Raw genomic sequence first — 288,358 nt, forward strand, 5'->3', positions numbered from 1 at the left:
GGAACCCCCCGAACACAGAAAGACCGTCACCCTCTGAGAGATATCAATAAAAATGTTTTCTCTCAGCGGTCAATTTTAAGCCGCACTGCACCTAACATTCCCACACAAATCGATCATTTACTTCTGTAGGTCTAAATATAGCGTTTTTTTATCGTTATAATTTATATATCCCCCAAAAAACATCTGTGAGCTCCCCTTTCTTTTTGAAAGGGTTGCAGCCCTTAGTGCCACTAGAGTGACACTACGAGGACACCCAGATGATGAAGCATGTCACCATTGGTGAGTGATGGGAGTCTGTCCTTTTATAGGATTTTTCCTTCTGTAGCCTGCTAGAGGTATATAGGTCTATGGTCATTGTCTTTAGGTCTTTTGTGGTTCTAACTGTCTGTCTAGACCCGTGGATACTGTTGTGTGTATAAGCCAATGCTACCATGTTTAAAGGAGAGAGAACAAGCACAGGTTAGCAGCGTTAAAGTGTGCAAAGTCCAAAAGGCAAAAAAAACGTGTTCAGAAAAAAACAGGTGGGTGAAGGCACACAGTTTGGTGTGACCCTGCAAAGTGGACCAAGCCTAGCAGTCCCCCTTTCAAAAGCAGCACATTTACCCACAATGTAGTCCCATTCAGTGCCACAGAGTTCTATACCAATTTGTGTTTTTTTGAGACCAAAACAACATTGTTGCCTTTAGCCAATGCCAAATAAGAGTTGCTAAACGTTTGCCGGCAAATGCTCGACCTAACGTATTTTCTAATGCTTGTCTTTGTTTTGTTGCTTTCACTTTAGAACTTTTCAAATGTTTTAGCCAGGACTCAAATGCACGGCAGACGTATTGGCTTTGCCAATGCTTGTCTAAAAAGCTGACGTACAATCTATTAAAATAAAATGCATTAATTAGGAAAATAACTCGAAGTCGTTTAAAACCGATGCAGAAGAAGGACGTATTCAAATCAAATGAATGTATCATAGCAGAGAAGCAATCTGATTGCGTTGAAGTTGCTCTTGGCAGATTTACTCTGCAGTATATTTTAATGCTTTTTTCAGATGCATCCGCATTGATCAGAAGCTAAATCAGCCCACCAAAGTCATGAGCCAGAAAATTATGAATATATCTTTTAGTTCAGTGGCAGTAATGCATGCAGAATTTGTTGATTTATGCCACAATTCATGGTGCATAATTTCCTTTCGGAATTAACTAATTTGTAATCAATGTACTGTGAGTGGTGTGCTCCTGATGCGGAGATATGTAGCCTGTCTTCTGTTTCAATGATGCACTAGATTTGAAGTAATGGTGCGCAACAGTCATTTGTGGGCATCAGCAGGTTGGGACAAGTCTGTGTTTTACTGTGCAGCCCAAACTAACTTCTGATGCCAAGAACAAGGCGTGTTACAGTTGACAGTTGCGGCCCGCAAGGCTCGCATGTGAGGGGGCAGTCGTGGGGGAGTCGCATGGGAGGGAGCATAATAAAAAATTAAAAAATAACTTACCTTGAGGCCGGGTCCCATGTCTTCTCTGTTCCTGCTCACCTGCCTCCGACAGGACGCAGGCAGCCAGGCTTCCTCCCCAAGGCCAATCACAACGCTGCATTGTGATAGGTCTGAACGCCGTGACACGGTGGTCAGCCAGGGGCTGGAGTTGTGGGCATGTTCCACATGGAGAACACTGAAAGTGCACGACTGGTTTGGGCAGCCTGAAAGGGCCGACCAATCAGTCTTTGCGCATGTTAGGACACAGAACGGGGAAAATGGACAGACAGCGCTGCCTTTTCGATAACCGAACTACAACCCCCATACTAACCCCGGCGGGAACTACTCTACCCAGCATGCTGAGCGCGGCGCATGCACGAGGCATACATGCGGAAGTGCCGGCATAAAACGGACCGGGAAGCCGAGACAGCCGTCGGATATTTCGGGTCCACAGTAGGAATCTGTGCAACGACAGAGGTGAGCCTAAATCAGGGGAAGCTGCTTTTTGCAGAGACTGTCGGACTTTCGACCATTGTCCCTCGCGCATTTGAAGCGCCCCTGCACCCAGTCCCCGCTTGAGGGTTTCGAGCATTGGTATTCGCGCATTTGAAGCGCCCCTGCACCCAGTACCCGCTCGAGGGTTTCGAGCATTGGTATTCGCGCATTTGAAGCGCCCCTGCACCCAGTCCCCGCTCGAGGGTTTCGAGCATTGGTATTCGCGCATTTGAAGCGCCACTGCACCCTGTCCCCGCTCGAGGGTTCGAGCTGGTAGAACAGCGTGAAACCGCGCCCCAGACAACAGTCCCCGCTCGAGGGTATTCGAGTGGTTTTGAACTCGTGCCCCCAAGAGCACGCAGAGCAACAATCCCCGCTCGAGGGTTATCGAGCGCACTGTTCCTGCGCCTAGACACCTAAGTGCCATTGTCCCCGTTCGAGGGTTATCAAACGAGCGGGATACAACCTTCTATTTTCCCTTATGCTTTCATTGTTGCCCTCTGTTGGATGATGTCGGGACCGACATCAATGCAGAGGACGAACTAGGAAGGAACCTGTACTCTCCCCCCTCTAACCAAGTTCGAGTGGCATTGCCGGCCACTTCTTAGCACGGTGTCCTCTGTTGGGTGACTGCCGGGACCGGCAGTCGTGCAGAGGACGGTTGGACGCCACTACCATCGGCTTCACCCCACCGCTCAGAACAAATGGCTTTGCAGTATTTTTTGTGATCAACTTGTATGATTAAAACTTGTTTTATCCTAGAACAACCTGCCTTTATCCGTTTGTACTGATTTTGAAGGCCAGAGGGCTGTACCTCACTCAACCCCGGGGTAACCAGGGGGTTACAGCGCACTTAGGAATGGGCAAACACTTCGCCCCTGCCCTGCTCCATTGGCACCAAGTGCACCAGTGCTAGGACAGGACAGGAATGTACTGTATAATGTTAAATTCAGCATATTGCTGCCCTTTCATGCAGCGCGGCACAGCACAGCAAGGTGGCTTGCTGAGTTGCACTGCATGAAAGTTTGATAAACCTGCCCCAGTGTTTGTAATTCACCCTCCGTCATGCACTTTACAGAATGTTTAAGCCCGCTCTCCTCGCCTTTGTCTCTTGTGAGTAGCAAACATGACAGATACACCTTTAAAATGAGGTTTCTTTTTCTCCGACATTAGCTGACAAGAACCTTTAACTTTTTGTATCAGGACGACTCAAGCTATACCACCATCGACAAAACTCTCAAACGCTTTGTTAAAAAGAAGAAACTCCAAACAACTGAGGGGGTCATTAACAGACAAAGTCCGCCCGCCATACCCCCAGGAAATGGGACCGCCTGCAATGCTTGTGGCGGTTCTGCACCTACAATTAAGATGCGCCTGCCACACTGGCTGGCGCATCCCGCATTTGTAACTTTGCGGAGGGCTGAAAGCTCCGCCCGCCGCAATGCCACAAAAGCAAAATGTGCCTTTCAATGCACAACATGACAGGCACCGCGCGGTGCCTGCCACTTGTACATTGAAATGGTACCCCCCATGTGCACCCCCCAGAATCCCTGGGGGCCCGCTATGGACCCACAATGTCGAAGACCGCATGCCTATCCTTGGAAAGGCATGTCCCCGCTTGCATACTAATATGGATGGCGGTGTCTACCAGACACCACCACCATATTAACAGCTTTTCCGCCCAGTAGGCAATCGGGCAGATTGCCTACCGGCGGAAAACCGGCAGACGGTCTTTCCGTCCGCCGGGGTCCTCCCCGCCATAGTAATTTGGCAGGGGGAATTGGCATGCGGGCGGGCACAAATGTTGGGCAGATCACCACCGCCATGCGGGCGGTGGCGATCTGCTCGACATGCTAATGGGCCCCTAAGTTCTAGCATTTATTAGTCTCCTCTGTCCACTCTACAATCTCTGTTCCTGCCCTCTCACCGCCTGTGCTCCCAACGTTCTACTGCAGGCTGCTTTTCACATAACAAGGTTCCAACATCCTATGGTACACTCTGGCCTAACTGCGGGGAAGTACCAACCATGGTAGGGGGAGCGCAAGTCAGCGAAAGCTGCTGCCATGCATTACTCTTCCCTGAGAAGGTGTTCCATGGGTGGAGCGAGGGTGTTGGGAAGTGACACCTTCCTTCACAAAAACAATCCTGTCTGTATCTCAAGGTGCAAGGGTCCTGCGTTGGTGCTTGCCACCACAAGTACACCAGAGCAGAGGGATGTCAGAAATGCCAATATCAGTAGCTGTGTAGCATTCTTCCACTCTCCAGTTGACTTGCTGTGTTGCGCCAAATAAGTCAATCTGCCTCCTAGAATCTTCCTTGACGCCCACCACTAGCAGTGGTTCCCACAGGGTGTCTATGCATCTCCCCATGTCTCAAGGTGTACCATAACATTTGCATCATTGCAGCAAGATCATTGTCAGTGACTTCACATCTAGTTTGACCAGATACACAGTGTGCCTTATATACACCACAGTAAATAGTTTATACTTCTTCGGTGCCGCTAGACGATTTGATAGTACTGTGTGTGCAACACTGAAAGAAGTAATAAGAACCCTGAAAAAAGGGACCCCGATTTTTTTTTTAGTAGGTGTATGGTTGCGTGCCTCAGTCTTGCAGAAATGTGCATTTGCATTAGCCATGTAACTTTTTGTGCACAGGAAAATAGTATGCTCTCCAGAGAATTCCTTTCCACTTTGAAAAGCCAGTCACTCCAGCCTTCTCTCTTTATCAGATTTAGTTTAATCGCATTTACAAACTGGAAAACGAGCTTTTTACAGATTTGTGAAAAACTATGCTATATTATTGTATTATTTCCTATTCCAAGATGCGGAAACTGGAATGGGGAGGCAATGCCGCCCCCACTAAGTACCACACCTAGTAATATTGGCTTTTGTCAACACAGTATTAAGGCAGTTACTAATGGAGCGCTTATAATGAGGCTCTAAGAGGGAATAATCCAGTTCTCTATGTGTTGCTTGATTTGCCCCAGCAGTACCCAATTGGAGTGTCATTAAAACCACCCTGTTATTGTCAGTAAGACATCTGAGGTCAGATGAACACTATTCTCCACTCTGAAATGAAGTCTCATATCCTACTTTATTGATAGGAGAACATGGATTATCAAGCATCTCAGAAGCACACAGTTTTTAGGTCTAGCTTGAGACTGCATCCGCTGTCTGCAGAGCTCCTCCCATCAGCATCAAAAACATTCAGAGTGAACGGGTTTAGATCAGACCCTTTCAGGCTTTGATTGTTTGGGTCAGCTCCCATCAGGTACTGGTTGATTTGTGTCAACCCCTTGAGGCATCGCTTGAAGAAAGTGTTATTCACGTTTTCGGATCAGGTCAGAGGAGTATTTCAATTTCACCATTAGGTATTGGCAATTAGTTCGTCAGTCGACCTACCTAACCAGTGCTTCCCATTGCAGTGCATGGGCAGTGAAATGAAACATACATTCACTGAAATGGAGCAGGTTTAAATCTTTTAAAAGTGTTTCCGCGCTTCTGTTGATGCTGCACCAATGCTGATGGCTTACCAAAACGTGATTTTACACCTAGATGTGTTTTCCTTCTCAATGTGATTTGTGCTCTTAGAAGTGTTTCCACACTCATGCTGATGTCGTGCGAAAGGTACTAAATGTGATTCTAGACATAGCAAGGGTTTGTTCGGAAATGTGATTGTTGCTCTTAAAAGTGTTTCCCATTTCCAAAGTATATTTTAAATGCCCTTCGTATCTTTCTTTCATTTCTTGCTTAGCCTCCACCAGTGTCCGTATAGACTCTTTCTCTGGTTTCTATCTCTATCAAAGCATCACAGCAGTCATAGTTTCACTATTTGTACGTCTCACTCTCCCACCCTTATATCTGGCTTAAAGATACTGCTAAATACTTGCCCTCTCCTCTCTTTTGAGCAGCTCAGTTAAATACGCCTCTTCCAGTTTCCACTTCACATTCAAATTTGCTCTCTCATTTTTACACCTCAACCCCATTTTGCCCCACATCTCATTCTCTTACACCCCATCTCAAATTCTCTTGCCTTGTTCCTGTCAGTTTTACTCTCTCCTCTATTTGCTTTTGCTTCATTTGCACCTACACAGCTCTCATTTATTAACTGTATTTCTCTCCATTCGCCTTTTGCCATTAACTCTACCTCTTTGAATCTACCACATCCACTTGGCCTTCACTCAATGTCACTCTAACCTCCATCTCAAAAATCCTAGCATCACACCTCCACGCCTTTCTCAGTTTCCCACCAAACACTAACTCAATCACTCTTATTCTCTCACCCATATCTCTTGTGGATTTCCTCACCTCTACCTCACTGCATCTTTCTCTGTCAGGCACAGCTCATTTCTCCCCATTTGACTCTCACCTCCATCTTTCCAAGTTTCCGGCCTAAGCTAAATCACGTTCTTGATTCTGCCTTTATTCCTCTACCTTTTCCTCTTCCTTCAGCAGACTTAACTGAGACTTGCTTTTACTTAAAGAGTACTTTTCCTGTTCTATGACTGAGGGTCATGGTACCCAGCATCCGTGCACCAGGACGAGAGGCGGGCGACTGTGGGGTGCATGTTACACCCTATCTTTGTTCACCGCTGCTTCATTTGATATTTACTTCCACCTCATGTGTTCCCTACCTAGTATCTTCCTATGCATCTTACCTATGATATGTGGGAGTTTTTTTTCTATCTAAATTTCTTTTATGCTACTTTTTTAGCTTCTGCAGTGGACCAAGAGCTTTACCCTGTTCACAGTCCTTTCCCCCCAGTTTCTTAAGCCGACTTCCAGGCACTTATGCGGGAGGATCTTGCATTGGTCTTTAGGAGAAGGGCTTCTTCCATTGTGAGATTAATAGCAGCCTCCAGCCAGTTTGACCCAGGCAGGGGATGCAGGTGTAGATTCAGCCAACATTTCCATCTATTTCTAATATTCCCTTCTCTAAGCAGTTATTGCAATTCTCCCAGTCCTTGGATCTTAGGTGGTAATCGGAGACGCGCACTTGCAAGCCCTGCCTTTACTCAAGGGATGCCAGGGATGAGAAAAAGGCAAGAGGAGTGAGGGAAACCCTATTTATGCTTCTCACATATGTTCCTGTCGGACGTTTGGTAATTACGTTGGATGTGTCCACCTTTCTGCGTGCAGAGTTTCCTTCCTATGGTGCTCTCCAATCATATCCAGAGCGTACCATTAGGCTGTCACAGGGGTGGATGGGGAGGCTCATATACAGACCTATGGATAAGTCCATTGAACCACCAAATATCATTTGATGATGCCCAACCCCTTTCAGCAACTGTTTATTTATTTATTTAAAGTTTTCATATTGCTCGCACAAGGTCGTTTGAGTGCTTTACATACAATATACATTAGACTTCAACAGAAGCAAAGTTAGTAAACGAATTATCCAAGGCCCTCCAGAGCTATAGCGCTTCACTGGAACAGAGACGCAAAACAAGTAGGGAAGGTGAGCTGGGTCTAGAACATCAGTGCTCTTCATATAGAACATGAAGTAGGAACTAAACAGAGTAATGCCCACATGCAATACTTCAATGCTTACCAAATCTGTTTCAACCACCCAGACCCATAGTTACACCCTGATGCACGCACCAAGCTTGATGGCACAAAGCTCACACCTCCATCTACTTCTTTATTTTGGTTTTAAATATATCTACCACCTTCACCCTCCCTGACCCACTCAGTGCACATCATAGATAGTAAGTTCAAGCCCAAGGAAAATACAAACTAAAGAATGGCAAAGCTAAAAGGTGCAGAGTAGGGAGGTGGTAGTGAGCAGAGGGCAGAGCGGGAGGAAAGAGTGCTGAGACAGAAAGAGAGTAGTTTACTCAAATCAGTAGATATGAGCTAAATGCTTAGACTGAGGAGGGTAAAAGGAAAAGGTTAAAGAGGAGCTGTTTAGACTGTTTTGGAAATACTGCACAAGGTGTGTTCCTCTCCACCTACTCAAACTTCAGAGGCGCTGGTGACTGCGTTTCCCTTCCGCAGCTTCCGTCCACATAAGGCTTTCTACTTGGCCAAGAAACGTATCCAGAGCAATGTACACAGCTGGCTTGAGTATGGCAATACTCTCCTTCCAACCCTGCCATAGTACTACCAGACTTACAAACTATTCAGAGTGCCCAGGCCCGTGGCTGCATCCTGGTGCATACTCCAAGACTGGAGGCACACAATGAAAACTACACACTTCCATCAACATCTTACTCGTCTAAGTCTTGTATAAAAATATATCCACGACATTGACCATCCCGGCCTCACTCAGAGCACTACAAGGAATGTAAGTACAAGCGCAACAGCCATCGGTGGAAAAAAGGAAAACTAAAACAATAGCAAAGCCAAAAGGTTGAGACAAAGTGGGGTAGCAGGTAGGGACTGAAGGCAGGGTGTGAGGGGGGGGGGGGGGCGGGGGGGAATGTGTTGAAAAAAAATAATAAATAAGTTTCCTCAGATCATCAGTGAAAGGTTTAAATTAGCCAATCAAGCTGATGGTAAAGAAGCTGTGCTAGAAGAATGGGGCTAACACAAGTTTATGGGTTAAAGCCATCAAACATGGAGCGGGGAACTAAGATAGACTCTAAAGTCATCCAATCATGGGAAACGGACTGTCCCAAAACCAACTCTGCTCACTTTATTGTCAACAACAGGTCTACCACAACAACGATGATAACTTGAAACCGCACCACTGACAACATGGGAGAAGCCCGAATGACTGTGCCATCCTCAGTGCCTTCTGCTGGAACTGTAAGTGCATTAGGTCCTAGCACTGTACTGGTGTCTGTCGTATATGAAAATGATGGATAGTCAGGTGGTTTCTTGATGTTCCTTTATTCATGTAATATAGTAATAAGATATAATGAAGATAACCCCACCAGGAACAGGATGGTCACTGCTCAGCCCACTCTCTTCAACTGTCATTCCACATACACACCAGGCACACTAACATTCTATTCACTCTGTCATCCAACATTCAACATTCTACACTGACATCACATTCATACAGGCTGAGCAGCTACAAGGAGATAATCCAATGTACAACATATCCCCTTTTCTTCAATAACAATAAGCACAATATTATGTTACATAGCTATTTAAATTGAAAAGAGAAAACTTGTAATATATCATATGGTTCGTAATAACAGAAAAGAATGAATGGTAGCTGAAAGTGACAAGAATGAGGAAAAGATAAAACAGTCCAAACAATAACACACATCTCCTTCCTCTGGAACAAAATTTTTTTTTTAAATATTGAGAAAGAAATGTTGTTTAGTGAAGGTGAATTAATACAGGACTGAGAGAGAAGGAAAACTTGAATAGGGTACCTAAAACTATGTGTATGTATATAACGTACTGTCTACGGCAAGAATGCTCAAAGACATAATAATGCATAAAGGCACAATGTTTGGGTCAGATAAATATAAGTACATAGCCTATTGTATACTGGCATAAATGTATATGTATATGACCCATGTATTTTATAAACTGAAGTGTGAACTTAACATTGCAATATGTAGTGTAGGACCAATGAAAAAGGTGTGCGCACCACCCTCATTGAAGTATGGAATAAATGTAAAGAGGCCTGCTCCTATACATAACTACACTACTCACCATCAATACTAGAGTTCTACAACAGTTAATATCATTCAGATAAACACATGTTACTCCTTTAAATTCTAATTATAGAATCATGTAAAATACTGTGAATATAGTATATAATCATTAATAATAAAATACAGGAAACTTCAACTACGTCTTAACATCAGTGCGCAGGAATCGTTTCGTGACTTATAATATGTGTGATCAAAATTTGGGCTGTACATATATCAAGATCAGCCAAATTTAACATATAATAAGGAAAATTCTGAAAATGACAATATGTGTCTTGATACCTGTGCGCATGAAGCATCTTGCGACTTATAATATGTGTGACTAAATCTTGAGTTTTGCTAACTTCAAGATTCATATTATGTATATGAGTCACGTAATATGTATTAATATTAGTGCATTCAGTAAGCATATCGCGACTTATAATGTGCGCGTTTTAATTAAATTCCCATATAAGGCGTCTTAATTAAGTGCTTTTAAGATCCCACATAGTACACATTAAATAAGCAAAGAATAGTGCAAACATAGTCCAACATGCCAATCATTACAACACAATAAACTAAAACAAATAAAGTTGTCACCGTAGATCCATCTTCTTCGATACTTCTTTGCAATTCTAGTAAAGTCCCCCAAAAAAAACTTCCCTTTTTCTTCAGTGCGAAATGAATGTTAATCACAATAAGCACTGTACTGCTTCCAACACGAAGAAATTGTTTTTTTTTACAGAACCTGAAGTTCCATGCTCTGATCTGATGCAAGTACTTTTAAATTGGTGAACCTCGCGTCACAGCAAAGAAGATTGTAAATATTGCCACAAAACTTGCACTCCAACGTAATGTAAAATATCACGAAAATGACACCGAAATCTTCATTCGGCAGCTTTACCTCACTTCACGCATTACCGCATTTCCAACTGCTCCCATAAACCTCGGAAACATCAGAGAGGAAAGTTCAGAAGGCCAAGATGGAGGCACGTATTTTACGTCACACAGGATGGCTTCCAGCACACATGTGCATCGAAACGTCTATCAGCAGCGCCAGAGAACAGAACGACAATGGAACGTCATGAAGAGCTGGGCAGCATCACAAGGTGAGCGCGAGCAAAGTCTTTTGAATTTTTAAATAAACAGTTGAATAGGACGGCAATCTCTAACACCCAACAGGTATTAAAAAAAACAAAGTCAAAATATGCTCTTCGGGACTTGTGACTGTTCTTGAAGTAAAAACAAAATCATGTCCACCACGCATGTAAATTTCTTTTCCACTCGGCTCATCACTTTCACGCTGCTCGAGTACTATTTATACTGCCAAAGACAGTTTATCTTTAAAACTCTTGAGAGATGTCAACTTTATTTACAGATAATGTCTTTCAGCATACCCTCACGGTGCCTTGTTCTTGCGATTACAGCCTTGAACAGCAGTGACACGAGTAAAATATGCAAACTTGTGGGGAAGGCCAGAAATTATCCAGACATTGACCCTTCAACCTTAAGAGCCATAAATAACACGAAAGTTGTCTCTGATGTTCCAAGCCAGTAAGCCATTTCCTCAACAGTCTTTAGTTCGTCATTAAATGTGATTTATTCATACATTTTCAATAGCTGTATTTTCACAATCTTTAAAACGCTCTTGCAGTTCCTTGTCAATCTGAGATCGGCAGATTATATTTCATTTGTAAAATCAGTGGGTTGCTCTCAGTATCATAACGGTACCAGTTCAAATACGAGCAGCAACAAAACATGGCACACTCCACAGCTCATAACACCATTTAAAGATGACTTCACCATGGACAAGTAAACTTAATCTGGCACTTATTTTAGAGTTTAGGGCGACCGATTTCGGGGTCACTGGTGGGGTTTTGTAGTGCCAGGTTGCTTAAACAAAGTTTAACATTTAGAAATCGTTTACCTTAATTCATTTCATTTCCTTCTATTTTCATTGCTTGTAGGTACCTTAGTTCGCTTGAAAGTAGTATCTTGCACGCTTTAAGTTCTCCAAACGTCGCCAAAATGTCGTATATGAAAATGATGGATAGTCAGGTGGTTTCTTGATGTTCCTTTATTCATGTAATATAGTAATAAGATATAATGAAGATAACCCCACCAGGAACAGGATGGTCACTGCTCAGCCCACTCTCTTCAACTGTCATTCCACATACACACCAGGCACACTAACATTCTATTCACTCTGTCATCCAACATTCAACATTCTACACTGACATCACATTCATACAGGCTGAGCAGCTACAAGGAGATAATCCAATGTACAACAGTGTCCTGTATCCCTACAGTAGAATGTCCATTGTGCTTTTCCTCCAGTGGGACACACCGACGAGGATAGGTGCAGTTTCTGGTAGGCAGAAATATTTGTACCTGCTGTCCATCCAAAGCTTTATTTCAGGCACAAAATTCATATAAGGACATACATGATTTCCTGCTAAGGAAATTCACGATTTTCTGCTAAGAGAAATATTACTTTCTGGTGACTTTGTAGAACTTTGAACCATTTTATTTCATTACTTCTCTCTCAAAAATTCCCATGACCCTGTGACTTTTCTCCCAAAAGATTTAGACAATGGTGTTGTAAAATGTGTTGGGTGGCACAATGTTTTCCAAAATGTTCTTGGGTGGGAAGAAGCTAATTTATCAGTTGTGTTTTGGGCAGTATGAAGAGTGCTCATTGGCTGTTTTTCTTTACCTGTTCTTTGATACTTCTTCAGGTAGACTGGCGAATGAAGCAGCTTCGTGGTTGCAAGCGGTAGAGAGTATGTGACGTGTGGGTGTCTGAGACATGATATCAATACCGAGCAACCCATCAGCAATGTTGTGAGCAGCACTAAATGCTAAAGGGAGCGAGGTATTGGCTAAATGACACATTAGATCAAAAATAAATAGCATTTTCAAAATCATGGTGCTCTTCAAATACCAATCATGACAGCAGCAGTAGGGAGTTGATTAAAATTAATGGACTGTATTAAATCGAAAATGCTGAAACTGAAGACTTGTCCTTTGATGGGAGCTGAATAAGGTCAATTACTGAAAAGGCCTCAATCTGTGTTAATGACAATTCAAACAAGTGCTGTTAATTTTCCTCAACAGTGTGCTCAATGTACTTCCGAGGTCAGTGCAGATCTGCCCCTGCTAATTGTGCACACATTATGTTTGATGACAGAACACTGCAGTTTAGGAGAGATGTTTTGCATGCTACTGATTAACTATTCATTGTTTTTGTTTAGGTGCAATGTATACTCGATAGATAAGCAGATTCCCTTTTATAACATAGCCCAGATAGAATGATTTGCCACACTTCAATAATCTTATTTACATGACACAGCCTTGTCAAAAGAAAGATACAGGAAGCTCTGGATAAAATAAATCTAGAAGAAGCACAGATGTGTCTGTCCATGGTTTTGGAATGAAGGTTTGGTAATCATTGACAATATACACATGTTTACTTACTTGGCTCCAAAGAAATGAAGCAGGGAATTGGACCCTCATACCATGTCTTCCCACAGTGCTTCACCACCATTACATGCATATTGACAATAGATCAAGAATTACAACCATTGTGAAATGAATGCCCACAATAATCACCACCATACTGTCACAAACTATTATTGTTCCATAAATGCCCACAATCTACAAGAAATTACTGCTATTAGTTAATGGTGGACATTATGCCAAGGTAGTACACCAATGTGCAATGAATGACAACTTTCTTACACCGTGGCCATCTTGGAATGCCTAAACCATTCTCCGATGGCCACTCTGCAACTGTCTGAGTGCGCATGCATCATTACTCATGTGCACTCATGCATAGTGAATCACCGGTGGCAATTTTGGCTTTATTACTTTTCAGTTCCAACATGGCTCACAATCATTTAAGAACAGTAAAGTGAAAATAAAAAATAAAATGCACAGGAGTAGCAATGCAAACAAGCATTGGGAAAGCCAACAAACTGGCAATCACATATTAGTCCACTGCAATTGGGGGTAAGGGCAATGGTTAGCCACGCATGAAACACCAACAGATCTCATATCATACACACAAATACAAGCACCACAATATAATGGCATAGATTTAGACTTGGGGGGGCAGTTGTCAAATCGGGCAAAGCCAATAGGCAATACCAATTGGCTTAACCAATACTACTTTTCCTTGTAATCCGAAGTCACTACAAAGTAATCCTTCCCTATTAGGATGATCCCCACCCGTACCTGTCTAGCTACATGTTATACTATGGCAATCACACATTAGTCCACTGCAATTGTGGGAAAGGGCAATGCTTAGCCATGCATGACATGCCAACAGATCTAATATTATAACCACAGATGCAAGCACCACCAATATAATGGGATAGATTTAGATTTGGGGGGTTGGCACATTGGATGAATTGTAGCACCAATGTGCTTCTACAAGAAGGGGGGCCCTGTTGTATTAAGAGTGTCATTGAAACAGATAGGCCAACTTATAAGTAGCTAAAATCTGTGGAAACTCTGTGTCCATCCCTCTTATTTTTATTATTAGATGGCGTCAAAGGTTTATTGACACTTTGTCACAAAATTATCTAATCATGGTCCCACCACCCTGACACCAAATGTGGATCTATGTTGCTGAAAGACTGCAATTTCAACAGAAGTAAGGTTGTGCCACAAAAAGGAAATGATTTATTTTATAAATTCCAACGGCTATGGACTCTTAGAGAGACAATAAGGACGGTGGCTGCACCTGTACATTATTTATGTGAAGCAGGAATTAAGCCGCTCATTGCCAGGATTACAGGTTGTGACCCATGGTTTTATCTTAGTATCAACTAGATGATGTTGAGGTGACTATTAACAGTATTGGCATTAAGAAAGTGATATCACATTATTTGTATAGTGTATCGATGATATGAAGGCCCAGGCGGAGGATCTCCCAAGGACTGAAACATATACAGAATGTATGTAGGAGACAAATTGGGTGACACCAACAACCAAAATGTTGTCCCCGTTGTTGTCACCATCACTTCATGTGTGATGTTGCTTTCTTTTTTTGCTTGTTTTTGCCACTTTTATGTTCTACGTTGTTATTGTAGCCTGTTGCCTAGCCTTATTTTTTATTGAGTAGTTCTCTGCTTCATCCATATTATTGATTACATAACCTAATTCAGACAAGTGAATACCCATATTATAATGAATTTGTCTGAATTTTGTATCGCCTTTTAATAAGTAAATTGTTACTTTTTCTCAGTTTTCTATCCTCCCCCCTTATTGGTAAACTTTTTGACAAAATAATTAGTTTGGAGTGGGGAAAATAATTATATTCTTTGGTATTTTTACTAAGTAATTATAATAATTAATATGAGGCGCTTAAACATTGTGGGCAGCAATAGTGATAATAAAAACAATAAAGCGCAGGCAACATTTTTGAAATGTGACAAACTCTTTTTCAGATGCAATGTATTGAAATATCACAGACTTTCGTCCTCCCAGAACTTTGAAATATTATCCACTTGGAAGAACAGGTATGATGAATTGTGGGAAATGTAGGACCATGATGGTTACGTATAATGCAAGAGACTGTTCCTTCTTAAAATATATGAGGTCATGTTAAGTGCTAATGTTTGCTCACCTGTGATCAAGGCTGATATTAAGCCAAGCCAAAATATCTCAGATGTACTGTGAGCACTTTTTGCTGCCGGTGGAACATCAAAGTACTGTGCTCATCTGACATATATATATGGTATTTCTCTACTGCGAACCTAGCCTAAAGGCAGCGGATGGCTATACATGGGAAAAGACAAGCGTAAAGCCCACGAGACATAGGGGAGAAAGCTGGGTGGTCACCAGTGAATGCATTGTGATGTATTGTTCTTTATAGAGGTGAATCTTCAATTCTTTCCTAATTGGAGAAGTATTGAGGTAGTTCTGATGGATACAGGGATGTGTTCCAGATCCTGGGTGCATAGATATAAAAGGTCTGCTGTCTTTTCGTTCTCTATATTTCACTTATTAGTCTGCAGTATGATGGTATCCTGGCTGCAGGCTGGCTGAGCACCACCAGAAATGGTGAGATTATCTGCAAGATAAGTAAGGGTGCTGGTCGTGAGGATTTGTAAATGAAGTATCTGTTTTTGAAGCGGGTGTGGACCTGCAAGGAAAGCCAATGGAGTTCCATCAGGATGGGGGTGGTCTTGTCATATTTTCTCAGGCCCTGGATGAGACATGCTTCTGATTGTAAGTTACCCCTGAGGTGTGCTACTGGGGCAGCTGGAAGGTGCTGAAGTAGGGCATTACCACCATCCACATGCAAGAGTAAGAGGGTTTGAACAGCAGTTCTGGAGTCGCTTTCTGGAAGAAATGGTTTCAGTTTCTTTAGAAGAGAGAACTGGTTCCAGGACATCTTTGTGTTTTTTTGTTGTGTTTCTTGAGGGTAAGGTTGGTGTCCAGGGTGAATCCAAGTGACTTGGCATTTAACTCTTTATGGTAGCAATGAAGAGCCACTAGCTTCTCATGGATGGTAGTGTGGAGGAGCGCAAGCTCAGAACTTAACAATCACTCAGCAGAGCAATAGATTATTGCCCAGCCCAGTGCTTTACTTCTGAACAGAAACGTACTTTAATCTACACACATAAAACACAATACTTCACAGGAACTGACAGCAGCTACAATAAAGAAATCCTACTACTTTCTTTATGCACCTTGGATTCTGCCTACCTCCTCCCCTTTCCTGGGTATTCATTTGTAAGATTTTAGACAGGTCCCTCTGTGGTTTAAAATCTTTATAAGGCATGTGTTAATGCTCAGGTGCAGACTATCTCTCTTCAGTTCATTATCACTTGTTTTAATAGAGTCCCCTTTAGTTCAGTCTCCCCACCGTGGAGTTCTTAGTGCAACACACTTCTGTCTTCTCTCCCGCTTCTGGGTAGAGACACACCAGCTGTATTCTCGGCCCGTGATCTGGGTGGACTGTAGTAGAATAGAGTTGTAGGGCCACAGCCCGATTTCATAGTAGATGGATGTAGGCACTGGACTTTAGCTGAAGCTCACTGCAGGAATCAGACCCACTTCTGGGTCCTGCAGTGATATGAAGCAGATGTCCTGCCATGGGTTCAGGGATCATCTAAGCATAAGGGCAGACATGGGTGCACTCTTACTTCCATGGCAGCATCCACGTCTGGCGCCAGGTTTTGCTCATGGTAGGACAATCTGCTTTGGACGCTGTTCTTGGTTGCGTTTGTCTCAGCAAAACTCACAGTGAAGACATCCGCTTTAGCACAACTTAGGTCACAGCAGAGACCTCTGTCTCAGATGCATTTCTTGGTCACAGCAGCAATGGCCGCCTTTCCTGATTCCCACTTGGAACTTCAATCTCTGAGAAAATGCATCACACTCTTCTAGCGGTTGCAGATCTCTCTTCACAGTATCCTTCTACTGGCAAACCCTCACACCACTAGAACTCCTTGGATAATTACCTACTGCAGGTTTGGCAGGCTCCTTGCGTTGCTCTGCGTGCATGCTGGCCTCAATGGTTTCTGGTCAAATGAAATGTTCTTCCAGGAAGGCAACACTTCAGGTGATGTCCCCCCACCACTGGTATGCTGGCTGTCAGTCAGACACCAGCTCTGGTTGCACAGCAGTATTCTAATTACTCTGTAGAGAACTCCATTTCGGGATTAAAGAGAACTTGAGACTGGAACAGTAAGTCATTCAGTGACTCCCACGTTTATATGGCCAAAGCAGACAGGAGATATGGATTCCCTATCTACACTTTCAGAACCAATTTGGGGTGGTTCAATTTTTACATGTCCTTTCCAGGCCACTTTCTAGACACGGCCTTTGGGTAGAGTGGTGCTCATTACAGCAGAGTAGTTAAAGCCTGGAGTACCCACACCAGAAACTCAAAGAGGTAAGAGCTTTTTGCACTTGGCTCTCAACAGCTACAGTGATGCAGGAATAGATAAAAAGCTGGCCTCCCCTAAAGGGATCCCTTTCATCTAGACTAAAAGACCCATCTTTCACCTAAAGCATATACTAAATGGCATTTCTAAAGGATCCTTTTCTACTCTGTCCCCACTTCAGTGTCCTCCCTCCAGATTCAGGAATGTCAGCAATACTCTTTCACTGTCTGGGAAAACAACCTCACCTCCATCTTGTGCACAAAAACAGGTCAGGGGGTTCCAAAATAGAAACCACAGGCCTCCATTATCCTGGCACCACACAGGCCGTATAGATAAGCATGCACAACTCTTGGAATGTTTGCACTTGGATCTGAGTTAGTGAATAGAAACATAATTTTAAACAAGTGGGCTAGTGGATCACCACACAGATGGAAAGGTCTGGTCTCAACCACGGATTCACAAAACATGGTATGCTGACTCCACTGCCCCACATGCCAAACCCATGACATTAGTCCACTGTCAGTAAAACAAAAGCATGCGTGTTGCCCCCCTTCTGGTCAGAGAATGTGGGCAGAACCTCACTCATGTTAATGGACAGGCGTAGGCCTCTGTCCATACACTAGATTAGTGTGAGGCTAGCGCCAAAATCAGAAACATGAACACCAGTTACTCACAGTCAGGCACTCTGGAGAGGAAAATATTACTGAACGCCAAACTGGGGAAATGACCATAGCAACACATCCTTATGATGGAGGAAATTATCTAGAGAGGCGAATTTTTGCCCATTGTACTTTTAGTGTTAAAGGCATGAAAGAGCATGTTATGGGGTTGGGAGGGTTACACAGCAAATAGGAAGAACATCCTTGAACCCAGGAGTTTGCGGGTATTCACAAACATGTGTCCTTAGTTTCCCACCTTTGAAACTTCCATAATTAACTCATTAGAATTACAGGATTAGTGTGCAGGTGTATAAAGATCTTTTGCAGTCACAAACCCATCAATTCACAAAATCACAAGGTTTAGCAATGCAAAATGATTTTTTACAAGGTACAAAAAGACTTTTACGACTCTCTCAGGATTGTAACTAGGGTTTGAAAATTGTGTCCCCCTCTTTTTTGTGATAGTGAAAGGAAAGTATGAATGCATTGTGGCATCAGTTGCAATTGCAAACATTTGATCATTTTTCAACCCCCTGGAATGTGGGTGGTAAAGGATTTGCAAAGGGTAAGCTCTTCCCCTAAGACATTTAACCCTTTGCGAATCATGTTGGTGGACTTGAGGAGATCAGGCTTTGGTTAGGTCCCAAGGTGCTGCTTGTTTCCATGATGTGTTACCAAACTGGAAGTATTTTTAAAAGCAACATCTTTTCCTTTATTGGACACGTGGCACATATTTTTTTTCCATTTGCAAAATCAAATGTGAGGACAGGGGTCTGGTGTCCCTTGCAGTACTATTCCTGCATTCACGGTCATTAGCTGGGGTCTCCATTGTGACCTGCCTAATTAATATTCATTAGATAGGTTATTTAGCTACTCTCTGGAAATATACAAGTTGTATTCCTATTCACATATCAAACAGTGTGCACATTGTATGTCTGGTTTGACAATGGGGGTAGGGTATCTGGTGACTGTTTCCAGGATTGGAAAATGAAGAGAACATGGGAGTGCGTGGGAAGTGGTTACTTCAAATTGAACAATATTTTCCTGTTAAACAAATGGTTACTTGTACATATTTACAACTGAACTACACATTGAGATTGACTACCTTGTGGATATTCTGAGAAGCTGAAATACTGTGGTAGATTCCCAGCAGAATTCCTAGGATAATTAATGAATCCCTAAAAAATTCTGAAATCTACTGCAAACCTTAAGTGTAACACCACTGATCGGATTCGTTTCATGTACATATTCATGGCCTATCATGAATGTTTATTGTTTTGGGGATTCACATAGTTTACACCTGGAAACATGCACTTGCACATAGTGCACAATTGCACATGGGGAAATCCCATCAAATTTGTGCAGTGTCATTTTTTTATCCACAGGGAAAACAATCACCAACAATTGTCAGCTTTGTTGGTGTCCCTTTACCTTTCCACATTGAAACAGTTTTACTTCTATCCTTAACTGGTTAAATTTCTAGCTTGGGAAGAGGTCAGAAAAAGTTTAATATTTCCATTTGTATGTGTGTCCCGAACTTTCCAAGAAACCCCACCTTGGCCCCTGCTTGGAATTGACTCATGGGCTAAATCATTCCTACCTGGAGTAATAGTGTGCATGGATAAAACAATTAACGCCTACAAGGTCACTTTTTGTGAACAATCGGCACTCCTAAATAGAGTCATTTGGGCGCAAAGTCAAATTTACAGGTGCAAATGGATTTCTGAATTGTTTCCTACTTCCGCATATTGCCAACTTAGGTGCAGCAGGACTTGTGCATCGGGTACATAACTTTTTCATTTGGCAATCACAATTTGTATTCATAGTTGAAACAGGTTACTTGACCGCAATTTACATTTTTTCCCGAAACCTGGTAGAGGAAGGAAACAACAGCTTAAGTTAATTCAAGACTTGTAATTAAAAGATACTGTGTGACCGGACTTAATGACTCCATTTTTAAATAGCTCTTCCTGCCAATAAACTGATTCATTTGATTAGATGAATCTAGTTAATTACAAAAATGCACGAAAACAGTCAGATGGATGAACAAACCCATGAAACAATACCTACTGAACTGTAGAATTTTAAATGAAATTCATCAAAATGACTAATGCAGTGGAAATTAATTAAAGGAATTTACATTTGTACTATCAGTTTTTATATGCTGGCAGCTACTTCTGTATTCGAAACCTCGGCTTCAAAGTCTTCTTTTTAACTATGGAGTAGTATGACCCAAAGAAAAGTGTTTTAATTAAGCTCTATGTTGAAATCCTGTGGAGAAGAATATGAAAATACCTGTCAGTATTGCTTAGTTTCTTATTAACGCCAAATTCTGCAGAGTTATTTTTTATTTAGAGCATAACTACCATTACTATTTCTCCCGGCATATTTTGCGCAGTAAATACTTTAAAAGTGAGTAAATTTTAGTTGTGCGCATAGATGAAAGTTTTTTCTCACACAATCTCCATGTAATTATAAAAGTTACTGTAATTACTGCCTGTAGTGCCCCCATATATACAAAGCCTTTTGAGGTCGCAGACCCTGTGACTCGAGATAAAAAAAAAACACAGGATATGCATCTGCAAAAGGGAATTTTATAAGGAGAAAAAGCCCTTTTACAAGTTGGAAAATTCGTTCTAACTCCTCAAAGGACTCTTGGATTCTTTCTGAGTCGCATACAGGAGGAGGGACTGTGAAAGGGATGTCCCGTCCTGTTAGTGATTTAGCAAGAAATGCATTAATGGTTTGTGACTGCATTCGGAAAACCATTTATGAATTACCGGCCAGCAAGTTCTGACAACTGATTCACAAAGTGAATGTGTCCCCTTGGGGGACCATTCCCTTCGTGAATCATGTCAGTGGCCTTGCAGAGAGCTTACAGTGTTCCAAAGGACCGAGTGTGTGATCCCACTGATGTCTTCTCAAACGGGTAAAAAAAAATCAATGAACACCTTTTCTCAGGAATAATACATAGCACACCTCTTCGGGAAAGAGAATAAAGAGCAGGTGTCTCCCACTTCTCAACCAGAAGGAGTTATGCGGTAATGAGTGTTCGGAGTCAGATAATCCTGTCAGAGTAACTATCATCTCGCAAGGGAAGTATTTTATGAAGGTATGGATCCCAACCCTGGAATCTAGAAAAAGTAGACACAAGTGTTGGTATTTATTCTGCAATGTTTGTGCAGAAATCTTTTCTTTTTTAATTTTATTTGCATGTGTGCTCTATAATACATGACATTCAGGCAGCTAACATATCGGGCTGCGCAGTTTTGTGGATGTTGACCTTCGACTAAAGTCCTTTGCGGGCTTGCTACACAAATCCTTGGAAGATACACCTAAGGAAGTGGAACACCATGTGACAGGTTCTGTGTGTGACCATGAGCATAGAGTAGCAATGGGAAAAGGAGCCTACAAGCAGAGCACATTAGTCTTCAAGCAGCACCATATGCTGAGGCCTGCTGGGACTTCTCCAATGGAGAACGAGGATGATTCAGACCACCCAATCACTAGTGGAGATAAGTACCTGTAACTTCATTTTGGTATGGTTGCCTGTCTTAATATCACTACCACATTAAGCATCAGGGTGTGCATCATTGGAGCATGGGTTTTCTTCCCCATCAATCGCCGTCCAAACAATTACTTTCAATGACTTGTATAACTCGGCCAATGCTAAAATGGCCCCACTGTAATAGAGTTCCACATCCTCACCTGACAAACATTCTGCAATCACGGGCTGGGCAGCCACAGATAATATGGGCGGTATGGTAAATGCCGTAAAAGAGATGCTGGGTCCAGCGGTAGCTGAAATCCGACATTTACAGCCACCATGGACACTGCTGCTGGACCACGGTCCAGACACTCTTGTAGGCCTTGAAGATCCGGCGGAGACAGGCGCAGTCAGTGAGCTTAAGGCCACCATTGCAGCTTGCCCACTGAGTCAGGTGAGCAGGCCCTCCTCACTATCAGCACCTAGAGTCAGAGGACCACTGTCCAGACCTGTATAGTTGGCGGAAGGGGTTTTCAAGCACAAGACTACAGCAAGAGGTGAGAAATTGAGTGCCAATGGCGTAACGAAACTTGAGGGGGCCCCCCTGCAGAGTACATGGAGTGACCCCCCATTCTCCACACCAGTCAAGAGCTCTCAGCCCAGCGACCCACCATACTGCAGGGGCTCACCCCAGTGATTGGTCACATACGCCCTATCATCGGGAGATTTACATACATCAGTAAATACTGCTGCAGCGTGCCCCCAGCAAAGTTACATAACACTGCCTCCAGCCGCCCCTCTAAACACATCCTCCTACTTGATGACCCACCTCCAAGCGAAGCCCGCTCAGTTAACCACCTTCAAACACAGACCACTGCCGTTGTGCCTGCTACTAACGCATCCATTTCACTCTACTCTCACCCCTACGAAACCGCAATTATTCTTTTCCGTCCGCCTTTGAAACCACCCCTCAGATGTCACTGCAAACGTGTAACAGTCACCCAGTGCTCCTCTGTTCACCACCGACAGAAAGACTGATGGCCGGTCCCCATCTAACCTCTGCCTACCAGTAAAGACAGAGCCTTTCAGCTGCTGCCCTCCCCATTGCCACTGTGGTAGTTTAAAACATGTTAAACAATCTTTTCAACTGACCACCCCAAAACGGTTCTTCCTGCTAGCCTCTACAGCATCAAAGCCATTCCTGCTACTTTTCATCCTCTGCCTAATGCACACAAAAATATTAAATGTACAAAGGGGCTGATTTTTGTTTCCTCACGCCAACATTAATTTACACTATATACCCCACTAAACCATACCTCCTGTCAAAGGCAAACCTGATCCCATATGTAGCACTAGTCAGCAAGTACCCCAAGGACAAACACCAGAGAAAATTTGCAATTTATGTAATTAAACCTACAGTGACAAATTAGCATTTCCCCACCCACTGTCATCTCAGCGAAGTCTGCAACTGCACAGTAGCCATCAATTCCGGCAATGTCTAAAGAGCATTTCCACTTCCTTTCATTGGCAACTCCTGATACATATACCTATGCCTTCAGGGTGGCATCTACCACAGACCACAGCATTCTTTGTCTCCTTAAGGCTAACCGAATGCTGTCCGTGATTGCTTCTCTACCCCCTTACTTACTAATAACTAATGGAGGATTACCTAAAAAATAGTAGTATTTTCTTATGCAAATAGCATATCAAGCACTTGCTGTCCACAACATTCCACATCATGCTGCAACATTTAACAGCACACCACATAAGTAAACTGCGCTCATTACCACTCCAGAACACAAAATACCATTCCAGATAATCTCACTCCAAAAGACACAATCCCACTCCATGACACACAATCCCACTCTACATAATTCCAGTACACTCAATACCACATAATTGCTATCCACATAATTACACTGCACACCATGCCACATTATTTCACTACACAGATCTAATCCACCCAACACAATTCCACAACTAACAATTCCAATCTAAAACACATATTTCCACTTGACACCACACACATTCACTTCACTCCACTCCAAACAGAAAACACAAAGGTAAAATGCCATGTCCTTTGCAACGTCAATAGCTCTAACCCTATTTGGTGGCCATTTTTAAAACATCAAAACAGCAACAACTAAAAGAGGACTAATGACTTCATCCTCCCTATTTGGTGGCCATTTTTAAACTACTCTTGCTCTCTTTGGCGGCCATCATGGACTAATCCTCTGACTATTATCTACTATCGGTACCAAAGACTTCGCATAGCTTTGTATTTAATTCTTTGTGTTCTTAAGTGTCTGTCCTTTACTGCGGTATTTTATTACTATTGTATTTTACACTTTATATAACCTGGTGCTCTTGTTGCGCTTAGGTATCTGCCTTTTACTGCAGTATTTTATTACTATTGGTATCCTACATCTTAGGTATTATACACCCATCTTCTCTTTCACCCACCGACAGTGCACTGATTACTACCTCATATTCGAGTGTCATATTTGCTATTGCAGTAATTTGTTTGCACATATACTGGATCCAGTAAATCATTAGTAGTTTAGCCCTATTTTTATATTATAGATGTGGTAAGCTGCTACCTCATTTATTTGTTGGTTCTTCGATGTAAACTACTTCACGATATTACACTGATTATCTCTACCTCATTCACTTCACTTAGTCATGTAAGCTGCACCCAGCCACTTTCTACCTCATTCACTTCACTTAGTCATGTAAGCTGCACCCAGCCACTTTCTACACCTAGACTACACTGCTGTTACCTCGTACATTCTGATGTATAAATTGGTTTCCACCTAACCGGTTCTACCTCTCATATCTTGTACATGGTGTAAACTGACTGCTGCCTCGCATATAGGATGCATTAGGTAAGCTGCACCTCTCTAGAACAGCCTCTCTAAAATGGAGCTCAACGGCAAGCACACTTTTAGAATTAACTACCCTTCCACTCTCACCAAAAAAGCCACTAAACGTTTTAAACATAACTTCTTGAGGTCGCACCCTGAAACACCCTTTACCGACACCTACTTCTCACCGGGCAATGGAGCCCTGAATACTGATATCATCTTCCACACCTCACGCAGAGCCCAATGGAGAAAAGTGTTCCTCTCCCTACTCACCGTCTCCACCACCAGGAAAACAACTCATGGCCTAACTCTCTCTATCACACCTTCCCACCTCTTCCCTGGCAGGACTACCATTACTATCTACAATAACGGGATTGTCCTAATTCAATCCACGGACAAGAACCTGGAACTACTAGACAACCTGTTCCCCAAGTTCAAAGAGCACCTTTCCAAGCTGCGGACCCCCACCCAGAACTCCACCAGCACTATCACCCCTGACTTCGCAGCCCCCACCTACGACACCTCTACCCCCAGCACCCCAGTAAATGGCCCACCTGCTGTTAACACCCCACACTCCCCAAGGACAGTCACAAATCTCTCCACCTCATATACTAGCCATCCCTCTAACATGACCCCTCTTGTCCCTACTCATACCCCCTCCATCCCTCTCCCCCCTGACATAACAACTCCCACCCACAACAAGCCACCATCTGAACACACCACCACCCCCTACCATCCCCCCCACGGCAGACCCCTCTCCCTCCCCACTCCCACCCACGAGTCTCTCACACCTGACACAACAACTCTCACCCACAACACGCCACCATCTGTACACACCACCATTCGGTGTTTATCCACCCCCCTCCCATCCCCCCCACGGCGGACACCTCTCCCTCCCCACTCCCACCCACGACACTCTCACTCTCCCAACAAAAGATACAGAACATACCACCTCCCCTACCTTAGCATCCCCCTCTCTCCCACCTCCTATTCTCAGCCCTCACTACCCTCTTGTCTCCCCCACTATCCTCAGCCTTCACTCGCTCTTCTACTCACCGGCACCGTCCCCCACTAACGTCACTACCTTTGCCTCCCACCCACCGCCTACTTCACCTACTTCACCCACACCCCTCGCCCACAAACACGCCCACACTTTGAATGCCATCCCACTCTTTAGCACAACAGAACCTTCCAACAACGCTAGTATATCCCCCCCCACGATACCCTGCCCGCTCTCCAGCTCACTACTCAACCATTCACCATTGGCTCTCACCACCAACCCCATCCCCAATGCACCTCCTGACCTGACTTTATTCACCCTCCAACAAGTCAAAGAGGATATTCTACAAATCAAAAAAGATGTCCACGCAATCAAAGACCTTCTCTCCTCACAGCCCAGTCTACCTCCCACCACCCCCCTACCTTACAAACGACGCACCCTCCCTACATACCCTCGCCTCCGACGACATCCGCGCTGGCCGACTATCCCCGTTCGCAACAACTCCCACCGCCCCCGCCGTGTCCTCAACTCATTGTCGGACCGCGACCTATGCTCTCTCCTACGCTCTTATGGCCCAGGTCTGGTAAAACACATATCCAGCACGCACATCCTCATACCCACAATTCTTACAAACCCTCTGAGGCTCCCAACACTCAACAACAGAGGTTCCGTCCCTAACAACCTCAGAAAAGTTCCACTCACTCTAGAAAGCTCGACCACCCTTTTCCTCTCCCAAACTCAAATGCATTCTACTCAACTGCAGATCGGCCCAGAGACACTCCTCCGACATCGCTGATCTCGTCTCAGCTAGGGATCTGGACCTGGCCATTCTAACAGAAACTTGGCTCACTGAAGCCTCTACCCCGATTATGGACATACTAGTCCCCCCCAACTATCACATCATTAGGCTAGACAGGTCTTCAGACAAGACGGGCGGGGGAATTGCATGCATTTTTAGAAGCAACCTCTCCGTTACTAAAGTCACCTCCCCCTCCCTCTCCTCCTGTGAACTCCTCTGCCTTGACATCACCAGCGAGGGCAAACAAGTTTGTGCTTTACATCTCATCTATCACCCGCCTGGTGACAATCTCATATTCACCCAACAACTCATGGACATGATCACTTCCAATGCCGGTCGGCAGACCACCCAAGTCTACCTGGGTGACTTCAATCTCCACTGGAACGATCAGAAAGACACAGTGGTGAATAGTCTCAAAACTTTCCTTAATGCGCTTGACCTCACCCAAATTTGCGATAGACCAACACACGACAAAGGCTCGATACTTGATCTCATCATTGCCAAAGAGAATTCTACACAACTGGAGACGATTCTACCCTGCGACTGGTCAGATCACCACATTATCACCTTCTTTATCAATGAAAAAGTTAAACCTAACCCGGCTCAACCAATCAAATCCAAAACATGGAAAAGGGACATGAAGAATCTCAACCACTCTACTCTGCCTCCCCACATCGGCAATCTCCTCCTTCCCCCTTCAGGTGCCTCGGATGTTCAATCACTGACTGACCACTACCTTGAATCTATGAATACATTAGTCAATGAAGTCGCCCCACTGCAACTGAAGAGAGTCTCCACCAAAACTTCTAACCCCTGGTATGACGACCGACTCAATGACGACAGGCGTTCGATGCGAATGGCAGAGCGCACCTGGAGAGCGGACCCTTCAGCACTGCACCTCAAAAGGCTTAAAAACAAGAGAAATGCCTACTTCAGGAAAATAAAGCGCACAAAGTTGGACTTCTTCAGCCGCCAGTTGGACCAAGCAAAAAACAGGCCAAGAAAACTGTTCGAACTAATCAAGACCCAAACAAAGGCACAACCTTTACAATCAAATAGCACAACTAGCGACACCCCACACTGTGAAGACTTCTCTGCTTTCTTTAAGCTCAAGACTGACAACATAAGAAATGACCTCATCATAGATGTAAGCCGATTCCCCAACCACACCAGAATGGTTAACACTCAACCTAAAAACATGGCATCTTGGCTGTACTTCGATACCTACTCGGAAGAAACAATACACAATCTGCTCTGCACCTTGAAGCCCTCTAATCACCTCACAGACCCTCTACCTGCTAATGCTGTAAAAGACTTCATCCCCTTGCTCCTCCCTCTCTGGACCAAAATCATCAACTGCTCCCTCTAACAAGGCCTCATTCCAGACTCCCTCAAGGTGGGGCAAGTCACGCCTATACTCAAGAAACCTACAGCTGATCCGTCTGACCTAAACAATTACCGGCCCATCACCAATATCCCCACCCTGGCCAAACTGCTGGAGAAATGTGTCCAACTCCAACTAACAAGACACATTGACCAATTTGACCTCCTCAACTCTCATCAATCAGGCTTCCGAGCGAAACATAGCACGGAAACAGCTATGACACACATAATTGATGACGCCCTCCAAATTCTTGATCGCAATGAGTCCTGCCTCCTCATCCTTCTTGACCTCTCGTCAGCATTTGACACGGTCAAACATGAGAACTTGCTGGAGCTGCTAAGCACTAGAATGGGTATATCGGGAACGGTTCTCAAATGGTTTTCGTCCTTCCTTCACAACCGGTCTCAGAAGTTCAAGATCGACAATGTGCTATCTTCACCTTTGCATGCAGATCTAGGTGTTCCACAAGGATCCTCCCTCTCCCCCACATTGTTCAACCTCGTCATGGAACCGCTCCCCACCTTGCTCCAAGCTTCTAATGTCCAATTCCATATGTACGCCGACGACACACAACTGTACCTAAAGCTTCAATCCCCGGAAGATATCAAACATCTGAATTCCACGCTTATTAACACTCAATCTTGGCTAGCCGATAATCACCTCAAACTAAATGCTCTGAAAACTGAGTTCCTTCTCATCTCACCCCCGGCGAAAATTTCAACCACCCAAACATGGCTCAACAACCTAACAGCACTCAATGTCCAACCCACCATCATGGACTCAGCGAAATCCCTAGGCATTACACTGGACGCCAAGCTCAACATGCAGCAGCACGTCAGCAAAGCCACAAAAGCAGCTAATTTCCATATCAACACACTGAGGAAAATTAAACCCTTCCTCCCTGCTGAAGACTTCCAAACTGCTGTACAAGCGTTAGTCATCCCTCGAATAGACTACGGAATTGTGGCCCTCAGCGGACTCCCGCTATCCACAACAGCACCCTTAAGAGCCTCCCTGAACGCTGCCGCAAGACTCATTACTGGCTCAAGAAAACATTCACATATTTCCCCAGACTTAAAGTCCCTAAAATGGCTGCCTTTTGAAGCCAGGATACAACTAAAAATTGCAGTTATGACACACGCGGCCGTGCACCACAATGCACCCAACTACCTCGCTCAAAAGTTGTCTATATCAGGAAGTTCGAGATCCAATAGAAGCTCAAAAAATCTACTCCTGAAACCCCGTAGATCCGGAAAGAGAAAACTTACAAGCGCTCCTTCTCAGGTATGGCACCCAGGATCTGGAATGCGCTCCCTCCTGAAACCAGGCGTATCTCCTCCACTGCACTCTTCAAGAAAGAGGTGAAAACCATCCTTCTGGCCAAGATCTCCTGAACGTTATAGGTGTTGGATCAGAGACTCTGCATTGCCTTGTGTCAATGCTCACCTTGTCCTTTGGCACTATACCTCTACTTGAGGGAGACACTACTACGCTACTTTCTTGGTACCTGAACACCTCTGGAGTGGGATCAATGACTTGTGCCGTTTTATATTACTTGTTTACCTGACAGTATATTGATATGTTTTATGTATGTTATTATTATCCATTCATGTTAGTGACTACTACATTGCCCCCATTACCTCTGTTCATTCCTACTGCCTCTACCCTGTCATTGTGAAGCGCTCTGATATCTGTAAGGATCTTGTTTGCGCTATATAAAACTTTGAATAAATAAATAAAATAAATAAATAAATAAACTCTCACAAATGCGAAACCAATTGCATTGCAAATGCTTGTTTACCTTCCAATGCGTCCCAGCAGATCCTGTTTCTGGAGCTGCAAACATTCGCCTGCCCCGGTCAGCACTGCACTGCCTCGTCCCTTCTCAGAGGAGCAGTGCCCTGTGGAGAATGCTCTCTATGCGGGATCCTACCTCCATCCTTTTTTCCGGGCCTGGCTCTGACTGCAGAGAAACAATGTAAGTTGTTACTTTGTTTCTCTTCAGTCCTGGGTCAACCAGAGGAGCTCAGGGCAGGCTGCACACTGCAGCTGCTTTAGAGCAAGACCCACACCGCTCTCCACAGATGAGTTGAGGGGGCCCACTTCACATACTAAAGACTGGGGACCCCCCCGAACCACGGAGGCTGCGGGGTGTTTGTTACACGCCTGCTGAGTGCCTCAAAGCCTGTCAAAAGTACACCAAAGCACCAGCAGTGCTGAAATGCGGGGGCCTCTAAGCAGCCTCAGCCCACTCTAATGGGCTGAGGGGTCATGCCCCCTCCTGTTTTGCCACAATAAAGAGTATCTGTCACAGTGTACAAATACATAGTGGCGTTGGTCTTGTCAGAAGTATACAGTGAAGCCCTGCAGGACAGTGTCCTGCCACCCACATTGTGAGAAGCCGTCATTGTGGTGCTCCTTAAACCAGACAGAGATCTGACCAAATGTACATGATGCCAACAATCGCTGCCCAGTTTATCAATCAATCAATCAAACAAGATTTATAGAGGGCTGCTAATCCCCCGCAAGGGTATCCAGCGCGAAGATCCATCTGCTCGGGTGGAATCAGTAGAACAGCCGGGCCCTGAGTTCCTTTCTGTATTCCTGAAGAGAAGGTGAGGTTCGTAGGTGGAGGGGGAGGCTGTTCCAGGCCTTCGTAGCTAGCTTAGATAATAAAATTCTAGCGAACTTGGTAGTGAACCAGTTGTCCTTACGGATGGATAACCTAGTCTCTCCTCTTCAATCAAGGAGCGTACCGCGTCAGCCTGCTACGATAAATTAGCACATAATATTTGCAGTTCATCACCAATTGAACCTTACGGTTGATGCAGCTGCTGTTTTCTAGACACAGACAATGCCTTGATTCTTAGGAATATCCTTTTGTTATACTTAACAGGTTTAGGACGGGTGGTTAAATACCACAGTTGATGTCGCTGTTATACTCCAACCCAGTTCCCAATATTGAGGTGAATGGCCTGACCACTGATACATTTGTGGTGGCCAGGGGTACTAGATAGGGTCGCCCCCTTTCGCCTCTACTTGCAATGGATCCCTTGTCTCTCTGACTTAGGAACCAACATTCACACAGAGCACTATTTTACTATTTTTCAAATCAGGCCATCTACTTCTTTCTAAGTATGCAGATGATATTCTGCTATTTGTCCAGAAACCATCCAACAACCTCTTCCTCCTTGATAAGGGAGGTCATTAAATTTGGTAGATCTTCTGGTATAACCATTAACTGGTACACGTTGGAATTACTTCCCCGTAACACGATGGGACAGCAACGATTAGCCAGGCTATCCTATTTGCTGAGTAGACAGCTCAGTCACATATTTAGGAGGGGTTCTTGCAAGGACATCAAATTCACTATCCAGGTGAAGCAATTGCTAAACTTACCTGCCAGATTGACACTTGTATTAAATTGTCCCCATCGATCACAGACAGAATGGCGCTTCTAAATATGGTATTCCTCCCTAAGTTCTTGTATCTCTGTACAAATATACCTCCCCCGCTAAACAAGAGCTTTTTTCAGAATATAATACCACTTTTGACCTGATTTTCTTGGGTAGACAAACAGCCCTGTGTCACTAGTAGGTCAAAATGCTTCCAAACAAGAAAGAAAGGAGGATTTGAGGTCCAGGATCTAGAATGTATTATTTAGTGACACAGGCCACCTCTAGAGGTATTGGTACCACCCGGATGGCAGACTACTCTTTTCATGTTAGTGAGATGGAGACCTCACTGGCCTCCCTCCTACCAAGGGGTTTGACCAGTCCAAAAGGGAAACAGTCACAGTGGGCTCTACTAGCCAAGCTTAGAGAGCTGTTTGCTGAAGGGATGGACTCTGCTTTTGATACCCTGCAGAGATGACCCATCTCAAAATCCACTTCTCTCTCACCAATGTACATGGAGTGATGCCAACATTATCTGGTGCTGTACTGGCCACACTAGGACATCTCTACACGGAGGAAGATTCCTTGCTGTTGAGCAATGTAAAAAAATCTATGGAATGCCCAACCCTGAATGTGTTTATTTACATTAGATTGACAGACATTCTCCATCAGGTAGTATCAGGGTTCTCTGCAGAACCACCTTAATGCGTGCCTTTGACTCAGAAAAACAGATCTCTTGACTCTACAAGATGGGTATCCTGACTATACATAGCTATATCCACTTCAAAAGTGCCCAGCTATAATGATAATAGACATACCTGGGAGTTAGACATGGGGTCCAACATCACAGACGATAAATGGGGTAATTGCCTCTTCTCAGTTGAAAATGATCTCTATGAACTGTAAAGGTAACTTTTGTTATTGGTCATTCGCAGAGTTTCCATACATTGAAACAGGCCTACAGCAACCAAAAAGGATGATTGGGTTGAATATTTGTCTCTGTGCAATGATTGATCCGAAGTGTACGCCATGTTACCGCTTCCTCACTCTAGACACAAGGACTTTTGGGTACCACTTAGGACATACTTGGTGTCAATAACTGCGTCTAGCAAATTCAGAATGAAAGACCAACAGATAACATAAAGCTTTTTGGTCAAGTAGAGGTAGACACGTTTGTCTTGCAGGAAATCTCTGTCACTATCTAGCTTATATTTAAATATAAACAATGACTGAATGTTTTTGACTGTAGCAGTCAATATACATCCACATTTTGGTGGGCCATTTGTTCCTTATTAGAGTTAGAAATAGCACTCTCTGCCAGATTGCTATACCTGGGAGGACTGTCCTGCTCCCTGGAGAATGACTTGAACCATCACAGGCTAGCCCTGCTCTTGAGCCCTGCAGCTAAACCTGCACGGAAAACTACCAGAAGGGACTCCAAGGGCTAGTTTACTGGCCACTTGCTCAGAGCCACAGGGACATAACAGGCTCCCACAATCCCAAACGGGCACCTTGACCTAGCCTGAGTGAGACTTGAACCCTCAGGAAGTGTCCCACCATTCCTGGACCCTTGGTTGTGGTGCTAATTCTGCCCAGATGGCAATTCCCCAAACTGAGGACTTTTGCCAAAAAGTGTTCTGGGAACCAAGAGTTGACCAGGACCAACCTATCCACCCGAGGCGCATCACCATTTGGATTTACTTCTCGGCTACTCCTAATACGTTCATCTTCGCAGCAGTAAATCAATTTCAACAGTCCTTCCCCAAAGGGGTATCTGACCTCATGGAATGAGCTTCAGGTACAGCCCTCTGCTTCACCCGATTTGAGTTTTTCAACTTCAATTTTGCAACTAAGTCCGAACGTAGAAATCTTACAAGAAGGCTTTGCCCCAAGGCCATCCGAGAATGGCACTACCTCCTCTGACACCTTCTGCAGCCTTGCCATTCTGAACTTTACCTTCTCAGACATCCTTCTTCAAAAACAAGTCTACGTTCGAAGGTATGCGCTGATTGGGCCCAATCCACTTCTTGTATCTGAACCATGCTACATTGTGGCCGGCCTTAACTTTCAACTTGACCCGGTCTCACATGACTAGCTTTAAGTGGTTGGCTCTTTGATCTTTTGGGTGCTATTTTGAAGATTAAACTGTAGAAAATCATAACTTCAGTTCTACTGATTGGATTTTTGTTGTTGGCTTTGTGTTACTACTGTTTGAGTGCTGCAAAAATACTTTATACATTGCCTCTAAGTTAAGCTTGACTGCTCTTTGTGCCAAGCTGGCACACTGGGTTAATTTAGTGACTTTTCGTGTTTCACCCTGCAAGGTATTGTGGCTGTTTCTTGACACGTCAACTAACAACCCAGTTTCTCACACTTAGTAAATCAGGGCCTAGGTTTATGTTATGTTATGTTATTAAGAAGACTTTATTGCGTGATTTAAAAAAAACCTTTGCAAATTACAAAATATAAAAACTATTTAAAAGTATACATATAAAAGAGAATGTGAGTTCCAGTCCAGTGTATATAAAAATGGCAGATGGACCTTGCCGAGTTATTATGCTAATGGAGGTTCACAGGTTTGGGTCCCATCACAAAAATTTTTTTGCTGCTTGATCCAGAAACCTTACTAGGGCACAGTTTAATTTGGTGTTCCGAGGATCAATGCATACCAGAACTGCTGCTCTGCATGATCTAACCATGTTTATATTCCAGAGTTTCCTTAAGAGAGACCGTCTTTCACGCAGCAGGATGTGTATAATATCTTCTTTATGATTCCTGCAAAGTCGACAGTGTTCGTGGCCGTGATCTCTTTTCCATTTTGGCAAGTGACACGACAAGTTGATGACTCCCATTCTCAATTTTAAGAAGCTTAGTTTTGTTCGTGTAGTGAATGATAAAGTTAGATACTGCTGTGGGATCAGCTGGACATAGGATTGCAAAGTTATCCAACCGTGACTTCTTTTTGCTAGCCGAGCCTTGTCTTCCACTGAAGAAAGTTTTTTTGCACTTATTTTTGCTAGCCGTTTGAATTCGTTTTGGCTTACTTGCAGGTTCCAAAGGTCCTTCAGGCCTAGAGTTCTTAAACCTTTTTCCCAATAATCGTGCCCTGCTCTCCATAGGTTCGTGTTAAGACAGGCCCATAGGTGTTGAGCTAGGCTGCCTTCCTTCGATGACCTCAATTTGTGACAGCACATTAGAAAACTCATGGCTCTGGCCAGTAGTTGGTTGCAGATGCCCAGTTCCAGCCTGATTTGGGCCGGTGATGTTTGAGTTGGTAGCTTAAACACTGTTCTGTAGATTTTTGCGAAGATTTTATCCAATTGGCCGCTGTCTAATCCTTTTAGCACCTCGCTTCCGTAGGTTAATGTTGGAATCATTTTAGCCTGCGCGACCTGCATTGTTGGAGCAAATGTTGGGCCAAGTAGCTTCTTATGTATGGTACTGATTGCAAAAGCAAGTGCTGCACCCTTCTTTTTTTGTTCTTCTAGATGGGATTTGTATCTGCCGTTGTTATTAAAAAGGACGCCAAGGTACTTATGGCAGTTGGATTCAGCAATGCTTTCCCGGTTCAGGACACAAGCCAGCTTCTTTGCCCTTCCTGGACGTACCGCCAACATTTTTGTCTTCTTGTTGTTAATCTGGAGTTCGTTCTTATTTGAGTATTCGGAGGTTGCGTCCATGAGTCTTTGCATGCCAATCTTTGTTTTGCTAAGAAGGACCACATCGTCGGCATATAGAAGGTTTGACATCACGAAACCAGCTACTTTGGGAGCATGGGAATTTATCTTGTTTAAGGCTTCGGGAAAGTCTGATAGAAACAAATTGAAGAGTGTGGGGGCCAGGACATTTCTTGTTTTAGGCCTTTTGTCGTCAGAATTGGGCGTGATAGTCTAGAGCCGTCCCCAATCTTGATCCTGACCTATGTGTCCTGATGCAGAAGCTGTATGCCTCCTAAGAGGTCATTTGGGATGTTTAATCTGGAAAGCTTCTGCCAGAGCTTTCCCCTATTCACATTGTCGAAGGCGGCTTTGTAATCGATGAATCCCATGTAGAGTGGGCAAGAACTGACCTCTGCCTGGTCAATTAAGCAGGAAAGGGTCATAAGATTGACAGAGGTGCCAGTGTTGCTTGTAAAGCCGGTTTGATTCGGAGGAATTACTGAGTGGTGGTCAGCCCATGCCCTGAGTGAGTTAAGCAGCAATCCGGCAAAATACTTTGCTTCATTGTCAATAAGGGCTATGAGGCGGTAATTCTCGGGGGATTTTTTGTCCCCACCTTTGAAAATTGGCGCAAGAATTGACCCCTGCCAAGAGGGCGGAATGATGTTGTTTTGTAGGATAGTGTTGAAGAGAGTGGTTAACTTCGAGGCCCAAAAAGTTGTGTCCTCCTTAAACAAGGTCTGAGGAATTCCTCCTGGGCCTGGAGCCCCGTCCTTACGACCCTTTTTGATCAGTTTTTCAATTTGGACCTTGTGGAACGTTCTTAGTTCTTTGCCACATTGGTTTATGGGACACTCTATTGATTTTTCGATTTTTTGGCCTCGCGGTGGGTGCCATACTTTGGATTTGTGTCTGTCACAACATCGTTATAGTCCCAGGTGGAGCTATTTTGTTTCTATAGTTCTATTTTTGAACAAAAATACATAAAATTGATATCTTGACACATGTATGGTGGATTTTTGTTGTTTTGGTCTTGTTTGATTTAGAAAAATATACTTTTTTTTCTAAACTGGTATGGTGTACATTTGTGGTGTTTTCACTGTGGTACTGTGCTTTTCGGGTAGAATCACTTTACACATTGCCTTTGGGATAAGCCTGTCTGCTCGTGCCAAGCTACCAAGGGGCTGAGCAGTAGTTTTCTAAAGTGTGTAACTGCCTTACCCTGACTAGAAGGAAGGGTCCCTACTTGGACAAAGGTGCATACCTCTGCCAATTAGAGACTCACATTGCTAACACTGGGGTAGTGTCAAATTCCATGGGTGTTGAGTGGGAAAAGCGGCGTAGCGTGTGTTGCCAGCCCCCATCGCAAGGGAAGTCCCTTCCAATTTCCTTTTTACATTTTGCAACCCTTTTGCGCCCTCAAGAATTTTTGTGCCCAGGGCAATCGCCCCTGTCGTCCCGCTCATGCTACTCCACTGAGTGGGAACACCCACAGCAACACCCATGGAACACCTCTTTCATTCAGAGTAAGGAAAGGAAGCGACTTGTGCTGCCTTGCCTTACTCCATACCTACAAGGCAATGAAAAGCCACTCTGAGTGGCTTTACTTGGCCTTGTAGATATGGCTAAGCCCTGTGCTCCACCGGAACGTCACAAAAACTGGCATTCCAGCAGCGCACAATGATTGTAAATATGCCCTATAGTTCTGCAGTAGCAGAAAGCTAATTTACTGGATTTATCGAAACAAGTAAGAATACAAACTTCCAAAACAGGATGCAGACAGTGCAAGGTAGAATCCACTGAGTTCCCCCGCCTCCTCTGAATGATGCATCTTTCTTGTTGTCAGACACGATGAGCATTAATTCAGTAAAACATCTTTTTGTATGCAAGACTCATGCATAGCTCATTTGGCTTCAGAGAGTCAGGATGAATAATTAAGAAGTGAAATGAAGAAAAACAAATGGAATCCACAAACGTGGCTGATCTCTAGGAAGATAACAAGAGTGAATAACATTCGAATGCTGCTCCTGGACATTCTGCTCTCATTAATTCAAAGGCAGGAGACTTATTAATTATGCATTGTAGAAGGACTGACTGCAATTATTGGTCATAAATATGACAAACAACACATAGAAATTATAATACCTGTTGAGTGCTTTCTCTTTATAAAATGTCTGAGAATATGTGCATTCATTACACCAATTAACAGATGCACAATTAACAATTAAAAGAACGGCTGTTTGAGACATTCCATGTTTTAATGTGGGTTAGCTTCGTTTTACCCAAACATCTCTCTTATTGTTGGTGGAACTGGCATTTCCGAAGAAGGCCAACAGGATCTTACTCATTAAAGTGCAAAGCGACATGCAAACTACTTCCTCTCTTGTATTGAAACAAACTTTGAAAGATGCATCGGTCGGGGTGGGGATTGGGGGTTGGCATGGGTGAATGCCAGAAACTGATGGATCATAAAGATAGTGTTAGAATATCAGCAATTAGGTTGTGGGAGTGCCCATTTTTATTCATATTTAGCGGCCTTTAAAAAATACATCAAAGTGCGAAACTCGCATGAGCTCCATGCTCAACGGATGATTTTAGATGTTTTAAACCATGCCTACATATGTAACAAGCACTGGAAAAGCAAACACGTCTGGCATTCCTGAATACAATAAGTACACAGTGCAGTGGTGCAATTACTTCATGCATAATATAATTTGAAGTAGAAAGTAACCCTGGGTGAAGCACTACGCTACGCTCGCGGAGTTTGTGAAGTTTTCGCAATTTCGCACTACGCGAGCTGCACGTACCACAGTGCGAACATGCGTAGTGTAGCGTAGTGCAGCGGTCATTTTTTGCTTGTTCCCGGTCCTGAACATCATGTTCGCGACCGCGAGCAAGCAAAATGACATCCCGGCGAGATTCTCAACGCGAGGAGGACAGGTTTCTCATTGTGAGTGGTTGCGCATGCTCGCGACCGCTCTCAATGAGAAACTACCTGTTCGCGTTGAGAAAGCTGCCGCTCGAGTAATAATCTACTCGAGCAGCAGAAAACTACAGCTCGCACTGTGCACGATGCCGTTTTCAATGCTTGCACAGTGCCGGATGCTTGTCCGCACTGTGCAATCATTGAAAACGCATCTTGCACAGTGCGAACATGCTACTACGCAGCTCGCGTAGTGCTACGTGAAGTTCACGTAGTGCGAAGTGCACTTCGCATAGCTTCGCGTAGCGCTACTTCGCGAACTACGCCCACCCTTAGTAGAAAGCCATATCTGACAAGGCATGATGTTTTCAATAACACAATGTAAATATCTGCAATGTGCCGTAGCTTTGTATCTGTGTTACTGACCTCAGTAGTAGAGCTGCAGGCAGAAAGAGTTGAAGGTAAAGCTGTCTGGAGTCATCCTCATCCTAATACTAGTTCAATTACAAATCCGCCTGCAGTTTTGATGACTGTATCCCAAGAGTGACGACTGAGGGTATCTAGAATGACTGAAATAATAGGTGAGTTTGAGAGCCAGAGAAAGATGGTATCCAAAACAAGAAAACATAAAATATATTAACAGTTAACAAAGTGCAAAAATAAATGAGAACTCCACAATAATCACATATGCTCTAAAATTGAGGCCAGTAATTAAAACGAATAGCTTACCAGTCCGAAGAGCTGACTTCAGCCATTTCTGCAAAACAATAGTTCTTCAAAGACTTCAATTTAAATGATGGTCAAAAGAGGGCATCCTTGAGTAAACACCCAAGGTAGAGGCCCATAAACCACAAGACCCAAATGAATAAAGAAGAAAAAGATCCCCAGAAAGACAGTCAAGAAACAGAAGCTCCAGCAAACATTACTAGGTAATTGGCCATTGATATTTGAATAAAAATCTCCAATCACTCCTTTTGAAAAGCTAGAGCAGAATTGTTAGACTTGGCCCTTTTGGCAGGGTCATCCCTGAACTTTTTGCCTTCCTCTTGGTATTTTTTCTGACCTGGTGTTGGTGGTTTTAGGACCCTGGGAACTTTATCACTGCTGTTCAGTGTTAAAGGGCATGTGCTCTCAATGGTAAACGTGGTAAGCTTGGTCTAAACCTGTTTGGCGTATTTAATTTACCTATCAGTCCCTTGTAAAGTCCCGGGGCGAGTACATTAAATGCTACTGGTGGGCTCGCAGCGCTGCTTGCGCCACCCACCAAAGTAGCCTTTCAAACCTGTCTCAATCCTCTGCCATTGCAGGGCCTGGCGCACAGTTTACTGTTGCTGTGACATGGCACTTAAAGTGGGTGCCACGTCTGTGACTCCCCTTTACTACATATCAGTCACCGTAAAATAGGCCTTAACAAGCCCTATGGGCAGGGCGCAATGTGAGTAAAAGGTAGGACATGTGTCTTAACTGTGTGGCATGTCCTGGTAGTGGCAAATAGCCATTTTGGTTTTTCACTACTGTGAGGCTACCCTCTTATAGGAATGCATTGGGAATTTCCTGATAGGTGTTTCAGTGGTAATTCCTGACATGAGAGGAGTAGCATGGTCAAGTTTTATATGTTTGGACTACTGGAAATAAATGCTGCGTAATGGTGTTCGCAGATTTATTATCAATATTTTAAGAAATGCCACTTTTAGAAGTAGGCATTTCTGTGTGCTATGTGTCTTTGTGCCTGCCTGTTGTCTATTGCATGTCTGGCTCTGGATGGCAGGGGCTGGGGAGGTGCTTTGGTTCCAGAGGGGCTGGTTGAGTCATCACTCGGCTGAATAGGCCAATCTGCATTTGGAGTAGTGGGAGGAGTAGCGTCTGGGCCTGACTAGGACTGTGCCTGCCTTACACAATGTTGGCTCCACCCCCCTGTGGTGAGTCTGGGGCCAGGACCTACACTGACAACGGAGGGTGGTGTGCACATTTAAGGAAATGTGTAAGTGCCACCCAGAACTGGTTTGGGTCGGGCACAGAGCCCTGTGCCAGGGGGAGAACAAAGACAGTATGCAAAATAAATATTGGGACTGTGACCGCATGAAGAGGTGCTTGAGAAACTTTGTGCTTACTTGGTGTGAAGGACGGCTGGGCGCCAGAAGGAACCGCCATGAAAGACTCCCTCTCTGTCAGAGGCCATTGTGAGCTGGCCTGCCTGGGCCCAGCTCTGCCCCTTGTAACTTTGAAATTTATCGCAGGTTGAGTGCGGTGCTCAACACCCATGTTCTATTTCTGACCGCGCGTCGTAAGCACCCTGGAGTGCAGCCGATATCCCTAAACCCATTGGGGATTGTTCCAGGGCGGCTTTGAGAGCCTGAGGCCAAAGCTATTTGCACAAAACTAAGATGGCCGCCCATCAGCTGGACAAACGCAGCAGGAGTCACAAGCGTTGCTGGGCAACTAGCGGGCCGGCTGGAGTTTGCCGTCTTGCCGGGACATGCCCCCAGAAGCCAGTGAGGCTGCCGCGTCCAAAGTTGCCATTAGCACGCCCACAGCAGGGCCGAAGGGCAACTGAGTGAAGGGCAACGCAGAAAGGAAGGCTTGCCCGCACTCCGGCAGGGTCCGAGAGGAACAGGAGAGCCAAGAAAAGGGAGGAAGTCAGGCATGTCTATGCCTGACTGTGGGCGGGTCCTCCCCTGAGAAAGGAGTGCGTGAAGAGACCAGAAGCCAGGCGAAGGACGCCTGGTTGTGGGCAGAGTCCCACAAGAGGGATCACAACAGGAGCCTCAGGAAGGCTCTGTGCTTGGGAAAAAGTAGCGCTCCCCCTCTCCCAACCCTAAACGTATGGAGAAACCTCAGTGCAGTGGTCGCGGCCATTGAAAAGCCACATAACAGCTTCTTGGGACATGACTCGCCGAGTGAGGGTGAGTCCTGGGAGGAATTGCCTACCCGGTGGAGACCAAGGGAGGTCATTGAGGTCATTGTGCACTCTGTTGGTAGCAGTGCCGACCCCCTCCCCTGGGTATTACTGCTGTACTGGCAGCCAGGGGGCCAGTTTTGGAGGTCTTGTGTTAGGAGGGACACGCAGTGGGGAAAGCCCTCATTTTGGGGGGCACAGGCCTTATTGGAGGTCTTGGTAGCTCGGGGTGAGCCTCAACGGAGATCCCCAAGCCTGGGTGGAGGAAGGGCCCTCCATAGAACTACTGCACAGTCCAGGTAGAGAGCGCAGAGGAGCTGGGACTGCTATTTAGGGGCCAGTTTGCTCTCATTTTTGCGAGTCTTTAATAGCGATTCATAAGGAATCGCTATTAAGGACTTGCAAAACGGGATTCATGTAGGAATCGCTAAATAAATTGCGATTCCTACACATTCCTTATTTGCGATTAGCAAATTGCTAATCGCAAATAAGGAATAACTTCCCATTCATTCCTATGGGCCTACAGGCCCTATGGCCCTATTCATAGGAATGAATGGGGAGTTATTCCTTATTTGCGATTAGCAATTTGCTAATCGCAAATAAGGATGCGATTTCAAGGGTGCCAGGGGTGTCCAAAGGACACCCTGTAGCACCCCTGAAATGCAAATTTACACAGGTGTTGCGCACACACATGTCCAAAGGACATGTGTCTGTGTAACATGCAACTGAAAAAAATGCACTAAAGTGCTTTTTTCTATTTTTTTCGCTATTTACCACGAAGTCTGACTTCGTGATAAATAGCGACCAAATATTGCAAATTCGCAATTTAAAATTGGTTAATGAATTGCATTTAAGGAATCTCAAATAGAGATTCCTTAAATGTAATTCCTCGCAAATATGCGATTTCGCTATTACCGATTTTTGCATTTGGGATGATGAATCCCAAATGCAAAAATTGCGCTCGCAAAGGGCCAGATTCTGAGAATCTGGCCCTTTGCGAGCGCAATTTCCTTTCATGAATCTACCTGATGGTGACCTATCATGCAGTTATTGGTATGCCTATAAGGGGCAAGATGTGTTGTAGAAGGTGCACAGCTATTATGGTATGCCCTTCTGTGCAATGCTGATGATTAAGATGTTTGCTTAACATGTTCATGCAACATGCAATATAACCAGTAGTTACCGGTTGCTTCCTCTAACTGTGAGTTAGGATGGTGATGCCCTGTTGCTAAGGTAAATGCCGATCAGAAATCCCATTTCTAACAGAATGAATGCTTTTTAAGGCTCCCAGCCCTGGAAATGACTCCTCCCTCTTCTCTACCTGAATCAAAACAACACAAAAAGTCAGAGAAGACAAAACAAATTTAAACATTCTGCTTAACCTGTAGGCTCAAAATCCCAGAGCTTGCTCATGGATCCCAACTTCTTTGTGGTCCTCCTACAATAGTGCTGCATCCTTCTCACTTGCAATCCTTCGTTGGCATTATGAAACATATTTACAGTAGTAAAAGCACTTTATGCAAACCTATAAACTATGACTACATATAATATTTTCTCTTTTCCCTATTTTTGAAAGCAGACCCCCCCCTAATCAAACGTGTGACAAATTAATGCAATATTTCCATTGCAAACTCAACAAGATCAGACCTCACACTGCAGGACTGGCCCAGCTAACATGTTGAGTCTTTCTGTCCTTGCCTCTCTTACTAACAGACTCAATAACACCTTATTGTGGTGGGGTTAGAGACACAAAAGCATAAGCATACTTCCACTATGCCCATCAACAAGAAACATGATGCATATCAAGGTTGCATTTAAAAGTACATAATAATCTCCGGGCTTCAGTTCGCTGCAGAAACCATCAGGTTCATGGTCACCTCTGATCTCTAATCTCTAATCTCACCTGAAACTAAATATACAAATCAGTGGCTAACAGTTACTTCCATTCTGAAGATTTATGAGTAGATGCTCACAATTAGAAAGCAAACTGCAAGCCTATATACCTATCCCGTTTAACCTCTTTTTGTAGAACTCAACCTGGCATACCACAGAATTCTGCTGGATTGCCTCCTAGATTTTTAGGGCATAGAGTCAATAACACTTTAGCAGGTCATGTCATTCTTCTCCACATAGGCACATCATGTGAAACTTGCCACCAATCTATTATTGTCTGTCATCAATGAATACATGACATCTTGAGGCCCGGACTTATCACCAATGGGAATTATCAATAATGCCTAACGCACGATTCTTCCACTAGTCAATGCGATTGTCTTCTACAGTGTGAATGTAGGGGACTCACCAACTACACTTAGCACAGCAAAGGTTGGTGCTGGTCCTTGAAATGATAATGTCCTGCATCCACTAGTGCAGCAATGCTTTGGCGGGAACCCCACAAATCGTTTCTCAATTCCCCAGAGTTTTCAATATTTGCTGTTTGCCTAAACTTTGAAACAACCAGCTTAAATCGAAAGCCCTGTACCGGATGCCTAGCAAAGGATGGACAGATTTTAAAGACCTATGGCTAACAACAATGGGCTTCATGGACTCGCATCAGGCTTCATTTCCAGAGTGTTCCTTCCTTCCAGCTGGTCAGATACCTAAGGACGTCCTTGAAATAAATGTAGGTAAGTGTTCCATGTCAGCTGCATACTTTTCAGTACCTTTTCATCTTCATTGTAAGGCTGCCAACTTGTCCTAATTTCTTCATTATAAGTAGCCAGGATGATGAGCCTCAGTTTCTTCACTCTCCTCACATGTGCTCCATACTATTCTGTTGCCCCTAGTTGGTTGACCCCCCCACCTTCTATTTTCTATTTACAAACTAGGGAAGCCATGTCCTCCCACCAAGTAAGTGACCTTTTGCCCTACAGTCCAGCACCTAATAAGGACTTTTCCACCATATCAATCTGCGAGTCTCACCTTTGACTGGCTTTTTTCCATTTATTTCTCCTCTTATAGTTCCCATCACGTGCCTTCTGATCTATTGTCCTGATGATGACCCTACCCATTTCTCTAGGTCAAAACATCACTGATGGCACTATATGAACTCTTCCTCTATTAATTCGACCTGCGTTTGTATTGCTTAATTTTTAGCCACACAATTCCAGACATTAGTATTTGGTCATATGGTTTATACATTTTTACACACTTGTTATCGTTGTAGTTTGTTGCGTGAATCACTTGTTCTTAAAAGCTCATTTGCACGTATACTCTTGACCGCCACACATCTTTTGATCTTTCTTCCTCTGTAATTTTATTTCTTACGAATGTATGTATAAATATCATAGTATATGATATTTCATATGCTTTTTTGAACAGTTGTTTGTATGATTGTTCTGAAATATCTTCATTCAGGAGCTACTGTTTTGTCTTATTTGTTTACCCCTGTTGCTTGGGTGTGCATATAGTGTACTACCTTGCAATAACATCCAGATGCCAAAGGTCAGCATCACAAAACTTGCTGCCCCTCTGTACAATGAGGAACAGTTGCTATGGTGGAAGATCCCTGAAGCACTCTGTGGAGTTCTCATCTATCACTTATATGGCCAGAACCAGACCACACAAATTTTAGAAAAGCTTTCAAACCCCAGTTCTTCCACTTAACCATTGACATCAATTTGTATTGACTTAAAAATTACAACCTTTTATTGTTCTCTGTGTCCACTCTCTAAATACTCTGAAATTATTTCACTTTAGCAAGGGTACTATTTAGATACAGTAAATAAATAACGCATTACTAAATAAAACAGCCAGGAAAGTAGTCTCTCAGACCTGTTGAATGAGGAAACTTTGTTAATCTTCAAAAAATCAAACTTTTAGGAAGATCAACAATTTTCCTCCTGCAGTATAAAACTATGGTTTAGATCAATAACTGATGTAGAGCAAGGAGTGCGCCGTAAGGACTTCCGATTTAGAAAATCAGCACGTGTTTAATTTATTCATGGCCGATCTAACATCAAGGCTAGACGGGGTCAACTCACATCCGCCACGTCTGGGCACACTGCCACTAACACATCCGTCCTACGCAGATAAAGTTGTTCTCTTAAGTCAGACGAGAATCGGATTGCAACGATCAATTCACGAGTTAGCTGTCTTCGCTAAAACAAACTCGATGGAAATAAGCACAAAAAACCAAAGGTCATGCTCATAACTCATTGTCTGCCCAAACAGACTAGATTTACAATTGACAACACTAAGTTAGAAGTAGTTAATATCTACAAATACCTGGAGATATACTTGGACCGAAGGATTTAGTTCGCCATGTATTAAGAAACCATACAAAAAAAGGGAACCGCTTTACTGTTTGCATTTTGCAGTATATCAAAATCGTTAGAAGGCCCATTGTTTACTCCACTTCTTGCAGTCATCAAAGCAAAATTACTTCCAACCTTTGCTTACGGAAGCGTGGTCCATCATGGAAACAGCGCACCAATTCTAGACAATATCTAAACGCGAGTGAACAAAAGAGTATTCCGCCTGCCACGTGACGCCTCACCAGATCAGGTACGTCTAGAGTTTGGACTACAGCAACAAACACTGCATAAAAGGTACGAGACAATTACATTTTGGTAAAAAATATGGCTTAATCGCGGCCTTGAAATCAACTCGGCACTCTGGGAAGCCTTGCAAAAACACGCAAAGTACCTAAATGCTTCTTTGAAAATAACCAAGATGGCAGACCTCTGGCATCGGAAACTACCATTGACCTCATTACAGCTGATAATGAAAAAAGTGGCAAAATCGCATTCACTAATGGAAAACAAAGCAATGTTAAGTCAACGTGCGCACGCATGGATGGTATTACAATCCTACACGAAGCTTGAGCCAGCGACATACCTGGGCCTTGCTTTCTCCCCTTACCTAAAAAACAAGTTCTTGGAGCTGCGCATGGGGAAATTGCCTTCCAATGCTGATCAACCTAATTGGAAGTCCCTTGGCCCAAAAGATTGCAACCTATGTGGAACTCTAAAAAAGACTTAGGTGTCCCCTCAAGAAAGAAACCACACAGGTTGAGTATTTTACCCACGAACTAGCATGCCGTTATTTCGGCGGGAAAGGTAAAGTTACAAGGTTCAAGATAATAATCTCTAAAAGCAACATACAACTGGGGAGGCAGAGTCTATGAGTCAACAATATAATATTTCGGCAGTGACCAAGTTTTCAGTGAATAGCGTATATGGGATAGTATTTCTTAAAAACATTTTTAAACATAAATATTTTGAATTCAAACATAAACATTTAATTTTTACGAAAATGAATTACCCAAACAACACAGTTTGTAGTGAATCTAAGAAATATTTAAAAAGATATTTTCCACACCAAGAATTTCGTTGACCTCTGTTATGCATTTATTACATATTCACAATCAATTTTCATACAATATACAAATTTTTTAAAAAAAACACCATTATACATTTCATAAAAAAATTTTTTAAAAACAAGAATCACAAGTCGACGCGGCGTTTCGGTATTCTGTATTTGAACCTTCTTCAGGACTGATTCTAGACAAATTTAAAAAGATTTAAAAAAACAGGGTTACATTTTTTGCATTGGTGTGGGTATCTCCTAAATCAATTACCTATATGGTCACAATTCACAATGGTCACTGTAGTATGCTCTTTTCTCATGAATATTTTTATCTTTTACAACTATTCACGTCGTATTCCCCTTTGGCTATAACTCGAGACCTTAACCTTGAAAAACATTACTCTCTAATGATATACATTCCTACGCTTTAACAAAACTAATGGTGTTTACCTTTCCCTTGGACCCAAAGTTCCAATGCTTACGAGGCCAATTTTAGGACCTTAGTATCACAACATATTATTTTCATAGATTTATTATTTTTACGCATACCTTTAAATTAGATAGGGCAAGGCGCCCACTGGACACAGTTTAATTGAATTCTGCACCATGTAGTCTTCGGATTACTTAATCTCCGGAATGATTCTCAGTTTTTGATATCACTGGTTGAAAATAAAGGATAATAAAGATGCTATTCAATTTAGACACCCCACTTTTGTTATGACCTTGGTTTAACTTCAAGATCAGCCAACAGTGTGTTTGTTCAATACCTGGTATTTCGGATAAAAAGGCTTGGTCTTAGACTGCCAGGGGGAGCCACCGTCTTCCTAATTATGGGTTTCATCAATGACCCTAGGGGATTTTATGAAACACGAATTAGTCTCATTCTTTTTTAATAAAACTGGTTCCTAATGTATCTTAAAGGATTTCCCGGATCACTCACCATTCAACATTGGGTGACTGGCGCAATATTCAGGATAAGTTGCTACCAAGTTCCTTCTTGTTCGATTCCAATTTCTTTCTAATATTCAACAATAAAAGGTATACAGATTGTAGAGTTATGTATGCTCTCTGCTTAGTTTAATTTTATTTTATTAATCTTTTAGTTCTAGTAGCCCATAGGTCATATTCACAAACCCTCTGTTGTTGTTTATTTAACAAGGGAAAGGAGTGCTTCTATAGTCTCTTTATATTATATTTGAATTATAATTGCCTTTTCCAAAAAATAATGGGAAATTAAATGGATGTTTGAAATTAATTTTGTGGAGGGCTGTTTAAATTTCCCCCTGCGCTTCCTAACATCATAATTATCATTTTCCATTACCTTAGTTAACAAATTCGGCCTCCCTGCTCCTGGTCTCTGGCAGTCAGTCCACACGTCCTTTCAGTCTGGTATGAGCCGTCACGAACGCTGAGGGTTTCCTCATTCCTCGGCGTTTTTATGTGAAGGCCTCATCATTGGCTACCATTCTCTGTGTTTTCATTGGTTCACTGTCGGCAAATAGCCGTGCAGTTACCATAGAAACCGAACGCTTTTCTAACTCCCGCTATGTGTGCTGTCTCATTGGTGAATATCTACCGTTTCCTGCTTCTTTGATTTGTTCGCATTAGGATAAACAGCGTGCGGTTGTTATGGCAACCAAACGCGTTTTCGTGCGTCTTTTCCCTAACGTTACTGCCGGCTCGTTTAAGGCCCAATTCTCATAAGAATTAACATCTTTATTTAAGTGCACCTTCCTTGCCGAGCAAATTTGTATTCTATACTGGCTCTAATGTCAGCAACTCGTCTATCTTACTCACACATTCTGTATTCTTTTCTTCCCGGAATGATTGGTCTATATTCAACCAATCACTACGCTGTTTCCATTAGCAACCACTAAACTTCTTGCTCCGCACGTTGCGCCGACTATATTATTGGCGTAATGAAAATCATATTTTCCACAGTTAAGCCCTTCAGCTTAGTGTCATACATGACACTAAGCTGAAGGGCTTAACTGTGGAAAATATGATTTTCATTACGCCAATAATATAGTTGCTGAAAATAGAGCCAGTATAGAATACAAATTTGCTCGGCAAGGAAGGTGCACTTAAATAAAGATGTTAATTCTTATGAGAACAAATCAAAGAAGCAGGAAACGGTAGATATTCACCAATGAGACAGCACACATAGCGGGAGTTAGAAAAGCGTTCGGTTTCTATGGTAACTGCACGGCTATTTGCCGACAGTGAACCAATGAAAACACAGAGAATGGTAGCCAATGATGAGGCCTTCACATAAAAACGCCGAGGAATGAGGAAACCCTCAGCGTTCGTGACGGCTCATACCAGACTGAAAGGACGTGTGGACTGACTGCCAGAGACCAGGAGCAGGGAGGCCGAATTTGTTAACTAAGGTAATGGAAAATGATAATTATGATGTTAGGAAGCGCAGGGGGAAATTTAAACAGCCCTCCACAAAATTAATTTCAAACATCCATTTAATTTCCCATTATTTTTTGGAAAAGGCAATTATAATTCAAATATAATATAAAGAGACTATAGAAGCATTCCTTTCCCTTGTTAAATAAACAACAACAGAGGGTATGTGAATATGACCTATGGGCTACTAGAACTAAAAGATTAATAAAATAAAATTAAACTAAGCAGAGAGCATACATAACTCTACAATCTGTATACCTTTTATTGTTGAATATTAGAAAGAAATTGGAATCGAACAAGAAGGAACTTGGTAGCAACTTATCCTGAATATTGCGCCAGTCACCCAATGTTGAATGGTGAGTGATCCGGGAAATCCTTTAAGATACATTAGGAACCAGTTTTATTAAAAAAGAATGAGACTAATTCGTGTTTCATAAAATCCCCTAGGGTCATTGATGAAACCCATAATTAGGAAGACGGTGGCTCCCCCTGGCAGTCTAAGACCAAGCCTTTTTATCCGAAATACCAGGTATTGAACAAACACACTGTTGGCTGATCTTGAAGTTAAACCAAGGTCATAACAAAAGTGGGGTGTCTAAATTGAATAGCATCTTTATTATCCTTTATTTTCAACCAGTGATATCAAAAACTGAGAATCATTCCGGAGATTAAGTAATCCGAAGACTACATGGTGCAGAATTCAATTAAACTGTGTCCAGTGGGCGCCTTGCCCTATCTAATTTAAAGGTATGCGTAAAAATAATAAATCTATGAAAATAATATGTTGTGATACTAAGGTCCTAAAATTGGCCTCGTAAGCATTGGAACTTTGGGTCCAAGGGAAAGGTAAACACCATTAGTTTTGTCAAAGCGTAGGAATGTATATCATTAGAGAGTAATGTTTTTCAAGGTTAAGGTCTCGAGTTATAGCCAAAGGGGAATACGACGTGAATAGTTGTAAAAGATAAAAATATTCATGAGAAAAGAGCATACTACAGTGACCATTGTGAATTGTGACCATATAGGTAATTGATTTAGGAGATACCCACACCAATGCAAAAAATGTAACCCTGTTTTTTTAAATCTTTTTAAATTTGTCTAGAATCAGTCCTGAAGAAGGTTCAAATACAGAATACCGAAACGCCGCGTCGACTTGTGATTCTTGTTTTTAAAAAAAAAATTTATGAAATGTATAATGGTGTTTTTTTTTTTAAATTTGTATATTGTATGAAAATTGATTGTGAATATGTAATAAATGCATAACAGAGGTCAACGAAATTCTTGGTGTGGAAAATATCTTTTTAAATATTTCTTAGATTCACTACAAACTGTGTTGTTTGGGTAATTCATTTTCGTAAAAATTAAATGTTTATGTTTGAATTCAAAATATTTATGTTTAAAAATGTTTTTAAGAAATACTATCCCATATACGCTATTCACTGAAAACTTGGTCACTGCCGAAATATTATATTGTTGACTCATAGACTCTGCCTCCCCAGTTGTATGTTGCTTTTAGAGATTATTATCTTGAACCTTGTAACTTTACCTTTCCCGCCGAAATAACGGCATGCTAGTTCGTGGGTAAAATACTCAACCTGTGTGGTTTCTTTCTTGAGGGGACACCTAAGTCTTTTTTAGAGTTACTATCCCCCCAGTCCCCAATTAACTTGTGTGGGGTCCTCCTTTTATTTCTCAACCTATGTGGAACACCAGTACAGGACTTCATACATCTAATATGCATCTGCCCCGTGTTAGGGTGCCACCGCCGAGAATTGCCGAGGAGGCAGTTTAATGAAAGTGGTATCCACACCTATAGATCTGCAATACTAAGAAGTCTGAACTCAAAGGACTCACAATTAATTTGTCAATTAATACAGTTTTTAACCTATTTTGAGAATTTAATGAAACAATGATACAGGTTACTAACATTATTCAGCTGCTCCTGCCCGTCCTTTTAAGAGTCACACAGTTTGTAAATTGAAATCAAATTTTAAATGTGGTACTAATTATCTATACTTAATCTTCCTTATTTTATGTTAACACGTGGAGGAAATGGATTTTATGCATTGGAATATTGTAATGGTTTTAACTAACTATACAATAAAGAATTTTACTTACTTAGCTCATGGAGGGCAGCATATAGCAGCAAAGTCCTTCAAAGATAACCAAGAATGGAAAATTGGCCATCTTGCTCTAATTTTGAGTAGTCAATTCAAGAAAGCTGCTAGTTTTCTGCATGACAAAGGGCAGCATAAGTACATCTTTCAGCAAGATTAGATGGGAATCCAAAGTGCAGTAACAGTGGAAATCTGGCGGCTCAAGTTTCTCAGGTTTTAGCATCTTCCTGACACAGAGTGCCATGTTGACTGGTTAAAATCAACCTAATAAGTACAACAGGATAATATTCTATGTCACGGAATCTCCTTCAAAGGTATTCTTAGAGCACAGTATCATCAAGGTATTAGGAATCCAGTGCATCTATAAAAAAAGAATCAGATATCAAAATGTATGACTTTGCTTTTGTCTTCTAGAACTACTTCTATTGAAACCATCCCAGTCCAAGTGTGCATATGTTATTATGTGGTTGTGGCCTTGTATTTTGTTATTGGTATTGTTATTTGTATGGTCCACATATCACCCGGAAGAGTATCCCGGCGTCTGTGAAGGAGAGAGTACTAGCCGGTCTGAGGCCTAGTGGATGTGTAAATGATCAGGTTCTTTCTGAATTCAAGGATGGAGCTGCAGGCTTTGATGTGGTGGGGTCGGTTGTTCCATTATTTGGGGGCCAGGTGGGGAAGGTTCGGCCTCTGGCTTGGTGGATACAGGGGACGTGGAGGATGCTGGCAGAGCGGAGATGTCTGGCCAGGGAGTAGAACGAGATGTGGTTGTTGAGGTAAGCCGGCCTTTGGTTGTGAAGTGCCTTGTAGGTGCTGTGAGGAGTCTGAAAAGGGCACATTTATGGTTTGGGACTTAAAAGAGGTCTTTGAGGTGATTAGACATGTGGGTGTGTGATGTGGGAATTTGAGAGTGAGTCTAGTAGCTGCATTCTACATTACTAGCAGTGTATTCTGACCAATAGGATTTTCAGCAATATTAATTTCCTGATATATTTTTTCCAGGAACTAGGTGATGATCCCACCAGGGAATTCAGAAAACTCAATCAAATCATCAGCATTCACAACAAATCCAGCATCTGATATATCTCATCAAATCAACACCGAGGGCATCTTATGTTCTTCCAAGGCTTAAAAAGCTGTGCCACTGTTTCATTTCTCGAGTGAATAAATATTATCTGTATACATCAAATCCATCTTAAAACCTGAGGTGCCGAGTGCAATCATATCTGTACAGGACCAAACACACTCCTCTGAAAAATTATAATTGGAAAGGCACTGCCTTGCAGTGATCTGACACCTCTGGCTGTCACCTCACTACAATTCAGCATCCAAAATATAATGAGATGGCTGCCTGCTGAATGTTCCCTGAAAAATAACTCACCTGTAGCTATCCCACCTGCCCTGTGCGACCTCCCAATCCTTTTTATGTCTCTGCACATCATTTTTACCACCAGTGAAGGATGAAGATTGCATTATTTCCTGTGGGTCCACAGTGACAACAAAACTTATGATGCGTTTAAAGCACATGTAGAGAACTTGCATTGCTCCTTTCTCTTCATAGCCTGCATTTCATTCTGTGCCCGGCCAGCACATTTAGTATTTGCGCAGACCTTATGTATTACTAACTTCTGGATATACCAATACAACTATTTGTTAAGCTCTCTATGGTGGTCGATAGGCAGAAAATGTTAATGTGGGTGTATATACAATTTGTGATGCAACTTTAGAGCTAGTTGGTTCACATCTTCTTTCTAACATATATTTTGACTAGAAGATTAAAGTAATATTTTATTTCAGCTAATGAAATTAACAAAGCATTTAGCTTTAACTTGAATAGGGGTATCAAAATAGTAATATCACTGCCTGGGATAGACCTAACTCAAATGTCCCATATGGCCAGACTTCGGATTGGCCACTCCTTATTTAAATCGCTATCCTGCGAGCCTCTCAACCTCAACAGAGAGAAGAAGCCTGTTACCCTGGAAACAGGGAGAGGTGTGGTGCAGTGGCCAGAGAGGCTGACTCTGCAGTCCGGGGAATACGGTTTGATCACTGGCGGCAGCTCAGTTCAGCACCATGTAACACTGGGCAATAGCTCACTTAGGGCCATATGTATCAAGATACCCATTTGCGATTCTCAAATACCGAATTTTAAGAAATCGCTATTTGAGAATCGCAAACGGGTATGTATGTACAAAATCGCATTTATTTAGCGATTTCTTCAAATTCCTTAGTTGCGATTAGCAAATTGTGAATCGCAATTAAGGAATACTTTCCCATTAATTTTGAATGGATAATTATTCACAATTTGCGATCGCAAATTGAGAATAATATCAAGGGTGCAGGGGTGTCCAAAGGACACCCTGTTGCACCCCTGAAATATGCATGGGTGCACATGTGGCGCAAAGGGCATGTATGTGCTTCACATGGCACTTTGTAAAATGCAAAAAATTTGCATTTTTCAAGGAATTCACAACTTACCACCAACTAGAAGTCATACATTGCATTTAAGGAACCGCAAAATTTGCGATTCCTTAAATGCAATTGCAAAATAAGGAATCGCAAATTTTGCGATTCCTTATTTTGCACCAGATTTTGCTTAATACATACCATGTAGCAAATTCGCATTCGCAAAGGCCGAAATTCTGTGAATTTCGGCCTTTGCGAATGCGAATTTGCTTGATACATATGGCCCTTAATCTCCCCAACGGCTCCCAGCGCCTTTAAACATTAAGGGGTGATATGTTTGTGCTTTACAAATTTGGATTATTACTATTATAACCTTAAGCACAGCACAGCACATGGGGCCTTGCAACCTTCCTCACTCATCGCCTTCTTCTTCTTTGAAGAGGGAGGAGAGCAGGGAGATCTTATAGATCTGTGGGGCCCGGGGAAAAGATATTAGTTTAGGGGCCCCTACTTGGAGTAACTTCAATTTATCACTGCTTTTCGGATCATTGAAGACTTCATGACGCCATTAATACTGAGTTAATGCTAAACCTTCTGAAAGGGAAAACATAGTGACAGCCTCAACCTCAAGCTGACTGATGCCTGACAGCCCATTACTACCAAAATAAATTGTGAACAAGCATTTTTGAGTTGGGATGTAGATTATTTTTTTTGCCTTGCAAGAACAGCATTTCATGTGGACTTCAGTGACCGACCAGCTTCTTACTTTCATTCGAAGAAAAATATGCTAGGCTGACTTTTTAGACGTTGAGTGGACAAGTGCATAATATTGAAGTAACGCATATACACAAAGCACTTGAAATTGTAGCTTTGGTTGTCTAGTCACAAATATATCCCCTTGACTACTGGCGATCTTGCTGCAACAGTGTAAATCAAAGTGCTGCTTTGAGTCTTTTCATCATTCCAGCTGCAAAAAAATGAATAACTTCATAGTCATTTCTTTTCTTGTCCCTCTTCTACTATTTATATGTGCACACTTCTCTGGCTAGACAATTACGTGTGACTCTGTTGAGCAAAGGGACGCGGCAGGATACAAAACATGGACAGAGATGTAAAAATAACAATAAAGCAAGAGACAGATAGTTTAGGGAGTGAGAGAAGTTAATACAGAAAGACAAGATAGCCACAAGAAGCAGTAGAAAGAGGAAGATTAGGTACAGTAAATAGGTAAGGTTTTAGAGTGTAGTAGAGAGGAAGAAGGAAATGTAGAGAGGCAAAGGAGTAAAGTACTAAAGGGGTGAGGTGGAGAAAAAGTAACAGGTAGCATACAAAAAGAGCTGAATTAGACAAAGGTAAAGACAAATAAAGGCATAAATAGAGAAGACTTGAGAAAAACAAAGAGATGCACGGGCGAGAGAGAGAAAAATTAAAAGAGGTATAGAAATGTTTGCTGGGTAAAATAATAGTAGGGAAGAGACAAAGATAGAGAGAGGGGTGAGGGGTATAAAGAAAAAAGTTCTGTAGAGCAAAAAAGAGAAATTTGCAAGGCATACATGAAATAAAGAAAGACGGGTGAGGTTTACATTGAGGTGGAGTGTTGTGAGATGGAAAAAGAGGAAGAGAAGATGAGGTTGTAAGATCTATAAAGAGAGAGGATAAGAGAAAATGTTGATGTAGAGAGAATGAGTTGACATAGAGAAGGAGGTACAGAGAGAATGTATTTGTGTGTGAGAGAGACATGGGAGAGAGACGCAGAGAGAGAGAGAGGGGGAGAGAGAGCGTGGGAGAGAGGGAAAGCGAGAGAATGGAGTTAATGATAGAGAAAATGGGTAGAAGAAAAGAGAATAGAGGTATAAGCACCACCTCACTGATTGATGCTTCTGTTTCTCCCTGCAGGACTTCCTTGTGAGAATTTGGCCTGGGCAGAATTTCGATTATGCTGCAGTAATCGAAAACATTTCATTAATTACATGGAGTTGAAGCACATTTAGTGAGTGCGAGCAGCTGCTCAAGCACACTATTCGTTTTATGTTGCCTTTAACGCTATTTCTTAATGCTAGATACATCCTCATGTCCATTTTGGATGCAAGGGGGCATTTTTGGGCCAAGAAATACCGCCAAACAGGGAATTACTCTTCTCTCGTAATTCCGTGTGATTCTTCTGCACAGAATTATGCGAGTTACTCCCGTGCCTACTGGCATTTCTAGTTGATTTATATATAACAAGAACAGAAATGGGGCTAAAATGCAGCTGTGACAACCCTTCTTCTAAGTTTAAACAAATCAGAGCAAGAGCCATCAGGGTTGTAACGGAGCACAGCTGACATATTCATGTGCAGGTCACTCAGGAAAAATCCTATGTAGGATCTATGCTCAATGACAGGAGGACTTTCTAAACTTTTGCCCGATTTACCCGATCAAATGACTAAGTGAAGGCCTTAAAGGCCATCTGAATAGAACCATGTGTGGTACCAGTATATTTATTTTTAATACAGTATAAATTCATAATTGACCGATAATACTCAGGTGTGGTCTAAAGCCATATTGTAAATCAGAAATAATCTAATTATCCTCCACCCAAGAAGATTATCTCATAAGAAGCACCCTGCCCTATCTTACTAACTATCTATCTATCTATCTATCTATCTATCTATCTATCTATCTATCTATCTATCTATCTATCTATCTATCTATCTATCTATCTATCTGTCTGTCTGTCTGTCTGTCTGTCTATCTATCTATCTATCTATCTATCTAATGAGCTATCTATCTGTTTATCTTTGCAACCCTAACAAATCATATCTGTCTTTCCAACTCTATCTATCTATCTATAAGAAGATGAATAATAAAGAAGTGACCAATAACCTTACCTGGAACTCCTCTATTTTGTTCCATTGAAACATGGATAATTGATTTACGTGATCTGAATATCTAAATGGAAATTTGACTGATGTGGTGGTGTTTCTTTGGACTGCTGAGTAACAGTTTTGTCACTCGTGGACCTATATTCTTTTATGAGTTTGGTTTATAAATGATTAACTGGTGGGGGCAAGTGCAGTGTCGTTTCCTCCGGCCACTTATTGTAAATCATGTGTTCTATTTATCTATCTATCTACCTATCTATCTATCTACTATCTATCTATCTATCTATCTTTGCAGTCCTGTCTGTTCGTGGTTTGGGGCAAAACATAAGAGTAATCCTGATGGAAGTCTGGGACCTTTGATGGGCCATTCAAAAACATGTGGACAACTAGTTAGTGTGATAGGGTAGTAACCTGACCCCTAAAAACTCCCCTACATTTTACCCATTTTAACCATACCAAAGAAACACAAGAAGAAAGAGAATTTGAGGTGTCATTTAGGTATTTTTAGTCTTTTAGACCCCATTAGGAATAATATTCAAAGAGATCCCATGAAGATGGTTGAGCCCACCCATGTTTAAAGGGACCAGGGTGAGACCCGATGATGAAGCATGAAACCGACAGGGTGTGTGAGGGTCCATAAATAACCCTTCTGGGTTGTTTTTCCTTCAGGAGAAACAAGTTTAAACGAAGTCAAGAAGGTAGTAGGATACTTTTTTTTCTTCAATAAGTCTAAATTCCATATCCTGTTCCCTCGAATCAAGGTGTACAATAAAAAAATTGCCTTTTTCCCTCTCCTAAGCCCCATTTGGGCTTAAGAATTAGAAAACTTAAAAAGCTATTCAACTGATGGGTTACTCTACAAATTAGGCACCTCAATGGTAGCGAAGCATGTGACTAGTGCAACAAATATGACAATTCTATTTTGCACTATTTGTTGATTTTGAGTATGGCATAGACAAAACCTTTTGATTTTATTAAAATGATATACATAAAATGCTTACTTATTGAGTATGCTTACTTTTGAGTATTGGTTGTTGTGTCATTCACATATTTCTTCCACCCACTAAAGCATACAACATATATCAGTGAGTCAGCCCACTTTGCCCATTATTTTACTGTAAGTGACAGCATCCTGCTCTTTCACACACAGCACATTAGTTCAGAAAGTAGTTCCCTTCAGTGCCAACGACTATTATAACCACAAAGGCTTACAGCCAATGCCAGACCTGTTCACTATGCAAATGGCAAAGGCTCCCCCACTTCAGGGGAACTGCATATATAGCAGTTTGGCCAGAGCCACAATTGGGGACTGCGGTGTGCCACTGCCTTCCGGTGAAGGCGGTGATCATTGGGCAATCTGTGGGGCGTGACACTGGAAGCACTTACAGTGCTTCTGGGTCAATCCCGGGCTGACAGCATGAAGCCCCAAACATAAAGGTGCCGTGAATCTGAGAGCCGGACCCTTTTTCCCACTGGCCACTTCAGAAAGGTTGTTGCTTGCTTTAGGCCCCGTCGCACATCCAGGAGTCTCATTCTTTTGTCTTCCTTTTTTACCCTTGTATCTGTAGGCTCCTCTGTGGCATGCTCCCCGCTCGCTGCCCAGATTTCCAGGATAGCACAGATGATCCCTACTGGGAGCCGCCTAGGCTTGAGAGATTCTCTTGCCCAACCCGGGTGTATCTGGCACTTGGTGGCAGCTCTGGTGGGGCGTGTTGTTTGCTGTAATTGAGGGGTGCCCAAAAAATGGAGGAGCAGGTGTTGGGGAGTGAATTTTGTTTTGGGAGCTGCTCACTAGGCAGCATTGGAAGGACACTGTGAACTTTGGCACAAGTGGTTGTACAATTGGCAGATACTGTGTGTGGTGGTCCCCTTAATAGCACAAGTTTGAAGGTTGAGGATATTGTGGTTGCATCTTTCCTAGCTGTGCATGTTTAATGCGGCTTATGCTTTCTCTGTCCTATATAAAATCAGGATAGCATTTTGCTAGCGCCTTCGGGGAGTTAGGTGCATGTTTGTTTGCGAACAAGGCTGCACTTTATGCTGGAGGCTTGAAGGACCCCTGAATTTTGCATTTGGTAGGGCTGTTCAAGGCGCTAGGTTGTTTTTATCTCCCTTCTTTGGGGTCTTTAGGTAATTTGTCTTGCATGTGGCAGTAAGCATTTTTTAGGATGTGTAGTAGTGTGAAGAGAGGATCCAAGTGCTCATGGACTGAGGTGGCGATTGAGGTGTTGATGCGCAGGATGGACGCAATGGCAGAGACCTTGGCCCTGTTGCAGCCACTGGCTAATGTGGGCCCACCTAATGAACCATTGGTTCTAGCGGCGAAGGCTAGTAGGCCAGGGGCTGCACCTAGGGAATCATTTCCCATGGTACAGAAGCAGGTCAGGGTGCAGGGAGCTCGAAAGGGGCTGGCAGTAGTTGCAGTGCGCGGCCCACAGAGCCCCGTCGAAGGTAGCTCTTGTGAGGGAGTACCACTAGGTAGTGTATTTACTGTGGGGTTGCCGGTGGCAAGTGGTAATATTGTGCAAAATGCTAACAGTTGTATGGCAATTGAAGTTACTCCAGTAGGAGACTCCAGATAGCAGGATTTGGCAGTTAATCTGGCCAGGGTGTTGCTCTGGTTGTTCAAGGTGTGGATGTTGTCAACCCCCTCTTGGAGAGAGCGCTTGTCGGCATATCTGGCAGCGATAATGTGGGAAGAGCCAAGACCCTGGTAACCCAATTGGACTCATGTTAATATTTATCATTTGTATTATTGCAATTTTGTCTGAAGCTCACTGTTTGATGGCTACGTTAGACAGTTGTATAACGAAATCTACTATGTGTTTCTGTAACATATACGCCAAAATGTGAATAGTTTTACAGAATATGTTGATTGATTATGTTCTTTCTCTAATAAACCATTCCAGATTTTTGCTGCTGTCCCCCACCCTTCCCTACTGTGCCCTGATGAAGGTGCGGCCCACGTTTAGGCCGGACACCGAAACGCGCGTCGGCGCTTGAAGATAGTCCCAGAGTGTTTTAACTGGTCCCAACGCTGCTTGAGACCCTATGGGACTCTAGTCATCGCATCATCAGCTGGCAACTTGACTGTGATCTGAGAGGGATGAATGAATTGCTTTGATGTATGCGTGTTTTAGTATGATTGTTAGTTTGTATGAAGGGATGTGTGGGACATTGTTTTAGTGTTGTAATTATTTATCATGGTTGTAGAATTATTATTTTTCTTTTAAGATGTCTGAATTGAAAATTTGAAAATAATAAAAATGAGACCTTTTTCTATCATCTTTGTGGCCTTTTGATGTAAATTGTTTGTACCAGTTTGCTTCAGATTAATTTCAAAATTTTGGGACTCAGGTAGAGCCCTAATAATTTATCAGATCTAGGCAGTAGTTTTGTTCTTTGATTCTGTACCCACTTGGACCGTCAGGACAGAATGGGTGGCACAATGGTGGTAGGTAGCAGTGGGGCTACCCCCACTCAATCCAGTAACACAGTGAGCAGCAGCTCCAATGGTGTGTCAGGGAGCTCAGGTGGGTGTCTCTCCAGTATCGGGGTTGGTGGTGCCTCACAACTGACCACAGCAGTGCAGGGAACTTTAGTCCCATTCACTGCACTGACCATCAGCGCTCCTCCAGCGGCCCCAGTGGTGGCGGGCTACTCTGCCTGTTCAGGACTCCGCTTCAAAAGGTATGGCTTCATTGCCAGATATGGGTTTGGGGGATGTGCGGTAGGAGAATGATCAGTTGGGCAGACATATCACAATGGAGGTAAAAGAAAACATTAGGAAGGGAGTTTACGTGAACATGTTTGATTTGATTGTCGATAGGCCTGCACATGATGAGGCCAAGCGTTGCAAAGAATGCTCTAACTCTAGGGACTGCTGCCATTGGCCCTACAAAAAGAGAGCAAGGGAGTTATTGGCAAATTGGGTAAAAGGTTTTTCAGTTTTCTAGGCTATTACTGCAGAACGTTTTTCTAACTTATGTGCCCAACTCGCTTAGTGTGTGCGTTTGATGAGTTTGGCACGGAAGGATTATGAGAAGGAGTTTAGCAGGATTAAGGCCACTAGGCCCAAGTTAGCTTGGGATCAGATTGACTGGCTGCGTCTTATGAAACTGCAACGGGTTGAGGCTATTCCCAATCAGCCCTTTCAGTAGGCCCACGGTCATCGATCAGCCTGGGTCAGGCGGGGGGAGGTTCATGGGATGGATTTTAACAAACAATCGAGGACCCAGCCCCGGGAACATGCAAGTTCAAGCATTGTTCCTCATTATGGGTCTTACCGCTGAACTGAGTTCAAAAGTTTCAGAACATCGGAGTTGTTAGTAAAAGCTCCCACTCCGGAGAAAATGGTTGGCAATGGTCCCATGCCTCAATGTATACAATAATCCCAAAGCAGCTCAAGCATTGTATGGCGGTTTCAAAGAGGGTTTTTGAATCCCAGCAGAAGGGTGTGTTGGTGTATCTTTCTGCAAGAATCAGAAGTCACTCAGGTTCGACCCCGGTGTTGTTAGGGCTAAAATCCTCAAGGAGATGGGTTTGGGGAGGGTGGCAGACCTTTTTAGGGCAGTCCCATTCGACAACTTTGTCTGCTTCCCCCTGGAAGTAGTTCCCAAAAAAAGACCATGGGAAATACAGATTGATGCATAACTCATCAGCACCCAGGGGTAAATCGGTGAATGAAGCCATTGATGTAGCTTTGTGCTCTGTCAAATATACCTCTAAATACGAGTTGATTCCGATCCTGCAGGAATTGGGGACAACAACACTTTTAGTGAAGTCATATATAGAGTCAGTGGTCCGCTTGCTCCCGGTACAGCTTAATGGCTTCCAGTTTGAGGGCTCATTTTATTTTGACAGATGCATACATAAGGGCTGCTTAGTCTCTTGCTCCAATTTTGAGAAATTCAGTACTTTCCTCAAGTGGGCTTTTAGGCAGAGGTCGGGTCATCAGTGGGTGTTGCACTACCTAGACAATTTCCTGTTTCTGGACCCCTGGGACAGAGGAGTGTGATAAAGCTTTGCGGTCTTTCTGTGAATTGACTGTGGGTGTAACCCAATCTCAGGATAAGACCTTTTGGCAGGTTGTCAGAGGAGGCATGTCAGGATATGAGGATATTAGAGGCAATTTTGTGTGATTTTAATGGTACAGTGGTGTGGCCCAGCCCACCCCGGACCAATGATGGCATAGGTTTATTCATTGATGCGGCGGGCAGCAAATGTTTTGGGGCTATTCTAAGTCCAGCATGGTATGCTCAGCAGTGGCCATGGGATAGGGAGCAGTCTGGCTTAGTTGCTATCAATGTCTTTCTTGAGCTGTTGCCTCCTTAATCTGGCCCGAGCAGTTCCACAACCAGTCAGTAGTATTCTGGTCAAACAACATGACAGTGGTAGATTGCATCAATCAGCAGGCAGCAAAGTGTAACATGATCATTAGACTTTTGAAAGGATATTGTTCTGCTATGTCTGTAGCTTAAAGTACTGTATAAAGCCACACATGTCCCTGGGATAATGAACAATGCAGCTGATGCTTTATCTCATTTCAAGTTGCAGGCTTTCAGGTTCCACCACTCAGGAGCAGTGGAGTCCCCTACGCCTTTCCCGGATCGACTGTGGCAGGTTGGTGCCCAAGCTTACCAGACCTCGTGGCAGCCAGTCTTGCACCCAGGATGAAGCATGCCTATGAGGGGGCATTTTGCACATATTTTAAATTGCTTGAGCATGAAGGGGCGGGGAATGGTTAATTCTTGGGGTCTTTGAGGAACGATCAGTGGCATACTCCAGAAGCCATACTGCTGCGATATCTTTCTTTGTAAGGATGCTGGGTTATACAGACCTGACAAAAACCTTCCTGGTGCAGAGGGCATTGCAGGGTTGACGGTGCCTGGTAGGAGCCAAGCCTGATTTCTGGCTTCCCATAGACACGGCGAAGCTGGCTGCAATTATGTCCCCCTTGGGAAACATTTGCATGTCTCCAGATGAGGTCTGCCTCTTTAGGTCAGTGTTTTCCCTCATTTTCTATGGGGCCCTTGGGATAGGCAAATTGGTGGCCAAGAACAGGAGGGACACTTCGGGAGGTTTGCAGTGCACACAAGGATGTACAGTTGTTGAATGGCTCCCTTTCAATTACAGTTCCCCGGTACAAGATGGATCAGGGCGGTAGGGTTGATCACATCCTTTTACATAGGGAGCCATTAAATGTATACTGTCCTCTAGGCATCGTTGACATTTTTCTGGCAAATCGGCATTGGAACATTGGGGGGGCCCCTTCTAGTGCATGCTGATGGGAAACCCTTGACCAAGTTTCAGTTCTGCAGGATCCTGAATGAGGCCATGAGGATGGCAGGTTTTTATCCTTCTAAATATGTGCCGCACTCTTTTAGGATAGGGGCCACCACCACTGCAGCGGCAATGGGCCCGGCAGTCCAAATGATTGGCAGGTGGACCTCAGATTGCTACAATCACTATGTGAGACTTAACATGTGGTAGGGGCCTGGCTGTTAATCCACCTCTTTTTCATTTTGTATTCTCCTGTGGACGAAGGTGGAAGACAAGGGGAGTTGAACAGTCATTGGTTTTATGGATGACCCGTGTTAATGAGGAGGCGATGGAACTTAAAAAAGTGCTGGTGCTGGGCCATTCCTATGTTCGCTACACAAAGGCATTTTATGTCTCAGGTTTCTTTGTGGCCAGACGCACAGGATACCAACTGAATTTTTGTGGTCAAGGAGGGCTGCGTTTAACCCATTTGAGGGATACACTGGACAACTATTGCCTCAGAGGTATACGCCCCTTGGGGTCATTGTGGTTCATCTTTTTTTTTTGTTTGTGGTTCATCCTGACGGCAATGATTTGGTTGAGGTCAGCAGGAGGGACTTGTTTGAACTGGTGAAGTCAGAGTTTGGTTGGCTTGCAAGGAAATTTCCACAGCCCGTGCTCGCATGGTCCAACATCATTCCAATGTTGCAATGAAGAAGTGGTAAGTCAGCCAGATGTCTCAACGATTCAGTGAAGTGAGTGAATAATAAAATCATGTTATCCAGGCTTTGGACCATATCTCACGGCTGCTTAAAGGGTGAGCATTTTTTCTTGCAGGACAGGGTTCATTTGTCCAAGATTGGCATTTAAATCTTTCTTGAGAACTTGTTGGTCTGGTTCATTCATTGTCCACTGTAGGGTTCGGGGGCAGATCGTAGATGAATTATGCTGACCTGTGGTGGGTGAGGTCATTATTGCAGGGACAGATAGGGCCCATACAGGGCATACTTTTTCCCATTTAGACAAAGATAACAGTGGTGTCACAGGACCCTACAAGGGGTGTTGGTAGCAAATTGAATTGAGGTTACATGGGTGCAGGGGGTTGGGAGCAGTTACAGGCAGGCAGTCCTTACCGGCCAACAACCTGTGCAGGCGCAATGGGCACTAAGCTGGCACTGCCCTTTGGAGGTGAAGAAAAAGTGTGTATGGTATGCCCAAGGTAGATATCCAAGTGGACAGGGGGGCCTTGGCATAGGCGTCCCTGGTAGGGGAGGTGATGTAGGCGGCAGGAGTCCTCCCTTAGTCCTAACCAGGTCCTTTTGTTGGCTGGGCAAGGTAGGTTTAGACCACGGGACACCACACTGGGACCAGTCATGATATTACTCGAAGAAAATTTTGCGGATGAACAGGGACACATTTTAGATATGATTAGTAAATAAAGGTATTAGAGTCTCTGTTAAGGTTAGGCATCTAAACCTTGTAAATAGAATTGGAAAAGTCATGGGTTACTGTGCATTGATTTTGAAATATGATTTTTAAATTTGTGTGTGAAATCAATAATGCCGGGGATTTATGATCCCTAAAATAAAAAAGTTAATTTGTGGTGTCCTATTAGTTACTGTGGAGAGAGGTCAGCTGGGAGAACTGTTGGGGGGTTGTGGGGGTCCAAAACTGTCATGGAGGTCTCTGGGGTACCTGGCTGTATGACAAAGGCTCTGGGTAACTGCACATATAGTAGTGCAGCCTGGCTGAAACTGGCGTTTGCAATGCACTATCCCCTAGCCTTCCGGTGAAGGCGGTTATTATTGGGTGAGTTGTTGGGCATGACAACGCAAGAAGTTACAGTGCTTCTCGGTCGATACCTTGCTGATGGCATGAAGTCCCGCTGATAAAAGGGGCAGCGTACAAGTCTCCCTTTCCTGCTCGATGCTTCAGGAAGACGTCACTCTCCCAGGGGCCAGGCCGCAGCACCAGAAGTCTTGTTTCCATTTGGCCATCCCCATAGCCATCAGCCCAGGTCAATGTTGACCTAGTAGGGAGGGCTGGTAGCTCAATGGAGTGTAATGGATTGGGGAATGGCAATGAGGAGTACAGATGATGCAATTGTGCATGTCTTATGTTGATAAGCATATCTGTGTTTAAAGGTCATGCTAACTTTCTCTTTTCTTGCCGGATTGATTTTGTAATGTCGTATTTATGTATCTGGCGGGTGAGGTCATGATCAGTGGCATAGTTTGTGCACATACAGGCATTCTTTTTCCTTATTAACAAAGATAACTGCGGTGTCACGGGACCCTCCAAGGTGTGCAGGCAGAAAATTGAATTGATGTTACACAAGTGAGAGGGTTTTGAGGCTGTCGCTTCTTACTGGACCACCACCTATGCAGGCGCAATGGGTGCTAAGCTGGCAGTGACCCTATGGGGGGGGGCAGAAGAAGTGTGTAGAGGGTGCCCAAGGTAGGTATTCTAGCAACAGGCATACCCCTTGATCAGGAATCCCCGGTAGGGGGGAGATGTAGATGGCTGGGGTCCTCCCTTAACACAACCAGGTCCATTTTCTGGCTGGTCAATGGAGGTTCAGACCAAGGGACACTGCTACAGTGGGGCCAGTCGTGATCTCACTCGAAGCAAATTTTGTAGATGCACAGGAACACATTTTACATATGGTTAGGAAATACATGAATTAGTGTCTCTGTTAAGGTTAAGCATCTAAATCTTAAATAAAATTGTTAATGTCATGGGTTACTATGCATTGGTTTTGTAAAGTGATTTTTACAAATGTTTGTGTGAAATAATTTAGGGGAGAGGGGTTGGCCTAACGGCTAAGGCGCTCGACCTCGGAACTGGGGATCTGGGTTTGAGTCTCGGTAACGACGCCAAAAACCCCCTGTGATTCTGGGCAAATCACTTAATCTCCCCGTGCCTAAAATGAAAGTGTTCCCTCATGTAACGTAACTGGTGCTATGTAAAGCGCTCTGATAACTGATTAGGTTCGGTTCTAGTTCGCGCTATATAAAACTCTGCAAAAAAAAATAAAAAATACGCCCAGGGACTTACAACCCCTAACCAAAAATATTTAGGATCTTATTTATGAGGCCTTGTAACACTTTTGCGCTGCAGTTGCGTCACTTTTCGTGAGGCACCGGCGGCGTAAAAAATGCACCATGTTGCACCCTATTTACCAAGTGACGCATCTAAGTAGATGTGTCACTTTGTAAAAGCCTGCAAAACATTATACCCACTAAAAAGCCTTGTAGAAGTGGCGCAGTGAAATCCATCAGATTTCAAGGCAGCATTTCTAGGACTCCACTGCTCCAAAATCTTATGCCTGCCTCACAGCAGGCATAAGACTGATGCAGGCACATTTAACATGGCACTTGCCCATGTGTAATGATACATTGCTGGATTTGCGTCACATTTGCGACATACTCTAACAATGCGTCATTACTGCGCCTACAGTTACATCAGAAATACTGATGTATCTATAACTACTTCCGACATGGAGCGCCGTACATTAAATACGGCGCATCCATCGTGTCGCAAGGAGGGCGCAGTGAAAACTGTCACATCACTGTTTTCAAGCAGCAATGCAACAGTTTTCATAAATGAGGCCCTCAATTTGTGGTGTCATATAAGTGACTGTAGACAGCGTCAACTAGGAGGATTGTTAAGGGGTTGTGGGAGTCCAAATCTGTCAAGGAGGCCATGGCGGTACCTAGCCATATGTGTTTAGTAATAGAAACAGGGACAAACAAGGTTTTAAGCCAGTCCAAATTACAAGTATGCAATAAAGGGGAATTAGAGGTGGATCCATTGTTAGCCACTTTAGACACGTTTATTAATTTGAAATAATTTTACATGCATAGTAAAATGTTACAACTTAGTTCATAAACAACTGTTAAAAACAGAGTAAACTCAGTAGCGGCCGGCATGGATCGGGGATGGCGAGGCGGAGGGGAGAGAGTGTGAGGGGGTAAAGGGACATTTTAAAAACCAAAAAAAGTCACCTTACTGCCGCGTCTGTCCGTCGTCTCTCCTCGCGAATGAAACAGGAAGCAGGCAGCCAGGCTCACCTGATCAATCACAACGCTGCAATGCAGCGTTGTGATTGGTATGAGCACTGTGGTTCGGCGCTCAGTCAGGGACTGGGGGCGCTCTTTCCCTGTTCTCCATGCAGGCTGCATTACAGCCTGCATGGAGAAACCAGGATAGTGCGCATGACTGTTTGGCCGGCCTGAGAGCTCAATGCGTACTTCGGAGGGTGCTACCACTCGTCCCCTGCTCTGCAGCCCCACCCCTCATGCAAAACTTCTGCAGCAAGAGAACAAAATCAAATGATAATAACATTGCATCATTATCCTTTAACTTTTTTCTTTCTTTTACTGCTTCAAGGCAGGGGGGCCACCACTTAGCAAACAAATTTACACTATTTTATAATAATAACAGAACACACGGATTTTGGCTCACCTTAGTCCAATTATTTAACATTAAGGTTTTCTATAGTGCAAAATGTACACACGCTAAAAATAAGATGAAAACAATTTGCTCCCTGTTCCCACCTGTGCTGATTATAGCGCAAATGCGCAGTTGTTAGTGTAGCAGGTGCAGTCACACCCAGGTCCGATAATGTGAAGCGTTCACTGTGCCCTATTTATGATTGTCTTGTACAACAGGGAAGGTGAGGGGACCGTTCTCCATTACCACATTAGAGTCAATGGCACTCTGTCTGGCAAGGTCACATTACAAAGAAACACAATAGTGTAACCTGCTACCAAGACTACTGGAGGATTCTTCTCCATTTAAATATTGACTTTTTATGAGTGCTTGGAAGAGCAACTTTTGAAACACAATAGTGCTTTAAAATAAAAAATATGTTGACCTAAGATGTTTTGTTGCTACCTTGTATAGCTCTATAAGCCACCACAAGGCCCTCTCAATACACTGTGGGTAGGAGAGGCAGGCGAAATGGAGAAAAAATCAATAGCCCCGGCCCTGTTAAAAAAAAGTGCTGGTGCTTAGCACCTGAAAGCTCCTACACAAATTAAGCACTGCTGTCTGCACTGCTGCGTTAAAATACCGTTTACCCCATTCACTTTAACTAAAAGCAAAATGGTGCTAATGTGTGTGGGTGTGGTCTGTGTTTCACACCAGAGCAAGACTTCTGCACAAGGGCGATTCTGGAGTAAGCTGCTCCAACACAGCCATCACACATTGATGACCTGAAAACAGCCAGCTCGACTGGAACATACTAATGTCTGTGAAATGTGTATCTTTGACTTCTATCAGCTAAATCAAGGGCTTTCGTAAAACTCTGCTACCTTCTCTCATCTGGCATAAATATTTTAAAAATAGCAGGAGGAAAATCTACCTCCTTGGGGGCAAATTCTTCATCAAAAACAGTTTTTGTTGTTAAAAACCTCTACAGAAAGTCTCTTTTGCAAGAAATTTCGCAAGGAGAAATTACAATTTCACGCACATTGTACATATATGTGTGTGTGTGCGTGTGTGCGTGCATGGGTGCGTGCGCGTGTGGAGCGGTGCATCATTTGTTCGTTCAACGTTCGTTTCATACACACATTTCAATATACACACATGCCGTTATCGTTGATGCATTACAAATGAAAATCTGTTCTGAAGTTCATTGTTTGCATAAGCCTTTTTCTGAGCCCGCAGAGCTCCCCTATGGCGTGACCTCTGGCGTTTCACAACCTTCTAGATTTCTCTGATAACGACAATGTTAGTCAAAGACTACATCACATGCGGCTTTCACATCCAATTAAGATGCCCCGGCATTCGCCGCCACAAATGTATATTTAGCGGTCCCACGCATGGCCGAGAGCGAGGACGTAAATGTCACGCAGGAAAGGTCAGCTATCCGCGCAGAGGCGTTCCGCGAGGAGACGCTGATCAATTTTAAGGAATCTCATCTGAGAAAAAAATGACACGTTCTAGTGCGACCTTTTTTTTTTTTTATCTTCCCGCAGAGGGTAATTCTGTGAAACTTCGGCCTTGAGGTGTATTAATGTATTGACATTCGCACATCGACTTTTCTCGCGCTATTCTCGAAACAGCTTGAGGGAGAAAAATGTGACTTTGTGATAAAAAAAACGTTGCTAAAGACAGAACTAGCATAAAATGTGGCTGAAAGGCAGAAAAGGCTGAATTGTTAACGATAGTGCTGTACTATTAACCTGGACACGAGGGGCCTCATTTATGAGGCCGTGTGTCACTTTTACGTCGTCGGTGCATCACTTTTTGTGACGCACCAGCAGCATAAAAAATGTGCCTTGTTGCACCATATTTACAAAGTGACGCATCTAGGTAGATGCGTCTACTTTGTAAACCCCTGCGCTACATTATACCTGCGCCAGGTATAATGTATGCAGGGGGGCGTTCTGACACATTGCTGGAGTTACGTCACTTTTGTGACACACTCCAGCAATGCGTGACTTTTGCGCCATACAGATACGTCAGAAATACTGACGTATCTGTAACTCCTTGCGCAATGATGCATCATACTGTAAATATAACGCATCATTGGTGACGCAAGGAGTGCGCAATGATAAGTGATGCATCGCTGTTTTCTCGCAGCGATGCCTCCCTTTTCATAAATGAGGCCCGAGGTACTGTTCCGGCACGAGGCACAGGGACGTAAAGTACGCCCCTGCGGAGCAAGAGCCCCCCCCCCCCAACCCTTCAGGGGGCCCTCATTCATCCCAATACCAGATATGGAAGACTCAGAGGCCCCTCGTCACGTTCTGCATTACACCATTGACAAGGGACCGAGGGGCTAATTTACAAGCTCAGTGCGTTGCCAGTGCGTCACTTTTATGGGAATAAATGAGGCATCACAGCACCAGGGGCTTGTAAATAAGGACTGAATGTGCTGAAATGAGAGTGAAGGGGCTAGAAACATCACGGCAGCAGCATATTTCAGCTTTTTCCCAGAAGAGCAATTTTATCCCAAAAATCAATGACAGGAATAGCGTTTGTGTGTCTTCAGAGATTAATTGAGGCGCCCCATTTGAAAACATCAATCTTATCTTCAGTGACGTGATAGAGGAATATATCTATCTGCGGATCTTTGAAGGAGGCTTTTGAATAACAGCTTGCAGTAAGTACTGGGACAGAAACGTAGGACCTTATATGACTGATAAGTGAGGTAGGGCTGTTTGATCCTGAACCCCAATAAGTGCTCCAACTTTAAGCCTGTCTCGGTGTCCTGGATTCCCGCATGAGGTAAACCCCTATACAATCTATAAATGCTTATCAGGATGGAGAGGAGCCCAAAACAACAGGATGTAAGCACAAAATGGTATTCCTGCAGCAAACTGGGCCCATTTGGATATTGGGGCACTAATAGACTAGTTCTCCTTCTGCACCAAATGCAATAAGCATGCACAGGGCAAAAGAGCTTGGTGCAAATCGTGCAATGGTGCCCCAGTTTCTACTTATTGATGAGCATGAGACTGAGTCCGGGCCACGAGCAATAATGATCTACCAGCGGAAATTACAAAAATGGTGCACACCATGCACTTTTTGATAGTGCAAACCTGGCCCAAGTACATTAGAGTGCTTTCTAACGTGACTAGACTACACTATATTTTTAGGTCAAAGCCAACCTGTGCTGTCTGGTTTGCTTACGACTTTGTGTGGGCATTCTGAAAGCTTCCATAGGAAGGCATTTCACCCTTTGCTTACTATTGGCTTTGTGGTTTGCAACTCACAGTTGTTTACTTCCTACTTGCTGGATTTATTTGCTTTAGGCTGTCTAGTTTGAGTTCCTCTCTCTCATGTGAGCATTTGTTGTTTACAATATCCTTCCAAGTACTCTCTGACTTCAAATTGAGAGAATTTATGTAACACTCCTGCCGTTTACCCATATGAGAGGGGAGGCTGCAGGATGTTATTTTTTCTAGCACACAACAAAACTAAACTGTGCTGATGTTTCAGAACATATGAGAAAGAAGAAAGTATTTATGACGCACATTCTGTTTGTAATTCTGATATATAGCGGAAACAAAGATTTGAATGCAATCAAATTACTTGAATTCACTAGGTGATGACATTCCTACACATTATCATTTGTGTGCAGTGAAATTGTCTGCCGGTGCAAATGTAATGGTCATTTAAATTGAAAATGTGTTGCCTGTAATGGCCCTGTGCTACCACACCATGCATACTCCACAGTACCCTACTCAATTTTACACCATTCCCCTCTACAACACTCTAGTCCACTCTATGCCCTTCCACTCTACACCACACCACACCACACCACTACATTCTAGGCCACTCCACTCTAAGACATTTTATTCCACTCTATGCCCCTCCACTCTAAGCTACTCTCCGACACGCCATGCCACTTAACTCCACTTAACTCCACACCACTCCACTGTATGCTACTCACTCCACTCCATGACACAACACACCACTCTACTGTACGTCAGTATACACCACACCACTTACCCCACTCCACTTCAGTCTACCCCACTTCATTGCAATCTAACCAATTCTACTCTATGTAACCCAATAAACCCCACTCCACTTCACTGCAATCAATGCCACTCATCTTTACCCCAACCTCCCACACTCCAGTTGAATTTACCCTACTATGCTCCAATCTACCCCACTCCAATCTACCTCACTCAAATCTGCCCCACTCCAATCTGCCCCCACCAATCTGCCCCACTCCAATCTGCCCCACTCCAATCAACTCCACTCCAGTCTTCCCCACTACAGCCCCCCAATTCAACCACTGCACCCCAATATAGCCCACTCCACTCCAATCCACCCACTCCACACCATTCCACTCTATCCCACTCCACTTCAATCTACCCCATTCTACCCCAACTTGACCCCAATCCAATCTACCTCAGTCTACCCCACTCCAGTCTACCACAATCCACCCCATGTTACTCCAATCTACCCCACTACACTCCAATCTCCACTCCAATCTATCCAACTCCACTTCAATCTAACCCACTCGCCTCCAATCTACTCCACTCCACTCTAATACACTCCATTCTATCCCATGCCAATCTACCCCACTCTAATAGACTCCACTCCAATCCAACCCACACTGTCCCAATATAGCCCACTCCACTCCACTCTATCCCACTCCACTCTACTATGCTCCTCGCCAATGTACCCCACTCCAATCTACCACAATCCACCCTATTTCACTCCAATGTACCCCCACTCCACTTTAATCTTCACTCCACTCCAGTCTATCCAACTCCACTCCACTATACTCCAATTTAGCCCACGTCACTGTACCTCAATCTACCCCACTCCAATCTACCACAATCATCTCCATTCCAGTCTATTACAATCTACCCCACTCCAATCTACCACAATCAACTCCATTCCAGTCTACTACAATCTGCCCCACTCCAACATACCACAATCTACCCCACTTCTCTCCAATCTACCTCACTCAAATCTGCTCAATCTATCCCACTCCACTACAATCTACCCCACACTACTCTATCTCAATATACTACAATCTGCTCCACTGTATCCCAATCTACCCAACTTCATTACAGTTAAATCTACCCCACTCCAAACTATGATACCCATCTCAAATCTACCCCACTCCAATCCAAGATATCCAGCTCCAACCCAGAACCCCCACTTTAATCTACCTGACCCCACTCCACCCCAATCCACCCTACTCCAATCCATCCCACTCCAATCTAACCCACTCTACCACAATCGTTCCCAATCAACCGGACTGCAACCCATTCCAATCTACACCTAACAATCACAATCTACCCAACCCCACTGTACCCCACTCTACTTAAATCTACCCCACTCCACTCTACTCCAATATACCCTATCGACCCTGCTCCAACATCCAACCCCACCTCACTCAAATCTACCCAGATCCATTCCAATGTACTCGATACTAATCTACAGAATCTTCACTTCACTCCACTCCATTCCAATCTACCCCACTCCACCTTAATCTACTCCTTTCCACTCCACTCCAATCTATCACACTCTACTCCCATCTACTCTACTCCAATACACCCCAATGCACCCCACTCCACCCTTCCTCAATCTACCCCACTCAATCTAACCCACTCTACCCTAATTTACCCCACTACAATCTACCGAAATCTACCCGCCTCTCTACCACAATCTACCCCATTCTATTCCTCTCTAATACAACCCACTCCACACAAGTCAACCCATTTCACCCCACTGTACTCTAACCCAATCTACCCAACTCCAATCTACCACAATCTACTCTACTCCATTCCAATCTACCCCTCCGCACCACTCTACCCCACTCCACTCCAGTTTACCCCAATTTACCCGACTCCAAACTACTCCATTTCAATCTATCCCACTCTATTCTATTCCAGTCTACCACACTCCTATCAAATCTACCCCACTCCACTCTCCCCCAATTTACCCCACTCCATTCCAATCCACCCTATTCCAACCCACCCAGTCTACCCCACACCACTCTAATCTACCCACTCCACTCAAATCAACCCCAATTTACCCCACTCAACTCTTCACAAATCTACCTCACTCCACTCCAACTACCCCAATACACCCCACTCCACTCTTCTCCAATCTACCTTAATCTACGCTACTCCTATCTACCCCACTCAAATCTATCTACCAAATCCACCCCACTTTACTCTAGTCGACCCCACCCTACTCCACTCCAATCAACCCATTCCACCCCAATCTACCCCAATTAACCCCATTCCACACTTACCAGATCTACCTCACTTCACTCCAACTACCCCAATACACTCCATTCCACTCTTCCACAATCTACCCTGATCTACCCTACTCATATCTACCCTACTCCAAGCTACCACAATTCACCCCACTCCACTCCAGTCTACCCCACTCCACTCCAATATACTCCACTTGAATCTACTCTAATCTGCCCACTCCACTCCCAATCCCCTCAAACACACCCTCGTTTCCCCAATACACCCCTATCTACCCCAATTCAATCTATCCAAATCCAATATACCATCCCAATCTACCACATTCAAATCCACTCCACTCCAATCTATCCCACTCAACACCACTCCAATCTACCCCGCTCTACTGCACTACAATCTTCCCCAATAGACCCCTCTCCAGTCTACCTCACTATACCAAATCCAACCCACAGCAATCTACCCCATTCTACCCCACTCTACCCCAGCCTGCTCCACCCCAATATACCCCACTCTGCTCCAATCTAGCCTATTCCACTCTACCCTAATCTTGACGACTGCAATCTACCCCATCTACCCCCCTTCAATCTACCCCAATTGACCCCACTGCAATCTAGCCCACCCCTCTTCTCTCCACACCACTAACTTTAAGCCATGCTGAACAGCAGCCACACTGGTATACAAAACACATTGCCAATGGCTCTTGCATGGGGGAGACCTATTGATTTTGCCTATGCTGGTTTCTTTTTATGCACAGAGAAATTGCACCTGCGCATACTCCACTGGCTCCCCATCGAGGCTAGAATCACCTTCAAGATTCTCACCCATGCACACAAGGCACTACACAACACAACACCAGCAAACCTGAACAGCTGACTCAAATTCCACGCATCCCATAGGATCCTACGATCAGCCCAGCTCTCCTACGACTGTGGTTCCTGCACCAGAAAGACCAGATCGGGAGGCCACTCCTTCTCATTTGTCGAGGCCAGAGCCTGGAATGCCCTTCCGCTCCACCTCAGATAGACAACATCGCTCCCCAACTTCACGAGAAACCTAAAAACCTCGCTTTTCAACAGACCCCCTCCTTGATTGACTGTAAAAGTCATTTCTTGAAGTCACTGTTTCAGCAAGTGAGGAGGAGTGAGACGGAGACTACAAGAGAGGAAATAAGAGGAAGAAAGAGAGCGAGCGAGAGAGGGAGGGGAAGCTGACAGTGGAAGAGCAGAAGAAGTGGACACCGTCCCTGTCTTCTCTGGGCAAGAAGGGAAAGACAGCATCCTTTTCGTTCTCTGCCCTTGCGTCTCTAAACGGCCTTGAACGTCCGAGCCTTATCTGTAGGTCTTGGCTATTTCTGCCACCTTGGAGCACATTTTTAAAATAAAAAAGTAGGGCAACGTATTCTATTAAATTTAAAAAGTGGCGGGCACGCTGTGCCCTGCCGATCCCCGTACTTCGACCACTGGATTGCACCCTAAAAGTTGACCGCCATATGCAACCACCACTATGTAGATGTGCACCTCCTTCTTTAGTTCTTTGCAGCTACATGATTGGCCATAAAGCACTGATACAGTCCATTGTCAGTAGTAAGGAAATGGAAGCTTGTCCTTCCACTTGCTATTCACAATGATTTTCAACAAGTGCATTGTGATTTGAGTTGTCAAATTGTGACTTACAGTGGACGTATAAGCACTGTGAATTGTATACATAATTAATGAAGGACCTATTCCAATATACTGGTCTGATGTGCCCTAATCTGTTTGATGGTTAGCTTTGATTTTAGCTCTGCCTAGTCAATAGCATGACACCTATAGGTACCACAGTGTGTGTTTGATGAGTACCAAAGGCAAACACTTTAAATATATGCTCACCTTCACATTCAACATTTCAGCCAATACTTTTTCTGGATGTGCAACTCCCTGCTCCACTTCTACCATTGTACTAGTTTGCAACACTGTGAATTTTAGTTTGTATTCACAAAGGCAACCACATTTGAATGGTTGCAAATTTGTCCCAGTTTGGATCAAACTAGAGATTCATGGGTGAGCTTGATGTAACATGCTGCCCCTACCCTACGTCTAGCAGTAGAGAACAATCTTAAACCGCTGGTTTAAGATTGGTTTAAAATTGATTTAAAAATGAACTGTCATTCCGTCTCCTTTGTCTGGTTCAAAGAGAAATAGACAAGGGTATAATAACCACATGAAGAAGAACTTTGTGGCTGATTCTGTACAGCTGACCATCATTGATATCAAGAACGATTCAGAGTAGATCCTCCCACTCTCTTCAAAGTGAAGAGGACAGTGACATCACCAGCATGAGTACCCAGCCGGGAATATTTAAGCATACAGCATCTCCAACTTTATACAAAGCAACGGGTTGCGCGGATGAATTGGAGGCTGTCATCACTCTAGTTGCTAATGTTCAATGCAACGCCATGGTTTACTATGAACCACCACAAAAGTTAACATCAATCGAGATGATGCCTTTTCGAGGAACAACAACCTATGAAAACAAATCAGTGTTCTACAGAGAGGACTTTTCATTATGCTCAATGGTCAATTTTCACCACACCTTTTTTCTTGCTTATCATTGGCTGTGTGACAGGTATTTTATACCAACTATGGGGGTCATTAGGATGGCGGGCGGACTTTGCCCGCCCGCCATCCTCGTGGTAATAGGGACCGCCCGCCATAAGGGCGGGGGTCCCGTGGGGGGTGCCCGCCACAGTGGCGGGCACATCCTGTATTTTTAGCATTGTGGCGGGCGGTGCTCTCTGCACCGCCCGCCACAATGCTAAAAATGCATTGCAGCATTTGCATTTACTAAGCGGCTGGCGCCGTGTGGTGCCTGCCACTTTGTAAATTCAAATGAAAGGGGGTACCACAGGTACCCCCCTGTGTGCACCCCCACCTCTCCTTCACTGTGGGGGCCCGCAGGGGGCCCCCAGAGTGAAGACCGCATGCCTTTAGCTGGCGGAATTGCCGCCACCGAAAGGCATTGTTAAAAGCCCATTGTAATATGGCTGGCGGTGTCTGATAGACACCGCCACCATATTATTCCTTTTCCACCCCGGCCGCAAGGCGACCGGGGCGGAAAAGCGGCGGACGGTCTTTCCGTCCGCCGAGGTCCCCCCGCCATACTAATATGGCGGGGGGGAAACTAGTGTGGATGTCGGGCGGATTTCCGCCCGACATCATAATGGACCCCTTAGTCTGGATCGTTATTGGAGTGTTTCTTTATATTATGTGGCTAGCAAGGATGATTGTCATTTTCCTGCTACTGAATGGGCATTTCGTCCCTCAAAGAACTATTGCCCAACCTGTGGTTCATGAACTTCAACCACATCTTTCATCCCACCGAGCTTGAAGAGATCTCAAAGCTGAAGACGTCATAGCTTACTTTATAATATTAACTTTATAATATTTACTTTATAATATTGTTTGTAAGTGTTAATTTATATGTATTTCATTGTACTGTGCTTGATTGTATGTGTTTTGTAATTTCTTTTATTTGTTTGTTTAGTAAGATAATTTCTTACTTTTCAAATTGTTCACATTTTTGTGTTCAGTTGTACTAACGTGTAAAATATTTGTATATATAAGTTTGTTTATTAGGATCAGGAAGTTGGGTTTTTACTGGATGAGGGTGGGGAGATTTTTTTTAAAAGTAGAAAGGTGAATATTTTAGTTTAAATGTAAAATGTGAATGTTTTAATGATATACAAATTAATATTGTAAAATTAATACATGTCTTTTTGTAAATGATTAATTTCTAATAACATATTTCATAATAATGTTATAATGTATTGATAAGTTACATTCATTTTGAAAATTGTATTTTATATTAAAATAATTGTTTAAATATATAGACATTTTAGAGAAAAAATCAAATGTATTAAATTTAATTTGACAATTGTTAAAATGTTCTAAATTTACTTTTATGACATATATTTTTGATTTAATAAATGTATTGTTAGATTTTTTGGGAAATGTTATCTATATATTTTTGTAACATTTTTAAAGCTATACTGCATTGGTAATACATTGTTTAAAATTTGTCTTGAATTTTAAATGTATTTCTAAATTATGCAATATTAAGAATAATTAAATTATTACAATAGAATAAATATGTATTATTTATGATGTATTATTTAGTAAGTGTTGTACATTTATATGCTATAGGTTTATCAACTTAAATTTCAATAAACAAATGAAATCCTTATTGTTTATATTATTGGAATACATCCTCTTGTTGGGATTACATATTCTAATATTTATTCATTTAAACATGAGTGTAATTTATATTTATTGTACAATTATAACATGTGATTTATTTATATATTCAATGACTTTTGCATTTGGATTATGTATATATTTTGTTTATGCTATGTTCAAAAAGTTAGGAAACGTAATAAATAATAATAAGACTATAATATTTTTAAATACTGATTAACATATTATTTTATATATGAATGTTTATTTAGAATATATATATTTTTGGATTGGGTTATTGTGTCTTCTAAGTGATTTTTATTTTATGTCTACACAAATATGTGTGACTATGGAGTATTGATTGTGTATCTAAAGGTTTTAGTGTTTAACACCTTCCCCAAAATGGTTTCAATTGGAGTGGGAATAGTAAATGTCACCCCTTTAGTGTCCAACACCTTCTCCAAAATGGTACAGACTGGAGTTGAAATAGTATATGTAGCCTCTTTTTTGTCCAACGACTTCCCCAAAATAGTTTAAATTGGAGACAAAATAGTATATGTGACCACTTTAGTGCCAAACACCTTCCTCAGAATGGTTTAGATTGAAATGGGAATAGAAAATGTCACCCCCTTAGTGTCTAACACTTTCCCCAAAATGGTTTAGATTGGAGAGGGAATATTAAATGTCACCCCGTTGGTGTCCAACACCTCCCCCAAAATGGTATAGAGAGGAGTTGGAATAGTAAATGTAGCCACCCTTTTGTCCAACGCCTTCCCCAAAATAATTTAGATTGGAGTTGAAATAGTATATATGACCACTTTAGTATCCAACACATCCCCCAGAATGGTATTGATTGGAGTGGGAATAGTAAATGTTACTGTTTTGGTGTCCAACACCTTCTGAAAATAGTTTAGATTGGAGCTGGAATAGTATGTTGCCCCTTTAAAGTCCAGCACCTTCCCCAAAATGGTTTAGATTGGAGTGGGTATCATAAATATCACCCCTTTAGTATCCCACACCTTTCTCAAAATGGTCCAGATTGGAGTTAGAATAACAAATGTCCCCCCTTTAATGCCCAATACCTTCCCCAAAATTGTTTAAATTGGAGTTGGAATAGTAAATGTTACTTCATTAGTGTCCAACACCTTCCCAAAATGGTTTAGATTGTAGTTGGAATAGTAAATGTCACCTTTTTAGCCCAACACCTTCCCAAACATGGTTTAGATTGAAGTGGGGAAAGTAAATGCTACTCCTTTAGTATCCAACACCTTCCCCAAAAGGTTTAGATTGGTGTTGGATTTGTATATGTCAACCTTTATTGTCCAACACCTTCCACAAAATGGTTTACATTGGAGTTGGAATAGTAAATGTCACCTTTTTAGTGTCCAGCACCCCTCCAAACTTGTTCAGATTGGAGTGGAAATAGTAAATTTTACCCCTGTAGTATCTAACACCTTCACCAAATTGGTTTAGATTGGAGTGGGAATAGTAAATGTCACTCCTTTAGTGTCCAATACCTTCCAAAAATGGTTTGGATCGGAGTTGGGATTCTAAATGTTTCCGCTTTAGTGTCTAACACCTTCCGCAAAATTGTTTAGATTGGAGTTGGAATAATAAATGTAGCCTCTTTTATGTCCAACACCTTCCTATAAATGGGTTAGATTTGATTTAGAATAGTATATGTGACCTCTTCAGTGTCCAACACCTTCCTAGGAATGGTTAACATTGGAGTGGGAATTGTAAATGTTACTTCGTTAGTGTCCATCCTGGTCACAGGAAGGTACTGCTGTTCATCAGGACATGTAAGTCCTTTTAAATTTATATTTTTAGGGCTTTTATGGTAGAGGTATGTAGATGGAAGTTCTAGGGGTTAGGTATAGTGTTGTTTATTGGTTTTTAATACATTTAGTTGCTGTAATTGTAGTGTTTTTCATAAGTGTGTTGATTTAGATTTTCATACTGTGTTTTAGTAATGTATCAACATGTTATGTTACATTTTGTTATAGTACTTTCTATTTGCCGATTGAAAGTAATTTATGTGTCATTTTTTATTGTCCTTTTTTCTTGCTGGTGGGAATTTTGTTTTACTTTGCAGGTTTATCCGTACAAGCATGTCCTATTGACATTTGGATGAAGTGTTTTTTTCTTTTTTTTAAGGAAATGTGCTTTGGTTTCTAATAAACCAATGTTTTTACTTTGCGTTCCTTTTTGGGGGGTTTCCAGGAACGTTTCTTTTTTTAATGCGTTTTTGGGTTCTATCTGGTTACTGGATACTTTGGATTGCTTTAATGGATGTCTATGTGGATACAGGGGATGATCTGCTGCTACATAACAGTAGGTCATATTTAATTTTTGTGTTTTGGATGAGAGATGTAATATTTTATCACTTATTTAAGTGTTATGTGATTGTTATTTTATATTGTATATTTTATGTGTTGTAATTATTTTTCACAATGGATTGAGTTGGCTGTTTGAGGTTTTTGGTTGGTGAGGTTTAGTTTTTTATTGAAATATTATAAATATTGTTTAGTTCATCAGTTTTATTTAAAACTAGCTTACCCGTCGCGCGTTGCTGCAATCTCAGAAGAAAGGAAATTCAAGGAAACTTGTTATGATAACATTCAATTTACATTTTGTCATTTTTATTGAAACATATTCATTTTAATATGGAAGACATTTCAAAGTGTTGTTTTAATTCTATTTATTTATTCTAGTGCTTGTGGATACACAATATTTTTTGGTTTTCCGTCTGGTGCGTAAACGAATAAATCAGAAGGTTTTCTGACGCGTGAGCTGGCCACATACTGTCGTGTATTTCTATAGGTTCTGAATCGATCCCCCTATTCCTGACCCTAATCTGGTTAAACTACCTAGCTAGTTAACTAACAGTCAGCCCATGAGGCAAGAAAACCCCCATGATGCAGATACCGTTATCTGACGCAGTCACACTACGGCACAGGAACGTGTTATCTGATTAGGTCATAACGCTTGAGATCTAATTAGACAAGCGACATTCCTCCAGCCCCTGATAAGGCATACGACGTTCTCATAACAAATCAAACCTATGACAACCTGGAAAATCCGTGCGGCCATTGTTTTGATTTCACAGAGAACTTTTGCAAAAGAATGTGCTAACGAGCAAGTCGTATGACATCTTTATTGACGTACCTATGTCCATCCTTACGTCAATCTCGGCACCTTTAAGGTATAAATATTGCCGACCTTGCCCTATGCAAACACACGCGTGGTGACAAGACGGAGCAGCCATACTTGCCGAAGCCGAGAGCAGAAGCAGACCCCGCTGGCGCAGCCCCGCCTTCCTGACGCGCTGAGAGACGCGCTGCTATCTCAAGCCGAGAGACCCAGCACCGGCGCTTTCGGGCAGCCCTCGCAGGCAGCCTGGAATATCGAGAGCAGAGAAAGAGATACCATTCCTCATTCATCCTAACTTCCAGGTACAGAACTGAATAACCCCTCACAGAGAATTCTTTAGTTATTCACTTGGCAAAAACAAACTTAACTTAAGCTGTAACTTTCTATTCCCGCCCACGCATTAGACTTAGGTCAGGTACACGGGGTAGGCGTATTTAGAAACACCAGTTGAGTACGTTTAGTCAAATGTATATGTGTATGTAAATATATTTTAATCATTTTAAACATCGTATGGCTCAGAAACCATATCAATGTTTTTACAGTATTATTTTATACTATTGCTTCTAATGTATGCACTTTACTTAACTATAAGTATTGCAATAATATCGATCCATTTCTCTTGTACGAGAAAAGAGACTGATCAATAAATAACACCTTTTATTGAACACGCCCGTCTCTTCCTTTTCTCTACATTCTGATGAGACTAAGAATGCACGTACTGACTGAGTAAAATAATTGCCTTGTGCTCACACGACTCTTGAGATTGACTCTTGATTAGGGGAGAGCAAAGTTGTCATGTTCTATGGTTGTCAGAAACTAAATCCCTTCTTGTCTAATCAGGGGAGTTAATCCTTCCTTGAACATTCGAGAAAGTTTCTAGCGAACTCTGAGCTTAGCTGGCAAACCCAAAAATTAAGTCTAGTATCGACAGTAGTAGACCTAGTTAACGTCTGGCCTAGGCCTTTACTGCTGTAGGTACTATTCCAATGCGCAGAGCCTATTGGGAAAATAGGAGCTACACTACATGGCGCCCAACGCGTTTGGAAAGGGCGATAAAACTAACGTAAGACATTTAGAGTAACTCAGTCGTGCTTTCTCACTCAGACCCCTTTTCCCAAATACTCCAAAGACGTCTGGAGTGGGTGAAAGGTTATAATATCCTCCAAAACCTCGCAGGAGGGAACTCCTATGTATGGTTCTTGGTCAAGTCAACGTTGAAGGATAAAACAGTTCCAGAATATTGTGCATCTAATCTCTGTTTCCATAAGAAACCTGATCTGCAAATAAAAAGAATACCATCCTGTCAGTAAAATGGGAGACAGTGATGGAGAAAGAGAGGCAATTAGATTAGCTACTGAAATAGCAGATGCTGATGCTACCATGCAAGCAGCAGACGCGGATATAATACTCATTCCGGTCATTAAAAGGAGATCTATAACCTTAAAACTTATAGAAAATGGACTGACACCTAGAGGTGGCACAGTCATATTCGTAATTGAGGCACACGAATATCGGCAGACAGAGGTATACTATACATGGATACATTTTCCAGCAGCAAATGCTGTAACAAAGTACTTCCACTATTACAAAGTAGAGGAACCTCCTGAAACGTACACTCCTTTCGAGGAAGTGGAAGTACCACTCAAATTCCAAGAGCATTTGCTCTTATTTGATGGCGCCCTAATACATAACAATCACATTACAAGGCTCGGTCCTTTAGGAAGACCAGGAGCAACGTGGCCGGTCTTAGCCGGATACACACCACATCCAGACATCGAAAGAATGCCTGCAGCAGAGCTGTTAATACAGCTAAAACAACTAATACAAATTCACAGACAATTAGTTCAGTATGTAATGCGGACTTCAACAATTCAGCCAGCGATTAAACTTCCACAGCTGACCCCTCACCAGGGGAACACAAATAAAATTACACCACAGAACATCCAATCCTGCCTAGGTAAAGTTCCAGCTAAACGGGAACAGATACCATTCTGGTTGGCACAGAAAATTACCCAAATAGAGGCGGTGTTTCCTGACACCACCCCGCTGGAAAAACACAGGATTCTGACTATATGTCTCCCAATGGGAATCGCACCACACATTGAGGACTGTGACACTTGGGGTACAGTCTTTGCTTCCATCTACACAAAAACGCACGGTGTTCCATCCATTTCGGTAATACCAGATGTGCTAAAACAAATTCAAGATGAATACGGTCCAGAACCTGCTTTAACTCTTGGTATGAAATTACTAAAAGACTTCAAGCAGGTCTCTGCTATATTATTAGCCAACATAAAAGGTGAAGCAGCAAACGTGGCGATCCGCCAGAGGTTAAAAGAGACAGATATAGCAGACCAACCAGCTGAAATTGCCAGAATCATAGAAAAATCCTATGAAGAACTAGGCAGAGATAGTCTAGGTGGAATACCAGTAAAACCGCAACTGACTACAAGTCCAGAAAAAATATTTTTTAATAATAATAATTCACCAAAAAAGAACTGGGATGGAAATAAACAATCCAATCCTAAAGAAAAGAAATTCCAGTCCAGAGGAAGGTCTCCTAGGCGAAGAGAGAAATCTCCAAACCCGAGACAAAGGTCACCCCAGAGTGACCCCTCTGGGAATAGATATAACCTTAGAAATAGGGATAATATTAAAAAACCTGATAGATATCAAGACATTGATACACGTCCCTCTCAATCTTTTCAGAATTCCTCGCAGAAATCGGAAAGAAGAGGACGATCAGAAGAGCACGCCAAGTCCAAAGACAAGGAACCTGCTCAACTGAAAAAGAAATCACAATTTCCAAAAAAGAAGGTAGCCAGTATCAAGGTAGTTAACAATGCCGAGAATACTGAGGACACAACTGAAAAACGGAGAGTGGGCTCAGACAATGCTAGACAGCGCAGCAGAGGTGAGCATAGCTCGCAAAGTCCTTATGAATCATCTGGAGACAGTGGACACGAATGAATACCTTCAAGTGGAAACTGCAGATACCAGAGTTAGCAAGCCCCACAAAATATACGAGATAACATTACGTATAGAGGGAGATAAGACTAGGAAAATAAGGGGACTATTTTGGGATAACCTATCCAAGGGCTATGACATCCTTCTAGCTGAAAAAGACTGGCCACCAGAGTTTGTCAGGGAGTGCCCTCATGGCGAAGAAGTAATTATGCCTGCCTTCTCGAATCAAATACCGATTCATAAAAAATACACACTTGCTAGAAAGTGGGCAGTGGCCTTAGCACCTGCTTTATACAAAAATCATGTAGGATGGGATGAGGACTCTCCTCCTCACAAAATCCAGTTAAAATCACAACCTACTGCACAAAGGCAGTACCCAATTAAGCAAGAAGCTAAAAAACAGGTAAATGAAATACTAGATCAGCTAGAATACCAGGGGGTGATTGAAACTTGCACCTCACAAATGAACAATCCTTTGTTTCCGGTCTCCAAACCAGACAATTCATATCGCCTAGTTTTGGATTACCGACACCTTAACACATGTTGCAAAACTTTTGCAGTGCAAAACTCACACAGTGCTGCACTAATGAATAACATAGTGCGCAAAAAATACAAAACAACCTTGGACATCTCCAATGGATTCTTTTGTCAAAACATAGCACCAGAGAGCAGATATTTAACAGCTTTCTCAGTAAATGGCACTCAAAAACAATTCTGTCAGTTAGCCCAGGGGTACAAGAACAGCCCAGGGGTATTCTCAGCGAGAGTAACAGAATTACTACAACTATATGATGATGAAGCATTATCTTATGTCGATGACATTTACTTAACAGATGATGACTTGGAGACTCACTTGAAAAGAGTGAACACCATAATACTTGGTTTCGCTGCAGAGGGTTACAAATTCAACTTCAAAAAGTCCAGAATTGCTCATCTGACAGTCCTATTCTTAGGATATGAGTTATCAAGTGAAGGCAAAAGCCTGGCAGACAATTTCCTAGAGAAATGTGCCGTAATCCAAGCTCCTAAAACACTAAAAAACCTACAGTCAATTCTAGGCTTCCTAAATTTCGGAAGAACATACATTGCAAATTACGCAGAAAGGGTCAAACCCCTTTACGATCTAATTAAACCAGACTTTAAAAGATCCAGTTGGACTCAAAAACACACAGAAATTTTGAGATCCTTACAAACAGACATGCTAATTAAGACAAAATTAGAAACCCGTGATAATACACGCAACCTTGTGATCCGAGTCATCCCAGGGAGATGCGGATTCACATACCTGACCTCTAATGAGGGAGAAAAGGTACCAATTGCATTCAAATCACATTTGTACACAAAAGCTGAACAGAGATTCAGCAACAAAGGAAAAATTGTTCAAGCAGTTCAAACCGCAATAGCTAGAGAAAAAGACATAGCTGACGGTAGACATATCACAGTCAGAACAGCTGAATCAGCCTTTGAGGCATTAACAACACCGTGTAATTTACCATCAACAACATTAGATCCAGAATGGATACAATGGGTGAATTCAATTACAACGGACAAAGTATACTACTACTTTGATCCAGAACTAGAAGAATTAAAAAATCTAAAATATGAAAAGACGTATCCTCTGCCAATCGACATTCTGCCTCTACGACATTACGCCTGTGTAATCTATACAGACGGACATGCTCAACCCTCCGTTTGGGGAGAACATGCATACAATCCCACATGTGAGATCACAAAAGAAGTGTGGCGCGGAGGTATATTAAAACCTCTATTAACAAAATCACACTCAGTAGAAACTAATTCAGAACTACAAACTGAAATAATAGCTTTGAAAATGGCGCTAGATAATGCGGATCGCGAATTCCCGACGCTTATAGTGTCAGATTCATATTTCTGCGTCAAAGCATATAACAAGGATTTGCAGACATGGATTCAGAACGGTTACAAAGATGACACAGATGCACCAATAAAGCAGAGACTTCTCTGGGAACAAGTAGCTCTTTTAAAAAAAGAACTACCAAAGACTCACGTGACTCACTCACTGAGTCATCAACGTGATGGCGTTCACGTTGTAGGGAATTCATTGGCTGAAACAGCCGCAGCGGCAGCCACTAAATCGGCTCCCGTAGATCGAAAAAAGCGTACATTAAAATACATTGACGGTGAAACAATGCTGGCGGTGAAAACGTCATCAAAAGGCGACTGCTCAGCGTTACCGATCAACTATCCACTCAATTATACATACATAATCGATGCAAACTCCGTCCCTTTTGCTCGAATCCCTGGAGTGGGGGATAGAGTGATTCCAAACATGGACAGGAGACACTTGTTAATCGCAGACGCACACATGGGCGAGGGTCTCAGACACCTTAAATTAAAAGATTCTCTGGAAGAATTACAATCACGGTACTGGTGGCCAGGCATGAGCCTGCACTACACCATGTTTGTAAAAAACTGCCCAAACTGCAACAGAGATCGCAGTGGGGAGAGAAGCAGTTTAATACCTCGTCGTATCAAGGCAGATAATATTACCAACAAAAAGAATGGCTTGCGATTAACATACACAGGCTAGTTCCACTTATAATGTAGATCCACAGCACTCGGCTGACGTCCGGACTGTTATACAAGATTTGCGAGTCTAAATGGCATATACGCTAAGAGCATGCTACGTTCGACCATTTTTTTTTTTTTCTCTCAGGCAATCCAGCCTGGGGGGGGGAAAGAATGGCCAAATGAGCACAGCCCAGCGGGAATCTTCTCACTTCCTTCCTGAGGGCATGGGATGGTGTAAAGAAAAAACCAAGGCAGAAAGCAATCTATAATGGAAAGGACATTAGGTTCGGGAGCTGGGTGGGTCAAACATCTAATAAGTGTCCAACGTAGTCTAAATAACTTGCCAAGAAATTCTCTGAAGGGATTCAGTCCGTACGAATTATTATTCGGAACTAGGATGTTGATCTCTGACCTTGATAGTCAGACTTCAGTGGTAATAGAAAAAACCTTTGATGTCAAAGACCGTTTGGCTATTTTGCAGGACTTAAACAAAACAAGAAAAGACCTGAGCAACATACAGTTGAAACAACAGCCAACAACCACTGAAGAATCACCACCTGTCCCAGCAAGACCTGTCTGGATTCCAAAAGTCGGGGATCTAGTCAGGGAGAAGATCGCGGTAAAGAAGGAATTTGGGCCTTCTTACAGAAAAGCAGTTCCTGTCTTGTCTGTCAACGGGACAAGATCAGTTGTACTACCGCCACTTGCTGGAAAAAGGAGAACCGAGTTGTATCCATCGACCTGGTAAAACCACAACATGTGGCCGATAACAAACAGTAGGCCAAGTGGACTCCCAATAAGTAGCAGAACACCAAGGTTTGCTACCAGTACAGAGGTCCTAACAAAGAGGCTCATCACATTCGAAACGCCTAAAGAAGAACAACAAGGACTATGCAACAATGCAATAGAACTCAGACCTCTGAAAACCCAAATAAAGACATTTAGCAGAGACACACCAATCTACAATGAAGTTCCAAGTGAAATTGCAAGAAACAAAAATCCTGAACCAATTGGAACAATTGACAGAACTGCATCTGGTTACTTCATCAACTTCGATGATTCCTCTGAAGGTTTCAGCGAACAAAAGACACAGCCATCATCAAAATCCTTTAAAGACAAAGCTAAGGAACTTTTGAAACAACTGAAAGAAACATATCTGGTTACTCCATGGATTGAATTTTGGGTGGGTTTTGGTGCATTTATCCTCATACTTTGGCTCATCATGGTATTTACCTTGGGACGCTTCATTGAGGGAAAATATGCTAAAATGGACACAGCAAGTCAGAACATCAACTTGGTCCTCAAACCACACACATCTTCACACGTCGAGAAACGAGAACTTTCTTCAGAACTTTCTTCAGCCAACTTCACAGCAATTCCAATACCTGGTGGGGTAGCCTGGGACAACACTGACTATGAAATTTTTGGTCCGGTCGAGATCCTGAAATATCCACACCAAATCAAGATCTCCTTGAGTGACTTTGCAAAACCAAACTCATTTGCTGATGATTGGGACTTTGAAAGTATTAACAATATGATGTCTGACTTAGTAATGTCTGCTAAATTTACAAAACATGATTATTTGCAAGGTTCTACAAATTATGATAGTATGTATTGCTATAACCATTATGGTAACCATTTCTTGCATAAATCTGCACAACCTAGAAATGTTTTAAATTATAATCAATGGGAACATTGTGCTACACCTCCAAAAGGGAGCTCTAGAACCGTTTATGACAAATATTCATATTTTTCAGGTTTTAACATAACTAATGCAGAAACATTTTATTACAAATTGTCAAACAAGACAGGGATGAAAACCATGATAACCAACACGAAATTGATATATTCAGATTCATTCTTTGAAAAAATGAATACTTTTGGATTTGATTATTGGGACAAAAATGTTGATTTGAAAAGTGTTTGGGGTACAAAAGAATGGCAAGTACAGGGTATAGAAGCTTTGTTTAGAGCCTGCATGATCCCAGAACAAATGATATTTTTAAATGACACTGTTCAACAAACCACCTGTCTTGGCTTAGCCAAAATCAAAGATTTAAATAACCCGTCTATTCCAAAGCCAACAATGTTTAGCAATAGCTCTGAAACAGATGAAGAAATAGACATAAACCATATACTTAACCAAAACAGAACACATCCTGATTGGAAACAATGGTTGATCTGGCCCACAGATACAAATCACTGTCAAGATAGATTCCTGAATAAAACACAGGGTTTCAAAATGACCAGGCCAGACCCTAGATATCCCCAAAGACATCACCCAGGGATAATAACAACCTACAGTGTGGGCAAATTATGCCTTCAATGGCTACAAACTTCCACACTGCCTGAAATTAAGCAACACCTAACTTTACTTACTGATGGTGCTGACTTGCGTGATTTCATACTGGGACCACGCAAACAGCGTCAAAAGCGTTTCATAGCAGCCTCTGTATATGCAGCATACAATGAGGCCTGGAAGGTTACTCAAATTGAAACAGCAGAGAGAATACGTGAAATTGATCGTATTAATTTGGAAAAATCACTTTCTGTAGTGGACAATGGGTTAATGACTCTGTCCTCCAGAATTTTTTCATTGGACAGCATTGTGTCTTCAGCAATCAATATATTATCGCAAGACTTACTGTTATTACAACATGGTCAGTCACAATTGCGCTCTATTGTACAGCTTGGCTGGACGTTACAAAATCTGCGTTCAGGCTATGTGCCTTGGCGTTTAATCAACACAACGTCACTATTCCAAATCTTTAACCTTACTGATAGACAAATCGGTATGGCGCAGAAGGGTGCTGATTATACAATCTTGAGCATTGAAAAACTAGAAAGATTACCGATGACAATGTCAGAACGACCTGTCAGTGAATGGATAATCCACGGAATCATAAATATTCCAATCTCAACCTTCAGGTTTCAATACTGCCAAAAATATATACAGGCTGGCATGTACGAGAAATTGGGAAAGGGGTACCTTAAAACAACTTGGAACCTGCCCTATTCACATGCATGTGTCAGTAATAAAGGACAGAAAGTGTTTCTTAGTGGCAACAATTGTGCTATGTCACTGAGCGGCACGCTTCTGTGTAACGGAATTAGTTTGCACGGAGCCTGTGAAGGGAATTCATACAACCTTTCATGTCACCAGCAAGGCGCACCTGCAACTGAAATAGAACCATTCTTTCAAAGACTCTATAATGGGAGTTACATTCTTATTGTAGACCGCAGATGTTGTAGTCTTATGCCCGGGACTCCTTATCTCGTCACCACGACGGCGAAGGTCAAGTGCTGTGGACGTTCTTTGTTCCCCAGCTCCTTACCAGACAGGGAGGCAAGGGCATGGCCCGGTTTGAAAATTACTTCTATTCGAATAGATACTTTAAGCAGAATGAAAACAGTGCTTCTACAGACGCCTACAAGGCTCACGTCATCAAAAGAAACATATGATCTACAAGTCGCAAGGACGACTGCAGAGATACATACATTATTATCAACTAATTCCCCCGTACATTTCGCGGAAATCCTGAGCGAAATCTTAAATATTTCTGATACCACTGGGGTCTCAAAGGTATCTAAGACAGTATTTTCGATGGCATTAACACCATTCAAAGCCATACTGGGTATTTTTCCAGATTTCGTCCATTCGATTTTTGGCGGACTTCCCCTGATCCTGGGACTAATTGCAGGAATCCTATTCCTAGTCCTTATTTTTCGGTATGGCAACCCATGTCACAGATCAAACTCTCGCGACAATGGAAGATACGATCCTAGCCATTGGATACCGGGACCGGATATCAAAAATCCTGGGACTCTCCCGGCTTAGAGACCTAAACATGACTTGGTTTCTATCATTTCGACCAATGTGGCAAAGGTGTGTTTTACCTGTACTAAGGTGTCTGCTATGCGGAGAAGAATGCGTGTTAGACACCTGTCTGACGCTACAATCGGATGCGCCAGTGGATGCAGATACACTGTTGGTTCCTACCAAGGTTCACGCACTGTGCTGCCCTCAAAGGCTGCCAATTCTGATGACGGCATTCCTGGAATCTTCACCACTACGATTGAAGAGTGGTGAGGTTCAATATGAAAACAGCATCGAACAGGTACGACCTTCTGTCAGCAATGCAAATCAGAATGTCAATGGAGACAATCATGCGCATGAATGCATGGTTACCCCTATTTCCGACTTAGTGGAACTTTCCCATGAAGCTGTTGACAGTTTTTTCGAAAGCCTGAATGATATGATGTTCTCTCCGGAACAGAAATAGAGACTTTTGAGTAAACTCGCACATGGCGTTCCCTGAATTCGGCCTTCAACTTTTAAAAAATAAAGTCACATGAACAATTACAATCCAGTTCACGGACAGCAACTTTTTTCAGCAAGCCCTTAAAATATTTTTCTATATATTTTTTCCCCGGGACACTGATCTTCTGCTTAGAGTAAGAAACTATTCCTAGAGAACTAAGATTTCTATTTTAGATACTTTATATAGACTTTAGCTGCCCGCTGGTATGTTCACAAATATTTTATTATGTGATGAAATGGTCTCGACCTTCCTTTCTGTATAGCTATATTAAGAGCCATTTCATGTGTATTTCTCATATACCAAAAAGCAATAATGCATTACAATGCGTGTTTACTTTTGCATTTAATTCATAGCTTAAGTGCATACAATATATATGACTGCAATTTTTCAGTATATTTGAAAATTTCGAAATGCATTTATGTATTTTGGGGTGGTAAGGTATACACTATACTCTATAGTATGTTGTACTATGTTATACTATGCATAGATTAGTAGATATGACCATAGTTAGCGTGGAGTGGGTGTCGTGTATTTCTATAGGTTCTGAATCGATCCCCCTATTCCTGACCCTAATCTGGTTAAACTACCTAGCTAGTTAACTAACAGTCAGCCCATGAGGCAAGAAAACCCCCATGATGCAGATACCGTTATCTGACGCAGACACACTACGGCACAGGAACGTGTTATCTGATTAGGTCATAACGCTTGAGATCTAATTAGACAAGCGACATTCCTCCAGCCCCTGATAAGGCATACGACGTTCTCATAACAAATCAAACCTATGACAACCTGGAAAATCCGTGCGGCCATTGTTTTGATTTCACAGAGAACTTTTGCAAAAGAATGTGCTAACGAGCAAGTCGTATGACATCTTTATTGACGTACCTATGTCCATCCTTACGTCAATCTCGGCACCTTTAAGGTATAAATATTGCCGACCTTGCCCTATGCAAACACACGCGTGGTGACAAGACGGAGCAGCCATACTTGCCGAAGCCGAGAGCAGAAGCAGACCCCGCTGGCGCAGCCCCGCCTTCCTGACGCGCTGAGAGACGCGCTGCTATCTCAAGCCGAGAGACCCAGCACCGGCGCTTTCGGGCAGCCCTCGCAGGCAGCCTGGAATATCGAGAGCAGAGAAAGAGATACCATTCCTCATTCATCCTAACTTCCAGGTACAGAACTGAATAACCCCTCACAGAGAATTCTTTAGTTATTCACTTGGCAAAAACAAACTTAACTTAAGCTGTAACTTTCTATTCCCGCCCACGCATTAGACTTAGGTCAGGTACACGGGGTAGGCGTATTTAGAAACACCAGTTGAGTACGTTTAGTCAAATGTATATGTGTATGTAAATATATTTTAATCATTTTAAACATCGTATGGCTCAGAAACCATATCAATGTTTTTACAGTATTATTTTATACTATTGCTTCTAATGTATGCACTTTACTTAACTATAAGTATTGCAATAATATCGATCCATTTCTCTTGTACGAGAAAAGAGACTGATCAATAAATAACACCTTTTATTGAACACGCCCGTCTCTTCCTTTTCTCTACATTCTGATGAGACTAAGAATGCACGTACTGACTGAGTAAAATAATTGCCTTGTGCTCACACGACTCTTGAGATTGACTCTTGATTAGGGGAGAGCAAAGTTGTCATGTTCTATGGTTGTCAGAAACTAAATCCCTTCTTGTCTAATCAGGGGAGTTAATCCTTCCTTGAACATTCGAGAAAGTTTCTAGCGAACTCTGAGCTTAGCTGGCAAACCCAAAAATTAAGTCTAGTATCGACAGTAGTAGACCTAGTTAACGTCTGGCCTAGGCCTTTACTGCTGTAGGTACTATTCCAATGCGCAGAGCCTATTGGGAAAATAGGAGCTACACTACAATACAGTTGTCCATGTGAGAAGCACGGATTCTCCAAATGGAGTCCACACACTTGCAGCGATTGTCCTTTTGCTTTGTTGATGGTCATTGCAAAAGCGAGTCGCACCGGAAACTGTAAACGTTTGAATTCATATCTGTTGGGATCATTGGAATACGTGGCAACAGTACATCTTCCACCATGAATTTCCCATTCAAAATTGTAGCTTTGATGACATTGTCAATCATCTTTTTCACCGAAAGTCTTGTACCGTTGCAAAGTCGTGGTGGATTGATGTTTCGGAGAAGAATGATAGGCACGCCAATTTTCAATGTCAAAATGTGCGGTGGCATACAGGGAAAATACAGTGACTTCAAGAATTCTGTTAGGTAATTGACAACTTCGTCTTGATTCATCACAGTATCCATGGACTTATACGTTGTCGCTTCGCCTGGTATTCCGTTTTAAATGCTGAAATTGATGGCATTTACATCGTTGTTCGTAGCTGCCCCTATCGGACGTGCACTGAGCCACTGATGATTTTTGTATTTAGGCGCGATATTCGAAAGATTATGAGGGCCCTGGGGGGCCGATATTTTAAAAAAGATTATGCCAGAAACCTTCGCGGTGAGTGTACTCAACAACTTCCCAAAGTTTCATGGCGATCGGATGAATGGTGTAGTAATGCATAAAGGACAAACAGACAGACATACAGACATACATTCATTTTTATATATATAGATTGATGTTTTATTTAATGTGTTGACTCATGTAATAAAATATTATGTTTATTATTTATATATAACATAATTTGTAATTTTGGTTAAGACTACACTGTACATTTTTAGATGTTTTGTATGTTAGTATATATTTTATAATAATCTTTTGCTCTTTTTGTAGGCTTCTATATATTTATAGAGTGTAGGTTGGGTTCTACCTAGTGTTGATTGGAAGGCAATGTGCCATCCTTTCACTGCATTGTTTGTGTTTGTATTGGCTTCCTGTACCAAGGGCCGTCATAGATATTCCAGCATGGTATTTGGAATTTGGTTTGGCGTCTGTGTCCAGAGCAATATAGACCGCCAACCCAAGTACTAATGAAATAACCCATTAGGGGGTTAGTTTCTGTTTTTTGTCAGTAGAAACCATTTTCTATTTGTAAATTGTAGTGGTTGGCTACATCTGTGATAGGGACATAGGCTAGTGCTATCATTTTCTTTCATTTCAAAGACAAATAGACTGTTTGTAGCATATACCACACTGCAGATTGTCAGAGATACCTCCAAATGCTTTTTGAAATTGCAGTAAGATCCTTGTATGGGTGTGTGTGGGTAAACATAAAAAAGGTTTGAATCATGGCTTGTTCAAGGTCTATGATTCATTTTGTGGGTAGTAGTTATTTGTTTTATGTTTACTGTAGTTTAAGAGTTCATAGCAAGTGCTACTTGGTTTGTTTGGTTGTAGGGCATATATAAAAGGGATATTTGGATTGTGATATTCACCATGTATGGTGAATCTGAGTGAATGGTTTGGGGCGCATTGTGAAGGTCCTATCCATCATCCAGGTTTGACAATGGCTTTGTTTCAGAAAGTTACCTGCTGTAGAAAATGTTAGGATTTGTCTATCATTGTCACTACCACTGCCTGTTGGACGTCCGAGCTCTGCACGGGGGAGAAGTAAGGAGCGCAGCTACATTCCCCCGCTCCCGTGATCCCGTGCACCCTAGGGTCCGATCCGCCCATTGTGGTCTGCCCTAATGAGGAAAATGACAGCCTCCGCACTGGTTGGAACTCTGAAACTAGAGCGCCACAAACGTCTTTAGGCTCTAGGGCCGATCCGATCCGCTTTGAGATACTGCCACTGGGATGAACCATCGGACACCGGTGCCCGCAATGTGCATGCTACTCCGCGAGGTGCGGGATGTCGGAGGAGCAAGGCAGAAAGCATGGTCGCTGCCGGGAGACACACGTTTAATGACTCCCACATGACCATTAAGGATGAGGCAGCAATGGGACACCGGGGTGCATTGCCCTGAAAGCACTTGAGCGGGAGTTCACTGCCCATCGTCCCCTTGCCTGACTATTCCAGAGCCTAAGATGGTGGCTGTTATCCCACTGGAAAGTAACTGAAGGCCGTTCTCTCACTATGCTGCCCCCCCCCCACCATCAGCCTAGATGCATCAATCATTATGCCTTTCCACACTGGCATTTTAGAGTGGATCTGTGTATTTTGCAGCGGCCATCTTTAAACTGCTGGCTGAGGGTCAGAGGATTTAGACAGAGGCATGAAGAGTTGCTATCATGATTGCTTCCTCCAAGTGCTATAATCGAACTGCCTCAGGCTCCAGGGCTCACTGTTTCTGTGGGGGACACATATCCGACTTGCAATCTATTTCCCTGAGGACTTCACTGTAAAGATCCTCATGGAGAGTTTGTGCCTCACTAATCCGGGTGCCTCGACCTTGCACTTGGATGGGGACGTGTTCCGTCGCACTACCATTTCCGCAGAGTGAGGTCCGAGGTGCCGGTGTTGTCCCCATTTGCACGCCTCTGGCGTTGAACATTTCCGCAGCGCTTAGGCACTGGCAGCGCTGCTGGGGTGAAACACCTCAATTTTGCCGTGATGAGCCTTGCTCCTCGCTCATCACCCATCCTGACTTCCTCCTCGCAGCCCCTTGATGGATTCCATCGCAGCTCCGCCATTGCCTTCTGGATCTTTCTCTTTTTGATGAATGCCGAAGAAACTAGATTGATACTCCCCCTGCTTCTTTTCACACTGCCATCCCGCCCGGCTTGCCTCCCGCAAGACAACGGGGACTACTCGGAGGTGCCGGGCAGAGGTAAGAATCAAGCTCTTTGGACTTTGGGTTTGTCGCTCTTACACCCCACCATTTTGTGACCATCTCTAATGGTCAGTCATGTCCCGCTCTGCCATCTTGTGACCTGGACCGTACCTCCGGCCCCACCGGGACTACATTTTGATCGTCTTCCCTCTCCACTGAACTACGCATTGCCAAATGAATATTGCTGTTCCCTATGCTCCCCCCACTCTTCTTATGTCATGTCCAACCCCCCATTATCCTCATGTTTAATATTATGATGCATATTGTGCAACACTGCTTCTTTCCTTTGTATAATCTGTTTAATTTTTGTTTCTTACCAATACCCTTGTCTGTACGCTGTCTCCCTGGGTCTTTCCAGCACCCACGGTGACCGTCCCTGTTGAAATTGCCTGTACCTTCCTTGACCTTAATATGGTGACCAAACTTTCCCCCAGGGCCACATCTTCCCTTTCCCTCTGAAATCAATGCTTCTGTGATCTCCTTATTCTGCCTACGCTCTTGCACCCTTTTATCTTGCTTTTTACTGCCTGACCTCCCATTTTAGATCTTGTAGCTATCTGATGTTAACGTTAATGTTAATGTTAATGTTATCTTGGAATTTATAGAGCGCAGACTGTCGCTCCGAAAGGAGCATCCTGGCACTATGGAGTGGGGGGAATCAACAAAAGTGAGATCTATATGGCAGCTAGTACATAAGCATCTGACAGATTGAAAAGCCAAATTTTAAGTAGGTTGCGAAATGGCGCTTCCTGATCAAGTAGCCTTAGCTCCTTTGGCATCCCATTCCATGCCTTTGAGGCCAGGACACTGAGGGTTTTTCCCCCTTTAGCTTTAAAGTGAAAGGCGGGAATATTGGCTAAATTACAGCCTGCTGATCTCAAAACTCTTGTAGGATGATAGTGGGAGTATCTTTTTACGAGATACTTGGGGCCGATGTTGTTTAAGGCTCTAAAGGCGGTCAACAAGATTTTGAAGAGAATCCTTTTATGTAGGGGAAGCCAATGTAATTTCCTAAGAGCCGCAGAGGCCGAGGACTTTCTGGGAAGTTTCAGTACCAAGCGAGCCGCTGCATGTTGGACACTTTGTAATTTTTTTAGTGTCATTTTTTTTACTCCGGCCATAAGATCATTACAATAGTCGAGGCGGGAAAGTATGAGAGCCACCGCCACAGACTTTCTTACATCAATGGGGAGAAAATCAAAGAATTGTTTCAGTGATTTGATGATGTTAAAACAACTACGTGCTAAACTCCTTACTTGGTGGTCAAAAGATAGTGACGTATCAAAAAGAATGCCCAAATTCCTGGCCGTTTCTACTGAACTCGGAGGCGGGGTTGCTCCTTCTGGCCACCAATCGTTGGGACTAAAGTTAACATTTTTCCCAATGGGCATTATTTCAGTTTTTCCAGAGTTGCATTTTAGACAGTTGTCATTCATCCATTGGAAAACGTCAGTAAGACAATTCTGGAAGTTTTGTTCGGCCGAACAGGAATTTTTATCCAGGGATACAATCAGTTGGGTATCATCAGCATATGATGTTACCATTATCCCATAAGATTCAATTAAATAGATGAGGGGCACCATATAAATATTAAAGAGTAAAGGACTCAAGATGGAGCCCTGAGGAACTCCTGAGGTGACACTCTTCTCCTTTGAGCAAAAAGGCCCTAAGGCGATGGTCTGAGTTCTTTCTGATAGGAAAGATCTTATTTAGAGCCCCATCTGTTATATCACTTAGTCTCAGCCTATCAAGGAGGATTTTATGAGAGATAGTATTGAACGCCGCCGATAGATCAAGAAGAATCAAGACGGCGTTCTTCCCTTCATCCTGTACATTTTTAATGGCATCCGTTAATTCCATGAGAGCCGTCTCCGTGGAATGTTTTAGCCGGAAGCCAGATTGATGAGGGTGCAAAATATTATATTTCTCCACAAAATTTGACAACTCTTGATGAACCATGTGCTCAGTAATTTTAGCAAGGACTGGAAGCAAAGAAATAGGGCGGAGATTAGAAAGGTCTAAGGGGTTTTTATTTTGCTTTTTCATCAGAGGTTTGACTATGGCCTTTTTCCAATCCGGAGGAACGGTCCCAGAGCTAAGTGATTCATTCACTATTTTATTTATTATGGGATTAACAACCTCAACTATTTGATGAAGGATGTAAGGAGGGCAGGCGTCCAACGGTGATCCTGATTTACTGGACATAATGACCTCATGGGTTTGTGCAAGGGTTACAGGCTTGAACATAGCAATGGTATGTGGCCGGGAAAGCACAGGGCCACTAGTACTCACTCTGCTGGGGCGGACAGTAGGTAAGAAACCGTCCTATAATCGTTTTATTTTATCATCAAAATAGTCAGCAATCTGGTCACAAAAACTTTGTGACGGAGGGATTTCTTGTTTCACGACTGCCGGGTGGGTAAAAGATTTTACTATAGCAAAGACGGTTTTCTGTTTTTGCTGGGCTTCCTGGATAAGTTTTGTGTAATAAGCCTTTTTAGCAGTTTTAATATTTGCAAAGTAAAAATTCCTATATTTTATGTACAGGCTTTTTGCTAATGGGTCATAATTCTTCCTCCAGTTTCTTTCCCCTTTTCTACACTGAAGGTGCGCTTCTGCTAGGGACTTCGTATACCACGGTGCACTTATCTTTCTGGATTTCTCCTTATTTTTAACAGGGAGATTTGGTGGAGCGAGATTATTAGTTACAAGTTGCATCCAAGTATGAAACATTTTGGAATCTTGCGATATGTCCCCGGAAAGGCTAGGGACCTGTGCCTGGGCGGAGGCCTTAAGCTGGCTATTTTTCGCAATCAAAGCCCAGTTTTGCCTAGTGGCAGAAGATGGGACAGTTTTTACCTTTTTCTGCATATGCCCCGTGTTCACCTTAAATGAGATAAAACAGTGATCGCTCCAAATTTGAGGGATTGGTTGATGGGGAACTAAATGCGAAAAATTGGAACATATCCCATCAAGCGTGTGACCAGCCTGATGGGTCATGTTAATTATTTTTTGAGACAGACCGAAAATTTCGAGTGTCTGAAGAAAGTTGGAAACATGTGGATTTTCCTTCGCTTCTAATTGTAAGTTAAAATCTCCAAGGAGTGTGAAAAGGGGATAACTCACAAGCAACTGTCCTAAGGCTTCACCCAGGGATTCGAGAAAACCAGTTGGACTGCCTGGGGGACGGTAAATTAAACCTCCTGTAAAGGACAGAGAGGCGTCAATCCTGATAGAGAAGCCCATGCTTTCAGCACCTTTAAGATGGGTAAGGCTGAAAGCATGGCACTTCAGGGCTTTTCTAATAATTATCGCAACACCCCCTCCTCTACCACTCGGTCTGTCTGCCCTAAAAATGTTGTAATCGGGAGGTATAGCAATGGACAGGTCAGGATTGCTCGCCTCATTGAGCCAGGTCTCGGTTATAAAGAGGAAATCGAGGTTATGTTATTGTTATTTTATTTTGATTTAGCTACGTTCTGTTCGGCAGACTACACATACTAATTTCTTTGCTTTTTACCACTTCCTCTTTGTTAGCTGCCCTTGAACAGTAAGCGTCGGTACCAGCGTCCCTACTCTCATTTCCCCCTTTCTGCTCGATGGGTCCTCCCCCTCCGCCCTACAGTTCCTAATTGGCCTCCATTAATGTGCCCCTTGCCAAAGCCCTCCTCTCGCCTTGTTGGGGCGGGATCCAGCTTTCCTGCCCTGGAGTCTCAGATTCCCCTCTGAGAGAGTCCACAGTGTTCAGGGATTCACACATAGTGGTATAGGCCTTAATTGGCCTCCTTTGAATGTGCCCCTTGCCAAAGTACTCCTCTGCCCTTGTTGGGGAGGGATCCAGCTTTCCTGCCCTGGAGTCACAGATTCCCCTCTGAGAGAGTCCACAGTGTTAAGGGATTCCCACATAGCGGAGGTTGTTAGAAACTGTTCCCTTTATTGCTGGGAATGCAGCACCTCACTCCTTGATAGGGGCTCTCTGAAACCTTCTCATGTTCTCCTCTAGGCTGTTACCTTAACCCTCAGATGTACTTCGGCGCCCACACTAACCTTCGGCCGATGACCGGTGGAGTTGCCCTTCGCAGCTACTGAGGAGTTTGGATCTGGTTTCCCCTTTGGCCGTCACCTACCCAATCCGTTCATCAGACTCAGTATCTTTTGTCATCCTACCTTTGAGTTTCCTACCTCCTCCCTTTCCTCTTTCCTTTTTCACTCTTTTCCCTCCTCTTCTACTCTCTTCCCCGAACCTCCCTCCCGTGTCTGCTTTGTTTCCCCTTACCTGAGCCATGCCATTGTAACTCTTGTTTCTCCAGTTATTATTTACCTGAAATGTTGTAACTATGTAGCTATGTTTTGAAATCTATGGTACCTCCTCTTGTAAAGCGCTCTGATACCTCCGGGATTAGCCAGCACTATATAAAACTTTTCAAATAAATAAATACAAATACATTATTTAGGTTGTCATATAAGAGGAAGGGTTCCTGATTATATGTGATTTGTTGGTGTTCAGGTATTTCAAAATCTAAACCGGTCCTAGGATGCCTGTTTCTGGTCCAGGGAGGTCCCGGCTCGGCAGTTCGGGCTGGACTGTTCTCATGAGGCACAGGGTCGAGACTGATTTGCATATGGCCAGGTCTAAACTGGGGTAGCAAGGTCTAAACTGGGGTAGCATGGTGAGTAAAAGGATGATGGATTTAACCCAGATCTCTTTAATGGGTGTGAATGTTTTGTTCTGCATTCCTTCCATCAATTGTGTGTCTTTTGCTTTCTCGCCATAAGTGCACCGGGTATGCCCAGACGTGGGTCCCAGGCTCACTGTGCCACTGGATTCAAGCTATCCTGGCTGATGAGGGATGAAACCCTGAAATCGGTCCTAGGATGCTTGTTTCCGGTCCAGGAGGGCCTGGCTTGGCAGTAAGGACTGGACTGTTCCCATGAGGCAAAGGGTCAAGACTGATTTGCATATGGCCAGGTCTAAACTGGGGTGGCATGGTGAGCAAAAGAATGATGGATTTAACCCAGATCTCTTGACTGGGGGTGAATGTTTTAATTTGTTCTGCATTCGGCCATCAATTGTGTGTCTTTTGCTTTCTCGCCCTAAGTGCGCTGGGTATGCCTAGACATAGGTCCTGGGCTGACTGTCCCACTGAATTCAAGCTATCCTGGCTGATATGGGGTGAAATCCTGAAACCGCTCCTAGGATACTTGTTTCCGGTCCAGGGAGGACCTGGCTTGGCAGTTCAGGCTGGACTGTTCCCATGAGGCACAGGGTCAAGACTGATTTGCATATGGCCGGGTCTAAACTAGGGGGGGGGGGGCATTGTGAGCAAAGGAATGATGGATTTAACACAGATCTCTTGACTAGGGGTGAATGTATTAATATGTTCTGCATTCCGTCCATCAATTGTGCGTCTTTTCCTTTCTCCCCCTAATGTGCTGGGTATGCCTAGACATGGGTCCTGGGCTCACTGTGCCACTGGTTTCAAGCTATCCTGGCTGATGAGGGGTGAAACCCTGAAACCGATCCTCGGATACTTGTTTCCAGGCCAGGGAGGACTTGGCTTGCCATTTCGGGCTGGACTGTTCCCATGAGGCACAGGGTCAAGACTGATTTGCATCTGTTCAGGTTTAAACGGGAATGGCATTGTGAGCAAAAGAATGATGGATTTAACCCAGATCTCTTGAATGGGAGTGAATCTTTTGATTTGTTCTGCATTCTGTCTATCAGTTGTGTATTTTATGATGACAAATCAGACAAACAAGCCAGGGATAATGTAAAGTCCATAAGAACAAACTCTATCTTGAGCAGGCCGAGACTCAATTTTTCCAGAATCGGGCTGGACTGTTCCCATGAGGTGCAGGGTCAAGACTGATTTGCATATGGTCAGGTCTAAACTGGGGTGGCATGGTGAGCAAAAGAATAACGGATTTAACCCAGGTCTCTTGACTGGGGGTGAATGGTTTGATTTGTTCTGCATTCTGTCCATCATTTGTGTATCTTTTGATGACAAATCAGACATAAAAGCCAGGGAATGTAAAGTCCATAAGACCAAACTCTATCTTGAGCAGGCCGAGACTCAATTTTTGCTGAATCATTGACATGACTGCCTTTGACGCAGATGTCATCTGTCCTTATCTTTCCTCTGAAAGTGTCACGTCATTCAGACAATGACGCCGATAGAGCATTTAAAGTGCTGACAGTGGCCTCACTAGAACACCTGATGCGACATCAGTTTGGGACATCTGCCTTGTTATCTCTAGTTCAATGGGATATATAATAAAAGAAAGCATATAATCTGAATTGAGTGTTTTTACCTTATATGTTTATAAGAATGCGTCTAAGACCATCATCTTGATGCATTCTTGTTATGTCAGACATTCCTATGGTTATGGCATAACTTCCAATCTCAGATAGATATAATATAAAAAACGCTGCAACTGACCACTAGCCAGGACAGGTCATTCACCCTAGATTATCGCTCAAGATACTACCAGAAGATGGTCAGTCTACCATGATGCAGCCACATTTTGTTCTGCACTGAAAGGTTGATACCATGCCAAGTCCAGGAGGAGAGAAGCTACAGCTGATGTGTCTTTTCCTATTGAGGAAAAACTGACTTCTGACTGCTGAGTGTTGCTCTAAACATGTATGCATTGTATTGATTCTCCCTAAGAAAACATAGGTGCAAATTAGGCTGCTCCGTGCAGGTTTTAGAGTGTTAGGTTACTAGATGACATTTTAACTATACTAGGAATATTCATTTTATTATCATTGTTCTCAGCATGCATTTGTGCTGTTTTAATAATATTCTTTTTGGTTATTTTACATATACCATGCAACAGGATGAGACTGCTGAAATAAACCCTTTTTAGTTAGAGTGTCTTTTTTTAGCGCATTTTGTGTGTGATATACTGTAAAGAGCGAAATTGGGCTTCTCAAAAACCTGCTGCGTCCCTAAATCCCTGTTTAGGGACTGTTAGTGAACCATAAGCACTGATGCCACTACAACTTTTATTAGGTGGGGTCCTGTGGGGCTATAATAACCTATCTTTCACATCCAGGCGTTTAAGTTAACTCGTGTAACCAGTGGGTGTGAAAACAAACATTTTTGACCTAAGCATAGAGCTTAGTTTACATAACAGTCACATGGGTGTTTTGTTAAATTGGATGTCTCTGTGGTCACAAAGACGCAAAAGTACTGTGATTACATATTTGTGAGGCAGATTTGTGTTGTTTATAGGAGGAGCAACCTAAATATTGCATAGAAGATTTTTATTAACACCAGCAATATTAAAAAATATTATTAAACTTTGCCCAACCATAAGGTGCAGTCTAAATTAAATTGCCTAGGTTTTCTTCAGCCACAGAGCACTAAGATGAGGCATGAAATTCCTGTATATTTAGTACTGTGCTAGAAGACAGGAGGGCTTTGTTACACTGGCTCTTGTTATGGTAAGGCCATCGGGTAAAGAACATGGGGTTGTGCAACTTCACCATGTAAGCAACTCACTAATCTGCCATGAGTCTAGTCAGGCTTGTTTGTAAAACCTTAGCTCAACCCTGGGTAGGTGTGGCTTTGAGCAGTCAGGCTTTAACAAAATGAACAAGTGCAAAGCATTCAAAAGTACCAAAGCAAGTGAATAAGAAAGAAGCATGGCGCACAGGAACTCTAACACCATCTTAGACCTTATTTATATGAATTGTTTGGCACCAAAACAAACAAGATCCACCAGAGGGTTCTGGTGAAAATATTTGTAATCAATGATAAACCACTGCTTTTCAATCTCATCGCAAATAAGCATTGTCAACTGCTGCAGTTAGCGGTTACTTTGAAAACGTTTGAAATCTTTTTTAAAGTTGTCTTCGGTTACTCCGGCCTACTTTGAGCGAGCAACTTTGACAGGGAGCAAGTCACAGGGGAATATAAGGCTCAGCAGGACAGTTGCCTTGCAGTCAGAGCAGTCTCCAGTCCAGTTTCAGGCTCTATGGGTGAACCGCTATAGACTTGAATGGAGGGGAGCTGATGCATGGGATACAGGATGATGAAGATTTTGAAGGAGGCTGTGGAAGCTGGTTGAATCAATAGTGGCCTTCCTGGGAACACCCCTCGGCCTACGAACATGGTGGGGTGACTTTAGCCACAGAGGTCGATGTCCCTCAAAGTGCAGGTGAAGTCCAGCCAAAAAACAGCTGTCATTAGTCTACCTGTCCCTGGTGACCGCAAAACCAGTGGTCCCCTTCAACTGATGGTAGTGTCCATTTTGAGTGACCAAACTGGACTCCGATGACTGTCGCAGGTTCAACGTAATTGGGCGCAACATTTGAGCATCAGGACTCAGTCTCCCAAGATGTGCTTCAATGGTCAGTGGCGATCAAGCAGTTGTGGCTACCTACTCGCAAAGGTAGGCTCCTTTAGTTTTTGTGGAGCTGTAACAAGAAGTCAGCCAAATGTCTCTTGGAGCTCACCTCTTCTGGTTGGGGCACAGGGATAACTGTCCCTAAGCAGGGCACCACAGGCACAGTCCTCTCTTTGCTTGCCCGAGGATCAGCAGGTGCAGTCCAGCCTTTGGTCCAGCCTCTCTTTGCCAGTTCAGGGGTAACAGCAGGGTAGCCCTTCTATGGTCCTCTCTCCAGTGTATACATGAGTTCCAGGGGTGCCACTTTTTTGCTTATAACTTGCCCTTGCGGGATGCAGTGACTACTAGCCAATGGGCAACCAGACCCCTTCCTTTCTGATGATTTTCTGCAAAGAGTGGCATTTAGCAATCTCAGAGTATAATGTTCTGCCCACTCCCAAGATAACAGAACCCTTTTTTCGGTGTGAGGAGCTTGGTAGCCCACTTTAGAGTTGTGACTAGTGATGGCTATACACCAACGGGAAAATCAGTATGGCAACTGTTTCACCCTATATGTCCCCAACGCCAACCTGTCTACCAGAACAAAAGAGCAGCTCCCATTTCCAGTGTCCACCATTTGCCCTTCAAATTCGGCTTCCCCTTTGAAGCTTGCCTTTTGGGCTCACACCCTGTTTGGCGTCTTGTCAGGAGGTAGCACCTCTTCCAATGGCAGACCTCTATTGTGTCCTTGCCTGGTAGCCATTCACACGTCTCCCCAGGAGGGCAAAACGCTTTCTCATGGTCTGCAAAGTCAATGGACACTTGGAAAACCTTGGCAGCAGAGTGGCAGCTTTCTAAATTTGCCTTTTATGCCAAATTTACATTACATTTGGGCATCAAACCAGGTTTAATGCAGTGATTCTTTTTATACCCTGAAGTACAAACTTTAGTACTTCCATTTAGAAGTTAGCACAGTTGATGAGTGGTTAGCGTGTAACCCTGTACTTGCAATGGGGCTATTAGCCTCTCTACTGTAAAAACAACAATCTTTTTTTCTTTTAGGGCATGTAAAAACACCTGTCCTACTGTTTAATATACAACACCCTGCCTTAGGACATGACAGGCCTACCTTATAGGTGACTGATATATTATTAAAAGGAAGGTCTGGACTTTGTCATTAGATAATTGGCAAAGTCAACTTTAGCAGTTTAAAACTGATCTACCAGTCTGCAGTGGCAGGCTGGGAGACATGTATTACTTTGTCACACTCGTGGTGGCACACTCAGTGCTGCAGTCCACAAGAGACACTTTAACTACAGGCCCTGGGTTGCCCAGCTTCCATATACTAGGGACTCTAAAGTATGCTAACGTATGCCAATTAGATATAAGCCAATTAAACATACACTTTTAAAAGTCAGAGCACCGGCACTGAAATCTGGTTAGCAGGCATCAGTGCACTCTCAGAGTCGAAGAACCTTCAGCATCAGTCAAAAGATTTACCGGTGATAATGCGAAAAGAGAGGCAATTCCTTGCAGGATGTAGCTGTACAAATTTGAGATTTTATCTAACGTGTGCAATCTTCAATCATCCATGTTGGCCAAGCAATGTAGTGTTATGCTGACAATGTGGGGGGCCCATCTCATCGAACCCATTCCCCTCAAAACTGTGTGTACAAACACCAAAAATCTGCATGTTTATGGGGTAAGTCAAAAGTAAAATAATGTCATGCACAGCATGTTTATTAGTTTATTTTGTCCTTATGTAATGGAAACTTCAAATATGTAATGTTATGGTCATCCAACTCATTCTAGCTGTCAAAATAGATAAGCCCACTTCAAACGGCCAACTAGACGTTTGTTTGCGGTCCTGAAGAGAGTGGATAGGCTATATGTTTCCTACTGAAACATATAGCCTGGTGTATAAAGAGTCACAGAACTTTTAAAAGTTCCTAGGATTGATAAACCTGTTTTCAATGGCGTCTTTTGAAACACAGACATTTACGGTGTGTGGCAATGTGTCTTGGAACATTTTAATTTAAGATATGTTTCTAAAATCATTCACTGGGGAGCACCACCACCTCTATTTTGCATTTTGAAAAAAACCAACCAGAACCTAAACTCTTAAAGCAGAACCTGTTCTCGATACATCAAAACATTGCAATTTTTGGGCCCGATTCACAAAGGTAAACTGAGATGAAAGTCTAACTTTACGACTTTTGGTATTCACAAAGCTCATTTATGAGTATTTGCTACTTGTAAATGCCCTTTGTGAATACCAAAAGTTGAACTTTACGACTTTTGGTATTCACAAAGGTCATTTAAGAGTATTTGCTACTTGTAAATGCCCTTTGTGAATACCAAAAGTTGAACTTTATGACTTTCGGTATTCACAAAAGACATTTATGAGTATTTGCTACTTGTAAATGCCCTTTGTGAATACAAAAAGTTGATGTTTACGACTTTCAGTATTCACAAAGAGCATCGAAAATCATAAAGTTAGACTTTCCTCTCATTTTACCTTTGTGAATCAGGCCCAATGTGTGTAAAGTCTCTGAATTGCTATATTCTATTTGCTTCTTTTCTGGTCTGTTTTAATCATAAATAAAATTGTTTGTTGCTTGACTAAATTGGATGACATTTTTTAACTTTTGTATTTCTTAGTTTTATAGTTGTGTTGTTTGCTATTCGTGTTCTTATGTCCACTCTTTCTGAGGGAAGCCTGCCACTTGTTCCAAGCTACTAAGGGCAGACCCGGGGTTCCTCACAGAAACCTGTGTTTATTTGTAGAAACTCGGCTCAGCTATGGCTCACACAAAGCCTGAGTACTCTCTCTCCCTTAATTATCGATCAAGTTTCCTACTCAGAGTATTAATTACTGAAAATATAAAACAGCTTGTTCCATAGCCTCCAGGGTATATTGCTAGACTAAAGCTCACCCCAGTCACATAGTCCTGTTTTCATTGTTTTTCTAACAGTCGTATCCCTATTGCACCCAGTTATATTCATAAGCATTACAGCATACCCATCTCCCCCACCTGCCAATTAATGCTTCTGGAAAACTCTCATAAATAGTTCTTAAACATCTGACAAAAAAAGTTGACAAATATTCCCCCTCAATGTGCAATGTACCATAATGTCCACCATTGCTTACAAATAGATTTCCTGGGGTGGCCAAGTAATCACATAAGTTGAAAAAAACACAATTTTATCACACATAGTTTAGTCAACAAACAAGTTAATTTGATTATGAAACACTTGCAGCATAGCAGCCAGATGATTATTCTGCATATAAACAGCCTTGTGTTCCCTGCACTTTTTGGGGTCATAGATTCATTACAGCACACTTGCACAGCTGGAAACGTTTTGAGAAAAGAAAACATTTCTCAACCGTAACACCATGCCTGTGCATTTTTGGCACAAAAACCTGTTCCTACAGAACTGGCACTCAAGAGGCAATTCAGCATGCAGAATAACTAATACCTACGATGTGCAAGAGATACAGATAACAACATTAATATTAAAAATAATGTGGGCAAAGCACTCAGTAGTGCCACGTGGTAAGTTCCTCACACACAGCTGAGCTTACAGATGCTAACAGCCAAATATCTACATGTAGGGCAACATGCAAAGGCTCTGGAGCTGATGTATACTGTTATGTAACATAGAATCAATATTTGCAACAGACCAGAAACACTACCTAGGAAGTCCGCTGTGTCCATCAAACCTGGTGATCACACAAGAACAGGCAAAGATGCATCAGCACAAAGCCACAATTTATATAGAGCTAGAGTGGAATAGGGATTATTACCAGGACAGAAAGAAAACATAGACAGCATTTGGCACAAAGCAAGCAAACACATCATACCAGAGACTCAAACTAAAGTAGCAGGGCCAGGAAGGTAGAACACCAGAACGTAAAGAAGCAGAAAAGGAAGGCAAGTAAACTGGGAATTTGGAATTCAGGAAATAGGAAAAGAAAGGCAAGGACTTCAAAAAAGGGCACTGCAGAAGAGAAAGCTTAAGGAATAGCTAAGGACTGATGAGTGCTAGCTCAATAATCATACAAAACACCACCGAGCAGTCCTAGATGTGGAAAGGAAACAAGAGTACAATACTGCAAGTTCAGGATACGAAATTACACTGCTAACAGGGCAGGTTCGGTAAAAAATGATTGCTATAGCTCCAGAATCAAGAATCATTATTGTCTGAAAACAGAGGGCAAGCCAAAGAGGAACACTATTACAGTGACCAACACAGGACTGAAGCAAAACTAGACTTTGAAAGAGCTGTCTAATGATTACATGCTTCAGGTGTGATAAAGGTGGCACCTGCCAGAGACAGGTGTGCTACGTTCCCCACCCATCCTTGGCCTGCGAGAGTGGAGACTCAGCAGTGACCAGTGAATTCAAGTAATTGAAGGCTTTGGCAGGAAAGAATGCAAACTGCCACAAATGCTGGCATGGATGGGTAATGCAAGTGGAGTCCTTAGGAATTTCCAGGAAGCCTGAAATCCTTATTGGGACATATCACAATGTCAAAGCTTCTGGTAAATGTAGTCTTTGAGAGAAATATCGTTCTGGTGATCACCAAGCCCAACATTGATCCAACATGAAAAGGAAATCTAGGATATTGTCCAAGAGGCTGAAAGTGACAAGATGAACACCTTAAAATGCAAAGGAGGTTGTTCCAACACTTGGAGCTTGTTCCAGCTCTTGAAGGATCACCAGATAGACACATTGAGGTGGCTACAAAAGCACATTGAGTGAATTGTGATACTCACAAGGTCTCAAGTAGAACTTCCTCTCATGAAAGACTTCCTGGTCATGCAGGATGGAGCGGTCAATTTCTGAAGCAGTTATTTTGAGCTAGTGCCCTATAAAAGCAGGCTGCACCCAAGTATTCATATGTCTCAATAAGAGGGCTTCAAGCGGAGAACCCCAGTGAGCAGGTGACATGCTTTGCATCAGACCAAATAAGCAGCAAATGTTCTGGTGCATGCTGGTTCAGTGTTTACTTCTGGTGTGATATATTTAGTCAACATGTTACCTTTGTGTTTCATGTGATTTGTAATTGGAAGACATGCATTTAGTCTTTGGCGTGCAGCACACTTGGTGAATGGCAGCCATAACTTCCATTCCTCTGGCGGAGGACTTGTTGCCATATCTAAAGATCTCTGCCAGGTTGGAATACAAACTCCCAAGGGGGAAGTTTTATTTTAGAAAACAGAAAAGCACTTACCCTGAAGTGAATAAAGTTTTCTCCCTGAACACGAGGGCTTGAACTGTATTGCCCAGTGTGATGGTGCAGAATAGGATAGGGAAAACAAAAAATGAGCGCCCTCCCATAAATAGGGTGGTCTGGCTGTCACCATGACCTGGTGGCCAAGAGGTAGACAAACAGCCAGGTGAGAAGTTCTTGCCAGCTGAGCCAGCTTAGGTGCTGCTTGTGATCCATCACTTATCCTGATGTAAAAGGAACAGAGCACTGTGGGTTTGGCAGGCAATTCCAATGAAGACCTTAACCACCAAACATTTCAGTCCAAAAATTGTTAAATACTTAAGAATATGACCAAAGTCAAATACACCCAGGACCAGCCGCCATTCTCTACCCTTCTTGAAAGCAGGTTGTGAGACTTGCCACCCTGCTTGGTCACATGCCAGAAAGCAAAAGAGCTCTTTACTATTACAATTTGTTGAGCTAATCCTAGCACATCTTTCAATAGAATCCACCTACCACAATTTCCCATTTGAGAGAAGAATCTCCAAAAACATCAACAGTAAGAGCAAGTGGAAGAGACCACCAGTTCAACTTGAGGATCCCTGATTCTACTTTGACTCGTAGCAGCGACTGCTCCCACCTGTAGCTTTGTTGTTCAACTCAAAACGTCTTGATCCAGATGATCTTCGAGTTACTACAAGGATGGTGGAATGTTTCGCACATCACTGCCATAAGCATTTGCTTAGGTGCGCTGAGCCCCAGACAAGTTTATAATTGCAGCACCCCTTTTTTGGGAAGACTAGACATCTCCAAAACACACATTTCTCTTCTTGGATGAAATTTTGTTGAAATTCAGATATACACATCCACATACTACTACGTCTTTGGAGTTGCTTGCACCTATGCCTAGTCACTGACTTTCTCAAATACAACCTTCAAGATAATAAGGGGCATATGTACAAGCCCCTATCGCCACGACAACATCACTTTTTAAGACGTTGTGGTGGCGATAGGGGCATTATCTTATTTACAAGGCAACATTAAACCACTTAACGTGGCTTAACCCTGCCTTGTAAATGAGATCCCCTTTCACACTACGCCTAGCGCGAAACGGTGGACAGTGGGTTGCGGTGGGCGTTCCACTGCTACACCCATCGATTTTGATGCTGCCCCCTATTTACAAGGGCAGCATACATAGGAGGCAGCGGCAAAACTAGGACCAGGGTAAACTCTGTCTTAAGTTGGCGAAAAGAGGAGAAATTCATATCCTCGTTTTTGCTTTTTCCATGTGTGCTGCCTTGTGCAGCACATATGGAAAAAGCAAAATGCCTTGGATTGTTTATGTATAGGAAGGTCCCCCTTCCTGACATATACAAACTTAAAAAAACAATGCCGTTTTGTGACTTCCTTGTGTGCTGCATTAAGCAGCGCATATAGAAGTGACAAAATGGCATTTAAAGACTGTTATGTAGAGGAAGGTGGACCTTCCTGTACATAAACAGTCTTTCCCCTGCAAGTAGACACCCTTGCACTATGGTGCAAGGGTGCCCGCGTTGTCGCTACACTGCTAAGTGTAGTGCCAGCACAGGGCGAAATGCAAGGCTGCACCCTATTGTTGTAAATAGGGTGCAGCCTTGGGTTTCTAAATTAGCGGAATGAGGCATTAGGCCATGACGGCTAACGCCTCACTCCTTGAAAATATGCCCCTAAGGGCCTTATTATGACTAGGGCGGTCTATCGGACTGCCTTAGCCATGGAGGCATTATGGCACCACAGCACCAGCAGTCTGACCACCCTATTACAACTTGGGCAGTCACCACATCGGCACCACCGCAACCGGCAGGGATTGGAGATCCCTGGCAGTGTTGTGGCGGTCTTGAGACCACAGTAATCTCACCATGCATATTACGAGTTTCCTCACTGCCACACTTTTCATGGCGGTGCAACCACCATTAAACGTGTGGTGAAGAGGAAACAAAGGTGGCCTTACAGGGCCCCTTTGTGCCTCTGGGCCATGGGGTGCATGCAGGAGGGCACATGTTGTCCCCCCTGTCTGTATGTACCCCATGTTCCTGCAGGTCATGGATTTAATAGTCCATGCCCTGCAGGAACTGTCTTTGATGCTCCCATTGCGGTGCCTTTTTCAAACTCTGGCAGGCGGTTTTCTTATGGCTTTGGCTATCTCTGAGCAGGTCGATGCCATGGCAGCCCGATCCTAGACCGCCAAAGTCATAATAAGGCTCTAAAACTATTAAGGTAATGTGGTGCATTTCCCCCATCGGTGTCTGTCCAGTGCACCCTCATAAGGCGTGCTGACAGGAACCAAGGGGCAGATGTACTAATATTTGGGAGCAATGCAACAAGAAAACGTCCTGCCCTTGGCTGCGTCAAATGGAGAGGATGAGTTCCTGTCCTCCCTCTGCGCTGGCTTGTTGCCGCCAAGCACCAACACAGGCATCCTTGTACCATAGTAACTCCTTCCTGCCCAAACAATCCCCTGATGCTTTCTCCTCTTTCTATGTGTGTTGCAGAACACAGCACACATAGCAAAAGGAAAAAAAAGGAGGAATAAACACATTTCTTCTTGTTACGCTTCTCCTGGGAAGGCGTACCATTTTGACACACTCACAGATTTACTAATGTTAGCAAAACTGGGTATGTGCCAAAAATCATGGGTTGATGTATCGGAACACCCACGGTCCACCCATGGAATACATTCTCTGGGAAGAGTAACACAAGCTTGCAACTCACATTGCCTGTGTTACTCCAGATTTACTATGCCACACAGAGCTACACAAGGTGGCTCTGCTTGGCATAGAAAATATCATTTAAAGGCTTGTGTTAGGGTAACACAAGCCCTTGGTAAATCTAGCCCAAAGTGAACAATTAGAAAAAAGCTCTCACCCGCACTGGCATGAACATGGTTGTTTCATAGCTGTAGAATACTGAGCAGTTGTTAAAAGCCACCACTCTCCCACTGCCGGGAGACCAGTCTGACTGTAGGATTAGGCTGGACCGGTAAACAGTCAAAATATCGACTTCAAAATATCGAATGGACATAATATCGAGTTTTAAATATCAAATGGACAAAATATCAACAGGACAGAATATAGACATCAAAAATATCGTTTTTAAGGTAAGTAATTTAATATCGAATGTTAAAAATATAGACAGTTAAAATATCGAAGTAAATAATATAGGTTATTAAAATTATCGAATTTTTAATAATATCGAATTTTTTATAGTGTTTTTTATGTTAATATATGTGTGAAAAGAGTGTATTTGTGTTATAGTGTATTTAAATTAATGAAATTTGTTGTTTTAACTTTTGCGTAATTTAATTCTGTAGCGGGTTGTGGGTTTATAGGGGAATAGGGTGGGAAGTAATTTAAATATAATTAATTAAATATGTAAATTTATTTATTGGTATTCATTTTTAATTAATTGTTAATTACATTTTGATAGGTAATTAATTAAAATGTAATTGGTAATTAATTTTAATTAATTGATTAATTGTTAATTATGTAAATGTTGCTAATTTATTTTCTGTAGTGGGTTGTGGGTGTATAGGGGAATAGGGTGGGAAGTAATTTAATTTTAATTCTGCCATTGAACTTGCATCGGTAACAAGATACTGGCCAAAGGGCAAAGGTATAGCTTTATTTGCATGGGACCACACACCAATGCAAATTTGGGATGCCCCTTTGATAGTGCAGGGGTGCACAATATGCACCTGAGTAGTGAGGGGCGTAAAGTCTTGCTAAGTCTCTGAGGCTCTTTTGTACATGCACCCCTTAATACATAAAACTAAACAACACAATCACGGTACATAAAACATTCTTACAAATTCAGTTAACAACTTTGACTCGCCCTGTAATGTCTCTCCTGTGAAAAGCTCCACCTCCCTTCATCTAATATTGATGCTCTTGATCTCTGTGGACAGAAGTATCATGATGTATCATTCCATGTGGCATCTTTTACACTTCATACAACCCATGCCTCTATTTCACCTTCATCATTTCAAGTTCATTTCTTCTATGTGTTTGCTTTCTGCCTTCCTGATTTAGAGGACATTCATTTCACACAAACATCTGCTTCACATGTAGACATAGAGTTATTAAAATCATTATTTCAAGAATAGGAATATAATTAGCATTAATCTCCACTGGAATTATGTAGCCGCGGTCTTGCCATTCTGTACATATCCTATTAGGATTGTAATGATTTATTTATTATGCTTAATTATGATGCTGCAATAAAACATTAATAGCATAACCAGTGGTTGTAAGGAAGCAGCCTATTTTCATGAAAGCTCATTAGTTAGCTCCACATGTGCTTGCAAAGGCAATTATTTAACAGGCGTTCAATAGGCTTAAACTAGAGATGATGTTCACAGGTGCATAAACTACCACTCAGACATTACCCTCTTAATGCAGGGCATTCTGCATTGAGGAGTGCCAGATCCCTATACCCGAGTTTGGACTTTTGGGGCAATTGTCATTCGACGAACAGTAGTTACTATATTGGAATACTGTAATGTGCTACATATTAGACTACCGGAGAAGCCGCAAAACCAACTAAATTTCAGCCTAAAGGACACAAGGCGAGTTTCAAGATGCTTTCGCCTATGACCTATTTTGCAGATAATTCATTGGCTACCATTTGCACACGTAGGCTCAGATTCTTAAAGGTTTAGCGTTACTTTTTCAAAGCAAACTGGGCGCTATACCTGTTTTGGGTTTTACAAGTTAACGTTTATTGGTTTTAGCGTTGGTTTGTATGTAAAAGTAATGTAAAGCAGCGCGAAATGCTGCTTTGCATTCATTCACATCAAAGGGGCGTCACATAGGTGGTAATTGGACATTCACATGCAACCACCCATGCTTTTGACGCTAAACCCTATTTACTAACTTTGGTAGAAAGAGTTTAGTGCCAAAAATTAATGCTGCTAAAAAGCAGGTGTTAACAAAGTAGGAACAGATTTGAAACTTGTCTAGCCATAGTATTTTGTACAGGAAGCTACAAAACCTATGCTGGACTCAGGCACAATCCCAAGCACTATGGCGCTAAGGTGTATGCCGCTAAAATCAGTGCTGGTGCTAGGGAGAGGGGAGGAGAGTGCCATATCTCTGTAAATATAGCAGTCTCCATATGTCTCCCTGTCACACAGTGCAGCACAGCATCTTTGTGTACTGCTGTGTGTGGCCTGACACCTTTCAGAATCTGAGTCCTACTGTTTAAAATAGTGACTCAGTGGTTCACTAGTTCTTTTTGTCCATAACCCTACTCCCTCTAAAGAAACCTTTCACACTCGGTTGTCCCAGATGGGCCAATATACCAAGTATTCCATTGGTTGGCAAGTTAAAGGAGCCATCCGGTGAACAAAGTCACAATAAGTTTCAAGACTCAAGCAGACCTCATCAAACAAAGGAACATTCTCGAATGCCTATTGTTGGTGACTGTTAGCAATGTTTTTTTTGTAAATCTTTTTATTAAACCTTGACATGTTCGTACATACAAAGAGCAAATCAATAGTCGCTTAAATTGTTTTTTACATTTAAGTGCACTATACATGTTGGCCATTGAAGTCACCATTCTTAAACCATGCACACTTTCCCCACCTCCCTTTCAGAGTCCCCTGTGAACCCTCCATGCTTCCCAGATTTTCTCTCCTTTCTTGGGGCACCCTCTACTTTTGTAGATCATTGTCTCGGCTTGCCAGCACCAATTAAGGTCATTTTCCCATTCCTCCAACGTGGGGGTGGATGGAGCCCCCCACTTCCTAGCTACATTACACTTGGCTATTATTGCTGCCAATCCCAGCCAAGTCCTCACATGTCTAGGCCAGTCCTCATTTGCCTCTGTAATCAGGAGGAACCATTTGCCGTCCAGTGGAACCTCCCACCTCCGACATTGCACGAGCAACAATACTCCAAAATTCATGAATGTTCGGGCACTCCCACAGGAGGTGATAAAAGGATCCCTCCAACCCACATCCTCTATGGCAACTTATGTCAGTACACCTGCCGATTCTAGAAAGCACTGACCTGGGGTAATACACTCTATGTAAAATGTTTACTTGGATGAGTCTAAATCTGGCACTGATCGCCACTTCCCTCGGACCTTGTAGTACTTCCACCCATTGCTCATCCTCTAAGGTGCCAACATCTTGTTGCCATGTTAGTCTGAGAGCGGCCGTGGGGTCTGGAGCATTGTTGATTATTTTTTTTATAAAATATGGAAATTATCTTGTCTCTTATCTGCTCTGTGACAACTGAGTACTCGGTCTTCTAACGGCTGGCCTCTATTACTGTCTCTCCTTCCCTGATATGTTGCCTAAGCGCATGGCATAGTCGCAAGTATTGTAGCCATTCCCCTTGACCCATCGAATAGTCCTGCTGTCGTTCTTTGAAAGTGATATACGCTCCCCCTCTCCAGACTTCTCCTAACATCTCTATTCCTACTGTTCGCAATGTGAGCTAGGTTAAAAAGATTGTTTCATCTACACTGGATGATCCCTTTAAGTATGTGAAGATGTCCACCATGATTACATTACAGTATTATTAATAATGTTATTCAATAGATGACTATATGAATACCCGGATATGTCAAATGCTTTTGATGACCTGTGCATACCCTTTGCTTACCCTTTTTCTTCTATATATTCTCATACTTCTGATCTGATTGTGTTAAGAAGATATTTTGATTTATTTCAGTTTGGATTCCCTCTTGCTATCCTTGTGCTATTGCTTGTTTTGATAAGTTCAATGAAAATTATTTGAACAAAAAAGCACCATGACTAATTTGGGTGATGGTCATCCATTGAGAACAATTGGAGCGGTGCACTACCCTGGTCGTCTGTTTCAGTAACAACAGATAGTCATTAGCCTTGTATGAAAAACGTTATTCAGATAATCCAACATATATGTGCAAAAAGCCTCAGCCAACTCGTTTTGTTCAACAGGATTGAACTTCGTCAGGGCGTGTGTGTATGCTTTAGAGTTCAAATATGATCTGTAGTAGCAGGGTCTCCAGTAAGAGAGCGACCGTGAAGTAATGTGGGAGCAATCATGGGTGGTCAGGCGGTTCCAAGAACAACAAAGAGATCCTCCTTGATAAGGGCCCAATAGGAGGATCTGGAGCCGTGGTGTATCTGTACTCCTTCCTCGTACCGCGTCTGGATAATGTGGAGTGATGGTCATCCATGTTTGCACTTTCCTGTCTTCATGAACAAGACTCTATTGCTTTGTGACAAGGTAAAAAGTATGTTTGCGGCACTGAGCATTTCATTGAGTAACATGATCGGATAAAAAATTTGTGCAATTGTAATGATTAGAATTGTACCAGTAGTCGCGAAGTTAGATTTTCGTCTCAGTTTATCTTTGTGAATCAGGCCCTACGTGTATATGTTTTTTGGTAAGATTACCTAAGGGCCCAAGTATGAGTTTCATGCTCTGACCATTGAATGACCGCAAGAAGACCGCAGCGCTGGTGGTCTTCCGACTGCCGTATTACGAGTTGTCCACTGTGCCCGCGGTGCAGTTGCTGCAGTCTTTCGACAGTGGTGAATGCAAAAACGTAATACAGATGGCAATGTTGCTCCTCTTTACCGCTCTATGGAGGTTGCCTTCCACCAACTGCGGGCCTTATGGTCGGTCATGTGTTCGCAGTGCCGATGGTCCAGCCTTGGTCTCTGCAAAGGCAAAACTCCCAACTCAGAATACGGTGGACTGATCGCAGAGCTCGCAGTAGTCAGAATGCATTACTGCAGTCCACGGAATAAGCCAAACTTGTAATAACCCCCTAAATGTCTAAACGAAAAAAAAAAATTTAAAAAAGGTTTATGACTTGAAAGTCAGGTTTACGTTTTGTGTGCTTAAAAATAAAAATCAACTCTTGAAAATAATGCCCAGGTCCATACAATGATACTGTTCCTAAAACACAACGTATTAACTTGACATCTTTGTTTCAATCTTGTTTAAATCAGCATATAAAACAATATGTATTATTGTAAGATGGATTTATTATCCCTTGTTTGTGGCTCTGACTTGGAGAGGTGTGGCTCACTGGTTAGAGGCGGCAGACCTGTATGCAGAGAACGGCCCAGGACCAGGGTTCAATTCCCGACGCGGCAGGATCTTGGACCAGGGTCAACGGACTCGATAATTCTCGCTTCAGTGCCTACTCTAACCAGGGAACACACTCGGTAACTCTGGGCATTAAGCTTGCCTCATCTCTACAACGGCCCCCCACAGACGCCGGGGATGCCTGGTTTCACCCTGGAGATACCCAGAAAGGGACCATCTCACAGGGAAAACCAGGACGGGTTCCCCAGCGGTCTACAGCGCCAGGACACTCGGGTAGAGTAACAGTGCGCTTTACAAGTATCCCACATTTACATTTACAGTTAAAAATATATTTATTACACTGAACAAATACGTCCCAAAAACAATACTATAAACTTTTTGCACATAGTAACAATTAATATATTTTAGCAAAGTCTGCGGGCTGTGAAATAGAAGCCATCGATCAACAGCATAAGTACATTCATATGGATAGTGAAACATGCCACTTGGCCTCAGTCAATTCCATTTAATGGCTAAAGTGTAATGGACACACAAAAAAGTTTAATTGGTCTGAGCTAGAGTTTTTGAGAAGCTACTCCCCCATTGGATAACATACAGAGAGGAAGAAGTGCTTGAAGAAAGAGCAAATGTAAAGCCAATTCAGAGAGAAAACCTGTGCTTTGTCAAGAATGAGTGATCTCAATATTCTGACCCATGAATGGCGATGGGAGAACATTAGGAATTTTCTTCCCTGAGTCTTCAGAAGTGTGGGGTGATCACTGTTGTCAAAAGGGACGAATTAACATTATCTCTGGCATATGGTGGCATTACTTGACATGGGCATCTGAGGTTACATAGATGTGAGGAACCACTGGCCGTGAGTATCAGATGAAAATTAAAAGAAATTGGAGGCAAAAGAATTGCTGACACTTGTTTGTGCGAAGAATAGTGTGTTTTCAAAAAATGAAAAATGTTGCTTAATGATAACAGTTGAGTATTTTCAGAAAATGGGAAAATGTTGCTTTAAGGAAGAGTTGACTCTTTATTTGCCAGAACTCCCAAACCATGATATGAGTTCAAATGTTATAAATTAAGAAAATGATGAAGCAGTGTTTGATCGAAATGACCTATTTGCCATCAAGAAGGCATGAGATCAACTGGTGGCTCAGGGACCGCCTAATGCAGATGTGGTCACCTCTGGGATGCAGGTCATCATTCAGAGGCACCGCATTAGTCTTTTTTGTGAAGGTCTGAACTAGATCACAGTAGAAAATCAGCTCTCAAAGACAGGAACATTTTCCCTCAGCCAACACACAACAGGCAGTCCTCCAGTTAGGCGCCCACTTGACTGTCAGCCATATCAGGTCCAGCGCATGCACACAGCAGGGTAAAGTACCCAGCAAGAAATACATCAGCCCAAAACCAAGTCATGGGAGAAGTAGCCTGGGAGACGCAGAGACTTGGAAATCTAAAAGGAGCTACTGAGGAATGCACAGCACGGCTTGCAAATTGTTTCTCATTTTCTAAAGCTACAAGTCAAGATTTGGCAAATCTGTGTAGCAAATCCTCATAATACTCGCTTTTCACCTGGAATAAAATGTTCATTTTTTATTAAATACATCTATAAAGCGTTGCAGTTGATCTACATCTAAGCACTTGGCTAAGTGACAACGGGAACCACAGGGAATTTAAAAAACAATTGTCTCTTTCTAGGTGTGCTGCAGAATGGAGTACGCTAAGAAAAAAGAAAATAACATGTTGGGAAGGCACAGCATTTTGACGCACTCCCAGGTTTGCAAATGCAAATGCGGCAGCCATCTTGAAAGGATTTTTCTTACAGTGAAACACAAATTATTTAAAGATGGCCCGGTTAGAATGATTTTTCTGAAAAATGTATTTCAATATATTCACCGCACTTGCATGTTCACTCAACCTGCAAATATTTTTCTTAAAGGAAAAAAATAGTTCAAAGATGGTCACTGCACAAGTGTGCACCACATATGTGTGCACGCCTGTCGCATTTGAAAGATTTTTCTGTCACTTTAAAAAATATCATTACAAGATGGCTGTCACATGTATGCATTCAAGTGTGGCAAGCATCTTTGAATAATTTTGTTGAAATAAACAGAATAATTATTGGGAAAATGCCTCTGTACGTGCATGCATATGCAGTAGCCCTCATCACTCTTAATTTTTAATTTACTGTTCAAAGACAGCCATTCCAAAATAGTAAATTAAAAAATAAAGTATACGTGAAATTCTGTGTAAGTTGTGGCAAGTGAGTGGCCCAGTAGCAGTGTACAGTTGACAGACAGTCTCAAAGATAATAAAGAAAAGTACACAGGCTGGGTTGAGGGGAGTGCATGAAGAAGAAACTTGAGTAGCCCGCAGTAGTGAGCAGCTGTGAAGCCCTCATAAAAATCTAAAATAAATACAAAATAAAATAATGACAACAGGAAGAGAATGAGAAAAGCGCTGCACTCCCAGGAGCGCTGAAATCAAAATTAAAAAGGAGTTCTGTCTCATTGACAGCAGAAGGATACAACTGATCCACTCAAAGCAGATGGAGGAAAGCCATTGAATCAGTAGCAGTGAACTGAGACAGACCGGAAAGCTCTGTAATCGTGAGCAAGGGTGTACCCAAAATCCACTGGAACTCTCTATTGGATCCAATAGGCCTCTTTGAGACCAAAGGGGACTGAGAACCAAAAGAAGACCATGCAATAATGTTCAAACCAACCACTTTCCCTTCCTGCGCCATCTCTCACTTTCAATACATTTTATTCTGTCTCTCTACCCTTTTTCCCTTTTTCCCTCTCTCTCCGATCGCTCTCTCTCCTCTCCCTTTCATTCTGCTCTTTCACTCACCTATATCCATCTTCCTCCTCTCTGCTTATGCCCCTGATGTCTCTCCAACAGTAGAGCTGGCACGAGCTACAGAGGCCATTATATCATCAAAGAAATATCAAGGGAGATAGACTGCCGGTCCAGCCTGGTTTGAGACATAAAAATGGACAGAAATAATACTAGAGTCCGGATTAAACAACCCCATCATTAAATGACCCCATAATTCAATTGTGGTAATTCAGATCCAAATAACGAAGCATTTCAGTCCAAATAACATTTGAGTCAGTTATCAGGCAAATGTGCCTGATTTATTATTATTATTATTATGCGTTCTTATATAGCGCTCGATTACCCGTAGGCATCTCGGCGCTTGCCTTGGGAACCCGTCCTGGCTTTTTCCCTGTGAGATACCCGTACTGGGCATCCCCAAGGTGGAAGCCAGGCATCCCGCCGCGGGGGGCCGTAGTGGAGATTAAGCAAGCTGATGCCCAGAGCTGCAGAGTGTGAGCCCGTGATTCAAGTAGGTACCGAAACAAGAATTATCGAGTCCGTGGATATTTGGGCTCAAGACCCTGCCGCGTCGGGAATTGAACCCTGGTCCCGGGTCTGACCTCTGCTTCAGGATCTACCTCCTCTAACCAGTAAGCCACACTTCTCCACAAACAAACGACAAATAGCACACACAAATGTTTTTTGCACCCATTTCTGATTTCATGCTTCATGTCAATGCAAAAATGATGTTATGTTAGTCCACTTGATCTTCTATTAATTTGTTCTCTCCTAGGGGAATATCTTTTCCAATGGAGAAATTCCCACCCTGGAAACAGATGTACTCCTCACATTGACAGGAGTAAATTTCAGTCTGTCTCCATGGCAGGCGTGGGTCAGGGAGCTGTTATGAAAGCAGTTATAATTGTCGGCGTTCCCGAAATGGCCATGGCAACCTCATTCTGTATACCCTATCCTCACGCCTGAAAGAATACGTACTCTTGCATGATATTACACCACGCTTCGGAAATATTACACATCAAACAATGTATTTGGGGGGACTTATACGAGGATGGGGAACTGTTGACTTATCAGGTATCAGGTGTGATCTCCCCAGGGGAGGTTTTCTGATACATGCGGCCCTAGTGCGTGCAATTCAGAAGCACTGGAAGGAGGAATTGATAGAGCCTAAAATAACGATGGCGTGTCAATATGTGGTGATGGCAGCCGGTACGTTTAAAGCAGTTACATGCTTATACTCGAGGATGCTGAATGGGGGTTTAGCCCCGTTGGACACGCTGCGCCTAAAATGGGAGGTGAGCATTGGGAAGCCCATACCGGAGGCCACATGGGGGCACATTCTGCGTAGGACATGGAAGGGCACTAGAAACGCGCGATTCCAACTAGTGCATTTCTTTATTTTACATAGAGCATATTTGACATATTTGGTCTGGTAAGATCATGGAATATTATAATGCTAGCAATGTGATGTGTCCTAGATGTGCTACAGTGGGAGCAGACTTGGAGCATATGTTATGGGGATGCCCGAACTTGGGGAGCTAATGGGGAGAAGTGTTAGACCTATTAAATTTAATTCCGTTCGCCAATTGGACTTTGATATGGCTACATGCATACTACACTGGTTCCCTCACACCTCCAAGACGAAGATAACTAGTAAGTTTGTAGATATGGGCCTAGTGCTAGCGAAAAGGGAAATTACGATGCGCTGGAAATCAAAAGAGGGTCCCAGTGGTAAGAGGTGGAGGGCTGAGCTGCTTAAGTGGGCTAGTAGTGAGGGAGCTGTTCGCTTCCAGCAGGCGCGACGCCAGAATAATGAAAAGGCGCTGGACGTGGCAAGAGCATGGGAGGAGCTGGTTCAAATGCTGATATGCCAATCGACCGGGGAAGACAGGGAATAGTGTGATGGGGCGCACAGGGGTAACTGTAGAACCCAGTAAGAGCATCCTGGCCTTTTATCAACACAAACCTTATCTGTGGAATTGTTGCGATTATATGGAACACTCCGGTGGAAGGGAGGTGGGAGGGGGGAGTGGGGAGGGAGCTCTCATTTGTTCATTTGCTTAGATATAATATGTAAACAGTGTTGGTTGACTGCCACAATAACGGTGGATTGGTGGTACGCAGTAGCTTATTATTGTAATACAAGAGGACTACTGGACACGAACGTTAATTAGCCGAATCGTTGATATGTAATTGGACCCATTGATTACCGATTAAAGGGGGGGAGGAATGTTTGTTACATGTGATGGAGAATTCTGATTGCTGCAAATAAAATAAATAAAATATGTATACAAAAATATCAGACAATGTATTTGTCAGTGCAACTTCCAACTGCAAACGGTATCTGGTAAAAGTATCCCCAGGTGTCAATGAGACCCATGGAATCAATTGATAACAGTAGCTCTGAGTGGGAATCAGACCCATGGAGTCATCTGATAAGCTCAGTCCCTGTTTGAAAGTAAGTCTTCAAGTCTTCTGGTAACAGTGGCCAAGGAGTGAACTGGTCTATGGAGTCATTTAGTAATAATAGCTGAGTGTGACTCTTGCCCACTGAATGAGTGTAAATCAGACCCTCTATGCCATTTTTTAACCTTGGTCCGTGCTTTGAAGCTGACGTCATCCGATGACTGTATCTCCAGATGTGAATCAGGCCCATGTCGTCGAATAATAGTAGCCCTGAGTGTGAATCAGGCCGATGAAGTCTTCTGTAATGGTCAACTAAGTGTGAATAAGCCCAATGAATTAATCGTGGAACCTTGCATGTGCCTCAGACCCAACTAGTAATTGGGTAACCATAGGAACAAGTGGAAAATAAACTCCTGGAACAATCTAGGAAATATAGCTGTATGTCTCAGTCGCAGCGGTGAAGTAATCTTATAATCATAACTATGGCTGCGAATAGAGGTCAAGGTATCAGCTTTCTAGTCACTTACTTCAAAAGAACAGCGGTCCCTTACACTTAAAATATTATTTCTGTAATTTACATAGAAGTACAATGAAATCTATGTTTTTATTGTCATTTTAATGAAAAGATTTAATTAAAACAACATATATGTGGGACATTTGACAAAAAAGGAAAAGGAGAAGGACTCAGGCATTAAATTAGTAAGGTCTATAGCATTATTCAGTAGTTAGACTAACAAAACACATTCTGGCACAATAGCTCAATTTGTTAAAGAATAATATTGTGTCAAGGTGCAAAAAGTCAACGACATTTCAATCCACTTGTCAAAATACTGGGATAATTTTCAGGACAAGGATAATGTCTGAGGTAATGCTAATTGCATTAGTAGCTTGGAATGTTAATCCAGAACTTTGAGCGGTACAGTGACCTGGAGGAAAAAACTTTCCGGAGTGATTCCTGAATGTGGAGATATAAGAGTCCCCAGGGCGTTACAGTTACACCAATGTACAAGGATTAGTGGACGACAACAACCTACAAGCTTAACCTTCTCCAACTATTCTGTACACCACGCAGCCTGCACTAGACAGCTGGACCACCCTCACCATCAAAGACACCCTGAAGACTATAAAGACAATTCACTCCGGGGCCCCCACGGACTCCTGCCCCCACCACATCTACCACAGAGCAGCTGATATTGTTGCCCCTGAGCTTCCGCGTATCACCACCTCTCCTTCGAGCCCGCTTCTTTCCCTGATGACTGGAAACACGCCAAGATCAACCCTCTCCTTAAACAACATTTGGCAGACCCCACCGATCTAAAAAATTTCAGACCGATTTCCCTACTCCCATACCCGGTGAAAGTCATCAAAAGAACTGTAAACAGCCAGCTCACCTCCTTCATAAAAGAAAACAACATCCTCGATTCTTCCCAATCTGGATTCAGGAAAAACCACAGCACCGAAACCGCCCTTATTGCCACAACAGACGATGTCCGCTCCCTCCCTCCTCGACAGAGGAGAGACTGAGGCCCTCATCCTCTGGACCTCTCGGCAGCCTTTGGCACAGTCTCTCACTGCACCCTAGCCCACAGACTACAGCATGCAGGAATCCGGAACAAGGCACTCGACTGGATCCGCTCATTCCTCTCCGGCAGAACGCAGCGGGTCAGACTCCCACCCTTCCTCTCGGATCCCACGCTAACCACCTGCGGAGTTCCCCAAGGATCCTCCATCAGCCCCACCCTGTTCAACATCTACATGGCCCCGTTCACACCCATCGTTAGATCCCACAGACTCAACACTGTATCCTACGCAGATGACACCCAACTTATCCTCTCTCTATCAAACGAACCCAACATATCCAAACACACCTTTCAAGAAGGACTGTAAGCTGTTGCCAGTTGGAGGAAGAACAGCTGCCTACAACCCAACACGGACAAAACCGAAGTACTCATCATGGGCCCCCACCCTGAGGCCTGGAACAACACCTGGTGGCCACCTGCCCTCGGGAACCCACCCTCGCCCTCTGACAACACACGCAACTTTGGATTCATCCTGGACTCCAAACTCAAAATGGACTGCCAAATCAATGGCGTCTCCTCCTCGTGTTTCCAGACCCTCCTTCTCCTACGTAAGACCTTCAAATGGATTCCCCTCAAGCACAGGAAAACTGTCACCCACAACCTCATCAGCAGCAGAGCAGACTAGACAATGGCAACACACTGTATGCAGGAATAAACAAGAACATCACCCGCAAACTCCAGAACATCCAGAACACTTCCGCCAGACTAGTCCTCAACCAACCTCGCCATTGCCACATCACCCAACACCTGCGGGCACTACATTGGCTTCCCGCCGAGAAGAGAATCACCTTCAAGCTTTTCACCCACACCCACAACACCAAGCTTGCCCATCTGAACCACCGCCTCTCGTTCCACGCACCCCAAAGAGCCCTCTGCTCAGCCCAGCCCAGCTCTCCTTCGCTTCGGTGCCGCGCATCAAGAAGACCAGAACGGGAGGCCACTCCATCTCCTTCCTCGCGGCCAAGGCATGGAACACCATCCCTCTTCACCTCTGACAGACACCCTCAATCTCCAAGTTTATGAAGGACCTCAAAACCTGGCTCTTCGACAAATCACCATGAACTGGCAGGAGCTGCCCTTCCCCCCAGCACCAGGAGACCCTTTTGGTTGAGTATACCAACCCTTGATTGTTTGATCGATTGATTGGCTGGTATATTGGAGTAAGGTGTTACAGGCAGTAGGTTTAGTATACAGCCTTGTTGTCCCTTCAAACGCCAATATAGTAAGGTCCAAAAAATCAATGCGCTCTTTACTAGAATGTGATGTAAAATTCAGATCTAGCGACATTGGAGAAGTTGGTAAGTGAGAGGGTCTTCCCTTTCTATATGAAAAAAAATGTCATCTATGTAGTATTTCCATGAACGAATATTTTCAAAATGAATATTCGTTTCTGGGTCATAGATGTATTTTTTTTTCAAAATCATCTACAAGCAGAAAAGCAACGTTAGGGGCATAAGAAGCTCCCATAGATGTTCCTTTGATCTGCATGTAGTATTGGCCATCAATTTCAAAGTAGTTGCGTGTAAGGGAGATACTTAAAAGATCAATTACGAACATGATGGGGACAATTACTGGACCAGGTCTGCTATCAAGGGTCTCCCTTATTACCCTCATCCCTCCTGCCTGTAGTGCATTAGTATACAAATATTCAATACTAGCAGCCCGTCCCGACGTTGTCGGGGGTTCAAAATGTATGTGTGTAATGTTTTTAATGTGAAAGTACAAATTATTGTAATATCTCATGATATACAACATTTTTTGTTTCATCTAAAAAATCCATGTCTCGATTGATACCAGAATAAGTACAAACCATACCAGAATAAATACAAACAATACCAACAATGAACTGAACTTAACTGAAATGAACTGATCACTAAATTTCTGCTTCGGAGGGGCAACAGGCAGACAGGCAGGGAGAGGGACATGTAGCACTTGTATTTTGCAGGCACACGCGCACAAAGTTTTGCAAACTTTCACACTGATTCTCCGTCAGAGCGCACATTTGCACAGGGCGTGTGTCTGACCCCGGCCGAGCTGAGACCCATGTTGTAGGATCCGGGCAGCGAGGCCATGCTTCAGGCGCTGTTATAGCCGGGCCCGGCGCCCCCACCACCCCCACCGCTGTAGCTCCCTGTCATGGTGTTGTAGGCGCTGCTCACTATGCAGCCCAGGCCGTAGTCCGAGTCCTGCAGGCGGGAGCCCGAGATCATGCAGCTGCCCTGGTCCGGGGAGTTCAGGATCTGGTCGATGCCGAAGCTGATGGGCTCGGGGTGTCACTGGTGCATGTGGTGGGCGCCCATGTGATCCATGCCTGTCCGCGCCCTACCCGCGAGCCCGAGCCCGCTCGTTGCCACAGGTACCAGTCTCAGCCTGCCCCCGATGCCCGCGGCGTGGAGGCAGAGACGGGATACGCAGAGCACCGCCTCCACCTGCGGCCCCTTTCCCTGCGCTCCGGGTACAGCCCGGCCACCAAAGCCCTCGGTGCGCGGCTCCACCACAGTCCGGGCCAGGTCCCTCTGCGTTCGGATCCGGCCGGTTCTACCAACGGGAACATCAATCCAGGTGCCAGAGAGGCCCGGGCGAGATGTAGCCCCTGCCCCGGGCCCTGCCTCTCTATTGGCTGGAGGAGGAAAGAGGCTCGCTGAATGAGCGTACTGAAGGGGCGGAGGAGGTAGCGCGGCTGAGAGCCGGGGGGAGCGAGCGGGCCGAGGACACGTGCCGCCAGCTGTACTTACCAGCATCACGCACCCCGGACACGGGCACTCCGCGCCGCCTAAGGTTGTGCGTCTCGCGTTTGTTGGGCATGTGTGACTTGGCAGGGGGTCGGTTCCGAGCTCCTGGCCGTTTGTTTGGCATGTCGGACTCCGCAGGGTGTCGGTTCCGCGCTCCTGGCCGGCCAGACCTGTTTACTTTACCGAAATGGCCGGCCCGAAATGTCAGCACGCCTACTGCATTGAACGTCGTTAACGCACACGCCCACCTCCGAGATGGTGCTACTTCCAAGGGACTACTTTGGCAAAGAACGTACTTTGCCCTTCTAACGTATATTTTTTGCTGCTATATAGCCTATGTCCATCTGCTTACCCTGCCCTTTCCAACGCTGTATTGGGTGTTTTGATTGGCACTGTGGTTCCTGAGTTTACCCGCCTCAAAGGTTCCCAGTTGTCTCTTTATTATAATAGTATAGATTAAAATCAACAATTTTTGGATTTAATTCTTGATTTTCTTTATGCATTTATTTTATTTTCCCTCACATTTGGAGCACTCATTTCTGAGTTATTTTTGTTCGGAAACTCTACACATTAAATGCTTCTCGCCCCATAGGAGTATTTCTTTTATTTCTATGGTGTTCAGTGCTGCTTTAAATGCCGGCCCAGATGAGGACTGGGCGGAAGACATGCTGTTTGAATCATTGGTAGTTATTGTAACTTTGGGTGGTGTGAGGAAAGAATAATTCTGCTCCTGGGTGAGTTTTTTTGGCCCCTAGGTTAGGACCATCTTATGTTTGTTTAACTTTAATGAAGTATAAGAATTGCATTGAGTTTTCACTAGTTGTGTTCATTGGTCTAGACGTGAGTAACATGGCAATGGTACATAATTCTATTTCTTACATATTGTTTGTATTACTTAATCTGCTTTTATTATTATTTCTTTAAGATTTCCTGACTTTTCTGCTCAAAAACTATTTTTCTCCAGATGATTGCCCTTTAATTGCTAGGGTCGTAATGCAGGTGATGCTTTAATTGCAAACTGGGAAAATTATTGTCTTCCCTAATTGTCTCCATTTTGTGTTAGACTGAATTGTAGACCCTTTGCCGTTCTTTAATCTTATATTAACACTATGGGCCTCATTATGATGTCGGTGGGACCGCTACAGACAAGCCGTCGGTGGCAGGCCCACCAACATATATGCTATCAGTCCAACCGACGGATTATGATTCTGGCGGTCACAGTGAGTTTGGCTGGGGGAAAGACCACCGCCACCGACAGGCTAAAGGAGCTCGTTAGGACAGCGGTCGGATTCCTAATCCCTACAATGGGGTGGTGCCTGCACAGGCACCGATGCAGGGATTATGATGTCAGTTTCCAACTGCCTTTTCATGGAGGACCTACCCCAGCAGGGTCCCGTTCCCCCATGGGCCACAGCTATGTGGCCAGGGGGGCACAAGTGCCCCTCCAAAAACCATGTGTTGCCTGGCACAAGGGGCATGGATATTTACAAACATGGCCCTTTCTATTGTGGCTTGTGCCTTGGCCCTTTTTCGGGCCACAGCACAAGCTTCATGGGCGGTCGCATCACAATCTGGAGGGTGGAACCGCAAACTGCTGGTCAGGTGTTATCCATCCCGCAACGATGGCACATATTAAGGCTCTATGTAATGTTTGAATGTATTTGTTTGTGTAATATGTTGAGCACAAACTGGTTGTGTATTGGATTGTTTTTTGCTGGAATTTTTTAAACAATTTGATTTTCGAATAATAATTCAAATAATCTCTGAATTCATTTGTGGGCACGTTTCTCAGTTTAATTTTTTTTCATATGCACACTTATCCCTTGGTGTAATGATTTTTGCAATTTTTCTTACAAACTTCTTTGTACTCATTGTATTTTTTCAAATGCAAACAATCAGTTCCCTGGAACCATTGTTTATATATCTTTTACTGCCCCTGCTTATGGGTCTGTTGGGCTGCCCTAGTTGTGGTTAATATTTCTTGCCATAGCACCAGGTGTGAATCAGGGCAATTGGGTCATCTTTCCAATCATTGTACTGTGTGTAATTCAGTGCCATGTTAAAAGTTTTCTAATCATAGTACTGGGTGTGAATCAGTGCCATGGTGGCTTCTTTCTAATCATACTACTGGGTATGAATCAGTGCACTGTGGCATCTCTCTAATGATAATACTTGTTAGACCTGGCATCCTTGGCGTAAGTTCTCATGATTTTCAGCCTTCTGACCTCCTATTTTGCTGACTTCGTTTTTGCTGGCTTATATGACTCTGAGCACTATATCCACTGCTACCAGTGCTCAGTGCATGTGCTCTGTGCTTTAAACAACGTAGCAATGGCTTAGCCACAGTTGGCACATTTAATTTACTCATACGTCCCTAGTAAAGTGCACTACATGGGTCCAGGGCCTGCAAATTAAATACTACTGATGGGCCTGCAGCGCTGATTTTGCCACCCACTTTAGTAGTCCTTCAAACTTCTCAGGCCTGCCATTGCAGAGCCTGTGTGTGCAGTTTCGAACTGCTATTTCAACCTAACAAGTTAAGGCTCTTGCCCGGCCCAAGCATTCCTTTTTAAAACATATGTCACTGATAAGAAAGGTCCTAGTCAGCCCAAGAGTGAGGTACAGTGTATTCAAAATGTAGGACATGTACATTTAAGTTTTACATGTACTGGTAGTGAAAAATTCCTAAATTCGTTTTTCACTACTGCAAGTCCTATCGCTCTCATTGGTTGACATTGGGATTACCTTATTACATCTTATATGTGTAATTTCCAATTGTGAAGTAATGGGACCCCTCACGTTTGTTGTCTCTGGAATTACAATTTCAAATCCTAACTTATGGTGAAGTTAGATTTTAAATTGTAATTCTCAAAATACTGCTTTTAGTAAGTTGACATTTTCTTACTTTAGCCATTTGGTGCCTTCTGCCAGTCTCTGAATACATGTCTGGGGTGGATGACAGCTGGGCTTATGCATTTCCTCTAGACAGTCACACACAAAGGGACCTGATGGCTGCTGCCATCCTTGTGTGGACGACCCAGAACCAAAGTGACTTCAAGGGCTTGCTGGCTTGCCTCCAAATACAAGTTTGAAGGACATCAAAGACTTCAATCCACTCACCCCAGCACCTACAATCTGCCATCCGAGAGTCTTGCCCTGCCAAATGGTGCCAATCCAGTCCTAGGCTATCGTTTTGTGGCTTGGAACTGGAGCATTTCCCTTGATGCCAATGCATCGCCGCTGTTGCAAAGACTGGAGGCATCACATCGCCCACTGCACAGTGCATTGTTGCCGGTTCTCAATGCATCATCGACCTGCGTGGTTCGACGACGACAGATCTCAGACTTTCCCAGATCGGAACTGACACATCGCCCACATCCGAAGGGTTCGACAATGAAGCATCGCCTCCTCTGCTCCTCGCATCTCGCCCTTGACCGTGATGCAACTGTGAACCAAGATATTGTTTCAGCAGGCCATAGCTGGTCCCTCTATCCCGCCCACACTCCATTGCAGTCAGCCTGAACATTTATATGGTTTTATTTTTGCAGAGTTTTATATAGCGCGAACTAGACCCGAACCGAATCAGGTATCAGAGCGCTTTACATAGCACCAGTTACGTTACATGAGGACACACTTTCATTTTAGGCACGGGGAGATTAAGTGATTTGCCCAGAATCACAGGAGGTTTTTGGCGTCGTTACCGAGACTCGAACCCAGATCCCCAGGTCCGAGGTCGAGCGCCTTAGCCGTTAGGCCAACCCCTTGATCCAACCTAGCACAATCAGATAGCCCTGGTAGCTGCTTTATGCTTTTAAGCACTATATTTCAGTTTATACTTTTAAAAAATTTAACTCTAGTTATCCTTATTGGCTTTAGTCATTTTGGTCTTGTTTTATTCATTAAATTAGGCTCTATGTTTATAACCAGGTATAGTATCTTTTTGTGTGGTGTTTTCACAGTTTTTCTGTTGGAAGTGTTGCACAAATACTTTACACATTTCTTTTTAAGTTAAGCCTGACTGTGCTAAGCTACCAGAGGGCTGAACAGGTTAATTTAGGTTGTGTATCTGACATACCCTGACTAGGATTGTGGTTCCTGCTTGGACACGGTGCATACCTTGGCCAACCAGAAACCCAATTCCTAATAGTACTGGGTGTGAAGCAGTGCATGGTGGCCTCTTTCTAATCATAGTCCTGGGTGTGAATCAGTGCATAGTGGCATTTATTTCTAATAATATTGCCAGGTGTGAATCAGTGCCATGATGACATCTTCCTAAACATAGCGCTGGATGTGATTTGGGTCTTTGGAGTCATCTGGTAAACTTAGCACAGACTATCTTTAGATGGCAAACAGAAAAAAGTCGTGTTGTAAATTAGCTCAACTTGTTGTTCCGTCCTGTGAATTCCAAGTTGTAAACAGTGTTGCCATGTCTAATTTCACATCAGGAATCATGTAGCTACAAGAAATTAAATGCAGCTCGTTTTGTTCCGAAGCACTGGTTTCTAGTTGCATGTCTAGCTGTCTCTGGAACCTTGTCCGTAGAGGATGAGCTTGGTTCTAAATAGCATTTTCTTGCTCATCAGTTCTAGCCAGTACCTTTACTTGGCTGTCAATGACGAAAAACCCAAAGACATAGCTCATGAAGGGGTACATGTACTTAGAGTTTGCACTGTGTTTGCGTAAAAATTGTGGTGCATTCAGCGCAAAATGATTTTTTCAAATTTACTTTCCAGTGCAAAACATATTTATGTGCTGCAAACTCACCTGAAATTAATGCAAAGAAGAGCATTACGTAGCATCAATTAGGCATTCTATGGGTGATCAGCATTCCCATACAACCACACATGGTTTTGACACAAAATACATGTACTAGAGAAGAAAACAGGGTTTTGCATCAAACAGTATCATCCTTTTGAAACAGGCGCTATCAAGGAGACATGTTTGTATTTTGCCTTTCTTTTTAGATTTTGCATGTGTGCTGGATTGTACACATACAAAGTAGGAAAACTTGTTAAGTGAGTCTAAGCATTATATTTTGTACTGGAAGTTATCCTTCCAGTACAAGACCTATGTTATTCTCATGTAGACACCGTGGCACTATGCTGTGTGGCATTAGGCAGCATTATTCTGCGCCAGCGCTGGGGGGAAAGCAGGGTATTATCATATCATAGTAGATAGGGTGCTGTCCTGCTCTCTCCCTCTCATGTCAGCTCCAGGGCACCCACATACATTAAGCACAGGACCCGGGGGATGGGGTCCAGGGGGCCAGAATAGGTTGCTTTGCCCCCTCCCTATTAACTAAATTAGTGGTCATGCATCCCCACATCCTTCCCTTCATAAAAAAAGGCCCTGATGGGATGGGGTCCCCAGGGCCTAATGAGACTCTTGGAGGGGGGGGGGGAGGTGGGCACGTGTCCTCCTCTTTAAAAAAGTTAAGTCCCTGGGGATGGGATCCCGAGAGGGCCTAATAAGGCTTGAGGTGGTGGAGGGCTTACCCCCCCACCCCTTTGTAAAACAAAATCCCTAGGAGATGGGGTCCCCATGACCTAATAAAGCTCAGGGAGGGGGGGCCAATCAGCACTCCTCACCTTTATGAAAAAATGCCCTGGGGAATAAGGTCCCCAGGGCCTAATGAGGCCTGGGGAGGGGGCCACATAAGCCCACTCCCCTTTAAAACTGTTAAGGCCTTGGGGAATTGCGTCCCCACGGCCTGATGAGGCTCAGGGAGGGAGATATGCAACCCCTTCCACTTAAAAAAAGGTCCTGGGGAATTGGATTCCAGGGTCTAATCACATGGCCCCTTTCCCTTTTTATAAAATAAAAAGGTCTTGGGTAATGGGGTCCTCTGGGCCTAATCACGCTCAGGGTGGTGACCACATGGCCCCCGTTACCTTTAAAAAATTAAGGTCCCAAGGAATGGGGTCCCCACCTTTAAAAAGGTGCTGGGGAATGGGGTCTCTAGGGCTAAATTAGGCTCAGGGAGGGAGAGCAAAATGGGCTAGCCACTTTTAAATAGTTAAGTCCCTTGGGGATGGGGTCACCAGGGCTTAATGAGGCTCTGGGAGGGGGGTCACACTGCCATCATCCCCTTTACAAAAATGATCTGGGGAGGAGCGCTAGAGGGCGCACTGCAGCATGGCCGCACTGCCGTGAGGCTCCTGCAGCCCGGAGCTTCTATCCGGCAATTTATCCTTTTAATCATCGTCGACCCTTGATTTGACCCTGGGATTCCCTTCGGGCGCTTGTGGACTGCAATCGGACCGGCTCCCACCGCGATCGGTGGTCCCTGTCCGGAGTTAGGAGGCCCGTGAGTTTCACCGCCGGGTGCTCTGGAAGTCGGGAGCACCGCGGCCCGGCGTCACTGCTCACTGTGGCCCGCTGCCTCACACGTGGGGTGGAGGCCGGATCCCCTCCCCCCTAAGGAACGCTATGGGTTCACCCGCTTCACCGTGGATGGTGACGGTAAGCGGGGCTCGCGACCGGTGGCAGAGGCTGTGCAGCGTCATCACAGGTGCCTCCCTGTACTACGGTGGCAGAGCTGCGACGGGGACACCGTTCCACCTCCGGATTGGACTTACTGCCATACCACGGCGGGAGCGGCGGGGCGTGCTTGCCTGCTCGTGCCCCCGTCTGTGGGGGCATCTTGAACACTTGTGTGCCGCGGAGTGCGGACAGGGGTGACCTGTGGCTGGCGCCACGGTTTGCAGCGGGACCCGCTGGGCGTGCTGCTGGAGGTCTGCCTTTTCCTTCGTTTGGCGCCATTATTGCCGTAGTAACCACTGTGTGACGGCGCTTCCCGGCTGGGGCTTTTCAGCGGAGCGTTGTGCTGACCATACTGGTGCCAGACCCCTCTGTCTGCATTGTATGCCGGTGCCTCCTACATTGGGTTTCCTGTGACGCACTGCCCTGGATTGAACTGTCCTGCTACCTGGGGGACGACATAGGAGATGATGCCTGCGCACTGTCCCTGGTGCATTGTATAGGTGGCGCTGCCCTCACTTGTCTGTGCTGTCTTGTGGTGATCCACTGCTGTGTGCTCTCAGTTCACCATCGCCTGCTGTTGTTGTGAATACCCCTCTGCCTCCCTGTGGCGGCTACGTGCTGTGACTGTTTGTGGGGACTGGCGATACTGCGTGGATACGCGGCTACTACGCCCTACTCTTGGATTTTGTTACACTATCTGTTCTGTTGAGCGCTCGCCCTTGGCGTTGGTGTACGGAGGCTTGTACCTAGGGATACCCCTCGCCTCTGCTTGCTGAGTGTGCAGGACCATGGGGAAGCCGGACAATAAGCAACCTAAGCTTTCCTTTGACTCTGTGGCCTCTAGGAGGGGCACTCGCCTGGTGCAGGAAGCTGGGAGCTCCCGCACCCCCCCCCCGCCTGTCGTTGATGCCAGTCAGCTGTCCACGGCCCCGGATTTCCAACAGATGATGCTTGAGATGCGGCAAGGTTTTGCTACCATTGTGGACAAAGTGGACAAACTGTCCTCGCGCATGGACGCAGTGGTGCAAAAGCTTGATGTCCATGAGGAGCGCCTGACTACGGCGGAACAGCGCATCTCGGACCACGACGACACTGCGGCCACTCATACCACTCAATTGGCGAGGATGGACAATATCTTGAGGGTAATAGCGGCCAAGAATGAGGAGTTAGAAGCGAGAAGCCGACGCAATAACATACGCGTTGTAGGTGTGCCGGAGACGACAAATGTGGGGAAGATGGAGTCGTATGTGGAAAGATTGTTGGTTGGTGCGGTTGGAGCGGAAGCGTTCTCCACGCAGTTTATTGTGGAGCGAGCGCACAGGTCCCTCAGACCGCGTCCGGCCTCAGGCGCGGCGCCGCGCCCTATCATTGCACGCCTTCTGAACTACCGGGACCGGGATGCGGCTCTTCGTGCAGCTCGCACCGCCCGCTCCCTTTCATTTGAGGGGGTCAATTTCACCATCTATCCGGACTTCACTCCTATGGTGCAGGAGCAGCGGCGCAAGTTCCTGGTGGTCAAGAAAAAACTTAGGGACCTGCAGGTGGACTACGCCTTGCTGTACCCTGCAAAACTGAGGGTGACTCATCAGGCGAAGCAGACCTTCTTCACGAATCCGCAGCATGCGGAAGACTTTGTGAAACGTCTCAAAAGGGAGCGCGCTGCTGCAGGCCGGCGAGACGAGGAGGACCAGGATGGCCACCGATCGGCGGGAGAGGAGGACGTCGCCTGATCAGGTTTCTAGTGATGAGCGTGCTGGACTACATACTTTGCACTGGCGGTTCCATGGCTGCCCTCGGAACCTAGGGTTTCGCTGTTATGACTATTAAGAGCGGATGTGTGGGTCGCCGGTCTAAGCCGGGATTCCGCTAGTTGAGACTGTTGTTATTGAGATGGTTAATGACAATACTTGCTCCGGGCTCCCTCTCCCACACTGTGCCTGGGTTAGGTCCTTGCCTTACGGCTGAGGGGTCGGCGTAGTGTGGGGAGGTGGTAATGTGCGCCTCTGGTGGGCACTCCCATGGGCATACCCCACCACTGTTAAGTTCTTTTGTGCACCTGAGTGTTTGGATGGCTGGATGGATGTTTGGAGTGTGGGGAGGGGGGTGGCGAAGGGTCCTGACTGTTCGGGGTTGGTCAGGTGGGTGGAGGGAGGGGGGATTGCACTGGTAGATTCTGTTTCCCTTGACGTTCGCCCTAAATGCGCGATATTCTCTGTGTGTATTGTGTGCTGGTTGCACGGAGGTTCCTCTTTGTTTGGAGGGTTGCATTTTGGTCTGCTGGCGTGCCTGTTGCACGGCTGTGGTTCTTTGGGATTGTGGGGGGGGGGGTTTGGGTGTTTGGATTGGAGATGGCTGTGATGAGTGTGGAGTGCGGTTGCTGGAGAGGCTGTGGTGTGCGATGGTGACATTTCGCTGCGTGCGCTGAGAGGCTGGGACAGTGCACTGCTTCTGTGTGCCCCGTGGCGCCTTGATCATGGGTGATGGCGATTGATGCTGTGGATAAGATATCGATCTTGTCTTGGAATGTGCGTGGGCTAAATGATGCCAGGAAATGTCGAAATGTACTACAGTATTTGGATAGACATACAATACAGGTGGCTTTCTTGCAGGAGACGCATCTGCGACGTTTGCCTGCTCCTGCGTTTGGTGGGAGGTGGGCTGCAGTAAGGACATTTGCATCGTATTCCTCATATGCTCGTGGAACTGTTATACTTATTAAGAAATCGCTCTCCTTTCAAGAATTGGGGTCGCGAGTGGATCCTGAGGGGAGGTATGTGTTATTGTGGGGGAGGCTTGGGCAGTCCACTGTGCTCTTCGTGAACTGTTATGCACCTAACATTGATACGCCTGCTTTTTTTCTTACCCTTTGGGGCCATATTCTTGCTGTAGAGGCCTCACATATTGTGTGGGGGGGGGATTTCAATCTGGCGATTCAGGCTCTGGAGGATAGATCGGAGGGTAGCCCTCAGTACAATGTACATGCCAGGGATGTTTTGCGGGGCATTGTGGAGGAGGCAGGGCTGATTGACAGCTGGAGGTATGCTCACCCGGCTGAGAGAGAGGGCACACACTTTACTGCACTGGCTCGCTCCTGGGCTCGACTGGACTATGTCTTCCTCTCCAGGGGGCTGGTGGCGGGGTTGCGGGAGGCGGTACACTTGGCCAGAACGTACTCTGATCATTGTCCGGTCAAAATTGTGTTTTCAGTGCCCGGGCTGCACAGGCCGCGCCCGCCCTGGCGGCTCTTTCCCTCTGCCCTGTTGGACCCCGTTTTTAAGGCTGAACTTGGCGAGGAGGTAGAAGCTTTCTTTCCAAGGAACAAAGGATCTGTTGATAGTGTGGAGGTGATATGGGAGGCATTTAAGGTTACGATCCGGGGTGTCACTATCTCCAAGAGTTGTGGGATACTTAAATCTATTGTTCGCACCCTCGAGGGCTTAGAGGCTGATTTACGTCAATTGGAACACAGATTGCAGGCTGGTCCTGATCCCGACCTCTCAGGTCAGTTTCGGAGTAAGCTTTCAGAGTATGAGGAGGAGGCTGCCAGGGAGGCTAAATATAGAGGGAAGTACTGGACGGCGAGGAGATACTGTGAGGGGGAGAGGCCAGGGAATGTACTTGCTGCACTTACCAGGCATCAGAGGTATAGTTCGGACGTGTTGGAGCTGGTCTCGCCGGATGGCACTCACTGTAGAGACACGAAGGAGATTCAGGAGACATTTGTTCATCATTATACCCACTTGTACACTACACAACAGTCGAGTGATGTGCGTTATGGCGGATTCCTTGATGATTTAGCGTTTTGCTGGTTGTCGGACGATCACAGGGCGTTCCTGGGTAGGCCCCTTGAGGAGGAGGAGGTCAGGGCTGCTATCATGTCCCTTAACAATGGGAAGGCCACGGGGCTGGACGGCCTTCCCGCCGAATTCTATAAATGTTACGTGGATATTATGGCTCCTGTTCTTCGCGAGGTTTTTGAAGAGTCCCTTGAGGAAGGGAGGCTGCCGGGTTCTATGCGGGAAGTTGCTATCACCTCCCTGCTTAAACCAGGTAAAGACCCTCGAGACGTAGGCTCCTATAGGCCCCTTTCATTACTTAATTGTGATGTCAAGATTCTGGCGAAAGTGTTGGCGGTTCGGCTTTCTGAGCTCATGCCTGTTATTGTCTTGCCGGATCAGTCGGGTTTCGTGCCTGGTCGGGCGACTTCCCATAATCTTCGTACTTTGTTTTCCCTTATCCCGACCATTGCTCCGGAGCTCCCGGTGGCCGCCGTTTTTCTTGATGCCACTAAGGCGTTTGATTCGGTGGAGTGGGGTTACCTTCTTGATGTTTTATGCAGGATGGGGTTTCCTCGGATTTTTATCTCCTGGGTCAAATTGCTGTATACTGACCCCGTGGCGAGGGTGGTCGTGAATGGTGTGCTTTCTCCCCAGTTCCCTATCACAAGAGGGACCAGGCAGGGATGTCCCCTTTCTCCCCTCCTGTTTGCCATCGCCATAGAGCCCCTTGCCTGCCGGATCCGCCAACTGCATCAACAGAGTGCGTTTAACTGTTTCCAACGTCAAGTTGGAATCTCTTCATATGCGGATGATGTCACGCTTTATGTGAAAGATCCACAGACGAATCTTAATGCGCTTTTGCGGGAACTAGTTGCTTTTGGGGGTGTCTCTGGGATACATATCAACTGGCAGAAGTCCCAATTCTTTCCACTCACTGCGGCGGTTCATCGATTTCCATTGGACTATCCTTTGGAGTGGTGTGATTCGGAGCTCCGATACCTTGGTATTGTGGTCTCTCTGATCAGGGAGGAGACTATTAGGCTTAACTATGGCGTGGCTATCACTAAACTGACGGATAACATTACGAGGTGGATGTCTTTACCTCTGTCCATGGCGGGCAGGTCGTCCTTAATTAAAATGGTGGTCTTACCCCGTTTTCTATATCTTTTTCAGAATATCCCGTATCACCCTGGAGCTTATTTTTTTAAACGTCTCCGCTCAGAGCTCATTCGTTTGTTCTGGGGGGGTAAACAACCTAGAGTAGCGTGGGCTACCTTAACGTTGCCTTATGTCGATGGCGGATTTGACGTTCCTGACTTTGAACTTTACTATCTCAGCGCTCAGACACACTATGCATACCACTGGATGCGTCCCACACCGTTCATGCCGCAGATTGCGGCTGAGCAATGGGTCGCCCATCCTCTCCCGTTAGAAGGTATGGTACTGGGCAAGGTGGGTGATGTAGACACCCAACAGACAACGGTGACGTGCACAGTGGATGCTTGGCGACGTGTGACGCGATTGCTGGGTCTTTCATTTCTCTACTCACCTGCACTGCCCCTTGCGTATCATCCTGCTCTGTCCCTCTTACAGGAGACAGGGTTTCAGCGTCTGTGCAAGCGTCTTGGGGTACTTACTTGGGGAAGCCTTTTTCACGAGGGCACTTTCCGTACCCGGGAACTGTTTTTTGGTGATGTGCTCTGTTCCCCCTTGGAGTTGTTTTATTATGTCCGCCTGCGACAGGGCCTGCGTACTTTACTGCCGGATTTCCCTAGGGAGCCGGATGTGGCCTTGCCACTCCACGTACTACTAGTCTCCGATGGGCGACATTTGGTTTCGAAGCTATATGGTGCCATTAGACGGCAGCGTGCTGCCCCGGCTAGTCGGGTGCGGGAGCAATGGGACGCTGAACTGGGCATTACTATTTCTGACGAACAGTGGCAGTACTGTTGTGGTGTTACTGCTAATATCTCCTCCAGTTGCCGTTTGAAGATTATACACTACAAATTCATACAGAGGTTTTATTATACTCCAGCCAGGAAGCTTCGGTTTCGATTGTCGGAGGACGATAGATGTACCCGATGCCGGGCGGTAGGTGCCGATTTTCTGCACTTGGCATGGGAATGTGCGGCCGTTCTGGAGTACTGGGGGCAGGTCCATGCTGCTCTGCAGATTATGACTGAGGATGGGGTGTTGTTCGACCCCATGGTTCTCCTGTTGGGGTATACTAAGGGGGTACCTGCCCTCCACCGTCGATTTGTGGATGTGGCCTTATTGTTGGCCAAACGGAGAGTGGCTTGCTGTTGGGGACGGGGCAGGGTGCCGCAGTTCGAGGATTGGTTACGTGATATCATTTATTGTCAGGACCAATACAACGTGTATGCGGAGCTGATGCCTGTGCGATGCAGGCCTAAGGATTTTTGGAGCCCGTTGCAAGTGTACCTCCTCACTAGGGCGGTGCAGGACTCTGATTCTGACAGTGAAGACCGGGTTGGGGTGGGTTGAACGGCGCGAGGCCTGATTTGGCGCGTTGGCACCTGCCGGATTCCGTGCCTTGGTGTGACTGGGGTCATCTCTTTCTTCTGTTGCTGTTCTGCTTATATATGTCCTGCTGTGATGGCCTTGAGTGAGGTATGATGGGCCAGTAGCTACTCTCCTGTTGGTGGTAGGGGAGGGCCCTCCTCTGACCACCTGTTCATTGGCGGTTGGTCGCCCACTAATTCGATGCTTGCCTCCCTGTCTTACAGTCTGTGTGCTACAGTTTTATACCCCTGCCATCTCCTACTGCTTTGTGCGGTTGCGATCCGCGATGCAAGTTTACAGATGTTGTATACCCCCCCCTTTTTTTTTTATTTTTATTATTTTCCATTGCTGTCTGCTTTGTATTGTGCATTGACATGAAGCCTGGACATTTTGATCATATTGCCACATTGCACTGTCTCTCGCTATCTGTATGGATTATGACTGTACCACTGCTGTCTTTTGCTTGTCTCCAAATAAAGGTTTAAAAAAAAAAAAAAAAAAAAATGATCTGGGGATTGGGTTCCCCAGGTTCTACTGAGGCTCAGGGAAGGTGGCCAGTGCCCCCCTTCCTTTTTTAAAATACTTAAGGTCCTGAGGGATGTAGTCCCCAGGACCTAATAAGGTACGGGCTGGGGGCCACGCGGCCCCCTTCTCCTTTAAAAAAAAGTGGCCCTGGGAGATGGGATTCCCAGGGTCTAATGGTACTCTGGGGCACGCCGCTGATCTCTACTTTAAAAAGATGTAGGACTGTGAGATGATTACCCAGTGCCTTATGAGGCTCGGGCAATGGGCCACTTCCCACCTTTAAAATACTTAAGACCTCGGGGATGGGCTTTCCAGGGCCTAATGAAGCTTAGGGAGGGGGCTACATGGTAGCCCTTCCCTTTTAAAAAATATGACCATGAGGAATGGGATCCCCAGAGCTTAATGAGGCTTGGGTCCGCATAGCCCCCTCCCCTTTAAAATACAAAGGGCCCTGGGGGATCGGGTAGCCAGAGCCTAAAGAAGCTGGAGGAGGGGGGCTGCATGGCTCCCTCTCATTGGATTTTGTTTGCGTGTGATGGGGACCCAAGGGCTCAAGAAGGCTTGGGGAGGGGGGTTGCACACCCCCCTCCCCTTTTTATTGGAACTGGCCCGGGGAAGGGGTCATCGGGGCCAATTAAGGATATGGGAGGGGTTGAATGCCCCTCCCTTTCATATATATCTTTTGCCCCAGGGGAACCAAAGGCTCTGCATGGTGTGCGGTTAGTAGCCTGCCGGGGGTTTGGCCACAGGGCCTGGCGTCCGGCCAAGCACTGTGGGAACACACCTCTGCACATGGCCAAAATCTGTGTACAGCATGGGATTGGCTGTCTGCGGGGAGTTGGAAACAGGGCCAACCTGCAAGTAGACCTTCCAGCTAACCCCACTCTGCACTCAATGAAAGGCTGTGCGCAACGTGGGGTTGGCTTCGGGTAGTTAACTGTCAGGAGTTAGAAGTAGGGCCTGGCAGCCAGCCAGACCCTGCAGCTAACCCCACTCTGCATGCAATGAAATGCCGTGTGAACATGTTGTTGGCTGCCTGTGGGGAGTTTGCTGCAGGGCCTGGACTCAGGCCAGGCCCTGTGGCCAACCCCAAAGGCGGGAGGCTGGTTTACGTATTATAATAAAATATTACTTTACGTTAAAAACCTAGAAATTCACTTAAAAAAATAAAGGTTAAACTAATGTTATAGTTAGATCAGAAAAATAGATCTGTTTTTGTTTAACAAGGAAACTTAGAAATTCACTGAAAAGAACCAAAGGTTAAATTGACCTTATAGTTAGGTGAATATATCAGTGATAACATTACAATAATTTTTAACTTAAAAAGCACAGAAATTCACCAGCTAACTGTAACCTATGCCCCACCATGCACTGCTTTTTACAGCCCATATTGCACCAGTCATGACATGTTTTATTACATCATTTATGCCCTCTATGACATTTATGTAGTTATAACAAAAGGTTTACCTCTGACACCATGGATCAAACAACAGTATTTTGGAATCGATTGAAAGGAGACAAAGCAGGAAGATACAAACTGCCGGAACAGCGAGGAAAGAAACGGATTACCAGAAGGAAGCCCGCACCAACTTTAAATAGGTAAAGCCATGCGCGCTCAATGCAAGGGCAAACTTTAGACCCGCGAGGGGGAAGGCATTTGTCGGCGATGAGGAATAATGCTTTAAGAGGTCAGCGAAACAACTAAGAAATGACGGGACAAACATTCTATGCAAGCTAATGCACCCTGAGGCTGAAAGTAAAAATGGGCAACAGTAACAATAAAGCTTCAGAAAACAAAGAGGGGCGGACATTGTTGACAACAAAGGGCGTGCTAAATTATGAAATAACGCCAGGTCACTTCAAGAACATATAATTATATACACATATTTGACTTGCAGCGGACAATAAACCTCTCCACAAAAAGAAGAAGGAACCAGCACGAAAATAAACGACTGGTCAGAAATCCAGCTCACCCTGGTACGTTACTTTCATTAACATTCAAATTATGACACAATATGACAAAATAGCATTAAAAATAAGACAGAACCTAACTCTTCCCCTTCCCCTTCTTAAAAACAGGAAAACAAAAGATCATCACATCTAAAGAATATTTCCCCATCCTTCCCCTTACATAATCAACGGTACGTAATACGATGAGGTACATTAAACAAACTAGCACATGTAAATAGAAATACACTGAACACTTAAATTATTATTTCTTTGATTGTCTTTTTTTGAAAAAACTGTCCTACGCAAAATACTACGCCCTGATGAAGACCTTCTGTTAAACAAAAGGTCCATAATCACTAAGGTAGAAACGCGTTGGCAATTTCAATGGAGGATTAGAGCACAATATACCAGGATGATAAAATCTAAAGTAATTTAGAGGAGCCGAACTGTATGAGCTCTACGGTATATTGACTTAAATATATAGACTCAGAACTCCAACAGGTCCAATTAATAAGAAGTGCTAAGAAACGATTAACGCCACTCTAGCAAAAGAGTAGGACCTGATCTTGAATATATGAATGTATATGTATATATGTGTTTTGTAAATGATTTGATTCAGTATTCATGAGTTTAATGGATTAATTTGTTTTTTCATTTTGTAAATAGCATTCACTGTATATAATACTAGCAGCCCGTCCCGACCTTGTCCGGGAGCAATCAGGCTTCCCCGACCCCCGCCCACCCCGACATTGTCCAGCAGCCCAGCCCCCGCCCGGCCCGTCCCCCGCCTGCCCCGACCCCCGCCTGCCCCGACCCCCGCCTGCCCCGACATGGGTCCCCTTAGCAACGACACGGAAGCGGAGCTCAAACACATGGCTTCCATAGGATCACCTCACCATTCCTTATGTATGGCCCACAAACTGTTGCGTGGTGTATTGAGTGTCTCCATAGTGTGTACCCTTTGTCGCTAGAAGTTACACAATCTTGACTGTTCACACTATTACTGGAGCGCGTTAAGTAAAGTAAGCTACGGCCCGTCCCCCGCCTGCCCCGACCCCCGCCTGCCCCTCCAGCAGCCCGGCCCCGCCCGGCCCGTCCCCCACCTGCCCCGAACCCTGCCCCGACCCCCACCTGCCCCGACATGGGTCCCCTTACCTCAGCCGCCGCTCCTCCCCCGCGCTCCTCAGTTTACCGCTCCTCACCGCTGCTCGTCACCTCACCGCCGCTGGCCTGTCCGCTCCTCAGTTTACCGCTCCTCGCCGCTGTTCGTCACCTCACCGCCGCTGGCCTGTGCGCTGCTCCTCACATCACCGCTCCTCCCCCGCGCCATGTCCGCTGCTCCTCGTCAGGCTCCTGGACGCCGCTCCTCCCAGCGCTCCTGACGTGAGCATGGACGTCGCGGCCGGCGCTACTTCGGAGGCACTACTTTTTTTCTGTAAATTTTGAAATAACGTTTTTTTTAAAAAAATTATATAGCCTATAACCATCTACACACCCTGACGATTCCAAAGGTGTATCGGGTGTGTGGATTGGCGCTGTGGTTCCCGAGTTTACCCGCCTCAAAGGCTGAAAGTTCTTCCTTTATTATAGTAGTATAGATGTGCAAAAATTGAATGTATTAAGACTTGAGGAATCACTCTGTGTAGAGTGTGAGTGTAGCTAACCTTTTCAAAAAAACAAAAAATCAAACATAAGCAATAAGATTTACGGAGTCAATTAAAAAGACTTCTGATTCAAAAATACTGTTGTTTGATCCATGGTGTCAGAGGTAAACCTTTTGTTATAACTACCTAATTGCGATTCTGGCCTCTGACTACCTCAAACGAATCACTCCCCTGTACTTGATATCCTCTATGATATTTATGGCAAACATTTTCAACCAGTCTGAACTCCCTTCCTCTTCTCTCATTACTTTTATCTCTTTCCCGTCCCTCTGTCTTTCCTTTCTCGTTCCTGTCAACCCTTTTCTGCCTTTTTGATTTCTCTCCTTCCTCTGTTGTCTCTCTCATGCCTGTTGTAATTGCCTGGGAGAGCCAGAGAAAGTAAAATTCAGCAGCGACTCCTAGCCTTCAAAAACTGGCCTCCCACTGAGGAATCAATCGACATTTCAGACCTGGCCCAATTAACATATGTTTCCTTTTGTCAGGTGCAACTGTTCAGACAATTATAAAAAAAGAGAGTGTCACCTAACCCCCTCTCCCTCCACAAAAAAACAGCACTTTTAAACATTGGTCTATATGTTTAACCCAGTAACTACGCACAATGCTCAAAACAGCTAACAAAGGGTTGCCACTGTTCACTGAAGTGCATGTACCATTGCTTCAGAAGCTTTCTTCTGCGAGATGCTATACCACAATGCTACCCGCTAAGACGATGGGTAAATCTTATAATAAATCGCGCCCTTGGGCCAAAGTCTATTACTCAAACTTCCTGAATGCTCTTAAAAAAGCACCCTTGGACCTGAGTACAGATGTTTCATCAGCAGCTGTAAACCTTAACAGCTGGATCACACAGGGACTTGATGCCATCGCCCCTGTTAAAACTCATCAGCTCTCTCTGTCCCATGGTACACAAAGAAACACCACTGCAAATCACATGAACGCAAATGGAGACGCTCCTATTCTGACAATGATGCATTGGTGTATAAACCTGCCATGATATACTCCCAGCTTCCATTAGTTCAGGTCGTTGTTCATGTCTCGCGAACAGGCTGGACAGCTGCAATAGTCAAACGTTTCCTAAATCCAGTAATAAAGATACAGCCTGCTCAGGACCTTGGTTCCAATCCCTCTTAAAAAAAAAAAAAAAATAGATAAAACTCCAAAAATCAAAAAAGATTTTAATACTCAACCCTTGACATCCTCCCTGAATGTTTTCGACTCTGCCTCAATGGCTCCCAATAATGCATCCTTGCAGAGGTTAACTGACTATCTGAAATCAGCATCCTTAACTCTGTTACACTGATTCACCCTTACCTGCTTAGGCTTTTCCACTCAAGTGCTTAGCACATTTTGGGCTATTTGGGGTACTTTGCACATGTGCCTCCATAAGCTTTTTTCCACATAAGGTATCCATGCCAAACTTGTGACCTTTTTCCCGAAATCATGCATTTCTACAGCTGCCCGGGGTTTGTTGATTCCCAAGAAAGGGACTGAGAAAATGGCTACAATATTGCGACATTTTAGTTTTTGAGGGAAAAGCGGGAAAAAAAGATACACAAGGTTTGCTGTGCTAATATCATCACCTTCTGAGCTTTCAGGAACTAGCAGAGTTAATTGAAAAGAATATCAAAAAATTTACGTAAGAGGTAGCTTATGTCTTTTGAATTTTTGTGCTTTCCACCTACTTCCAATTTGTGGAGGAAATAGATACCAAACACCTGGGTGATCCCAGAACCTATACATTTCTGAAAAGTTGACAAAATTCTGAATTCAGCAAGGCATCATTTATGTATATATCACCAGGTTTGAACTAACTGTTGGAATAAAAAATAAAAAAGGATTTTAAAAAAACTGCCATTTGTGACAATGTTTTTATCTGGAACTTCTTGTCATGATGTCCGATTTATAAAAGCAATACGCAAGAATGTCCACTAGACTTTTCTGGCCACAGGCATGTATAGGGTTTGTAGGTACTCCAAGAACTCAATTTACACAGAGCCATCAACTGGGGTAGTGGCCGGGTCTCCTGCTAGACAACAATATCTGTATATTCCCACATATTCCTGATAAAAAAACAGTACTCAAATTGTGTGGCTGGGCTAAGCCCTGTGAAAGAAAATGCCCAAAATCCAATCTAAGGACATCATATCAGCAGAATCCAGGCTTTTTTACAATGTATGTAGATGCATAATTTGGGCTCTAGTGCAGCCGCCACCTAGGGACCCCAACCATACACAGATATTTTTGAAAACTAGACACACAGGGGTGCTCAAGGGGGGTGACTTGAATGGTTTTCAGAAGGTTTTCTTATGCAGAAGCCTTCCAAAACTCAAAGTTTGGCTAATAGCACACATTTTTGTTTCAAATCTGTTTTATTGAAAGAACAACTCAAAAAAACAATACAACAATCAAGCAATCATGAGAAAGGAGGAAAAGAAGAGGCGAAGAATAGGAGAGTAACAGAAAAAGGGAGAGGAAGGAGAGGAGGAGAGGGGTGCAGCATAAAATATGCCAAAAAAAGAGAGAAATGCACACATTTTTATCACATTTTTGTCAGGGAACATTCTGGAATCTCTGTGGAGCTACACATTTCCTACCACCCACCATACCTGCATGCCTACTGCCTATTTGTGGGTGGGCCTAGATACTTTCGACAGGAAAGGGCACAAAACGCAATATAGACAGATCATTCTTTTTCCACTCAAAACCCTCCCATTAATTTGCAGTTTGGGTAACTGGGATTTTAGGCCCTAGCTCAACTGGCACTTAAGGAAACACACCAACACCACACAGTTCTAGAAACTAGACACTCGGGGGAGTCCAGACTTGTATGACTTGTGTAGCTTTCAACAGTTTTTCTTACCAGAAGCTCTTGTAAACCTCAAACGTTGGCTAAAAACAAATTTTCTTTAATTTCTATCAGAGAAACATCTGGGAACTAGTGCCTGTGACATTTAATGGCCAAAAACGTAACATGGACAGCTCAACTTTTTCCACTCAAAACCACCCTTTTTTGCAATGTGCACAGATGTTGATTTAGGACCCTAGTACAGCAGGCACCTAAGGAAATCTACCAAACTTTCACAGTAGTGAAAAATTGTTACCGGGGAGATTCCAGGGTAGCATGCCTTGTGTGGCTCACCAGGTTTTCTCACTCAGAAGTCCATGCAAACCTTAAACTTTGGCTAAAAACAAACATTTTCCTCAGTGAAACTTCTGGAATCTGCCGGACCCACAAATTTCCGACCACCCTGCATTTCCCCACATCTCCCAAAAAATTGCACCTCACTTGTGTGGGCGGGCCTAGCACCCACGATAGGAAAGGGACCAAAACACAATATGGTGATATCAGGGTGTCCACTTTCTTTTTGGCAATTTGGGTAGCTGTGGATTTTGGGAGCTGGCTCAGCTTGCACCAAGGGAAGCCTACTAAATCCCCACATTTCAGACAACTAGACACCTGTGGAAGTCCAGGATGATATGCCTTACATGGATCCCACAACGTTTTCCTACCCACAGTGCCCTGCAAACCTAAAACTTTGCCTAAAATCATGCACTTTTATCATAGTTGTCTGAGGAGAGACCAAGAATCTGTGGGCGTCCAGAAATGTATCAAACACTCCGCATTCCCCCATGTCTCCCAATAAAAATGTTACCTCACTAGTTTGGCACCCGTTACAGGAAATGGCTCAAAATGGGCTGTGGAGACATCAGAATTTCCTATAAAAAATGACCTGATTTGGCAATGGGGGTAGCTGCTATATCTGTGCTCAGGCTTGACGGCTACCCAGTAAAACCTACTAAATGCAGACATTCCTGAAATGCCAGTGAGTTCTGATTGGTTGCCTCACATGGATCTCTCAGCTTTTTCTTATCCACATGCCCTGCAAGCCTCAAACTTTGCCTAAAATCACCCACATTTTCCTGGCATTTTTGTGATATAAACTTTCCTCTTTATTGTCCCCCCCCCCCAGGGGAAGAAAGACTAATTTATTAATTTGGGTTTGGCGGCTTGACTTGACGCCTGTCTGTGCCACCGTCACCCCGATATGATAGGCAAAAATAACTCCCTGAAGTCCTGTGGGTTCTCTTTGTTTCCCCAGGGGCAAAGTGGAGATAAAGACCTCATATATGCCCCTGGGGTGAGGCAGAAGGACTTTTATGGCTGAGGTAGGCTGCCCCACCCTTCAAAACTACTCCCTGGGGTCTAGTGGGCTTTCCCCCCCACACACAGGGGGACAGATTGGAAAAAAGACTAAATGGCCCTCGGTGCAGAAAGAATATTTGGCCTGGAGGAGTGTGGGGAGCACCAGCCCATTGTGGAGGGGCACCCCCCTCAAAGTGCAATCCCTGATGTCTAGTCGGTAGTTCCCTGCTTGCAGCGATCACGAAGCAGGGATCTAATAGGGCCACTCCAACCCTTTTCATTTAAAAAAGCAGCTCCCTGGGTATAGTTGGCATCCTGCTTACCCCTGGTGGGCAGACTAGCGGTAATACCTCCTATCTGCCCCTGTGAGTGGGGGGGGAGAAAGACTTTTTGGCTGGGAGAAGCACTAGCCCTTTGCCTAGTTGGTCCACTTCCACAACTCCCTGGGGTCTATTGAGCTTTCTGTCACCTCTGGGACGGGGGGTGGGGGGAGAGATTGAAGGTCATTTCTTCTTATCTGCCCCTGTGTGGGGCAGAAAGGCTTATTGGCCTGTTGTTGAGGGGATCACTAGCACCACTGCCAGGGGTCCGCTTCACTCTCCAAAACGGCACCCTAGCATCTAGTAGGCTTTCTTCCTTCCCCCACAGGGTTGGCAGATTCGAGGCATTAGCTGTTGGGGTCATTTGAGTGCTATGGGCTTGGCCCGATGTCTTGGCAGGCCATCACTTTATGAAATAAAAGAAAACTCCCTGGGTTCTAGTGACTTTCTCAACCCCATGAGCATCCTTGTTACGCCACTGGTTATTGCATTCATCATTGCCATTGGTCATTCTGTGCTCCTGCTTGTTACATTTGTTTTCTTTATTGTGTGAGATCACGGTCACTTATTGATCCTATCCAAGAACAATAAGGGCCTCATTTAGAGTTTAGAATAGAGGGTAGTCTGTTGCAAAGGTGACAGAGTACCCTCTCCGCCAAACAAGGTCCGCCCAGCTCATTTAGATCTGGGCGGACCTCCAGTATGTTAACAGCGGAGACTACTCCATCTTCACTGCTGACATACTCCACCAAGGACCATCAGAGGTTTTGCCATTTGTCCAACCACTATTTTTAGAGCGGGCGAAAAAATGGCAAGTTACACTGTCCATCACCACTAGATTAAAACTGGCAGTATAAGGCAATGAAACCCTAAAAATAACCAAACACCATGGGAGAAAACTCTCATTGTGAGGGGGTCATAATAAAAAAAAAAGCATTGAAAGTTTGCCTTTCAGCTCCATTGTGTAGATGGAGCCAATCATCAAACTTTCAGTGCACTGAATGAAATCGCTATGACGGCGGTTCCTGAGAAAGAAAGAGATGTCCGCTGGGCCAGCGAAAATTTCACATTTTTTCATGTAGCTCCTCTCTCATGGTAAGGGAGTACCATATCCTGTCACCCTGACTGAGTAAATCTGTAATAAAATGCCTCTTTTTGCATGATCACCCCAAAAGTTTTGGACTTTTGCTGCTGGTTTTTCGATTCTGAGCATACACTGAAGCCTACTAACCAGATATCTGTGCCAGCGCATTCACCCTTAAAAGTATATGTTTTGTTGGCTTATACTCAATAGATATAACTTTGCTTACTTATAATTATGTATGCCATAACTCTTAAAAGTATATGTTTGGTTGGCTTCTACTTAATTTGTGTAACTTTACTTGCTTTTAAGTACCTAGTATATGGTACTAGAGGTAACCAGGGTGTGTAAGTTAAAGGTTCCCACTAGGACTGCAGCACTTATTGTGCTACTCTGATGTGACACCATGAAAAAACAATTCCCAGCCTGCCACTACAGTATGGCAGTGCAATTCTAAACTGCTAACTCAAATGTGCCTTTTAAAACTAATGGCAAAGCCCAAACCTCCCTTTAAATATGGAGATGGGGTGTGCATCAGTTTTAATGACCGCATTGAGCCTCCGGTAATCAGCATAGAACCTTGATTCTGGGGTGGCGCTTGGAGGAGCAGCCTTGGGGACTAACACCACTGGGCTGGACAAAGAGATGTTTGAGAGCTCAATAATCCCTAACTCCGTATTTTGGAAACTTTCTCCTTAATGCTGGCCCTCACTTTGTCAGACAGACTGTAGATTTTACTCTTCGCAGGCGTGCTGTCCCCAGTATCAATATCATGGGTACATGTTGTGTTTGCATTTCTTAAATGTAATTATATTCATTCCTTGTGCATGTGCCTGCTTAGGTCATTGTTAGAATGTAGAATGTATGTGTCATCATTCATGTGCATCATTTGTAAAGGACAGTTGTTCCTGAGATGCTGAACTTACTGGATGACATGCCATTGAGCTCTTCGAGTTATTAAAGAATACTTATCTACAATTCCTGCTTTCATTCTTCATTACACTGGCGACAGGATTCGAAGAGCAGAACCTACGTGAGCAACTTGGGTTTATTATCTTTATACTTGGATTGCTGATTTTTACGGAATAACAATGGATTATTTAAATGAGATGCTCTGGAAGAAATTCTGAAGAAGAGTTTTGGAAACGCTTTTGAAAACACCTTCACCGTTTTGTGATTTGGAACTAACTTCATGGTGCTATCTTTAATACTGGATGTTTGTGCTGAGGTTGTGGTAAGCTAGAATCGTTTTGCTTTCACGACTTTAACTTTTTTTTGGAATTGGAAGCTGGGAGGTTCCTGTGTGTGAAAAGCCGATTTTTAAAGGAGTCTAAATTGGAAATTTGGCATTAATTAGCAGCGTGATGCGAACTTTATTAAAAAAAAAACAATTGCTGTCACACCGTTTAAACCCCGGTTACCAGCACGCACCAGCACGCCCCACAATTCGAAGATAATTACCTCCAAGTTCGACTTCGGAATTATTCCTTTCATTGAAGAGTCGACTCTTACGGAAGACTATAGATTCACGGATGCATTGTGGGTACGCTTGCGTGTGACGTTATACGCTGCACGCATTTGGCGGCCATTTTGGTGAAGTCTTCGAGGAAAGTGAAGGTGAAGTCTTCGAGGAGGACGCTCGTTCTTAGTGCGATATCATCTCCGGTGATTCGCACACCTTTCATTTAATTCCGATATTTTTATTCAACTTTATTGACTTTTATTGTTATTTATAATACGTCTATTTATTTATTTTTTCCGTAATTTAAAACGTGATTAATAAGATTAACATTGTCATTTTTATCGAAACTATACATAACTTAAAGTTAAATTGAATTGACACTATGACTCAACGTAATTAAAATATTAGTGCTCCACAAGCATTTTGGATCTCAGGCTCTGAGCCTCCACTCAAATGGTTAGAATGGAAACCTTATTTTTGCAACTATATTGATGCTTTAGATGAAGAGGGTAAAATGTCACATGCTCAAAAAAAAATACTTCTATTACACTCGTTAGGTCCTGTGGGGTTGAAGGTATACAAAACTATGACTAAACCTTCTTTTCCTGGAGATTTAAATGTTTATGCCTTAACGTTATTACATTTAGACACTTACTTTGCCCCTAAAGTGTGTATAGGTGTAACCAGGTACAAGTTTTTCTCAAGGAAACAAGCCAAAGATGAGAATATTGATCGTTAACTTGCTGACCTTAAAAAATTGTCACTGGATTGCAGATTTGGTGTGTTACAAGAGGAACTTATTAGGGACCAAATTGTTATGCACTCGTACAATTCTTCCATACAAGATAGACTATGGATTAATGGAGATTCTCCATTAGACGATATTCTAGCTATTGCACGTAAGGCAGAAATGTCTGGTAGGTGTGCGAATGTAATTAAACAAGATAATGGTTCTCTCACTGATGAAGTGGTTGGAAAGGTGAATGCTGTCGATAGAATGAAATTTAATTATAATTCCCAAAATACTGTTGGTGCAAGTAGACCCTTTTATGCTAAACATTCGCAAACTTCGTCAAATTCCAGACTTAAATGTTTTAGGTGCAATAGTTTGGAGCATTTGGCAGACTTTAAAGGATGTCCTGGCTTAAAAGCAAAATGCTCTAATTGTGGATTAAAAGGTCATTTGACAAAAGCATGTAACAGAAAAAAAGGTAAAGTTAAGTTTGTGAATGAAAGGGATGAGGATAAAGATTTTGAGAAAGATTTGTAGGATAATTTGGTTATGAATTTACATGATAAGTTAGTTTTGAAGATCCGTGATGAAGATATGATTAACAAACCTATTTGTTTAATGAACATTGGTGGTGTTGATGTTAAGATCTATGTGGATTCTGGTTCGCCCTATACGATTATCAATGAGGATATGTGGAAGTCTTCCTTCGTTCAACGAGTTGGTGAAAAATTATTGTTACCTGATATTCATCCAGAAGGTTATATGGGGGAACGTATTGCTATCCTTGGTTTCCGTTGGTTTGTGTTTAAATTCAAAGGTAGAGAATGCAGAGGGAAGTTATAAATTGCTAAGAAGGGACCACCAGTTTTAGGGTGGTTCGACCAAAAGCAATTGCACATCATTCTTGATCCAAACAGCCGTGAACAAGTCTTAGTGGTGGATGATAGTACTACAGTTACTAATGAAATTTTGCATACATTTCCAAATGTTTTCAGTAAGAATTTAGGGAATTTAATTGTTTTTGAGCACAAAATTAAAATTAAAGAAGATGCCTGTCCTAAGGTACATAAATGTAGAAATATTCCCATTTTAGTGAGGGATGAAGTGAGTAAAGAACTTGAAAAGTTAGTTTCTAACAATATTATTGAGCCAATTGAAGCTAGTGAATGGATTTCTCCGATTGTCGTGGCGAGACGGAGCAATGGAAAAATTAGGTTATGTGTTGATCTAAGGTACCTGAATAACAACATCGTGGTTGACAAATTCCCACTTCCTAAGATTAATGAAATGGTGTCTAGTTTAGGTGATGCGCGGTGGTTTTCGACGATAGACCTATCGTCGGCGTATAACCAAATTTCTTTGTGTCCTGAATCAATGAAATTCACATCTTTTGTTACACCATTCGGTTGCTTTCAATATAAACGAATGCCTTTTGGCTTAGCTTCGGCGGCCGCTGTTTTTCAGCGATTAATGTATCAACTTTTTAAGGAAGAAAAAGGAGTCAGGTTTTTCCAAGATGACATTCTTGTTTTTGGGAGTGATGAAGATGAACATTTGTTAAGATTGAAAAAGGTTTTGGGTATTCTTGAAAGCAAAGGCCTTACGGTGGAGCATTCTAAGTGCAAATTTTCACAAAAGAGTGTGACATACCTTGGCCATATTATTGACGAGGAAGGTATAAGGCCTAAACCTTCTTTGGTTTCTTCCATTTCAGAAGCTCCTGTTCCTACGAGTAAAGATGACATTAGATCTTTTTTAGGAATGGCAGAATTTTGCTCAAAGTATGTACCTAATTTTGCAAATATAACTTATAACATTCGACAACTCCTGAAAAAGAACGTTAAATTTGAGTGGTCTAAATTTTGTGATTTAGATTTTAAAAACATAAAGGAAGCTATTGCCAAGGCCACTGCTCTGCATAGTTTTGACCCATCTCTAGAGAGTATAATTACAACAGATGCTAGTAATAAGGGCCTTGGAGCTGTTTTAGCTCAGCTGGATGAGAATGGTATTGATAAAGTGATTGCTTACGCTTCAAGATCGTTATCCCCTTGTGAAGAAAAGTACCCAATAATAGAAAGGGAAGCCTTAGCATGTGCTTGGGCGTTGGAACATTTTAAATCTTTTGTTTGGGGAAAAATGTGTACCTTGCGTAGTGATCACAAACCCTTGGTGAACATTTTAACAGCAGAAGGAGTAATCAATGCATCTGCGAGATTGGCTAGGATTTCAATGAGGTTGCAAAACTTTATTTACAAGATTATTTGCGTTCCTGGTAAAAGCAACGTAGTTGCAGATTTTTTGTCGAGGATGCCAGTCATGTTGGAAGAGTGTGATAATAATGAATGGAATGAGTTACATGTTGCCTTTGTTCATAATGAGGGTCTTTCGGCTTTCAGTAGAGAGGAGTGGAATAATGAGTATTCCACAGACAGTAATTTACAAAAGATTATTTCATATACTGTTAATGGATGGCCAATTAAAAGAGATTTGTTGAATTATGCTATTAGACCTTTTTGGGAGGTTAGGTCAGAACTTTCTGTTGAAAAAGGAACACTTTTAAGAGGCGAAAGAATAATTCCTCCTGTAGGGTTACGTGAGGGAATTATTGAACTCTGCCATGAGGGGCATCCAGGAATTGTGAGATCTAAATCATTAGTTAAAAATTTATTTTGGTGGCCTGGTTGTGATTCCCAAACAGAGAAGGTTGTAAGGAATTGCGTTATTTGTGCTTCTTCAGATAAGACCTTACATACCATTCGTCCTCCAATGTTAGAGAGTTCTTTTCCTGATAATCCTTGGGAATGCGTAGCAGCTGACATTATGGGTCCTATTCAGGAGCATGATGGTTCTCATCATTTTTTAATTGTTCTTATGGATCTTTTCTCTAAATGGCCTGTAGTTAAAGTGGTTGAGAGGGCAGACACAGATTCAGTTCTTTCTTTTCTGGATGAGACTTTTGTAGCTGAAGGAATTCCTTCTTGCATCCTAACGGATAATGGAGTTCAGTTTTTATCATTGAGGGCTAAGGTGTATTTTAAAAAGTTGGGTATTACCAATAGAACAACATCGCTTTATAATCCTAGTGGAAATGGTGTTGTTGAAAGATTTAATAGGGTTTTGAAGAATACTATTCAGTTGTCATTTCGTAGTAATTTAGATTGGCCTACACAAATTGGAAAGGTAGTTTGGAATTACCGGATTACTAGTAATGATTCCACAGGTATTTCTCCATTCGTGCTTATGAAAGGTAGGAATCCTCGTTCTAAACCTATTCCTGCTTGGTTGTTTTCAAATAATGTGGAATCTTGGTCTAGAGAGTTGGTTAAAGCACGCATTGAAAAGGTACATGAGAGAAGCAAAATGTATCATGATCTGAAGCATGGTTCAAAAGAAGTTCGAATTGAGGTTGGAGATTGGATCCGAGTTAAGAAGCCTGTTAAGGTCCTAAAAGGTGATTCCCAGTTCTCAGAGCCTTTTCAGGTGGTTGAAATTTTGAAGAATTCAGTGAAGCTTAATAATGGGAAGGTATGGAATCTGAATAGGATTGCGAAGTGTAAACTTAGGAGTTCTAACACTAATTAGAAACCAGAGGATTTGGATGTGGAAGGATCCTTATCTAAGGAAAATGATTTGCAAGCTAATCCAAGGGAAGTTATTTTTCCTTCTGATGGTAGTGATTTGGGGAATGTAGTTCCTTCAGGTAGTGGAAATGGAGTTTCATCTGATAGTGTTTCAGAGGGTTCTTCATCTGGTAGTGTTCCTGAGGGTTCAATTACTGTTCCACAAGATGAGGTATCTCTATCTGAGGGAGAGGATTCTGTTTTGTGTCGTCATTCCTCAAGGAAGAGGGTGGTGCCTTCTTGGTTAAAAGATTATATTATTAGTAATAGGTAAAGTAGGTAAAATCTATCAATTACAAGTTCTTGTAATGATTATGAAAACAAGTGGAAGTATCATTAAAATGTTCTTATATATAGTATAGTGTTTTAATTTTTTCTTTTTGTTCTTTTTATTATTTTGTTCTGTTGTTAGGAAAAGGGGGATGTGTTGTGTTTGCATTTCTTAAATGTAATTATATGCATTCCTTGTGCATGTGCCTGCTTAGGTCATTGTTAGAATGTAGAATGTATGTGTCATCATTCATGTGCATCATTTGTAAAGGACAGTTGTTCCTGAGATGCTGAACTTACTGGATGACATGCCATTGAGCTCTTCGAGTTATTAAAGAATACTTATCTACAATTCCTGCTTTCATTCTTCATTACACTGGCGACGGGATTCGAAGAGCAGAACCTACGTGAGCAACTTGGGTTTATTATCTTTATACTTGGATTGCTGATTTTTACGGAATAACAATGGATTATTTAAATGAGATGCTCTGGAAGAAATTCTGAAGAAGAGTTTTGGAAACGCTTTTGAAAACACCTTCACCGTTTTGTGATTTGGAACTAACTTCATGGTGCTATCTTTAATACTGGATGTTTGTGCTGAGGTTGTGGTAAGCTAGAATCGTTTTGCTTTCACGACTTTAACTTTTTTTTGGAATTGGAAGCTGGGAGGTTCCTGTGTGTGAAAAGCCGATTTTTAAAGGAGTCTAAATTGGAAATTTGGCATTAATTAGCAGCGTGATGCGAACTTTATTAAAAAAAAAACAATTGCTGTCACACCGTTTAAACCCCGGTTACCAGCACGCACCAGCACGCACCACAATTCGAAGATAATTACCTCCAAGTTCGACTTCGGAATTATTCCTTTCATTGAAGAGTCGACTCTTACGGAAGACTATAGATTCACGGATGCATTGTGGGTACGCTTGCGTGTGACGTTATACGCTGCACGCATTTGGCGGCCATTTTGGTGAAGTCTTCGAGGAAAGTGAAGGTGAAGTCTTCGAGGAGGACGCTCGTTCTTAGTGCGATATCATCTCCGGTGATTCGCACACCTTTCATTTAATTCCGATATTTTTATTCAACTTTATTGACTTTTATTGTTATTTATAATACGTCTATTTATTTATTTTTTCCGTAATTTAAAACGTGATTAATAAGATTAACATTGTCATTTTTATCGAAACTATATATAACTTAAAGTTAAATTGAATTGACACTATGACTCAACGTAATTAAAATATTAGTGCTCCACAAGCATTTTGGATCTCAGGCTCTGAGCCTCCACTCAAATGGTTAGAATGGAAACCTTATTTTTGCAACTATATTGATGCTTTAGATGAAGAGGGTAAAATGTCACATGCTCAAAAAAAAATACTTCTATTACACTCGTTAGGTCCTGTGGGGTTGAAGGTATACAAAACTATGACTAAACCTTCTTTTCCTGGAGATTTAAATGTTTATGCCTTAACGTTATTACATTTAGACACTTACTTTGCCCCTAAAGTGTGTATAGGTGTAACCAGGTACAAGTTTTTCTCAAGGAAACAAGCCAAAGATGAGAATATTGATCGTTAACTTGCTGACCTTAAAAAATTGTCACTGGATTGCAGATTTGGTGTGTTACAAGAGGAACTTATTAGGGACCAAATTGTTATGCACTCGTACAATTCTTCCATACAAGATAGACTATGGATTAATGGAGATTCTCCATTAGACGATATTCTAGCTATTGCACGTAAGGCAGAAATGTCTGGTAGGTGTGCGAATGTAATTAAACAAGATAATGGTTCTCTCACTGATGAAGTGGTTGGAAAGGTGAATGCTGTCGATAGAATGAAATTTAATTATAATTCCCAAAATACTGTTGGTGCAAGTAGACCCTTTTATGCTAAACATTCGCAAACTTCGTCAAATTCCAGACTTAAATGTTTTAGGTGCAATAGTTTGGAGCATTTGGCAGACTTTAAAGGATGTCCTGGCTTAAAAGCAAAATGCTCTAATTGTGGATTAAAAGGTCATTTGACAAAAGCATGTAACAGAAAAAAAGGTAAAGTTAAGTTTGTGAATGAAATGGATGAGGATAAAGATTTTGAGAAAGATTTGTAGGATAATTTGGTTATGAATTTACATGATAAGTTAGTTTTGAAGATCCGTGATGAAGATATGATTAACAAACCTATTTGTTTAATGAACATTGGTGGTGTTGATGTTAAGATCTATGTGGATTCTGGTTCGCCCTATACGATTATCAATGAGGATATGTGGAAGTCTTCCTTCGTTCAACGAGTTGGTGAAAAATTATTGTTACCTGATATTCATCCAGAAGGTTATATGGGGGAACGTATTGCTATCCTTGGTTTCCGTTGGTTTGTGTTTAAATTCAAAGGTAGAGAATGCAGAGGGAAGTTATAAATTGCTAAGAAGGGACCACCAGTTTTAGGGTGGTTCGACCAAAAGCAATTGCACATCATTCTTGATCCAAACAGCCGTGAACAAGTCTTAGTGGTGGATGATAGTACTACAGTTACTAATGAAATTTTGCATACATTTCCAAATGTTTTCAGTAAGAATTTAGGGAATTTAATTGTTTTTGAGCACAAAATTTAAATTAAAGAAGATGCCTGTCCTAAGGTACATAAATGTAGAAATATTCCCATTTTAGTGAGGGATGAAGTGAGTAAAGAACTTGAAAAGTTAGTTTCTAACAATATTATTGAGCCAATTGAAGCTAGTGAATGGATTTCTCCGATTGTCGTGGCGAGACGGAGCAATGGAAAAATTAGGTTATGTGTTGATCTAAGGTACCTGAATAACAACATCGTGGTTGACAAATTCCCACTTCCTAAGATTAATGAAATGGTGTCTAGTTTAGGTGATGCGCGGTGGTTTTCGACGATAGACCTATCGTCGGCGTATAACCAAATTTCTTTGTGTCCTGAATCAATGAAATTCACATCTTTTGTTACACCATTCGGTTGCTTTCAATATAAACGAATGCCTTTTGGCTTAGCTTCGGCGGCCGCTGTTTTTCAGCGATTAATGTATCAACTTTTTAAGGAAGAAAAAGGAGTCAGGTTTTTCCAAGATGACATTCTTGTTTTTGGGAGTGATGAAGATGAACATTTGTTAAGATTGAAAAAGGTTTTGGGTATTCTTGAAAGCAAAGGCCTTACGGTGGAGCATTCTAAGTGCAAATTTTCACAAAAGAGTGTGACATACCTTGGCCATATTATTGACGAGGAAGGTATAAGGCCTAAACCTTCTTTGGTTTCTTCCATTTCAGAAGCTCCTGTTCCTACGAGTAAAGATGACATTAGATCTTTTTTAGGAATGGCAGAATTTTGCTCAAAGTATGTACCTAATTTTGCAAATATAACTTATAACATTCGACAACTCCTGAAAAAGAACGTTAAATTTGAGTGGTCTAAATTTTGTGATTTAGATTTTAAAAACATAAAGGAAGCTATTGCCAAGGCCACTGCTCTGCATAGTTTTGACCCATCTCTAGAGAGTATAATTACAACAGATGCTAGTAATAAGGGCCTTGGAGCTGTTTAAGCTCAGCTGGATGAGAATGGTATTGATAAAGTGATTGCTTACGCTTCAAGATCGTTATCCCCTTGTGAAGAAAAGTACCCAATAATAGAAAGGGAAGCCTTAGCATGTGCTTGGGCGTTGGAACATTTTAAATCTTTTGTTTGGGGAAAAATGTGTACCTTGCGTAGTGATCACAAACCCTTGGTGAAAAATTTAACAGCAGAAGGAGTAATCAATGCATCTGCGAGATTGGCTAGGATTTCAATGAGGTTGCAAAACTTTATTTACAAGATTATTTGCGTTCCTGGTAAAAGCAACGTAGTTGCAGATTTTTTGTCGAGGATGCCAGTCATGTTGGAAGAGTGTGATAATAATGGAATGAGTTACATGTTGCCTTTGTTCATGATGAGGGTCTTTCGGCTTTCAGTAGAGAGGAGTGGAATAATGAGTATTCCACAGACAGTAATTTACAAAAGATTATTTCATATACTGTTAATGGATGGCCAATTAAAAGAGATTTGTTGAATGATGCTATTAGACCTTTTTGGGAGGTTAGGTCAGAACTTTCTGTTGAAAAAGGAACACTTTTAAGAGGCGAAAGAATAATTCCTCCTGTAGGGTTACGTGAGGGAATTATTGAACTCTGCCATGAGGGGCATCCAGGAATTGTGAGATCTAAATCATTAGTTAAAAATTTATTTTGGTGGCCTGGTTGTGATTCCCAAACAGAGAAGGTTGTAAGGAATTGCGTTATTTGTGCTTCTTCAGATAAGACCTTACATACCATTCGTCCTCCAATGTTAGAGAGTTCTTTTCCTGATAATCCTTGGGAATGCGTAGCAGCTGACATTATGGGTCCTATTCAGGAGCATGATGGTTCTCATCATTTTTTAATTGTTCTTATGGATCTTTTCTCTAAATGGCCTGTTGTTAAAGTGGTTGAGAGGGCAGACACAGATTCAGTTCTTTCTTTTCTGGATGAGACTTTTGTAGCTGAAGGAATTCCTTCTTGCATCCTAACGGATAATGGAGTTCAGTTTTTATCATTGAGGGCTAAGGTGTATTTTAAAAAGTTGGGTATTACCAATAGAACAACATCGCTTTATAATCCTAGTGGAAATGGTGTTGTTGAAAGATTTAATAGGGTTTTGAAGAATACTATTCAGTTGTCATTTCGTAGTAATTTAGATTGGCCTACACAAATTGGAAAGGTAGTTTGGAATTACCGGATTACTAGTAATGATTCCACAGGTATTTCTCCATTCGTGCTTATGAAAGGTAGGAATCCTCGTTCTAAACCTATTCCTGCTTGGTTGTTTTCAAATAATGTGGAATCTTGGTCTAGAGAGTTGGTTAAAGCACGCATTGAAAAGGTACATGAGAGAAGCAAAATGTATCATGATCTGAAGCATGGTTCAAAAGAAGTTCGAATTGAGGTTGGAGATTGGATCCGAGTTAAGAAGCCTGTTAAGGTCCTAAAAGGTGATTCCCAGTTCTCAGAGCCTTTTCAGGTGGTTGAAATTTTGAAGAATTCAGTGAAGCTTAATAATGGGAAGGTATGGAATCTGAATAGGATTGCGAAGTGTAAACTTAGGAGTTCTAACACTAATTAGAAACCAGAGGATTTGGATGTGGAAGGATCCTTATCTAAGGAAAATGATTTGCAAGCTAATCCAAGGGAAGTTATTTTTCCTTCTGATGGTAGTGATTTGGGGAATGTAGTTCCTTCAGGTAGTGGAAATGGAGTTTCATCTGATAGTGTTTCAGAGGGTTCTTCATCTGGTAGTGTTCCTGAGGGTTCAATTACTGTTCCACAAGATGAGGTATCTCTATCTGAGGGAGAGGATTCTGTTTTGTGTCGTCATTCCTCAAGGAAGAGGGTGGTGCCTTCTTGGCTAAAAGATTATATTATTAGTAATAGGTAATCTATCAATTACAAGTTCTTGTAATGATTATGAAAACAAGTGGAAGTATCATTAAAATGTTCTTATATATAGTATAGTGTTTAAATTTTTTCTTTTTGTTCTTTTTATTATTTTGTTCTGTTGTTAGGAAAAGGGGGATGTGTTGTGTTTGCATTTCTTAAATGTAATTATATTCATTCCTTGTGCATGTGCCTGCTTAGGTCATTGTTAGAATGTAGAATGTATGTGTCATCATTCATGTGCATCATTTGTAAAGGACAGTTGTTCCTGAGATGCTGAACTTACTGGATGACATACCATTGAGCTCTTCGAGTTATTAAAGAATACTTATGTACAATTCCTGCTTTCATTCTTCATTACACTACACCATGTAGAGAGTACTTGGTTAAGGAAGAAAGGGGAGGCAAACTGCCTCAACAACTGGTGGCAGTCTCTGTTGACATAGTCATAGAGGATGCCATCAGCGGGAGGTGCAACGTCTTGGGTCAATGATGCATCATGCAGCAGTGGAGGCGATGTTGGGCTAATTTATTTAACAATGAGGGGCCTCTTTGACCCCCCCAATCCCAGAGACCGCCACCTTCCCGAGCTTTAAGTTTAAAGAATGCAGGAGGGGCTGCACGGACCCCACCACAGCCCTGGGGCACCACCTCCCAGGGATTTACTTTTAAGTAATGCGGGGGCCATGAGGACCCTCACCCCCGCAGCCCCAGGACCACTACCTCCCCAGGTAAAATTGAAGACTGGAAGGGGGCCCCCCTCCTGAAACCATAGATGGCCCTCGGGACTGCCAGCACCCCCCCCCCATGGCCAGTTCTTGCAATGCCCCAGGGTGCTCACAACTCCTGCCAAGCATTAGCAAACTGTGCCCGCTTTGAGCAGGCAAGAGAATTTTGCTCTTGCTTGCTCAAAGCGGAACACAATTGCTTTTACACACAGGGAGCTGCATGTTAGTAGCTCTCTATGTGTAAAATCCATGCGGGCTCCCTGTGGTTCCCACCTTTGGTGAGTGGATGCCCTGGGTGGGACCAGGGCAACCACATTAAAGGTTGGGCCCGGAGGATAAGGCCCCCGGGCCGAAATCGGCCCAGGAGGTGGGATGCTCGGCCCTCCTCCCTTTCATTTTAAAAACAAATTTTATAAAAAGGGCTGGGTCCCAGGGGAGGGGGTCCCAGGTCCCAAACTGGCCAAGGGTTAGGGGGGCACGCAGCCCTCCTCATGAAACAAATACAGGAATGGCAATTACTGGAAACCCTGTCCCTTTTCTCCACTACTCTGCAAATTAGCCTCCTGGCACACTGCTGGTTGGGGAACGAAGTCCCCTTGGCTTCAGAACGTCCTTGAGGGTCAACAAGACCTCCTGTTACCTCCAGTAAGTCTCACACTGCGGAATTGCTGAAAGGTCTTTAGAGGCCACGCCCCCTTTCTCCCCCACTCTGCAAATGTGCCTCCTGGAGAACTACACGGTCGGGGATGAAGTCCCCTTGCTTCCTGAGGGTACTTGGGGCCAAGAAAGCACTTCTATTACCTCCGGTAAGTCCCACACAGCAGGATTGCTGAGAGGTGGTCTGAGACCACACCCCTTTTTCCACCACTGTGCAAATGCACCTTCTGGCGCACTGCTTGTTGGTGAATGAAATCCCCTTGAATTCTGTAGGTCCTTGGGGGCTAGCAAGCACTACTGTTAACTCCAGTAAGTCCCAAACAGCAGGATTGCTGAGAGGTTGATGGAGCCCACTCCCCGTTTCTCCACCAGTCGGCAAATGCACCCCTTGGCGCACCTCTGGTTGTGGTATGAAGTCTCTTTGGCTGCTGAGGGTCCGTGAGGGCCAACAAGCCTTCCTGTTACCTCCAGCATATCCCACACAGCAGGATTGCTGAAAGGTCTTCGCCGGCTACGCCCTCTTTCTCCACCACTCTGCAAACATGCCTCCTGGCGCACTACTGGTTGGGGGAAGAAGTCCTTCCGGAAACTGTGGGTCCTTAGGGGCAAAGAAGCCCTCCTGTTACCTATAGTGAGTGTGGCACAGCAGGGTTCATGAGAGCTGGTCAGAGGCCCGCCCCTTTCTCCACCACTCTACAAACACAACTACTAGTTAAAAAAAACATACAATATTCACTAAAAAAAAACTTAGGTTACAGGGATGTAATAGTTAGGAAATAGAATTTAAAAAACTTTAGAAATTCACAGAAAAAACAAAAGTTTCCGGGACATTATACTTAGATTGACACCTCACTCATACAAAACCAGAGAATTCAGCAGTTATAGTTATCTGAGGTAACTATACCTTACACCCCCGCATTGCACTGCTTATGACCTCACATAAGAAAACTGATGACATCTCAAATGACATCACTGATGACATCTCAAATTTTATATATATATATATATCTATGCTAATATAATAAAGAGAGAGCCCAAACCTTTGAGGCGGGTAATCTCAGGAACCCCAGCACCAATCACAACACCCAATACAGCGTTGGAAAGGGCAGTTGCAGCAGAAGGACATAGGCTATGCAGACGTCCACCATATACATTTAAAAGGTAAAAGAACTGTGCCAGCAAAGTAGTCCCTTGTGGGCGTGTCTGCGTTGTGCTGGGGGTGTGACAAACGCTGGGGGTGTATGGTACGTTCCGCCCTTCATGCCATGTCTCATATCGTGTGCTAATCCCACCCTGCTCCCTTTAAATACCCCTACACCCCATAATCATGACCACTCCTTAAAATACCCCAACACCCTTAAACACTAACCCATCTTAACCCTATAAACCCAAACCTATCCCTAAACCCTAAAAAAACCTGTACCCCAAAACCCAAACCTAGCCCTGAACCCTATAAATACCCCTGTACCTCAAAACCCAAACCTACCCCTGAACCCTAAAAATACCCTTGTACCCCAAAACCCAAACCTAGCCCTGAACCCTAAAAATACCACTGTACCCCAAAACCACCACTGAACCCTAAATTACCCCTGTACCCCAAAACCCAAACCTAGCCCTGAACCCTTAAAATACCCCTGTACCCCAAAACCCAAACCTACCCCTGAACCCTAAAAATACCCCTGTACCCCAAAACCCAAACCTAGCCCTGAACCCTAAAAATAACCCTGTACCTCAAAACCCAAACCTAGCCTGAACCCTATACATACCCCTGTACCCCAAAACCCAAACATAGCCCTGAATGCTTAAAATACCCCTGTACCCCAAAACCCAAACATAGCCCTGAACGCTTAAAATACCCCTGTACCCCAAAACCCAAATCTAGCCCTGAACCCTAAAAATACCCCTGTACCCTAAAACCCATACCTATCCCTAAACCCTAAAACTACCCCTGTACCCCATAACCCAAAACTATATCTGAACCCTTAAAATACCCAAACACCCCAAAACATATACCTCAGTACCCCAAAACATGTACCCCTATACCCATACTTACCTTATCCAAACATTTAAAAAAAACATGCTTTTACCATTCATTTATTTACAACGAATTTCGTTGTAAATGTATGCGTGGTAAAGGCATATAAAATGTAATGCCATGCGTTATAATGGGATTGCAGAGTCATGGTATTTTCGTAATGAAAGTATGCGGCGTGATGGTATGCGGAACGATAATTGCGGAATAATGGGTGTTTACCCTCCCCCGGTAAGTACATTGGTGGCACGGCGGCCCACATCTCCAGCAACATACCCTTTTTTTTTTCACCACCCATTTGAAAAATGCACAGGTCTCTCTCATTGATGGCCAGCACCGAAATACACTTTTAGACACACCTCCCGCCACAAGTTCTAGAATTGCGAACTTTAGAGCTGGGGAGCTACGTTCGAATCTCGGCATCAGCTCAACATCCTGTGATTCCAGGCAAATCGCTTTGTCTCCCCGTGCCTACCACAAATGAATGTGGTCTTCTGTAATGTAAATTGTGCTCATGCCATGTTGTCGAGTTCGCGCTATATAATATTGCAAGGAAAAATAAAGTAGGGAAACTCAAGTTCACACACTACTGAACGCGCACTCTTAAGTGCATCAGCAGTGCACTGTGAATCGAAGCGTTTCACAGGCCTGTCACAGATAAGAAATGCTATCAAAACGAAATCCTACAAAACAATATACTACTGGCCGGCTGCAATTCCTACCCGGACAACGTCGGGACGGGCTGCTAGTATATATATATATATATATATATATATATATATATATGTATGTATGTATGTATGTATGTATGTATGTATGTATGTATGTATGTATATATATATATATATATATATATATATATATATATATATATATATATATGCACAAAAACTCCTTCCACAAAGAGAGACAGCGACCCAGGGGGAGACGGTAGGTAACACCTTTATTCAGCACAGATGCGAATGCATTTCGGCAGACTTCTGCCTTCTTCAGCGCCCAAAACGATCCATGAGAAATGTCTCAAGCTGGAAAAACAGTCCCTCCTTTGAAAGCTTGCTGCTTCAAGCCAGCTCCACCCCCAGTAATTAACTCCACGCACCTGAGAGCAGTCCCAAGTGTAGCTCGAAACTGCAAGTCCCAGAATGCAACAGTGTGGAATCCGGGACCACTGGTGCAGGAGTAAGTCACCAGTTGGTGAGAATGTCATTCCGGGGGGGCAGGGAACAGCGTGAGCCTCAAGGAAACAGGTGTAACAGTCCCGCTTTGGTGTGCCAGATGATCAGTGTCACCTCCGGTCCCCCAATACCACCGCAGCCATGTCTTACAGAAAGTCAATAGAGCAGGGGCTGAGCCACGGTGAGCTCTACCCAGCATGGGATTAATAATCCCAAAACTGCTTTCTTATCTCCCTGGTTTCCATGGCGGGCTACCAGCCCGTCCAGCCAACGCTGGTCAAGCAAACGAACTGCAGGAGTCCAAGTCCCAGTGAGGCTGGTTACCCAGGGCGCGGCGGGGGTCCCTGAAAAGCGCCGCTGGGTGACGCTGTGTAAGATGCACAAAAACTCCTTCCACGAAGAGAGACAGCGACCCAGGGGGAGACGTAGGTAACACCTTTATATATATATATATATATATATATATGTATGTATGTATGTATGTATGTATATATATATATATATATATATATATATATATATATATATATATATATATATATATATATATATATATATATATATATATATATATATATATATCCTACATGAAATTTTCCAAACTAATTCTTTGTTCATATCAGCTCCTATGTTGGAACTTTGGGGGCAATTTGTCAAGGGGGGGGCCAAGATAAAAGGGGGGTCCCAAAACATGTTTTCTCCATGCAATTCCCACAGGAAACTTTAGACAAGGTTACAGGTCGAAAGGGTGAATGGAATTACCCCAAATTCGGTAGGGAGAAGGGTCTTGGTCTAGAAAGCACGCTTTTGTTTATTTGTTGTAAATCCGTTCAGTAGTTTTGGAGCAATATTGAAATTTAGAGATATCGATATTTGGGAATTCTGCCATCAGATTGGCTGGGGCGTTACGAGCACGAGCTTGCTGCTTATTGGTTGCAAGTGCTGCGAACGTTTGCAACTAGGAAGTGTTGGCTGCCATTTTGTGATTTTGTTAAAATGAGTAAGGGGAAAAAAGGGCGGAAAGAGTAGGAAAGAGGAGGATAGGAGCATTGTAACCTTTGTGGGGGAGTGTGGGAAGCGAAGTAATCACTCCTACCAGTCTAAAAGTGCGGTGTTGCTCAGAGTAAAATGGTGATGAGATGCTGCTACACCCTGGTATGAAACTGAGAGCTCATTGCTGTAAAGTGATGTGCTCTGGTCTTTGTAGCATACGTGTGCAAGTAGTGTTACTAGGCTTTTATACCATACAGGGAATGGGAAGCGAACTACTGAGCGCTACTGTGTGTTTATACTATACCGGAAGTGAAGTAATCACGCCTACCGGTGTGAAGACTCGGGGATCAAAGCGAGTTGATTGCTGTAAAGTGATGGGCTCTGGGCGCTATAGCATACTGGCCGCTGTAGTATAACTGTGTAAGTAGTGTTAGTATGCGTTTATACTATGCAGGGAGTTGGAAGCAAACTATTCACCCTACTGGTCTGAAGACTCGGGCATTAAACTGTGAGCCTAAATCCTGAGCCCATTGCTGTAAAGTGATGTGCTCTGGGTTCTGTATCATACCTGTGGAAGTAGTGTTAATTCGCTTTTATACAATACAGGGAGTGGGGGCGAAGCAAACTACTGACACCTACCATGCATTTATACTATACCGGAAGTGGGAAGCGAAGTACTCATGTCTACCGCTGTGAAGACTCTGGGATCAAAGCTAGTTGATTGCTGTAAAGTGATGGGCTCTGGGCAGTATAGCATACTGGCCGCTGTAGTATAATTGTGTAAGTAGTGTTAGTATGCGTTTATACTATACAGGGAGTGGGAAGCGAACTACTCACCCCTACTGGTCTGAAGACTCGGGGGATTAAACCGTGAGTCTAAATCGTGAGCTTATTGCTGTAAAGTGATGTGCTCTGGGCGCTGTAGCATACCTCTGCAAGTAGTGTTAGTTTGCGTTTATACAATACAGGGAGTGGGAAGCGAACTACTCAGCCCTAACGGTCTCAAGACACGTGGATAAAACCATGAGCTCATTGCTGTAAAGTCATGTGCTCTGTGTAGTATTCTAATGTAAGTCATAGTAGAATGTTATGTTATGTTATGTTATGTTATTAGGGGATTTGTATAGCGCTCAGCTACTCAGACAGAGTGTCCCGGCGCTGGCAGACCCATATAGCACAAAGGAAGACACAGATGAAATTACTGGCTGAAAAGCCATGTCTTGAGCTCTTTTCTGAAAGATAATAGATTGTCGATTCTCCTTAAAGCCACTGGCAAGTCGTTCCAGGCCTTATGTTAGTATGTAATGCTAGTAGAATTTAAGTATGTAATGTTAGAATGTAGGGCTGTGATGGGGGAACCTTGGGGAGTTTGTACACGGTGCTGGAGAAGACTGTTGCCTTGCTGTCTGCTGTTGTTGGTGGCTGTTTCAGCTGCCTTGTTTTCCTGCAATAAATCTACATATCGGATCCACTGCTGTCTGCCTCTTTAGTACATGAAGTTGGCGACGAGCAGGAGAAAGTAAAAAGAAGGCAGCACTTACCAATATTTCGAGCTTGCGTTGTGCTGAAGACCCGTTTTCTTTCTGAAGCTGTTTCTACTCATCCCAGGGTCGTCGGCTCATTGAACTATGTAATCCAAACTCTGGTAGGATTTATATTTTTATATTTTGGGCTTCCTCTGCCTTTTCAGTTCAATCTGGTTGCTGTACTACACATGTGCAAGTAGTGTTAGTATGCGTTTATACTAATTCTGTGGTTATGCAGTAACCAATGCATCATGGTCCTCGGGAACGCCACCTCCCAGGTGCAGCTCAAACAGTGTCCCGGGGTGTGCATCTGCTGGACATTTATGTTAGCTATTATAGGGTGGGTGCATGGATTCCACCCTCTGATAGCAAATTCTTGTTTGCCTCGTTGAAGCGAGAGGAGGAAAAACTTGTATTGCTTTCATAGAGCGGATCCGGACGGTAGAAATGGAGAAAACAAAATGAAGCCGGGTCTCACCCATCCATTTAAATGAGCCCCCTGGTGGGTAATGTTCCGGGGCCAATCCTATTATTATATTGGGGGGTCTCTGCAGCACTGGGGACCTTAATCTCACATTAGGCGCAGGAGGGCGCAGAAACGTTTTGCAGCCTAGAGGATCGTCACGTTCCCGGGTATTGTTTACTAATTGCTCGGGGGGCTTCGAGGCCAACTGAAGTCCGGGGATTGCCACCCTTCGGGCCTTTAGTTAAATATGTAGGGTGGGCCTTGACAGTCCCTGAAGCCTCGGTGGTCCTAGACAGTGCCTTATTGCTTCTGTAATCACACTGGCAGTATTCATGGTGCTACAAAGTGATACAAGCATAGAACCCTTGCAGTAGTAGAATTACGCAGGCTTCATTTATGTAATAGTCTGTTGGTTTATATTTGGTAGGTGCACCACAAAATTACAAATGTTTTCCTTCATAACCTCCTATAAACAGTCGATTTTCACAATAAACTACAGACAAGTGTTGTCAGAAAAAGAACTGGAAACACAAGTTTATTAGAACCAACAACAGTATAACATGAAATAGGTGGGTGGGACTCCTCCGGAAGCAGCGTACAAAACCTGCAAGACAAAAAAGAAACATAAGTATGTGTGCCATGTCCAAGACAAAAAGAAATGTAGTGAGAATGAAAGGAAGATGGTGAGAATAGGACAGAGAGGGAGTGGCTGGAAGGGAGAAGGAGAGGGATAGTCAAAAGAACAGAGGGAGGAGGAGACAGAGCATAGGCCTACTGCACCCAGCCCTCACTGTTTACATCCCGTCACCTGTGTGTCTAGTACGCTGGGGTCCGCGAGAAAGAGTGGGGTCCAGCAAGTCCTTTTAAATTAAACAGATATGAATGAGGCCAGAGATTACATTATTATCTACGGCAACATCGCTTGCCTGCACCTGTGTACCCAGGTTGCTACACCCCAGCACGTTCCCTCGCACTGTGCTCAATTGCAGCTCCTGCGCACCGAAGCTTCACTGCTCACCTGCCACCACCGGTGTGTCCAATGACGTGCCGGTGCAAGCTCCGACTCTGGGGTGCCTCTCTAGGGTGGCACAGCAGGTCCCCATCGGGGACGGTGTCTTGATACCACGATAGAAGGTGTCAGAATGCCCAGGGCATCATAACGGGGTGAGCACCCATTTTGGCACAACCAATTCAGTGTCTGAAAAGGGAGAAATAATATAATGGTGGAATTGTCTGGAGGTAAATGAAGGTTTATTTCAAGCTTAATAGAAAACACCAGTTGAGTGCATCGTTCCTTCTTGAAGTATGATGTACCAATTGTTAGAGGTAATTATGGTTCAAAGAGGAGATGGAGTGCACGAGAATACACAAGGTTAAATAATAATATGTTATGCCAACGTTCACATACAAAGGAACAGAGCGCATGCTAGAAGCATAATGTGCGCCTTTAATGCAGTGGCGCAAGCTGTGTGCATGTACACTTAGTAATCAGCTCACTACAGTGTTTCAAAAGCGAACGCCACGTGTCGGTAGGCCAGTGGTGCCCGCTGGCTCAGGTCTACAGTACGGTCCAGCAGGCCCTTAAAATGAGACAGAGATGTGACTGAATGAGGTCAGAGAACACATCATTATGGCCGGCAACATCTCTTGTTCACACCTGCTCACCCAGGCTGATGCACCCCACCCCTCCCGCAGCACCGCGCTCAACACATGTCTGTAGGGCATCGCTGCCCGCTGGCTCAGGCCTACAGTACGGTCCAGCAGATCCTTAACCACATGCGCGTGGTGGTTTTTCCCGCTGCGCGCTGAAGTTTTTAAAACCCCTCGGTTCATGACGAGCTCAGCTCGTCATGAGCGCACGACAGGTAAACCTCATGACGAGCTGAGCACGTCATGAGCGCAGAAGGGGTTAAAATGAGACAGAGATGTGACTGAATGAGGTCAGAGATCACATCCTTACGCACAGCAACTTTGCTTGTTCGCACCTGCGCACCCAGGCTGATGCACCCCACCCCTCCCGCTGCACCGCGCTCAACACGTGTCTGTAGGGCAGCACTGCCTGCTGGCTTAGGCCTACAGTACGGTCCAGCAGGTCCTTAAAATGAAACAGAGATGTGACTGAATGAGGTCAGAGAGCACATCATTACGCACAGCAACATCTCTTGTTCGGACCTGCACCCCCAGGCTGATGCACCCCACCCATCCCGTCACACCACGCTCAACACGTGTCTGTAGGGCAGCGCTGCCCGCTGGCTCAGGCCTACAGTACGGTCCAGCAGGTCCCTAAAATGAGACAGAGAGTTGACTGAATGAGGTCAGAGATCACATCATTACGCACAGCAACATTGCATGTTCGCACCTGCACACCCAGGCTGATGCACCCCACCCCTCCAGCAGCACCTGTGCACCCAGGACCCACTGTTCACCTGCGGTCATTGTTGTATGTCCAAACACGACGGGCAGCAGTGTTCACAATTCAGATGCAGTGCTGATTTCCAGGATGGTTACCACCTCATGGATCCCTTTTTTTTATTGCGCATTGTGATATGCGAGTTGGATGCGGCCATATCACCTGAGGCATTATGGAAGAACTGGGACATGTGGCATTGTCGTTATCCTATTTATATGTACGCAAAGTGGGCTGGGCTTGCATACACCAGGCCAGCGTAGGGGTGTGAATATTTGTTCCGGGGACCTGGGCATTGTTCAGTTCCTGTCCATCTAGGAAGTGTACTTATGTGTGTTTCGCTTGCAGTTTTGATGTCGCACAATGCGCAATTTACACTAATGTAGCATGTACTGGGAGAGCGGCAACTATCGCTAATGAGATGCTGTCCGAAAACATTGAATGTCAACATCACATGTCGTTGTCAAGTTTGTGGATATGCGCAGACAGGCATGTAAATGGTGTGCGGTATTATTAAAAGTGTTGCTATCGCGAAGTGCACACATGTGAATGTGTTCGGATGGAGGGAGGATCAGCAGTGAGGCTATTTCATACATAGTGATAATGCTCATTACAGTCAAGCAATGCATGTCAAACGTGAATCTGAAAGTCTCACATAGGACACACTACTATACTGGTAAAGCATGACAACAGAGCATACAGCAACACAAATGTACACATTACTCTTTACTGTTTGTCACATGTGAATTAGGATGTGCACTCTGCCCGTGGCTGATGATACCCCTTTGAGCCACCAATACCCAGGCCGAAAGGCAGCACAATAATGTACACACACACACCAGGGGCATCGTGTAACACACATTTGTTTTTTGATGCAGCGTTTCAGATGCATTGCCATCACACGGGGAAGGCTAATGTACAGACCATGAATATTGATCAAGATGATTGTTGCATGTTGTGTGTAGCATAAGATATGTGTACACAGCAAAACTTTGCAGAAGGGGTGTGTCTGGTCAAATGCTGTAGAGAGAATGACTGAGATGATTGGGGTCTTCCAACTGTTATAATGAGAAATGCTTTTTTTTTTTAAGGTCACATGGCAATAGCGCATCGAGGGCGCAAGGAGGCTGCACCCGCCACGATTTTGAGAAAATATATTTATCATGATATAAGTTTATTACAGCTAGACATATATAAATGTTTAAAATATTTTAGATTATCACTTGCTCTCATATACACTTTAAAGTTATTTAGATATAGTTTTGAGACATAAAAAAAATGAGGGAGTGGCGTACCCGACGCGATACCATACGTCTATGACATAACACAGGGCCTGGCATTGTGCACTCATCGCATACGCAATGCGCAGCGGGCGTGACCCCATACGTACATGACGTAATGCGAGGCTTGGTACTGCGTACCCGTCGGATACCAAATTAGCAGCTGGCACGACCTCATACGTGTATGATGTTACGCGGGACGCGGTGCCACGAACCCGTCGGATGCGAAATGCACATCATTTACGAGTTTAGCAATATGGTGGATAGGATTCGCGTAGTGATGGAGCTTGGTACGCTACCGGTATGGTACTGCAGTTTTCTAAAAAAAAAAAAAAGATATACATATTTTTGGGGGAAGATATAAAATGTTACATAATTTATTACGTTAAAAAAAGAAGGATAATAGAGTTTAAAAATATTACAAAAAAATAGAAAAAATATTGGTTTATAAACATTAAAATATGAAATTAACATTTAAAAAACCTTCAAAATTCACTGAAAAAACCATAGGTTTTACAGACGTTATAGTTAGGAATTATCATTTAAAAAACCTTTGAAATTCACTAAAAAAAACATAGGTTTCAGGGACATTATAGTGAGTTGGACATTTGACTCATATAAAACCAGAGAAATTTGCGTGTTATAGTTAGTTGAGCTAACTATAACTTGCGCGCCTGCAATGCACTGCTGATGATGTCATATATTACATCACTCATGACATGGTCAGTGACATCACTGATGACATCTCAAATGACATCACTCATGACAACACTTATGACATCCTTCATGTGATAATCTGATGCACATACTGATGACCTAATATAAACTTTGATACACCCATTCTAAAATGCAGACTACTATTTTTGAAACCATACACACAAGAATGCCATATACTACATACCACTCACTATTTCCTAGGTCTACACACACATCCAGTCGCTTATACATGTAGTTACTCATCAATACTGGACTATAATATGCACTCATACATCTATACATGAAGTCATACTCTGCCACTCATCCATAGAGTTACTCACACACCTAGTCAGTCATGCAAAGAATCAATCACATACCCATTTACTCATGTATACAGTTATACACACCAACACCGTTATTTATACACACACCACATCACTTATTTATACAGATACTAACACATATTTACTGTCTTATACAATCACTAATAGAAGCAGACACTCATTTATACACCCACTATTCAAATAACTTACTCTCACGTATGGCCATTTATATACTCCAACATTCACAAATAGTGCCTTAAAACATATGTAGTTAGTCACAGATATACCACTGAGACATTCATTCACTCATCAACACAACCATACACACACTAACACACCCATACAGCCCTTCCCAGATGCGCTTTTGAATCCATACAACCAGTGAATCACCCACTCAAACATCTATGCACAGACTCATACACCCCCCACCCAGCCACACAGACAGTCGGGACCCATACGGATACTGAGACAACAAATCAATAACCCATATAGACACTCATGTGGCTATTCAGCAACCCATGCAGTTGCTTACCTAGCAACTGAGAGACTAATAGAGACTTTGACACAGTTTAGTCACTAACCCATGCTTTCAGTAAGACACGTTCAATCACTCACTTATACAGTCAGTCACGCACCTACCAAATAATCCCTCAGGCACTTGTAAATGCATTCATTCTTCAATACACCTTGGCATAGATATATATGAAAAATATTTGTAACTTTACAGAAACACACATTCACGTGGATGATGTCATCAGTGATGCCATCAGTGATGTCATTTGAGATGTCAACAGTGATGTCTTCAGTGATGTCACTGACCATGTCATGAGTGATGTAATATGTGACATCATCAGCAGTGCATTGCAGGCGCGCGAGTTATAGTTAGCTCAACTAACTATAACAGGCGAATTTCTCTGGTTTGATATGAGTCAAATGCCCAACTAACTATAACGTCCCTGAAAACTATATATTTTTTTGTGAATATATATATAAATACACACACGCACACATCCCTGAGAGATGGGGTCCCCAGGGCATAATATGGCCCCCTCCTCCTTAAATATCTATATTTATGTACAGCCCTGGGGGATGGGGTCCCCATGGCATAATGAGTTGCAGGGAGGGGGGGCCATGCAGCCGGCCTCCCCTTTAAGATAAATAAGGCTCTTGGGGTTAGGGCCCCAGGACCTAACGAGGCGAGGGTAGGAGGCCACACAGCCCCTTTTCCCTTTAAAATAACTACACCACTGGGGAATGTGGGTCCCAGGGCCTGATAAGGCTCAGGTTGGGGGCTACATGGTACCCCTCCCCTTTAAAAAAAACACGGACCTAGAGGATGGGGTCTCAGGGGCCCAATAATTCTAGGGGGGGTTGCCCTGCAGATCCCCTTAACTTTTAAACAAAAAATGGGCCTAGGGGATGGGGTCACTGGGGCCTTTGAAGGCTCAGGGTGGAGGGCCTCTCGGTCCCCCTCACTTTTTTTGTTGGTTTGTCCCCAGGGGATGAGATCCCCAGGCCTAATAAGGCTTGTTGAGGGGTCCACCCGGCCCCCTCCATTTTTTTTATTATATTTGGCCCCAGGGCTGGTGTCCCCAGGGCCCAATAAGGCTTGGCAGGGGGGATGCACATTCTCCTCCTCTTAGATTTTGGCCAAACCTACACTGCAGATGCCAAAAGGTGTGTGTGGAGTGGGGTTGGCAGCCTGCTGGGTGTTTGGCCAAGCCCTGTGATCAACCCCTTTCTGCACACAGCCAAAGGCTGTGCGCAGCCTGTGGTTCGCTGCCTGTAGGGTGCTGGAAGCAGGGCCTGGCTGCAAAACATGTCCTGCGACTAACACCATGCCACACTCAACCAATGGCTGTGCTTGGAGTGTGGTTGGCTGCCTCCAGGTGGCTGCCTGTGCTCAACTCTATGCTCATGTGACAAAAGGCAGTGCGCAGCGTGGTGTGGCTGGCTGCGGGCTGCTGAGAGCCCCCACCACGCATTGCCAAAGGCCATGCACAGCTGGGAATTGGCTTTACGGGTGTTAGTTAAATATTAATTTATGATTAAAAAAACGTAGAAATTCACTCGAAAAAACAAACATTAAAGTAACATTATAGTTAGGTGAATATGTCAGTGACAACATTAATGTTTTGAACTAAAAAAAAAAGAAAAAACACAGAAATTCACCAGTCCCAGGGCTAACAATAACTTGCGCATCGCTATACATTGCTTATGACCTCACATATTACATCACTCATGACATGTTCTAAGACATCACTGATGACATCTCAAATGACATCATTGATGACATCACTCATGACATCACTGACAACGTCATCCAATAAGTGTCATTATGCAAAGCCTTGATAAATCTGTGCCTGGGTCTCAATTTGCAAAGTAATACCTATAAAATCTGTAGTCATAGTTGGGCATTTAACAATTAGAGAGAGCATATCCTCTATTCGGATGTATGACGTTACAACGCATGCTTTTACATCGCATCCCTTTACAACGCTGTTTTTACAACACATGCCTTTACAACGCATAGTGCTTTGGGGCGCTGGATAGTGAATTGTTTAATTTACTATTCCAACTCCAGTCCCCGTGGATAGTAGGGAAGGTGTTGGATAGTACATTAAACCTATTCCCTATCCTAGAGCGCCCCCCAGCTTAATGCGTTGTAATGGTTTGCGTTGTAAAAGTTGCGTCGTAAAGGCACCACGTGGTAAAAGTTGCGTTGTAAAGGATGTTTCCCCCTCTATTCCTTGAGCAGCATTGGTAAAAAGCTGCAGTTGCTGCCTCTTCTGTCAATACCTCTTTCACGTAGAGGGCTTTGAATATAATGCTACAGGAAAATTGTTTGGTTTCTTTGCTTGATGGTAAGAATCCTTTGTGGGCAGTCTGCGTAATTTGATGCTATTCAAAATGGCCTTAAACTAAGAAGTGAAAACTTCAAACTTGGAAAGTCTATGGACATCAATTCACCAAAATGCCCCAGGTAGCAGAAGTGACATTACACACCATCTGATCTTAATGGCATCTCGGGAAAAGACTCTGAACCTTCCCAGGAAATGGTGTCACATGACCCTAATCCGGATGACACCATAATCATCAACATCACTAAAATTTGCGTAATGGCAGTATTTCCCATTACGCCTGTTATGTGGAATTCCCCAAATGACTCCATTAATGGCACTTCACACAATTACTAGCACTTCAATGTAAAAGATTACCACAAATGTACCATTCACTGTAAACATGTACTACAAATGAACTGGAACAGAAAGCGAGCACTATTTTTTAGTGTGACATGCACCTCCGAGTCAAACATTGATGCTAAAATAAAGTGCACCATTTTCGATTTTTATGTTGCATAAGTACATGTATTTCATATTATTTAACCAAATAATCACACAAGTTGCACGAAAGAAAATCATGTGAATTTCGCACAACCTTAATAATAACTGCATGATTACTGTAAAAACACATAACCCAGACAATTGTCTATTTTAGATCCCACAATATAACAGGCGAAATTTACTAATTTTTCTTTGCATGATATGAAAAAATATATGCTCGACTGTGCACACTGCAAAATAACTGGAAACAATACATTATTTATATAACGAATACAATTTAATTGTTCTGCCAGTGTATAATACAACAAGAAATGTACAAATAATTAATAGGGAGATGAAAAAAAGAGATGGAATAAAATAGGTAGTTATGTCCTCATATATTCTATGATATAGACCATTTATAGAATATAAATTAGTTTATTGCCTTGAATTATTCCTTTTCATTATTAGATTTTGCTTAAAGATCATTTGCAAGCTACTGTCACTCGTCCGAAGCACTAAGGTGAAGGTTTTATTCAAACACATCATTTTTCATGTATTTACTATAATGAAACATGGCAACAACTTGTTTAAAATTTGTTTGTTTTTTAGTTCATTGTTTTTTAATCAGAAGAGTGCACGTTGAACTGCAGAATATATTAATTTTGCAAACCCTGAAGCATAATGTTCCAGGCTCAGTGGAAGCAGAGAAAGGAAACAGTGCTCACGGGCACAGCGTTCACCTTCAGCTTTAGCAGTGGTGACTGGTACCCTTTGCCAGTGGTGCTGTAAAATACTTGCCCTGAATGTAAGTGTGCCAGCGAAACGAGTGAGCTCCTTCTCTTCCAATGGAGGGTTCAGGTTGGTGGGGCTTCCCCCAACTCCAAGAAAATTAAAAAAAAAAATACGGTCATAAAGGGCAATTTAAAGTACAACTGTCCTATGAAGTTGCTAAAAAGCCACAGGCTCTGTATGGGCACGCATTAAATGTTGACGTCTTTTCATGGTGTGCCACGTAAATGAAATCTGACGCTCCGCCGGAGTTGACCAGATTTTATTTTATAATCTGGTATGGGTGCCATCAAATGACAGAATTGACTCTCAGTATATGGACATTAACAGTCACTAGCATATTGTATGTCATTTTTGGCCACTGAGGAAACCATTAGCATTTGGCGGTCACCCATGAAAAATTATGTCCCTAGCATAGTTCCTGTGCTAGGAACATAATCTTTCATGGGTGACCACCATATGCTAATGGTTTCATCAGTGGCCAAAAATGACATGCAATATGCTAGTGACTGTTAATTTCCATATACTGTGGGTGACCCATAAAACAAGAAGGACCTCTGATGAATGTATTCTTGATTTTGCTTCACGCAGACTCAAGCCACAGGAGCGCCTCGGTTCAGTAATTGAGAGGGTGATGCTTGCTGGCTGGCTTGTGGGCAGTGGAAAAATTCAAAGCTTATGTGTGGGGAACAAAATTTCCATTACAAACTGATCACAAACCTTTAGTTCCAATCATCAGTGGCTCTAATTCCATAAGAGCCACAGCCAAATAAATAAGATTGAATGTGAAGCTTTTAGAATACCATTTTGAAGTAACAATACATTACTGGTGGCAGGAATATAAAAGCTGATTGTCTGTCACGTCTCCTATGTTCTGGTGATGATCTAGAGATACAATCATTTGATATACAGGATGAAGATTGTTTGTTAGCAAACATTCTATGGGGTAATATTAAATACTACTGGGGATTGCCCAGAGTTCCTGTATGATTCACTCCACAAAGTTTTATCTGTTCATATTTTTAATTTTTTACGCAAAGTTCATTCTTTAGCTGATGGTGTTCATCATTTTAAACATCTTGTAAATACGTTTATGTTCTTATGTCAGTCCAATGCATTTCGGTCGCTATGACCTTCCTCTGGGACCGTTTAAGCTGAAACAAGGCATAACATTGCTATATGTCAATGGTAAAATCATATAATGTAAACAATATACAAATATAAACAATATCCATGCATTTTCACAATGCTGTTCGACATAAAGATCAAACATTGTAACCATTTGTATTAACACCCCGGTGTGGGTATGCTCTAGTGCCCTTTTACAACAAAAAACGCCTATCAGGCACTCACTTTTTTCTGTTAATATAGTTTGCATTGAACACTATATGGAGAATTAACAAGAAAACGCGCGGAATCAAAACTAGGGAAAATACTTGCCCATAACGTTTCTGTCTCTATATTATCAGATACATCAAATTCATATTGCCATGTTACTCACTTCAATAACGTAATGAAACAACGTCTTCTCTCTCGACACACGAGGCAAAAGGTACCGGCATTAGCACGAAGCCGGTCCAATCGTTAATGCTTTAACTACACATAGTCCGCATTTTTCCATATGCTTCGTTCTCATTGGCTTTATGCCCGATCATGTGATCGGAACTAGAGCCAATGGGAAGCGAGTCTGTCCCTTATGGTTCATTATGAACGCTCGAGAAAGGATTCAATAAAGTTATCGCAAGAATAACATGTAAAAAGTACTGTTCTCAGAAACATACGGTTTGTCACAGGATAAAATGCGCTAATTAACAAATAAGGATCTATGTCTCCTAAAAATTCAAACATGAAATGCATAAAACGGTATCGTTAAACAAACTTAATAAAATAAATGAAATCAATGTATGACAGATGGCTCAGGCGTCCATTAACGTAGGTAAGGAAGAGCACTCATGTGCTTATATACATTAGTAGACAATGTCTACAAGTAGCAGGTAAATTCCACACGATCATTAAGCCCAAAAGGCTTATGTGAGTTCAGCAAGTACATCCAACTGTTCTCCCTCTGAAGGAGAAATCTGTTATTGTCACGTCCTTCAATTTTGTCAATCACTTCTAGAACTGTGAATTGTAACTGAGACACATTATGCTTCTCTTCTAAAAAATGAGCAGCTACGGATGACTTGATGTTGCCAAGCCTGATATTTGACTTATGTTCATTTAGTCTTGTTTTTAGTTTACGGGTGGTTTTTCCTACATACACCTTTCCGCAGGGACATTTCAACATATATATTGTAATTGGGATAGATGTGTTATGTTCTTCTATATGTGCACCTAGTGCCCGTCTGTGTGCGCGTCTCAAGTCGGGCTGGAGTGTGAAACCTTGTGCCGCATTCCAGGAAAGTTGGAGATTAGGGACAGAGGGGAGAGGAGGACATGTACAAATCTGGTGGTTGCCCATCTGCTATATATCTTCAATAAAGTATCTCACAATGTAGCCTGCAGTGGTCTCACATCATAATACAAGTCATCAATGACGGGATCGCCAATGATGATACGGGACTTCGCATCAAAGCTCTGCAGCTTCGGATGCATCTCATTGGCTGCACAGTGCATCCTCATCACAACACCTCGCAACACTCTGCAACCAGGATCTAAGGTACTCTGTCCACCCCTTACTCAGACCCGGTAGTTGGTCCATGCTCTAGTCCGGTACAGCGTGACAAGGTATCCATAGTTGGCACTTTGTGCTTTTTGGTGCTTGTTGCAAAATGGCCCTTTCTGCAAGGTCACCTGCATACTTTTTGCCTTCCTCCTTCACTTTTTTTATCGTATTTTTTGTTGGCTTTAGGTCTTTACCACTTTCTCTTCCTAAAACATGGTAAACTGGCCTCATATCCAGTTGGCATATTTAATTTACTTGTAAGTCCTTAGTGAAGTGCACTATATGTGCCCTGTAAATCAAATTCTACTAGTGGGCTTGCAGCACTAAATGTGCCATCCACTCAAGTAACCCCTCTAACCCTGTCTCAGGCCTGCCATTGCAGAGCCTGTGCGTTCAGTTTTCACTGCCATTCGCAAATCACAAAATACATCTTTTTTCCAGGCCCAAACCTTCCTTTTTAATACATATAAGTCACCACTTGGGTAGGCCATGGACAGCACAATGGGCAGGTGTAATGTATTTAAAAAACAGGACTTGAACTTTTAAGTTTTACATGTCCAGGCAGTGAAAAACTCTTACATTTGTTTTGCACTACAGCAAGGCCCATATCTCCCATAGGATAACATTGCGATTACCTTATTGCATTTTATAGGAGTAATTTTCAAATGGAAATATATAACTGATTCAAGTTTGAATTGTTTATTTGAACTATCATGCTCTGAAATGCAGTATACATGCCACAATTGGCAAACAACTGCCTAGCAGAAATACCATCAGCATTGTCAATAAACCGTATATTATGAAAAGCCCTGTTACATTATAAGACAGAATAGCCTAACCCCGTCCCCTTCTACAGAAGCAAACTGGTTATACTGTAAAGATTTCTGGGTTTAGCAGCAGACCCCATACCTTAGCATACACAGATGAATGTATTACATCTTAGATGCAGCCGTGATCTTCTCTCAAGAAATATCAGTCTCTCTCTCTGTGTTACATTACTGTGATTACCTATATGACAAGGTTCACATGTTCATAAACAACAGCTGCATTTCTGTGTTGTGTCTAGGTGCAGGTGCCTGACCAGAAAAAAAACACAATGGACATTGTTGTTTGACCTTATCTGCTAGTCAGACTAGGAAAGAAGAGAACGAGAAAACAACTGCAGGTTCTGTGTGAAAATATAATATGGCACCAAAGCAAACATGCTAAATGTAGTAACATGTGCAAAACTAATAAGGCCTGTGTCGTGCACAGTTAGGCTAACATAGGGAAAACTACAATAGGCCCGATATAGAACACATGACAACACAAAGGGCTGCATACCCTCCTGGAGTGAGTCTGCGACCAGGGCAGAAAGGGAGTGCCTCTGTGCACTTCAAAGGTATGTCTTTGAATTCTCACCCACTTCAAAGGCCTTATTGGGTTGGACTTCTGACACCACCACTTCAGTACACTTCTGGACTTGTGGATACTCTGACAGGAATAAATACTGCTGTGCTGCTGCAGGGCTGACACTCTGCTGGACAGCTGCTTTACTGATTTTCTGCTTTGCTGTGTGGACCTGCAGGCCTGATGCCCTTCTGACTGCATGAGAAGGACTGGACCTGCATCATTTGTCCCCAGTACCCAAATTGACTCCAAGGGCTGGCTGGCCTTCTGATTTGATGTTTCAGGGACATAAAAAGACTTCCAACTACCCTGCTTCTGCACCTGGACTTTGCCATCTTTGAGTCCGTCCTACCAAGTTGTGCCATCCCAGTCCTGGATCCTTGGAAGTGTGCCAAGAGTGTTTGCTCCAGTGGAACTGATGCTTCCTCGGACAAACCGGCGCATCGCGGCTGCTGCACGAACCGGAACCGGCGCATCGCCGCTGCTGCGTGGATAGGCACAGACGCATTGTACATGTATCTGACTTGACGCATCTCTTTCAGAACTGCCACTGTGTGTCGCTCTTGCTGGCACAAATTCCTAGCATCCCTGGTTGACTGCAGCATTGGCGGGGGATCTCTGCATCACAGTTTCAGCGCTCATCGAAACCGACGCATCCCTTCGGCTGCGCCGCGCCTCCACAACTAATGACTATGCATTGCAAGGACCATCAACAGGATCCTCTATAACACTGCATCAGGACCTAGCACCACAGCCTCACCACCTCTCGGAACTGATGCTTCACCACAACTGCACAACCTATCTTTGAGGCGGATCCACGCAAGTGCTCCACAAACAGGATTAATGAATGTTGGTTCAGCAGACCTAACTGGGTCCCTGTATCTGGCCCTCACTGCATCGTGGTTGGCCTGAAATGTTGACTTTGCCCTGTCCGGCATAACGAGATATCCCAAATAGCGCTTCTTGCTTCTAAGCACTATCCTCTTTAACCTTTTCTTGGAACCTCGTACAAACTCTCTAAATTCCATGGACATTCTCTTCCATGGATGACACACAACTATATCTGAAAATCTCTTCCCCGGAAAACATAATCTCATTCAATTCTACCCTAATGTTTACCCAAAACTGGTTAACGGAGAACCATCTCCTGCTTAATACTTCCAAAACGGAATTCCTGCTAATCTCCCCTCCGAACGACGTCCCTAAACTAGACCTCTGGCTGAATCTCCTCAATGCTTTCAACTGCACTCCTCTCATCGTAGACTCAGCTAAGTCTCTCGGTATCACCATGGACAAGCACCTGAACATGAAAAATCACATCAGCAATGTATGTAAAGGAGCTAACTACTTGATGAGGTCACTCAGAAATATCAAACCTTTCCTTTCTTTAAATGAATTCAAGCAGATGGTCCAAGCGCTTGTCTTGCCGAGGCTATACTGCGGCAGTGCTACCCTCTGTGGCCTTCCCAAATACACCCTGGCTCCACTAAGGGCATCATTGAACACTGCGGCTAGACTGGTTACAGACACCAAACGAAAAGATCATATATCCTCAGTTCAAAAATTCCTCAAGTGGCTGCCCTATGAAGCACAAATTCACTTAAAGATTGCTGTTCTTACACACAAAGACCTCAACACTCCTACATATCTTGCACAAAAAATTTACCTATCCCGTGTTGTAAGAGCCTCAAGAAGCACCTCTACCTTCCTCCTGAAACCACCCATCCTTAACAAAAAGAGAAGTTGTCACCGAGCCTTCTCCAGAGCTGCCCCTAAGATATGGAACTCTCTTCCACCGGAAGTTAGCAGAATCTCCTCATCGACGGTGTTCAAAGTGGAAGCCAAAAGATTCCTAATGAACAAATTCTTACCCTAAATGGGATAGACTCATGCGGTTGTTGACATTGCTCCTACTACCATTGTACTTCCATCGGATTCGCCCCCCCTCCCCCATTTACTGCATGGTGTGACTCCCCCAAGCTGCTCGTCTACATCTGTCCATTGCATTACCCTCCTGGGTGCAATTGTACTGTAATATGTGACCTTGTCATGTATTCCTATCGGTTCTGAATCGATCCCCCTATTCCTGACCCTATTCTAGTTAAACAAACCAACAAGTTAACTAGCAGTCAGCCCATGAGGCAGAAAACCCCCATGATGCAGATACCGTTATCTGACGCAGTCACACTACGGCACAGGAACGTGTTATCTGATTAGGTCATAACGCTTGCGATCTAATTAGACAAGCGATATTCCTCCAGCCCCTGATAAGGCATACGGAGTTCTCATAACAAATCAAACCTATGACAACCTGGGCAAAACCCTGCAGCCATTGTTTTGATTTCACCGAGAACTTTAGTAAAAGAATGTGCTAACGAGCAAGTCGTATGACATCTTTATTGACGTATCTATGTCCATCCTTACGTCAATCTCGGCACCTTAAAGGTATAAATATTACCGATCTTGCCATATGCAAACACACGCGTGGTGACGAGACGGAGCAGCCATCCTTGCCGAAGCCGAGAGCAGAGCAGACCCCGCTGGCAGCAGCCCCGCCTTTCTGACGCGCTGAGAGAAGCGCTGGTTTCTCCTGCCGAGAATCCAGCACCGGCGTTTCCGGGTAGCCCTCGCAGGCAGCCTGGAATATCGAGACCAGAGAGAGAGATACCATTCCTCATTCATCCTAACTTCCAGGTACAGAACTGAATAACCCCTCACAGAGAATTCTTTAGTTATTCACTTGGCAAAAACAAACTTAACTTAAACTGTAACTTTCTATTCCCGCCCACGTATTAGACTTAGGTCAGGTACACGGGGTAGGCATATCTAGAAACACCAGTTGAGTACGTTTAGTCAAATGTATATGTGTATGTAATATATTTTATTCATTTTAAAACATCATATGGCTTAGGAACCATATCAATGTTTTTACAGTATTATTTTATACTATTGCTTTTTATGTATGCACTTTACTTAACTATAAGTATCGCAATAATATCGATCCATTTCTCTTGTACGAGAAAAGAGACTGATCAATAAATAACACCTTTTTATTGAACACGCCCGTCTCTTCCTTTTCTCTACATTCTGATGAGACTAAGAATGCACGTACTGACTGAGTAAAATAATTTGCCTTTTGTTCACACGACTCTCGAGATTGACTCTTGATTAGGGGAGAGCAAAGTTGTCATGTTCTATGGTTGTCAGAAACTAAATCCCTTCTTGTCTAATCAGGGAAGTTAAGTCCTCCTTGAACATTCGAGAAAGTTTCTAGCGAACTCTGAGCTACGCTGGCAAACCCAAAACTTTAAGTCTAGTATCGACAGTAGTAGACCTAGTTAACGTCTGGCCTAGGCCTTTACTGCTGTAGGTATTATTCCAATGCGCAGAGCCTATTGGGAAGATAGGAACTACACTACATGGCGCCCAACGCGTTTAGAAAGGGCGATAAAACAAACGTAAGACATTTAGAGTAACTCAGTCGTGCTTTCTCACTCAGACCCCTTTTCCCAAATACTCCAAAGACGTCTGGAGTGGGTGAAAGGTTATATCCGCCAGACCTCGCAGGAGGGAACTCCTATGTATGGTTCTTGGTACAAGTCAACGTTGAAGGATACACGGTTCCAAAATATTGTGCATCTAATCTTTGTTTCCATAAGAAACCTGATCTGCAAACAAAAGAAAAAACCTTTTGGACAGTAAAATGTCAGACAATGAGGATGAAAGAGAGGCAGTTAGATTAGCAACTGAACTCGCAGATGCTGATGCTACCATGCAAGCAGCAGACGCGGATATAATACTCATTCCGGTCATCAAAAGGAGATCTATAACCTTAAAACTTATAGAAAATGGACTGACACCTAGAGGTGGCACAGTCATATTCGTAATTGAGGCACACGAATATCGGCAGACAGAGGTATACTATTCATGGATACATTTTCCAGCAGCAAATGCTGTAACAAAGTACTTCCACTACTACAAAATAGAGGAACCTCCTGAAATGTACACTCCTTTCGAGGAGGTGGAAGTACCACTCAAATTCCAAGAGCATTTGCTCTTATTTGATGGCGCCCTAAAACATAATAATCACATCACCAGGCTCGGTCCTTTAGGTAGACCAGGAGCAACGTGGCCGGTCTTAGCCGGATACACACCACACCCAGACATCGAAGGGATGTCTACAGGAGAGCTGTTAATACAGCTAAAACAATTACTAAAAATTCATAGACAATTAGTCCAATATGTAATGCGGACTTCAACAATTCAGCCAGCGATTAAACTTCCACAGCTGACCCCTCACCAGGGGAACACAAATAAAATTACACCACAGAACATCCAATCCTGCCTAGGTAAAGTACCGGCTAAACGGGAACAAATACCATTCTGGTTGGCAAAGAAAATTACCCAAATAGAGGCGGTGTTTCCTGACACCACCCCGCTAGAAAAACACAGGATTCTGACTATTTGTCTTCCAATGGGAATCGCACCACACATAGAGGACTGTGACACTTGGGGTACAGTCTTTGCTTCCATCTACACAAAAACGCACGGTGTTCCATCCATTTCGGTGATACCAGATGTGCTAAAACAAATTCAAGATGAATACGGTCCAGAACCTGCCTTAACTCTTGGTATGAAATTACTGAAAGACTTCAAGCAGGTCTCGGCTATATTATTAGCCAATATAAAAGGTGAAGCAGCAAACGTGGCGATCCGCCAGAGGTTAAAAGAGACAGATATAGCAGACCAACCAGCTGAAATTGCCAGAATCATAGAAAAATCCTCTGAGGAACTAGGTAGAGATAGTTTAGGTGGAATACCAGTAAAACCGCAACTAATTGAAAGTCCTGAAAAAATATTTTTTAATAACAATTCACCAAAAAAGAACTGGGATGGAAACAAACAATCCAATCCTAAAGAAAAGAAATTCCAGTCCAGAGGAAGGTCTCCTAGGCGAAGAGAAAAATCTCCAAACCGAAGACAGAGGTCACCGCAGAGTGACCCCTCTGGGAATAGATATAACCTTAGAAATAGGGATAATATTAAAAAACCTGATAGATATCAAGACATTGATACACGTCCCTCTCAATCTTTTCAGAATTCCTCGCAGAAATCGGAAAGAAGAGGACGATCAGAACAAAGAGAAGAGCACGCCAAGTCCAAAGACAAGGAACCTGCTCAGCTAAAAAAGAAATTACAATTTCCAAAAAAGAAGGTAGCCAGTATCAAGGTAGTTAACAATGCCGAGAATACTGAGGACACAACTGAAAAACGGAGAGTGGGCTCAGACAATGCTAGACAGTGCAGCAGAAGTGAGCATAGCTCGCAAAGTCCTTATGAATCATCTGGAGACAGTGGACACGAATGAATATCTTCAAGTGGAAACTGCAGACACCAGGGTTAGCAAACCTCACAAGATATACGAGATAACATTACGTATAGAGGGAGATAAGACTAGGAAAATAAGGGGACTATTTTGGGATAACCTCTCCAAGGGTTATGACATCCTTCTAGCTGAAAAAGACTGGCCACCAGAGTTTGTCAGGGAGTGCCCTCATGGCGAAGAAGTAATTATGCCTGCCTTCTCAAATCAAATTCCAATTCATAAAAAATACACACTTGCTAGAAAGTGGGGAGTGGCTCTAGCACCTGCTTTATATAAAAATCATGTAGGATGGGATGAGGATTCTCCTCCTCACAAAATCCAGTTAAAATCACAACCTACTGCACAAAGGCAGTACCCAATTAAGCAAGAAGCTAAAAAACAGGTAAATGAAATACTAGATCAGCTAGAATACCAGGGGGTGATTGAAACTTGCACCTCACAAATGAACAATCCTTTGTTTCCGGTCTCCAAACCAGACAATTCATATCGTCTAGTTTTGGATTACCGACACCTTAACACATGTTGCAAAACTTTTGCAGTGCAAAACTCACACAGTGCTGCACTAATGAATAACATAGTGCGCAAAAAATACAAAACAACCTTGGACATCTCCAATGGATTCTTTTGTCAAAACATAGCACCAGAGAGCAGATATTTAACTGCATTCTCAGTAAATGGCACTCAAAAACAATTCTGTCGGTTAGCCCAGGGGTACAAGAACAGCCCGGGGGTATTCTCAGCGAGAGTAACAGAATTACTTCAACTATATGATGATGAAGCATTATCTTATGTCGATGACATTTACTTAACAGATGATGACTTGGAGACTCACTTGAAAAGAGTGAACACCATAATACTTGGGTTCGCAGCAGAGGGTTACAAATTCAACTTTAAAAAATCCAGAATTGCCCATCTGACGGTCCTGTACGTAGGATATGAATTATCAAGTATAGCCTGGCTGACAATTTTCTAAGAACTAGAAGAATTAAAAAATCTAGAATATGAAGAAACATATCCTCTGCCAATCGACATTCTGCCTTTACGACATTACGCCTGTGTAATCTATACAGACGGACATGCTCAACCCTCCGTTTGGGGAGAACAAGCATACAACCCCACATGTGAGATTACAAAAGAAGTGTGGCGCGGAGGTAAACTAAAACCTCTATTAACAAAGACACACTCAGTAGAAAGTAATTCAGAACAACAAACTGAAATATTAGCATTGAAAATGGCGCTAGATAATGCGGATCGCGAATTCCCGACACTTATAGTGTCAGATTCGTATTACTGTGTCAAATCATATAACAGCGATTTGCATACATGGATTCAAAACGGTTACAAAGATGACACAGATGCACCAATAAAGCAGAAACTGCTCTGGGAACAAATAGCTCTTTTACAAAAAGAACTACCAAAGACTCACGTGACTCACTCACTGAGTCATCAGCGTGATGGCGTTCATGTTGTGGGGAATTCTTTGGCTGAAACAGCCGCAGCGGCAGCCACTAAATCGGCTCCCGTAGTTCGAAAAAAGCGTACATTAAAATACATTGACGGTGAAACAGTGCTGGCGGTGAAAACGTCATCAAAAGGCGACTGCTCAGCGTTACCGATCAACTATCCACTCAATTATACATACATAATCGATGCAAACTCCGTCCCTTTTGCTCGAATCCCTGGAGTGGGGGATAGAGTGATTCCAAACATGGACAGGAGAAACTTGTTAATCGCAGACGCACACATGGGCGAGGGTCTCAGACACCTTAAATTAAAAGATTCTCTGGAAGAATTACAATCACGGTACTGGTGGCCAGGCATGAGCCTGCGTCACACCATGTTTGTAAAACGCTGCCCAAACTGCAATAGAGATCGCAGTGGGTAGAGAAACAGTTTGATACCTCGTCGTATTACGGCAGATAATATTACCAGTAAAAAGAATGGCTTGCGATTAACATATACAGGCTAGTTTCCACTTATAATGTAGATCACCAGCGAACGGCTGACGCCAGAACTGTTATAAAAGATTTGCGAGTCTTTATCGGCACATACGCAATTGGCATGCTGCATTCAGACCACGGTCCTGCTTTTAGCTCTCGGGCTTATAAGGAGGCCATGGTCAGCATGGGCGTGCAATTGCGGTACTCTTGTCCATTTCACCCTGAGGGGAACGGAATTGTTGAAAGAAAAAAACGTGACATAAAGCAATCTATAACGGCAAAGGTATTAGGTTCGGGAGCTGGGTGGGTCAAACATCTAATAAGTGTCCAACGTAGTCTCAATAACTTGCCAAGAAATTCTCTGAAGGGATTCAGTGCGTACGAATTATTATTTGGAACTAGGATGATGATCTCTGACATTGATAGTCAGACTTCAGTGGTGAAAGAAAAAAGCTTTGATATCAAAGACCGTTTGGCTATTTTGCAGGACTTAAACAAAACAAGAAAAGACCTGAGCAACATAAAGTTGAAACAACAGCCAACAACCACTGAAGAACCACCACCTGTCCCAGCAAGACCTGTCTGGATTCCAAAAGTCGGGGATCTAGTCAGGGAAAAGATCGCGGTAAAGAAGGAATTTGGGCCTTCTTACAGAAAAGCAGTTCCTGTCTTGTCTGTCAACGGGACAAGATCAGTTGTACTACCGCCACTTGCTGGTAAAAAGGAGAACCGAGTTGTATCAATCGACCTGGTAAAACCACAACATGTGGCCGATAACAAACAGTAGGCCAAGTGGACTCCCAATAAGTAGCAGAACACCAAGGTTTGCTACCAGTACAGAGGTCCTAACGAAGTGGCTCATCACATTCGAAACGCCTACAGAAGAACAACAAGGACTATGCAACAATGCAATAGAACTCAGACCTCTGAAAACCCAAATAAAAACATTTAGCAGAGACACACCTATCTATAATGAAGTACCAAACGAAAATGCAAGAAACAAAAATCCTGAACCAATTGGAACAATTGACAGAACTGCATCCGGCTACTTCATAAACTTCGATGATTCCTCTGAAAGCCTCAGTGAATCAAAGACACAGCCATCATCAAAATCCTTTAAAGACAAAGCTAAGGAACCTTTGAAACAACTGAAAGAAACATATCTGATTTCTCCATGGATTGAATTTTGGGTGGGTTTTGGTGCATTTATCCTCATACTTTGGCTCATCATGGTACTTACTTTGGGACGCTTCATTGAGGGAAAATATGCCAAAATGGACACAGCAAGTCATAAAATCAACTTGATCCTCAAATCACACACATCTTCACACGTCGAGAAAAGAGAACTTTCTTCAGCCAACTTCACAGCCAATCCGATACCTGGTGGGGTAGCCTGACACAACACTGACTATGAAATTTATGGTCCGGTCGAGATCCTGAAATATCCACACCAAATTAAGATCTCATTGAGTGACTTTGCAAAACCAAACTCATTTGCTGATGATTGGGACTTCGCAAGCATTAATAATATGATATCTGACTTAGTAATGTCTGCTAAATTTACCAAACATGATTATTTGCAGGGTTCTACAAATTATGACAATATGTATTGCTATAACCACTATGGTAACCACTTTTTACATAGATCTGCACAACCTAGAAATGTTTTAAATTATAATCAATGGGAACATTGTGCAACACCTCCAAAAGGGAGCTCAAGAACCGTTTACGACAAATATTCATATTTTTCAGGTTTTAACACAAGTAATGCTGAAACATTTTATTTTAAAATGTCAAACAAGACAGGAACCAAAACCATGATAACCAACACAAAATTGTTATATTCAGACTCATTTTTTGAACAAATGAATACTTTTGGATTTGATTATTGGGACAAAAATGTTGAATTGAAAAGTGTTTGGGGTACAAAAGAATGGCAAGTACAGGGTATAGAAGCTTTGTTTAGAGCCTGCATGATCCCAGAACAAATGATATTTTTAAATGACACTGTTCAACAGACCACCTGTCTTGGCTTAGCCAAAATCAAAGATTTAAATAAACCGTCTATTCCAAAGCCAATAATGTTTAGCAATAACTCTGATACAGATGAAGAGATAGACGTAAACCATATATTAAACCAAAACAGAACACATCCTGATTGGAAACAGTGGTTGATCTGGCCCACAGATACTAATAACTGTCAAGACAGATTCCTGAACAAAACACAGGGTTTCAAAATGACCAGGCCAGACCCTAGATATCCTCAAAGACATCACCCAGGGATAATAACCACCTACAGTGTGGGCAAATTATGCCTTCAATGGCTACAAACTTCCACACTGGCAGAAATTAAGCAACACCTAACTTTACTTACTGATGGTGCTGACTTGCGTGATTTCACTTTGGGACCACGCAAACAGCGTCAAAAGCGTTTCATAGCAGCCTCTGTATATGCAGCTTACAATGAGGCCTGGAAGGTTACTCAAATTGAAACAGCAGAGAGAATACGGGAAATTGACCGTATTAATTTGGAAAAATCACTTTCTGTAGTGGACAATGGGTTAATGACTCTGTCCTCCAGAATTTTTTCTTTGGACAGCATTGTGTCGTCAGCAATCGATATATTATCGCAAGACTTACTGCTATTACAACACGGTCAGTCACAATTGCGTTCTATTGTACAGCTTGGCTGGACGTTACAAAATCTGCGTTCAGGCTATGTGCCTTGGCGTTTAATCAACACAACGTCACTATTCCAAATCTTTAACCTTACTGATAGACAAATCAGTATGGCGCAAAAGGGTGCTGATTATACAATCTTGAGCATTGAAAAACTAGAAAGATTACCAATGACAATGTCAGAACGACCTGTCAATGAATGGATAATACATGGAATCATAAATATTCCAATCTCAACCTTCAGGTTTCAATACTGCCAAAAATATATACAGGCTGGCATGTACGAGAAATTGGGAAAGGGGTACCTTAAAACAACATGGAACCTGCCCTATTCACATGCATGTGTCAGTAATAAAGGACAGAAAGTGTTTCTTAGTGGCAACAATTGTGCGATGTCACTGAGTGGCACACTTCTGTGTAACGGAATTAGTTTGCATGGAGCCTGTGAAGGGAATTCATACAACCTTTCATGTCACCAGCAAGGCGCACCTGCAACTGAAATAGAACCATTCTTTCAAAGACTCTATAATGGAAGTTACATTCTTATTGTAGACCGCAGATGTTGTAGTCTTATGCCCGGGACTCCTTATCTAGTAACTACTACTGCGAAGGTCAAGTGCTGTGGACGCACATTGTTCCCCAGCTCCTTCCCAGACAGGGAGGCAAGGGCATGGCCCGATTTGAAAATTACTTCTATTCGAATAGATACTTTAAGCAGAATGAAAACAGTCCTTCTTCAGACGCCTACCAGGCTCTCGTCATCAAAAGAAACGTATGATCTACAAGTCGCAAGGACGACTGCAGAGATACATACATTATTATCAACTAATTCCCCCGTACATTTCGCGGAAATCCTGAATGAAATCTTAAATATTTCTGATACCAATGGGGTCTCAAAGGTATTTAAGACAGTATTTTCGATGGCATTAACACCATTCAAAGCCATACTGGGTATTTTTCCAGATTTCGTCCATTCGATTTTTGGCGGACTTCCCCTGATCCTGGGACTAATTGCAGGAATCCTATTCTTAGTCCTTATTTTTCGTTATGGCAACCCATGTCACAGACAAAACTCTTGCGACAAGGGAAGAAACAATCCTAGCCATTGGATACCGGGACCGGATATCAAAAATCCTGGGACTTTCCCGGCTTAGAGACCTGAACATGACTTGGTTTCTATCATTTCGACCAATGTGGCAAAGATGTGTTTTACCTGTATTGAGGTGTCTGCTATGCGGAGAAGAATGCTTGTTAGACACCTGTCTGACGCTACAATCGGATGCGCCGATGGATGCAGAAACATTGTTGAGCCCGATCAAGGTTCATGCTTTGTGCTGCCCTCAAAGGCTACCAATCCTGATGACGGCATTCGTGGAAGCTTCACCACTACGATTGATGGGTAGTGAAGTTCAAGATGAAAGCAGCATCGAACAGGTACGACCTTCTGTCAGTAATGCAAATCAGAATGTCAATGGAGACAATCATGCGCAAGAATGCATGATTACACCTATTTCCGAGTTAGTGGAACTTTCCCAGGAAGCTGTTGACAGTTTTTTCGAAAGCCTAAATGATATGATGTTCTCACCCGAACAGAAATAGAGACTTTTGAGCAAGCTCGCACACGGCGTTCCCTGAATTCGGCCTTCAACTTTAAAAATAAAGTCACATGAACATTTTCGCTCCAGTTCACGGACAGCAGTTTTTTCAGTAGCCCCAAATATTTTTGCATATTTTTCGGGACACTATCTTCTGCTTAAAGTAAGAACTATTCTTAGAGAACTAAGGTTTCTACATTTTAGATAGCTTATAGACATTAGCTGCCCGCTGGCTTGTTCATAAAGATATTTTATTCTGTGATGGAATGGTCTCGAAACTTTTTTCTGTCAGAAACCATTTCATGTGTAATTCTCATATACCAAATAAGCAATAATGTATACAAATGCGATTACTTTGGCATTTTTCTACAGCTTGAGTGCATACCATATATATATGTCTGCAATTTTTTTCAGTATATTTGAAAATTTCAAAATGCATTTATGTATTTTGGGGTGGTAAGGTATACACACTACTCTATAGTATGTTGTACTATGTTATACTATGCCTAGATTAGTAAATATGTCCATAGTTAGCGTGGAGTGGGTGTCATGTATTCCTATCGGTTCTGAATCGATCCCCCTATTCCTGACCCTATTCTAGTTAAACAAACCAACAAGTTAACTAGCAGTCAGCCCATGAGGCAGAAAACCCCCATGATGCAGATACCGTTATCTGACGCAGTCACACTACGGCACAGGAACGTGTTATCTGATTAGGTCATAACGCTTGCGATCTAATTAGACAAGCGATATTCCTCCAGCCCCTGATAAGGCATACGGAGTTCTCATAACAAATCAAACCTATGACAACCTGGGCAAAACCCTGCGGCCATTGTTTTGATTTCACCGAGAACTTTAGTAAAAGAATGTGCTAACGAGCAAGTCGTATGACATCTTTATTGACGTATCTATGTCCATCCTTACGTCAATCTCGGCACCTTAAAGGTATAAATATTACCGATCTTGCCATATGCAAACACACGCGTGGTGACGAGACGGAGAAGCCATCCTTGCCGAAGCCGAGAGCAGAGCAGACCCCGCTGGCAGCAGCCCCGCCTTTCTGACGCGCTGAGAGACGCGCTGGTTTCTCCTGCCGAGAATCCAGCACCGGCGTTTCCGGGTAGCCCTCGCAGGCAGCCTGGAATATCGAGACCAGAGAGAGAGATACCATTCCTCATTCATCCTAACTTCCAGGTACAGAACTGAATAACCCCTCACAGAGAATTCTTTAGTTATTCACTTGGCAAAAACAAACTTAACTTAAACTGTAACTTTCTATTCCCGCCCACGTATTAGACTTAGGTCAGGTACACGGGGTAGGCGTATCTAGAAACACCAGTTGAGTACGTTTAGTCAAATGTATATGTGTATGTAATATATTTTATTCATTTTAAAACATCATATGGCTTAGAAACCATATCAATGTTTTTACAGTATTATTTTATACTATTGCTTTTAATGTATGCACTTTACTTAACTATAAGTATCGCAATAATATCGATCCATTTCTCTTGTACGAGAAAAGAGACTGATCAATAAATAACACCTTTTTATTGAACACGCCCGTCTCTTCCTTTTCTCTACATTCTGATGAGACTAAGAATGCACGTACTGACTGAGTAAAATAATTTGCCTTTTGTTCACACGACTCTCGAGATTGACTCTTGATTAGGGGAGAGCAAAGTTGTCATGTTCTATGGTTGTCAGAAACTAAATCCCTTCTTGTCTAATCAGGGAAGTTAAGTCCTCCTTGAACATTCGAGAAAGTTTCTAGCGAACTCTGAGCTACGCTGGCAAACCCAAAACGTTAAGTCTAGTATCGACAGTAGTAGACCTAGTTAACGTCTGGCCTAGGCCTTTACTGCTGTAGGTATTATTCCAATGCGCAGAGCCTATTGGGAAGATAGGAACTACACTACAACCTTTCCTGTTTTTTCCTCCCTCCTTCTTGATATGAATATTGCATTTTGTTGTTCCTCCCATCTTACTCTAAAGCGCTCTGATATCCCTCGGGATCTTGTTCGCACTATATAAAACTTTATAAATAAAGAAACTAAATAAATAAATACAATTTACCATTTATTCTTTGAAAATTCTTAACGCAAGTTCTGCTTATTGGGTTTTTGTAATTTTGGTCTTGTTTTATTTATCAAATTTTGCTCTATTTTTCTAACCTGTTGTAGAGTCTTTTTATGTGGTGTTTTCACTTTTTTACTGTTTGAAGTGTGGCACAGATTCTTTACACATTGCCTCTAAAGGTAATCATGACTGCTCTGTGTCAAGCTACCGGAGGGTGAGCACAGGTTAATTAGGGAATGCTTGTGCCTTATCCCCCTGACTAGGATTGTGGTTACTGCTTGTCCTGGGCTCATACCTCAGTCGATCATGATATTAATTTCTAACTTACCTATTTTAACTGAAACTTTTAAACCTGAAAATCCTGGGTTCTACTTATTGGAATTTGTTTTAATAATTAAAATGTAATCTATTTGTTCTATTCAGGTGTGGGATCATTTTGTGGTATGTATTCACTGTGTTACTGTTTGAAGTGTTGCGCAAATACTTCACACATTGCCTTTGAGTTAAGCCTGGCTGCTCTGTGCCAATTTACCTGTCGGATGAGCACAGGTTAATTTAGAGTGTACTTGTGACTTCACGTGACAAGGATTGTGGTTTCTGCCTGAGTAGGGGTCCCCCTCAACCAGTAACCCAATTTCTTACAATATCAGTGATAATGTGTAAATATGATTATAGCAGGTCTACTTGTGTGGAGACTCCGCAGTTGGAGCAGAGAACTCTGAACCTAAAAAGATAGGACAGGCATATATTTTTATGTGTGGAGTTCTCTGTCCCGACTGCTGAGTCTCCACACTCATAAACTTACTATTAAATGCAGTTTTGTGAATTCCAAAACAAACATAAACTTGCACAAAAGTGTAAGTTCACCTTTCTGAATCAGGCCTTTAATCTGTAAGTGTATTCAATGTTGAAATATGGGGGGGAGAATATAAAATACAAAAGAAAAAACATATCATAAAAAACGTTATTTACAGCCAAAAATGTAAAGCCTGAATTTGTATATATTTATCTATGCATGTACATATGGGACTTTATCGAGTGCAATTGTATATCTCCTGATTATTTTCCAAATATGTATCATGTTAAAATCTCTATGTATCTATACCTTTTATTCCTGGTTATGTATCTACATATTTATATATTTTCCTCCCACTGCAGAGAGTAAAAAAATAAAACATTTACAATTCTCCCCAAACCTCCGCAAACCACTACTCTCTGACTCATCCTATTCCTCTTTCATAATATCCCCAACCTCCACTCTCTGACTCATCCCAAACCTCTTTTACTACTATGAACTACCAAATAACCGTTTCTACACTATTCCCTCCTATATCTATCCTTTATCCTATTCTTCCAACTAACAGGTTCACGTGTCAACCACTCCTAATAACAATTCGTAATTCCCTGTACTAATCCAACACTAATTCTCCTTGGGTTTTGGTGTAGCATGCTACTCGCTGAAAAGCACTTCAACGTCTCGGCAGGGGTAGTAAGTACCATATAAATACAATTACAATTACTTACCTCACCTGCCAGTTACAGCCCCGCTTCAGCTACTTGTGTTTACTTTTTTTTTTTTTTTTTAACTGATAGTGAATAATAGACTATTTGCGTAGTAAAAATCGATAAAAAGCAAGGAGGGTGGAGCCCTGATGCCCAAAGAAGTCAGCCATGCCTGCGTTCTTGGCATTGATTTTGCATCCTCTAAAGCCTGTAAATCTAAAAATTCAATCCTCTAAATCACCAAATGCGATGCAGTGCACGCAACAAAATTTGTTTTATTCATTTATATGTTTACTTACCTGTTAAGGTCCGGAATCCATACATTACTACACCCCACCCTGCCCCTCCCCCTCCTCACGTCACCGCCCGGCCAGTACTCCAACTACCGGCCACGGCTGTTGTATACAAAATTGGTACCCAGTCTACTCTGGTCTTTCTGCTTGCTCTTATGAATGTATAAATGTTTTGTCACCGTAAATATATGTGGTTGCAAACCATCGATCAGATGCTGACACCTTAAAAACGGTAGTACCTAATTTAGAATGAGAAAACTGTCCCTAAGGACCGCTTCCCTTTTATGATTCATGTCGGATACACTCAAGAAAGCATGCAGTGGTCCAAGAGATCAATGCATCAGCGGCAGCTGGCAGCATTACAATATGGCGGTGTGCAATGACCAAAGCACTCACCATATATGTTGGACTTGCTGGCTTGCTGGCACGCAAGCTGTGGACACGGTCTCTTTCGTCCTGCCGCTCTCCTTAGCGCTGACTCAGGCGGAAAAGGAAGGACTTCCTCCCTTGTACAACACTAAACCAACCAATCCTGTATTGGTTGAAGCACTTACCCAGCACTCATTTTGAGTCTGGAGGCCTGTGTCTGCAATCCCTTGGCTGTTTTTCAGCTCTGAGATTGCTAGCTCTGAAGTGCGCATGTCAAATTGGCCGGCTGTAGACAGTTTACTACTCTGACATGAGCACTGCCAGGGGATGAAATAATAGTGCAATTGCACTAATCAGTCCCACCCCCTGCCTTCGACCTGCAACAGCCCGAGCGTGGGACACATTATAATAGAATGGTATTTATTACCATTTTATGAATGTGTATGCCTGCTGCACTCGCAGCAGGCAGGGCGACACTCCTGCGCTGTAACGAGGAGTCTCCGCTGCAATGTATGCTGCTCCACATCCCTTCCAATGTGCTTCTGAATGGCAAACATCTTTTAAAGACCAGCATGTGTACCCTTAATGGGCATGGGCAGTTTTTTTTAATGTTTTATGTTTGGGAAAGCAAATGCAAGTATGACGGTATGTTGTCCATCCTATGCAGCTATTCACAGGAAGTCTCAAATTCCAGGTCATTTTATAACTCCCTTTCCCCCGAATTGCACAATTTGTGATGCAACCTATTGCTACAAAGGCCAGACTGAAAATTGCCTACCAAGTTGCAAAACAGTAATTGCACATCCTGGTTTGTGAATGGGTCTTGGTACAGGCACCTTTAGCTCTTTTATACCAAAAATCACAAAAAATGAAAGAGGTAACAGTGAGGTGTGAAAATGAAATTAAAAACAAGCAAGACAAAGCTCTCTGAGGGATTTTGTCTACATTCATTTAATATTTCATCTGATGCAAAAAAAATGCATACATTGAAGAATGGACGGTCAGATGTGCAGGCAGGTGCATGGACGGATGGACGGACATATTAACGGACAGACTGATGGTCAGATACATTTGATGCGTTGCCTCGTATGGGCTAGAAGGGCTGATGGATGGGTTTGAATGAGTGCACTAAAGGAAATTTAAATTTATGAACGCTATGCATACACTGCATTTAAAGACATGATATATCATGTGCAGCCGCCTCCATTTCATGTGTGATGTTAAGTCCCAAACTTTGTTAGATTCCTGTAAATTCTTTGGTTAGAAGCTTTCTAAGAATTCGCTTGCCCTGTTATTCTGCAACCTTGCTTTCATGTTTTGTCATCTGGTCTCCTGCTGATACTACCTGCAATTGACATTTTGCACGTAGATAAGTGGCATCCTCAGCTACTGCAGGTGCACTCATTAATGGCGTCAAAGGATTGGGTTCAATAGCAACACCCGCTGCTGTGGCTAATCACCTCCCGTCCCTCGGTGTCTGTTATTGTTCTTATGAAAAGCCTCAGAGATGCAGCGTAGATTGCCTGGCTGTCAACTGGGGAAGATCTTTAATACTGCATTTTGTTTTTTCAAGCTAAAACCCTAAAGAAAGAAATATTTGTCAGGAGCTCTGTCTTTTATTTAAACAAAACAATGGGATGGTAGCACAGTGACAGAAAACAACCAGCAATGGTAAAGGCAATAGGTCTGGACTGTCGAAGAAAACTGCTCACGTGCCTACACGGAGTCTGAAAATGTTTATAAGAAAAAGAAAAAGCAATCTGTGGGGAACAAAACAAAGGTGCTTTACGGAGGTGTAGAGACAGAACCTGGGAGAGTACACACTCAGCCATCTTAAAAATACAAAAAGTGAACTTTTAGAGCTGCTCAAGCAACTTTACAATGTCTGCAATACCAGACAGGAGAGAGAGGGTGTGCGGTTTGATGCAGTGGTTAATTTACATTTGCAAGAAAATTGACTACAGTTATGTTAAGGCAAAGCTTTACAATTTCACAATCCTTCAATGGTAGCTGCTCCTCTGAAGGGATGAGATGGCCGTAGGGCTTATAATGCTCATCCCACTGTGGTATGCGTTCTAGTCTATGAGCGTGTGCGCGATGACGCGTCACGCCATAGACTAGAGCAGGAAGCGCACGCATGCGCACAAGACAGCGGGGAAAGGCGCAAACGGGGGAAAAGCGGCAGTTGGCGACCGGAGCGGTCACTGTTAGACGCTCGGCGCCTTTAGCTCTGAGAATATTACTAAACAAATAAAACCACCAGTTATACACCTCCACATGTTTCAGCTTGTGATTAAGGGGAGAAAGGAGAACATTACAGTGGCGACGAGGCTGGCATCTGAACACCACCAGGTGCAGGAGACGACAACCAGACCCCCTGCAAACCCCCCACACGAGCCAGCAAGGCAGGATACCTTCAGGAAGAGCTAAGGGCGTGGCAGCAGCGTAACAACAGGATACAGACCCAAACTCCAACTTAAAAGTCAGGTCAGTGCTGCCCAATACACCAGGGGCCCTCAGCTAGCACCCTGGCAACCAAGGGAGACACCCCCAAGCTAGAGGACGGGGGGGAAACCGAGCAAACCGCGAAAAGTGCGAGGGACAATACCCCAGGTAGCCCAAGGGGCCGAGGCGACACGGCAGAGAGTGAAGGAGCATCCGGTGAGCCTACCCAACGAAGGGCCCAGGAGGGAGACCCTAGAGAGGACGTCAGAATGGCGAATCAAGCTTCTGCTCTGATGGCACCCGTCCCTTTCCTACCCAGACCAGGAGAACCCCAACTGAAATGGGAGGACTGGAAAGAATACTTTCTCAACTACATAGAGGCCCTCGGAGATGAGAATGAAGGGGAATATACACCAGAAAGGAAAAAGAGACTGTTGCTCCACAACTTAGGCCCAGAAGGGGTAAGGGTGTTCAAGAATCTAGTACCCAAAGATAGAGGTGCAGCGGAGACAGATGTCTTTAAGAATGCACTGGACGACCTGGACAGCCACTACCGCCCGGCGGTTTGTGTCTCCATAGACCGCTATAATTTTCAACAAAGAAAGCAAGAGGCGGGAGAATCTATTGATGACTATGTGGCGGCACTCCGACGCCTAGCTATCACATGCCGGTATGGGGCCCTGCAGGACGAGTACATCAAAGATCAAATCGTGATGCATACCACCAGCAGAGCGGTCCAGGACAAGTTATGGGCGATGGACGAGACGTCCCTTAAGGAAGTGGTGGCGATGGTCAAGAAGGCTGAAATGTCTAAACGAGGTGCCGATGCGGCAAAAAGGGAAGGTGGACCGAGGCAGATGATCAACAAGATTGACGAGGCGCCACAGTCCAGCAAGCCCAAAAGCAATTACGGAGACCAAAGGAAAGACACGAGAGGAACTGGAAAACAGGCGGCCCGCTCCAGTCCTGGTAACAAATTTGCTTGTTACAGATGCGGCAGTGCAGCGCACACGGCGCAGGACAGACGTTGCCCCGCGTTCCGCGCCCGGTGCTCATTCTGTGGGCTGACCGGCCATTTTGAAAAGGTGTGCCGGAAGAAGGGGTCGAAATCCACCGTCAAGTGCATCGACTCCGCCACAGTAAACTTGAGTGAGGAAGAAGACCCAGAAGAAGATGATCTGGTTCTGTGCATAGAGGATCAGGTACTGGATGTAGCAGGGAAGCGAAGAGATAAACCCCGCACGGACATGCTCATTGGGGGTGTGAAGGTACACGTGGCCGTCGATTCAGGGTCCCCCTGGACTATCGTGCAAAGATCGATATGGGAAGAGGACTTCGCACCGGTAGTGGGGCCCGATTTAATGCCGCCGGACATCAGACCCATCTCGTACACAGAGAATTCCATCCCCCTGGTGGGGTGCCGGGACTTCGTGTTTGAGTTCAGAGGGAGGTCGGCCACCTGCACCCTATATGTGGCGGAGAAGGGCCCATCGGTGTTGGGATGGAGAGATGCAGGAGATCTGGGCATCATACTCAATCCAGGAGGGAAGGAGCAGATACTGTTAACAGATGAATGGCCCCTCTCGAAGGATGAGGACTGGAAAGCGGCATACCCCAAAGTCTTTGAGGGCACGGTCGGCAAACTGGACAAATTTGTACATAAAATAGTCCTTAAGGAGGGGGCAGTACCAGTTGTCCATAAGGTCCGAAACATACCCATATCCACGAGTGAAGCGGTGCAACAGGAATTGCTGAAGTTGGAAGAGCAAGGCATCATCGAGCCAGTGGACAGCGCAGAATGGCTATCGCCTTTGGTGGTGGTCAAGAAGCCAAATGGGAAGGTCCGGCTCTGTGTGGACCTCAGAGAGCTCAACAAAAACCTAATTGTGGAGAGATTCCCGCTCCCGAGGATCGAGGAGATGCTGGCGAGAACAAAAGGCATAACTCACTTCTCCACAATAGACCTCACGTCAGCATATTACCAAATAGAACTGCATCCTTCAAGTAGGAAGTACACATCCTTTATAACACCCTTTGGCTGCTACCAGTTCAGGAGAATGCCCTTTGGCTTGGCGTCCGCCGCGGCCGTTTTTCAGAAACTAATGCACAGACTGTTTAAGGACATCTCGGGGGTGCAGTATTTTCAAGATGACATTTTGGTGATGGGCTCCGACAAAGGAGAGCACGACAAGAAACTGCACCGAGTCCTGGGAGTGTTGCAAGGAAAAGGCTTAACAGCAGAATGGAGCAAATGTAGAATTGGGACTCACTCAGTGACCTACTTAGGACATGAAATTGGTACACACGGCATCTCGCCGAAAGAACAGAATGTGAAGGCGATAAGGGACGCGAAAGCCCCAGCAACCAAAGAGGAAGTGCGGTCATTCCTCGGAATGGCCGAGTATTACAGCAAGTTTGTCAGACACTTTGCTACTCGGACCTACAGGATGAGACAACTGATCAGAAACAATGCAAAATTCGAATGGGACACGGAAGCTCAATCCGAATTTGAGACAGTAAAGGACTGCATCAGCCAAGCCATCCCTCTGCAAGGGTATGTCCCCACCGGAAAGACCATAGTGACGACAGATGCGAGCGACAAGGGATTAGGGGCGGTGTTGGCGCAGGAAAGAGAAGATGGATCCAAGGAAACGATCAGCTTTGCGTCCCGTGCACTTTCCCCGACGGAACAACGGTACAGCGTAATCGAGAAAGAGATGCTGGCGGTCACGTGGGCCCTTAACAGGTTTCGGCAGTTCATATGGGGCACGAGATTCAAGCTGCAAACGGATCACAAGCCACTCATCAAGGTGTTAACATCCTCGGGCCATGACACCGCGACCCCGAGAATCGCCAAAATGACGTTGAAGCTGCTGGACTACACCTACGACGTAGAATATCTCCCAGGCACGCAAAACAAGGTGGCTGATTTTCTCAGCCGGGCTGCTGCGATGGAGGAGGCGCCGGAGGAGGCCCCGGACAAAGAGGAGATGGTGGCCAGCATGGAGGATCATGAGATGTCGATTAGCGCGCAGGAATGGAAGGCGGCCTACGAGCTTGATGAGGAGAAGGTGGAAGTTAGGAGACACCTCACGTCGGGCTGGCCGGACAAAAAGAAGCTCACGGAGGGTGTGCGACGATTCTATGAGATGAGAGAGGAATTGTCGCTGAGCGATTCTGGAATTTTCTTGTACAGAGGAGAACGTGTTGTGCCCCCAGTGACACTGATACCCAGGCTGTTGAAGTTGATGCATGAGGGACATTTGGGCATAGTGAAAACCAAGGCGTTGGTCAAGCAGATGTATTGGTGGCCAGGAATGGATGCCCACATAGAGAGACAAGTGCGGGAGTGTGGACAGTGTCAAGGAGCGGACAAAGTACTCCGCCCACTCAGACCTGCGTTGGGGAAGTTTGACACCCCGCAAGGCCCCTGGGAGGATGTGGCCATAGACATCCTGGGACCTGTCCTAGACAGCAGAGGGGTGAACAAATACATTTGTGTGATAATGGACAAGTATTCCAAATGGCCTGAAGTGGACATACAGGAGTCAATGGACACGGACACTATTTTGCGATTCCTGACATCAGTGTTCCTACGTGAGGGCATACCCAAGTCCATTCTCAGTGACAATGGACCTCAATTTGTGTCAGACAAGTGGGGTCGATATATGAAAAGGAATGGGATTGAGGTGAAACATACGGCCGTTTATCACCCAGCAAGCAACGGCCAGGTAGAAAGGTTCAATAGGGTGCTCATGGGCTCCATTCAGGCAGCAATATCCCAAGGAAAGGACTGGGAAGCGGAAGTAATGAGCATGCTATGGGCCTACAGGATCACGCCCTCAGTGGTGGGGTACAGTCCGTTCCAAGTGCTGAGGGGACGGCATCCCTTCACCCGGGACAACGTTGCATGGAGGGAGAAGACCATCACCAGCAAGTGGTCCCCAGCGGTGGTGCAGCACAATTTGGAAAAGGCCCAGAAGATCTACGCAGCACACTATGACAAGCGTCGCAACACAAAGGAAACAGTGCTGGAAGAAGGGGAATGGGTCAGGGTTAAGCTCCCTACCCTACAAAAGAAAGGAGAAAGCAAGTTCAGCCGGCCCCTACAAGTTCAGGAGGTACGAGGAAGGGCGGCTCTTCTCAGTGACGGCAAGGTCTGGTCGCAAGACCGCATGGCCAGAGTCAATAAAATAGTAGTTTGGCCCAAGTCTGAAGAAGACGAGAGACGGATGGACTCACAGGAAGAAAGACCCCAAGGGGGGCACAGCACAGGAGACTGTGGGGAAAGTGTAGGCGAGGACATTGAGATGGATGGCCTGGGAGCAAGGCCTACCGATGGAGATGGCGCACAGGTGAATGCAGAGCAGCGAGCTGATGGGAGAGGACATGAGAGGTCCCAAGGAGAGACAGAAGAGAGAGAGAACATGCTGGTAAGACACACCCGCAGCGGAAGGGCAGTCACTGTGCCCTCTCGCTATAGAGACTTTGTGATGGATGGACATTAGCGTTTGGAGCCACCTCCCTAGGTGCCCCACCCTAGACTCATACGCATGCTAAGGGGACTCTTAACTTAAGGAGTAAATTGTTTTGTTGTTTATATAAAAGGGGGGAGATATGTGGTATGCGTTCTAGTCTATGAGCGTGTGCGCGATGACGCGTCACGCCATAGACTAGAGCAGGAAGCGCACGCATGCGCACAAGACAGCGGGGAAAGGCGCGAACGGGGGAAAAGCGGCAGTTGGCGACCGGAGCGGTCACTGTTAGACGCTCGGCGCCTTTAGCTCTGAGAATATTACTAAACAAATAAAACCACCAGTTATACACCTCCACATGTTTCAGCTTGTGATTAAGGGGAGAAAGGAGAACATTACACCCAAGAGCTCCAAATGTACCTTTCAGCGAAGGCAATATTCTCCATCCACCATGATTAAATCCATTGTTTATTTTGTGCACTTCCTTAACACTATTTCAGATGTGAGCCATCTGATTGTGTCTACACCACGAGACAGTGTGTGTGAATGAGCAACAATATTATCGTACAATGGCATAAACTCCACCCTTTGCACCTAGGAAAAAATCAAGAGTTGTTCTGCTTTGTATGAAGACAGTTTTCTGGGCTTCTAACTGACCAGAAAACATGTCTGGCCCTATGCCGGATCACTGAAATAATATCGATTACAAAAATATCTACATACACAAATATTGATACAAAAATATCGATAGGCAAAATTTTGACATCCTATCTTTATAATGTAAATTACTAAAATATCGAAAAAATAATATCAATGTATAAAATATCGATGTACAAAATATTGTTTTTTTATATACATAATAATGTTAAATATATTAAATAATAAAATTAACAAAAGAAATATTTATATGTAATGTACATCTTAAAAAATATAATTAATAAATTGAATGTAAAAAATGTGAACATACATTTAAAAAAAGTAATATATAAATGTATATTTACTTTAAAACAATTAATAAATGAATCATTTTAATTTATTTTAAAATGTTATAAACATATAGAAATTTACAAATATATATGTATATATATCTACATACACCTATAACATAATATCTAATAAAAAACATTATATTATAAATTAAAACATTAAAATATTTAATAATTTTAAATGTTACACTCCATTGAGTGCAACAGTAGGGAAAGTGTTGGATAGCGGAGGGGTAAAAATTACTATTCCAACTCCAGTGAGCGCAACCGTAAGGAAATTTTTGGATTGCGGAGGGAAAAAATGTACTATTCCCACTCCAGTGAGTTCAACAGTAGGGAAAGTGTAGGATTGCAGAGGGGTACACACTACTATTCCCACTCCAGTGAGTGCAACAGTAGGGAAATTGTTGGATAGCAGAGGGGAAAAAAATAATATTCCCATTGAAGTCAACGCAAAAAATAAACTACAATACAAAAAATGTTAAAAACAAAAAAGAAAACATATATAAAAATGATAAAAATTACAAAAGATAGAAACATATTATAATGTCACAAAAATCTAAAAATGTACCTCCAAACATTATTTAATAAAAATGTAAAAAATATTTTTCAAACTAAATACTTTTTTTATCGAAATTAATTAGAATCAAAAACATTGTTACTTAAATTGATATTTTTTATTTCCTACCCTATAACACCACACAATTCACAACACACATCTAAATTTCAACAAAAAGTGTACCTCCATAATTAACATAATTAATTATCAAATAAACAAATATTATTAATTAAAAATCAAATTAAAACAGTAAAAAATTAATATACTCACCAAACATTACCCCTAGAAAACCAAATTCTACACACAAAATAGAAGTAAACAATTATCATAAAAATGAATTAACTAATGAATAATATATTATAATATAATATAATATAAATAAATAAATAATAATGAGCAACTAATTATTAATTAATAAAACCTAAAATACTTTCCACCCCCTACCCCAATAAATACCACAACACACACTTAAAATTCATTAAACAATTTCCATAAATAATTGCACATTATTAAATTATTATCAATTAACAACAACATATTAATTAATTGAAAATGTTTTACTTCCCACTCTTTACCACTATAAACCCCACAAATCATATCTCAAATTAATTACCCAATTGTCATTTATAAATGTTAATGAATTAATTAGCATTATTTAAAAATGAATTATTAATTATTTTAAATATATTACTTGTCACGCTATTCCCCTATAAACCCCACCACCAATTCCTTAACCGCATCGCGGCTACGGAGATTCTCCTGCTGTGCTGGACAGCAATAAAAACGGGTGTGATCATGACGAGCTCAGCTCGTCATGAGCACAGGAGCACTGTGCTGCAGGACGAGCTGAGCTCGTCATGAGCATGGAAGGGGTTAAAAAGACACAATTAACATAATTAATTACCAATTGATTAATTAATCAATGACTACATATATCAAAATTAACTTACTTCCCACCCTATTCTCCTATAAACCCACAACCTGCTCCTACAAAAATGATCCAAATAACACAATTATCAACTAATTAATAATTAATTAATAATAAATTATTTCCCACAAATGACAATATAAAATCTAAATTAAATAAATACTCATCATTGATAACTTTATTTCGGTCATGACAGACCATAAAAGTGCAGATAAAATACATACATACAAGCACAAGGGGAGAGGAGTCGGCCTAACGGCTAGGGCGCTCGACCTCGGACCAGGGGATCTGGGTTCGAGTCTCGGTAACGACGCCAAAAACCTCCTGTGATTCTGGGCAAATCACTTAATCTCCCCGTGCCTAAAAAAATGAATGCGTGTCCTCATGTAACGAAACTGGTGCTATGTAAAGCGCTCTGATACCTGATTCAGTTCGGGTCAAGTTCGCGCTATATAAAAATAGGCAAAAAAAAAAAGAATAAGACAATAAATAGCATATCCAATAAAATTTAGACCTAAAAATACATTAAACCTTAGTAGTTATCAAGATGTACAGAATAAAATATATATAAGTAGACACCGTTGCTATAAAAAACCTTTCAGTCTACGCCACATACCAAATAGAAACCAAGAGACAGCAAAAACAATGGGTGGGGGGGTGTCGTACCTTAGGACCCTACTGGCTTGGGCACATTGACTGAAACCTAAGTTCTTACAAAGTGGGATCAACCAGCATTTCCTTATTGCCTGGTAAACAGGGCAAAAAAACAAAACGTGGAATACATCCTCTTGCTTGTAATTACATGCCAGACACATAATATTCTCAGTATTAGCCCATTTACAGGTAAATACCCTGAGTGGGAGACTGCAAATCCTGAGCTGTATATAGAGCTTCCTCGCAAGTGGGGGATAGATTACATCCAGAAAATCCTCCATTCTAGGTTCAGGTTTTACTAGGAGGAACTCTACCGTCAGTCTTCCCACAGCAGTACACCTCTGTAAGTATAATAGATTCTGATACCTGAGATGACGTATCAGCTCTGCTTTAGTTATCCCTGGGCAACTTTCTTCAGGGTTATCCCACAAATCAGGTAAACCAATCCTATTGCTAAGTGCCCTGATATGTAGAAGCCACGGACTGTTCTTGGTTTTTAACGAAACCCACACCTCTATGAATTCTTCTTTATAGGAAGCCAATTCAGGCACTGACCATAGTCTTTTCCAATACAGCATCGGCCATGCTGCACCTGCCTCCTCGATAGGTTCTAATAAGCAATAAAATGTAATTAATTTATTATAATTAAATTACTTCCCATCCTATTCCACTATAAACCCACAACCCGCTACAGAACAAAACGCAAAATGTAATTAACATAAAATTAATCACTACTAAAAATGTAACACATATAGTAAAATACAAAAGCAATACTTATGCAAAAAATAGATCACATACTTTCAAAATACATACTAAAATACATAACACTAATTTAAACATCGACATTTTCAACAACAATATTTCTCCAAACGATAATATTGACTTCGATATTTTCAAAAACTATACTTCTTACATAAAAGTCGATATTCTTGACCACGATATTCTTGCTGTTGATATTCCTGTATCACAATATATAATCGATATTTGTGTATGTCGATATTTAAAACTCGATATTCTGTCCGTGCACCAGCAGCAGTACTTGTAACCTTTTCCGAGACCACTGCTATAGTCAGTGATTAGTTAGTCCAGTCCTTCCATAGGGAATAGGATGGCGAAGAGAGAAGTGTGAAATATGGAGGCTGGCCAGGGGTGTGATGATGAAAGCAGGATAACAGGATATTGTGTGTTCAGTTCAAGGCCATCGAGTCTGATGTAATACAGCGCTGTTGTTGCTGAAATAAACCCCAGACCCTGGATCTTAGTTATATTCCACGAGGTACGTACCTCGGGCACTTTTATTTCCTCTGCGCCCCTCCGTCACCACCTAGACCATCTGGTCCGTTGTTGAAGTGCTCAGGTCAGGAACACCCCTCCTGCCTGTGCTTATAGTGTGCTCACCCACTAACATAAACAGAACATTGTGCGTTTGTTATATATGCTCAGTTGTCACATTCAAAGTAAGCACCAGGTTGTGTTGCAGAGGGGCGACGGGAATAAAGGACCCCTAAAAGAAGTTTGAAATTATATTCATCAAGTTAAAAATCAGCTTTTGCCTGAAAAATACATCACAGTCACTGCAGGCCACGAAAATGCTGCAATTTCCTTCCTAACTTGTCCACAGGCAGCATCAGTAGGGTGAATGACAAGAGGCATGAGTGTTTCCTTAGGCAATGGGCCATCTAAGGGGATACTGACAGCAGACCTGTATGTGGCCATGCCCCGGGGGATGGGGTCCCCGGGGTTAGAAGTGCCCGGGAAGGGTGCCACGTGGCCCTCCTCCCCCAAATTCTTTTTACAAATAACCTACAAAGTAAAGGCCGGCCCCGGGGGATGGGGTCCCAGGGGCCAATAGAGGCCTCAGTAGGGGAGCCACCCATCCCCCTCCTTAAAAAATAAATAAATGTGGCGATGCCCTGTGGTTGGGGTCCCTGGGGCCAGAATTGGCCACGGGAGGGGGGCTCATGCCCCCTTCCCGTTCAGTTTTTTTTGTTTATTTTTAAAGGGGTCAGGCCCTGGGGGATGGGGTCCCCAGGGCCCTAAAAAAGAAATTGTAAGAGACCTCGTCTGAGACCCCTACGTTCAAGCCATTCAAAAATGTTGCCATTTCCTTCTTCCTTGGGTCAGGAGCTGTGGGCACTTTCTCCGCGGAGAATATTCGGGGCATATTAACAAGTGCTTTATCTCCGCTTTTTTGGCTTTAAAAAGCGGAGATAAAACTATCCCCCTGTTTACAAGAGGGTGCTAACATGTATAATCGCATGTTAGCACCCTTTTTCCCGACGCCTTCCGTTGCATCTCTAATGAGATGCAAAGTGGCATCACTGGGCAGTACAACCTTGCAAATATCTCTGATGTTCACATCGAGATGTTTACAAGGCTGCCCCAGCATTTTAGAACACGTTAGTTTTTGGAGAAAACTGCTGTTTCCTCCAAAAACTAACGCCTGCTAAAATCCTGGCTTACCCATCCCTAACATAGGGGGTGGATTATGGTGATACGACCACAGGGTCGTATCAGCAAGCATATCGCCCTTTTGCAGGGAACATCGCTGGAAACCCAGCGATGTTCCCTGCAAAACGGCGATTTCACCGCTATCTCTGGAATTGTTATCGCCCTGGAGCAACGTGTTGTTGATAACGCGCTACCAGGGCGATACATTCCAGAGATAGACCGCGATGAATAACCAAGCGCTAAGTGTGCTTTGTGTTATTCATTGCCATTCCTTGCTGATATACCCCTTAGTTGGTGGGGGTGGAGTATGTCTGCCACAACAATGCAAAAGGGATGTGTCCTCTTGACAAGCCCATCAAAAGTGACTCACTGAACAACGGTTCACAAGTAGTCGGTCTCTTTACCACCTCTCTGGATGACTGCAGTCAGATAAGTAGTGTGCATCCATCAAGGTACATACAAACAGTTCTAGCATTGTCATGGGCAACACAGTGGACAGTGGATAAATATGTCTAGCTCAGACCCTTCCCTTTGAAAATGGTGACCACAAGCCCGGCAACCTCTTATTCCACCAAAGAAACCAGGAGAAGATCACGCCTCAACATGCTGTGTTAATGGTAGGGTGTTTCATGGAAGATTAAAGGGCGAATTTGTGTTTTTATTCTCTTTTCAGACTGCCACAGTTGACTTGTATGAAGCTACGGTGAAGGATCAAAAGCCTTCTACCAGGTGGAGGTGTTGCTGATTCCTCATACAGGCCAGAAGTAGCAGGGCGCGGTGTCCTTGCATCAGTGTGTGGCCCTGGGCCACCTCATGCACCGCCATTGTTATCATTATTGCCTCCCTGAAGCTAAACCAGCAGATGCTTTCTTGTGCTTTTCAGATCTGCCTCTCAAGAGGGTCATGTGGTCCTGGTGCCAAGGTGTTTGCCCTCCTTCCATTGGCACACTTCAGCCTTCAAAGTGAACACCCAGCAATGTGCTGATAGCTCATGAAAAATGGTAAAGAAAAGGCAAACCAGGGATGTGCTCATCCTCACAAGCACCAAACCTATAACTACCTGTGCTGCTTGACTCAATGTGCTACGTCCTGTCAGGGCAAAACTAAGGCCAGGATTGTTGCTGCTGTTGCCTCTTTTTTCGATTTCAGTGAAAGACAGTAGAAATGATAGGGATGGTGTGTGCTGAAGTGTGGATAAAGATAACCTCCACTTCCTCAGTGGCACTCCTAATATGCACATTCACATGCTTGTCTTCATTATATTAATCACAAATGGATCTGACACTTAGACTTTCCACAAACTTCTGTTGTTTGTTAAGTTTCCCTGGCTTCGAGGCCAACTCGGTGTTACCATTATCTGGAGGTGAACTTGGAAAAACTGGGGAACATGACCTTTTCCTGGGAGAAGTGGTTGAAGAATATGAAAAAGACGCTATTCGTGACAAAGTTAAGTTCACTGTTCTGCTGCGACCAGTGGTGTATCTGACTCTTTTTCCTTGTTGGCTTGTTTGGGTGATCCTAAGTCATCCAGGATTGCTTTCACAGCAGCAGTGAGTGGAAGGGGATTTGTTTCCAATGGACCAATGATGTTGGTACTCCACATCAAAGAGTGCTTCCAGCATCTTCCTAGCCAGAAGTACAAGGTGCACCAGTGCCGGAAGCACTGTGTGCAACAGCACTAGAAGGAATAGGTGCACCAGAGCCAGAAGGACTGGGGGCACCAGAGTGAGAAGGACTGGGGGGACCAGAGCAGGGGGGACTGGGTGCACCAGAGGCAGAATGACTAGGTGCATCATAAGAGCTGACTGCACCTGGTTCACCACACAGCGCTCTTCGCCTATTGATTGAAGAGACCTTGATGACAGGCTGTGCACGGCTGGTGCTCTTTTGAGAGGTGTCAGAATTGTCACATTCTTGGCAAGTGCAGATTACTGGGTTTCATCTTTACTTATTAGGTTGAATCAAAAAAGTCACAATGAGGTAAGGACCAGGTCTCTGTCTCATTTACCTGCAGAGCCAAGAGGGCCGACTGTGACATGTGCCCACTGTTGTGATGCACAGCATGGCATGACACATCCATACTAATATTATAAAGAGAGAGCTCAAACCTTTGAGGCAGGTAATCTCAGTAACCATAGCACCAATCACAACACCCAATACAGCGTTGGAAAGGGCAGTTGCAGCAGAAGGACATAGGCTATGCAGACTTCCCCCCTTTTTTTTTTTTTTTTGCAGAGTTTTATATAGCGCGAACTTGACCCGAACTGAATCAGGTATCAGAGCGCTTTACATAGCACCAGTTACGTTACATGAGGACACACATTCATTTTTGTTAGGCACGGGGAGATTAAGTGATTTGCCAAGAATCACAGGATGTTTGGCGTTGTTACCAAGACTCGAACCCAGATCCCCAGGTCCGAGGTCGAGAACCTTAGCCGTTAGGCCAACTCCTCTATACATTTAAAAGGTAAAAGAACCGTGCCAGCAAAGTAGTCCCTTGTGGGCGTGTCTGCGTTGTGCTGTGGGCGTGGGCTGGGGCGTGACTAATGCTGGGGGCATGTGGTATGGCCATCACATTGTGGGCTGTGGGCGTGTGCTGGGGGCGTGACAAACGCTGGGGGCGTGATAAATGCTGGGAGCGTGTGTCCGCCCTTCATGCCATGTGAGTCGTACATACAAGCGGCAATTCCGTTGCTGCGCAGCATCAAGGGGCACACTGGGGGCGTGACACGCTGGGGGTGTGAGAAACGCTGGGGGCGTGTGCTACATACCGCCTTTCATGCCATGTGGGTTGTACATTAATCAGAAGATCGTCTGCTGTGGCCATGTGCTGGGGGCGTGACCTGGAGGCCTGGTAAGTAACGTTACTGCAGCCTCTCCTGCGCGCTGTTACTGAACGCTCTCATTCAACGAAATTACACGCGCCTGCTACCATCAACCAGGGCTCTAGCCGGGCTCAGTCGTCAGATCAGTACACTAATTACACGCGCCTGATAACATCAGCCAGGGCTGCAGCTGGGCCTCAAGCGGGGGAACACGCGCCTGCTAACATCAAACAGGCCTGCATCTGGGCCTCAAGCGGGGGAACATGCAAATGAGCGTGTCTGCGGGGACAATTACTGCAGCCTCTCCTACTCGCTGTCACTCAACTCTCTCATTAAACGGATTTACCCGCGGCTGATAACTCTCTCATTCAACGACATTACACGCGCCTGCTAACTTCAACCATGGCTGTAGCCGGGCTCAGGCGGCGGATCACTACACCAATTACACGCGCCTGCTAACATCAACCAGGGCTGCAGCTGGGCCTTCTCTGTCCCTATTTTAATGAAACAAAAAATGTTGTCTACCCCGAGATTTTAAAATAAATTGCCCTTGCCAAATACACACATTCTATTTCATACCCGGACAACGTCGGGACGGGCTGCTAGTAACTAGATAAAGGAGGGAGTGAAGATATCATCGAAGATTTTTCATAATGTTTATTCAGCTCTAAGAATTGTCTTTCCTGTGCCCTATGAAGATGATAGTTACCTCTCTACACCATGCCCAAAAGGTAGCGACAGCGAGAGACAAGTGAGCCCAGTAATAAACAGGAAAGTGTGAAGTACCAGGTTCAATCCTGTAAGCACCAAGAAACGTAACAACACAGTGTATGCCAATGACATCATGAAATCCCATATATTTGGATAAAATAGAGGTCCATTACTGCCCATAGGTGCCTTGGGGTTACAGCAGGGATATTGTGAAAATCAATAAAAAAATATCCACATTAATGTATGTGACCTACACAAGACCCTACCGATGCCAGGAATAATGCTGGAAGATACAGGACAGAAAAGCAGGAAAAATCCAATAAAATCAGGAATATTTTCAGAGGGTCTGACATGTCCACAAACTCCCCATGGCAGCAGCAGAAGACTGTAAAAATGATAAAAAAATCAATTATGTTATCCATAACCAGGGGCGGCTCCTCCATTAGGGCTGAGGAGCGTCACCCCACTGCTTATTTTGCGGTGCGAGAAGCAGATACAGAAAATTGTATTTTAAATACCATTTTATGTTTCTCCTTCTTGCACTGAGAGAAGGCAGAAGGGTATGGCTGGTTGGGGGCTGGCAGGTGGGCGGGTCAGGGAGGAGTGAGCAGCTGGGTATTCCTGGTTGGGGGCGGACGTGAGGGCGGATCGGAGAGGAATGGCTTGCCCAATGCTGTGGGCCCCGACTGTTTGATGGCCCTTTGGGGCTGACCAAACCAGTCATGCACACTCTGCATTTTCTCCATGTAGGCTGCATGCATGGACAAGTTCTCTCACAGCTTGTTACACTGTTTAGTTCGTATAATATTATTTTGTGATATTATGCCAATTTCCACAAATATATTTATAATTGTGTATGAATGCCCGGCTGAGCACTGTCATGGCAGAAACTCAATAAAATAAGTTATGAAAAAAAAGAAATTGGGGAATAATAAATGGCGGCCCTCGCAAAACCCCTAAGGCCCACAGAAGAGCATAACGAAGACTGAAGAAAAATCAATACAATTAAGGAAAAATATATGTGGCTCCTCAAGGAACCAACATGGTTGACAAAATGGAAGACTTAAGAAGACAAAGACAAAATTGTTGGATGCATGCATTTTGCCCCCAATTCCTTCACCGGACACATTGAGGAAGGATTATAACACAAATCCCGTGAATGTGTAATTAAATGTGTGACCCAAGGAGAGTGTGATAAATGGATAATGATACAAGAATTACATGATCTGCATGGTACCAGGACAGCAGATGGGAAACTGTAAAAAAGACAACTATAATGTAATGATAGACATTGCTAAATGGAGGCAGCTGGCCTCTCCTCCTCCGATAGCTCCCTGGAGGCAGGCGATAGACTGGTGTGCCACGCAGAAGAGAGCTGTGTATATGGCTCCGGGATCCCCCAAAAACCATGCAAAGACATGGGGGGGAAGTGGATGACGTATCATGCAATGCTTTGATATATATGTTTTATGGGATGTGATGGGATGCACTCAGTGGTTTCATTCCCCATTCTGAACTGTGGAAATGTTGCGAGATGTTACGTACTTTAAAAACAATACAATTCAGTTAATTAAAAAAGCAATAATACTGTAACATAATATCTGGGGCTTCCTCACCAGGAGCCAGATGTACATAGACTTCCGTTAGCGATTTCCTAATAGGGTATTTTTGTGATTCGTTAGTAGGAAATTGCAAACAGCTATGTATAACAATGTGTTTTACGCTGTTTGCAATTCCCAATGTGTCTCAAGGGACCTGCTTCATTAATATTCATGAGGTAGGTCGCAATTTGGGACCCATTGGGAATGGCCAGACTGTCTGTGACTGCTTTTTAAATAAAGCAGATTTTTTTAAATTCAACTTGTTTTCCTTAAAGGAAAACGTGATGCATCAAAAAAAGATAAATGAAAAATTTCCTTTTTCCATTTTTTAAGAGTAGGCAGTGGTCCGTGGGACCATTACCTGCTCTTAATTTGATGCCCACATTCATAAAGGGGAAAGGGTCTCCCCGATCCATTTGTGAATGGGTTACCATCAACTTCAAGTTGGCGGTAACTGCAAATATTTTGCAACCACATTCCCGGTTGCAAACCATTCCAACTTACCAGTGCAACTTGCTAATAAGGAAGGGATGCCCTTGGTATGTCCTTTCCTAATAACAACTCGTAAACCCAACTTGCAACTCGGTAATAGCTTACAGAATCTCAAATACCGCTTTGTACATTTAATAATGTTTTTTTCAGGTCGCAAACGGCACAATTTTGCAAATCAGGTCGTTTGCGAGCTGAAAAAAGCTTTGTACATCTGGCCCCAGGTCCTATAAACAGAAGGAAATATTTTAAACAAATTGGAAATATTTACATCAGAAATAATATCTAAGGCCGCGAAAGACCCTTAAAACAGCACAATTCGTAAGGCAGTCTATGATGCTTGGCCGGCCCATTGGGTTGTAGGCACCTCAAATTGGTTCTCTGCATTATATGCCGTTAATAACAACAATTTAATAATAAAACAGAACAATTCAGGACATTAATGGCCCCATGTGCACACAGACATGAAGACGACCTGACATATACAAACACACATTTTATTATCATTACTGGTCCAGTAGAAGGCTATGAAGCCGAAACACGTAGGCTGTCCCATTTTCATCTGTGATGCACTGTGGTGTGTGCTAAAGTAAAATAACCCTGTGACTTATCTACTCTGGAGTGGTGCCATGTTCTCTCGTTGAAAGCCAAAGGATCAAAGTGGTGTGTTTGACATATTATGTTAACTATGTGGATGCCCATTGCGCTTGCACTAAGCCACTTGAGCCTGCCAAACCCTGGATGATTGCATCTCAGCTCCTCCAGCCAGAAACACAAAATATTATCCAAAAAATAGAAATCTAATTGGTGCGTTTTATGCCTCAACCCTCAGCCCATCACACAGTAATGTGCTACAGATAAATAACTCACTTGCATTTCCGAACTAATGCAGTGGATAATGGAAACATATGAAGAAGGGTGGACTCTGTGAGGCTTTTCTTCCAGCGTACAATCCCAAAATGAGCAAGCAGTTACTGAAAGTGAGGGAGGAGTCTGGAAACAGGAATAGGTAATTAGTATTCATTGTACAGCAAATTCTGTGCTCACTCGCCTATAGCTATAACAAGCCAATTTGTGCAAACTCTGAGATTCTCAAAATCAGACAGTTTGAAGCTGTAAAATGGCTTTGTATGATGTACTAAAGCCCTTTTAGAAATCGGAAAAGCTTTTCTGACTTAAAAGGGCCACTGAACAGCCTTTCTTAATTGCAAATAGGTAGGAGGAGGGGCCAAAGGGAGGGGCCAAAGGGGTATCTAACTCCCATTTGAGATTTGGTATCAAATATATCATGATTTGGGCCTGCAATAGAGCTCAAGAATCATTGATCAGCTAATTACCCACGATTTGGGTTGGTAACTGATTTGCAAAAAGAAAGCTATCCCTCCACAACAGTATTCGTTTTTGGAAATTGTGTTAGGAGTATAAGGAAGGAAGCAATGCACCAGATGATCGCTGCCTGCTTCTCCCAAACTTTTTTTTCTTTCTTTTTTTCATAAAAGCAGAGCTTATCTCTTCCATCACCATGGGCTGCTTTAAAAGAAAATCAATTTGGTAAACTAAAGTTAGGGACAGAGGTCTGCTGGGACAGTCCTTAATTCCGGCATTTGGAGTAAGACATGTGCAGTGGCAAACTGTGACCTGCCTAATTCATATTTATGAGCCAGATCATTTTGCTCGCCCCTTGCATACAGCCCATTTACAATGAGACTTAGGGGCCCATTAGGATGTCGGGCCGACATCCGCATTCGAATTCCCCCCGCCATATTAGTATGGCGGAGGGACCTCGGCGGATGGAAAGACCGTCTGCCGCTTTTCCGCCCGGTCGCCTTGCGGCCGGGGCGGAAAAGGATTATTATGGTGTCTTATAGACACCGCCAGCCATATTACAATGGGCTTAGGGAGATGCCTTTCCGTGGGGAAAGGCATGCGGTCTTCACTCTGGGGGCCCCCTGCGGGCCTCCAGAGTGAAGGAGAGGTGTGGGATGCACACGGGGAGGTACCTGTGGTACCCCCTCTGCATTTACATAAACAAAACAGCAGGCACTGCGCGGTGCCTGCCGCTTTGTTTATGCAAATGTAAAAGTGCATTTTTAGCATTGTGGCGGGCGGTGCTAAGAGCACCGCCCGCCACAATGCTAAAAATACAGGATGCGCCCGCCACTGTGGCGGACGCATCCTAATAACCCCCGCTGGACCCCTGACCTTATGGCGACCGGTCCCGATTATCAATGGGACGGCGGGCATCCTAATGGACCCCTAAGAATGTAGGTTGAATCACAAATTGTATTTCACATCGCAGACTAATCACTGTGTAAACTGTCCATCCCTGGTTTGCAAATGGGAATAGTACATCTAGGGCCAGATGTACGACCATTATATTTTGTGACTCACAAATTCCGATTTTTTGTGACTCGCAATTTGCAAGTTGCAAAATGGAATGTACTAATGTGTCTCAAACACATTAGTGATTCCCAATGGGGTTGTAAATTACCTGCCTCATCAATATTCATTAGACAGTTCACAATTTCTGACCCATTGGGAATGGACAATAACACAGGGATTGTGGCCTGCTGGGGACAGCAGACCACCATGTCTGTATGTGATTTTAAATAAAGCAACTTTTTTCTTTTTTGAAATGCAGCTCGTTTTCCTTACAGGAAAATGGGATGCGTTTCAAAAAGAAAGATGAAACGTTTCTGTTTCATTTATTAAGAGTAGGCAGTGGTCCGTGGGACCACTTTTTGGTCTTAAAAATTGTTTTCGCTGCCATTCACAAAGTGAAAGGGGTTTCTGGGGACCCTTTCTGTTTGCAACTAGCTTACCACGTACTTGAAGTAGGCAGTAAGCTGTGATTGTTTTGCAACCGCATTCCAGTCGCCAAACAATTGTACATGTCCTTGCGACTCGCTATTCGGAAAGGATGCCATTGGCATATTAACGACTCGCAAACCCTATGTTGGTAATAGGTTACTGATTCGTAAAATAGGGTTAGAGCATGCCAGAAGCCTTCTTAGTGTTGGCAAACTGTTTGATTCTCTATTTGTGACTGCCAACAACGGTTGTACATCTGTCCCGAGTTCCTACTCCTTTCAATGGCCTTTGTGGGAGAAAAATGCAAAATTTTAAAATGCAAGATTATCAAGTAAAGTTCACTGAAGTGTGTGAAAATACACTCAAATTCAAACCGAAGATGTAAAGGTTGGTAACAAAGACTCTTTAGTTGAAAGAACAATACTTCTACATTCATCTGGGTTTAATAAGGCTGAGGAAGAAATGATCTACCCCATGTGGCACACATTCAGCTTGACAGTACTCGAGAGAGGTTTCTGTTCCAAGTCTCACTAGTAGAAAAATATACGGTCGGTTGCAGACATGACTAAAAAGGTCACTGTGAACTATGTGAAGCCCAATGAGCATAAACCATACAAACACTGTGTAATAAAAACTTTGCACACCCCTACATTTATGGCAGGAAATGCATTGAGATCTAACAATAAATGCTTACTCATAGTGCCCATGATTAAGCGTGTTCGAACAGGTCGTCGACGGTTTTCATACAACGCAGTTAAGTTATGGAACCAAGGGGCATATTATCAAGGGGGGCGATAGGTACTTTTCGCCGGTTTAGCGGCCGTTTTTGGCCGCTAAGCGGCGAAAATTCTATCGCCCTATTATCAAGCTGTCACTAACAGCAGTTAGCGACAGCTTGAAGGCGATAGCGAGCGGTTTGGGGCCCGCTTTGCATGTCAGCGATATTTATCGCTAATGACATGCAAAGTGGGCGTACCCAACCCGTTAGCGACTGAAAGCAGTCGATAACGTCGCTATCGCCTATTCACAAGGCTGGCGTAGCGATGGAAATATTCCCGCTATCGCCAAAAACTAACGCCTGCTCTGACCAGTTCTTAGCCATGTTATCCAATGGGAGGTGGATAAAATTGCTAAGAGCATTTTGTTGCTAATGCGAGAATATCGCTATATTCTCAGCGATATTCTCGCATTACGCCACTATTGCTGGATATTTTAGCGCTATGGACAAAAACGTTGCTAATAGCATGTTTTCTCCGCTAAAATATCCAGCGATAGGCAGCGATAATAAAAAAGTCGCTAAGCGCATTTAGCGATAAATATCGCTAGTTATTGGTAATATGCCCCCAACTTCCCAAGCATATTCGCCTGGAATCAAATTATTTTAATTTCAGGAAACTGCTTAAAACTTTTTTCTTCTCCTACTATGTGCTCTGTTGACTGAGGCGCCACATTAAGCGCTGGGATGCCCTCGGGTAGCCATGGGCTATATAAGTGCGTATTTATTCATTAATTCATTGATTGCACTCCGGGAGTTCATTATGTGAGAACAGGTGTCTGTCAGCAGCTGAGAGCACATTACCACCCACATCGGCTGCTAAAAGTGATTTTCATTACGAGTACAAATGTGTGCTCTAACACTTCTAAGCTGCACATTGGCATATGCATCTTTACATTACAAACTTTATAATACCACTGGATTAACCACTAACTCTGTTTTCCCGATTATCGTGCTACTCGCCGTACAGCGCTTCAATACCTAATCAGGTGTGGCAAGCGCTACATAAATCCAATAGCAATTAAAATTGCAGTTTATTCTTTTTATTTGCATCTACAGTATTCCTTGTATACCATTGTGTTAGAGATCAAGGATATAAAAGGGGATTTTGGAATAGAATAATTCTTAACATATTTAAGGATATTACACGTCACCGTGGGGATCACTGAGGTTATAAAGGCTCAGATCCGGGATTCTCATTATTATCAGGAAACTCCTCATGCCTTGCAACATTCTCATGACGTACAGCAGAGGTAACTTTATTAAATAGTATTGTTTGTATTATTAATATTGTAATCACCATTATTAATATTATTATTATTTTAAAGGTCCTGATTTCTGTCATTATTTTTCAACACACTGAATGTAGCACCATTTTACCTGTATCTGCTCTTTAAAAGGCTGTGTTTGAGATGCATTTCTCTAAAAATATTTTAAAAGAATTATGAACTGTAAATCGCGCTAGTCAAAGTAGGGGGAAGATAGAATAACTGTGATGAATGAAAACGAATCGCTGTGACATCGCATGTCCACCAGATGGCAGGCTTTAACCTAAAAATAGCATAAATAAGACAGTAAACTAAGCCTGCTTGCAGCAAAATCTCAGCATCTAAACGCATGTGACGGTTCCTCCAAGTAGCTGCCCAGATAAATAAGGTTTATTGTCTGCTGGAACGCCATCAGAATGCAGGCAGAAATGTGAATAGAAAAAAGCAGCCCTAACATTGTTTGTCATATACTAGCTAAGCGAAGGGTAAATATATATAATAACTTGTCATCTTTATTTGTCCATAATCTAACTACTGCTTTGTATACAACGATTTTTTTCCAAGTACGGCAGAGGGGACCTAAACTTTATTTGCTCGCACAGGGTAAACGCTTGTGGGGCGTTCATGGAAGCTACATAAGTCTAGGGTCGAGTATCACAGTGAGCACGGAACCCATGTTTGGGCATACCCATGCCACACATGGTGTTGTTTTGCGGATCAGGGAGGACCTGGCTTGGCAGTTCAGGTTGGACTGTTTCCCATGGGGCTCAGGGTCAAGACTGATTTGCATATGGCTGGGTCCAAGCTGAGATGGCATGGTGTGCAAAAGAAAGATTGGTTGGGATGCTACAGCGAGTGATTGCCAGTGGTTAGAAGAATTACAAGCTTTCCTCCCATCATCTTTTGTGTGTTTAATGTACCGCCCTGAGTGGCATGGGTATGCCTACACGTGGGTCTTGTGCCCACTGTCTCACTGGAACCAAGCTGTGCCCAGGTGATGAGTCAATAACCAGGTTGAACCGGTTCTGCATTGCGTGTGTTCTCGTTCAGGGGTGGACCTCGCCTGCCATTGTGGGCTGGACTGTTCCCATGAGTGGAGGGTCAAGACTGATTTGCATAAGGCTGAGTTCAAACTGAAGTGCTTCTCTATGTTAGTAGCACCTTGGGCTGGTGGCAATGTTTGTGCAGAATGCAGTGAGAAGTGAACAGACCTGGGAGAGAAGAGGTGTCAGCCTTAAGGAACACATGTGACTGTTGTACTTAAGCATAGGGTACTCACCACAGAGCAGAACTACACAAGAGGCTATGCTGTCCCCTGAGGAATGCTGAGACATTCAGCATTGGTCAGGTCAGTGCTACAAGCCCACTGGGGAGCATGGAAATGTCTGCTCACACAACCTGAGGACCACACAAAGGGAAGGACAATGGGGAGCAAATAGCAGGTTGACAGCCCACGCCTCTGCACAGAATTATCCCCAAAGTTTCCTTGGTCATTTCCTTTGCACTGCATGTGGGTGGTTACAATGATGGGTTGCTTCATCTCAGGGAGATGTGGAGAGTACCAAGACTTTTTGCAGTTGATACTGATGATCAACAGGTTGAGCAGGTCTGTGGTTCCAATGCTTCCTCTCAGGCAGACTCTTCTTTGAAGCATTCAAATCTGCTCGGCCTTTGTCGGGCTAAGTAAGGCAGGTTCTCAGCAAGAGCTAACTACCTTCAATTCTTCCAAGCACAGCACCAGCAGACCTTTGCCTTGAGCTCTCTAAATTGGTCCCAACTCAGTCAGACAGTCAGTCAGTCAAAGTACTTTATTCGATAATTCAATATCATAAAAAGACAGTATTGAACAATATATAAATAACAGTTACATACCTAAAAAAAAATCACAGAATTTCACAAAATTTCATGATTGTAAAAAATAGTTAAAAGACATACATTTTTTTAAAACTCAACAAGAGGGGAACCACAATTGGTACAACTGGTCAGGTCCTGAGTCTTAGCTCCCAAGTGGCATCCTGCAGCCTCTGAGAGCTTGGCCTGTGCTAGAGGACACCTATCTCCAAAAAGGAACTGCAAGATTTGGAAACTTAGAAACTGTCAGCAAAGTTTTTCAGAAACGCTCTAGGAGAAGACAGACTCAATGTCAAGAGTGAAGCCGCCGTCGTTGACTCACCTGTTGCTTCAAAGTCCAAAGGTAAAGGAAGAGACCAGGACCTACCTGGAGAAGCAAGCTGCCGTTGTCTACGCCTTTCTGAGCCATTGGCTTTACTCGCTCCGTGGTTCTCCTCACTGTTGGCATCGAGGACTTGGCTCCCATCTTTTCACTGAGTCACGTGCTGCAGAAGTTGCTGTCGTCGATTAGAACTTTGGATCCAACCTGACTGAGGACCCGCCAACAGAGCCTGTCTTACTTAACGTTTAAGATCTTCAAATCTCCCACTTCTGTGATAATATCTGGTCTGCTTTCATTCTACACTCCCTTGGTCATCTGCGCTCTGCAGGCAAACATTTGATTTGGTCTCTATACCACTTGTGAAGAGGGCCCGTGCTGGCGGTCGCTCGTTCTGCCTTCTGGCTGCCAAGCTCTTGAATAATCTTCCGTCTCACATCCGGAGCATGGATAATTATTTGACCTTCCGGAAAGCGATAAATACCCATTTATTCCCGCAGTAAGTCCCCCTCTTTGACCTTCCTGTTTTCCCTGGCCCTTCCTGTCTTTTCCTAGGAGGGATACTCGCGGTTTAGGTGCCATATTTGCTCAGCGCCTGGACGGCCCATTGCTGGGGCAGCTGTGAGCTTTACAAGCTATCTTAACATAACATAACTTAACAAAAGAACCAAGCAAACTTCTAAACACTAAGGTAAAACTTTGATCAGGACCTAGCCATGGATGAATGTATGGTATGTGTCCTTTCTGCTCTCGAAGTAATGAAAGTAAAAAGACTGCAAACAGGCACTGCCATTTCATCAGTGACCATGATCTTTTATTTGGGGTCCCAATTTGGGCTCGATTTTCAACTGTTTTCACTGCTTGTAAGGATGTTTCAGCTGGGCAACCTTGCACCTTTTCTGTTATATTTTTTAGTCATCCTTAAGATGGTGAATAGTACCTGATTGGACATGGTCTAGTATTTTTTGGCTTTTTTTGTCCATTTTGGCCGAAGTGCACCTTTGTTTTTTTCTGGTTTAATTATATCTTGCACTGTCTATGTTGGTGTATTTCAGTTATTTTGTCACTCAGGCACCTTTGGATTGCCCTTGATTCTCTCTTTCATTGAGAGCAACTTCTCCTTTATGGCATCCATGTGATTCTATTTATCATCACGTTGGTGATTATCCTAAAATTTCATCTTCATATATTGCAGGTATTTTGTTAGCAATGTGATGCTTGGTGGGATGGGCACACGCAACCCCCAAATACTATACTGGGTTTTGTGTGCGCCAACATTTATTGGTGCATATGTAAATTCTATACTAGTGTTTGGTTTTTGTGTGCGTCAACATTTGTTGGTGCTTATGTACTTGTACTGCACATAGATAGGAGGGTTTGTTCCCTCACTATGATATTGCTGCTTAAGTTTTTTTTTTATTTATAGTAATGTTTCTATCTTTATGTACATGTTTACCTCCAGTATATTTTGGGGTTTTCACATTGGTTAATCCTCATACAAAATGTAATTCCTTTGGTACCCTTCTTAGGATTGTTGACAATGTGGTCTCTGTTTGAGGCATCAGCATTGCATGCATACACAGCACTGATGGAGTGCCATTTTTGCAAGATGCATATTGGTGCATTTTGGCCAGTTTTCTTTCCCTTCACACTATGAGGTTGTTAGCTGGTGAGTGGCATTTTGAGGGTCTATCTTGACCATTTTTCAGTCTTTCAGGCCTATTTGTATAATGGAATTTGAGCCGTCTCTACTATATATTTTTCCACAGGGCCTGGCGAATCTTTCTTTATATACTGCAAGTCCACTTATTGGTAATTTAATCTCATCACTTGCATAGAATCTTCCTCTGGTGTTATTATTATTTATGAGTCTTACTGCACATTTGTAGCACGCCACATGGTGTGTTAACAATATATTTGTGAGGTTAGTCAAACATTCAATATTGATTTACTTTGTGTGTGTACAGAGTAATAGGAGCTTAGAGCCTGGTGATTTTTCCTCTATAATTTGCTTAGTCGGTTTCATCAGTTCTTTTTTGAGTCTCACGGCTCATTGGTAATGGGCCATGTGGGATTTAATGTTTGTGGGATTAGACAAGCGTCCAGAGATTGGTGTCCTCTTTCCATTGTGGTCATACAGAGTGATTGAAGTGGAACTTTCACTTTCATATTGGCCTTTTCATCATGTGTGACCCCGAATACACTATTTGGTGAGTTTTTCAGATTTTCAATTCTTCATGGAGAAATTCTTGGTGTACTAACAACAAATAACTGTGGGTCTAGAGGAACTACTATCTCTGTGTTCAAATGTGTCTATTCTGCAACAAGTATAACACTGTGCTACTAGTAAGTTGCATAGGGACTGATCACGGTGTGATTATGTTCCCATCAGTTACACGTTCTGAACCGCCCTGGTCATCATTTGGGCCATTACACAGAGTGGTATGTCCACCCAGCAAGTACAAGTGTTCTAGATAGTGATAACTGAAAAGCAGTGCTGAACAAAAATGGTGAGTGAAAGTGCTAACTATTAAAATTGGAGAGTGAATTTGAAAGAACCTTATTCATTTATTTTGATAACAAACCACTTCCAATGTTAAAAACATCAAGTGCAAAGTAACAGTAGTTCAAAAACAAATATCTACTGCATGTGTATTAAGGGCGACATGTTTCTGCAGTTTATAGACCCTAGCGGTATCTGCTGCTTCTTCAGGACCAATAATCTACCTTGCTACTGCTTAATAAACGAGTGAGTGCATAAGGAAACAAAAAAGATTTCACCTGATACGGTCCTCGCATCTCTGTTTGGGATGAAACCAAATATCCGCACACCCCATGTGGAAAAGAAGAAACAAAGAAACAGAGAAAGTGAGATAACATATTAGTTAAAAAGGTTATCTCCCACATGAGCTCTATCAATATCCATTAGCCCATGACAGGTATGTTAAAACATTACCTACCCATTCTTAAATTGGGTTCCCTCTCACTCACCTCGAGTATGGAGGAAATTCTTGGTGTACATCACAGCTAGCTCTCTTCATTTATTGAGGTTTTTTCTTTCTTTCTAGTCTTTTTTTAAATTGAATTGTCCTAAAGTGAGGTATAGTATTAAACATACCTTTTTTTTAAATATTTTTGGGAGCACTTGGAGTATTTGGTATTGAGAGGTAGTTTCGATATTTTCTAAGCAGCATTTTTTTGGTCCTGAAGTAGACCCTGTTATAGGTGGCAGACGGGTCGAAACATTCATACTTAGATAATTTTTGGAGTTTCGATTGTCAATAATTGTGTTGCAATGGGACATTTGTTATGTCATTGAATGTGTCTTCTTTTTAGATATGTTGTCCCTGCCAAATCTTCAAATTAGTTGTTTTTAAATGTATGCATTTTTTTTCACTATAACATCTCACATGCACTGCTCCGCACAGGGCCGGACTGGCTACCGGGCAGTTGTGTGTGCTGCCGAGCTAGGGGCTAATTTCCCTGTGGTGGGGGCTTATTTCGTTGATGGGGACCTGCGGGCGATTTAAAATAAAAAAAAGCAAAACGAATTTCGTTTTGCACACCCAGGTCCCCATCAACGAAATAAGCCCCCAGCCCGGCAGCACACATAACTACCCGGTAGCCCGTCCGGCACTGGCTCTGCACAGTGGCCAAAACGATTCAGAAAAAAGGGGGTTGGCGATGGACAGAGCATCTGAATTAAACAGAACACTCATACCCAGTCAAAAGATCAGGGCTTGATCCATCACCGTTTTTTAGCTCACTGCACCATCCCAGTTCAGAACCTGGCTATATGCAAATTAGTCTGACCCTGGCCCAGTGCATCATGGGAACAGGGCAGACCAAACTACCAAGCCAATTCTTTACTGGAAAGGAAACAAGCTTCCGGGGACCGGTTTCTGGCATTGCAGCCGTCTTCGGCCCGGCTTGCTTGAATCCTGATGGTGCAGTGAGCAAGGGACTCATGTCTGAGCATACCCTGCCACTCCTATAGTGGCCAAAACGATTCAGAAAAAAGGGGGGTGGCGATGGACAGAGCATCTGAATTAAACAGAACACTCATACCCAGTCAAAAGATCAGGGCTTGATCCATCACCGTTTTTTAGCTCAACCACCCCCTTTTCTGAATCGTTTTGGCCCTGATCTTTTGACTGGGTATGAGCGTTCTGTTTAATTCAGATGCTCTGTCCATCGCCACCCCCCTTTTTTCTGAATCGTTTTGGCCACTATAGGAGTGGCAGGGTATGCTCAGACATGAGTCCCTTGCTCACTGCACCATCAGGTTTCAAGCAAGCCGGGCCGAAGACGACAGCAATGCCAGAAACCGGTCCCTGGAAGCTTGTTTCCTTTCCAGTAAAGAATCGGCTTGGTAGTTTGGTCTGCCCTGTTCCCATGATGCACTGGGCCAGGGACAGACTAATTTGCATGTAGCCAGGTTCTGAACTGGGATGGTGCAGTGAGCTAAAAAACGGTGATGGATCAAGCCCTGATCTTTTGACTGGGTATGAGTGTTCTGTTTAACTCAGATGCTCTGTCCATCACCACCCCTTTTTCTGAATAGTTTTTCTTTATGACACAGAAAAGCGAGGAGCAGAAATTATACCAACCGTCTTTCAACTGCAAATATAAAGCAGCTTTAGTTAAAAGATTAAAAGAATAAGGTGCTATGAATGTCAGCATGCATGTTTGGAGTTCATTACTGATATATGTTTTTACACAAGATTGTGTTCACAGTTAATATATTCCACATGGCTTTAATATATTTCAAAACTTGAATGTTATTTGAAAAGTGTTTGATGGCACAATTATAATGGATCAGTTAGTTGAAAGACTTTGAATCACTGGTAATTAGTCTGGTAGCATTACATTATAAGCTTGTCTTTGCCATTACTGGCAGAGACCAACGGTTGGACGCGGCCCTCTCTGCGGGGTCACCCCCAATCATTTTGTCTTGACCCCTCCTATCTTGCTGAATTCATTTCTGTTAGCCTTAGGACCATGTGCACTGCTGGCTAGTGCTAAAGTGCTTGCGCTCACTTCCTAAAACATGGTAAAATTGACTTGCACCTGGTTGGCTTATTTAGTTTCCTTTTAAGTCCCTAGTAAAGGTGTATACCATATACCCAGGGCCAGTAAATTAAATTAAACAGTATTAGTGGACCTGTAGCCCTTCTTGTGCCAGCCACTTAAGGACATGAATTAACCCTGCCATTGCAGCCTGTGTGCAGTTTTAAAGTGTCAATTCAACTTGCCAAAATAAACCTTTTGCTGAGCTCAAAACTCCCTTTTTAATACCTATGCCACCCCTAGGTAGGCTTTAAATAGTCCACAGGACGAGGTGCAGTCATTGTATTTAAAAAGTTGAACATGTACTTTCATGTTTTTTTGTGTCCTGGTAGTGACTAACTCACAAATACATTTTTCACTACTGTGAGGTCTATCTCTCCCGTAGGATAACATTGGTTTACCTTATTTCATTTAATAAGTCATAACTTTTGTTTGGGAACAGGTAGGGACATCATGTTTGGTATCTAAAGGATTGTAATTTAAAATCCTCTTTACTGGTAAAGGTAGATTTTAATATGCAATTCTGAAAATGCCACATTAAGAAAGTTGCCAATTTTTGGTCTAACCATTTGGTGCCTGTATCCTAGGTCACATGACTAGGCGTAGTCGGTAGTTCGTGTTACACTTGGCCCTGTCTGCAGGGTCATTCCCCAAACATTTTGCATTCACCAGCCTATTTTTTCTGACACTGTTTTTGCTGGCTTTTAAGATTATAGGACTTTAGTACTGCTAGCCAATGCTAAAGTGCTTGTGCCCTCGCCTTTAAACATGGTAACCTTGGGACAACCCCATTTGTCACCTTTTAGTTACTTGTAAGTCTCTAATAAAGTGGTAGGTATTACATCTACCCAGAGAAATTCAATGCTACTAGTGGGCCCGCAGCACTGATTGTGCCACTTATTTAAGTAGCCCTTTGAAAATGTTTCAGGCCTGCCATTGTAGCCTGTGTGTGCTGCTCAACTGCCATTTCGACCTGGCAAAATAAACCTTTTGCCAGGCCTGAACCTCCTTTTTTAATGCATATATGTCACCTCTAGGGCAGGTCCAAACATCCCATAGGACAAGGTGCAATGTATTTAAAATGTTGGATATGTACTTTTAACTTTTACATGTCCAGGTAGTGAATAACTCTTACATTTATTTTTCACTACTGCAAGGCCTAGCTCTCCTATAGGATAGCATTGGGTTACCTTATTACATTTAATAAGTGATAAGTTTCAATTGAGAGCAGGTAGGAAAGTCAAGTTTGCCCTCCAAAGAATTGCAATTTACAACCTTCTTTTAATGGTAAAGTTGGATTTTAAGTCATAATTCTGAAAATGCCACTTTTAGAAAGTTAAAAGACACACAAATGATGGACAGAATGCGGAACCAATCAAACATTCACTCCCAGTCAAAAGATTTGGGTTAAATCCATTATTCTTTGGCTCAGCATGCCACCCCAGTTTAGATCCAGATCTCTGCACTGGGGGTGAATGTTTGACATTGTTTCAGCATTCCGTCTATCAATTGCTATTTTTGCATTTGTCACCATAAGTGGGAAGGGTATGCCCAATCATGGGTCCCATGCTCACCATGACCACTGGAGTCAAGCTAGCCTGGCTGATGAGGGGTGATACCCTGAAACCGGTCCCAAGATGCTTGTTTTTGGTCCAGGGAGGACATGGCCTGGCAGTTCGGGGTAGACTGTTCCCATGGGGAGCAGGGTCACGACTGATTTGCATATGGCTGGGTCTAAACTGGAATGGCATGGTGTGCAAAAAGAACAATGAATTTAGATCCAGATCTCTGTACTGGGGTGAATTTTTGACATAGTTTCATCATTCCGTCCATCAATAGTTCTTTTTGCACTTTTGGAATTTTGGCCTTTCCCTGTATCAACCATTTGGTGCAGTCTGCAGTCTGTATTCTGGATCACATGACTAGGTGTACCTGGCAGTTGTTTTTTTGTATTACTTCCAGTCAGCGAGACAAGGGGGAATTGGTGTTGGCAGGATGGGCCATCATTATCAGGAATCAGGATGAGGGTGTGTATCTGTCACCTACCACACTCACACATCACAAAGACTCTGCCTCAGCACACACAAAGGGTTTGGTATTAGACTTTTTTGCCCAGAGACAAGCTGGGACCAGGGCAGAGAAGTTGGAAATTCCAGACACCTCCATTGAGGAAGGAGTCTAGAAGCTTCTCCCACTTCAAAGTGGGTACCGGGTATAAATTACGAACCCTCGGGCTGAACTCTTCAGTACTCTTCTGGACCTGTGGAAGACTCAGGAGAAGGACTGCTGTGCTGTTGCAAGAAGACTGCCCTGCTACTCTGCTGCCCTGCTACTCTGTTGCCCTGCTGCCTGAGTGAAAAGGACTGGACCTGCATCTTGAATGAAGGACCACCAAAGTGACTCCAAGGAGTAGCTGGCTGGCCTTCTGGTCAGAGCCTCAGGGACAGAAAAGACTCCAACCATCTTAACCTCCCCACCTTGACTATACCAGCTGTAACTCCTAAACCCTCATTCGGTACCCCTCCAGTCCTGGCCTGCTGAAAGTGGGTCCTACGGTGCACTGCCAACCTAGATGTGGTTTCTACCAAAACCAACACAGTGCAATGCAAACCCGATGCAGCTCTTCGCAGCACCTCATTGGAACCAACGCAGCGTGATGCATCCTCAACACAGACTTCACAGCTCCTCATTGGATCTGACGCAGCACACATCAACGTCAATGCAAGTAATCATTGCAGCCCTTGTAGCTCATTGGAACCACTGCTGGGCAATGCATTCTTGACACGGAACTTGAATCACTCTTCGGGCCGCTGCAGTGCACCGCATCACACCTCAAATAGAATTTAAGGTACCTTTCTCAGCAGTACTAACTTGGTCCCTGTATACCAACAACACTCCATCGCGGTTGGCCTAAACTTATGACTTTGTCCCAGTCCAGTGTGATCAGATAACCACAGTTAGTGCTTTGTGCTTTTAAACAGTAGTTTTACCTAAACCTTTAAAATTGCATATCTCCTGTCCTACTGGTTGGATTTTTGTTGCTTGGTGTTCAATCAGTTATTAAAAATGTGCTCTATTTTTCTAAATTGGTGTGAGATTTTTCTCAAGCACAGGTTAATTTTGGGTTTGCTTGTGTTTCACCCTGAAGAGAATTATTGGTTACTGTTGGAGTAGGGGTTATCCCCTTCAATCAGTAACTCAATTTACAGTGGTTGGCCAAGACAGTAACATAAAGGGGGATTTATTGCTGGCAAGATGGGCCTGACAGGATGGGAGGTTCAGTGCTGTGCACTGCCCCACTTTCCTTTCAAAGGAGCTGCCTCAGCACACACAAAAAAAAGACTTCACACTACCCTTGTGTCACCCCAGTTACCCTGGGACCAAAGCAGAAAAAAGGGAAATTCCAGACCCATCTGTGGGGCGGGAGGAACCCCGAGTACTTTCTTCCATTTCAAAGCTGGTACCAGGTATATAAATAGAACCCTTAGACCCACTCTTCAGTACAGTACTGGAACTGTACATACTACAGGAGAAGGACGGTTCTAATGCCAGAGGACTACCATGCTGATTGAGGACTGCCCTGCTCTCTGAGAATGAAGACTGGACCTACTCCCTTCATCACACGCAGAGGGACTCTAACAGTGTAGATATTGATTATTCTTTACATGAAATACACACTCGATTTGACACCGAAATCATAACATACACCTTACACATGTTCTCGAAAAATATCACAGAAACGTTACATTATCAGCACCATAAACGTGTGCTTGATTAGCTAGATACGTAAAGGAAACTGTGGTCCTAGACAATACAAGCCATACTCAGTAGTACTTAGAAGTATGGCTATGAAGTTAATTCATACAACCGAAGACAATTACTACAAAGGCACATTCAACATGCGAGAACTCACAGTTTTAAAGAGGCCATCCAGAATATTAACCATCAATTTATTCAGTCATGATTTCAATTCATAGAATAAACAATATATAAAAAAAGGCATGAAATGCAACATGCACCATTATTCTTATGGCCATTTCCTGGGCAAGAGAAAGAAGTGAAAGTAAGTGCTCATGTGTAAGATACAGGAAAAGAAAGCAAATATTGTCACAAATGCATTAGGAAAAATTATTCAAAATATTAAGACAGATGGGATCTGGAGTGACATCACCACTAGGACGGTACCCCTACAGTATGAGGCCTACCCCTGATATTAGTTCCAGAAAGTGTTTGTCATTTCATTGGATGCACAGTGAAGCTGTCCCTTTTCTTTTGCACTAGGGTCGAAACTTCTACATATCCCCCCGTGGGCCTACACCCAACACCCCCCTCCCACTCCGACCACAGGTGAAGCTTCATAAAAGCAATAGGCTTGTTTTTATATTTTGGTATTCTGACCCTTTGGCGAAGCCAGTAGATCTGCCTTACTTAAAACTACACCCTTTATGTTGTTGCTTTATGGTAAAAACCTCAGAAATTCACTGAAAAAAAGGTTAAAGGTGAAAATGTCAGTCACAAGGTAACAATTTACACAAAAAAACACTGAATTCACCAGTGATAGTTAGCTCAAGTAACTAACTAAATGCTCCATTTCACACAGCGCAGCACACCATGTCCTACAAGACAGAACTCCTACCATACATCCTAAATTGCCCCAACATGCCATGTAAGAAAACATAATCATGTATTCTTGTTTCATTAAGTCTTAATGCTTCCTTGCACATGTATATCACAACATGCACTGATACACTACATAATCAATTCTGGATATCATTTTTAATTAACCTGAAGTTTTAATCAGCCTTAACATGCATGCTAAGTTTCATGACTCCCACAGGCCTAGAAGGCATTTTATTTGAGATAGTACATCTGCACATTTCTTGCATCGCATAATAAAGCATAGCCCCACTTTCAATGTTGGCAACAGAAGTATAATATTAGGAAATTAGTGAATTCAGCACTATATTTATGCGTCTTTATCTTCATTTTAAGGACTTCTTCAATTTTCTATGTGAAAAAATCCGGTCTCCTTCTCATTAGATAGTTTTGTTGAAGTAACAGTTTAGGTCACTTTTTTATGTCCCATACAACTGCCCAAAATTGCATGCTCCAACTGGCATTTTGAATGAAAGCTCTGGTAGGTTGAAATGGCAATTATCGCCTGATTTTTTCCTATGCTGCTTGCTATTTACACATTAAATGCATGTTACACTTTTAGGTTATCCCAAGGGTTGTGTAAATTGAAACCACCTGCTGTTACAATAACCAACATCACTAGTTACCACAACTTGACTTACACACATCTACTTCAATTTCACGTAGCAAATTATTTTTGTAGTTTGCATGAACCTGGCCTGGGGGTATTAGAGCACTTTACAAGGGCACCGGAATATGTTAGACTTTCTTTTTCACACGGGGACATTATGTGATTTTCCCAGAATTACAGGATGTTGAGCTGATGCCGGAGGTCTAGCCTGGTTCTCTATTTTCAAAGTCAACAGCTCTAGCCCCAAATGCCAAAAACGCTCACCCACAACTCACTGAAGTTCACACATTCACTTAAAATACGAAATACCCTCTTACGCTCCTGAGGGCCTGATTCACAAAGGTAAAATTAAACTTCTGTGTTAGTTTAGGATTGTTTGGTATTCACAAAGGGATTTATGAGCAGGATCTTTATGAGTGCAGTATCTCCGAACATGAAAATGTAGGAGAGTCCTATCTTCTAATCTGCAGAGCTCCTACTCATACATCCCTTCGTGAATACCAAACAATCCTAAACTTACACAAAAGTGTAAGTTTACCTTTGTGAATTAGGCCTTAATAGTATATCTTCACAAGTTGCATCAGGTTTCAGTCTGCGATGGATGCCCTAGCAGTCTGTAGTAAAGCGACATCAAACCAGTGCTTAATTTGAGCTGGTGGTTTCCGGTGCTCGGCACTGGCACTTAGTTGTTGGCACCAGCACTTAATTGCCAGAGCCTGCACCTATGAGAGCTGCCACATGGTGGCGCTGTTTGTGTAATTTAGAGATGAGCGGAAAACAGTTGCTTGTTAATTCAATATACATTCCAAACTACTAACACCCAAAATATTTGTAACGATTTGGCGACCTCAAACAGTCTGAAGTGTCAAACTTGTAGCAGAGTGACGGTTTGTAATTAATGCCCACATGCATCAAAGTCAATTGCATTCGCAAACGGTGCGAAACGCAATTTTCATCCGTTTGCGAATGCAATTGACTAATTTGGAATGCATCATGCATTTCGCAATTTTAGGAATCGCAACCATGTTGCGATTTCTAAAATTGCGATTGCATTTAAGAAATCGCAATTTCAGATTTTAAATGCAATGCATGATCATTTTTTGGTAAATTGGCATGAAGTTGAACTTCATGCTAATTTACCGAAAACTTTCAAATATGCACAAATTGCATTTTGGGGGCATGTGTGTGTGTAAATTGCATTTAAAGTTACATTTCAGGGGTGCAGGGAGGGGTTCTTTGGACCCCCCCTGCACCCTTGAAATTGCATTCACATTTTGCGAATCGCAATTTGAAATTCGCAAAATGTGAATGCCTTCCCATAGGAATCAATGGGAAGGGTTTTCCTTAATTGCGAATCGCAAATTGTGAATCGCAATTAAGGAAAAATACCGAATCGCAAAAATAAATGCGAATTGTTCGTGCATTGCAGTTTGCGATTTCTAAATTGTGATTCCTTAATTTTCGCAATTTAGGAATCGCAAACGGGTGCAATGATGCATGTGGCCGCTAGTACAGTACAATGTATGGTGCAAACTGCGGGGTCTCCTGACGAGGGCCCCGGCACTTCTTTTTTGGCAAATTAAGCACTGCAATGAAACCCCATCAATATTATATTGCGCACTATGCACACACCAATTGTGTAATATAACATGGCATAACTTAACATGAATTTCACTCTGCAATGTTGAACTGTGCACACACCCTCTCCTCCTGCCTATAGTAGCCTGATTTGTTTGGTAAACTTACAAGTCTGAATGTGAGAAGAGTTGCAGCACTGGCTCTCTTTATAAAAACTTGGCTTGAGTCCTGTTCCTGGAGGGAATGATGGCCGAAATGATGAGCTTTTTGAATAATCAATAACTAGCGTGGGAAGCTGACTTTTATGACATCGGTCCCTCCATTTTATGAAAGAAGTTATTACAGAGGCTGAAATTCTCATCTTCTCAACATTAATAAGTAATTACAAAATCATAAAAGAAAGAAATGGAACTCCCTCCCACTGCATAAATGTATTATAAAGAGCCCAACAGAGAAGCTGTCTTGGGTGATTCATATAATAACTGCCATTATTTGGACCCATGAGCATGATTGAGAAATTGATTAGGTGCACAGGTATTTGCTTCAACTTTATGCAGTGGGTTTGATTGAGATGGCTCTTGGTCCAGAGGGTGAGCAAGAGATAAGAAATCCCATCAGTGCATGTCAGCTTATCAGTTTCACATAAAAAGTTTAAACAGATACTTCTAGATGCTGGAAAAAAATGCAAAACATGTGGTTTCAGATTGTTTCTCAAATACTATTTCCACATCAAGGTGGTGGGTCACAGGAGCGAACTTTAACCAATGTATCAGGGTGATTCGACTTTCGCGAGGTGGATGACGTTTCTTTACTTCTCCCAACCTTGTAAGATGCTAAGGACCTGATTTATATCTTGGTGGTACGCATACTCCTTCGCAATGGTAACGGATAATACATATGCCAAGATAAAGGTCACCCTACCCGAGTTAGATGACTGCAGACCATAGGTTTAATCACAGCAGAGACTACTCCGTCTCTACCGTGATTAAACACTTCCAACAGCCCTGTGGAGTGAGGTCGGTAGGAGACAGTACCTTTTAATTCTGGCCACCTGATTTAGATGGGTGGAATTAGAGGTCAATTTACGCTGCCCGTCACGCCAGGAAAACCCCAATGGTAAGGGGCTCATTTTATTTTTTATTTATCCAGCTTCAGGATTTTCTTTTTGAAAATAATGAAAACAATTTGGTGCAGGGCTGCATCATGCTGATGGAGCCCTTCGCCAAACTTTAAACATTATTGAAAGGAACTACTGTGACAGTGGTTCCTGACAATGCTTTAGAAATGACCACCAGCTTGGTGGTTATTTCTAAACTAGGCGGGCAGCACTTTCACCAGAGTGACTGAGTAATTGACTCCATCTCCTTGACAGAGAAAAGGGATGCCTGCCTATACATAAATGAAGCCCTACGTCTTTCTTCTCTGGTTCTACTTTCTCTTCAGCAGGATGTCCTGCCCAAGTATGCTGTGGCATCAGGCTGCAGGGGAAGCACACCATCATTTCCCACCTGACAGAATGGACTCCGAGTGGCTGTGCCCAACATTGGAATTATGGCAGCCAGCTCACTGCCCTGGCTGGCAGCAGGAACACTTTTCCTGCTGTTGATTAGGACCCCATTTTTCTTTTTTTTATACTTTAACTTTTTAGCAAATATACCAAGTTAAAAATGTTTTAATATGTATAGGAGGCCCTTTTGAATGGAATTATGGATTCAACATTTACTTGTATGCTGGGAATACCCAGGTTCTTCTTTAGCTTTATCGAGACCTGGGGCAACCAATGAAAACCATCAGAGAATGGTATGGAGGCCATTGCACACTGGACAAAGGAGAACTGGATCCTGCTAGGAAACCTATTTTATCTGATCACAGTATTTCTGGCTAGATTTCTTGCTAGAGTTTTGGGCAGCCTGTGTCTTAAGTCCATATTATTGGGACACTTATTGTTGCCAATTAATCACTGCAGACGCAGAGAGCAGCTATTTTAAAAAACTGGTTATTTCAACTAAAACTTCTAGTAAACTTCTCCAAGATCAAACTCAGTCACAACAGTCATCAATGGTGAATGCTTTCATATCATCACGCATAGGCTACTGGCAGCATGGTATCGCTGGGCCTGCCAAAGAAGACATTCAACATTTTTTTTAAATAAATAAAAGTCGGCATCGTAGCTGTGACTTAACTTTGAGCGGTGAGTAGACCCCCATCGGTGTTTAGGTTTTATGCATGTATGTAAATATGTATGTATGTATGTAAGTATGTATGTATGCATATGGTATTTTTATAACGTGAACCTAGGCGAAAGGCAGCAGAGCACTGTCCCTGGTCAAACACGAGCATAAGGTCTACAAGCGCAACAAGAAATTTGAGGAGGAACTGTGGTTGTGGGTGGTTACTGCATTGTGATGTAGTGTTCAACTCTTCAACTCTTTCTTAAACTGAAGCTGCTTTTGGGCAGTCCTGATGGATCTGGGGATGCTGTTCCAGATTAAGGGTGCATAAATGGATAAATGGATAAATGGATAAAACAAAAAAAATGCTTTTTAAAGGGTTTTCAATATTTACCACCAACTTCTGGTTGTGGTAAATAACGAATTCTTAGACCCCTGTAGCACTGATTGCAGTGCTACCTACATGTCAAAATACAGATTCAGTAATTTAACCGATTCGGTATTTTACAGAATCGGTAAAAGTACCGATTTGGTAAAATTACCGAATCTGTATTTTAACATGCCCCTACATCTCCATCTTCAAATACCGGTCGGTAACGGGCGAAATCGGCCGTTACCGACCGGTATTTGGCGACCTACATCTGGCTCTCAGTCTTGCTATACCTTGAGGTGGATGGCGTTTGCAGAGATTCTTGTTGCTCCTCCATATAGAAATGTTGATGGCTCTGTTTCATGATACTCACTGACACAGAGATGATGAGGGTGCTGGTTTGTGATGCTCCATAATCCAGAGGTTAGGAGTGGGCACTGTTTTACCGCCCCCATGGAACAGAGATAATGAATGTGCTGAACACCGTAAGGAGAGGGTGATCTATTACAAATGGCATATAAATTGCCAAACGAATAGTGAAGACGCCAGGAAGTGAATATGCGCCTGAGTCTGCACTTTCCTCTCACCCAGCTAATCACGTCTGCCTTCACTGGTGGACATTGTGTAAAGTCTTCGGGTCCTAGATATACCACCCACACTATTATGGCGCATTATTTATCTCAAATGAATATTTTGACCTTCAATCGATCAGATGTTGACATGCTTATTATTTTCTCTGCTGAACTTGTCACCATTTTAAGGTGATTGTGATGAGATTCATTCAATGTATTTATATTGATAATGATAAACATCCCCTCCATAAGCAAAGATACAGCCAGCAACTATTGTGTCATGCAGATTTATTTTTCTTCAAGCACCAACCTTAAAGACTGCATCCTTACTCTAGTAGAGTGCACAAAATGCACACTGTACCAGATGGAAGACACTGGAAGCTTGGGCACCGTGATACGTCTGCAAGCATGGCACCAGTAGAATGTTTATCAAATACCCATTGCTTATTTAAAACTTAGCAAAGTTATTTAAGGGTTAAGGCATGTATGTGTATGCTTCTTATATCTCATGCTTAAACACTCTGTTGGTCATTCACAGCGTTACTTGAAATAATACACTGCCAACCACACATTACAAATAGTCTTTGTTGTAAATGTCCTGTTCCAAATCTCTAGAATGCGTTCTCCAAATCATTGTAGCAGGTTTTGAATTGTGCAACTAACCCTTGCCCTGTAGAGTTGTGCTTGCTTTCAATGTATCTACTCTTTGTATTTCTAGATGGTTCCTGATGGCACAAGGTCCACTGGATGCATCAAGGTGAATTGCACTAGGCTGTATCTCCTGGAAACCATTAGTTACTCACTGTCTCTCAAGTCTATCTCTCTCTTAGTCTTGGTTGCTTTACTGCCCTGCAAGGCATGGCAGGTAATGATGGGATATTTATACCCTCTGGATCCAAGATGGTCACCAAGACCTTTTCTCCTGGATTCTCGAAGCTTCCAGAAGCTTCCAGAAACTTCAAGATGCTTCCGGGGGCTTTTTTTCCATAGAGCACAATGATGACCTCTCTATCCTATGAGGATTTTTGTTGATACACATATTATTGATTACAGTTTGCCAGATTTGCATTACAGTTGATCACCTAGTTGATAATGGTCATTAAAAGTACACAATTACTGGCCTGAACTATGCTGTGAGCCTTTAGCGTCCGCTTCCGTATTCGCACAGTGTTTTGGGTTGGTTTACACTGCCACAATAGCTAAGTGAAGCAATGTATTTGGTATGAATGTGTTTGTGCTTAACAGCTGTGACGAATAGTCATCTTTTCTAGTACAAATGACTTAACACTTGGACTTAATACTTCCACAGGGAACATATTATTGCTTTGTAGTGTATCGAAAGGTCATGATCCATCACCCGTGCCCACCTATTATTATTATAACCCATGCTCGACTAAAATAAACTGAATGAGATGCATTCCCAGGAGATCTTCAAAGAGAACAGCTGCTACGAAAGTTGCAAATTAGGCAGGAGAAAATGCTGAATAAATCTGAAGACATCAAAAACACTGACCTAATTTCTCAGCACAACAATGAGATGCAAAGAATATTTTTAGAGTGGTAGGCTCATAGCCTCTCTCAAGGGGACCTTATAATCTCACACTAACATTATGAACCGGTCATGTCCAACGGGGATTCTGCTGCTGCCAGCTGAACTGCCTGGCCTTTCAAAGTGCCCCTCACTACCTCATGATAACCCAGCATTGGACACTATCCATGCAAGGAGCCAAGGTGCTACAAGTGAGCAATGTCAGTTTCAGTTGTGAAAGGTGGTTGGTGCAATTGAGGGAACTGGGCTGTGGCTTCCTAAACATGTTTTGGGCTCCTGTACCTATGTTTTTTACCAGTTAACCACTGTTTCCTTAAGGGTGATCAAGTTCCCACATTATTCCAGTTTCCGGGCCAGAAGCTAGGTATTTCAGCACTGTGAACCGGATGTGTGTGCTAATGATAAAGCAATTTCCAAAGATGTGCAACCAAGCCCTGCGATTTTGGAACACAAGTCCAATTTGTGGTGCCATGATGCCTTTCATGGGGAAAAGAAACGTAATAAAAATAATAATATAACAAGCGGTTACTGCAAGGGACAAGTATCTCAGACTTCTATGAAGGCTTTTGTAAGGAGAATGGACATTCGGAAATTACTGTGTTAAATTCCCATAACTAGGCTTTCTCTCAAAGCTAGTATGTTAACTAGAGTTTTGGGGATATTGGCTTGTGATCCACTCAAGATTTGGTACTTGGTTAAATTCTGATTTTTCTAGGGTGTGCCCTCCTGCCAGAAGAGCTTCATTGGATGAAATAGTGGTTTTGTGGTATATTTGGTCCCGACGTAAATCAGTAAATAAGAATGTCTATTACTCCAAATGTCTCGTAGTCCGATCCTGGCTCAATAACATGAACATGGAGAGACTTGAACCCCAACTTTCACCCAATACTAAGTCTTGTGGACTCACCCTGAACACGGACACCGTACAGAAGGAACACATAACCAAGGGACATAAAGACCGCCTTGTACCAACTCTCTCTACCAGTGAAAATGAAACCTTTCTTCCAAGAAAGTGACTTTAGCACTGACTTTCAACCCTTTGTGCTCTTGGTTCTGAATGGTGGCAGTACCCTGCTCTATAAGCTCCCAGACTCCCTCCCCAAGGGCATCCTACACACCATAGCTCTGCTCATCAAGTGCCTATAAAATTTAGATCATTTTCAATTGGCTCCCTTAACCACCCTGCACCATCTTCAAAACGAGCTACATCATCTATAAAGCCATCCTAAATGGCTCTACCCTCTGCCTATCTGTCTAATAAGCTCACTATCTCAGGTCGTTATTAGGACATCCACAGCAATTCCACCATGAGACTGAGCATCGATAATTTCAAAAAAGCAAGGAGCAGGTACTTTCATCCATGCACCCAGGATCTGGCACAATGTTCTCCAACACTGCTCCAAATCAAGAAACTGCACAGCTCTTTAATGCACACTACATCACTCACCACTAATCCTTTATGGGTTCCGGAGTAGCGTGCTACTCGCCGAAAAAGTGCTTCAACACCACTTCAGGGGTAGCAAACGCTATATAAATGCAAACCTTTTTTCCCTCTTCTATCCTTTAACTATCCTTTTCAAGCCAATAACTGACTAACGTATCCACCACTCAAATTACTTTCATAATTCACTATACTAATTCACCACAAATCCTTTATGGGTTCCGTAGTAACGTGCTACTTGCCGAAAAAGTGCTTCAACACCCCATCAGGGGTAGCAAGCGCTATATAAATGCAAACCTTTTTTCCCTCTTCTATCCCTTAACTATCCTTCTCAAGCCAATAACTGACTAACATATCCACCACTCAAATTACTTTCATATTTCACTATACTAATTCACCACTAATCCTTTACGGGTTCCGGAGTAGTGTGCCACTCGACGAAAATGCAATTTGACGCCTCGTCAGGGGTAATAAGTGCGATATAAATGCATACAATACTGTGCTGTAACAGTCCACTATTCCTCTTAGAAACCTGTTACCCTTCCACCTTGTGTTAATTGTTCCTTTTCCCTTGACCCTGTACAAACCTCTACTGCCTGTTGGCTAGGTTTCCACTCCACAAATACCACACAAATAAATACTTCTCCTACAAATGGGTTTGAGTTGACCCATTCCAATATTTGTTAAATATTGCCTCAATAGGAAACCCTTTTACAGCTTATCAGGCTGCTTCCATTGAAATCCGTGAGTGATTCACTTTTAGAAGTTATCAGCCAAGCCGGTGTTATTGGTGGCCATGAGGTTGCCTACATTTCATGAGGAAGTGGGAGGCCTTTGTGCATGAATCTGTTTTTGAAATTATTACCTTAATGTCTGGTGCTTCATCCCTCTCCATCCTTTGTCTCCAAGGCCATGCTGGACTTTCACATTAATCAAGACATTATTTTTTTCCTGTCCCCTGCACCTCTACTTCCTCACCTAATAATGTGAGCCTGTGGGAAAATAGTGTATTAGTAGTGATAAGTAGTGACTTACCAATAGTAATAAGGCCACAAACACATTAAAAAGTTCATATAAGATCTCAATAAATGTTTCCCTTGCTCAACCCTTGGTAGTGGCAACGATCATCAGGCAGGCGTAACTTAGGAGACAGGTGTGTAAAGCATTTAAAAACACTAATGCATTAAATAAGTAAGACACAACGTACAATACAATTCTGAGTCCAATGTATAAAGATAGGTTATATTTTTATGAACAAATAGACACCAAAATGACAAACATCCAATAAAGGGAACTAGAGATATGATTTTTTTAAAGAATAAACACGTTGACTGATTAAAAACATATAGCATCACTTTGGACATCTGGCTGCACTTAACTGGGACAAAGTCAAAGTCTGAGGCCAACCACGATGGAGCCCTGGCTAGATATACTAAGCAGGAGGCCTTGGTCAAAATGTTGCCTTCGGATTTAGAAATTTTTCTGGAGGATTTTTCTCTTGACGTCAAGCTGTCTCCTTCAGCAGGCCGATTTCAGTGTGGCATCATCAGATTGCTTCTCAGCGAGGCCTCAGTCCAATCCTGGAAGTCTGGAGCTCAGTAGCTTTCAACAGGACGAACCTGAAATCCAGGCCGGGTTGCGGTTGAAGCAACAGTGGCCAGCACAGGTAAATGCGGTGGGTGGTGGGGCAGGGCGGGAAGGGATGGGAGCAGGAGGAAGTTGACAGACAATGAAATAGGTATAAATAAATAAATAAATAACAACTATTCCGTCATCTGTCGGCTTCCCCCCTGCTATGCCCTGCCATGCCTCACTGCACTTACCTGTGTCTGCCACCACTGGATTCAAGGTGCTTGTGAACCTGTGTCGGTCACCTTAAGGAGCTTTGTACACAAGTTGCTCCAAACAACTTTCGTTGTGCATGCTGCATTGCATTTGGCGATGCAGAGCGAGCAACGAAATTCATTTTATTTATTTGTTTGTGTACTTACCTCTGTGCACACATATTCTGCAGTTTACCACCCCCTCGCCCGCCCCACGTCAGCGCCCGGCAGCACTCCCACCACGGGCCGCTACTGGGTACAAAATGGGTTTACAGACACATTCCAAATTGCAATTAGGAAGCGATGTGGAGGGGAATCTCTTTGAATTGGCATTTGGATTGGTATGTATCAATGGTTTGCAACTCCAATTGCAGTCATAAACCATTGGAAAGTTACCCCCTCGTCAAAGGAAGTGACAACAGAGTCACTATTGGGAAAATGACGGACAGCTTCCATTTTGGTAGTCATGTTGAGCGATCTTTCTGGAGCAGGTAGTGGTCCAGGAAACCACTGGATTTCTCCCCTACCCTCCTTTGTCTTCACAAACAAGATTTATTTTTTTTAAGTAAAACCAGTTCTTCTAAGGAAAAAGGGCTGGTTTAAAAAAATTCCTATTAGGAAATGCGAGCTCAGGAATGGTGGTCCTCTGTCCCTCGTCACACGGGGTCGCAAATAGCAACCTGCCAAAATATTATGCATTAGACAAGTCTTTCTATGGGTGAACAGCCTTTACAACGCGGCTGTTACACTGCCGTGCCGTTACAACGCGGTCTTATCAACGCAAGTCGTTACCACGACTTGCGCTGGAGGGCGCTGCAGGACAAGGAATTTTTGTATTTACTATCCAACACCTTCCCTACTGTACGTAGGCTGGTGTTGGAATAGTAAATTAAAAAATTCCGCACCCCCTCCAACGGAAGTCGTGGTAACGACTTGCGTTGAAAAAAACGCGTTGTAACGGCACGCGTTGTAAAAGTACACGTCGTAATGCCGTACATCCCGTTCTATGACCCCTGACAAAAAATGATTTTGCGATCAGCTAGTATTGATCTGTCACTATTTTTCATTTTCCTTTTGCACTGCATATACAAATATATAAAGTCTGATTATCACGTTAAGACTGACCATAGTTAATGTGTGTTCACGTTAAGTTAACCATAGTTAATGTAGGCCTCAGTTTAAGTGCTTCTCACTAACATGAAAATATACTTTTGGCTGCTGTGTTCCTTCTCTCTTTTTCTTGTTTCAGGAGCCAAGCTGCAGAATGTTACAAAATCCTTTGGCATCACCTAGAATTGGTTATCTGTATGTGGTTCACGGAGAGCTGAATAATGAATTTATACACCTGTGCCTATGATAGGTTGACCGTAATATGTGCCATCCTGTTACAAGATATCTCTTGAAGCCTAAGCAGCAGAAAACGTCCACTGTGTGATGGCAGGAGATAGGGCTGACACCAAGATATTGTACATTGTTCAATCATGATTGGCCTCGCCATGGGAATCGGATGGAGTGTTGGTACTGTTGAAAATGTGTGATTTTTTTGTGCTTTGATGAGCTAGTTAGATTCAGATGCCCATTTCCACTCTTTTGAGGCCAGACTCCTCTGCTCCTGCCCAAAGAGTGAGACTTCTGAGCAAATCCCTTTTCATTTACCTGATGGAATCTTTACTTGATTCTGCCTTCATGAGACTTTACTTGCTGACACCTTCTGCATGACTTCTCTCGCAATTTCCTGGTTTCCTTTCAGCTTAGCATATTAGAGAATTTCCATTCAGAGGAAACTGATACTCACTTGATTTGCGTATGATAACTTTAAATGCTATGGGGCTTATTTATGAGAGGCTTGTGCCACCGGAGCATCACGTTTTTGACGTTCTGGCAGCGCAAACTTCTTAATAATTTCTATGAGGCCATGCTAAGCCCCTCTGTCTGGCTTTGCATGGCCTCATAGAAATGGAGCAAGCAAATCAGCGCAGGTCTCTGCCTTGCCATACTGCGCGTTAAAGAAGTGCTCCTTGGGCCTTGCCGTGGTTTTTCCCATTGAGCACCCAGGGATTTTGACACTGTCTCAGATTTTCCTAATCACATAAACCTAGGACAGTGCCAAAACCTTATGCTTACCCAGAGCAGGAAAAACGAGGAGAAATATTTTTATTTCTTGTTTTTTCCTCTTTCCATGTATGCATTCTTCAGCACACATGTAAAGAGGAAAATGCCTCTCTGGATTGTTTTTGTGCAGGAAGGTTGTGCCTCTTCCAGCAAAAAAACTATTCTGCCTGCAATGCAGCACCCTTGCACCGCTTATTTCTAAATAAGGTGCACTCCTGCCCTTTCACGTTGCTGTAGGGGTGATCGGCAATAAGACTGCCCTATGTCAATTCGTCATAAATGAGGCCCTTTATCTATATATATATTTGCTATTTTGAATTTCTTTGAAAAATATTGACCAACGCATTTATATGATGGCCATCGATTTATGACTCATTGAATGATTCGTGTTTGATCTGCTAATATACTAGGCAGCACATTTACAAGGAATTGGCATAGGGTAGGGCCGCAAGGCATTTTGTTATGCTACCCTTATATATGGGCAGGTATGTACCGTATTTACAAGATATGGTGCATTCCTGTGCTTTTAGCCGGCACAGTATTAGCAGCCGTGCGCCAACGCAGGCACACTTGCACCATGGTGCAAGGGTGTCTGTGTTGTTGGCAGGATTGGTTTTGAGCAGGAAGGAACACAAAAACAATCACTGGAGGCATTTTCCTTCAGAATTTCAGCACACATGGAAAGAGGAAACGTTTCTCGATGTACTTCCTGCTCTAGGGAGGCGCAAGGTTTTGGCGCTGCCCCAGGTTTAAGAGAAATTGTAAATCTGGGGCAGCGTCATAGTCCTTGGGTATTGCGTGGGAACACCCACAGCAACACCCATGGAACGCCTCTTTGCCACAAAGTAAAGCAAGGCAGCGACTTGTGCTGCCTTGCCCTACTCCATATCTACAAGGCCATAAAAAACCATGCATGGTGGCTTTGCAGATATGTCTAAGCCCTGTGCGCTACAGGAACGTCACAAAAAGTGACGTTTCCACGGCGCAAAGGACTTGTAAATATGCCACCTAGTTTAAAAAGCTACTACTTTCTGTCATCCTTGTGGGCCCTAATGTGCTTCATGGTCATTGATGTATTTTTGATTTGTTGACCTCATCCCAGGATTAAAGGTCCATCCTTTTGCGGTCAGCTTGTACTTGAATTTGCACCAAGGAACTGCGCAGTGAAAATCCCACATCCCTCTTCAATACAACCTATTACTATGAATGTCACATCGCAAATTTAAAGGTAGTCGCATAAAGTTTGTGCACAATTTAAATCCACTTTTTGCAGCCAGGCATATATGAGGTCCATATCTAATTAATTTTTCAATGCTATAAACTGCAGAGCATATTTATCAAATAATTACGCAGCGCAGCAAGCCACCTTGCTACACTGCATGATAGGAAAGGGCTAGAAAGCGTCGTATTTAACATTATAAGGTGCATTTCTGTCATTTCCCAGTGTTGGCGCACAATGTGCTGCCTAGAGCCAACGCAGGCCCCTTTGCAACATGGTGCAAGAGGGCCTGCGTTGTAAGCAGGGTTCCTGCACAAAAGCAATCCTCTGAGGCCTTTTCCCACATAGAACGAGGGGAAAAACGAGGAGAAATAAAGGTATTTCTTTTCATTACACCTCCCCTGGGGATGAGTAGCATTTTGATGAATTACCAGGTCTAACTCTAATGGTAAACCATAGTGAATAGACCAAAATCCCCGGGTGTTTGCATGGGAACAGCCATGCTCCACCCATAGAACGCCTTCCTGGGGCAGAGTAACGCAACGCAGTGATTTGCACTATGTTGAATTACTCTAAAGTTATCAAGCCGCTCAGGGCCATGCAAGGTGGTCATGCGTGGCTTGAGAAATCTAACTTGCGTCACTCTTGCGCCCCGTTGCGTGGCGCAAGGGGGACGCAACTCTTTGATAAATATGCCCCTGCATGTTTAGCATCCTTCTTGCCTTTTCAAGGAATATCCTGAGCAAAATATATTGCACTTTGCTGTCTAAACATTCCTAATTTTCACATAACCTTTTTCCTGATTTTCTGGTGAGCCTTGCAAAATCTATCCCTCAGCAAACTACACAAAGACTGCACAAGAAGCAGATTGTCAACAAAGCAGCGTGTGGCTCCGGCCTACTTAATGAGCTGCTTTAAAGCTAAGAGAAGGAACTTGCCTAGGGGCTAGCACAAATTATTCTCGTACACTTGCCAAATAATATTTGCTTTTATTGCAAATAATAGAAAGATTAAACCCAGTTTTCATAACAAGCTGTTCTACTCAATAAAGTAGCACGTTTTTTCTTCCTTGAAAACTGTGTGGCCACAAAGTAAAGAAGGTAGCTAGACCTGTCACCACCATCATCATCAGACTTATATAGGACTAGCAAACCCAGGCGGGCATACATGCATTGCACGTGTCTGCCCTATATGAGCCTAAAAGCAACCTAGAAGCATCATGTCTTGCTCTTAGGTCATATAATGCAAAGGGATTTACATTCATATATGGTTATTAACTGATGGGATTTCTCTTGGATCTCAGTCTACCCCCATCAATACCAAGAGGTGTCCTCCTACTTGTAAATGTGTTTGTATTCATATAGCGCACTTCTACCCAGAGGTCTTATAGCGCTGTATTCATACCGCTGTGGAACCCATCCTGGCTTTCCTGTGAAATGTCCACTCCTGGGCACCCCCAAGGTGAAGCCAGGCATCCAAGTGCTGCTGGGGCCGTTGTGGTGATTAAGCAAGCTATTGCCCAGAGTGGGACCCATGATTAGACTAGGCACCGAGGCGAGAATTATCAGGTCCAGGGAAATTGAGTCCAAGAGCCACCGAGGCGGGAATTGAACCCTGGTCCCGGGCCAGACCTCTGCATCAGGGTCTGCCACTCTAACCATTGAGCCACGCTTCTCCTACTTGTATATTGTTTATGTAAATCGGACCCTTGAAGTTTTGGGTATCATTCACTTATTGTTTATTTTACATTGTGTTGTTCAAAGTATAATTTGAAGACGGTGGTTACAAAGATAACTATAATGAAATGTTTTTGGTGAGTAAACACTCCGTATTTGTAAGTTTGGATTAATGAGTGTTGCAAAGTAGCTTTCAAATATGCAAACCCCTAATGGTGGCAATATGGGCTAGATGCAAGAGGTGGGGGTTGTTGGATATATAGGAGATGTGAGAGGTGGAATTGTCGGTGATATGGACTGTGATGAGGATTGTATTCTTTGCAATCGGATGAACAGTTAGAGCATGTATGTGGTATTTGTATAGTACAAGCCTAGCAAAAAGATGGACAAGTCTTGTTGCCTTGTTGTTTTATTGTTTGCACTGCTTTGCCTCCACTCTGATGGTGCGATGGCTGCAGGTCTGCCGAGAGGCATCGCAGATGGTAAACAGCTCAACTAGAAAGGCTGGAGGGGGCTGTTCATGATGGCTTTATAAAGGATGCTGCTGGCTCTGAAGATACTACTGGCCGATACATTGAGCCAGTGGAGTTCCATCAGGATGGAGGTGATGTGGTCATATTTCTTCTGGTCGGGATGTGCTGTGGCATGTAGAATGACTGTAAGTGTGGCACTGTGTAGTCTGGGAAACCATAGACCAGGGCATTACCACCTTCCAGATGCAATAGCATGAGTTCTTGAACTGCACTTCAGAAGTCACTTTATGGGAAGAAAAGTTTCACTTTCTTTCGTAGAGATGGCTGGTACCTGGATGTCTTTGTTTCCTTGGCACTGTGGTCAGGGCTGGCTCTTGCGCCGGTGGCGCCAGGTGCGACAATCATTTTTGACGCCTCACACCCATGACCTCCTCCTTGGATTCTCTCACTAACACCGGACAAAAGTGCCTCATATTTCTCCAATCATGTTATTGCTGAACACAGCACCAACCCTCCCCCAGAAGTCAGCGCTCCCACCCCTCCTCCACAGGTCAGCATCCATTGCGGACTCACCTGTCACACTGCCCTAAAGGCGTCCCTGACTGTGGCCTTGAGGATGAGATTGAGAGAGCACAAATCTGAAAAATGTATAAGTACACCATATTTACAAGCACGTAGTATTAGCTTAGTGTGGAATATACAAGAGTGTCAACTTATATAGAGAAAATATATGAGTGTTTTGTTTTAAGTAGAATAGATGCATATATATAAGTGTGGAAAACTAATGTAGAGGTAGTAGAAATGTTAAAATGATGTTGGAGTCACACGTTAGATGACTAAGTGAAAACGAAATGTAATTCTGCAAACCATGAAAATGTGTAGGCCACATGGCATTTCACAGGAAACGAAAGATGCTGCTACACTTTTAGTGACGTGGATTCTAATGTCATTTGAGTGCAAATGTATTATTAGGCATAGTATTGAAGTACATGTTTTACATAGATGTGTTATATTTTAGTATATGTGTGATAGTTAAATGTCGTTTAAACAAAGAAATTAAATGTGCATATTGCAGAGGCCCGTTTCATGTAAATTTAGTAGGCCTGAATAGAGAAAGTTGCTTCTTTGATCTGCAAGAGCTCGTTAAGGAGAAGTCGCACAGAGCACGAATGATAGGTCTGTTCAAAATGTTTTATGACTCTTAGATATGGTAGAGACTGGAATTTGGGGCCTACGGAGAGAGTGTCTGTTTGCAGGTGCAAGGGGAACTTAAATCAGAAATAATGAATAGGCCCTTGTTCAGAAGTGCCAGGCATAGGCCTGTAGGAGTCTCCAGGAATTTTAGGGGGTACCGCTTGGACGGAGAGAAGCCTGGGAAGCAAGGTCAACTTTAATGAAGAATCCCGAGGAGCACCAGTACGGAATTTGCCGCTCAAAACTGCACCACGTGAGAGGCGTCGACATGGGCGTTCCTATTGGAAATGTGATTTGGTATTAGGGATAGCATCCCGGGGTGGAGTTAGAGCAGATGATCTGAGAAGCCTAAGAGAGCGGATGGGTAGGCAGATAGAGAACTAACAGACTTCAATTTTGAGACAAAGACTAAGGGAAGTGTGTGATCTTCTTTGGAAGTCACCACTGCTGACACCTTTTTAGGTAAAGATCTTGTTAAGTAGGGATGTCACTTAGTCTAGTGTAGCGACAGATTTAACTTGTACTTTTCCTTTCTGTAAATGACTCTCAGGTTGCAACTCACAGCGATTCTTGCAACACTTATGCTTTTTGAGATAGTATTGATAATTTCCTTTTGCCGATTGAGAATATTTAGGGAGTACCTTTTTGTATTAATACCTGTATACCTTTTGAATCTTATTCTGAGATGTTTGTATCTCCAGATACTTTTGGCTTTGAATTAAAACTTTTTAACCTTTCCCAGTGGTAAGTGGTTCTTTAGAGTGGTCTAAGTTCCTAATTGACTAACCTAGTAGTGGATTGTCTTTTACTCAATGACAGGTACCAACGATTCAGTCGACATGATTAGGGATCTGGTAAGATAACTAGTGACCAGAAACCCCGAATTAACAGTTGGTAGCAGTTTAGGATGGTTATCTTCTTGAGGAAGGTAATCTAGACTAGGTTAGCTTACCCCAAGGCCCCTAGAGCTAGACATCGAGAGATGAGCAGCGGAAGAATCGCGTGCCGAAGAGGGTGCTGACGGTGCGAGAAAAGCAGCAGTATCGGAGGAGAGTGAGTATAACAAGGGTCATGCGTGAACAGATTGCGGTGTTTTGTGTTGTATTTGTATTGTAATGTCTTGCGGAGTTGAATGTCTGTAGCGTGATTGTGAGAAGGTTGTGAGCGCGCGCAACCTGGTAAAAATCTTAAGTTCAAGGTAGAGCTTAAGTGGTTCGGGTGTATCGAACACTCAGAGTAATTGCCAACCATAGTACGGAGGTCATGAGGTACCATTGACCGCCGCAGAACCGAGATGGGGGAGTGCAAGAGTGAGTGTGTGAGTAACGGACGCTGGTCGAAAGTTACTGTGTGTAAGTAACCTATCAGAGAAGGCGATTGTCTGGACGTAAACGGAAAGACATTTCGCCAGTTAAGGTGACAATTACAGATTGACTGTGGGCGTACAGTCAAAGAAAGGTGATCGCTTGGACGGAAGTAATCATTTTTCGAAGTATGAATGGGACACATGCATAAACGCAGAGACGAGCTGAAAAAGGAGGGGAACTGCTGCGAAGGGGGACGAGTGACGTCGGCAAGAGCCGCGCTGAGATAGGGTGGATAGTGAAGAGCCGCGACGCGATAGGACGGTTGGTGTGACGTCGGCAAGAGCCGCGACGGGATTGGGCGGCTGGTGCGACGTCAGTGAGAAGTCGCGTTCTGATAGGCCAGTTGGCGAGAACAGAGCTGAGATTGGTGGATTGTCATCAGGAAGTAAACAAACCGGAGAAAACAGAAACTAGTAGATTGAAAATGAAGTGTTTTAAATGTTTGAAGGATATTTTTAAAAGAAAAAGGAGAGAGTCTTTTTACGGGCAAGAGGCACCGCCAGAGGGTACACCGGCTCATTATATGGCAGCGAATGTTGGGCTGCATACGATATTATGGATTGGGTACTGGAACAAGCTTACGGAAGGGAATGAGGAAATGTTGTTCCCAAAGTATGGGACGTTTAAGCTAGAGGTGTTACATCGGCTAAAAGCAACCATGTCCGCATTGAAACCCCCGCCTAGACCGACCCAATTTGAGGCCCTTAACGCATGGATTAGGGCGGCGCACGATAGGAATCTGAATAGGCGTCAAGAAAGGCTGACGCGATCAGTAAGAGCAGTGCGAGATTCCAAATGGGATGAGGACGCCAAGAGGTAGAGGGTACAGGCTATTGAGGTGGATAAGTTGTACACAGTGAGAGAGGTGGCAGGTGAAAAGACACTCATGGAAGAAGATGAGGAGAGCGACTCGGAGGACAACTTGATAAATAGATTGCTGATAGATAGACCGCCTCCGAGAGTTGGGGAGATTGAAAGTAGAGGACTCGCAAGGGAAGATGGGGCTGCCATAGAGGGGTATGTACCACTTCCTATATCGGAATGGACACCTATCAAAAGTGGGGAGACACCTCAACATAGTACAGCACAGAGTGTAGTCGGAAGGTTTGTGGTACAGAAAACGCCAACCGCAGAGAGGGCTGAAACTTTTGGATTGCCAGATGCTCTCCAAGTACCTGTTACCATAGGACCCATAGTATCGATTTACAACCCAGAGAATGTGAGAGAGGAAGAACAGATACGGTTAGACAGAGAAAGGGTTGAGATGGAGAGGAGGAATGACACGACAAATGCCTGGAAGCAATTGCCAGGACCGGTAACGTGGAACACCCCATTCGAACCGACAGTGAGTCCCGCAACAGAGCAGGGGGGTCAAAGAGGACCGATGGACCTAAGGGGACCACGTCCGAAATCCTTTAAGGAGCTGAGGGTCGACTTGAGAGAATGGGATGGGTCCGCAGAAACACAGAGCAGTAGGTCAAGAGCAGAAGCTGAGCGGGGAAATCGAGGCAATGGGACAGTATCTCACTGCGGGGCTAGCGAAAGCAGTCAGGGACGTGAGGGTCAAAGCCAGGAGAACAGAGGAGTAATACGTCCTAATGATGGGAGGGACCAGCAGGAGCGAGAAGGTAGAAGCATGGAGTGTGAAGAGATGTCTCGGCTCTTTGAAAAGGGTGGAGACCAAATGGTACTAGCATACAGAGATAGGTTTAGGTGCACTCATGACGCGCCAGGGGAGAATGTGCAACACTGGAATAGGGGGAACAATGAAAGATCTTGCCATACATCGGGTGATCAGAGGTCACAGACCAAATGTGAAGAAAGGGGGAGTAATGGAATGTCTTACCATGAACCCAGAGAATCCAGGCATGAAGGGGAAGGTGGGACTATGAGGCACAATGGAGTGTTTCATCATCCACCCAGAGAGGACGGAACAGCATGGGACCTGGAGGGGTGGGAGCATGGGAGGACTCCACGTAACTCACCTGAGCCCAGACGTAGGACTCGGAGCTGGGATGGGAAAGATGTGAATGGACCCCCTAGAGCTAGCGTACTGAAAGCTACAATAAAGGCGAAAAGACTTGATGTCACCAGTTTAAAATATGATTTGGATGAGATCATAGATGGTACGTTGCCATTAGAAAGGATTGAGTTATACGAGCAAGATGAGCTGCTGTTCATAGCAAAAGATGTTACTCGGAAGGCAAGAGCAACTCATGAGAAACTGTCTGAACTGGCAGACAGGTACATGGTAGATTTGTCCAGAACAAAGACCCTACAGAGTAACCATAGGTTACAATACTCAGATCAGGATTTAGATGAAAAAAGGACAACTGGATTGAAAACACACATAAGGGAACTGATAGCAGGGATAAGAGCGTGGAGGGATCTGGACAAATGGGAAGAGAGGTGGTCCAAAAGGGGCACTGTCAGACGGAGCATGAGTGTGATGTCTCCGGAAGGAAGGGTAATGCAGATGGAAGCATTCCCTTTGAGAGAAATATCAAATGGGAATTATGTACATGTGCACTGGAGTAGAGGAGATTTAGCTGCATTTACCAACTCATTTCCGAAGTTAAGGGACAATCCAGTAGAGTGGTATAAGCAGGTAGAAAGGTTTGTAAAGATCTCGAAAGTGTTATGGATTGATTTGAACACTTTGTTTGACATTGTGGTCCCATCTGACTTGTGGACATCGTGCAAGACTAGTGTTGAATGGCCAACTACTGAACCAGTGAGGGATGCTCAGACAAATGGACCTTCTGAAATTGTCATGCAAAAGTATGAAAGGGTAATAGCTTGGCTGAAAGATAAGGTACCACCCCAGGACATAGATTGGGTAAAAATAGACCGAACAAGACAAGAACCAAAGGAGACAGTTCATGAGTTCTATGAAAGGTTGTTGAAAACATTCAAACAATACAGTGGACTCGATGTAATGGATCCTAAAGATATAGGACAGTTTGTGTCAAAGTTTGTTTTGGGGTTGAGACCTGATATTTGTTTGATGATTCAGCAACATTTAATTTGTTGGCAAAACAAACCACTAGATGAAATTTTAAGGTATGCCAGATACTGTAGCGATGAGATGGATTCCAAGACAAAGAAAATGAAGGAGAAGCTGATGGTGGTACAGATGCAGTCAGCCGGAAAGGGCGGACAGCAGAAACAGGGAACGGGGACAATGGGACGGAAGTCGAATGGTCAGAACAAGGATAGTGAAGAAAGTCAGAGACCTAGAATAGATTTTGCCACTTTAAAGAAAACGACAAAGTGCCACCAGTGTCACCAGGTGGGACATTGGAGACGCGAGTGTCCCTTTAACCCTGAAAGTGGAGAACTAGAATTAGAACAGGAAGTTCAGGAGGTTCCAGTTCAAAGGGCGACAGTCCCAGGAAGCAAGGTGGTCAAAGGGGGGACTTCGGCTCCACAAGCTCAGTTTCCACAGCCACCAAAGATCGCGACAGGGGGAAAAGTCTATACACAAATGCCTCTTTTTATTGAAGAAGAAAAATGTTATTACATTGACCCAATGACCGGTCAACGTGTGAACAGAGAAGAGGACTGTACCCTCGGGGCAGTTCTAGAAGTAGATCAGAGAGGGCCATTTGTTGAGGCAGAGGTAGCAGGGTGCCCGATGACATTCTTGGTGGATACTGGAGCTACTCGATCAACTCTGAGATCAGCAGTGGTTCCTGACCTACCAATGTCGGGAGAAACAATTCAGGTGGTTGGAGTCGCAAATAGAAGAATGACTAGTCCTTTGACAGAACCAGTGTCAGTGAAAATAGGGAATTACACAAATGAACATCAGTTTGTGGTATGTGATTCTAGTCCTGTATGTCTGTTAGGGAGGGACTTGTTGTGCAAATTGAATTGCACCATATACTGCACACCTCAGGGTGTGGAGGTACAGACCGCAGATGATGATGCTACCTTTAAGATTGCCAATGAGAAAACATGTATAGAACTGTATCCTACTCTGACTGTGGAAGACCTTCCTTGGGACCTAAGAGATGCTGTCTCAGCTGAAGTATGGGATTTTACTGGGGAAGAGATAGGACTGATTAAAGGGGTGGAACCAGTGAAGATCATGATAAAACCGAACGCTGAATTTCCAAGAACGCCTCAGTACAAACTGTCCCAGGAAACGATTGCAGGAATAAAACCTGTGATTGACTCAATGATTCAACAAGGAATACTGAAAGAAATCGTGGGTAGTCCATGTAACTCCCCGATTATGGGTTTGCAGAAACCTAGTGGGAAGTTCAGAATAGTTCAGGACCTTCAAAAGATTAACAACATTGTGGTTTCATGTTGTCCAGTGGTACCGAATCCATCAGTGATACTGTTTCAAATACCATTCCAAGCTGAGTGGTTTACAGTGATAGACCTTTGTCAAGCCTTCTTTTCCATCCCATTAGATGCGGACAGCCAGTATCTTTTCGCATTTAAAATGGAAGATCGCGCCTTAACATGGTGTCGAATTCCACAAGGGTTCACAGATAGCCCTTCGATCTTCAATCAGCTGTTGAAGAAGAACCTTGAAAGTCTGGTATTGCCACAGAACTCGGTTCTGGTCCAGTACATAGACGACCTACTTGTTGCGTCAGAAACAGAGGAAGCGTGTAAGGAAGACACCATTGCTTTACTGAATCATTTAGCTGAGAATGGACATAAGGTATCTCCGAACAAATTACAGTACTGTCTGACAGAAGTACAGTATTTGGGTCACCGAATAGAGAAGGGGAAGCGCAAGGTGTCTCCAGACAGGATAGAGGCCATCATGAAAATGAATGCGCCAACGACACAGAGAGAAGTTAGGATGTTCTTAGGAATGGTTGGTTACTGCCGACAGTGGATAGCTAACTTTTCACTGAAAGCAAAACCTTTACAGAAACTGACGCACAAGGAGGTGAGTGATCCGGTACCATGGGACAACGAGTGCCTAATGGCGTTCCTACAGCTGAGAGAGGATTTGTGTCGTGCTCCGGCTTTGGGAATGCCAGATTATGAGAAGACTTTCTCATTATACTGCTGTGAAAGAGAAGGATGTGCGTTATCAGTGTTGGTGCAAGTACACGGAAATGCCCGTAGACCAGTTGCATATTTTTCGGCTACATTAGATCCGGTAGCCGCAGTGTTGCCCGGATGTCTCAAATCCGTTGCTGCAACAGGTGTCAGCATTGAGAGGTGTGAGAACATTGTTATGGGACATCAATTAGTGGTGTATGTACCGCATTCGGTAGAATTGTTAATGACAAGGACCAAGACGCAGCACTTGACCAATAGTAGGCTCACGCGCTATGAGCAAGTTATTCTTGCTGCAGAGAACGTGACCCTTAAGAGGTGCTCGGTCTTGAATCCTGCTACATTGATGCCACTTCCTAATGATATAGAAGGCGAAGAATGTGAAGATCACGATTGCCTAGATGTGACTGAACTATGCACAAAGCCCAGACCAGATATTGTGGATGAGCCATTGATCGACCCTGATGAAATTTACTTTGTTGATGGCTCATGCTTAAGAGACGATACTGGTCGGTTGAGAGCAGCCTATGCTGTTTGCACCATTACTGGAGTTGTGGAAGCCGCTTGCCTGGAAGGAGTACACTCCGCTCAGGTAGCAGAAATCATTGCATTGACACGTGCCTGTATAGCAGGTAGCAAAAAGAGAGTCACCATCTATACGGATAGCCAATATGGTTTCGGTGTAGTTCATGATTTCGGGCAATTGTGGTCTCAGAGGGGTTACATGACCTCCTCTGGTTCGCCAATCAGAAATGGGGAATTTGTACGACAACTGTTAGAAGCATTGCAAGGTCCAACTGAAATTGCAGTGGTCAAGTGTACAGCTCACACTAAAAATACAGATTTTGTGTCACAAGGGAACAGATATGCTGATGAAGTTGCCCGCTATTGTGCGGAGCAAGGGAATACTTTCACGGAGGTGGAAGTAGGCGGGGCGAAGGAAAAAACAGAAGTCCAGATGATGTTAGAGACCGTAGATACATGGGAAGATCTGAAACAAATGCAAGAAAATGCACCAGAGGCAGAGAAAAAGTCCTGGGAAGTAGCAGGTTGTGTGAGAAGTGAAATGGATTTTTGGGTTTCAGCAGATGGAAGAGCAGTGTTACCAGAGGAATTAGTGAGTCCAATGGCACGACAAATACATGGTCCGACACACTTAGGAAGGGATGCCATGCTGAGAGTATTTAGGCAAACTTGGTATTGCCCAAAATTCAGGATTGCAGCAGAAGCAGTTTGTAGGAGATGTGTCACGTGTCAGCAACTGAATGTAGGGAAAAGAACACCAGTTACCATGAGTCACATTGGGAGGTCTGGGGGGCCTTTCAACAGAATGCAATTAGATTTCATTGAAATGCCTAGAGTCAACCGCCTTAGGTATGTGTTGGTGGTCGTATGCATATTTTCCAGGTGGGTCGAGGCATACCCTACACGTAGGTGCGATACACTCACCGTAGCAAAACTGTTACTTAGAGAATTGATCCCGCGCTACGGGGTGCCAGGCTCTCTGGAATCTGATCGAGGAACACATTTTAACAGTGAAATTGTGAAGATGCTCTGTGCCGCATTGAATATTGATCAGAAGTTGCACTGTAGCTATCGACCAGAGGCTTCAGGAATTGTGGAGCAGATAAATGGGACACTAAAGTGTCGAATTGCCAAAGTGTGTTCTTCAACTTCCTTGAGTTGGCCAGATGCTTTGCCTTTAGTGTTGATGAGCATGCGCAGCACACCCGACCGGAGGACAGGTCTCTCTCCACACGAGGTGCTGATGGGGAGGGCAATGAGGCTTCCTTCTGTACCAACTGCGACACTATTAAACATTACAGATGACCTGATCCTGGATTACTGCAAAGGACTGTCTGACGCCATTCATTCTGTGTCCTTCCAGGTGCAGGCTGCTGAGGTCCCATCTTCAAGAGAGTTGTGTCATGACCTGTGCCCAGGAGAGTGGGTGCTGGTGAAGAAACACGTCCGGAAAAACTGCCTAGACGTGCGCTGGAGAGGACCTTTTCAGGTCATACTGACCACGAATACGGCTATCAAGTGTGGAGGCCTGCCAAATTGGATACACGCTTCCCACACCCGAAGAGTTCCAGCACCCCTGGAAGAAACAGCTCCTCTCACAGATGAGAATCCAGCTGAAGACGGTGAACCATTAGAGGGGATCAGTCAAGCTGTGGGGGTGTCTGAAGAAGTTGGGAGCGTTGCAGATCCAGAAGAAGAAGGGCAAGGCGGTAGCGAAACTGAAGCTGCAACAGAAGGAGAGAGCAGTTGTGAATGTGATTGTGATTTGGAAACAGATCAGGAACAGAGTGATCAGGAACCGAGCAGGAGGGAAAGCAATAGGAGAACAAGAAGTGGGGCAGCTACTTGGCCTGAAAGAAGAAGGAGGCCGAGCCTGAAGCTAGCTCGAGAAGAAACTCTTGCTCCTATATCCGAAGATTCGGATCTGGAAGAAGGTGTATCGGACCAAGAGCAGGAGGGTCTAAGGAGATCAAGGAGAGTACGAGTGCCTAGCAGAAGATACTCTACACCTGAGTGGACCTACCTCGCTGCAGATGTCCGAGGGACGCAGAGCTGGGAGGGTGAGGGAAGTGACCCTGACCAGAACTGACCCAATCATCACAGTGGAAATAAGATTTCTGTTGCCAGGATTGGAGGTTGAAAGACTGCTGACACTCAACATCGTCTATCCTCCTCTCCTGAGTGGAATAAGAAAATTGATATTTGAGACTTGAGTTTCCGTGTTGCTGTTCAAGGAGTCCAATACTGGAGGGAGTCCTTCTCCGTATGGAAATATTTGAGCTAGTGGTGGAACTTTTGGGACCACGCATAGTTTCAGATTGCTAAAAAGACTTTGTAAAGAACTTTGTAAATATTGATCGGAAGATAACCTAGCGCCGAGTGGAAGAAGAAAGAATTAGGGACTTCCCTTTTAGTGGATGGAGAAGGGCTAGGGTTGTCTATTGTTACAGAACTTAATGACTGTTCTTGCGGGAGAGAATTGTCAGCTTCCAAGTGTGGTTCAAAGAAAGACATTGTGGTTCAAATGAAGGGTGTCTCTGTGCAAAGCAAAAAAGACATTGAGAAGAAGTAAGAGACTTTGCTGGGAACGACGACCAGAGCTACACTGTTTGAGATCATGGAGACTGGCAACCCGAACCGCAGGGCAAAATGCATAGTAGGCACACTTTTAGTGGTAGTGATTTCTCTTATAGTTTTAGTAGTTACTGTATCATATATAGTGGGACATGAAAATGAAACAAAGGCAAGATTAGAAACAAAGAAAGCATCAACACAAAAGCCTATCACTGTTGCTGAGGTAAAAGGAGAAAACACTGAGAAAGAAAAGGCTTTGTTAGATGCTGAGATCAAAAGATTACATGTTGACGAATCAAAGGGGAACTTTAGGTCAAATGCTTATGCCAAGTTGCTTTACGAATACATTGATGTCATGGAGGCGAAGAATTGCTACGTTTGTATGCAATTACCAGCTTCTGTGGATGAGGGTATCAGATACCATCATCTTCCATTGACGTATGGAATCACATGTAGTTTGTTGTTGAGCATATTCTATGGATGAGATGGATTCGAGTACTATTTCTCGAATTTTGACTCGACATTGCCAGAGGTCCCAAATTATAAGCATCTCAATAAGTGGGACTATTACAAGAGCGAAGACAGGTTACAGAAATTTTTCATTCCATGGAAAACGTTAGATACTTCACATGCCCGAAGAAATAATCTGACTTGTCAAGTGTCAGAAATTGAGAAAAAGTTTATAGGGCAGGTGGATACTAGATATAGGAGGCAGAAAATTCTAAAAGCTTCAGGACAATGGGAAACAGATTGGACCAAGGAAGAAAGGATACATCAAAGAAAGGGTAGCTTTGGTCCAAATGCTTTAGACAAGGAGAAACGGGGGAAATTGTGCATTCACAGAAGTTACTCCTATTATGAGAATCTATATGTAGGTCAAGTCAGTTGTGAACATGCTTTCCAATTGGAGTACTACTCCAAGGATTTTTTGAAGGAGATGCAAGCAATTCCAAATGTATATTTTGTATGTGGAAGAAATGCATATGTGAAGCTACCAGATAATTGGTACGGATCATGTTATTTAGCAATTGTCTTCCCCAAAATATACCATGTTGAGAATTTAGAAACGACAAAGAGAGGAATACCAACAAGAGGGAGGAGAGGTCTAGGTGCTGAAGAGGTAATTGGGGATGTATTTGGTGCTGCATTCCCTCTCTTGGGATTGATACTGAATGACATCAAAATTAGAAGATTGGCTACAGTCGTAGATAGGTTATCTGCCAGTACTGCTAGATCCTTAATGCTGGTGGAGGGAGAGATGCAATCGATAAGAGCAATGGTTCTTCAGAACCGACTTGCTTTAGATGTTCTGTTAGCCAAAGAGGGCGGAGTTTGTAAGGCCTTGAAGGTCCAGGAATGTTGCACTTACATTCCAGACAATTCAAAACCTTTGGGGAAGTACATACGAAATATTACTGCGATTCATCATGAAATTGAGGATCTGACAAAGATAAATGTGTGGGAAAAAGTAGGCCAAGGAATGGGTAATGTTGGAGGTTGGTTTGCCAACCTAGGAAAGGGTATCATTTGGTACATATTGAAACCCATCATCATAATTGTGATTTGTGTGATCACTTTGTGGGGATTGGTGCGACTGTACCAATGGTATAGAGCAAACAGGTTGCAAAGATCCATGAGGGAACAGGAGAAAAGACTGACTGCGATGCAGGATACACAATATAAGAGTCTGAAGGCTCTAGAGACAATGAAACGAGGGGGTATTGCAACAACTTCAGTCTGAAAGATCCTACATTTTAGAGATGGTGTTTTGATGGTGATGACTCCTGAAAGTCATCAAAGGGGGGACTAAGAGAGCACAAATCTGAAAAATGTATAAGTACACCATATTTACAAGCACGTAGTATTAGCTTAGTGTGGAATATACAAGAGTGTCAACTTATATAGAGAAAATATATGAGTGTTTTGTTTTAAGTAGAATAGATGCATATATATAAGTGTGGAAAACTAATGTAGAGGTAGTAGAAATGTTAAAATGATGTTGGAGTCACACGTTAGATGACTAAGTGAAAACGAAATGTAATTCTGCAAACCATGAAAATGTGTAGGCCACATGGCATTTCACAGGAAACGAAAGATGCTGCTACACTTTTAGTGACGTGGATTCTAATGTCATTTGAGTGCAAATGTATTATTAGGCATAGTATTGAAGTACATGTTTTACATAGATGTGTTATATTTTAGTATATGTGTGATAGTTAAATGTCGTTTAAACAAAGAAATTAAATGTGCATATTGCAGAGGCCCGTTTCATGTAAATTTAGTAGGCCTGAATAGAGAAAGTTGCTTCTTTGATCTGCAAGAGCTCGTTAAGGAGAAGTCGCACAGAGCACGAATGATAGGTCTGTTCAAAATGTTTTATGACTCTTAAATATGGTAGAGACTGGAATTTGGGGCCTACGGAGAGAGTGTCTGTTTGCAGGTGCAAGGGGAACTTAAATCAGAAATAATGAATAGGCCCTTGTTCAGAAGTGCCAGGCATAGGCCTGTAGGAGTCTCCAGGAATTTTAGGGGGTACCGCTTGGACGGAGAGAAGCCTGGGAAGCAAGGTCAACTTTAATGAAGAATCCCGAGGAGCACCAGTACGGAATTTGCCGCTCAAAACTGCACCACGTGAGAGGCGTCGACATAGGCGTTCCTATTGGAAATGTGATTTGGTATTAGGGATAGCACCCCGGGGTGGAGTTAGAGCAGATGATCTGAGAAGCCTAAGAGAGCGGATGGGTAGGCAGATAGAGAACTAACAGACTTCAATTTTGAGACAAAGACTAAGGGAAGTGTGTGATCTTCTTTGGAAGTCACCACTGCTGACACCTTTTTAGGTAAAGATCTTGTTAAGTAGGGATGTCACTTAGTCTAGTGTAGGGACAGATTTAACTTGTACTTTTCCTTTCTGTAAATGACTCTCAGGTTGAAACTCACAGCGATTCTTGCAACACTTATGCTTTTTGAGATAGTATTGATAATTTCCTTTTGCCGATTGAGAATATTTAGAGAGTACCTTTTTGTATTAATACCTGTATACCTTTTGAATCTTATTCTGAGATGTTTGTATCTCCAGATACTTTTGGCTTTGAATTAAAACTTTTTAACCTTTCCCAGTGGTAAGTGGTTCTTTAGAGTGGTCTAAGTTCCTAATTGACTAACCTAGTAGTGGATTGTCTTTTACTCAATGACAGGTACCAACGATTCAGTCGACATGATTAGGGATCTGGTAAGATAACTAGTGACCAGAAACCCCGCGTTAACAAGATGTTCATCCAGGGAGAGTCGAAGTGCATCATGCTTCAGGAATTCATTTTTACTTGTTCATTGTATTTTTCTATTGCATGTTCTGTTTGATTGGTTTGGCGCTGATACAAAATACATAGAGTCTTCGTAGGAATCATTCTAGTTAGGCAATGTATAGTCTCACAGCAATGGGGATCAACTTGTAAATTCATTTTCACATATCCCATTTAAATTTTTATTTATTTATTTATTTTTATTTAATGCATTTTTATAAAGCGCGGACTTTACCCGAAGGTGTCAGAGCACTGTACAATAGAACAAGTTACGTTACATGAGAGAACTGTTACAAAAATGGAACAAACAAAAATAGCAGGCCATAGAATCAAAACAACGCAGGCAAAAGGAACACAATATCAAACACAGCAAGCATAGAATGGACAAACAAAAATATAAATACATATGACAAATTTACAATGACTAAAAAACTTCCTGGCAAAAAATAGCAGGTCATAGAATCAAAACAACGCAGACAAAAGGAACACAATATCAAACACAACAAGCACAGAATGTACAAACAAAAATATAAATATATAAGACAAATTTACAATGACTAAAGAACTTCCTGGCGGGGTCTGAGAAGGAGGGAATTAGGGGCATATTACCAACGTTAAGCGATATTTATCGCTAACGATGCTTAGCAACGAATTTTTTACCGCTAAGCATCGTCAGAAATTATCGCAGATAAACCTTGCTATTATCAAGATTTATCGCAAATGCGATAAAAAACGGCCGCAATGCATGAATATCGCTGAAAAGTCAGCGATATTCATGCATTACCGAGCTAATGCTCTCAGCCATGTTATCCACCTTCCATTGGATAACATGGCTAAGAACTGCTCAGGGCAGGTGTTAGTTTTTGGAGATATTTGCGCTTAGCGCGAATATCTCCAAAAGTTGGTAATAGGAGATAGCGATGTTAGCGACTGTTTCCAGTCGCTAACATCTTGGCACGCCCACTTTGCATGTCATTAATGATAAATATCACTGACATGCAAAGTGGGGCCCAAGATGGTCGCTATCTCCTACTAGTGGTCGCTAACTGGTGTTAGCGACAGCTAGGTAATAGGAAGATAATTTTATCTCCGCTTTCTTGGCTTTTAAAGCCAAAAAAGCGGAGATAAACCCCCTTGATAATATGCCCCAAAGTTCTGAAAGTGTCTTTGGAATAGAAGCGATTTCAAGTCTGCTTTGAAGATCTGGATGGAGGTGATGGCACGGAGCAAAGGAGGAAGCGAGTTCCAGATTCTCACCGCATTACCTGAGAACAATTGTGACATAAATTTTTCCTTTTTGAAAGAGGGGGGCTCAAGCAGGAACTTTTCCACATTCCGAGAAGGTCTTGAGCCTCCAGACAATTTCAGTTTATTCGCCAGATAGCGAGGGGAGAAAGAGTGCAAAGCTTTGTGGGTGATGCATGCCGTTTTGTAAATAGCTACAGCCTCGATGGGAAGCCATCGGAGAGAAGACAGGATAGGAGTGATGTGGTCACTTCGTTTGGACCCTGAAATGAAGCGGGCTGCTGAATGGAGGACGGATTTGAGGGGGGAGAGGTGAGATTTGGGAAGGCCCGTCAGAAGAGAATTACAATAATCCAGTATAGAGAGAACTAGCGATTGGACCAAGGTTTTTAGGTCATTCTCCGGGAAGAACCGGCGAATCCCCCATAGAAGGCGCAGCTGATAACGTGCGCTCTTGGCAATGGAGTTGGTGTGTGAGATTAGGTTGAGTCTTTTATCAAGAATGACACCTAAGGATTTAGCGCAGTCAACGATGATGGGTTTACTGTTGAGTAAATTCAACTGATCCATCCAGGATTGAACATGAGAGAGAGCTAGAGGAGGAATTCAGTTCTGGAGGGATTGAGGATGAGTTGGTGAACTAACATCCAGTTGTGAATAGAGTTGAGAGTAGAGTTGAGTAGTGAAATATCATGAGAGGAAGACACCTAGAGGTAGATTTGGGCATCATCCGCATAGAGATGGTAGAGGATTCCAGATTAGATTAGGAGGTTCCCTAATGGTTCAAGATAAAGATTAAACAGAGTGGGAGCAATGATAGCCTTGAGGGGCGCCTTGACCAACCACCAGTGGAGACGAGAGACTGGTCGCAATATTGATAATTTGGGATCTGTCTGAGAGGAATGAGGCAAACCATTTGAGTACTGTGCCTTCACGCCCATTTTCTGTTGAAGAGTGTTAAGGAGGGTGTTGTGATTAACAGTGTCAAAGGCTGCACAAAGGTCAAGAAGAATCAGAAGGCACGATTCCCCCGAATCGAGTATACGCAGCGCATCATCGATCACTCGCAGCAGGGTTGTTTCAGTGCTTCAATTTTGAATAAAGCCAGACTGGAACCTGTCAAGGAGATTATTGTCCATAATGTGTTTGGAAAGCTGTTTTGCAATGCATTTGTCTGTGATTTTTGAAAGAAAAGGGAGATTGGTGATGGGGCGGAAGTTATTGAGGTCGTTTGCATCTGCAGAGGGTTTTTTAAGAAGGGGGTAACCTGTCCTGTCACCCTTCTTGTATCAAAATTGTAAGCACTCTGTATTCAGCATATGCCGTACAGTGTGTGTTAATGAAGGTAGTGCCAACAGCAGAGACACTGCTTCTTGTCTCTGAGTGTGCAGTCTGCAGTTCAAACACTATCTCACTGACTTAGCCCGATAGAGCAAGAGCTGGTGACTATTCAATTTCTTTTAAAAACTTCTGGTAACATTCCTTCGACATCTGTGTTCCCTTTTGTATGGGATCATGAGGCGACCGGAGGCACTGTATTACAAAAACAAGCACACTGTCCAGGTTGCACCTACCAGAGCAGAACCTTACTGTGTGCCTCCAATGCAGAACAAGACCAACAAAACACTCTTGTGCATGCAGGGGCATATTATGACCTGGTTTGTGTCATTCTTGCACCACGCAAAGTGGTGCAAGAGTGACGCAAACCTTAAGTCAGATTTCTGAAGCCATGCAAGACCACTTTGCGTGGACCTGAGTAGCTCCATAAATTTGGGGTATGGCAACGCAGCGCAAATCACTTCATTGCCTTACTCTGCTCTGGGAAGGCAATCCATGGGCGTTGCTTTGTTGTTCCAATGCAACTCCCATTGTTTTTCACACATTCCCAGATTGACCAGAATTGGTAAACCTGGAAATGCACCAAAAAGATACACCTTTCCAGGAAAGGCATAACAAGGAGAAATATTTTTATTTTTCCTCGCTACTTCCTCTTTCTAAGTGTGCTGCACCAGCAATTTGAATTACAGAATGCTGTACACACATCTGTAATGTAGGCCCTGGAGTGAAAGGTCAGTCCTGCCTGGGAATGCTTCAGAAGGGCACAGTCAATGGAAATAGGTAGAAATGTTACTGAGGACACACTTTTGTTTAGAATGCATCACACATCAGATAAAACACTAAAGGAATAAAACAAAAACATGCTGAATGTATGTTTTGTTTCCTTCCATACATGCATGTGTGTAGGTGACGGAAGGCCTGTGTCACATATGAGACCATCAGCCAATAGAAATTGGCAATATGGGCCTTGAAGTTTTGTTTTTCAATTATCAGTACTTGACTTAAAATACCTGATACTTGATAACAACTTTGTGTTTGACATAAGGCACCATTGTGCATCACTTAATCCATAAAACTATATGCCGATCAAATGTACATCTCTCAGTGCTCTCACCTAGTAGTCCCCCTATGCACTAAACGACGTGCTCCATGGGCACCTCATCCAAAACCCCATCAGTGCATCATCCAGCCCTCCCCTGAGATGCACCAAGCTGCAAGCTGTGCTTCAGCCAGGTGTGTCTTTACTGCTCTTCTGGTGCACATTAACCGGTGCAACTCTACTACATTGCACAGTGGGCCCCTATTGATTGTCTAGTGGCCTGCTGGTGATCATCACTATTTATGTTACCATGTGTGCATTCGTGCCTCTAAATTTGTTGGACTTTGGAAAATGAATATCTGTAAATGTGCACCCTGTTTGTATGTGCACTATGTGTGTGGGTGCTCTGTGTGTATGTGCACTCTGTGCATGTGGAGGTCTGTCTGCATGTGCACCCTGTGTGTATGTGCACTATGTGTGTATGTGTGCTCTGTTTGTATGTGTGCTCTCTGTGTATGTGCATTCTGTGTATATGTGCACCCTGTGTGTATGTGTACTCTGTGTGTACATGTGCCCTGTGTATTTGTGCAGCCTGTCTACGTGTGCATGCTGTGTGTGTGTGTGTGCGCCCTGTGTGTGTGCGTTATGTGTGTATGTGCACCCAGTCTTCATGTGCACTCTGTGTGTGCACTCTGTGTGTGTTTGCGCTCTGTGTGTATGTGCACTTTCGGTGAATTTTTACGAATTCGCCGGAATTGTACAGATATGAACTCATTCCACAAACATGGAGATGCACTTCAAGACAGGCTGCTTAAAAGGGGCTATCCGCACCGTTTAGTGCGACATGCCTATAAAAGAGCTAAGTACTACGACAGAACTGCACTTCTTCAGGGTAACACACGTGTTAAACAAAACCGGATGACATGTGTGATTAACCATTCTACATTGAATTTTAAGATCAGGAATATCATCAACAAAAATTGGAGAATTTTGAACTCTGATGAGAGCGTCTCTCCATTACCACTCCCTCTGCTAGCTTACAGAAGGAATAGAAATTTGAGGGACATGCTGGTACATACCAGACAAAAAACAATTAATTCCTCCTCCAATAATCAGCGATCTGTCACAGGCCTACCAGTGGTTCTAGGCAATCACAGATGTGGCTCCTGTCACGCCTGTGAATCAGCCATTACATCTGAAGTGATTACATACAATGATAAACAGATCAAACTGCGATTTTTGACGAACTGTCGCAGTAGTAACATCGTGTATATTCTTTTTTGTAGCTGTGGCTTGGCTTATGTGGGTGAGACGGGTCGCGAATTCCGCGTCCGTTTCAGTGAACATAAGTCTGCCATCAGGACCAAAAAATTATCAGCCCCTCTAGTTCAACATTGTCTAGAGAAATTCCATACGGAACATGATATTAAATGGTCTATCTTGGAGAAGGTGGTACCTAAAATGGGTCAACCAAATGAAATCACTCGTAAGAAGCGGGAAACCTTTTGGATATATTTTCTGGATAGTGTTAAACGAGGGTTGAATGAAGAAATATCTTGGTTTGTTACCAAGTAACTAAATCCTCTCTTACTTTATCAGGGACTTCGTCTGAGACACTGACTGTTATTTTCTGTGAAACGTTCCCCTATAGTTAATTCATTTTGAAGGTGCCCGCTTTATGGTTGATTTTCATATGACCAGCTACTATATGCAGAGATACTGCCCCTTCCTATATGCATCGCACGTTGGGGCTGTCTTATGTATGGTCTGCAATAAGAGAATAGCGTTAATTCTGGGTGACTATTTGCCATTCATGTCTTCCTCCGTCATGATTTAGTATATTCGGTTGTAGCTTTCTGGGGAACAACTCAAATTGAGTGTTTCCAGGTAGCTAGATGGTATATACTCCTGAGTCCCTTGTTTATGTCTTCGCGAGTAACGTCCTTCATTGTATCTATTCCTGGAAACTACTCGTTGAAAGGTTGTTCTATAGTAAGATGGAGCGTGTCCCGTGGTCCTCTTTCGATGACTATTGCGTGAGGCGGTCCCCATAGAATCAACACCCTGCGAGATATCGCGTGATCTATGGCTCCACAGGTAGTTTAAAACCGGATATTAAAATCCTGTTAGCGTTTGTCGAGTCTTCCAGGAGTGGTGAGGGGCGACGGCGTGCGTTTACGAGATGCTAGGTAAGTGAGTCCAATGGCTTGTGGATGAAGCCCGATGGTCCTTGTGCAGCCGCACGACGATTTCGGGGTCATTTCTCTAATAATAAATAACAGGAAACTTATTTCTGGTTTGCTTGTACATCTTCGAGCACACTGCTGGGAGAATTTGATTCTCCTGGAAACTAGTTGATTTTACTCGTGCCCCATTAACTTTGTCGGGTAACTTCGGGGACATTGTGACGACTTGTATGTCTTGTATTGAATTTTGACATTATACGTTGGAGTGCGCGCTGCCCCGTCCCGAATGTCTCTTAGTGAGATAATTACATATCGTTTATATATTTTATGTCGTCTCCGATTGAGATATACATTTATATATCGTTCTCATATTTCAGGGACCTAGAACTATGGAGGACCTGCATGCAATGGAATGGATTCAAGTCACTGATATAAGTAAGATCACATCCACATAGTAACTACCAATTTGGACACATTTGTCAAGTGAATTTCTTGGTCTTATTCATGAATATTGACTTTTTTCTTTGTCTCAGATTATTAAAAATTGAACCCAACCCCCTCCTCGGCCACGTAAATTTGGGCTCTAAAATACCGACATCATCAAGCTTATTAGAGAGGTGTGTGCCTTGTATAATAAGAATATATACACCAATCCATTAACCTTGAAAAATCCAATCTTTACTTATTACATCACTGTATCTTTGTTGTAGCTATCTGGATTAGAAGAAGTACCTGTCACTTGCTGGCAAGAAGTTCGGAACCATTTATGAGTACAGACACCTCTCTGCATGGTGTTACTGGTAAGTTCTCCGTTATGGAAAACATATTAACCTCAGTTAGCTCCCCTCTGGGAATCCAAACTAAGGTCTCTTTTAACCTTTCATGTAGATGCTGCAGGTCTTTTATATTTCCACACATGAATCTGTTTACATGATCTGAGGCGATAGGACATATTGGTGTTTCATTGTAAGTAGATTAACATCCATGTATCTCTGTGCCTTGATGTGTTTGTTTGCAATGATAAATCCCTTGTTTTGCAGCAAGAGGATTGCTGTCATTTTTGCCCACACCCATGGGAATGTGACATTTGACATACTTGACATATTGTAATTAAATTCACGTGAGAATATGACCTAACTTGTATATATGTAGCAACTGGTGGTCACGTTGATGAGCTCCTGTGTTTAAACTGAACAGTGAATAAAACGATTGCACTAATTAATTACTGTATGGTTGTGTTGTTGTGGTGACAGTCTCTTTTTTATATAAATTTTTAGATCCCTTGGTATCTGTACAAATGAAACGTGATGAAAAAGGTCCTGATGAAGGTGGCATAGAGCCGCCGAAACGCGCGTAGACCTGGTGCAGGGGCCGAAAATTACATCTTGGGGCCCTAGGATTGGCATTGTGATCTTGCCAACTATAATCCAGTTCCTTTTCCTCATTTTGAGATGTGAATTGACTGTGGTATGAGTGTTAGTATGTGAGCAGTTTTGATTGGTATGTCTGATATCAAGGGGTATCTTCTTGATGATTTGTGTTATTGTATATATTTATGACTCATTTGTGTTATTATTGCCTATACGTATGAAGTAAAAGTCTCTCTTTTCCAAAAAAATAGATGCATTCCACATGAAACGTCTTTTTTAAAAAAAAGTAATTATATGAAATGAAAAAAGAAAATAAAGTAATTTTTGAATAAAAAAAAAAGACCTGGTGCAGGGGCCGAAAATTACATCTTGGGGCCCTAGGATTGGCATTGTGATCTTGCCAACTATAATCCAGTTCCTTTTCCTCATTTTGAGATGTGAATTGACTGTGGTATGAGTGTTAGTATGTGAGCAGTTTTGATTGGTATGTCTGATATCAAGGGGTATCTTCTTGATGATTTGTGTTATTGTATATATTTATGACTCATTTGTGTTATTATTGCCTATACGTATGAAGTAAAAGTCTCTCTTTTCCAAAAAAAAATAGATGCATTCCACATGAAACGTCTTTTTTAAAAAAAAGTAATTATATGAAATGAAAAAAGAAAATAAAGTAATTTTTGAATAACTTCTGTTTAGTATAAAAAAAATTCTGTCACCCATTTCGAAATTTGTGGATGTATACCTATATTTGAAATGTATGGCCACTGAAGGAACAACCCACTACATTATGATATGCCCTTGTTCCCCTCTGTTCCTTGGCCACAATTCGTTCTTTTGAGGGGGTCCCATCGTACATGCTGTTCACTTTCTGTGATATGCACCCAGTCTGTATGTGCACTCTGTGTGTGTGTACGCATGCACTCGAGAAGAGCCACTTCAATTGTCTGTCATTCCTCTCTCCTGGCTTCAGAGCTAAAGCTAACAATTAAATACTGACACGACATGCACTTTCTGTTCCGTTATTTGCATTCTTTGCTGTTTAATGCCTTTTTCTCGCTGCTTTCAATCGTAGATGCTTTTTCTGCTGTCACCCTAGAATGTTATACTTTGTTAGTACCAATAAAACAAAACAACAAACTGCCCAAGGATTCCAGATTTGTGTACACGCTTTTCTGTTTTATGTGTCTGGATTCTTACTCCGAAGTAGTTATTTAGCATATTCATTTTTGTTTCTAAACCGTGATCCTTAAATCACAGCAAACATATGTTATGCTAAAAATTACGAATATCCCCACCTGGACGATTATTTTCGCCACAGCAATAATCCTTGATCTTATGGGTATCCAAGCTGGTAAAAAAACTAATGCAACACACATGTGCTTTGATAAAAGTGAAAGGACAACATGAGGGTTAGAGGGGGACAAATCAATTTGCCTTTGAAAATGTTGTCTGATTCAATGCACTCACCAGAGAAGGTGTTTTCCTCTGCATCTGGGTACTGGGCAGTTTGCAGATTATATCCACATTGTCCAGTCTTCATATAGTGATGTTATCTGAACAAGAGCTCCTGATGAATGGGACGTATGTGTGATGAATCTTGTCTCATCCCCTGATCCTCCTCCTCTTACTGAGTTTTGACACTGCAATGACGGGTGAGTTACAATTTTACCTTCTGTGTTTGTCACAATTTTGATTTATCCCCTTCAGCCTCAATCCATATTCAATTAGCTGTGGTCGAAGGCATGATCGGATATCTTGCAAGAGGGGTAGGGACAGGGGTGGAGTGCACTGTATATGGCTCATCTATTTATGGCACTTTCTATAAAATCTTAATCTTTGAGAAGGCTCCCAGGTTCTGGCATCTACTTTTCTGTTTCCCACAATGACGTGGATGTTGTGTTGGAAACCTTTCGATAAGTGCTTGACGAGGAAGCTGCACGTGATTTAGGACATTAGATTTATCTTCTTATCCCATTTGTTATTCGGTTTACCTTCTTCCATGAAGGAGTCCTCCATCCAGCATCACACAAATACTAAATATCTCACAAATGTAAAGATTCTAACAAGTATAGTCAGCCACACACACTCACACACACACTCTCTTCTCTCTCTCCCTCTCTCTCTCTCTTTCTCTCTCTCTCTTTCTCTCTCTCTCTCTCTCTCTCTCCCTCTCTCCCTCCAGCACAGGCAGAGTATGACAAGGTGACAAGGACAGTCACAAAACCTGAGTCAGGGACATGCAAAGTCTCACACGCACAATGTCCTTCAAAGAGGCTGAGTCACCCTCAAAACCTCATAAGGGTATTCCAGACATGCAGAGGATTTTATTATTATTATTATAATTGCATTTATTGAGCGCACAGCTACCCGGAGGTTTCCCGGCGCTAAAGCATACAGAAGATGAACCAGTAGAGAAGACTATGGGCATGCAAGTTAAGTGTTAAAAAGCCAGGTCTTGATGCCTTTGCGGAATGTCATATAGCAGACTTCCGAGCGCAGGAATTGGGGCATAGAGTTCCATAGGGAAGGAGCCAGTAAGGCGAATGAACGTCCACCCATTTTGGCTCTGTTGACCCGCGGAATCTGAAACTTGTTTTGGGTAGAAGATCTTAGCGTGCGGGAGGGAACATATTGCTGAACCAAAGCGGACAGGTATTTCGGAGCTTTATCCATTTTAATACGGTGCATAATGCAGAGGGCTTTAAATTTGATTCGGCTCTCAATTCGCAGCCAATGCAGTTTGCGCAGATGGGTAGTAGCCGAAGACCTGACAGGTAAGTAACAGATCAGGCAAACAGCCATGTTCTGAACCACCTGAAGTTTCTTTATTACCTCCTTACAGGCGCCCAGAAGTAGAACGTTCCCGTAGTCCATCCGTGAGATGACAAGGGCTTGGACCACGGTTCTTAGGGTATCAGCTGGAAGCATCCATGTGATTTTTCTAAGCCACCTGATGATGGTGGTACAGGTGGCAGAGACCTTTACAACATGTTGCTTCAGTGACAGCTGGTTGTCAAGCAGAACCCCGAGATTACGGGCTGAGTCTGATGGGGTAGGTAACGGGCCCATCTGCGGAGGCCAATGTTGTGGGCCCCACAAGGATGTATTGGGACCGAATAGGAGCAGCTCTGTTTTGTCCCCATTTAGTTTTAGTTTATGTCTGTGCATCCAGTTGGAGATCTGTTCCAAACCAGACTGCAAGGAAGACGTGGGAGAGTGATTATTGGTGGAAAGTGAGTAGACGATTTGAGTGTCGTCGGCATAAGAATATATTGTGAGGCCCGCTTGCTCTGCCAAGAAAGCAAGAGGTCTCACATAAAGGTTGAAAAAGAGGGGACTGAGAATAGACCCCTGGGGAACACCGTGAGGGGAAGAATAGATAGAAGAAACAGAAGTAGAGGAGAAGACTTGAAAGGTGCGATTAGAAAGAAAGCTAGCGATCCAGGCCAGGGCTGTACCGTCAATCTCCACGGATTGCAGGGTGGACAGCAGGATGGAATGGGAGACGGTGTCAAATGCGGCACTCAAGTCAAGCAAGATGAGTGCCACAGTCTCCCCGTTGTCCACCTGTCTTCTGATGGTCTCAGACACACCAAGAAGCGTGGTCTCCGTGGAGAAGCCAGCCCTGAACCCAGATTGAGAACAGTGAAGAAGGTGGAAAGATTCAACGTAAGAGGTAAGAAGAGAATTAGCATGTTTTTCGAGAATCTTAGAATAGCAGGAGAGGAGAGAGATAGGACGAAAGTTAGAAGGGTTGTTAGGGTCCGCATTGGCCTTTTTTAGCAGTGGAACCACCATCGCGTGTTTCCATTCATTAGGGACTATAGCCTCACCCAATGAGGCATTCAACATATCTAAAATGATCTGAAGTAGGTCTGGATCCAGAGTGCACAATATTTGAGGGGGCAAAGGATCAAGGGGGGAGCCCGATTTTATTTCATGTAAGTATTTTTGGAGGAGCAGGAGAGATATCGGCTCCCAAGAGTGAAGTGGGGAAAGCGTGTGAATACCATCAGCAGCAGCAACGAGACAGGGGGTTGGAAGTACGGGCTCAGGGGTGGTAGAAACATTGGTAGTGGCGCCAAAGATAGCATAAATTTTGTCAATGTTATCCAGAAAGAATTTTGCCAGAGCATTGCATTGTGGAGTATCCAAGGAAGGGTCTTTTGGTGCAGAGGACATGCCAGAAAGATCTTTTACTAATTTGAACAGAGCCTTTGGTCTATTTTGGGCCTTGAGTATAGTACTGTTTGCATGATTAGCTCTGGCAGTGTCACAGGCAGAGTGGTATGCCTGGAGGGCAGCCTTGTAGTTTAATTTCTTAAGTGTGCAATAGTCAGAGCGCCATGTGCGCTCCAGCTTCTTGCAACGGGATTTTTCCTGGCGAAGTGAATCGTTAAACCAGGGAGCTGGTGGGTGATGCATCTGTGACTTATTCCTCTGGGTTGGCAGACACGAATCTAGGGCTGTTGTCAGCCAGGAATTGACCACAGATACCTCCTTGGTAGAGATAGTGGGAAACGTTGGTTTGGAGTTGTCAAGGCAGAGGTTTAGTTTGTCTATATCTAATCTTTTCCAATTCCTACTAGCTTTATGGGGGTGAGAGCTAGAGGAATTGTTGTGAGCTGATATCTTGATTGAAAAGTTAACGATAAAGTGATCAGACCAAATAACAGGAGAGGAAGAGTGATGAGTAATACAGTTGAGGTTCGAGATATGGGATCCAATAAATTGCCGGCTTTATGGGTAGGGCCAGAGTTGTGTAGGTGGAGGTCCAGGGCAGCTAAGTCCTGAAGTAAGCGCATGCTAATGGGACAAGATGTGAGATTAAAATGAATATTTAAGTCTCCCACTATAAGAAAGTTAGTGGATTGTAAAATGAGAGGGGCAATGAGCTCAGGAAGAGAGGAAGCACATGTGTTGGCCGAACCCGGGGGACGATAGATCAGGGTTCCAGTCAAGGTGAAATGAGGAGTGAGAGAGAGTTTAAAAAGGCCAGCTTCGCAATTTGGAAAATCTAAGTCATCCCATTTGCAAGAAAATTCTCTTTTAAAGATTATCGCTATACCTCCTCCCTCCTTGAGAACACGATTTCTCCCCAGATAGGTGTAGTTATTAGGGAGAGCCATGGCACTGTCAGGACCGGAGCTATCGTTAAGCCACGTTTCCGTTACAAACATGGCAGCAGGACTTGCCGACTCGAGAAGGTCAAAGATATCTCTTTTGTGTTTAGAGAGAGATCGGCAATTTATGCTGATAAAGTTCATAGTAGGGGCAGATTTAGGCATAGCAGAGGAAGCCAGATGCGTGACATGAGTAGTAGTCCAGAAAGAAGAGGACAAGGAGTCTGTGACGAGGGGATTGAGTCAAGGGTAAGGGCGCAGTCATGACATTTTAATGGAGCGTCTTGGCAAATAAAAATTGGGGCAAAGGTACAGGAAGGGGTCTGTAAAGCCAATAAGTCAGAGCGGGAGTATGTTATGTGGCCAGGGGCAGATGGAGTAGCCCCTGGTCCCGTTTTGGCGTGGACGTTGCGCAGACGGGCAGGACTTTGGCACGACTTCGGCGCGAAGTCGGCGCTCCTGCTGCGCTCGTCCGCTGCGCTTCGTCCACTGCGTCATTAAGTACCTTATTGGAGGGTACACATTTCAGCACACTAGCCCGCTAACCTGCCAATGAGCTTGCAGGGCGGAAGTGAGTGTGTGAGGCCGGAAGAGTCTCGCTCGAATGGCCCCGCCGCTGCAAACGTCACAAGCCGTGGCGGATCGGTGCCTAGAGCGGAGGTTTCCCAGGAAAGAGCGTTGTGCCGAAGAGCGGCGTTATTGCAGGTAAAATCGTTTTCAAAATCAACCAAATTACCAGGTAGCGCGTAGCGCCAAGGAGCAGCACATAAATTAAAACACAAGAAATTAGTTAAAATACATGCGCACAGCCTTAGCGGCCAATTGCACCAACTGTCAGCCCCCAACTAAGGCTGTACTGATGTTTAAATAGCCTCCAGCCTCTTCAGCACACTAGCCCGCTAACCTGCCAATGAGCTTGCAGGGCGGAAGTGAGTGTGTGAGGCCGGAAGAGTCTCGCTCGAATGGCCCCGCCGCTGCAAACGGCACAAGCCGTGGCGGATCGGTGCCTAGAGCGGAGGTTTCCCAGGAAAGAGCGTTGTGCCGAAGAGCGGCGTTATTGCAGGTAAAATCGTTTTCAAAATCAACCAAATTACCAGGTAGCGCGTAGCGCCAAGGAGCAGCACATAAATTAAAACACAAGAAATTAGTTAAAATACATGCGCACAGCCTTAGCGGCCAATTGCACCAACTTTTACAGATGCACTAAGATCTGATTCCGAGTTGGTATAATACCAGGTGACACTGATTACATACAAGTGTTTATAGGGTGTAGACATACAAGTTAAGTCAGAGCGTGTTGGAAAGTGGATTATTAGTAGGATCTTACCACTAGTAATGAGGCCACAATTACATTAAAAGGCCCAGTTGAGGTCTTAATAAATTATTCCCTTGCTCAACCCTTGGTTGCGGGCGACAGGTGTGTAAAGCATTTAAAAAGACCAAAACATTAAATAAGTACGACACAAGAGACAATAAAAATCCAACACCAATTTACAAAAAAAGGTTCTATTTTTATGAACAAATAGACACCAAAACGACAAAAGTCAATGTAGGGAACCGGAAACATGAATTTTTAAAGAATAAACACTTTCTAGTGTTTAAAAACCTATAGCACCAAATTAGGACACTGTGGGCCTCTTTTATGAGGCCGTGCGTCACTTTTACGCCGCCGGTGACGCACCAGCAGCGTAAAAAATGTGCCTTGTTGCACCAAATTTACAAAGTGACGCATCTAGGTAGATGCATCACTTTGTAAACCCCTGCGCTAGATTATACCTGCGCCAGGTATAATGCCTGCAGGGGGGCGTTCTGACGCAAAAAAAGGTCATAGAAGTGACGCAGTGAAATCTATAAGATTTCACTGCGCCACTTCTAGGACGCAAATGCGTCAATTTCTTATGCCTGCCTCACAGCAGGCGTAAGACTGACGCAGTCCCTTTCACATGGGGCTTGCCCCATGTGAAAGGACACATTGCTGGAGTTGCGTCACTTTTGTGACACACTCCAGCAATACGTCACTTTTGCGCCATACAGATACGTCAGAAATACTGACGTATCTGTAACTCCTTGCGCAATGATGCGTCATACTGTAAATATGACGCATCATTGGTGTCGCAAGGAGGGCGCAATGAAAAGTGATGCATCGCTGTTTTCACGCAGCGATGCATCACTTTTCATAAATGAGGCCCTAAATCATGTTTTACAGGGGCAAAGTCAAAGTTTGAAGCCAACCGCGATAGAGTCCTAGTCAGATACACTAAGCCGGAGGCCTCAGTCAAAACGATACATTCGCACTTAGTCGTTTTTCTGGATCTTTTTCTCTCAGCGTCGAGCAAGGCTCCTCCTCAGGCTTGATTTGCATCAATGTCGTCGGCTTGGATTTCTGTGAGCTCTGAGTGAAATCCTGGAAGTCTGGTGCTCCGGAGCTTTGAGTGGGACAAATCTGAAATCCAGACCGGGTTCGCAGTTTAAGGTCGACGGCTTGACTCTCAACATTGAGTCTGCCACCTTATTGAGCTTTTTACCCAAAAGTTCCCAAACTTCTGAATCTTCTTCCAGAAGGTCTCCTTGGGGATTAAAAGAGTCCACAACACCAATCCAGGGTTCTAGAATCTCTGAGATGGTCCTTGGGGAGTAGGGACTACAATTCCCACAATGCACCCGTCCAAATCCTTAAAAGTCCACTGGACGCACTCCAGGATGAGGACTTCTTGATCATGATTATGCAGGTGGGCTTAGTTAACCAATAGCTTGAGGAAAGTCCACTCCTTAATCCATCTTAAAGCAAGGCAAAGTCCTTAGGTCTGTAGTCCCAGAATGTGCAGCAGGTGCAGTCCTTCAGAGTGTAGGCCTTTGATGTGCAGTTCAGTTTTGCAACAGGGCAGTCCTTCTTCTGCTTGTAGTTTCAGACAGCAGATCTGGGTTGCTTTGCAGTTCTTCCATATTTATTCAGTGCTGCTGGTCATCCCTGACCAATGGGATGCAGGGTGCCATCCAGGTGTATGACCATATCCTCCAAAGTGTGTCATATTATCGCCTCAGAAGGCATTCATTTTCCAAAATCCAAAATGGATAAAATGTATCCTTGGAGGTTAGATCAGGCTAAGATAACCCACTGGTATGGCTAATATTCCCTACCACTCTCCTTCCAGCCCTCTCACTAATCTAATAACAGAGGCTCCTGTATGGCTGGGGTTGCAGGATGTGGGGTTGAGCCTGTGCTGTCCTAAAGTGTAATTTTCCCTTTGAAGACCAGTTTGACTATTCCAGCCCCATCCTGCCTTTTGCTTCTGCAGCTGCAGTTCTCCACCCACCATGAATTATTTGTCTCTTTAGCAGGCCACTTCACACCTCAATAAGACAGCTTGGCTCAGCCTGGCAGAGGCTAGCCAATCAGAAGAGGGCAACTGGAAGGCTGGATTTTGGCTTACAGAAATGAAAGTCCTATAAATTCTTTTCTGTAATAGTTATAACAAATCTAACATTGGCAAGTCATTGGATTTTTCAGAGCTATTCTTTAAAGTACTTAAATGACTTTTCAAGCCCGCTCCTATCAATATTTATACTTAAATATAATATTCCCATGCCAGCCTATTGAGCTAGTTTCTACAATGTGGAAAAATGAAATTGGCCGTTTTTCCCTCACAATCTTTTATAATGTTCCTGCTTATAGTTACAAGGTACCCTACCCCTAGGGCACATAGGGGAGACCTTAGGGGTGACTTATGTGTAAAAATAAGGTTGTTTGAGACTTCGGAAATACCTGTAATTTCAAAGTCGCATTTGCATATAATTACAGTTTAAAAACAGCCTGCAAAGCAAATGAGTGCAGGAAATCTACTAGGCCTCTAAACCGCCCTTCTCTATTATATACTAGGGACTTATAGATAGTTTGAATCCCCCTGGCCTTATTATTTACTAGGGACTTACAGTGGTCGGTGAATACCAATTGTAATTAATACCTAATTACCATGTACTTTTAATCAGAGCACAGGCCCTAGCTATAGTTAGCAGAACCCAGGGCATAATCAGAGTCAGAAAACAAGCACCTAGTAGTAAAAAGGTGGAGCAAAAAGTGGGGGGACACTGCAAACAGGTCCTGATTTCTCACAGAGAGAGACTGCTGCATGATCTCTATGCACACAGCTCCAAGCGCCCCCTCTGAAGGTCATCACCCTGGGCATTGTCCCAGCGCGCCCTTGCTAATAGCTGGCTCTGCCATTCATCCATGAACCTCAAAGAATCCAGTGAATGGGCTCCTACCCTCCAGCAAGCCAATCCAATTCTTGGTTCCAATGCATTCCTCACCCAAGCATTAAATCCAGTCCAGTCTCAGCCTTTGCCCACATGTCCCTCCCTTCCTTGTATGAAATGCTAGGGACTCCTCTCTTAATACACCTCAAGAGCCTCAGGTGTTGCACTCCTAAGACTTACTGATGGCAGTGATTGTGATTTATTATGTGTGAGAATTCTAGATCATTTCAACAAAATCAGAGGAGAGGCTTGCAAGACACAGGCAGACTCCTGGTGGCTGCTGGCATCAAGGTCAGACAGGGGTCAAGACAGCATTGCCAGTGTGAGGGGACCAATTGCATCACATACCTGGTGCTGTTGGGCTTGTTGGTGATCTGGCTGTTTGGCAGGCATTATCTAGAAGGGTTAGTTTGAATGTTGTGATAAAGGTTATATATGCCAGCACTACATATTGTTTAAAGTGTGTTAGAAAATAATGTTTAATTTACAAAGAGCCACTTATAGTAAACAGCATTAGGGTAATATAATAAAAATAACACTTAACACTGGGACTCCAAATCTATGAAAGTATATCATAAGAATCCACCCAGTGGCGGCTCGCACATGTAACGCTGTGGGGCAGTGAGGCGGGGCGGGTCTGGCTGGGGGGGGTAGTAGAGTTTGACAAACGACGGGAAAGTGGATAGATGAAACAGAGCTCTGTGAGCTAAATGTAGAGTGGAGTGTCTGAGGTAGAGACCAGAGTGTCAATGACAGCACCAGGGCATCCAGGCTAAGCCAGCAGAACAAGGGAACCTACTTGTGTTAAGCACCATCCTTTCTAATAGCATCACAATATGCAACAGGAGGGCTGGAAACAATCTGCTTATATCTCATCAGGCTCGAAGAGCCGCAGACCTGCCACCCAACAATTCAACTGTCAAGGCCAAGCCCATACACAATCCACATGGCTGAAGCCAGCATGCTGTCCACAGGGACAGTGTTGGTTATCTAGAGACTACTACCACACAGATGATTATGATTCAGGCCAACACAGTCCACCACAACCACCATATCAGCACAATAGGGCAAGTAATGTCCACAATGTGCTCTGAAAGCACACCTCCAGTTGGAATCACACCGCCATCAAACCCACCACTAACCGGGGAATTATAGACCCACCCAAGCTCAATATCCCTATGTCCAGACAGAGGAGAAAGAAGAGCGAAACTAATCATCACCCTTCCTTCCCACAGGTCACTGCCAACCTCGCAAGGGATTGAACTTGTATGAGAGCCAGGTCTATTAAAATGAGAACCCCTAGGTGCCCATGTGCCATCAGTTAGATAAATTAAGTAGGCTTATATAAATCAGGAAACCCTGCCCAATATGGACCATATTAACTTATGTTTGTGACCTGTCATAGAGGTCACATGGTGCCACCTAAAATAGGATGCAAGCCCTCACCCATCAACGGAAGAGATATGCAACATCATCGGACTGCATAGTATTCAATGAGATGGTTGTATGACTTTACAATAAATTAATCAGAGTACTTGTAGAGCACGCTACTTAACCTTGAGGGTCTCAAGGCGCTGAGGGGAGGGGGAGGGGGGTGCTGCTACTGCTCGAAGAGCCAGGTCTTGAGGAGTCTTCTGAAGGCGAGTAGGTCTTGGGTCTGCTGTATGTGGGTAGGGAGGGTGATCCAGGTCTTGGTGGCGAGGTAGGAGAAGGATCTGCTACAGGAGGTCGTTCGTTGGATGCGGGGGACAGCGGTGAGGGCAAGGCTGGCGGAGTGGAGCTGGCAGGTGGGGGTGTAGAAGCTGAGTCTGCTGTTAAGGTAGGCTGGTCCGGCATTGTGGAGTGCTTTGTGTGCGTGGGTGAGGAGCTTGAAGGTGTTCCTCTTGTCGACGGGAAGCCAGTGTAGGTCTCTCAAGTGGGGGGTGATGTGGCTGCGGCGGGGGACATTGACGATCAGTCGGGCGGAGGCGTTTTCGATGCGTTTTAGTCGTCGTAGGTGTTTGGCTGGGATTCCTGCGTAGAGTGTGTTGCCGTAGCCCAGTCTGCTGCTGACGAGGGCTTGTGTCACTGTTCTTCTTGTTTCGGTCGGGTTCCACTTGTAGATCCTGCGGAACATGCAGAGGGTGTTGTAGCAGGAGGAGGAGACGGCGTTGACCTGCTTAGCCATGGAGAGGGAGGAGTCAAGAATGAATCCTAGGTTGCGTGCATGGTCGGTGGGTGTTGGTGCTGTTCCCAATGTGGTCGGCCACCAGGAGTCGTCCCAGGCTGAGGGCGTGGGTCCGAGGATGAGTACCTCAGTCTTGTCCGAGTTCAGCTTCAGACGGTTGATCCTCATCTAGTCGGCGACGGCCTTCATTCCCTCGTGGAGGTTGGTTGTGGCGGTGTGTGGGTCCTTGGTGAGGGAGAGGATGAGCTGGGTGTCGTCGGCATAGGAGATGATGTTGAGGTCGTGCTGGCGGGCCACTTGTGCGAGGGGGCCAAGTAGATGTTGAACAACGTCGGGCTGAGGGATGAGCCCTGGGGGACGCCGCAGATGTCGGTGGCTTCGGATCGGAAGGGTGGGAGGCGGACGCTCTGGGTTCTGCCGGAGAGGAAGGACGTGGTCCAGTCAAGGCCCTTCTCTTGGATTCCGGCTTCTAGGAGGCGTGTCTTTAGAGTGCGATGGCAGATCGTGTCGAAGGCGGCCGACAGGTCCAAGAGAATGAGGGCTGATGATTTTTAGCCGTTGTCTAGTTGGCGCCAGATGTCGTCTGTGGAGGCGATGAGGGCTGTCTCGGTGCTGTGATTTCATCCGAATCCAATGGGATGGGTCCAAGATGTTGTTGTCTTCCAGATGGCGGGCCAATTGCCTGTTGATGATTTTCTCGATGACCTTTGCCGGGAAAGGGAACAGGGAGATGGGCCGGAAGTTCTTGAGGTCCTTGGGGTCCGCCTTGGGCTTCTTGAGGAGGGCGTTGATTTCAGCGTGCTTCCAGCTTTCCGGGAATGTCGCTGTTTCGAAGGAGATGTTGATGACCTTCCGTAGTTGGGGTGCGATGGCTGCGTCTGCTTTGTTGAATACGTGGTGAGGGCACGGGTCTGACTGAGATCCTGAGTGGATGGAGTTCATGACCTTGCGTGTCTCGTTGTCGTTGACGTTGGACCAGGAGGTCAGGTGGATGGCGCTGGTGGAGTTCACAGGGGAGGTGGAGTCTGGCGTAGTCGGGGCAGTTGTGGTGTTGAAGCTGTCGTGGATGTCAGCGATCTTGCGATGGAAGAAGATGGCTAGTGAGTCGCACAGTTCTTGTGAGGGTGGGATGTCGTTGGCATTGGCGCTGGGGTTGGAGAGTTCCATTACAATGCTGAAGAGCTCTTTGCTGTTGTGAGCGTTGTTGTCCAAGCGGTCTTTGAAGGAGGATCACTTGGCTAATCTGATGAGGTGGTGATGTCTGCGGGTGGCGTCCTTGTGGGCTGCGTGGTTGTCCGGTGTGCGTTTGTGGAGCCATATTTTCCCCAGTTTCCGGCATGCGCCTTTGGAGGTCTGGAGCTCGTCGGTGAACCAGGTGGCTCTCTTGCTGGCATGGCTGTTGGAGGATTTCTTGAGCGGGCGAGGGTGTTGGCGTAGTCGTCGATCCACTGTCTGAGGTTGCGGGTTGCGGCGTCTGGGTTGGTGGGGTCGGTGGGTGAGTTCTGGGCGAGGGTGGTGATCAGCCAGTCTTCGGTGACTTTGCTCCAGCAGTGGCGGGGCAGCTGTTGGGTGAGGTGGTGCGTGGTAGGTTTCTTGAAGGTGAAATGAATGCAGCGGTGGTCGGTCCAGTGGAGTTCGGTGGTGTGGTTGAAGGCGACGTGGGTGCCTGTGGAGAAGATGGGGTCCAGCATGTGGCCGACGGCGTGGGTGGGTGTGGTGACGAGTTGTACGAGGCCGAGGTTGGCGATCAGGGTGGCGGAGTTGGCGTTGTTGTTGTTCTCGAGGTGGAAGTTCAGGTCCCCGAGAAGGATGTAGTCCGTGGAAGCAAGTGCGTGGGTGCTGGTGAGGTCGTCCAAGGAGTCGCTGAACTGAGCCCGGAGTCCGGGGGGTCTGTAGATGAGTGTTCCTCTGAGGGTGGTGTTTGGGTCGGTGTGGATCCAGAAGTGCAGGTGTTCGGCGGTGTTGAGGGTGTCATCTGCGTGGGTGGTGACCTTGCGGGTGGCCTTGTGGATGATGGCTATTCCTCCACCGGTTCCCTTGGCGAGGTCCCTGCGGGTGATTTTGTAGCTGTCCGGGATGGCTATGGGGATGTCGGGGGCCGAGGAGTCGTTCCACCAGGTTTCGGTCAGGAAGGCAACGTCTGGGGCGGAGGTGTCCAGCAGATCCCAGAGCTCAACGGCGTGTTTGCATGCGGAGCGGGTGTTGAAGAGTATGCAGCGGAGGTGGTTGTGTCCAGTCCTTGGAGGTTTGGTGGTTCTGTCGCAGGTGAAGCTGCAGGTGCGGCAGGAGAAGGGTCCTGGAAGCAGGTGTGGTTTCGGCCTGGCCTTGAGTGCATGGAGGCTGCTGGCGTTCAGGGGTTCTGGTGCTGGGCGCGGTCCAGGCGAGGACGGGCGCAGACGGGCTTGCCTTAGGCACGCCTTCGGCGCGTCCGCTGCGTGGCCGCGCAGCTGCCGCCATTTAAAGGGGGAGCTGGGAGGGAGGAACAGCTGGGAGGCGGAAAGCAGGAGATCGAATGGGTGCAGGGTGGTGGGCCGCAGGGGCAGCAGCAGCGGGAAAGAGACCAGTGGGCGGGGGGCGAGGAAAACAATGCCCAGGAATGGGCAGCAAAAGCAGGATGCAGGGCACAGGCGCTGGTGGAGCTACAGTGGGGGTGGGGAGCGAACTACCTGGCAAGGTCAAGGGTCGCTCCGCCCGCATGCTTTTACAACGCATTTTGTTACAACGCAATTATTTGTGCTGGATTTTGGAATAGTATAATTTACTATTCCAACTCCAGTCTGTGCAACAGTAGAGAATGTGTAGGAGTTAGATCCAAACCTTATACACCCTACAGCAAGCCCTTTTTGTTGTAATGGCATGTGGGTAAAAGCATGCATTGTAATGCATGTGTTGTAACAGTTGTTTCCCAATGAGATGCTCATTCAAATGACCACACATGAATACGTGTGGTCATTTGAGTGAGCTTTTTTAAAAAAAAGCTTTTTGTAGGGAGAGAGCCTGCTTCTGTAAAGAATGTTTTCTGATTATCCTATGTTAATTTATTCATGGTTGTATGAAAGTGGGTTACTGGTTGAGGGGAGTGAACCCCTACACAAGTAGCAACTGCAATTCTTGTCCGAGTGAAACACAAGCAAACACCAAATTAACCTGTGCTTAACCCTATGGTAGCTTTGGCACAAAGCACTCAGGCTTAACTTACAAGGAATGTGTAAAAAATCTATGCAGTACTTCAAACAGTAATAACGAGAAAACACAACACAAGAAAAATACCATACCAATATAGAAACATAGAGTCAAATATAATAAATTATTTGAGACCAAAATTACAAAAATACAGTCAGTAGAACTGGAGATATGCAAATGTAAAGATTGTTGAACCACATTGTTGCACTTCCTTTCGTCTCTCCTGTCGTCTCCTACCGCATCCTCCCTCTATTTATGTCTCTCCTTCCCTCCTCTCTCAATGTATTGAGACCAAACTATTTTGTCTGATGCCCGATGGAGCTACCTGGTTTAGCTATAGGGGAGATGGGCCGTGAATTCCCTCCTTGGTCGTCACCTACCCAGTCGGTCTTTAGACAGACTTCCTTTCGTCTCTACGGTTTTCTCTTCCCTTATCCTCACTTTCCCTCCTCCCCTACACCCCACTGCTTTCTCTCTCCTCCCCTAATTGTATTGCTGATTGTTTGATTTAATGTTTACTTGTTGATCTTCTTCTAGTATATTGTTGAACCACATTGTTGCACTTCCTCTTGTCTCTCCTGTCGTCTCCTACCGCATCCTCCCTCTATTTATGTCTCTCCCTCCCTCCTCTCTCAATGTTTTGAGACTGAACTATTTTGTCTGATGCCCGATGGAGCTACTTGGTTTAGCTATAGGGGAGATGGGCCGTGGATTCCCTCCTTGGTCGTCACCTACCCAGTCGGTCTTTAGGCAGACTTCTTTTTGTCTCTCCTTATTGTCTCTTCCCTAGCTCCTATCCTCTCTCCCGTGAATCTCTCCCCTTGCCTGCTACTCTGCCTACCCCCTGTCCTTTGTGCCCTTTGACTAAGCACTCCTTTTCCCCTTGTTGGGGAAAGATCCAATATTTATACTCTGGAGTCTCAGCGAACCCGCTAGTGAGTCCACTGCACCAAGGGAGCCACTCACACTTGAGGTATGGTATGGCACCCCTTGCCAAAGCACTCCCTCTCCCCTTTTTGGGGAAGGATCCAGTATGTAGACCTTGGAGTCTCAGAGACCCCTCTGAGAGAGTCCACTGCGTAAAGGGAGCCTCTCGCAACAGAGATAGGAAAGGGATACCACTTCCCCTGGGATCACAGCTTACTGGACTTTGGACGTTGCCTTGACTCGTCTACCGGTTTGTGTCCCCGTCACCTTTCCCCTCCTCTCCCCATGCTGTGACTCTCACCTTCCCCTCCTCTTTTCCACCTTCATTATCTGTATACTTCCCCTACTCCAACCCCCTCCCCTGAATCTCTCACCCTGCCTTCTTTTCCCCTTACGTATTTGTGCTTATTGTTTATCTCGACCTTACAAGTAACTATGTGGCCATGCTCTAAGAACTGTGTAACCTTTGTAACGATGTAACCTGTAACTATGATCTGATGCTCATGTAAAGCGCTCTGATACCTCCGGGTCTAGCCAGCGCTACATAAAACTTTTTAAATAAATAAATAAAAAATAAAATTTAAGTGAAAACAGTGCTTACAAGCACAAAGCTGTGGTTATCTGGCCGTGATGGACTGGTACAAAGTCACAAGTTCAGAACTAGGGCAAAATACAGGGGCCAAGTTAGGTCTGCTGAACAAAGTATCTTAAATCCTTGTTGTGGAGCTTTGTGAGATCCCAAATCAAGGATATGTCAAGCACAGCCGGTTCCAAAGATGTTGCAGGGTTGCAATGTGAATTCCGGCATCGAGGATGTGTCATATAGTGACAGATCAGAGAAGCTGCGGGTTGTGATGTGATGTCTTGCGCTATCATCGAGGATGCCATTGATGGGGGCTTGTGATGCGAAGTATAGCATCAAAGATGTGTAGCGCAGCAACAGTTCTGAGGAGCTGCGGGGTTCTGTATCGGGATGCGTCGCATAGAGGCAGTTCCAATGTGGCACTGAGAGGTAATTTGTCAGGCTGCTTCCCAGCTTGTCTGGGTGCACAAAATACCAGTGTCAAACTCTTTGTGAGTGTGCTCAGGCAGAGCCATTGTGATGTGCAAGTGTGGTAGATGACAGCTCCTCCCCCTCCTCAAGTCATAGATGGCCTGTAAGAACATGGGTTACTGGCTACCTCATTTTCGGAACTTTACTCAATGTTAACAAAGCGTGCGGGAGGGGGTCATTCCAAGGGTCAACAGCGGTGGGAGGAAGAGCTGGGGCGGGTTCTCTCAGACCAAGAATGGGAGGACATACACTACAGAGCCTCGCACACAGCGCATAGCACGCAGGGGCGGAATCCACATACAAAGTGCTTTCATATTGGTATCTTACCCCAGCGAGCATTCACTGTTGGGACAAAAGCAGGTCTGAGAAATGTTGGCAAGGACGTGGTCAGACTGGCTCACTTGTCCACTTGCTCTGGCATTTCCCCAAGCCGGAGCGCCTCTGGGGGGTGGTTCTAAATGATATTGATCAAGCCTTCAACACTGCCATCCCACGCTTTCCAGCTTACATGCTCCTGGGTCTCCTGAATCTGCTAACAATTCCCTTACGTTCCTTAAGAGGTCGTCAAATCGCCCTTGCCCTTGCACTATTAGCCATGCATCAGGTAATATTGGCTAGGTGGGGCACACCGAATGTCCCAGACCATGTACATTGGCTATATAAATTATGGCTAACCCTAGCAATCAAGCGCTTGTCATTGGTGGCAGACCACAGAGAGGAAACCTATAGAGATCTCTGGTCCTCATTCATCCAGAAACTCTCAGTTGAATTACGGGAAGTTACTTGTCCTCAATATCTATGGATCCTGAGGCTTATCTCATGCTAATTGGGTTACGTTGGCTGCGACTTAGCAATTTAGTAGGCAATAGCCGTCCACAGGCTTAAACGAGGATAGACTTGCCCAGTTGTCGGTACTCCACTGCCAAACAGAGGGAGGGGGAGGGGGTGGGGTGGTTGGAGGGAGGCTATTATCCCCTTTTCTTTCTGTTTTCTTTCCTACTTGATTTTGTGCCTTCTTATGTTTTTTATTGTTAATATTGATTATTTGAGATTCCTGATCGCTTCCTGCCCCATGGGTTGTTGCCATTCAAGCTGTGTACTTAGGTCACATGACTAGGTGCAGCTGCCAGTTAGTCCCCCAGACAGTGAGATAATGGGGGATAGGTGTTGACAGGATGGTCCATCTCTGACCTTACAAGGGGGAGGAGCTGTAACCTACCACACTTGCACATCACAAATGCTTCGCCTGGGCACACTGACAATGTCTTTTGTGACCCCTGACAAGATAGGCCAGGGCAGGGAGGGGGGAAATTTCAAACACCTCTCGGGGTGGAAATCTCCAGAAACTTCTCCTACTTCAAAGCTTGCACAAAGTATAAATATTAGACCCTCAAGCTCAACTCATTAGTCCACATTTGGACTTTTGGAAGACTCGAAAAGACTGCGGTGCTTCTCTGCAAGAAGGACTGCTACTCTATTGCCCTACTGGCTGAGTGAATGAGAGGGACTGCTCCTGCATCTTAAACCCTGGGACAACAGACTGACTCCAAGGGTTAGTTGGCTGGCCTCCTGATCAGAGCCTCAGGGACAGAAAATTATCCAACCATCTTGAACCCAGCACCTGGACTCTGCTTGTTGTGAATCTGGCTCCACAAGTGGTGTCACCCCAGTCGTGGACCCTTGGATTTGCGTCTGACAGTGCTCTGCCAGCCCTGCTGTGGTGCAAGCAGAACTGACACTGCTTGATGCATCACCTCGCAGCACTTCATCAGAACCGCCACTGTGCAGTGCATCCCCAACACAGGGCCCTGCAGCTCCTCAGAACCGCTGCTGCGTGACGCATCCTCAGCGACAAACTTCACATCGCAAGCCCCAATCAACGGCATTTTGAACGATGACATAGTACATCACATCGCAGCCTGCAGCTCCTCATACATGTCGCTGCGCAATGCACCCATAGCATCACAATTCCACAGCTTCTTTGGATACCGATCCAGAGATGCAGCATTCAAGGGCGGAGAATAACTTATCTCCTGAATTGGAATGGCCTGCTAGAGCATAGAGCAGTGCATCTTCACAAGGCCTTTACCCTAGAGAAGCTGACAGACAGGAAGACTGAAAGGGAGTTTAAGGTGCAAATAGCCAAGCTCAAGTTGGAAGCAGAGGAGAGGAAGGCTGAGGTTGAAAGCGTCTTGGCAAGGGAAAAGGCTGAGGCCGAAAGAGCCTTGAAGAAAAAGAAACTAGCAAAGGAGGAGAGGCGAATGGTCAATGAGCTAAGTCTCAAAGAGCTGGACATCGGAGCTAAACAAGTGAAGTCCAGCATTAATGCTGACATCATACCAGCAGTGCCCTTCCCAAGGATTTAGTGCCTAATTTTGATGTGGGAGATTACATCAATAAATGGTTTAATGCCTATGAGTTTGCTTTGGAGAGGCATAGGGTCCCTGGGGAGGATTTGTGGAAAGGCTCTGGTGTCACATGCCTAGTGAAGGGAGGGATGCCCTGCTGTACCTAGAGAAAGGGGACAGGCTGAGGTCCCCCCTCCTATGAAGGACACCCTTAGCAGGAAGTTTGGCATCATCCCTGAAATATACAGGCCAAACTGCGTGGAAAGCCAGAAGCTGGTCCATCACTCCTGAGTGGATTGTGTGGATTCCTTTTGCAAGGCACTGGATGGTTGGGTGAAGGGGAATGAAGTGAAACTTTTATAGAGGCTGTACAATTTGATGGTAAGAGAGCATATGTTAAGTCTTTGTTTTGCTGAGCTGTACCAACCCCTGATTGAGAGCAAGCTCATGAACTCCAGGAAGCTTGCTAATGAGGTTGGACAGCTGGCTCAGCACCAGGGTCCACTAGAAGGCAGAAGAAGGAAGGGGGAGATAAAAATAAAAGCAAGGAGTTGCAATGTGGTTATGTAGGCCTCGGACACGTCAATTTACATGTTCACATTTAAACTTGACATCTTTCTTAAACGTTGACTCTTGACACACATTTGCGTGTGTGGACATATAGGATAATAATCTCTGATATGGATTTGCTTACATTAAAACTTCTTCTTAGTCATATTATTAGGGCCTTGAACATTTTGTGCCAGGCTTAAGTTCACTGCCCAAAATGTTGATGTTTGTTGTTGCCTGCTCGACAAATGCCCTGCAAGGGAAGAATCAATAATGACGGACTGAGTCGGGCTTCGGCATGGCAACATGGGTGAAGTTTATATATAAACAACAACAATCCTTTGGTTGAGGAGAAGGGCAGTTCACTCCATGCCGGAGTTCCAGTCCAGCTGAATACTGTTTATCTTCCAGAGAAGGACTATGATCTGCTCTGTACAAGAACGGGCTCCCAGATGAAACATACCCACAGGTAACTGGGGAGTTAGATCACCCCAAGATATTCTGACAGATTCTCACCCCCTAAACGCACTCGGTTAGGAAGTGCTAGACAGGGGTATAGATATGATTATATATGTAACAGCACCATGGTTGAATTGTTTATCTTCATTACTATTCTAGTATTGCTGATTACTCTGTTCTGTTTCCTTCTATTAATCATGGCAGCACACGTAATTTACACTCGAATCATATTGCTTCAATAAATAACTGAAAGGCCAATTTGTGTATTTTTGTCTGTCTCCCTTGGCACATGCATGAATTACAACAGAAAGGGACTGATCTGTTTCCATGATTTCCTTGGGGAGTCAGAGCTGTCATGTTCTGAGTTTGCACATATCGTGTGGTACTTGTTAAGATCTGGAGGTCTACATGGTGCCTTGTGAGCTAGCCAGGACTAAGACCCACATATCCTAATGGTGTGTGTGAATTCAGCCTTGCAAAGTTTTGACATTTATATTGTCCAAACACACATTCCTACTAAGAAAGTATGAACAGCAAAACAGAGTTCTCTAAAAAGTTTCTAAAACAGTTCCATGGGACAGGATTCCCAATCCCCTACTGAGCAAGTGAAGAAGAATAGGTGTCCTCATCATAGGTCCTCTG

General features: G+C 43.6%; 1 protein-coding gene across 10 annotated transcripts; it reads left to right on the top strand.

Annotated features, from left to right (window-relative positions):
• Positions 1-1,855: 1,855 nt before the first annotated feature.
• Positions 1,856-237,203, top strand: LOC144782636 (uncharacterized). 10 transcript variants are annotated; one of them, XM_078661994.1, is made up of 6 exons: positions 1,856-1,939; positions 8,613-8,709; positions 10,297-10,660; positions 10,979-11,105; positions 15,005-15,076; positions 236,904-237,203. In XM_078661994.1, exons 3-6 carry the CDS (start codon positions 10,564-10,566, stop codon positions 236,944-236,946), a joined length of 339 nt encoding a protein of 112 aa, XP_078518120.1. In that variant the 5' UTR covers positions 1,856-1,939; positions 8,613-8,709; positions 10,297-10,563; the 3' UTR covers positions 236,947-237,203. The 10 variants fall into 10 exon arrangements, 6 of the variants coding, with proteins under 6 accessions (XP_078518120.1, XP_078518119.1, XP_078518116.1 ...); XM_078661993.1 differs by lacking the exon at positions 236,904-237,203 and adding an exon at positions 117,836-117,966; XM_078661990.1 differs by lacking the exon at positions 236,904-237,203 and adding an exon at positions 61,184-61,433.
• Positions 237,204-288,358: the final 51,155 nt, after the last annotated feature.

The sequence above is a fragment of the Lissotriton helveticus genome, chromosome 9, assembly GCF_964261635.1.
Source record: "Lissotriton helveticus chromosome 9, aLisHel1.1, whole genome shotgun sequence".
Taxonomy (NCBI): domain Eukaryota; kingdom Metazoa; phylum Chordata; class Amphibia; order Caudata; family Salamandridae; genus Lissotriton; species Lissotriton helveticus.

Excerpts from the sequence above, each read along its gene's own strand:
- LOC144782636 (XM_078661990.1), top strand. The coding sequence starts at position 10,564 with ATGGCTTCCAGCACACATGTGCATCGAAACGTCTATCAGCAGCGCCAG. Across the intron at positions 11,106-15,004 it reads GTCTCTGATGTTCCAAGCCA|ATGCAATGTATTGAAATATC; the intron begins GTAAGCCATTTC and ends ACTCTTTTTCAG. Across the intron at positions 15,077-61,183 it reads TTATCCACTTGGAAGAACAG|TTGCAGGCTTTCAGGTTCCA; the intron begins GTATGATGAATT and ends TCTCATTTCAAG.